The sequence below is a fragment of the Eumetopias jubatus genome, unplaced genomic scaffold (assembly GCF_037043125.1).
Source record: "Eumetopias jubatus isolate StellerSeaLion01/CBP00866 unplaced genomic scaffold, mEumJub1_p1.0 scaffold_9, whole genome shotgun sequence".
NCBI lineage: Eukaryota > Metazoa > Chordata > Mammalia > Carnivora > Otariidae > Eumetopias > Eumetopias jubatus.
This window is the reverse complement of record NW_028274815.1, coordinates 63,230,652-63,519,009: the sequence shown is the minus strand read 5'-3', so window position 1 is coordinate 63,519,009 and position 288,358 is coordinate 63,230,652. Positions and strand designations below refer to the sequence as shown.

Genomic DNA, 288,358 nt, shown 5'->3' with positions numbered 1-288,358 from the left:
GCAGACGCTTAACGACTGAGCCACCCAGGCGCCCTCTCTTAATCCATTTTTAATGAAGAAGCATGTATTGACAAGGAATTATGCTGAAATGATAGCAAATAGCCATAGCAAATAAGGAAGGGGAAACTGAATAGAAGTGGCAAAAATGGCCACATTAGTAAGAATTTAAGTTCAACAGCTATAACAGAGATTTAAAAGAAAATCAGTGGTTAAAATAAAATGGAATAACTATGAGAACTAGTATAATAACTCCATGGTCTCAGAGACCAAGGTGGTTGTATCTGGTTGCCCTGCCATTCTTAGGGTATTGCCCTCATTCACACATTCTCAGATTCCCCCGTCAATTGGTGGAAAGACCAATGTAATTGCTGCATGATGGACCCCAAATGGTCACATGTAAGACTTGAATTTTGATTTGTATTAAAATTTGGATTTCCACAATTCAATTATGCTACCCAGAAGTCTTAAAGTTAATAGAATTTTTTAGGTATCTGTACATTGCAGCCAGAATTTCTTTTTTTATCATATATTCCAAATAGCTGGAAAAGGAGAGAGAATAATATTACAAGTATGTATAAACTCAACACATAGAATGAATAAACACATTTTGACATATTTTCTGCAGATATTTTTAAAAGAAAATGTTATAGACACAGTTGGAATTCCTTAATATTTTTCAATTCCATTCCTCCTCCTCAGGATTAACTATTATCCTTATGTCGTTGGGTTTTTCTTTCCAAACATATTTTAATACTTCCCTACATATCTAGTATATCATATAGCCATGAACTTCCAAAAGGTTTTTAGATTTGGACACTCAAACTCCACAAAATATGCTGTTAGAGCTTTTATTTAAATTATATTGAATTTATTGCTTGATTGAAGAAGAATTAATATTTTCCTTTTTTGATCTTTTCGTTCATGAATATAATCTATCAATTCATTTACTGGTCTCCTGCTCTGTACTTTAAAATAATTTGGTATTCTTTTATAATTTTCAATATAATAATCATTGATTGTTTTATTATATTTAGTGTTAGAGCACTTTTGGGGTTTCCTTTTATTATGAAGCAGCTTTTTCTTAATAATGTTTTCCAGTTGGTTTGTTATGGGTTTATGGTTAATGTTTTCCGGTTGGTCTTATAAACAGTTACCTAGCTGATCTTTCTTACTAGTGTAACTGGTTTGTCTGAAGATTGTCTTAGATTTTGTGTAGGAATTGTTGTATGGAAATTATATCAGTTATTACTTTCTCTTCTATTTCACTGTCCAAAACCTCCAGTAAAATAGTGAATGGAAGTAGCAAAAATGGGCATATTAGTAAGAATTTAAGTTCAACAGCTATAACAGAGATTTAAAGAAAATCAGTGGTTTTAAATAAAATAGAATACCTACAAGAATTGGTATAATGACTCCATGGTGTCAGCGACCAACATGGTTTTATTGGACTGCTCTTCCATATTTAGGAGGCTGCTCTCATCTATATGTTTCCGCACGATTCATAGCTACACGTCTAGCTCAGTAGGCAGAAAAGCCTAAGAATCAAAAAATGAGATGTGCTCCCTCCCTTTAAAGATGTACCTTAAAAATTACACACATCATTTCTAAAACACTTCCAAGAATGGGCATAGTTATTATACCCATTTGACAGAGAGGCTGGGCCATGTAGGCAGCCGTGGGTCCACTCTAAAAAAACTAGTAGTTATATTACTGTAGAGAGAACAGATATTGAAAGCATCTGCTTTCAATGCTTTGTGAGGGGTTTCAAAGAGACTGCCTCTAACATTTTACCAGTTTGAAGAAATTACCTCCTACAACTAGTTATTTTAGCTTTTTTATCATGAATATATCTTTCTGCTGTTCCTATTGAGATGATCACATTTTTTACAACTTGCTAATGTGGGATATTTCATGAATAATATAATTCTAAATATTTGTTTCATATAACTATAGTAAGCCATACTTACTCAAAGTAAATTATTTAAAAATATTCCTGGATTTGATTTGCAAGCATTTTGTTTATGATTTAGCTTCTATTTTCTTAAGTGTATTAATCTTTAATTGCATTTTTGCATAGTGCCCTTATCTGGTTTTGATATCAGCTTATACTAATATCAAATTTAGGTTGGGTAGCTTTGGCCCTTTTAATTTGTTCTCTGAAACTCTAAATGTGCATTATTGATTCTTTGAAAATTTAGTACAATTCATAGAACAACTTCAGCTTGGTCCTTTTTGGGCTAGGTGGCAGGAAGGAAGAACTTTTTATCAATTCAATTTCTTGTTTTCTGTTATGTCTTAAAGAATATTGGAATTTATATTTTTTCCTAAAACATTCTCCATTTATTTTAGGTTTTAAATTTTATTGAGTTTAAAGTTATTCTCGTATTCCCTTATGCTTTTTTTCCAACTCTACAAAAACTGTGCTTTTTCATTCTATACAATTTATTTGCACCTTCTCTCTTTTTCATTTGATCAGTTTTATCAATATTTATTTGTTGTTTGCAAAAAATCCATTATTTTGCCTTTATTGGTAATTTATGTTGTTTCTCTGCTTTCTGTGTAATTAATTCCTGATTGTTTCTGTTTTTTCCATTGTTTTACTCTCTATTTGGGAAAAGAAAAATTTAATTGTAGTCTAGTTTTAAAAAAAAACTCAATCTTTCAATTTTCCTTACTTTCTAAAATATCTATTTAACATGATAAATTACCCTCCAGGTACTTCACACAATTTTAATATAGGGTGCTTTTATTGTTGTTTCTAAATATATTTATAAGGTAAATTATAATATAATGTTAAACCTATGAGTTATTTAGGAGTGCTTTTCTTATTTGTTTTCAACATCTCTTTCTTTGTTTCTTTCTTTCTTTGTTTCTTTCTTTCTTTGTTTCTTTCTTTTTTGAGAGAGAGAGTAGGGGTAGGGGGAGAGGGGCAGAGGGAGAGGAAGAGAGAGAATCCTAAGCAGGCTTCACACCCTGCGTGGAGCCCAAGATCGGACTTGATTTCACAACCCTGAGACTGTGACTTGAGCCAAAACCAAGAATCAGATGCTCAACTGACTGAGCCACCCAGGCACCCTAACATCTCTTTATTTCTAATTACATTGCATTAAGATCAGGTCATATGATTTATATGATATCATGTTTTCGGAAGTTATAGAGACTTCTTAGTGGTTTAATATATTGCCAATTTTTGTACTTTTTCATGTGTATTTGAATAGAATGTACATTATTTTAGGGGGCAAGGCCTATATTATGTCTACAAGATTGAATTTTTTAGTAATATTTTTAAATTCTGCTCTACTCAAATTATTTTTTAGATTGCTGTTCTCTAACAGTTTCATAGATAGGAATGTCAAAAACTTCCACTGTAACTGTGGAGAAACCTGGTAGATACTAGCTAACCACTACCTTAACTTTTCAAAGATGACATCACTTGTGATGAAACTTATCACATCATGTCTCTCCTGATATGAGGCACTTGAGAACACAACATCATTCCTGGGGTATTCTTGCCAAAAAATGTATAACCTCAAGCTAATCATGAGGAAATATCAGACAAACCCAAAATGAGAGGTATTCTACATATAACTGATCAATATTCTTTAGTAGGCCTTTGCTGTAGATATCATCAGGTATTATCAACTAAGTAAAGGATAGTGACATACATCTTTCAGATGGATAATCACTGCATGAGTCTCTTTGTTTGTTCTCTATCCTGACCTGTGTAGTTAGGATCCCACCTAAGAAAACCACACTATACAGAGAATCTGTTGCACAAATGGTGGAGAGCTGGAAAATTTGAGGTAGCCCCAAGATGTTAACTGTGAGAAGCAGTTACTATCTCTACAACTCAGGGAGGGAATCGACTTTATAGAACCTATAAACTCAGAGCAGCTGCCCCACAGAAGTGGTGCATAGGCTGCTAATGAAACAAATGTGCCAAGACTGGCTCCGAATGCACTGAAAGAAGATGGAAGCCGAAGCTAAGGGACACTGATGGCGCCACAATGACAGAAGAAAGAATGGGATGTCCCTAATCCCTTTCACTCTCTCTGGTGCCATCTATTGGCAAAGCTTCATGGAAACCAGCTGGAACAGCATCTGGGAAATGTAGCTTGCAGAATCCCAGTGCCAGGGTCACAGAGCACAAGAGCAGAATTGGTGTTAAGAGACATTAGGCAAATAACTGACATACCATTACTGCTTTCCTTCCGATCTGGTTCTCCCAACATTAAAATTATAACACCAGCTTTCTTTTAAGACTTGCAGGTATACCTTCTTCATTATTTAAGAATTTTTTATTTTATGCCATCTGCTTTCATAATTTATACTGTTTCTTTTTTAATAACAAAGCTTATTTTAGGAGTGCCTGGGTGGCTCAGTTGGTTAAGCATCTGCCTTTGGCTGGGGTCATGATCCCAGGGTCCTGGGATCGAGCCCCATGTTTGGCTCCCTGCTAAGTGGGGAGCCTTCTTCTCCCTCTTCCTCTGGCCCTCCCCCACCCCACCCCCGCTCCTGCTGTCTCTCTCTCTCTCTCTCTCTCTCAAATAAAATCTTTAAAAAAATAAAATAAAATATTTTTAAAAGTTTATTTTATTAATGTTTAATTCTATTGCTGATATAGATCCAATAATTTTTAGCTTTTTTCTTTTTATTTACCCTAACTTTTATTAAACCTAACTTTATTTTTTCTTTCCACCTCCTATTAGATTCATCAAATTCTATTTATTCCTTTAATTTTCCTCCACTAATCTGGAAAGGTTACCTTCTGTTTCTATTGCTTTAGATGTCCTCTTTCCCTCTTTTAAATTAAAAGATTTTAATCTAAATTTTTAAATTTTTAATATTTGTCACCCTTCCCTCTTTTAAATTAAAATATTTACATTTTAAATTTTAAATTTTTAAATGTATGCTTATATGTGTATACTTAAGTATACATAAAATGTATACTTATCTAACTAAGCCTGTTCTAAGTAGTCTATAGGCCTATCCTCCTCTTAAATCATATAAGAAACTCAGAATATTTTAGCTCCATACATTTCCTCCTATTGTCTATGTGATTGCTATCTTCTCCTTTAAAAAACATTCTCTCCTCAATCTTTCATTTTTACAAATTAATATAGTTATAAATTTCTTTGCTTATTGTTTCCTCATACATGACATGTTTTTGTTCTAGATTCAATTTCCTTCTTGTAATTTTCTTTCTGCAAGAACATGTGTGTATTACATGTACTAATAATATATGAAAATGTCTTTATTTCATACTTAATCCTGGAGGACAATTTATCAGAGCTATAGATTCTAAGATGAAAGTTGTTTTATTTCTTTTAGTACTTTGATGTACTGACATTTTACTTCAATGTGTCTAGGTATACATTTTGTTTTTATTTTTCCTATTTAGGACTCAGTGGGCTTCAAAAGAGTGGATTCCTTTTTTAACCTCTAGAAAAATATTGAATATTAACTATTTGAATGTTTCCATTTCTCCATTCTATCTATTCTCCTTCTCTGGAATTCTTACTAGACATACATTCAAGCTTACTAGACATACATTCTGTCCTCTGCGTTTCAACTTCTATTTCATATTTCCCATATTTGGTTTTTATTTGTTATGTTGTCCATGATTTTTCTCCTATCTTGTATCTTCCAGTTTACTAAGTTTCTTTTCATGTGTATTTAATTTGCTGTTTAACCTTTTAATTTCAATTAGTAGATTTTTATTTTCTAGAATTTCCAGTTGGCTGATTAAGATGATCCATTTTGAATAAAGGGGCACCACTACAAACATAAAAAGATAATAAGGGAATATTATGAACAACTCTTCCCATACATTTGACAGCATAGATCAAATGGATAAATTATTTCAAAGATATAAACTGTCAAAGCTCACTCAAGAAAAACTAGACAAACTAAAAGCTACAACATCTGTTAAGGATATTAAATTGGTAGTTACAAATCTCCTAACCAAGAAAACTCCACGCTCAGATGGCTCCCCTGGCAGCTTCTACCAAATAACCAATGACTAAACAATATCAATTCTATACAAACCCTTCCATATTATAGAAGAGGAGAAAACATTTACTAACTGATTTTATGAGGACAGCAAAGTCATGGAAATAGATGACAAGAAAATTGTCAATGTTCTCGTGAACAGAGACACAAATATCCTCAACAGAAGACCACCGAATTAAATCTAGCAATATACAGAAAGGACAATACATCATGACCAAATAAAACTATCCCAAGAGTTTAAGGTTGGTTAAACATTTTGTAAATGAATCAATGTAATTCACCATAGTAATAGACTAAAACATGAAAAAAAGGATATTAACATCTCAGTAGGTGTAAGAAAAGAAATGTATTAAAATTCAACATTCAGGGGCGCCTGGGTGGCTCAGTCATTAAGCGTCTGCCTTCAGCTCAGGTCATGATCCCAGAGTCCTGGGGTCGAGCCCCACATCAGGCTCCTGGCTCGGTGGGAAGCCTGCTTCTCCCTCTCCCACTCTCCCTGCTTGTGTTCCTTCTCTCGCTGTATCTCTCTCTGTCAAATAAATAAATAAAAATCTTTAAAAAAAATAAAAAATAAAAAAAAATAAAATTCAACATTCAAACGTGATTGATTCAACAAACAAGCAAGCAAAAAGCTCCCACCAAACTCAGAGTTCAAGGGAATTTCCTTATTTCCTTAACCTGGTAGAGGACGTTTATAAAAAAATCAACTAACATGGTATGTACTAGTGAATGATTTGCCCCAGATCAAAAATAAAGAGGCTCCACCTTCATTCTTCCTATTCAAAATCGTGCTGAAAAGTCCTAGCTGTCATTACAAATTGCTGGTAGGATGCAGAACAACTAGAATCCCTCATACATTATTGGTAGAAATGCAAATTGTTAACAGCCTCTTCCAAAGGTGTTTGGAAGTTTCTTATAAAGTGCACTAAGTATACTTCTAACTCCTAGGTATTTACCTGAGAGAAATGGCAATTTATGTTCACACCAAAACCTACATGCAAATGTTTATAGTATCTCTATTCATAATTGCTAAAACTGGAGAACAGACAAAAATAATGTGGCAACTCCATACAATGGAGTAATATTCAGTAATAAAAAAGAATGAACTCCTCATCCATGTAACAACACGGATGAATCTCAGACACATGATGCTAAGGGAAAGAAGCTACATTCAAAAGGCTATGTATACTATATAACTTCATTTGCATGACATTCTGGAAAAGCCAAAACTACTGGGACAGAAAACAGATATTTTAGGGCCTGGGGTTGGAAGGACGAGTTGGCTACAAAAGGGGGCATGGGAGATATTTGGGGCTTATTTTATAAATAACCCCAGTGTGCATGTATATATATATATATATTTATATAGTCAAGATATAAAATATATTATAATACATTATAATACATTATATATAATATAATACATATATAATTATAATACATTATAATGTATTTTATATCTCAATTATAGTGATAGTGGTTATACAACTGTGTATATTTGCCAAATCTTGAGAACTGTGTACCAAAAAGGGTGAATTTTACTGTACATAAATTATACTTTCATTTTAAAAAATTTAAAAATACTCTTCTTTCATACATTCTTATTCAAGCTTTATGTTTTCCTCTTCTTTCTGTTATCTCTTTTACATTTTTGGCATACTTACGTTAAAACCTCTTCGTATTGTTTATGATTTCTACTTCTTGAGATATTTTATCTTCAGCAATTGTTCAGTGTTTTTTGTAATGATTTTACCTATGGTTCTACCACCTACTGTAGTCAGTGTGAATTTGGACTCCATAGTTCTTCAAAGCGCAGATTGGCGTTATGTACACTAGCTCCTGACTTTTCCCACCCAAGGCACTGGAAAATGCCAGTTTCTTATTGCTTCCATTTTTGTTTCCTATTTCCAGTTTCCTGAACACAGCAGCCCCTTCGTAGCTCAGTTTCTGTACCCTAACTGCATGGATCCAATTCCTCATCACTCGTCCACATAGATATTAAACCCAGGCATCAGTGTCTGGAGATGCCCCATGAGACATTCAACTTCAGTATCAGCTCACCATTCTGCCTGACTTCAGTCTTTGTTTCTGGCAACTAAGCTTCCCATTTCCTGGATACACATTCAAATACATGTTTAAATTATTTTATGTTTTTCTAACATCCTCTGTCCTTGGCTCCAGAAAGTGACTGGTAAGCTAAGCCCACCATCTTGACTGAAAGTTTCATGGCAATATTTCCTAACATACAATTCTAACATTATTTGGTTTTGTTCACACACAAAAAGTGAGTTGGAACATTGGGTTGATTGGGCATTTTAAAAAGAAAATTTATATTTTAATTACCTGTTATATGGCATCAATTTCCTCCTAAATACTTCATGTTTTACTGGAAGTTTTGCTGTTGTTTCCATAGTGCCTGTATGTTATTTTTAATGCATCAGTAATCCATTCGGGTAGATGCATGCTTAAGCTGATAAGTGCCTCCGATTTAATCTACAAACAACTAAGGCTTCTTTGTAATGCAGCCTTGGAGTTAAAGAAAACCTAAAAGTTGAGATGTATTAAGTACCCACATAATAAATGCATTCTTACTATTTTTTTCAGAGAATTCAGATTTGTAAACAAAATTTCCAATTTTAAGTAGAAAATAGTTTAAAATAATGTTTACCTCCTGTTTGTGTTACTGCTTTAAGAAAAATATATTTCCAAAATAATTTATAAAGCTGTCAAAGGATAGATAAGTTAATAATACTGTATAATAGATCACTAGATTTAGAACATCTAACTGGAAAAGCTGAAAATGAGAAGTTTAAAGTTCAAGGAGGTCTGAAATCTAACAAGCTTAATCAAAGGAAAAGATGTGAAATGTTCACAAAAAGGAGTCTGCAAAGCCACACACACAGAAAGACTCTGCCAGTGTGGGAAAAGAATGGCAACTTTTTCCTATTAAGAAAAAATAAAAATAGGTCACATTGTTGACCTTGGCCATCCTCTGGCATAGTCATGTCACAGCCATAACACAGAACATAACATAAATGGCCAAGGGGCTCTCAACATGTGAGGACAATTTCTGAAAAGGGGGTAGGAAATCAATTCATACTAATTTTAACTCCCTCTTGTTTCTGCAAAGGCTCATCTTGATTTCTTGGTGAACTTTAACACTCTTAGTCTCCTTGACACAGTTCAGTTTTCATACAGTTCCCCTTAGACTACAAAAGAGATCACTGGACCATAGACAGTGCAACAGATAAACATGACCTATCTTGTACTAAAAACGAGTATGTCATACTGAGCTGAAAGAAAAGAATTATACAGGGTAAATATGGTCCAGATGATAGGATCAGATTATAAGCAGAAATACATTAAATTTTGCCTCTCAAAATGGCATAGCAACTTCTTATACTTATCATCAAAAACATCCCCAAGTCTAAAAGTAAACATCACTCCAATATTACTGTCTAGTGTTGCACAATAGTTCACAAATCACCCAACCACTCAGTCAATCAAAGAAAAAGCATGCATTGAATGTAAACTTTTACCCAAATTTTACTGAACACCACTGTGAAGATGAGAAGTATAAGAATATCTTGTATTTCAATAATATCTTAATATTTAAAAAATACCGTGATTGCTGTTAGCATGGGAAAAAACACAGTATATAATAGATTCCTCTCATTTTCTCATTATAACACACACACACACACACACACACACACACACACACACACACACACTCCAGATTAAACAAAGGGGAGGTAGAGAACATAAACCCTGTTAAGTCACAAAGAGGGAAGAGTTGGGAAGGGGAAATGTTAGGAATTTCTCTATCCATAGGGATAGATGGAAAAAAATAACATCTTTGAATATCCCCAAATCCACCTCCTAAAACAGAATGGCATGTATCATTAAGATAAAAGACTTTGACCTACATCCTAGTCTCTGATGAAGATACAGAGTCTGTATTTACCAATAAATCAGTGAACATGCTTCAACTATAAGAGGCATACCTCTCAGGTCAGTAAATTTCATCAGTACCCCTGTTTACACATCCATTTATGCACTAAAGTTTTTGATATTCACTATGGTTCTATATCTTGATTGTAGTGGTAGTTACATGATTATGTGTGTCTGCCAAACATAGAACTAAACTTTTTTAGAAGAGTATATTTTACTGTATGTAAATTATATGTCAGCAAAAAAAAAGAGTTAAAATATATACAATATGATAAGAAGTGATAGAAGGTGGAGGCACTGTTGTGTAGAATCTGGATATAGCTACGTGAGGAAGAGCATTGCAAATAAGTATTACAACAGAGTAATGCTAACAAAGTCTATGGGAAGTAAGCTTAATTCATCCTATAGCATTTACAAAAGTAGAGTAGTCCAAAGAATGTTCATAGACATATAAAAAAGCATGTTTCTTGAAAATAAGTTTAACAAATACTGGCTTTAAAAAGAATGATTAACAAGCTTCTTTGCTATAGGACTTCTCCAGGTGCTTCATAGTGCATTTCCAAGAGGAGAAAGCAGCACATTGTATTTCCTAAAATTATTTGACCATTGAACACCTTTCTCCAGACACATTCAAAATGACAAACAAAGGGCAACCAGAGATTAATTTGACCCTCCAGAATAGTTAGAAGCCCTGAAATTAAAATGAGAAGAAAATTCCACACGAAATAATGATCCCTTGTGCAACAAAGATTGGACTGGAGAACATAAATCTTGCCTTTCAAATCATGGACAGATCTAGGTGCAAATTTTCTCATGGCTAAAATATACAGTTAAGAGAACTAAAGATACAGACATGTATAGATGTGTACTGCCTGTCTAGTTGTTCCTGAATTCAAGGACATATAAACAAATATATATAATATATATATATATATATATACTATAAATATCCCAAAAATACTTGAGTCACAAGAGAAAAGCACAATCCCCTAAAAACTTGGAATAAAAGCATAACTAAAATTTCCTCCTACACAAAACATAAGAATACTGTGTAAAACATTTATTTGGTGTACCAAAAAAAAATCTAAGAAGATGAGTTCTATAAAGCAGAAGCAGGGAGTCATGAGAAGGCAATAGTCTGAGGTGAAGCTGGACAAGAAAAGGAAGCTGGTAAGTTCTTTACAAAATTGACAAATAATCAAATAACTTTTAAAAGTAACAACAGAATAAAAATGAATAATTGCATCAGGAGAAAACAAAATTGACCTTAGAGAAAGCCAAATCACTAACACGAGGACAAACCCAACTGACTCTTTCCATGTTAGAAGAAACAGAAAACGAGAATACAATCTAAACATATTGGCAGAGCTTCCAAAACTCGTTACAATCTGGCCCCTGCCTAACTCTTCTGACTCATTTTACCACCATCTCAACCCTTTCACTTAACACATCCCACACTTCAGCCTTAAATAATTACTTACAACTCCCTGAATATGATGCTACGCTTTCATTACCCTAATTTAAGAGCATCAACTGTGGAGTGAAAATGCCAACTCAAATTTCAATTCTCCCAGTTACTAGCCTTATGATTTTGGAAAACTGACTTAGCTTTTCTGTGCCTGAGGTACTTCATCTGCTTTAGTGTTTTTTCTCCTCTTTTTCAAACAGCTAAATCCCATTCTTTCTTCACATCTCAACCCAAGGTTTACTGTCATTCCCTGGCCTCCTAATCTATGTCAGGCATCTCCAAGGCATCTGATTTTTTAAAACGATTTCCATGTCTTTATTATTATAATATTCTCTTCTAGCACCTAAAGGAAGAGTGGTGCATAAAAAGAAACTATAGTAACTATTGAAAGTACAAATATATGAAGAAATGAGGAGATTAATAAAAACAGCTGAGTAATGCTAAATTTCAGTCAGAAAAACAAGGTGTTTTTCTAGTTTAAGATGGTCAGAATCACTAGCTAAATAGAGGTTTGAGAAGAAAAGATATTGGGTGCCTTATAACGGCAGGTTTTTGGCCAGAAGCTAATGTCTCAGCGATTCCCTGATTTAGGTAGAAATCGTACTAGAAATCCTCTATGTTCCATTCTAACACTTAAGTTCCAGGAGACTCTGCTTTATTTTTTTAAATTTATATATATATATATTTTTAAAGATTGTATTTATTTTTGACACAGAGAGAGTGTGCAAGCAGGGGAAGCAGCAAGCAGAGGGAGAGGGAGAAGCAGGCTTCCCACTGAGCAGGGAGCCCAATGTGGGGCTCGATCCCAGGATCCTGGGATCATGACCCAAGCTGAAGGCAGACGCTTAACCATCTGAGCCACCCAGGTGCCCCAAGCCTCCGCTTTTCAACAGCTATAGTTTCATTAAGAAAATGAAGTTTGAAATGAGCATTGAAGAATGGGTTGATTTTGAATAGTAAGAAAGCCTGTCATTCCAGATTAGGCAACTACATGTACCAAGACATACTATTTCAGTTGTCTTACTTAATAGTGAAAGGAAAATAACTCAGTAAAATTAAATGCAAGAATTAATGAAAAGTCCATAAATTGCTAACCAAATTCACTATTGATTCTTTATGACTACGTTGTATTTTACTACCTGGAAAGGAATCATAGTGTGATGGTTGAACTCACATTTTCTGCAGCCAGACTGTCCACATCCTGATCTCAATTCTGACGCTTATTAATATATTTGTACAAAGTTTTAAAACTCTCAGTGCCTTGATTCCCTCATCTGTAAAATGGATACAGTAAAAGTACTGACATTATAAAGTGATTCTAATGGTTAAATAATGTAATACATGCAAGTCACTTAGAATAGTGACTAGCACATTTAAGTTCTCAATAAATATTATTTGAGGCCACATGCCATTTCCCATGAAGTTTAGTTATATGTCTTTCAACATTTAGCATAATTAAACCCAGTTCTTTCTAACCCAGAATTATATTGACTTATTGCCACTTTAAGGCAGGTTGTAGCACTAACAACACAATTTTATTTAGGGTAGCATGGTACTTAACGTCATAAAAATCAAAGGAAGACTCTAATCTCTGAGAATACCTGTTTGTTCTCATTGATGCATTCAAAAATCCTAAGTACAATTGCATTGAGTTAGATTGTGTTAAGCAATAGGTTGTTCTTAAAAACAATGTATCTCTAGAAAAAGTAAAAAGAAGAAAGAAGGAAGGAAAGGAAGGGAGGGAGGGAGGGAGGAATGAAAGAAAAAGAAAGAGGAAAGAAAAGAAAGGAGGAAGGGAGGAAGGACTTAAAAAGAAATCAAAAAGAAAGGGGGAACAGGAGTTTAGACCATGTCCCTACTCAACCTGAAAAAAGGTAGCAGAAACTGTTTAAACATTCTAAAAACTTCTTTCTAAATCACACTTCACACAATCCATGGATTTTTTTGTTGTTGTTGTCTTGGACCAGATTCATTCAAAGAAGTAACTGAAATATTAATCTGATCCGTGATTTCAAAAATGTTTCTCAATAAAAATATTCAAAAGCCCGACTGCTTCTCAGCTCTCAGATGAATTAAGATTTAACTCTGACATGAATTGAACCTCTCTCTGGGGATGCTTCTCTTTATGGGGCTGAGATCACAGAGTTCATCGTTCTGGCACTAACAGCTCTTTGATTTTTGTCAGGGAGGCCTGCCACCAGAGTGCAATGCGTAGCAACGTGAGGGTATGTCTCCCATATGAGGGTATGTCTTCCCTAATGAAGAGCTAGCCCGGAGAGGGGGGGTAGGTTGGAGGGTAAATTTCAAAGAGGGGAAAGATCAGTTCTTGGTCAAAGTCTGAAGAGCTTATGGAAGAAAGAAAACTTCGAAAATAAAGCATTAACATAAATTACTGAACACAGGCTTTCAAGTTCCGCAGAAAGAGATGAAGCCATGCTACCATGATAAAGGTTCCCTTTTAAAAGGGTGTATCCATCTTTATCCTCTTATTACTTCAGAAAATTACCAGAAATGTCGGTAGATGATTCTATTTGAGTTTCTTAAGGAAAACTTTACAGGCATTGAAATTTTAAAGAGATCCCACCTCTTTAAATGAGAAAGGTGATAAGGTCATGGTTAGCTTTCTGGGAAGAAAATAAAATCTGTTACCTTCCCAGAGGAATAGCCTTTACTAATTGAGGGGGAAATGGTTAAGTTGACATAAAATTATAGCATAAACTGCATTAGTTCAAAAAGATAGGGACATGAGTCAGTGTCAATAACCTAGTACATTTAATAGTCTGAATAAGCTAGATAATTATTTTCCTAAAATGAAGGTTTAGGGGGAGCCTGAGAAACCTGCTGTTTATACAGTTTGGAGGAATAAAATAACTGGCCAGTCTCCATCTTCCACCACTGTCTCCCTGGGATGAGTGATAGAAAGACAAAAATACTCAGAAAGGTATGGAAACAAAAACTCAGATAAGAAGGGAGAATATGACAAATACTTCAGATCTTTGCAGGCAAGAAGTCAAGAGCAGTAGTTCTGGTCTCAGGAACCCTTTGCACTTTTGCCTGTGGATTACGTATTTCAATATATGCTGTTTTAGAAATTAAACCTGAAAAAATTTATGTATTAATTTATTAGTTCATTTAAACAGAATAACAATAAGCTCATTCTGTGTTAACATAAATAACATATATTTTTACCTAAATTTCTATATTTTTCCAAACAAAAAAAAATTAGTGAGAAGAATTATCTCACACTTTTGCAAATCTCTTTTAATATCTGGCTTAATAAAGACAGCTGAATTCTCTCTGCTTCTGTATTCCATCTGTTGTGATATCTTAATTTTGATTAAAAATATCAAGAAAATCTGGTCTCACACAGAAATGTAGTAGGCAAGAGAAGAAGCATTTTAATAGCCTTTTCAGATAAGTGCGAGTACTCTTCTCTGATACTACACTAATATCTGACAAGTGATAATTTCTCAAAGGTTAGCTGCAAAGTAGAATCTGAGACCATATCAACAGACTTTCTATACTCAATCACATTAAAGTCCATTGGTCATTATGAAACTTTGAATGAATCGTTCATCCATAAATGGTTTCTAACATCATGCATTTGTCTTTGGAAAATAATAGTTTGCTGAGTTATGAAGATCTGGTATTACAAAATACATCTTTTAAAAACCACGTTCAGTAATCTCACCACCAACCTCAGCAAAAAAAAAAAACAAAAAAAAAAACTTTATTAAGAATCTGTCAAGCTCACAGAAGTGTCTAGGAGTCTTCCAAAAATTTAATTTTTGCCTGAAATCTTAAATTGTATTATTGGCAACAAATATTGTAAGTGGTTTCCTTGAAGTGATAGTTTCACTCCATTCATTATTGAGAAAATATTGCCAAATACCCAAGTCTACATAATCATACTTTTTCTGTCAGTCATTTTTTTTCAAATAAAAATAATGTTCTATGAAAAAAAAAAGTAGTTCAACTCACTTCTCAAATAATCATGCTACTGCTTTTGCTCAAGACAGTTTCTGTATTTCCATATGCAGCAAAAGTATTTTATGCATACTTCCTGTCTTGTCACACAGTATTACAAAGACATGGACTCAAGGGTCAAGATTTAATACAATAAGTTTTACTTTTTCATCAAGAACATTCTATATGAAATTGGCTTTTTTTTAAAAAAAACCGTGAGTCCAGTTTGGTACAACTGCCTGGATTCATGCGAAGCTATAAGCAGTTTTACCCACCACCTTTCCTTTTGCACAGTAGTGCACAAGCCAAAGCACAGAAACAAGCAAAGTAATGTCTTCATGTTACTATGAAATATTTTTTTACCTCACAAACCACCCGTGAGGGTCCTGTGGACCAGGAGCACAGATCACACTTTGAAAACTGATGAAATAGAGAAAAGTTGGCTAAAGCCAAAGGAATAAGCAAGTACTGTGAGAGGCTGTGTTGAGCAGAAGGAAAGGCTCTGACTCTGCTTTCTACGCTGATCCATTGAGGAGGGAATCTTTGGGCCTCTAAGTGTTGGTCGTATCCGGAAGGAAGTCCAACATGTGAAGCCAACCCCTCTTAAAACCTATGTCTTGAGTGGAAAGGCGGAATTGGCTACAACTAATTGGATCCACAAGGCCTAGGAAGAATTTCAACCCAAATTAGAACAGGAAATCTCTGGACTTCAGGAAAAAAAAAAATGTCTTCCAAAAAAGAGTGAGATTCTAAGCAATAGACAGAATGAGGAACAAGCTAGTGATATGATAAAGACAGCTAACATGTTCCCTGTTTCAAAGAGAAAAGAAAGATAACTCTAGGCTTAAAAGAAAAACAAAACCTACACAAGTCTGATCTATATAAGAAGCAGAGTGTGGTATGATTTTGAGCAATCAGTGGAAGGAAAAGAGAGAGAATCTATTTGATGTCAAGAAATTTCTCTTTTGAGCTGCTCAGGGAATTTGACTTTGGATTTGGATTTGTAGAGAAGGAAATACTTGCATAACCATAATGATATAAATACTGTTTACTCATTTTTAATATATAACTATATACAATTTTGTCACTCAGTTAATTATACATATAATTACATATAGATGTATATGTTATTTATACATATTTCAGTTTGGCGTAGCACATGTAAATGTTATAGATATTGGAGATGGAGGACAGAAAAGATGTTGAGGGGATATATATCCTCAGTAATGGGGAGTCAAGAGATGCAATTGAAATTAATAGAATAAGAAATACAGGAAAACTTTAAGTATTTAAGTAAAGTATTATTCGACATTACAAACTTAAGAGATTTAGAAAATCTTACAACTATCACAAATTGGGACGGGTAGGAGAGATAGGTATTATGAATGAAATAGATTTTCTTTGATAGTGTTGAGTCAAGAGATAATGTTCATATGTGATAAATCAAGAAATTAGGATACAAATTATATTATTTAAACAACCTTAATATTAAAAATATCTGTTAACTATTATGGCACAGACACATAATGATCAGACCAGAAATCTATATATCCAAAATAGAGGCTGACTGGGACACACTGGCTACATATCAACTGTTTTTAAAAAGAATGAGGGAAGTAACAACCAGGAGAAATAAAGGTAGGAGGAAGCCAAAAGGTAGGCAGAACTGAAGCAGGAAACTATTGCTTTTTATTAAAAACTTTGTTGTGCTATTTTAATTTTTATTATGTATTTAATTCTTATCACTTTGATGAAAAATAATATTAATATATAAAAAGAATATTTTCATCCCATCACTAATTAGGACCATTTAAAAATTGTGCTGCCATTCTCTTTAAAGTCTATAGGCAATTAATGTTCAATAGAAATAAATTTAATAAAATGTAATGGTAAATATTTCCTTGGTTTAGCAGCAGATTTGAAAAAATGCTCATGTGGTCTCATATATATTCTCAAGGATATATAAAGGAATTACTTCAAGTTTTAATTTAGGAGATAATTCATCATTTTACTTCTTTCTCATGAGGACAGAGAAGCAGTGGAAAATATCCTTATCTCTAGGGCACATTTTTTTAAAAGTTATCAATGCTTTTAAATAGTAGAGATTCTCCTTACCAAAATTAAAGATGATGCTGGGAATTTTATTTTACTTTAATGAATGGGCCCCAGTGAACCATAACTTATATCTATATGGCACAATTAGCTATCCTTTCTGTTCTTTAGATCACCACAGAGAACAGGAGGCCTACAATAATTACTAGAAGATGTATTTCGAGGACATTGCTTTACTTGAATTTATGAGTAGTACAATTAGTCACAGATATTGTTGGCTGCAAGAAATAAGTCCATAAAAAATAGTCTCCCAAATAACGTAGAATTATTTGAATGTTGGACTAATTCATTCTGAAGGCCTATGAAGTCAGTAAAGGAAATTATGCAAGATAAAAGTTATCAAAATGTAATTACTTACAATTTTCATACACTTCAAAACCTAGGATTTTGTAAAAGTGTGTGTACATTTATAAATATGAGAAAATGTTTTTATTATTGGACAGTTGTTACAGAGGTGTGGGAGATGAAAAATCAGGGACCCAGAACACTTGGGTTCATTTAAAGGAGGTCTGACACAGAGTAGTTTTGAAGTTACAGTCTATTTGACCAAAACTTCCATCTCAAATCAACTTCCTCCCTCTGTAATTTAACAATACCTTTGTGTAGTATATTGGATCTGCAAAGTCAAATAATTTAGTATTTCCGGTCTCTTGGCTTTCTTATTTTGTATATCTCAAACATTCAGGTTATAGTTCCTTCTTTACTTATGTTTATTTAATTTTGATAGATCCAACAAGATATAAATATACTTTAACATTTACACATAGTTTGGTCATATATGTATTAGAAAATAGCAGAATTTCTGCATATATGTACATAATAAAAAGAAGTCTTGCTAAAATGAGCAGTATTGGATTATTCAAATAGAGTCGCTTTGTGTTTGAACACATATGTCTACAACAGCCTAATCAACAGCAAAGATAGGAAGTTTAATAATTCAAATCTTTGATTATCTTTAATCAAGCAGACTTTTGAAGCTATAAAAGTCACACATATATAAATATATAAGGAATATAAATGTATAAAAAGTCTGAAAGAATATTACTAGAGGCCTGTATGTTATTTAAAGTACTGATTGAATCTTGTGTAATATGGTAAAATCATGAATTCTAGCAAACATCTGTAGGAAGATACCAAAATTTGTCTTCAGAGTTGGTATAAGTTATCAATTGAAGCAACAAGGTCTTTTTGTCCTGTAGTATAAAGTATTCAAAGCCGATTTCTTAAGGGTCTTATAACATATCAAATGAACATGTATTAAAAACTGTTTTAAACCACATTATTTCTACCTAAGAAAGCAAATTTAATGCGCTAGCTCTTTTCCCATTCATTCAATTATTTATTCACCATTCATCTTATAAATATTTATTAAGCTTCCTGCTCTTACACTACTGAAGAGAAGGCAGAGACGTAAAACATATGGCCATAATACTATGTGATAAGTGCTCTGGGTTATTTACCAAGTTAGGCCATTCACAGGAACAAATAAGTTAATTACAAAAAGTCTTTCAATAATGTTACTTCTGAAGTAACTGGGTTTAAAAATAAAAAGTTGCCTACATTAGGCTTCATTATACTATAAAAGAACTGGCAAGTGGAAAACTCTAGAATTATTATATTTACATTAAGGAAAATTAGGCAAGATGCTTATCTTCTTAACTTTATATTCATTTAATGGACCCCCATTCTTCATCTTTTCTCTTCCACTGTAGAAATTCTTGAAAGGCATTATAACAGGTTCATTTTAATAAGAGAGAGAACAATCATACAGAAAATGACTAAATTATCCTCAGTTTAGGATTTCACTTTTTTTTTTATTTTTTGCCTCAGGCTTTGGGGACATTAAGGCCATGTTATAAATCCTGGCCACTGCTTTTTCTAAAGAGCAAAAATGAGAGTTTATTAGCATCTCAGTGGTTGCCTCAATAATGACAAAACAGTTGCTCATTATTGCTCATTAGTTTCATATTAGATTCATTTGCAATAGCAATACATCTTCTATTCATACTCAATTGCAAAACAACGGATATGATTTGACACCTGCTGTACAATAGAATTCGTTAGATAGTAATAATACAAATAGAAATTCAGAAGCTGGACTTCTATTTGCCTCTATGATGACTCTGTACAGGAAAAGACCTCTGAAATCATCTAGGTTAGAATAGAATAAATATGCACAGCAGATGATCAAGGTTTTCAAATACTGAATTCTTTGTTTTTCTGTCTACATCAGCGTTCTATATGCACAATATAATATTTTAATGAGTGGCATAATTTCCAAAATAATGAAGTACTTTTCACTACACAGATGAATGAAGTATAAATGTAAAGAACCATACTGAATAAATAAAAAGCCTAAGATAATTTTTAAACCATATGATAAATTTCATTTTTTTGCACATTTTATATATTTTTTCATACATTTATGTCTTAGTCCACGGGGAAGAATCAGGTTTCAAAATGTACTTAATCCTTACTTCTGATATTCAATTATGTTTGTTTACTTGAACTGCTTGTGGCTGATGCCACATGTCAATGCATATAATAAAAGAAGAGACTTTCAGCTATTATTCTTTGATTTAGATTCATGTCACCTAAATCATCTAAATGGAACACACAAATTCAAAATGAAATGACTGCTCTTGCTTATCAGAAATATTTTAGAAGGGAAATCTAATGTGCTTTGCTTCAGGTGAGAGAGTCGATTGTTAACCTTCTGTTATATATCCATAAAAAATAAAGAAAAACTACATTAACCAATTTGTAAAAGTGGGAGTCATATGAGAGACCATCTTTTGTTCCATGCCACAATCAGTTTTTTAGGTATCCTCAATATTCCAGGGGTTATAAGGCCATGATATTCATACTTTTTGCAACTAGAATTTAACAACACTTTACCTCTTCCATCAGATTATAAGCTCCAAAGAATCACAATAATGATTGAATTTCTACCACTTTGCATAGGTCTAGAACATGGTGGAACTCATTAAATATTTTTCAAATGAATGAATGAGTGCTGTGAGAAATATAACAGAGGGCAACAATATCTGCCTCTTGGTTGGTTATAATTCTGGAAATAAGCCTCAAGAGATTTTTTTTTAATGAAATGAGTAGTTTATAATATATGAGAATGGGTAGTGGGGACCACACTTTGAGAGTACAGAAAAATGAGACATCAACATAGGTCAAATTTGCAGGGGAATTTTTTTTGTTGGATGGTTATATCTTCCAAGCTGTGAAGGACAGGCTGACTTTGAATTGGTGGAAGTTGGGAAGCGAAGATGCTGGGCCAGGGGAAAGAATTGCCTAGGTTTAGAGCTAGAAACAATCGTAGGAGATATTGATAGTGTCTACAATAGATATTTTACAAAATAGTTAAAGTTTGTAAATAGATATTTTTGCCTATGTACTGCCTCTTTTCGGACATCAGAATATCAGAATTGTACTATTTGAGGGCGCCTGGGTGGTGCAGTCAGTTAAATCACTCTTGGTTTCAGCTCAGGCCTGATCTCGGGGTCATGAGATCGAGCACCATGTCAGACTCTGCTTGAGATTCTCTCTCCCTCTCCCTCTCCCTCTGCCCCTCCCACTCTTTCTCTCTCTTTCTCGAATAAATAAATAAATAGAGGGAGGCAAGATGGCAGAAGAGTAGGGGAGCTTGTTTCATCTGGTCTCTTGAATTCAGCTAGATAACTATCAAGTCATTCTGAATACCTGCAAACTCAACCTGAGATGTAAGACAAGAATTGCTGGAATTCTATAAATAAAAAAGCGACCACTTTTTGCAAGGTAGGAGGTGCAGAGAAGTGAATCCTAGGGGATATATCAGAAGATAAATGGCAGAGGGAGGGAGCCTCAGTAAGCCAGCTACTAGAAAGTGATATAGCCCCAGAGTGTATTATCAGAACATTTAGAAGTCTGCTTCAGGGAGAAACGTCCCTGTCTGAAAGGTGCTCATGTGGCAAAGTGGGGCAAAATCCTAGGTGGGACAGTGTGGTCTCAGGATCCCCAGGGTCACAGAAAGAACGGAAGTGCCTGAGCTAGCAGAGTTCCCAGGCATCAGATCTGGGAAGCCAGCTGCAGTCAGTGTGCCTGGGAGTGGGCATTCAGCTTGGTTTGCCATAAAGGGCAAACTGCGACTGGATCCAGTGACTGCTTTCTGTGTGGGGGCTCTGCAAAGGGCAGAAACATGGTGACCCTCTACCTTCCCCCATGAAGAGCAGTACGGGTGTGTGCATGATCAGGCAACTGCTCTCCTGTGGGGGCCATGCAAGTGGCAGGCCTGCAGTGATCCTCCTCCCTCCCTGGGAGGATTGGCCTGGGTACACACCACAGGAGTCTGCAGAGTTTGGCACACACAAAAGTGAAGATTGCTTTTCCCCTGAGGATTTACTGAAGAGAGGCAGCCATAATCTTTCAGCTCTATGGCTGGAGATCAGGGTTTGGCCATTTTTATTTTCATCCTCTGAAGCAGTGAGGAAAGCCTTCAGGGAACAAAAGCCACACAGAAGAACCCAAAGCAGCTTACAATGAGCCCAGCCGACTGGCAAGGGGTGGCACCACTCCACCCAGGCAAAGACACCTGAAAATCAGCACAGCAGGCCCCTCCCTCAGAAGATCAGCTGTAACATCAGGGGAATACTAAGTTTACTAAGCACACAGAACTGCAAAACTCCAGCACTGGGGGAAAATAGTATATAGAATTTGAGGGTTTTTTCTCATGATTCTTTTGTCTTCCAGTTTAAAATTATCCTTTTTTCTTTTTTTTCTTTTCAACGAGTTTCTTATTTTATCAACTCTTTGTTTTTAAGTCTTTTTTAACTTTCATTTTTGCATTTACATTTTATAAATATATTCTTCATTTTTGGCTTCCTTTCACTGATTCAATTTTATTTTTGTATATATATGTTTTGCTTTCTTTACAATTTTGGGATTTAGTGTCTTCTAACAAACAGACCAAAATACACCCAGAACCAAGTGGATCACCCTGTTTTGTCCACCTGGAAGATTATATTATCTTTTTTTCCCCTTTTTTTATTTTTCTTTTTTTTTTCTTTTTGGTTTCTGACTTCAGATTTGTCTAGTGTATATTTCACTTGAGTTGTGGTTGATATTTTTGATTTTGTTCTCTCGTTCGTCCATTCTTCTTTGGGCTAAATGACTAGAAGGAGGAAGTCGAAACAAAGGAAAGAACCAGAGAAACAAAGAACCACTCTGCCACAGATCTAATCACTGTGGATATAAGTCAAATGTCAGAGCTGGAATTCAGGATAACGATTATAAAGTTACTAGCTGGGCTTGAAAAAAGCATAAAGACACTAGAGAATATCTTAATGCAGAAATAAAATCTGATCAGGCTGAAATTTAAAATGCCTTAAATGAGATGCAATCTAAATTGGATGCTCTAACAGCTAGGGTAAATGAGGCAGAAGAGAGAGTCAGTGACATAGAAGACAAGATGATGGGAAGGAAGGAAGCTGAGGAAAAGAAAGAAAAACAACCAATGGACCATGAGGGGGAGGCTTCAAGAAATCAGAGATACCATAAAGTGAAACAATATTAGAATTATTGGGGTCCCTGAGGAAGAAGAAGCGGAGGAGGAGAGAGAAAGAAGATTTAGTTGAGCAAATCAAAGCTAAGAACTTCCCTAATCTCGGTAAGGAAACAGGCATTCAAGTCCAAGAGGTAGAGAGAAGGCCCCCAGAATCTATAAAAATAGATCAACACCCGACATATAACAGTGAAGCTTGCAAATTTCAGAGATAAAGAGGAACATCCTGAAAGCACTCAAGGAAAGAGCTCCTTAACCTATAATGGTAAAAACATCAGACTGGCAGAAGATCTATCCACAGAGACCTGGCAAGTCAGAAAGGGCTGGCATAATATATTCAGGGTACTAAATGAGAAAAACATGCAGCCAAGCAACATGCAGCAGTCAAGAATACTTTATCCAGCAAGGCTCTCATTCAGAAAGAAGAGATAAAGGGTGTCCAGGACAAACAGAAACTGAAAGAATTTGTGACCACTAAACCAGCCCTGCAAGGAAATATTAAAGGGGATTTTATAAGGAAAGAGAAAGCCCAAAAGTAACATAGACCAGAAAGAAACAGAGACAATCTACAGAAACAGTCACTTTATAGGTAATACTATGAACTAAATTCATATGTCAATAGTTACTCTGAATGCAAATAGGATAAATGCTCCAATCAGAAGACACAGGGTATCAGATTGGATAAAAAAGCAAGACCCATCCATATGCTGTCTACAAGAGACTCTTTTTGGACCTAAAGACACCTCCAGGGGTGCCTGGGTGTCTTAGTTGGTTAAGTGTCTGTCTTCGGCTCAAGTCATGATCTCAGTGGTACTGGGATGAAGCCCCACATTGGGCTCCCTGCTCAGCAGGGAGCTGGCTTCTCCCACTCCCTCTGCTGCTCCTCCTGCTTGTGCTCTCTCGTTCTCTCTCTCTCAAAAAAATAAATAGATAAAATCTTAAAAATAAATAAATAAAAACACCTCCAGATTGAAAGTGGGGGGGGGAATCATTTATCATGCCAATGGACATCAAAAGAAAGCTGGGGTAGCAATCCTCATATCAGACAAATTAGATTTTAAACCAAAGACTGTAGTAAGAAATGAAGAGGGACACTATATCAGTCTTCCAACAAGAAGATCCAACAATTGTAAATATTTACGCCCCAACATGGAAGCAGCCAATTATATAAACCAATTAATAACTAAGGTAAAGAAACACATTAATAATAATACATTAATGGTAGGGAACTTCAACATCCCACTCACAGCAATGGACAGATCATCTAAGCAGAAGATCAACAAAGAAACAAGGGCTTTGAATGACACACTGGACCAGATGGACTTCACAGATATATACAGAACACTCCATCCTAAAACAACAGAATACTCACTCTTCTCACGTGCGCAAGGAACTTTCTCCAGAATAGATCACATACTGGCTCACAGATCAGATCTCAACTGATACCAAAACATTATTGGGATCATTCCCTGCATATTTTTAGACCATAATGCTTTGAAACTCGAACTCAATCCCAAGAGGAAATTTGGAAGGAACTCAAACACTTGGAGGTTAAAGAGCTTCCTATTAAAGACTGAATGGGTCAACCAGGAAATTAAAGAAGAATTTAAAAATTCATGGAAACAAATAAAAATGAAAACACCACTGTTCAAAACCTTTGGGATACAGCAAACGCAGTCCTAAGAGGGAAGTACATAGCAATATAAGCCTTTTTCAAAAAATTAGAAATGTTTCAAATACACAAGCTAAACTTACACCTAAAGGAGCTGGAAAAAGAACAACAAATAAAGCCTAAACCAAGCAGGAGAAGAGAAATAATAAAGATTAGAGCAGAAATCAATGATATAGAAATTAAAAAAAACAGTAGAACAGATCAACAAAATTAGGAGCTGGAGGAATGTTGAGGAAAAAAAAAAAAGTTAGTGGCATCACAATTCCGGACTTCCAGCTCTATTACAAAGCTGTAATCATCAAGACAGTATGGTACTGGCACAAAAACAGACACATAAATCAATGGAACAGAATACAGAACCCAGAAATGGACCCTGAACTCTATGGTCAACTGATCATCGACAGATCAGGGAAGAATATCAAATGAAAAAAGACAGTCTCTTCAATAAATGGGGCTGGGAGAATTGAACAGCCACATGCAGAAGAATGAAGCTGGACCATTCTCTTATACCATACACAAAGATAAAATCAGAATGGATGAAAGACCTAAATGTGAGACAAGAATCCATCAAAATCCTAGAGGAGAACACAGACAGCAACCTCTTTGACCCTGGCCACAGCAACTTCTTGCTAAACACATCTTCAAAGACAAGAAAAACAAAAGCATAAATGAACTATTGGGACTTCATCAAGATTAAAAGTTTCTGCACAGCAAAGGAAACATTCGACAAAACTAAAAGGCAACCTACCGAATAGGAGAAGATATTTGCAAAGGGCTAGTATCCAAGATCTATAAAAAACTTATCCAACTCAACACCAAAAAAACAAAACAAAACAAAGAATACAGTCAAGAAATGGGCAGAATATAAGAACAGACATTTCTCCAAAGAAGATATACAAATGGCTAACAGACACATGAAAAAATGCCCCACATCCCTTGGCATCAGGGAAATACAAATCAAAACCACAATGAGATACCACTTTACACCAGTCAGAATGGCTAACAAGACAGGAAGCAACAAATGTTGGCGAGGATGTGGAGAAAGGGGAACTCCCTTTCATTGTTGGTAGGAAGGCAAGCTGGTATAGCCACTCTGGAAAACAGTATGGAGGTTCCTCAAGACGTTAAAAATAGAGCTACCCTATGACCCAGCAATTGCCACTACCAGGTGTTTACCTCAAAGATACAAATGTAGTGACCTGACTACAGGTCAGGTGCCCCCCAATGTTTATAGCAGCAATGTCCACAATAGACAAACTGTGGAAAGAGCTGAGATGTCCATTGACAGATGAATGGATAAAGAAGATGTGGTATATATACACCACATCTATATCTATATCTATATCTATATCTATATCTATATATACACACACCACATCTATCTATCATCTAACTATATATATATACACAATGGAATATTACTCAGCCATCAGAAAGGATGAATACTTACCTTTTACATACATGTGGATGGAACTGGAGGTATTATGCTGAGCAAAATAAGTCAATCAGAGAGATAATTATCATATAGTCTCATTCATATGTGGAATATAAGAAAGAGAAGAGGGTCATAGGGGAAGGGAGAGAAAACTGAATGGGAAGTCATCAGAGAGGGAGAAAAACCATGAGAGACTCTTAACTATAGGAAACAAACTGAGGGTTACTGAAGGGGAGGTGGGTTGGGGGGGATGGGGTAATTGGGTGATGGGTATTAAGAAGGGCACATGATGTGATGAGCACTGGGTGTTATTTGCAACTGATGAGTTATTGGACACTACATCTGAAGCTAATGATGTACTGTATATATATGTTGGCTAATTGAATTTAAATAAAAATAAATAAATAAACCTTTAAAAGAAAAATAAAAGAATTGTGCTGTTTCAATTGTGGAAGCATCCTTCGTTTTGTGTCCCAAAATGAAGCTACTGGAATCACAAAATAGATGGCTTTCAAACACACCTGTAGGAAGAAAGCCATGTCAGCGTCATGATGCTTTCTGCCCAGCAAGTAAACCCATGCCTTTTACATACAATAGCATTTAAATATTAAGTAAATTAGAGTATATAAAATGAGTTAATAATCATGGTATCAGTATGTACACTACAATTTAGGTAAATCAACTCAAATTCCAACAAGGATATTATCCAAGAGTATACTTATGCAGTATTACAACTTTCCACAACAAATATATATAAAACAAGTTTTATGATAATCAAAGCCTTGAGAAAACATCACTCCTATAAGATAATATAATTGTTTTATAATAAAAAGCAGGAGATCTTGGGAGAGCTTCCTGCCCTTCTCAATAAAAAACCAATCCAAACCAAACAAAAACCACCCATAAATTCAATATTATCATGAAAAAATACAGACTGTGTATAAATACAAGTTATATCACCTGAATGCCTAATACTATTTATAACTTGGGTCTTTATAGTAACTGATTTGAAACGTATTTCAACGTTTTTACTTATTTTTAGGTAAAAAATACTTCACACCACCTGACTAATTCTTTTTTTTATTCATGAGTATCTTACAATATTTTCTATCATTCTTTACAATATCAGTTAATGTCTAAAACAGAGTTTCCACGTTTTGCAAATAAAAATACAAGATGCCAAGTTGTATGTGAATTTCAGATAAACAACAAATAATATTTAACAAAAGTATAATTTAGCATAAATATAATATTATAGTATAAATATGTCCCAAATATTGAATTTTGGCCTCTGATTTCAGCCGTAATTCTAATCCAGGCTGCATCAAGGCATTTGGGTTTTATATCTTTTTATTTGCATGAAGTTATGTTACATTATAAATTGTTTAACTGGTTAGATCATGTTACTGATCCTTCTTTGTAGATTGTTTGCACATTGTTTGTAGATTGTTTCCTTAGGACTACTTATCTTTGCCCTATTTAGACCAGATATATAACATTCCTAATTCTAGACGGCCATCTTTCATACATGTGAAAAGGCATTCTCTCTTCATATTACTTTAAAGATTAATAACTTTTGATCCTTATTCAGAAGTCTATGTTTAATAGTCAAAGAAATAACTCTCTTCTTTTCTTCCTGTTCATTTTCAATCTCTTTCTTTCTCTTTGTCTCTCTCTCTCTCTTTTTTCTTTCAGACACACACACACACACACACACACACACTCACAATTCCTGACCCACCACATACCTATGGGATTATAATAAGTTTGTTATAATTCCAACCATGCTAGTTCTTGAAGCCATAGAAGTATTAAGTTATGTGTATTATCTGAAGATGTGATATAATTTTTATGACTTGTGTGATTTTAAAAAAATGTATTACTGAATAGTTCAATGGAAAAAATGAGTGAATCTATCTTGTTCAAGATTTGTAAGTAAATTCCTTACCAAAAACTTTTTATTAGAATGGTAATTGACTGTTTTCTAACTTGTAATTGTAATGACTTTATCCTGTGAAACAAATCCAAACATTATTCTGAAATAGTGAGTGACATTTGAAATGAAGATTTTTGAACCTATGCTTCAGAAATAACATATATATATATATATACACATACATATATATATATATGTATGTGTATATATATACGCACACTTGGACAGCCATGTGTAATTTGTTTTGGCTTTTATTCCCAAATAAGAATCTTTTATTCCTTCATTTTCTTCAATAATAGTTGATTTTCTTTAATTTTGTCTTTTGCCAAAGAAAAGCAATATTCGGGCTCCTGGGTGGCTCAGTTGGTTAAGCGACTGCCTTCAGCTCAGGTCATGATCCTGGAGTCCCAGGATCAAGTCCCACATCGGGCTCCTTGCTCAGCAGGGAGTCTGCTTCTCCCTCTGACCCTCTTCCCTCTTGTGCCCTCTATCTCTCATTCTCTCTCTCTCAAATAAATAAATAAAATCTTTAAAAAAAAAAAGAAAAGCAATATTCAAAGCAAATAATATAATGTTTCTAACTCTTATAAATGTGGTTGTATTTGTTTACATTTTAATAGAATACATAAATGAATTTTTTTCTGCCTAAACATTTATCTGGGTTCTTTCACTGAATTAGGAAAATAAGACAAACATGTTGCTTTGTGAAATATCAAAAATGCCAATGTTGGGTGCCTGGGTGGCTCAGTCAGTTAAATGTCTGCCTTCGGCTGGGGTCATGCCAGTTAGGTGGATAGTATTCTAATTCTGGAGACCAATTAGTTGTCCAGTTAGTCTAATTTCACAGCTGAAAGGCAAAGAAATACATAAACATTCAGGCATTAACATTCATGCAGTGAAGAAAAGGCTGGCAATTTTATTGTTCATCTAGAAAATATTCATTAAGGATTATCTCATACATTGTATTCTGCTTAATATGACTTTATAATTAGGTCAGCCTGTAACGATTCTGATGCAAAAACTATTTTGTCAGGAAACCATGCTTGCACAAGGATTAACTTAATAATAGAAACAACATCTAAGAAAATAGTTATTTAACATTATCAGAATGGATTGTTTTAAAAATGTGGATTTTTTGTTACAAAATTAATATAAGCTCATAGCAGAAAATTTGGAAAATATAGAAAGTATACAGATTAAAATGAAAATAATTTCTTATTCTGGCAGTATTTAGAAAGCTTGTGCTTTTTGATATATTTGTTTTTGTCTTCTAAATCTCAATATTTTTACAAAATTGGGATCATATCAGATTTTTTTACAATAGAATAAATTTAAAAAGTTAATAGGTGAAGTACAGAGCAAGTTAGAACTAACTAAAGAAAAGTCAACATGCAAAATAAATCTGGTGAAATGATACAAAAATGTAAGAAGAAAAATATATAAAACACATAAAAGAGAAAATAAAAGACATGGAAAAATAACTGAAAAGGTCAGTAACAATATTGAAAAAGACAAGAGGTCAAAATTTTTGCAGAGTTGTGGAAAACACCAAAACTCAGATTAAGAAACCCAATCAATCTTAAGCAGAATAAAATTCTTAGTCACAACTATATAGGTCATAGTAAACAAAGGAACAACGTATAAAAAAAAAGATTTCTAAATTATCTGGAAGGAGGTGGTCTTTAAAAAATTGATTGGGGAATTCCATTTTTAATAACTGGAAATGTGAAAATGTTGCCCAATCTTTTTCTGAGAGCAACTAAAAAATTTGGACCAAAAAAAAAAAAATCTTTCAAATCATTAAAAGTTAACAAGCATTGAAAAATTATGGAACAAAAATACAGAATGAAAAAGAAACTCAAGAGAGTTGGCCCAAGCATTTTGAACTGCCTTCCCCTAAGAGGTTTATGCTGATTCTAAAAAAATTGATACAGCTGAGAAACTGAGCAAAGCTTTCATCAAACTTGTTAGGAAATAGGAAAAAAATTGATATGCATAGTCCTCCAAAATATAGGAATAGAGGGGAAACTGGGGCCTGGAAACTTTACTGAGCCACACACAGAGTAAAGGTGAATCAGATAGACCATGTCTTGTAGAGACTGAAGGCTCAGTTTTGAATAACCTTAATTTTTGATTGATTTAAGGTAAACCAGGATTGTTGTTTCTGCTAACTTCCTGCCAGAAGCAATTGTAAATCATCCATGGAAGATGGCAACATTGTCCTAGATCCCAAGTATCTTAATATCTGTCATTCAACAATAAAAACAGATATATTAAGAAGCAAAATAAACTGACTTAAACCAAGAGAAACAATGGATAGTAGAACTAGTCATACTTGGAATCAGCATAATAGAGCCTTCAAAATAGAAAAGTAGTCATGATTAATATACTCAAAGAAATAAAAAACAAAACCAAAAATATTTAAAGAGAAGTGATTATGGTAGAGAATCAACTATAAATTACTCTTTAAAAATCCCACTGATATTGAGAATGCAATGCACTGCAAGGAAAGCAGGGTAAACCCCGATAAAAGGAGAATTTGTGAACTGGAATCCAGGTCAGAAGAAAATACCAAGAATTAAGCACAGAGAGATAAATGATGGAAAATATACTCTATGCAGGACCTCCAGCTTGTTCCATTCTGACCTTATTTTTTTATTATTGCCATTTTCTCTGGCCCAGTTTTTTACTATAGGATAGAATGGGGGTGGGAAACTTGGGTTGGGGGGTAGTGGTGAGCCTGTCTAGCCAACCCCACTCTTGGATCCTGCCATTCCAAATCAATGATGTTATCTTCCTTTGGAGAACACTACCTGAACTCTCTCTCTATATATATATATCTCCACACCCTGTATCCTTCATTGATTTTTGCCAAAATTCACTGAATTTTGCATCTGTTCATCATCATTTTTCGTTAGGTATTTGGTACTATTTTATAGTTTCTATATAGAAAATATAACAATTTCTTTTCTTTGTTCTCTTTATTGATTTTAGTAGGTTTTAGAGAGCAGAGCAGAGCAGAAAGCCTTACCCTACCATTCTTAAATGGAAGTTATTCTAAATTTTTCAAATTTATAGAAAATGCCAGGATAAATACAGTTATATTTACAAATGTGTGCATTTATGCTATTAGTTCCTTAGGAGAAATGGAGCATCTGGGTTGCAGGGTATGACATTGTTAAGCTGTCTTTCAGGAAGTTTGAACGAATTTTGATGTCTGCAGTCACATGTGAGTGTGTCTATCTTCCTACCCTTTACCAGTTGTATTATCATTCTTTTTAATGTTTACATATCAGATAAATGAAAATTGTATACCATTGTTTTACCTCTTAACTATTTGATTCTAGTGTTAAATATTATTTCATCATTATATTAGCAATTTGTAATGTTGGGGGTAAAATGTCTCTTCTAAAGGACTTTTCTGATTGTGTGTTCCTCCCTTTCCTCATCTTTATTCAGTTTCCATGGAAAACAGACAATGTGATAGAAATTGTTTTGCAGGTAGTTCTTTCAGGGGGGAATGTCAGGGTTTTCCAGAGAAACAGAACCAATAGAAAAATATGTAAAAACATGTTTATAAATGATATGTATCTTTTATGTGATTATTATATATCACATATATTATTATTACATCGTGAGGAATTAGCTCACATGATTGTAGAGGCTGAGAAGGTCCATGATCTGCCATCTACAAGCTAGAGACCACAGGAAAACTGGTAGTATTATTGTGAGAACAGAAGGGCTGATGGTATGTCCTGGTTAAGGGCAGAAGACTAAGGTTCCAATCCAAATACTCAAGCAGAGTTAGTAAAATTCTCCCTTCCTCCACCTTCTTGTTCTCTTCAGGCTTTCAATAGAACACATCGGGGAGGTTAATCTGCCTTACTCAGTCAGCTGATTCAGAAGCCAATCATATCCAGAAACACCCTCACAGACACACCCAAAAACAATATTTAGCCTGGGTATCTTGTTTCCCACCCAAGTTGATACATAAAATTAACCACCAATACTCTTGGAAGCAATACCAGTAATGGAAGTAAAGGAAGTAGATTTGGGCCAAGAAATGGAATTGTCCATGGAAGTTGCCTTCATTGAGACAAACGGGCAAGGCCTTGGTATTCCCACATAAACTGGTTATTTGATGAGAGCTGTCCCAGGTAAGGAGCATGATCTTAAAGGAGACAGCATCCTTTGACTGCGAAATTCCTGGAGAGGGCCTCAACTGTGAGCCAGCTTCAACCAAAGTCCAGAAACTGGTGGAACCCTCTGTCCTGACAGGAAGATATAGACAATGTACCACAGCATCCACTACACCCAGTTCCCAAATTTTCCTTTGGTGAAACTGACCTCCTGGAATTTTAGTCACGAGGTTTGTATGAAATTGACTTCATATGACCTCTAGCTCCCAGGATGGATTATAATTGGCCTAAACCTATCAACAGAATGCCAACCCATTTCTTTGCTACCATATTTAGTTCAAAGATGGGCACATCAGTAAATAAAACCTGACCACAGTAGTTTATTTGAGGTGACCAAAGTCACCACAGATGGTTGAGTCAGAGCAAAGACTGACTTTCAATCAATCTCTCTCTTTCTCAATATAAACAAGGAAACATGTAGCCCACTGTGCTGTTGGCAGCTGTTTGTTTGTTTTTTTTCCCTGTTTTTGACTGGGGAAACTGAGCATTAGATGCAGGCACTAAGGTATACAGGCTTTAGTTAGTTAGCAGTAGGGGAACTGGGGTCAGGACGAAGCTGACACCTCAGAAAGAAGCACAGAAAAGAAGTGGAAAAAAAGCAGGGTTTGTGGCACCATTGGACTTCTGGATAAAAGCAATCCTGAAGACTCTCTCTGTGAAGACTATTTCTGCACAATGTGAACCAAAACGTTCTTATATTGTTTAAGTCGGTTTGAACTGTTTGGGGGTTTTTGGTCAGTTGGAAAGTAAAGGGTACTGAAACATCTGACATGCAGACACCTATTCATGTTTTTTGCCAGTATTTCTGTTAATGTGTGGCCACTTCTTTCTGTATAAATAATTTTTTTTTTCAGGTTGGTCTTCTAAACTTTTATAGAGTCAAGTATTTCATCATTTTCCTTTGTATTGCCCTCTACACTGGTGCTATCTGCACTTCTTATATTGTACCCTATCAGTAAAAATATCTGAGCTTATAGCTTACCATGAAAGTTGAACTGTCAAAGTAGACTGGCTAATCATGGCTATCACCCAAGATATGGCAAAGCTTTACTCAGATTCAAAGAATACAGGCAAGAACAGGCACAGATGTAGCATTTCTTTCTAGAAAAGCACAAATCTTTTAGACACAGTTTTCAAAAACATCCCTTTCTCCTGCATAGATAACAAACACATTCTGAACATTGGACATGAAACAACTTTCTCAAAGAAGCCAATTCAGTTTTGTGGTTCTCCAATTTTATACTCAGATAGAACATGTTTATGTTACCATATCCCATTCTCCAGCAGCCAAATTACAGGTTGATTTACAATAAGCATTCTAGACAGACCAGGTATAGGGTTTTTCAGATGGGCATTCTCCGGTATCTTTCCCCTATTAATTATCATCAATAGGTTTTATAATGCAGTCTGGCCAAATTGGTCAGTGTTTCTGAGTAGGTAAGGAGTGAGTCAGATTTGGCTTGTTTTGTACCACAAAAAAAAAAAAAAAAAAATCCCCATTTATTTAAACCATACATATACACTACTCTGTAAAAGGTATACAAAACAAAAATTTAGAAGGCACAGATAAGGATGTAATAAGTATTTTAAAATACTTATTTTATATACTAAGAGCAAAAGCTTTTATGCCCTCTCTAAATTATTGTTTATAAAATTTATGATAATGAAAATTATTTTTAGTGTAGCAACATCATTGCATATGTTTCTTTGATTTGGAAACTTTTAAGTTAATGTTTTCTGATACAATGTCTCTAAGATCTAAGTTTTAGATATTTGATGTTAATGACTAATATAACTGGAGATATGCAGATCCAATGGGATTGCTGAATTAATTGTGCTTACTAAATTATGATATTCACTTTCAAACTCCCATTAACTAATTACGCACCGGGCTTTTGGTCAAACTTTTACTTTTCTCATGGTCAATCAGTCCTTACAAAATAATCAGAATGTAGTATAGTTTTACATTTTTAACAAGTGGCTTGGTTTTAAAATTCACTGAAACTCCTCATATGGAAGATTTGTGATCAGGTTAGAAAATTTTGTTTCCAAGTTTTTTTAATATATAGATATGTGAGTTTTTATCAACACATTTACATAATATCATACACACACACACACACACACACACACACACACACACCCGACATTATGATGCAAATATTTCCATACATTTTTTTTCATAATCTTTTCTGCTTATTAAGAGTTTCTTTTGAAAAGCTGTTACTTTCTCATTTGTTGATAAAAGTCACTTCCATGAAGGAACAGGTTAAGATGTTTATTTTTTCCAGAATATACAATTCACTGACAGACATTTGTCTTTGTAGAAAATCTGGAATGCTTGTCTTTTTTTTTTTTTTTAAGTAGGCTCCACACTGGGCTTGAACTCATGACCCTGAGATCAAAACCTGAGCTGAGATCAAGAGTCAGTTGCTTAACTGACTGAGCCCCCATGTGCCCCATGGAACGCTTGTTTTTTTTAAGAAAGAACAACCTATAGCCCATATTTAAATTTAACAGTTCTCTTAAATACTTTGTCATGAGGTAACCAGGACAAGTTTTTCCTAGTCCCTTCTCATCTCAAGTTTTTCCTAGTCCCTTCTCATCTCACGTACTGAAAAAAGTCTTCTGTGATTTAGGAAAATACAATCAGTGGATCTGTTTAACAGGGCCCAGAATACATTGTATAGGCACATATACACATTGTATTATGCACAAATAAGTAAATAAATAAATACCTGGGAGGGCTACTGTCAGTCTCTTACTTTGTACCTAGAGCTTTCTCTACTCCTTCTGTGTGTGTGCCCCACTGGTGTTGAATGTCATCCATGACCTTGTGATGTATTAACAAAGGGCAGCCTGTTTACTAATAAAATTAGTAAAGGTTGATTTCTTTCTTACTTTTAGTTTAAAACTAATATAGTTAGTAGATCTATGTCTTCTTAAACTTCAATTGATCATTTTGTTTTCGCCCATCATGTTCACACCTTGCATTATATGCACATTTTATTTAATTCCTAATTTGATTTTCTCCAGGGTCAGTTTTGATCTTTACTGCCTTTTTTTATGCCATCTGACATTTTAGACTATTCCATTTTCATCTTGTTCATATAGCCCATGTTTTATTGAGATTATAAGGAGGTTATCATGGATGGTGAGTAGAATTTTCCTGTTTCCTGAAAGAAATAGTGTTTAGATATGCTTTGTTCATTGCCTTTAGATCCATGTTTTATTTATGTGAGAGAATGCTTTTGTTGATTCCTCATGTTGATATTTTTTCCAGGTCACTTGGCCTTTAATGGGGAGCAATCAATATATCCAGGCCTATGGGTTGTAAATTGACATCGTGTGTATTCCAGATTTTCCTCTTAATGTTTCTATTTGATGTCTCTTGGGATGCTGCCAAAATTCTCCTGTCCTACCTGAAGCTGGTTAACAGTAGATGTGTGCAGAGCATCCCCTAACTTGTGGCTTTTAGCAAACATGTATTCAGTGTGACTAGGGCAGGATTGTTTTACTTGCTTCCACCGCCTGGTCTTGCACCATGAGGAGTCAGTCTGCTGTACTGCTTGAGTATGCTATCTCAAATCACATTGCCTGGGTTCGAATCCCAGCTCTACAGCCTGTTAGAGGTGTGACCTTTGGGCAAATCATTTAACTTGTCTCTGTGTTAGGTTAGCATAGCTCTAAAATAGAGAGGATAATCTTTACCTCACAAGGTTGTTATAATTCTGTGGCAAATGAGTGTGGGCTTTCATTAATTTATGTTTGGATCCACTTTTTACTAAAAATGCTCAGTGAAAATAATGCCTATAAAGTACCAATTCCATATGATTTCCTATTTCTACTCTCACAGTTGATTTAATATCCAGGCATTAGTGTGCCCTACCTGTCCCTCTTGACCCTTGGTTACTTTACATACTGTGACTTTCAGACTCAATGATAAAGGCAGTTAGTCTATTCATCAATTTTGCTTGCCCCATCAGGAGAATAATTGCCAATCTTTTTGGCTGTAACACAGGCCTCGGTTTCTAATATAGGAATAGGGAAGAGGGATATGCAGGGGCTTTCTCCCACCTACCTGCCTGTCCATGAAACAGTTTCTTGATCTGATCCTTCTGCATAGTTAATACTTTCAGAGTTTAGCAATTCTACACATCTTTCCTACTCAGAGCAAAACTTACCTTCTAATATATTGTGTATTGTCTGCTCCACCCCACCCCACCCCAACCTCAGCTACTCTACAAAGGCAGGCAATTTTCTCTGTATGTTTACCTAAAACAAGGCCTGGCCCAGAACAAGCCCTCAAATATTTTTAAATGCATTAATAACCTTACTTTTTAGTACAATTGTGATGTGACTCTGTAAGTCTTCTTATGTTTTCAGAGGCATTTCAATGGGTAACTCCATCAGGCAAAGCTAGCTGGCCACCATAACTATAACTTGGAGGTAAAGTGCACTGTTTTAAGGAGGCAGTCATTTGGACTTTCTCCAATGTGTATCAGGTTTTTTTTTTTTAATTTATATTTAACAACCCAGGGCATCCTTTTTTCTTTTTTTTTTTTTTTTTGGTCATGTCAGAGAAGACAATTGAAGTCACTGAATTTGCATTAAGAGCAGCATCTTTTCCTGAAACAATAGCTGCCCTAGGGCAAGGGCAAAATTTCACCAATGTTTGTTCCACAGGGTTGAAAAACAGGATTGATGTCAAACCCTGCTGTACACATATAATCCAATGAAACCTGTTTTAGTTAGTAATATTAATGGCATTCCCTTTTTAGGTTTTTTTCCGATTCTTTTCAGTTCTGAAGTTTTGCCTCCATTTATGATGGTTCCAAGTGCCAGTCAAAAAGCTTCTTTTCAAAGCTGTTGGCTGAGAAAATACTTGAACCAGAGTTTCTATTAATAAGTTTTCTAAACAGTGACTTAGTGTCATTCCTCTAATAAATCATATTTAAATCATAGAAGAAATACACAGTTGTGCCCAGTGCACTTTTCCTCTTGATGAATTTGGTCCTTCCTGATAATGGCACTTAAATTGCTAAGATGGTAAGAGATATAGTCCTGGTATTCACTCCTCCTGACATTCCATTTTTGGGTCTTGTTGATATACAGGGAGATCAAAACCAGTTCAATAAAATGAAATTGTAATAGTTGAAATCCAGGGATTCTCAATATTATGCCACAGGTTGAAATTCACAGGATCATTTGCTGTTATATAAATGCTATTATCGGAACTAAATATCACTTACTATATGAAGAATATCTGGGTCTGTAATTTTCCAACAACAGTTCTCTGACTCTCTGATGTGTCCAACAATTAAGTGTCCTACAATTCAATCCTCTTCTGACACTAACTACTGGAGTTAGCATCAAACCTCCACAGGTTTAAGGGCTCAGGCCTGTGAGACTGCCCTACCTTCAGGCACCACATCAGAATTCCTCCGCCCCAAGCTACCTGCATTTGTGTCCAACTTGGTGAAAAATCTGGGGTTCCCACAACCTACCCCCTTTAGGTTCAGTTATTACTAGAATGACTCATAGAATTTAGGCAATTACTGTATTTAGGATTACCAGTTTATAAAGGACAGAACTCAGGCACAGGCAAATGGATGAGGTGCCAAGGGCAAAATATGAGGGGGAAGGGGCAGAGCTGCTATGCGTCACCCCCCCACTATGTCAATGCATTCACCAGCCCAAAGCTCCTGGAATCTCATTGTTCATGAGTGTTTTAAGGTTTCATTCCTTAAACATGCTAGATTAAATCATTGATCATCAGTGAATGAACTCTTATTTCCAGCCACCTTTCCCTCTCCAGAGGATGGCGGAGGGGAGTGAAAACCAACCCTCTAACATGTATAGCTGATCTCTCCCTTGAAACTACCCAAGGAGCCACCTTGAGTCACCACATTAGCATAAACTCATGGTGGAAAGGGGCTCATTATATGAATAACAAAAGACCTTCCTGTCACTCAGGAGATTCTGAGGGTTTGGGGGAGCTCTGTGCCAGGAACCACAGACAAAAACCAAATACATTTTTTACTACACAAACCTGGGTAAATCATATTTACTAGACAAAACACTTTGCAAATTATGTCTGTGTAATACTAAATATTTTAGCTACCATTCTGTAGCCGGGTATTTTTAATGAAAAACAATTAATCTTCCAGTGTGTTTTAAAGTGGCAAAAACTTTGTTAAACATTCCAGTATCTGAAAATTCAAACCATGTAATGTCTTATAAATCATAACTAAGAGGAAATCAGTTTATAGGGAAGAATAATCTTTCAAAAAAGAAAATTTTAGTTTTAGATGTATTCTAGTTTCTATTTTTTAAATAAATCATTTCAATTCCAGTTTTAGATAAATAAAATAAATTTAAAAAATCACTAAGCAAAAAAAATAATCTATTGCCATCTCTGTTCTTTAAATGCCAAAATATTTTAATGGTGAAATATGAATATATCATATAATAAAAAGATCTTCACATATTAGTAAAAGTATGATCATCACCACTAGATAACCTGTATGAATGTATTTGCAGGAGGCATTTATACAACTTCAAGCCACATTTACTTATATCTGTTCTTGCATATTTACTATGGCCATCAAAAATGTATCATGAAAGGGCGCCTGGGTGGCTCGGTCTTTAAGCACCTACCTTCGGCTCAGGTCATGATCCCAGGGTCCTGGGATCGAGCCCCACATTGCATCGGGCTCCCTGCTCAGCAGGAAGCCTGCTTCTCCCTCTCCCACTCCCCCTGCTTGTGTTTCCTCTCTCGCTGTCTCTTTCTCTGCCAAATAAATAAATAAAATATTTTAAAAAATGTATCATCAAAGAGCAGTGACAGAATACTCAGCCCTAGATAATATATTTACATATTCTGGTTGCTGGTACACTCTGTGATGCTGAAGAAAAATAAGTTAAATGTTCTTGCAATGGTAATGCGAAAAGTTTAATTTTTTAATTACCTAAAATTTTTGAATATATAATTCTCACATTTTTAAAACAAGTTAAATTTGTGAAGCGTTCTGTAAAAAGAGACTGGTATAGTACAAACATTAAATTTTTTATATTTTTATATCAGACTGCAATGTTTTCTCAGTTTGCTCAGTTTTTGCATGTGCTATAAATTAATCCTTTTAGAATACTTTCAGAAGATAATAGACATATCACCTAGATAATAATGATATAACAGTTTTCCATTTTCTAGCAGGGATTTAGTAGCAGCTATTCTTAGCAGAGATAATTCCTTGCTAATTGATTCATTTTATCAGTTTTTAAATTGATACATGTACTAAAAATTGGCATACAAACTGGGGAACATATGAGGTTGTGATTTGCTCTACCAAGTGCCTTGTTCTGTCTTCTTAAAGAGGTAAACCCTCCAATCTATACAATGCACATTAGACAACAGTATTGTAAATTATCAATACTATGCAGTCGAAGATAATTTCAACCACTACAATGTTTTTCCACTACATTTAAATACCTCACTCAGCTCCTTATTCTAAGCTTTTCTTTGATTATGGATTCTTTGTCAACTTCTTTTGCTTTTTCTAGAATTAATTCTGTGGGCTCTTGAGTTAGATTGCCTAGCTCTACCACTTACAAATCTTGATCTTTGGGCAAGTTGCTTAAACTTTCTGTGCCTTAGTCTCCTCATCTGCAAAACAGAAAGCACAGTAGTATTCACCGTGTAGTGTTGTGAGGATAAAATATGCTATTGTATGTAAAGGATAAAAACTCTAGAACATAGTATGTGTTCAAAAACATTAATTATTATTGATAGTATTTTAATCATTTTTTTGTAGAACTTCTAATTTATAGATTCTCCACTGTTTGAATTTTAAAATAGTTTGGTATCTAAAATGCAATCTTTTTTAAAAGTTCTAAATTGCTGCATCTATGTGGATGCCATATTTTCTCAACACTAATGGGGAATATGAACTAGAGAGTTTTGAAAATTTGCTCCTGTTTCTTGGAATGACTTTTATTTCCCCTCAGAGATTATTAGCTGTATCTCCTCATGATTGTATTTCTCCCCACAACTGCTAAATATTTCCATTCACCTGATGATTTTTCTCTTTAACTACAGAGTAGGAGATTATGTTCAGTTGGGGAAGTCGATATGGTATCAGCCAGCAATGATGTGGGTTTCATTGCTAACTTTTAAATCCAGTCAAAGAGGGAAAACGGAACATTTTCCTTTTCTGTGGCCTTATTTTGCTAGATCCAGGAGTCACAAGTGGCTGTGGTGAGCAGTGCAAGAGCTTCTGGGGAAGTAGTCACATGATAGAAAATTCTCTGCTTGATAAGAGGTTTTCTTTTCCACACTTGCTAAACAACCCAAAGTTCGCTGAGCACCTGTCCTGGCCTCGTCCACCTGGCTTGACTAATCTCCCCGGTGGCCTATTCTGACATCACCTGCCTCAGCTAGGTGCTGCCCTCTGTAATTTGCCCTCCGTTGACGACTCCACAGGACTCAACTCCCGGCTTCTCTTCTGAAATTGGATTATGAAGAGGAGGTATTAGGCAATCCCCTTTTCTTATTACACAGGTGGGCCTTTTTGGTCTTATGTGTCTCATCACAGACTGGTTATTATGGTCCTTGATCTGATCCCGTGTGCCGTAGATTTTGTAGACAGTCTTCTGAGCTGGGCCTCTTAATGACCTTTTTTTTCCTGTTATCCAACACTTAATTTTTTTTCTTCATTTCTCCCACGATTTACATTTTTTTGATCAATTCCTTGGAACTTAGGGAAAGAGTTTGTTAAATATATGTGTTCATGTTACTATCCTGAAATGCAAAGTTCCTATTTTTCCTTCTTTTTATGGGAGATCCTTACTTTCTCACAGCATTGCCGTTAGTATCTGACAAACCCAGATTTGAAGTATGTGATTAAATATGTAATGCATCTCCTTGAAAGCGAAGCCAGTTACCTTAATTTTTTTTAATTATAGTAAAATCACTCCCTTGGATTTGTTGTTGAATTTCTGTTAAACAAATAAATAAGCTAGATAACATGAATTTTTGAGTTTTCACTTGATAATTATATTAAAATATTCATAGCACATGCTGCATCATAACAGAGAGACAACAAATGTGTAGAAGATCATCTCACTTGAATACTAGAAAATATATTTTTAAAAACAGGAACTTTAAAACCGTTATATTCAGTCCAGTTCTTCAATGAGAGCAGTTTTTTCTTTTGTTCTTCTTACCTTGTTAATTCTCAAAGATTTCCATTTTATGACTCACGTGTATTAGTGTTTTTCTACTGTTTAAAATTCATGTTTCCTTTATAGCAAACATTTGTTGGAGTCTTATGTTCCTAAAATTTATATTTCAAAAGATATTTTTTCATTTATAAATATACCGTGACATTGTAATATTGAATTATACTCTTTTCAAATCGTAACACTCCTGCAGAAATTCTGATAGGCCCTGTAGGCTATGTAAGTATACATCTGGCTCCTCTCTCGGTCCTCTGATCCATGTGGAGAAGTTGCATTTAAGCCTTTGTATTACTGATTTTTACAGTAGAGCTATCATCTAGCTAAGCACCAAACTGATTTTTTTCTTTTAACTCTCCTTTATATGATTTGGGCGTAGCTGACCACTTCCAAATCCTAGGGTATAAATCACAGGTTTTCTCCATTCTGCACATTGTTTCATCTGTTCCATTCTGTTCCTAGAATGCGTCTCCAGCCCCAGGACTTCAACACTACTTAGTCGATACCTTTACTTGATCCAAATAATCTCTATTCCTCCATGGGTTATGTGCCCCCTTCTCTCACAAGTTTTGCCTGAACCACCAAGCTTGGCCTATTTTTCTTGCATATGCTCATCAATATCACAGTGCTTTTCACACAGTGTTGAAAATACATCTTTAAATGCCTTTCCTACCAGATAAATAAACCAAACAATTAGCAGGCAAAAATATGCCTTTCTGAAATTGGTATCTATAATGCCAAGCACAATATCAGCCCTCAAAAATATGTGTGGAATTCATTATTAAATAACACAACCATGTGAAAAATTAGAACAATGAGAAAACGTTAACGCTGCTATCACAAAGTTGGCCATCCTAAGAATATCAGTAACTACTTGTACGTTAAGTGTGGGGGGGAAATACAAACTTTAAGACTAATTAATAAGCATCTCTGAGTTTGTTTTTTAAGGATTTAGCAGTAATTATGTAAATGTCAACATTATGTACTGTTGACAGTTAAAATTTAGCCATGACTCATATTCATACTGGGTTTTCATAGCTAATGTGACATAGAGAAATGAGACAATTATCCAAGAAATTGGGGTGTGTAATGCTAATAGGAAGCTTTGACCTAAATGACATTGAGTGTATAATTTGGTCTAGCTTTGATTTTCAAATGCAACAAAAGTATCATTCCAGTTAGTTTAGAGTCACTCAGGCTTCCTGCCCCCTGGTTCTAGTGCAGTCTCTCCTTTTGAATAGGTATTTTTCAATTTTGGCCGCACAGCAACATAACCTATGTGAATTTGTTTATGAAGCTGAATTTCCAGGGCATCTAATTACTCCTCGGGAGTATAGCAATACACTAGTTGCTTAAAGAGGAAATAGATATTATTTCAAGAAATAGAGAATTGACTACATTATACAAAATTATAGTTACAGAATAACTAGAACTAGAAAAACTACGTGTTTTCAATGTTTCAAACAAGTCAAACTTTTTAAAAAAAATTTTTATTTATTTGAGAGAGAGAGAATTTGAGAGAGAGCATGGTGGGGGAGGTTGAGAGGCTCTGAGAAGCAGACTCCCTGCTGAGCAGGGAGCCCAGGGCAGGAGTAGATCCTGGGACTCCAGGATCATGACCTGAGCCAAAGACAGTCGCTTAATCTATTGAGCCACCCAGGTGCCCCACAATTCACACTTTTAAAAGGAAAATACAAATACACATACAAAACAAGCAAACACAGACCATTGGGGTGTATTAAAAAACATTAAAATTTTCTCAAAAAAGCATAAATAAGGTGACATAACTAAGAGTAAACATGTCAAAATATGTGGAAGTTTCATTTGGAGAAAATATTGACACTACGTAGAGACATTGTTTGACATAGCAAAAGATGGGATGCTAATCAAGTGGCAATCAATAGAGATCCAGTCAAATAAAGTCTGATATTTCCATGTCATCAAATGCTATCTAGCCATTAAAAATTAAAAAAAAATAAAAAATTTAAAAAGGTACTTTTTTTACTAGTACTGATATGGAACAATTGTCAAAATATACCATTAAGTGACAAAACTAAGGTACAGATCATGTGTAAAGTATGCTATTGTTTGTGTAAAAAGCAGAAAAATAAATCTCTATAAATATAGGTTTATACTATATATACATATACATATCTCATACGTAATATATGCATATATGTATATGTGTCCTATGTAAATATATATATACATACATACAATACATTATAAGTAGATTGTATATATTATATGCTTAAATATGAAGGTTATCTCTGGAAAGGCTCATAAGACATAATGGTTGCTTCTGGGGAGTAGAGTTGAAGGTAAGAGAAAGACTCTTTTTTTATTGTATAACTTTGTACACTGAACATTTTGCTAATGTGCATGAATTATCTTTTAGGTTTAAAAAATAATAAATAAGATAAAATCTTGGAAGCAATTCTGATACTGGAGTTAAGAGCCACTGGTCTAGTATAAACCACCTTAATAAAGCCACTGCATAGCAGAGGTTCTTAAACTTCTCCATGCCATGCACAGATTCCTTTGACAGTCTAAGAGAGCCTTTGGACCTATGCCCCACAAATTTTTTATGTTTTTTAAATGGATAAAATAAAATACACAGGATCATAAAGGAAATAAAATCTATTAAAATTTGTTATCAAAATAGTGTTAAAAATTCGACCTAACAGTGGGCCAGATTTTTCTAATAGTGATCAACATATATGATATTTTAAGGTATCTATAACAGTTCTATTATGATATGAAAATACCTCCAGTCTTTTTGGTGGAAAAATCAGAGGTAATGCAGATACCACATGGTTTATTATGTAATTGCTGAAAATGCTAATTCCAGTTAAAATTAGTGAAAATAAAGATGTGATATTTTCACCTTTCTTGCAGTTTCACAGACTGTTCCTAAAGTCTATCCAGGAATTCAATGAATGTCTATGGACCCAAATTAAGAACCCTTTCTTTAAAAGAATCCCCTGGGCTTAAATACTTTCATATTCAAAATAAGAAAATTAATACATATGTTTGTCATAAGGGTTTCAGATGGATAGCTAATAGGTAACTGTAAAATTTTTCTTAATTCTAGCTTATAAATATGCTTGGGATATTAATTTTTTATAAGATACCACAGTCAACAAGTTAGACATATTACAACAATTTTGTTAGTTTATACTAATGTATGAAGTGAAAAATATATCCATCCATTACCAGTGAATCTCTTCCATATAGACATCTGTTAATGCTGATTCTAGCCTTTTTTTTTTTTGTAATTGAATTTCCTCTTTCCTCCACCCCAACCAAAAATCAGTGAGTTATAGTTTTTAACATTTTCTTTACTTTTCCTTTATGCCCAAGACACAGCCAGTGGCATCTTTCACACCTATGTCCTGCCACACTGTAACAGATAGCTACTGAAACCTATATCTTCATTTGATTTTATACAGCATATTACGCTTTTCATCCTGAGGTATGTGATTGAAAGAAATTGCTCAAGATCCAATGCCCCTGACTTTTAAACATTTGTTGCTTCTTCCTTTTGTATCAACCATAAAGCTGTTAATACTTTGAACCCTCTTCAAGTTGCAAAATGTCCACTTGAAAACCTTAATCAGTCAGAAAGTTGGTAAATTATACCTTCATGCCATCCATATTGAGTACCCATTACTCCTGGACATAGCACATTAACTGGCTCATTAGCTATTTCAAACCATATGGACTTGGGTTTGGGTGGGTCATTTTGATAATATCCTGAGGTGAGTTTCCTAATTATTGCAATTATGTGGTCTCAATCACGAGGCCAGGCTCACGAAATAGTGTCAGTGCCTTTAGAATGAGTGTCAGTGTACCCAGACAATGACTGCGATGAGCAACATGCTCTTTGGTTGTTATAAGTCCCCTGATACCCAAAAAGTAATTACTTGAAAAGTTTGAGAAAATGCCAGAAACAATCTGAGAACCGAGGAAGCATGGAATGTTGCAGTGCTTGACAATCACGAATAGATTGTTCAGTGTTGAAAGTGGGAAAACTTGAATGCCTTAATGTTGATGCTGTTTCAACATTATGTTTCTAAGGTAAATCCTGTGTAGTATTTTAAGCAACAAGCAGATAGATATTAAGGGGGGGAGGAGTAAGAAGACAGCAAGTGTAAAAATTATGTCGTCCGTGAGAAATTTCTGGGTTGGTATCACAAAACAAATATAACACGTCAGAAGTTCACATTATGGAGGTGGGGGTGGGGTAGGTAGAAAGAGTTTTTTTTTTTAAACATAACTTAAATTTGTTTTTATTGTGGTAAATACACATAAAAGTTATCATTGTAACCATTTTAAAGTGTACAGTTTTGTGGCTTTAAGTACATTCACATTGTTGTGCAAGCATCAGCACCACCCATCTCCAAAATTTTTTCATCTTGCAAAACTGAAACTCTGTACCTGTTACACAGTAACTCCCCAATTCCTCCTCCCCAGCCCCTGGCAACCACCATTCTACTTTCTGTCTCTATGAATTTGACTACTCTAAGTACCTCATGCAAGTGGAATCATACAATATTTGTCCTTTCATGACCAGCTGATGTCTTCAAGGTTCATCCGTGTTATAGCATGCATCAAAACTTCTGTTGTTTTTCAGCCTGAACAATATTTTGATTTATGCACGTATCTGTTGATGGCCACTTGGGTTGCTTCCTCCTTGTGGCTATTGTGAATAATGCTGCTATCAGAATGGGTATACAAATATCTTTTCAAATCCCTGCTTTCAACTCTGAAAGGTTAGTTTTAAAGAACAAATAGTAAATGTGTATTTTCAAAGCCTACTTCTGCACAAGTACCTAGAAGTTATCAATGACAAATTAAAATTAAAATGCCTGATCATCAAGACAGCATGGTATTGGCACAAAAACAGACACATAGATCAATGGAACAGAATAGAGTCCCCAGAAATGGACCCTCAACTCTATGGTCAACTAATCATCGACAAATCAGGAAAGAATATCCAGTGGGAAAAAGTCTCTTCAATAAATGGTGCTGGAAAAATTGGACAGCACATGCAGAAGAATGAAACTGGACCATTCTCTTACACCACACACAAAGATAAACTCAAAATGGATGAAAGACCTCAATGTGAGACAGGAATCCATCAAAATCCTAGAGGAGAGCATAGGCAATAACCTCTTCGACATTGGCCACAGAGACTTCTTTTAAGACACGTCTCTAAAGGCAAGGGAAACAAAAGGAAAAATGAACTATTGGGACTTCATCAAGATAAAAACCTTCTGCACAGCAAAGGAAACAGTCAACAAAACTAGGAGGCAACCCATGGAATGGGAGAAGATATTTGCAAATGACATTTCAGATAAAGGGCTGGTATCCAAGATCTATAAAGAACTTCTCAAACTCAACACCCCAAAACAAATAATCCAGTCAATAAATAGGCAGAATACATGAACAGACACTTATCCAAAGAAGACATACAAATGGCCAACAGACACATGAAAAAATGTTCAATCTCACTAGCCGTCAGAGAAATACAAATCAAAACCACTATGAGACACCACCTTATACCAGTTAGAATGGCAAAAATTAACAAGACAGGAAACAACAAGTGTTGGCGAGGATGTGGAGCAAGGGGAACTCTCTTACACTGTTGGTGGGAATGCAAGCTGGAAAACAGTATGGAGGTTCCTCCAGAATTTAAAAATAGAGCTACCCTATGAGCCAGCAATTGCACTACTAGGTATTTACCCCAAAGATACAGATGTAGTGAAAGGAAGGGGCACATGCACCCCAATGTTCATAGCAGCAATGTCCTCAATAGCCAAACTGTGGAAAGAGCTGAGATGTCCATCGACAGATGAATGGATAAAGAAGATGTGGTTCATATATACAATGGAATATTACTCAGCCATCAGAAAGGATGAATACCCACCATTTGCATCGACATGGATGGAACTTGAGGGGATTATGCTAAGTGAAATAAGTCAAGCAGAGAAAGACAATTATCATATGGTTTCACTCATATGTGGAACATAAGGAAGAGCACAGAGGACCACAGGGGAAGGGAGGGAAACCTGAATGGGAAGAAATCAGAAAGGGAAACAAACAATGAGAGACTGTGGACTCTGGGAACCAAACTGAGGGTTACAGAAGGGAGTGGGGTGGGGGCCGGGGGTAGCTGGGTGATGGGTATTAAGGAGGGCATGTGTGGTGATGAGCACTGGGTATTATATGCAACTAATGAATCATTGAACACTACATCAAAAACTAATGATGTACTATATGTTGGCTAATTGAACATAAAAAAAAAAAATACCCAAAGTGCACCACTTCCTTTCATTATTCTGGCTTCTTACATATCAGCCAAAGATAAACATTAGAAGTAAAACATTTTTGTTTCTAGAACTCCAAAATCCATAATAAAGGATTAGCACAATCTGAGCCGCCAAGGTGGGTCAGCTGGGGACAACACCTGAACACCATTACAAAATCAGTATAGAGGCTTTGCAGGAGAGTGGTCATGCTCAGGTTGATATAAACAATCAAATTGTTGAAATATGGAGGTTTACTAGAAAAAGGAAAGAGGTCAGTAATCTCACAATTGAATGCTAATGATGAACAGATAACTAGCTGGTAAGAAATAGTTTCATCTTTTGGGAAAAGTCTAGAGATGGGGAGACTGAAGAACAGTTTCTGTAATAAACATCAACTTAGGCTGGAATTGCAGTCTGTGTCAATGGGTCTCAGGTTTGTCAAGAACCATTCACACTTATGAATAGCTTAAGGGTTCAGGACAGATCTTTTCCAATTTAGAGGTTGAAATAACAGGCTTAGAAAGTAGGATAACTCAGGAATTGATAGAAGTTTGTGTGTGTGTTGTCGTTTTGTAGAATTAAGCTAAAGCATTTGATAGAGTACAATCTCAATTGGTATTGGGAGTCTAATTTTAGTGGATTTATAATGTTCAATAATGAGTCAATTGGGAAGACACTCCCAGTGGCTTTAACACTTTTAAGTTTATTTTTGGTGGGAAAGAGAATCAATATTTTATTTTCAATATTTTATTTTCGAATTGTTTGTCCTTCTAAAATTGGGCCTATCCAAACTTATTCCTAGCCAGCCTATCCACAGAGCCCACTGAAGCAAATCTATTACCTCTGGTATAAGGACCAAATACCCTAAAGACATTTTATTTCAAGCTGTTGATGTTTTCATAAAGACCTGACTCTTAAAATACTAAGCTCGTAAGGTCTCACACAGTATTCATCCTTCACACAGTATTCAAGTAGTGATGCATGGTGAGGGTGCTAAATTTAGTTGGTTAATATGACAGCAATTAAAAAGGATCAGTATTGAAAAGGAGCATATTGTAAAGGATCAGTAATTTTTGGAGCTAAGGATTACCTAGAGAGATTCAAATATAAAGGAAAAAAACTTTTACTAGAAACCAAACGCAAATGTGGGTGATGGTCCTTTCTTCGGGAGGGCTTCCTTCTGGGCAAAATATATGTCATATGGCCACTCTTTAGTTGAGCCATCCTTGCCCTTAATCCCATGTCACACTGAACATTGTATACAGTATAGCAGAATGGTTAAGAGCACAGGCTCTGAAGCTAGATTTCTGGATTCAAATTTTGTTACTGCTGCTTTCAGGCTGTGTGAGCTTAGGCAAGTAACTAAACTGCTCAGAGCCTCAGTTCATCCACTGTAAAATAAGGACAATAATATACACATATCATTTCTTTTTTTAACTATTAAGTGAGTTAATACCTTTAAAGTAATTAATGAATTGATAGCTCAATATGTGGTAGGCCATTACTATTGCTAGCATTGGAGTTTCCTTTCATTTGAATTAACAAGAATTTGAAAGCTAATTTTAGAGATATCCCAAATTGAAGAACCAGACAAAGGGAGAAAATCATAAGCTAATTTTTAAAATTAAAATATTTGCTATATTTCAACCATTTCTAATGTAAATATCTTGTATCTACCTTTGTGTTCATTGCTCAGGGCTATTCTGTGAATTCTGCTCATTTCTAAATCATGGTTTCTCTTATTGCCTAACTTAGATCTGATGGACAGCCAAGAACCGTGGCATGAACATTTTTTTCAGGGATAGAATGAATCCTCTAGCTGGATTAAAGATATCCTTCTATTTTTGGATTCATTTATCCTGGTGTTTTCAAGGTTGGTTCAATTTACCAGAGAAAGGATGCCAGCTGGATAGGGTAAGCTTCTGCTCAGAGACACTCAAAAACCTGTTGCCTGCCCTTTGCAGATCACTGGCTCCTGCATTAGCCTGTGCAAGTTGTGCCTCCTTTATCTAACTTTTGCTCCCATGTCCTCGTCCCTTTACATCTAATTTATAGGTTGTACAAAGTATTCATCAGTTTATAATGGTCCCCGTGATTTCAGTATAGATGACTACTCCTCATGCATTAAATAGTGCTCCATAAAACTAGTGTAAATGAAATAAAATGTGACTCTACTGGGGGATTTTAATACTTCAACTATTTCAAGTCTTCCCTCTTCCAGTGTATTCTGTCTTACTTGTTCCGTTACATCATGGAGATGTGCAAAGTGAAAATTGCCTGGTACATTTTCCCTTCTGAAGGAGTAATGGAAAATCTGAATTGCTGAGATTATTGGAATGTCTATTACCTAAGAGCAGGTGTTGTCAGTGAGACCAGTGGTGTGTGTGTGTGTGTGTGTGTGTGTGTGTGTGTGTGTGTGTGAAAGGGAAGGAGAGTGGGATGGTTTGGTATCTAATTTATGTAATTAATTTCTATAGCATGAAATCATACTATATATTTAGCTAAGGAATGTTGATGTGACTCCTGAAGGCTAGGGATCCACAATACTCTTCCTATGAATATAAAACCATGAAAAATAGGCAGGTTCTATAAATAACTTGGAGGTCATGAGTGCAGCTTGTCAGTACTGGCATATGCAGCATTTTAGAAGAGTGAGTAATGTTCTGTCTTATTTTTAGACTGTCTTGACTTCAATGGAATAAAAGACTATTTAATAACTTTTCTTGTAGGCTGATCAGAAAATGGGAAATCTTTGTTGACTGCTGAAGAAACATGAATCTGCAAATTTTAGTGGGTTTAGGTACCCTATAGTTGTATAGTTGTAAACTTTTATTTAAGCAAAGTAATACTAAGTTAAATAATTGTACCATTTTATGCAAATTAAGGGTGCCTTTTCTTCCTAACTTTTTGCCTTCCTAATTGTTTAAGTAGGAATTGTTTAATTCCTTCATACTAAAAACCTAAGGGCACCAGGCTGGGATGCACCAGTCTGGGATGCCCAGTGACTTAGCAGAATGAGAGAAAAACCTTTAAATCAAATCCAAGTTATGATATAAAGATCAAATGCCTCTCTATTCAATCCCATGAACATAAATAAGATCCCACAATATTCAAATTACATTCAGGAAAAGGCATCAGAAATGAGTAGTGGTGAGAAGACTTCTTAGAGGGAAAGCAACAGCTATGACTGATAGAAAACCTCTAAAATGACTGAATATAAATCCAAACTAGTATTTTAAACAACACAACGGGGGCTTTAGAGTTAAAGAAAACAGTCAATTATATAGTTGGCCAACTATATAAATAATTACTTTTTGTACCTCTGAGTCAATGGATATAAATATTGACCCCAGTACAGACAGAAATATTGACAGAACTTTCTTGCAAGTGTTTCAGGTAGAAAAAGAGTACTTGCTCCATCTATGAGCTTTATAGAAGTGTAAGTATCCAACATGGGAGCATGACCAAAGACAGGATAATAGAAATGGTTACATTGATAAAGAGGGAAAAAAAGTCTGTGCTCTGAACAGAAATTTGCTTGTATTTCCATGAATATGGTCAATATTTCTAAACAGAAGTCTTAAGAAGAGGAATTGAGTATGACTAAATTTTAGCAAAATGTGACCAACACTACAGTATTTTGTCTATTTGGTAGAAGAGGGAAATATCATGGCAGGGGCCTTCAGATGAAGAACTGCCCAGTTACTATGTGTTATTAAATAGAGCTCAAGCAATTCCATAATCTAGATCTTTAATCTAGATGGGAAATGTCTCAGTACTGTACCTGGGCTCACCAGCTATTTTTAGAATTCAGAGCAGGAGAAATTGTTTTTTATCTTGAAACTTCTGTTGATCCTGATTTAGAGTTTTGTACTCCAGGGCTCCCAGAGAGAGGTGACACTTAAGAGTAACAAGCAATAGCACCATTTCCTGGTCTTGTCCGTTGTTCCTATGTATTGTAACTCTATATCAAAGGTTAGAATTATATGTATAAAAAATTCCCTTAAAATCCTGAAGACCTCTATGGAAGCTGATTAGCTATTTTCTATTCCCTATTATAAACCAAATACAGGAGAAAAATAAAAGGCAAACCTCCAGGCATGAAGTGATCACCATAATTTGCATCTCCAATTTTCTTTCACCTCCAATATCTCTCACCTGTCTTGTCCACTTCCACCATTCTTCTCTGCCTTAGGCCCTTTTCCTCACAGTCAACATTGGACTTAAGCTTTTAGAGGTCTCTGATTTTCCTCTCTAATGTTGCTTAGGTGGGATCATTTTGCTCTGTATCAATTCAAGTAGAAACTGACTTTTACAAAGGAACCTTTACTAACATTTAAGAGGAAGGTGTTTTTACATTGACCAAATGTAGACTTGATCAATAGCAAGTAGTATGGCTGGCAGAGCTTGCGAGATCCTGCCCTATTTTCTTGTCTTTTACAGTCTTTTCTTGTGACCAGATTAAATTATTTGGATTGCTAGGCTAAGGCAGACATAAGCTTGTCATACTGAGGTTGTCATACTGAGGTTCTTAAGAATTTTTGTTTGTTTGTTGATTTTGTATCAGAATGGCCACTTTGTCCTGGGCTCTGTTGAGCTTCTGGTCTACAGTCATCTTTAACTGTTGACTGTATTCTTTTACAGTCATCTGATTTTTCCTTGAGTATGTGGATGGAGAAGGCCCATCCCTATCTGGCCCTTAACAATGCTTTCTGAGGTTCTGAAGGAAACATCCCACATAGTGCTTATCTTTGTTGTGTGACTTTTCTAAATATTATTTGAGGTCTAGGGTCATTGGTCTGGTCTCTTAGTCCAAACCTGTGAATGATCAAAGCATCAGATGATTCTAGTGTGCAAGCTGGGAGTCACCCCCAGTTTGCAAATCATCCCAGCAAGAATAAGCCATCCTCTCTGGGCCCTTTCCAAGCTCCTGACATACAGAATGTATGAGCATAATAAGTTTGGAGTGTTTGTCACTCCAATTGGTAACTGAAACAACTGGAGGCATAAATTTTGGAGTTCATAATACATACATTGCATTTAAAGCCTTGGGACTAGATGGAATTAAAAAAGATAAATGTCTGTGCCCTGAGTAGAGACTGAGCAGAAACTGACTAAGCACAGCAGATTTAGAAGGAATAGCCCAGTGGGCTAAATGAGCACCAGGCCAGTAGGGCGTCATAAAGTCCGAGGAAGAGAACTGAGATTGGAAGTGATGCATTTTTTGGTAATGAGACCAAGAATATGATCGTCAATTTTCTCCCTACCCTCAGAGTGACTGACTTCAGCTGGTTGGCTTCAGTGATTGACTTTCGTAGGAGTGGAAAAAAAAAAAATGATTGAAGTTGAGAGGTCAAATAAAGAAAACTTTAAACACATTTAGAAATGACATTTAAAATAGTGACTTAGACTTCAGATCATTAATGCTCACCACCAGTATTTTCCAGCTGTAATTTCCATAATTAATGTGCAATCCAAATGATAGCCAGGTGCTTCCCAATTTTTCAAGATCTAGGCCCTTTCCTAAATTTTCTATATATTTTCTCCGTAAAAACACCTTGTGTTTATATTCTCATGGCTACCTTGGACTACTGCTTCCTCATGGGCCATCTCTGATCTGAGTCACACATGCTCAGATATGGAACATGGACTCTTCGATTTACACACTCATTCATACAAACTGAAAAAAAAAATGGAAGGAAGGTAGAAGAGGAGTTAAGATCATAGCAACCAAAGCAACTTCGAGTGGAACAGTAGACATCAGTCTTGATTAATCCTTTGTTCATCTGACAACCAATATTTCCACAATGACCACTTACCCCATCTGGCATCCAGTCTCACACCATCTCTCTTCTACCTGCTGTCTTGCTTCCTCCTCTTTCCTCCTGGAAAACTCCAGGAACTCCACATTATTTCTCAATTCTACAGAACAATTTTCCCTTCAAGGTGTTCAGCAAATGAAATTCCCTTCCACAAGAGGTGGTGTGGTTATGAATAGATAGAAACTCTGCTCTTATTTTGCTTCATTTTAATGTTTTTTTCCCCAGGTTTTTGGTTACTTTACTCAGAAAGTTTTCCTGGTGTATGTTCTGACTTTTGCATATTTGAAAATATTGCTATTTTTGCCTTCATGCATAAGGATAACTTGACTGTTTTAGCATTCTAAAGTCACAGTCATTTTATTTACAACTCTGTGGTTGACACTCCTTTCCTTCTTTCACTTAGTGTCATAGAGAAAATCTTTAAGGCCGATCTAATTTTGCAAGTAAGTAGATTTTTGCACTGATACTTTTTGAATGTTTTCCCTCATCATTGAAGTTTATTATCTGTCCTTTCCTTTGAATTTTAAAAGAATTTTATAAGTTTATCTTCTACATAACTAATTTTGCTTTTTCAGATATAACATATTGGGTTAATTTCATCTTTGGTTTATAATTTAAAATTATGTTTTTTAATCTCTTTTTTTTTTGGTATAAGATATTTTCTTTTTCTAGAATATTTGTGGTAGTCAGAATAATGACCTCCATCCCCAAAGATTTCCAGGCTCTAATCCCTGGGAACCAAACTGAGAATATGTTACTTTATATGGCAAAAGGTACTTTGCAGATATGATTATGCTAAGGATCTTGAGATGGAAGATCATCCCGGATTATCTGGGTGAGCTCAATTTAATCAAATGTATTCTTCTAAGAGGAAGCAGGAAGATCACAGTCAGACAGAAATATTGAAAGATGCTACTACACTGCTGGCTTTGAAGATGGAGCATGGGCCACAGACAAGGAATTGCAGGCAGCCTGTAGAAGCTAGAAAAGTCAAGGAAATGGATTCTCCCCTAGAGCCTCTAGAAGGAACAGAGACCTACTGACACCTTGATTTTAGAATTTCTAACCTCCAGCCTGGTAAGAGAATACATTTTATTACTGAAGTCATAATTTTGTGGTAATTTGTTAAACAGTAATAGGAAATTAATACATATTATCTTTAATTTCAGAGGTAAAAATCTCTTCTTTGGTTTTATTGTACTTATGAATAAAAAAATTTTAGACTGTTTTTCTGTTGTAATAACATTTTTAAAAGAAGGTAGTTTTGATTTTTCAAAGAAGGAATGGAGTCTAAATTACAGGATCTTTCCTTAAGTATGGTAATTTTTCTCAGTTTGATCATCTACAGAGGGCTCTCTATGCTTACCTAATCTTGTTTTATAAGACAAATAGAAATGGAAATAATTTTTGTTGACCTGATATGATTTCCTACTAGTATCTTTCCTGTCTAGATCTAGTGATAAATGAAAAAAGTTACAATATAATAGTGTAATTCTGATGTCTTCCCAAATCTCGAGGTTTCTGGAACAACTCTTCCCTCTAACAGAGAAATAAAGTAATTCAAGCTCTGACCCAATGTGAGTGTAGATAATGTAGTTGTTTCCCAAATAATTTCTGACAATTCCAAGTAAGTTCTTATGAATTTACTGACCACTTGCCACCTATCACTATGAATCATTTAGAGAATAATTACTCAGTAGCTACTGTGATCTTAAAATGTAGATAGTACCATGTCATTTCCTTGTTTAAATTCTTCAGCAGCTCCTCATTTCACTTAGGAAAAAGACAAAAATGTTTAGACTCACAAACTATAGCATTGTTTGTCCTCTGCCTATGTCTCCAGGATCATCCACTGCTGTCATCTCTTACCATTGTCCTTTTGGGGCCTTAAACACACCAACATCCTTCCTAACCCAGGACTTTGTGTATATCCTTTCCTCCATGAAGTGTTCTTCTTTCCCCTTTCTGCCTCCTAATGACCCATCATCCTTCAGGTCTCATTTTAAGTGTCATTCCCTCGGAGGTTTCCCATGACCTTGTTTGCCAGTTGGAATGAACTCTTCCTGTTACGGCTTTTAACAGAATCCTATAAATTTTCTCAATGATTATTTAATACCTGTCCCCTCCAAAAGACTATGACTTTGAAGAAAGCAAGGACTCTGCCTTTTGATACAACCTGTCTCCAGAGCCAAGCTCAAGTAATATTTGAGTAAGTGAATGAATCTGCATTGCTGTTTCTGGCTTCTCCATGGGGACTTCTGGCCATTTCATTTCACCCTCGTTTTATTCCATTAATTTGTCTTTGTCCCAGAGCATGAACACCACCTCTCATCTTTGTGTTTCTTTCTCCAAGTCAGTGCTAAAGGAAGACTGACACCAGGTTGCAGGTTTACTGTTTTTTTTTTTTTTTTAAACTTCATTTATTCATTCAGAATATTTACTGAGCAGTTATCCACCAAGCACTATTATAAATGTTTGGTGGTTCTCTCTTGGTGTGGGGAGCAAGGTGCAATGTTGCCAGCTCTCTGCTCCATGAGGCCTTTCAGTACCAATGATATGGTCCAAATGTTTTGGTCCACATAAGTGAGGTTGTGCTCCTGATGATGCAATGCATGGATTTCACTTTTAACCCTAATACCTTCAAATTTCAAAGGATGATGGTATTAATTGGTCAGTGCTTCCTTTATTGCATTATAGGTACATTGCTCTTTTAAAAGAGGATGTTTGACATTGATACTCCATGCTATCCTTCAATATAATTCCACCCGTATAACTTTTAACAGAAATGCCTCCAAGTTTCTTCATATGGCCAGTATTCATTTTTACTTTCTGGTGCTAACATAGAATTGTTTTTCCTCTTTCCCTTTTAAAAATGTTATATCAGGCATTGCAATCAGAATTTGAGAGCAGGGAGATAAAATTCTGCTCTTGTCAAGCCCAGAAGCTTCCAATGATTTCTTCACCAAACTACGGTCTCCATACACTCTCTCTTGTCTGTTGTCTATTTATCAGTTTATTTTTGTTATGAGTAGGAACTGCATTCCAGGAAATTATTATGTATATTAAAAACTCAAGAGTATCCAAATAGCATGAAATATCCTGTAATAGATTGTCCAGATAGCTGCAGAGGAAGATTTCATGATGCTAGTAACGTTTGCATTTCATAGTTGATTGAGTACCCTTGTGAAATGAACGAGCACCATCATGAATACTTCACACTGTTGATTCATTCCAATATATTGGCATTTGAATGTTCATCACCCCTGTCAAATCAATTCAGCATTACTAACTTCACTTCTAAGAAATGGGATTTTTGTAGCCTTCTTCTCCAAAGCTTGGCAGAAGAGAAGAGACAAAACTCCAAGAGATATAAAAGGGTGCTAGAATTCCTCCATTTTATAAATGAATTCAAGTAGCATCGGATGAAACCCAACCACATATGCGTGAAAATACGAAACACTAGGTATGGATAATATTCAGGTACAAAATGAGATTACTGCATAAAAAAACACTCTCCTCAAAACAGACTTGTTCTTTTGAACTGAATCATTGGAGCATAATCTTGGAAAGAAGAATTTCCAGCACTGGTTAGGGCTGTTATCCATTAGAATGACTTCATAAGAGTGGCTTATAAATATCCTCTTAAATATCCTTGAATTTTTCTCCTATACACCAGAAACAGCTAAATAAACCATGGTCTTTCCAGAGCTGAGACCAACACAATATATCATTAATTTTATCCAATTGCTTCCTGAAGTGGTTCCAATTAATATTTTTTCTCACCTAATATAGATCATAAACAAAAAGAATATACATAACATTATATTTCATTTTACACCAAGAAAAGGGAATATCTTTGATTTAATTTTATTATTTTGGACCCTTCATATTGAAAAGGAGAATATATATCCCTTTAAAGTGCTTATATTTTACTGGGTACTTAATTATTTTCCCTTAGAAATTTTTTAAAAAGCCAATGTGATAAGGCAGTGGGTATATCATTAATTTCATTTTATAGAGATAACAGGCATGGATTTTTCTTGGTTGTATTAGGTAAAATGTCATAAGTCTGAGATAAAATATCAATCTACTCCTATCTTTCCTATTCCACATCCTGAGATAACCCAATGTTATCAGTATCAGGATGGTGTTTATCCTCCACTTCCTTTTCTATGTTCAAACCAATAAAATTAATACAAATTTTTTTCATACCAATAAAATTAATACAAACTATACATATATATGTGAAAGTATATGTGAAATATGTGAAAATATCTAAGACAATATAAGAAATGAACTAAACCTATTATAAAATTACTAAAATCAAAAGAACATGGTATGGGCTGAGGAATAGATTTTTCACATACACACCTCTCTATACTCTGGGTGGCTAAAACACATGAGCAGTTAGGGTTAGCCTCCTGCTTGAGTTGCCAGGGATTCTCCATTTTCTGTAGTAGCACTGTCCAGCAGAACTTTTCATGATGATGGAAATATTCTATAACTGGTTCTGCCCAACAGGGTAGCCACTAGCTACATGTGGCCACTGGGCACTTGAAATATGGCTCATGAAACTAAGGTATTGAATTTTTAATTGTGTTTAATTTCAATTAATTGAAATATAAGTGGTCCAAGCTACTGGATTGGACTGTACAACTCTAGAACTTCAAACCCAAACTCTGTATCAAGCATTTAAGATCCTCCATAATTTTATCTCAATCTGAGCTCAAAGACCTAAGAATTCAAACTGAAGAGGGTGGTGCTGCTGCTATGTGAAAGGCAAGCCTAAAAGCATGGCTTACATCACACGTGGGAAAAATGTCCTCACTTCTCCTTTGAATACATCATCAACCCTATTCTTATTGAAAGCACAGCTTCTGCTTAAAATCATTCAGCCAGTTCCCCTTCCTCCTTCTCTAGCCCATGTTTTTGATTACTGCAGGCATGTTAGTTAGAAAGAAAGAGGATGTAAAGTGTGAATATAGTCTTGTGGTTAATTTACCTTTTATGATGCTTGCATTAGAGGAATGGACAGGGTAGAACTAGCATCATGTTGGCTAGCTGTATTGGGTTTTACCACATTCAATTGTTTGAGAGATAATTTGATACATATTTACTTCCAATTGTTTGGCAGCAGGGCTCTACTAATTAATATCTCTGGAAAAGATTTTATGAAGCCTGTTGATATACTAACAGATGACATTTTAAATTAATTTTTTGTGTCCTTGTCTTTCACTTACATGGACAAACAAGAACTATGATTTGGGGACAATAAGTTCAGGGCTTGCAATGGTCTTACATGGAAAGAATGCAAAGGACATAGATATTTGGTCTGATTGTATATCTGATAGCTTTGAGATTCCATTTATCTGAATACTATTATTTTCAAAATATCTATGTCAGTAACTGCTTAGCTCTCCAGGGATTGTGCGTTTATGAGTGCAAATGGCCTCCTGATTTTTATAAAACAAAAACTAGCTCTTCTTTGGCAGGCAAAATATTTCCAGTGAAGTGATCTCTTTTTCTCGCATTAAATTACAAAGATTGGATTTTTCTAAATGTTTTGTCTATGCAACATCTTTAACACTTTAATTGATTTGAAATGATCTTGGCCTTGTAAAGTATGCTCACTGAATGGCTAGGTTTTTCCTTTTTCTTTGAACCAGTACAAGCATTTCATAGGACCTGGTTCTTTGAAAGGCAGAACCCAAACCATACCTACAATGTTGGCACACCGCCAAGAAAGTCCTTTTGTGTATGTGTGCGTGTGTGTGTGTTTGTGGTGAATCAATCATAGTCTGTAAGATCTATCAAAATAGCCTTGTTTGAAAACCTTGTTTTCCCTGTTTTTTCTTCTTCAGATGACTCATACTTTAGTGCTTCATGTCTAGATTCTCTTTTCTTTCTTGTTTCTTATCATGTTCATTCAGAAGACGCTCTTTCACTAGTTCCAAAATTTGTATTTCTATATTCTGTCAGTTTTCATCTTGAAACATACACACAGCAATATGCTCTGAATCATAAAATTCTGCATTAAAACCCAACACTTAAGAAAACCCCACATAGTCTCAGTACAGGTTTACCTGCACTTCTGTTCCCATTTTTATTTATGACACATTTATTAACATTTTAAATTCATTGTCACTTGAAACTTTATTTCATCTGTTAGGAAGATTTTGGCTGCAAGAAACATAAAAATCAATGCTAAGAAGCTTAAGCAATAAAGAGACTTAACACTTCACGGAGGAATCTGAAAAGTATGGTGGCTTCAATGTCAGTTGAATGAGTGATTCAATGAAGGTCTCAACAACTGAGATTCTTCCTGTCTTTCTCCTCAGCCATTCTTTTCTTTTAAGTCAGTTTCAGTGCGGCATAATTTACATATAATAAAATTTATAAATCTTAAGTGTACAATTAGATGAGTTTTTACAAAAGTATACTCATGGAGTCACTACTACAATCAAGAGATTAAACATTTCTCCATTCCCAAAAGTTCTGCTAGCCCCTTTGCCATCCATCCACCCCTTCAAACCAGTCCCTGGGAATTCTGATGGAATTATACGATATGTACTATTTTGTGTCTTCTTTCCTTTCTATAACACCATGCTTTTGGGATCCATTCAGGTTGTTGCTTGTATCAGTAGTTTGTTCCTTTTTATTGCTGAGTGATATTCCACTGTGTAGGAGATATATTATATACCACAATCTGTTTATCCATTTACTACTTGATGGGAATTTGAGCTCATTTCAGTTTTTGGCTATTACCTAAGAAGCTGCTATAAACATCTAAGTACAAGACTTGATGTAGATATAGGTTTACATTTCTCTTGGGTAAGTACCAGGAACATCAATGCTGGGTCATATGCTAATTATACATTTAATATCATAAGAAACTGACAAATTGTTTTCTGACGTGGCTGTAGCCCTTTGGATCCACACCAGCGAAGAAAGAGGGCTCCTGTTCCTCCATATACCTATCAAAACTTGGTATCTTAACAGGGCTTTTTGAAGAGCAAACATTTTTAATTGTGATGTAGTTAATTTAGCAACTTCTTCTTTTAGGCTTTCAGCTTTTTGGGGTACATTCTAATTACAAAAAGTCAAAGATCACAAAGATTTATAAAATGGGTTTCTCCCAGGTTTTCTTCCAAAAGTTTTAAAGTTTTGGCTCTTGCATTTAGATTTAGGTCTATGATCAATTTCAAGTCAAGTTTTAAATGAGGTGTGAGTTAAGGGTTGATTTTTTTTTCTTTTATTCTTCCTTTCTTTTTTTTTGGATATGTGAATAAGTATTCTAACCTCATTTGTTGAACATTCTGCCATTTCTGGTGTATTAGATTTATAATTTGTACCCTCATGGTCACAAGATGACTGCAGAAATTTTGGGCATCACATCCAGAACTTTTCTTTGCTTCTATCTATACTTCATACATACACACATACTGGCCAAACCAATCACTGGGAGGGGAATGATTCCGTCATGATTCATTTATTCATTTAATAAGAAAATGGTGTGTTTTCTCTATTTGCATCATAGGGACTGGGAATACAGTATGATTTAAACAGTCAAGAATGTTGCCTGTTCCCATGAAACATACAATTTGCTGAGGAAGACTATTTGTTTTCCAAATAAATAAGTTACCTGTATAATATGTTGTTGTACAATACTAAGTGCTGGGAGGAAAAAAAGAAAGGGGGCTATGAAGTATTGTGGGTAGGTTGGAATATGAGATAGGATGGTTAAAAAAAGGTCTCCCTGAGTTTACTTTTGAATAAAGACCTGAAGAAAGTGATAGAGTAGTCCATACAGATTGAAGAATGGTCCAGGCAAAAGGAAAATCGCAAAAGCCCTGAGAAGAGCAAGGAGGCCACAGTGGTTGGAGGGAGTAGTAGGAAATGGGGGAGGTACAGAAGATGTAGACCATTGCAGATAAATCATTCTCAACCAGGGACAAACATTTATAAAATATGGTACTGGTTGATTTTGGCCATCATAACTCGGTGGGGAGAGACTACTGGGGAGGCCAGGGATGCTGCTAAATATCCTACAATGCTAAATATCCTATCTACAGGAGATAGACCACCTCTGGACCCTCCTCCCCCTCTCAATAAAGAATCATCTGGCCTAAATGTCAATATTGTCAAGGTTGAAAAACACTGTTTTAAGTCATAGTAAGGACTGGCTTTTATTGAATAACTGAGAATGACACTAAAATGTTTTCAACAGAGGAATGATCTAATTTAAGCTCCTAAAAGATCATTTAGCTGTTTGTGAATAGACTGAAGGTGTCGAAGGGTAGAAAATAGGACAACATTTAGGAGGGTACTACAATTACCTAGGAAAGCCATGATGGTTATTGGACCAGGATGGTGGCAGTCAGTAGGGATGGTGAGGACTGATGAATTCTAGATATATTTTGAAGGTTGAGCTAACAGATTTTGCTAACTACCATAGACTAAATGTTTGTGTGCCGCCAACATTCCTATGTTGAAACCTAATCCCCACTGTGATGGTGTGACCTTTCGTCTTAATAACTGTGAGAAATAAATTTCTGTTGTTTATGAGCCACACAGTCTATGGTATTTTGTTATAATGGCCTGAACAGACAAAGACACACATATACTCCATATAATCGGTATGAAGACAAGAGCCATGTGTGACCCCTCAGGAGTGATCTGTTGTGGTTGTTGCTGGAGCTGCATCTTCCCAAAGAAATTTACTTTGGGAAGTGGGTAGAAACCTGAACAAATTTGGAATGGGAGAAAGAATGTCCATATGGATGTTTGGCTAGGCAACCAATAGCATCTGTTACATATACATATCTTACAAAAATAAGAATGGACATTGTTGGATTAGTGTATCACTACCTTAAATGATGCGATTATTCTACATATAGATTACTGAACTTCTTCAAAAAGGCTTTTATTTATTTAAAGATTTTATTTATTTATTTGAGAGAGAGAGAATGAGTGAGCAAGCAAGAGGGAGAGAGAGAGAACACACGAGCCAGGGGAGGGGCAGAGGGAGAAGCAGGCTCCTGGCTGAGCAGCGATCCCCATGCGGGGTTCAATCCCTGAAGTCCGCGATCATGACCCGAGCAGAAGGCAGACGCTTAACGGACTGAGCCACCCAGGCGCCCCTAAAAAGGCTTTTATATCCACAGCACCAAGTGCTTCAGAAATGTTTTCTCATGCCATCTTTCATTTAATGACAGATGTAGGAAGTCCTAAAAACGTATTCCATCAAAGTCATTAGAGGACTTTGATTTTCCTTTCAGTTTGCATCCCAAGTAATTACTGACTTCCGACATAGGATGTTGATATATTTAATAATTGCTTCTGGAACATTTGTTTTGTCTACTCCAAAATATTAGAAGCTCACTATGAGTCTTTATTATGTGTTAAAAAACCACTTAATAAATTTCTCTCACGTATCATCATAATCTTATAACTAATAACCTGCTAAAGATCCTCTCTTTGACCAAACTCTACTCGGGCTTCCCAGAACTCTTTTTCAACTAGGGATGGCTATTGACTTCCATGGTCTCTCTACATTGTCCAATTTCAGTGAGAATCCTGTTAAGTCAATTTAGCCCAAATCCCCCGACTACCCACAACCCTCCATATCTAACGGAGTTCCTCATCCTTCAGCATCCCCTAGGTGAGTCCTGATCACCCTGGCCTGTCTTCAGCAAGATTCCTGTCAACTCAGTTTAGCCAGACTACTCCTCGTATCTCTGACATTTCCTCTTAATAATTTTCCATCCGCTGACCCCCACCCCTTGGCTATAAATTCCCACTTTGCTGTTTTGGGCATTGAATGCAGCTCTTTCTCCTATTGCAATAGTTTGGAATAACGTTTTCTTTACCATTTTAACAAGTGTCGTTATAAATTTTTCTTTAACATACCTTATAATCTAAATAACTACGGGTATTTCCAGTTCACAGACAAAAAGTCCCAGGAGGGCCTGGCTAGTGTGACTAGTTACGGGTAAGTGCTCAGTAAAGACTCGCCCACTGATCTGGAAACTTTGGGTACTGAGAGAATACGGGAGACCTAAAATTCCTCCTACACAAATGCACCAAAGGGATCTGATGGCTCATCCTCCAGGCTCTGGCGGGCCAGGGTGTGCGGCAATCTCCCTTTCCCGATGCAGACCCGCCGCTCGCTCTTCCCCTGGGCGTCTCCGGAGCGCGAGCGGGGCGCCGGCTCGAAAGCACACGCCGCGGCCCGTCCGAGGCTTCGCGAGCCCCTAGGCCTGCGTCTCCGCCCGGAGCCAGGCGACGCCAAGCTCGCCCCGCGCAACCGGCGCGGGTGCGAGGACGTCAGCGTGGGCCCTTCCGAGGGCCGGCTCGGGCCGGGCCCGCCTCCCCGCGGGATTGGAGGCCCGTGGCCCCGCCCGGCCCCAGGAGCAGGCGGGAGGTGCCTCGCGCGGCCTGGCGGCGGGGGAAATCCGGCGCCGGGCCAGCTCTTTCTCCTTCCCGGTCCTGGGCGTCGGGTGGAGCGGCACTTCTGCGCCCCGCTCTCCGCCTGCCCCGCCGCGCCGCGGGAGAGGCCGCCGTCGGGGTGAGCGCCGGAGCCTCCCGGCCCGGGCGGGTCCCTGCTTCCGCGGTTGGTCACGCACTTTTTCCTAACTCGGAGCGAGAACCGGCGCCCCCTTCAACTCGCTTTAGCCCAGAGCACCGGCCGGAGGGTTTAGGCGTGGGCGGGGGGGGCGGGTTCCGCTTTTCGCCCGGGCAGGGAGAGCTTGAGGCGGGAAGGTAGTCTACAGACGCCGGCGGGCTTCGCGGCGGTTCGGCCCGGGGCCTCCGAGAGTCGGGGGCAGGCGGGTGGCGGGCCGTACGGTACCCCCGGCCCCTGCCACGGCCCGCCCAACCCCGGTCCTGGCACGTGTTCAGGCCTCTGGACGCCGGTTTGTCCCCGGCAACTTGTGTTGAGCGCTTTTCATAGTAGCCCTGGAAGGAACCCCAAAGCGGAGGGACACCCGTGTCGGGGACTGGCCTGAAGAGGAGGCCGCCGCTTGCTCCTGGGAACCCCGCCCAGGATGTGCAGTTTCAGCTTTCAAGTTCTGATGCCACAGACTTCCCTCCGAAACTCTGTTTATTCTTTGTACTTACTCAGGATTTATGCCCTGCTGAAAAGTTGTTCTTTGACGACTTTAGGTTTTAAGTCCGCAAATATGTATTGGACACCAGTATATATCTAAAGTATTGGTCAAGGGGAGCCCCCACAAAACTACCTGAAGCATAGTTCACCGTATAAATTCCCTGTTTCCCTTGTGGTTGTGTTAGGAGGACAGGTGAATATCATTAAAGGTTTCTGCTGTGTTCCTTTGCTCTGAGATGCTGATGCTAAGTAAAAGATAGCAGGGCATTGGATAAAAGTAAGTGAAGGAGGGAAGCCTTATTAAAAGGAACAGAAACTTTCTCGTTCAGAAAATGGGAATACAACGAAAACTAACTTTCATTTCAAAGCACTCACCAAGTTAAATTTTTTTTTTCTTTGTAAATACTTAGAGGATTGAAATTACCTTCACATGTAAATTAGTTTCAGGAAGATATGCTGGTGTGTGTGTGTGTGTGTGTGTGTGTGTTTGTGTTTCCCTATGCACTTTTCCAACTAAAAATCTTTCATTGTGAAATTCACAAACCTGTGTACACATGTAATTGATTAATCTCTAAGGCAGGGCACTTTTCACTTTGATGAGGGTGGGGAAGACACAGGGTCTAAAGAAACAAAGAGTAGTGTGCTACCCCTGAAACTGCCCTGTGGCCTTGTGCTCTGAGAAGTTAGATATCCATGAAAATTCCGGGCTTACTTAACAAGTATTTCCTGAGTACCTGCTCTGTGTCGGTGATGTGACTTGCTGTGCTTGGTGATATTTGTTGCCATTGTCCGTGTTTTCCTAATCCAAAGCTGTATTCTCTCTTAGTGACCAAAGACCTCATCTTTGATACTTAACATTCTCAATGAAAGGAGTATTTGCATGTATATGAAGTTTATTTTCTCTTTGTCATCGGGAATTGTAAACTCATTTCTTAGGGGATATTCTGCACTGTTAGTAGGTATTATAGACTCCCCTAAATGAATTTTGGACATGTTAAGTGAAGTTCAAAAGGTTTGTTTGTTTTTTTAGTATCAGTCCTTCTTAGATTTCAATGTATGTGAAATTCCGATTTGAATATAGTGTGTGGGCTTTCCCAAGTCCAACTGACCTCATAATCCTTATTTGTAGGAACCTGGGAAAGTGCTCTGTAGAAGACATTTTGAGAAATGTATTTTAACTGGACTTTTTGCTGTTTTTATTTGTAATGACTTATGTCAACCTTTCTGCCAACAGAAGTGATGCCACCAAGAAGAAATGAGAAATACAGACTTCCTGTTCCACTTCCAGAAGGCAAGGTTCTGGATGATACGGAAGGAAAACAATGGATGCTGGGCAAAATGATTGGCTCTGGAGGATTTGGACTGATATATTTAGGTAGAGTATAAGTTACCAAATATTCTTGTATATGTGTTGGGAACTGTGATCACTTAGTATTTTTGAAAATTAAAACTTTGAATTACAATAGAATTCATAAATGTACTTTATTAAGTAAATGAGGATCATTAATGTTTACCAGAATGTCTGGTTTAAGACACGACTGACCCCACTCCTTGCTGTCCATGTTTTTCTGAATGACTCCTAGAAGACCTTCTAGAGCCTGGTTATAAAGTCCACCAGATAAATGTTAATGTTCTTTTCGGAGAGTGTGTTTTCCTGGAAACATTGCTTTTTATAGCTCAGAAACCACAACTATTTATATCCAAACACCCTGTGAATCTTAATCATTAATATTTAAGTAATACAGGGTTCTGGTCATTTCTTAACTAGGCTTCACTAGAGAATTGTCTTAATACCTCAAGGCATCTGTTGTGTGGAATGAATTAACTTCTCTCCTGTGCATCTAGATGGTACTAGTTATTTGCCATCCTTGATAAATAAGAAAATAGACACTCAAAATTATTTTTTGTTTTCTTTGGTACAGATAAGGAGCTCTAGTTGAATATATTTTTACACTACATTTAAAAAATTTTAAATTACACTGAATTTAAAAGGATCGTTCAGGACTACCTTAAATCTGTAGTTTAATGATCAGAACTATCCATTACATGACTGGATTTAATGAATAAAATAAGATAAATATTAGTGATTTAAAAAAATTACCCTCAAGGATAAATTATCCTAAATGGATTGACTCATTACATCTGTTCTTATAGGAGTTTAAAAAGCTGGTAAAAGACTTCCGCTGGGGGAATCTTGGATTCCTCATTAAACATTTCAGACAGTAGGGAAGGAAAGACTTTGCCTCTACTCTCTCGAGAGCTGGGTTTATGAAATAAACTGACAACAGAAGAGCTACACCAGTTTACTAATTTTTAATGTTATGTGCATGGGGAAATCACAGAGAAAAAAAAAAGTGAATACCCCCAAAGAGCAGTGAGATTTGAGAGCTTATATACTGTCTTACTAGGGGAAAAGGAGAGGGGATAGAGGTCACTTAAAGGACAGTGAATGATCTTTAGGAAAGATGAATGGTCCCTTCAGAGAATAGATGGGGGATATGATAGTTTGTGACAACGTTTGTCTGGGATTGGTATCAACTTCTAATCTCTTGTGGTAAGAGTAGTTTTTTTCTGGTTGATGAAACTTCCCTGGAGGGAATTTATAACAATTGAGTCTTTTTTGGAAGATCTGTCTTTATGCAAATAAAGGGAGTTCAGAGAAAGCCTCTCCTTGCACTTGCTCCTTTTCAGGTACCCTCAGCCCAAAATAATCCTTAGGCGAAGAGGCATAGTTTAGAGGGGCGTATTTCACTGCCCTTCACAAACGTGTTTCATGGATCACAATGAATAAAGCTCCTTTTCTGATAGAATTGTCATTTTGGACAAATGAATGAAATTCAGTAAAAAGATAACTCTTTATCAGTCATCTCAGTGTCTAATCAAGTTGGGAAAATAAGACCAACACACACAAAAATGTATGGGTTAGAGAACAGTGTCCTTATCGAAAGAGTTTGAACTTGCTTGAAAAATGCTATGATTCTGAGTACTAGGTTGTGAGTGCCATAAGCAGCACTGTTCAGGAGAAGGGTAATTCAAGTCACTTACGTAATTTAAAATTTTCTAAGAGCCACATTAAAAAAAGTAAAAAGAAACAGGTGAAATTTATTTCACTGATATATATTATTTCATCCAATATATCTAAAATATTTTTCCAACATGTTATCAATATTTTTTTAAAAAGAAATTATTTCTAGTTACAGTCTTTAAAATCCAGGATATATTCAGTCGTTTCAGGAGCTCAGTGGCTACATATAGCTAGTGGCTACCATACTAGACGGTACAGATAAAGACCAGAGGAGTATACTTAGAGTCCACAGAGAGTAGAATTCCCCATAAAATACGTGTTGACTGAGACTTTGAATTAGTGAATTTTCTTGTCTAGCAAAGAGCTAAGATCTCTTGTATACCGTCCTGACTCAAAGTCAGAGGTAGGGAGTTGAATAAATTTCTGTTGTTGCTGAGCTAGAGCCTTGGATCTCATGGCTTATCAGTTATACTTTTAGATTTCTAGTACTTCAATTATTTGAGTAATTTCAAAGAAATACAGGAAAGCATGGATTGTAATGAACTTAATTCCTTTTCTTTTTTTAAAATATAAATATATAAAATGTTAATATGTATTTAAATTTAAATGTATTTTAAAAATTAAATATAGGTATATATATGTGTGTGTGTGTATACACACACACACATACACATACATTCACTACTTGTGTGGTTCCTGTTGTGAAAAAGAAATTTGCTCAGGCATGTGCTCTATTTGTCCCTATTTAAATACAAAAAAAGTCTTTGTTTCTTTCAGTCTGAGTATATGTCACATATTTTTTACTTATTTTTTCTCATCAAAATAATATTTGTTTTACAATAATTTTTTTAAAGATTTATTTATTTATTTTAGAGAGGAGAGAGCGAGCATGAGCAGGAGGGGAAGAGGGAGAGGGAGAGAGAATCTCAAGCAGACTCCATGCTGAGCATGGAGCCTGATGCCAGGCTAGATCTCACGACTCTGGGATGACAACCTGAGCCAAAGCCAAGAGTCCTATGCTTAACTGACTGTGCCACCCAGGCACCCTTGTTTTACAATTTTTAAGGTTCCATATGTTATACTGTACCCCTACTATCTGAATGTTAGAACCTGGATCCTGGGAATACTAGCAAGTGCATGCCACTGGGGAAAGATTTTGAAGAAATGTTTAGCTATTTTGAGGTAGAGGCTCCATACTTCAGAATATATAATAAAGCTGTGTGTTCCAGATGTTGTCAGTGTTCTGTCCAGAGTGGCACTTGTAAATCACAGGATCAGCTCTTTAATGAGATGCCATCAGCAATCACTTCATTCAACTTAGTTTTTACTAATTATTTTCAAAGTCATCTAAGCAAATTCATATGAAATTGTATCATATTTTTCACTTTACCATGTTTCTCATCATTTCCTGCGTATAAGTGAAGAAATTCAGGTTTTCCTTAACAACACCTTTGTGTCCAGCTACCTTCTTTCCAGGTGTTCTTCTTTCCAGATACACTGTTTCGGCAGACACTTCCTCAGCATTTGTTGCCTGAGGCTGGGAAGAAGCCGGCTGCCATGTCTAACTCATTTTGCATGTCCAGCTGTCCTCTAGCTTTGAGATCAGTAGCCAAGGCCTTTGAGGAATCGTCAGCTGAGAGTCAAGGGGAAGGGACAGAGAATTTTGGTATTTGCTCTTGACTTGGACAAATAATGTACCTATAGCATTAATAGAAATAGTTATAAGAGGGAAAAGAAAGGTCTGAATACAAGAACAAAGCCAAGGTTATTTCTTTATATATGAAAAGAAGGGGGGCGGGAGGAAGCTGGTTCAGGGAATGGGAAAATTGCTGTATCAAATAAGTGAAATGGGAAAATTTTAGTATCAAATAAGTGAAAAAGTTTCTAAACTTCCAGGGAAGGAGAGAGAACTGAGTCTGAATTCCTCTTTACCACTAGGTGCAACACAGACGCAGACAAATGAAGGGAAGATTGCATAAATGAGGGCATGGCTTTTGGTGTTAGGCAAATCTGGATTGAATTCTGACCTAAGACACTTAGAAACTGAATGACTTCCACCTAGTCACAAGACTATTTCTATTCTGTATCACTGAGATAGCAATAATTGTGAGGATTAAATAATGTTTTTAAAGAACTTGGAGCTTAGTAAACACTTAAATGTCATTATTTATTTATTTAGAAACACCTGTCCTCATTGATTAGCTGAATCCCAGGTTCAGTGTCTGGTGCCACAGGTGATTAGGATGGTGACAAAGACATCCATTGGAGGGATTTTCCATTTATCCTGCCATGGATTGTGATAGATTTGGCTACCGATGTTGTAAACTAAGAACATAGAGAATGCCGTTGGAAGACTATGACATTTTACTTACTGACCTAAATATTTTTACCCCTAAAATTTATAATAGCAGCCATGATGACATAGTAAAAAATTCTCATTTAAGTTGAATCTCATGTACTTCAGACATGGAAGATACTGGGTTTCAGAAATTAGTCAAAAAAAAGAAATCCAGAAAAAGTTGTATGTATAAACTTAAGCTGAATTCCTTTGAAGGCTTATATGAGTAAAAACAGAGATTATTTATCTGCAGAAGTTTTAGTTTTTTGAAGTCGGGCATAGCAATGACCAGTTAGCATCTTTGGAATATCAAGCACAGAGTAGATGTTCAAGTTATTTGCTTGAGAGATTGAGACTGAGGTTGGGATATTCAACCTGCACAAGCCAATCTTCTTTATTCCCTTCCATAATTACAGATGTCAACCCTTAATTCCAGCCTGTAATCTTACAGAGGTACCTTAGTGGCAAGAAAAGCTGAGCTAGTTATTACAATATCATCTGATAGAATCTATATATGCTTTAATGCCATAAATCAATAGCATTATTTTTTATAAAGAGTAACACATTATTATAACTAAAATTAACCTCTGGTGAAGCCTTAAGATCGAATCACTTATCCATGGATAAATGTGTAGACTTTATCTAGGTGATGGTCATACATTTTTGGGGTCATGTCTTCAGATGAGCTCTATTTTGCTTTAGAAATACAGAAGAAAACTTTTTTTTGAGGGGAGTGAGGAACCAGGGTAGCCTAAGTAGGATTTTTAGAAATTATCAAAGTTTAGCTCCCTTATTGATAAGGAAACAGACTTCTATTTTTGGAGAAATAGAAAAGATTACTTCCTCATGTGTCGTTTTTACTTATTTTACTTTTTTGTTCACAGTGATGGATTCATTGTGAAGGTATGTAGAATAATGTTCAGAAGAGCCCAATGATAATGCACCAGAGTGGAGTTATTGGAACACTTAGTGCTTTATTATATGTCTCTATATTGTGTTATTTTGGCAATGTCTTATAGAGAAGGCTTTGGGAAAAGCAGTTAGTCTTATCTGACACAGTGCAACATTATGGTGCCACTAGGATTGTAACTAGAAAATTTTGCAAATAATACTGTAGGGGTGAAAAGAAGAAGGAAATAAACACCAATAAGGGAGAACTTTTATATTAGAAACTATAGTATATATGATAAAGTAGTTATCAGATGAAGGTGTGGCGAGAGATACTCAAGAGGAAGGAATCACTGGGATCTTGTGAATTTAATGCACCTGTTAGACCTTTACACAAGAAATGAAAGTCTGTAGGAGATGTATTTTAATTTTGTATTTGCTGTCCATAGGCTATTAATTTTGAATTTTTAGAGAAAAAGTGTTCATATGCCTATCAGTCAAGAAATCTAAATATTTACGGAAGTTTGGGTTCTTTGTATGAAAAGGGAGAGTTCTTCTAAGGCTTAGCTTTTGCTTTTTTCATTTTAAGTGTCTGATCTTTTTAACATATATTATGGTTCTTCATTTTTAGCAGTTTTACTGTCAAACTCTTTTGCCTTCAGGGAAGATTTACAAACTGCTGCATTCTTCATTGATTTCTATATTATATTTCTTCTACTGCACCTGTTACTATCCTGTAACTGTTTATAGTGGTCAAGGTTTAAAAATTTGAAACCTATTGCTATAGGGAAATTTCTTCTTCATGAAATGAGCTCACCTCTATTGACACACAATAAAAGAACTCAGTTTTTGAGAGCTTCTGCTTTCTTATGAAATATGGATAGACTTTGCTTCTGAAGTGTTTTGGTTTTTTTTTTTTTCCTTTTGATATGGAAGAGGAATAAATAGGTATGGTCTTTTAAGACACAGGAATATCCATGTTTATAAAACAAAGGAGAGGAAAATTAAACTCTGAAGCTCTAAATGCGAGAATTCACTAGAAAATAGTTATTTAGATGATGAAAATTTGCCCACCATTCACACTTAATGATATAGAAGTGTTTATGGATTGTATACTGCTTAGGTACTTGGTTTTGCAATTAGTCCTTCTTCAGAATGTTTGTCCCTTTTAACTTCAATACATGGACTGAACACACCATACAATATTCTACATGAAAGAGTGTTTTAGGAGAAAAGACAGAAAACCCAGCAATTATTTCAAGACAATTGTTGAAGGTTTCCACTGTTTCTTTTAAAAGGATGGACGTCAGTTAGTTAGACTTTTCTTTAATGGCTCCAATCAAGTCATCCTTGAAAATGCTTCCGTAGAAAGACATCCATTGAAGGCCAGAAACATCTACAGATGCAATGTGATCCCAAGCAATGAAGCATGTGGCCCTTCATTGGCATTATATGATAACAGGAGGATCTTCTGGCAGAAGAGCTGACTTTTGCTGCGTTCTGCATGCTGCCCCTCCAAACCCATCTTTGATTGGCACCTATGCCCTATTGAAACTGGCATCACACCTTCTGAATGGGCACAGTGCCAGGCTAGCAGATGGGTATGGGCAAAAGCATGCCAGAAACCCAGTATGTGCATCAAGTTTAAGTATTAGGGGCCCAAACTCTCATCCAGGGATATAAAAACTGCAGTCTGTTGAGAGCTTTTTGTGCTTAAGGTTAAAGGACATGCCATTTCTACTCCAGCTTAGAGGTTGATTAATTTTGAAAGTCAAACGGGAGCTCCCGTGGCTGTGTCAGGCAGTTCTATCTTTGGTGAATGAGAATTACTACTTCATGTAGGGAAGAGAAAGTATTGTAATGAAGTTTCCAATGAGAGTGTCTCTCCTGCAAGTGCCTCCAGCACTTAAGCAGCATGCATTCAGTGGAGATGAATATTTCTATTCTCCAGCAGAGCCAGGTGCAATCAAAGCCAGATCTTCAACCTGCTGCAGTAAAGAACCCTAAATTTAGAAAGGGCAGGCAAAGTTTGGAAGAACTCCTTGGTGGCAGCTCTCACCATGAGTTGATGAAGCTTCATGAAAGTGTATAAAGGAGCTGAAGGAAAAAGTCCAAATGAAAAACCTTCAGAATACTTGAGCCTGAAACCAAAAGATCTTTAGCACACCAAAGGAAAAAGTTTGGTGCTTTATCCTCAATGCAGAAATTCTTCTGAATTTTATATCAATAAAAACTTAGTTTACCAAAATGTTAGAATCAACTTAATGCATGAGTAACAAAGTTTTCTATTCTAACATTTATTTCATTGCATGTCTATCATGTATATAAACTTCACTTCTTGAATAATGGATTTTGCATAAAATTGAGTTCTAAATATCATATTCCTTATGATCGTCTCACACCAACTACAGAACTGGGCAAAAAGAAATGGGGGGGCCATCATTCCTTGTGATCGCTTTAATCCCATCCCCTAAATGCCCTTAAATTTACAGAAATGCCTGTCAGGCCAGCTGTGGCCAAGAGAAGCTTTTCCTAATCGCCTTATAGCCATTGCCTTTTCTTTTCCACTGTGTAAACTTTATCTATGGAACAGATTCCATGAGACCGTTGTGAATACTTCAACGTATTCAAAACATATAACTGCCACAAATTAAACTACTAAAACTAAAGCTGGTGCATTGTCACTGCCAAGTAAAGCTGGCACGTCCCTCTGTCAGACTGCGGGAGAGTATGCCATATAGTCCTCAGAAAACACAATTCATCCAGAAGCACTCTTGTCACTTGCTCTGATATTAAAACAGAGAAAGTGACATTAATTAAAGAAGTGACACGAGCCAACAAAGGCAATGAAATTCTAAGCTTTGGCTCATGTGCAGACCTTATTCCAACTTACTCTGCTTAGGTATCGTGGCCATTTCTGGGGTAGTGCGGCTACTTTTCCCCTTCCTCCTCTCATCTCCCCATTCAGAAACATCATTTGCAAGCAACTAAAATTTTATATCCAAGGTTGGACTAGCCAATCGGTGCACTGGTAGTTCTTGCAGGGTTTCCCAGAATCGGAGTGTGATGGCACGTGCTGCATTTACTGCACTTGGTAACTAACTGCGCGAGAAGAACAACAACTAGAGGCAGAGGAGAGCTGGTCTAACAAAAAGGCAAGCCACAGCTAAACGGAGTGGAGTACCTAGATTTGATAGACTGGGAGCTAGGGGAGTCTGGTGCTTGGATGGGTTGTGAAAACAAATGGTGGCTGGTGGCCCTTATGGAAATTCTAACACGCAGACGAGGCAAGCAGGGGGGTACCCCCAACTTTCCTCTCTTTGTTTCCCTGGCATGTTCTTTCACAGTGCCTATCTCATGGTTTCATAGGATTACTGTTTGCATACTCTTGTATTCACCACTACCCCCCAACACTAGATTATAAACTCCTTGCAGGCCTTCTCTCCGAGTGCCAAAGCGAGGCCTTGCATTCAATAGTTTTTCAAAAATGATGGATTGAATTAACTCTAGAACTAGTCTGTTATGGGAAAAAAAATTTGGCCCACCAACTAGGTTATCGGAGATGACATTTTGTGCTGTATATACTATAAGATGCAATATGTGTGTAAGGCCCTGTACTTTTAGAGTTAGAGACATTATTTTGTATGTTTTGGGGGGAGAGAAGTATCTGTTCATTTTCTTTTCAAGTATATTTTTAAAATATAAGAGACCATGTACTTAATCCGTTGATTATAGGATTTATTGGGAAAAGTCTACTTTGCTAATGCGTAGTGTCAGGAGTTAAAAAATGGACTTTGTATTGAAGACAGTTTTGTATCTAGAACAAAACTGTACTGAGTAGCACTTAATTGAATTCATCCAGAAGCACCTAATAGCAGACCTAACAGCAAGTATAAACTTTTGGGGAGGAAATGGATGGATGTTGTTTGTTGTTAAGTGGATTGATTTGTAGGCATGTAACATGCATAAGAAATCTGCTTTGCAAAGAATGTAAACACAACTTTAACATAAAAAAAATTATTGGAATTTCTCTTAATTCAAGTGAACGAAAGGTTTGATGAAGAGTTGTGTACATAGTTGGAAGCTTCTATGTTATGGTTCCTGGGCAGAGGTATTTTGTATTTGAGATCAGGAATTTTCTGTGTAATTAGTCATGAGGTTTCATGTACGTTTTTCATATGAGGCAGACAATGGCTTCAAAGAGACAGCAGTTCTGCAAAGGAGCAAGAAAAGAAGGCCAAAGTTGACACACACGGAGGCAAAACAGTGGAAGAAAAATCAACACGTTTTGCAAAATCAATCATCGAAAATGTGTCAGTGTTCAGGAGACTGTCTTTAATTTGCAATCCAAGTGAAAAAGAGTATTTAAATAGGAGAGGCAGTATTATTGAGCCCAGCATGCCTGCTACCACTTGTTTGACTAGCTCAGAATAGAACACTGAGAGGCAAGGGCTCAAAGTTAAATGAACATTTATACATTTTAAAATCAAATGAAAGATTCAGAGTATATTCATGAATTAAATTTTTTTTTCAGAACCCTAAATTTAATCAGCTGGAATTACTTTTAAAGTGTCATTCTCTTTAACTTTTGGGAATGATGAATTCGCCTTCTAATAGGAATGCTGTATTTTATCATGGAGATGAAACAAACTGTCTTTTGTTAATTATTCCCCAGAGACACTGGCCATTTTTCTCATCTATGCTCAATGTGGAGCAAAAGCAGCTTTCCCCAAATTTATTTTAAGCAAGAGCGATTGGAAGCTACAACATGTATGAAAGAGGCTCGTGGAGAGCATAGCTTCCATTGTAGTAGGTGTTCTGAGTGCCACCTAATGACGTTCTTCGAGGTAATGTTACCAAAGCCTCACTCAGGAGCCCATGAACGGAGAACATAGAAAAGTAGAGAAGAATGAAAGAGCAAATCTGCAGTAAAGAATAGCAGATGAGTCATAATGTGTCTGTGGCATCCAATAACTGCCACGGGTAGTTCTTGAAATCTTTTTTAGGAAATCATTATCAACATCAACTACTACTGAAATCTCTCACATAGTGCGTGCCAAGCTCTGTGTTAAATGCTTTACATGCATTATTTCATTTAATTCTCCCAGTAAACTAATAAGGAAGATACGGAGGCTTAGGGGGAGGTTAAGTAATTTACTTGCATGCCACAGTTTTAGTAATTGTCTCCATCTACATTTGAACTCAGGTCTCTTTGCTCTACTAATTGATGTCCTTTGTCAAAGAACACTTTGAATTTATTGCTAGCCAGAGAAAATAGTTGCAAATGACATGCTTTTGACATGCTCATTTCTAAAATAACTGTGAAATATCTAATTGATAGTATTGGCAGCTAATTTAAGAAATCTGTTAGTGATGATGCTGATAATGGTGTCATTTTCATTCAGATTGACAACTCTGAGGTGTAGAGCATCAGTGATATGTTTTTAATATTAAGTTCACAAAATCTGTGGAAGAACATCTGATATTTATAGTAAATCTAATGCTAAGAGCTGGAAAAATACATTAAAAATGTACTATACTTAGGTCAAACAATATTTTTGTGAAAAAAAGTGAGAATAGTCAACCAATAGTGCATACGAATTAATAAGAAAGATTTGGTGGATTTTTTGCTTTTTGAAAAATGAGTAATTTTATGCATTTGTTTTGAGTCTAATAAGCAGCAGGAAGATCAAAAGAAACCTCTTTAAATCCCTATGATACAATTTTAAATAAGCACCATGTAAAAATAGATACTTTAACAAATACTGGATTATTCGTGACCATGTCTTCTTTTCATTGGATAGTAAAGATATGCTATCGAGAAAACTAGGTCTTTTAAGAGTAAAACAAAACAAAACATTTAGATATGTGGAATCTTGATAAAGAATATGTTTTCGTATAGAATTTGTCCGGATACCAAAATACTTAATTTGTAATAGAAGTATAGTTTTTAGAAAATTATTTAATTCCTTCAAGATACTATTGTATAATAGTGATTTACTACAAATCTATAAATGATTTTATTGAAAAATTGTAGCGTTTCATACAGAGTCATATCTTTAGGTGTTTTTAGTGGAAAAGAGATATTTAAAAAGTATTGCAATGCTAGTTTTTATGCTGGAATCCCTTTTTCTTTGGAGTATAGACATAGCAAGGGAAAGAATGAATAAAATATCATATTACATTAGAATATTTGTTTTTGAGCACTTACGGTGCTAATGGGGTTATTAATTTCCATTTCTTGAAAATGTGAAGAAAAGCTATTCATTACACCTGATCTTGTTTCTATTAAAAGATCACGTTCCAATTCTAATATAGATCTCCAGTGTCAAATGTATTAACAATTGAGCATGAGTATTAGTTATGTAAACCTTCCATCTTACAATGTGTTAGGAAGATGGTAAAGGAAAGGTAGAAGACCCATTAAAAAAATCCCCACATGAGACATTTCAAGAAAAAAGCAAAATGAGAAGAAAGCAAAAGAAAGTTGTATATCTAATGAGCATACATTGCCATGTGATGAAAAGGGGAAGAAAAAAATTGTGTAGGCTCGAGCTATAATATCAGAATTTCTACTCCAGCAGAAAGCTTTTGAACAAGTATAACTTCAGAAATTTAGTGTAACATAAATTGAATGCATTATGGAATACTGGTAAAAATAGAGGTTTTTATTGGGAGAAGGATATTTAAGTTCTTTCTGACCCTGAAATTCTGTGAGATCCTGAAAGGTTGTGAGAGATACTGAAACATGGATAGAGGCTTTACGGAAAATTAGTTGTACTATTAATGAACAAGCAAAGCAAATCTGCGTTAGAGAAATATGACCTAAAGAGATCATCAAGAAGAAAAATAATAGCACTATTATCTGTCTATGTAATGTATCTTTGGATGATAAGAATATCACATGAAAAGGTGAAGACCTGCAAAATAGAGACCATAATTAAAGAGAGAAAGATTTCCCTTATTTGAAACCTAATTTCAGCATGAATATTAGAAAGTGTTTCAAAAAGTGAGGGTGGGACTAAAGTCTTTACATAGTAGTTTTTTAAATGAAATATAAATTTTACAATATGGTTTAGGAAAGGAGGACAAGAACCATGTTAACCCTTAATTCATAGGCTGAAAATACAAAGACTTCATGATAGCCAAGAGAAATACGGCTATCATTCCAGTATATTACCTGACCAAATTAAATGAGTCTTAAGAGATAGGAGGGAGCATTTGAGGTCTTAGGAAATCTGAAATTATTTTGTAATAGGTTAGCATGAAAATAAAGTACACTTGAAAGTATATAATTGGAAGAGACTTACGAGGTAAATGAATTAAAACGTTAGAAGATTTGATGATACAAAGTACAACCAGTTTAGTGAAAATCGTTATGAACATAGAATTTTATAATGCAGTCCATATTTCTAAAGTAGCTTAATAAACCGTGGTTAGTAATTATGGAGTTAAAAGTTAAGCAAAAAATGTTAAATTGCATTTCAATCCTTCAAGCAAGCTCAAAATGTATCTAGTTAGTAATAATGAAAATATCTAAATCAGAGTGTATCAGTGTTGGGTGTTTGAGAAATAGGTAAATGGATTGAAAAATAGTCTACCATAAAATGAAGTAAATATGAAGTATGTACCACTACCAGTAAGCAACTGGCAAAGAACCACAAGGAAGAGTAACAATATAAATTTACAGAGCATTACAATTGCCAGTTACTGTATTAGATAAAAACAGTCTAAAATCCTTTACAGAGTATCATTGCCAAAAATCCCTTATCAATTGTCAAAGAGAAGTACTTTATTTTTTAAAAATTTTTATTTATTTGAGAGAGAGTGCATTAGCAAGCGGGCACGGGGAAGGGTAGAGGAGGAGGGAGAGGGAGAGAATCTCCAACAGACTCCGTGCTGAGCGTAGAGCCTGACATGCGGCTGTATTTCTCCACCCTGAGACCATGACCTGAGCTGAAATCAAGAGTCAGAAGCTTAACTGACTGAGCCACCCAGGCGCCCCCACCCCAAAAGAGAAGTACTTTAAAGAATAAAATATACCTTAAAAGATCAAAGTTTTTCATGCACATGTAAATAAAGAGTAAAATAAGCAGGATTTTTCTTGTTGTTGTTGTTGTTATTGTTCTACATTCAATAGTAAAATCACTAAAAAGAGCTAAATGAGGACATTATAGAATGGCAGAAATTTAATAAAGCCAAGTGAAAATATAATGATAGAATTTAATATGAGCAGAATGCTGTTTATGCTTAAAGCAAAAGAGAGCAAAAATCTAGCAGACATTTAGTAAGAAATTATTACAAATGTAGTTATGACTGATGTTGTTACAAACTCAGAAGGTAACAAATCAGTTACCTGTAGGTCTTCACAGTTTGTAATGGAGCCTGGTCTGCAGGTGAGATGGGTAGAGTCTCTGGTCCCTCCACCCATGTTTCAACCTGAGCATTTCTGCTTTGGTCTGTGCATTAAGCTTTTGAGGAACATTCTGTCACTAAAAGAGTTTGAAGATAACTGTGCTATAATATTTAATAAGCTACAGAGTTGAATATGCAATTAATAAATAATTTATATTTGGAGGGGATTTAATAACCGTATAGAGAATAAGCTTTTTTTTTTTATAACAACTATGCAAGAACTCACTTTAAAAATTAAGGGTGTGGTGATATAGTAAATATTTTTAAAAATGTAATTTTTATATGTCATAGTCTTGGGATTCACTGTTGGAAATAAATACTAGGATCAACTTGCTTGTTCTGTTTTGGAATTCTCACTGGCATTCTGTCCAGTTTCTATATATCCAAATTGTTTATTGAAGTCCCACCTTCCACTTGAATCCTACTGTTGTTATCCTTTTTGTATTTTTTGCCAGCGTTGTACACTGCGTATTTCTTTTCAAAATCATTTTTTGCCTCTTTGTCATTAAGCATATTCTACTTCATATTATGATTATGTATTGTATCTTTTTGTTAATATTATTCTAAAATTGATATAGAGAAAAATTTAAAAAAATTTCATCTGTATACATCTCTATGGATTTTACCGTAACACAACAGGGTACAAAATAGGTTCATCATCCCTAAAATCTTCCTTTAGTCACACTCTTTCCTTAGCTCTAACCAGTGGCAACCAATGATCTTTTCTCTGTCACTAAAATTTTGTCTCTTTAAGAATGTATAGAATTCCTACCAATGGGATCATGCAATATGTAACCTTTTGAGACTGGATTTTTTTTACTTAGCATAGTGCTTTTGAAATTCATCTAAGTTGTGTATTCCTGTAGTTCATTTATTTTTATTGCCAGGTAGTATTGTACTGTAAGGATGTACCACAGTTTGTTTATTCTGCCACTGAAGGACATTGGGGTAATGTGATTCCTTCAACTTTGTTCTTTTTCAAAATTATTTTATCTCTTCTAGTTCCTGCCTCTCTGTATACATTTTTAAATCAGTTTACCTGTATTTATTAAAAAAAACAAAAACACAGAACTTTGCTGAAATTTTGGTTGGCATTGACTTAAATTGAAATACAAATTTGGAGGGAATTGACATTTTTACTATGTGGAATGTTCCAATACAGTATGTTTCTCCATTTCTTTAGGTCTTTTATTTCTTTCATCAGCATTTTATAGTTTTTAGCATAATAGGACCTGTACATGTACTGTTAGGTATATATGAAAATTTTGTTTTTCTTTCTAAATTTTTAGTGCTGTTGAAAGTGGCATTGTTTTTATAATTTTGGTTTCCAGTTGTACATTATTAATATATAGAAATACAATTGAGGGTAATCTGATATTTATAGTAAATCTAATGCTAAGAGCTGGAAAAATACATTAAAAATGTATTGTTGAATTAAAATTCAACAGTAAGAAAATGTATTGTTGAATTAAAATAAAGTGGTCCCTATTTGCAGAAGACACAATTATCCATATAGAAAATCCCAATCTGAAAAAAATATCCTAGGATAAATAAGTTTACCAAAGTCATGGGAGATTATCTGTGGAATGGTGATAATGGATATCCTTGACTTGTTCCCAATTTTGGGGAGGAAGCTTTCGGCCTCTCATCATTTAGTATCATGTTAACTTTAGGTTTTTTTGTAGATAGTCTTTATAAAGTTGAGGAAGCTCTCCCCTAGCATACTGAAAGTTTTTTTTTTTTATCATGAATGGGTATTACATTTTGTCAAATGTTTCTGCATCAATTATGATTGTGTGGTTTTTCTTATTCAGACTTCATATGGTGGATAACAGTAGTTTCCTTTTTTTTTTTTTCTTTTTTTGCATCAGCGTCATGAGGGCCATTGGTCTGTAGTTTTTCCTACTGATTTTGTCTGGTTTTGATATCAGGGTAATGCTGGGTTCGTAAAATGAATTGTGAATTATTCCCTCCTTTTCTGCTTTCTGGAAGTGAATATGTGGAATTGGTATTATTATTTTTTAAATGTTTTGGAGAACTATGCAGTGAAGTCATTGGGCTTACAGATACTTTTTTCCAGAAGTTTTTTTTTTTTTTAACTTGATTTTAATTTGATTAGTAGTTTTAGGACTAATTTGGTTGTTTTTATTTTAGGTAACTTTTGGTAGTTTGTGGTTTTTAGAGAATTGCTCTACTGAATCGAAATTGTCAAATTTATATGTGTAGAGTTGTTCATAATTATACTTTTAATGTATAATTAAAACAGGTTCTATAGTGATATTCCCTCTTTCATTCCTGATGTAGATTATTTCTATCTTTTCTCTTTTTTTTGTCAGTCATGATATGGGTATATCAATTTTACTGAGCATTTCAAAGAAACAGCCTTTGGGTTCATTGATTGACTCCATTGTTTTTCTGTTTCAATTACATTGATTTCTGTTTTTTCTTTATTATTACCGTCCACTTGATTTGGGTGTAGTTAGCTCTTTTCCTAGTTTTGTTAGGTAGAAACTTATTTGAACCTGTCTTCTTTCGTAGCGTAAGTATTTCATGCTACAGTTTCTAAGCCCTTCTTTGGTGGCATCCTAACATTCTGATATGTTGTAGTTGTCTTATATATTACCACTGTATTCATTGAAAATCCTCCAGACCATATTATAATTTTTACTTCAACTATGAAATATGTTTTAACTGAAGAGAATCAACATTTCCCCAGATATTTACCATTTTTTTATCTTCTTTTATTCTCAATAGTGTGCATTTCCTTGTACAATTTTCTTTTTTTCTGAATATCTTTCTCTAGCAATTCCTATATAGCAGGTCTGCTGACTATGGATTCTTTCAGTTTTTCTTCACTTGAGAATGTCTTTATTTTGCTTTAATGCCTGAAGAAGTTTTTGGTGGATATTGGATTGACAGCTTTTTTTTCCCCCAATACTTCAAACATGTTTCCTCTGGTCTTCATGGTTTCCTCTGGTCTTTCCTCTGGTGTTCATGGTTTCTGATGAAAAATCCAGTCATTTGAGTCATGTTCCTCTCGTTAATGTACTGTTTTACTCTGGCTCCTTTCAAGATTTTTCTTTGTTTTTAGCTTTCAGCCATTTGATTAGATGTATCTGGGCATTGATTTCTTTACATTTATCCTGTTGGGGATTCACTGCACTGTCGGTTTTTATATATATAAAACTTGGGATGTGTCAGCCATTATTTCATCAAATATTTCTTCAGCACCACACTCTTCTTTATGTCTGGAACTCCAGCACCATGAGTGTTAAAATGTTTTGTTGTTGCCTACAGGTTCTTGATGCTCTATGTAATTTTTCAGTATTCTATCTTGCTGCTTTTCAGGTTGGACAATTTTTTTTTAGTCCATCATGAAATTCAGTGTTTCTTTCACATGTGTTCTCCATAATCCTATTGAGCCCATTCATGAATTTCTTTTTTTCTTTTAATTTTTGGTCATTGTGTTTTTCAATTCCAAAATGCCATTTGATTTTCCTTTGTATCTTCTATGTTTTTACTGCACTGGTATGTTTCCATTTATGCCAAATGTGTTTGCCTTTACTTGCTGGAGCATTTTTGTAATAGCTGCTTTAAGGTCTTTGTCAGATAGTTCCAATATCTGTGTATAATTTTGGCATTGTTGGCTTGAATTGGTGTGGTACATTTGTTAACTGAAGTCCATAATTTACATTAATATTCACTTGTACAGTTTTTTGGGTTTTGACAAATGCATAGTATCATGTATCTACCATTATAGTATCATAAAGAATAGTTTCACTGCCCTGAATTTCCCCTGTGTTCCATCTATTTATCCCTCTTCCCCCTGCCCCTAAACCCGTGGAAACCACTGGTTTTCTTACTGTTTATAGTTTTCCCCTTCCCAGAATGGTATATAGTTGGAATCATACATTATGTAGCCATTTCAAACTGGCTTCTTCACTAAGCAATATGCATCTAAGTTACCTCTGTATCTTTTCATGGCTTAGTAGCATGTTTCTTTTTATTGCTGAATATTTCATTATGTGACTATATCACAGATTGCTTATCCATTCACCTGTTAAAGGGCATCTGGGTTGTTTCCTGTTTTGGGCAGTTACGAATAAAGCTGATATAAGCATTCGTGTGTAGGTTTTTGTGTAGACATAGTTTGCCACTCCTTTGGATGAATACCTAGGAATGTGATTCTTGGATCATGTAGTAAGACTGTGTTTGGCTTTGTAAGAAACTGTTAAACTGTCTTCCAGAGTGGCTATACCATTTTGCAGCAATGAATGAGAGGTCTTTTTCTTTTTGTTTGAATGAGAGTTTCTATTGCTCCATATCATTGTCAGCATTTGATATGGTCAGTGTTTTGGATTTCAGCCATTCTAATAAACGTGTAATTTTATCTTATTGTTGTTCTAATTTGCAATTCCCTGGTGACATAAGATGTATATCATCTTTTCATACACTTACTTGCCATCTGTATATCATCTTTGTGGAGATATTTATTCAGATCTTTTGCCTATTTATAGGTGGGTTGTTGATTTTCTTATTGTTGAATTTTAAGAGTTCTTTGTATATTTAGGATGTGAGTACTGTTTATCAGGTGTGTGTTTTGCAAATATTTTCTCTCAGACTGTGGGTGGTTTTTCTCATTCTATTAATAGTGTATTGCAAGGCAGAAATTTTCAGTTTTAATGAAATCCAACTAATCAGTTTTTTTCTTTCCTAGATTATGCTTTTGGTGTTGTATTTAAAAACATATCACCATAGTTCACCTAGATTTTCACCCATGTTATATTCTAGAAGTTTTATAATTTTGTTTTATATTTAGGCCTGTGAACCATTTTGAGTTAATATTTATGTAAGGCCAGTGTCTACATTCAGTTTTTTGTATGAGGATGTCCAATTCCGGTGCTGTTTGCTAAGATTACCATTACTCTCTTAAATTGCCTGTGTTCCTTTGTAAAATCAGTTGGCTGTATTTGTGTGAGCCTATTTCTGGACTCTTTATTCTGATCTGTTGATCTCTGTCTATTCTTATGAAACGGACACACTGTCTTAATTATTGTAGCTTTATAGAAAGTCCTGAAGTTGAGTCCTGTCAGTCCTCTGACTTTGTTCTCCTTCTTCAGTATTGTGTTGGCTTTTTTGAATCTTTTGCTTTTCCATATAAACTTTAAAATCAGTATGTCAATATACACAAAATAACTTGGTGGTATTTTCAGTAGGATTGCATTGCATCTATAGGTGCAGTTGGGAAGGCTGATATTTTAAGACTATGAGTCTTTTATCCATGAACAGGGAATATTTATCCACATATTTTAGATCTTTGATTTCTTTCATCAGACTTTTGCAGTTTTCCTCATATAGATATTGTACATATTTTGTTGGATTATACCTAAGTATTTTTGAAGCTTTTTTCAGCTATATTGAGATATAGTTGACAAAGAAAATTGTAGTATATTTAAAGTATACAATATAATGTTTTGATATTCATACACATTGTGTAAGGATTCCCACAGTTGAGTTAACACATACGTCACCTCACACATTTGCTTTTTGTTTTTGTTGAGAACACTTATGTTCAGCTTTCTTAACAAATTTCAATTATACATTACAGTATTATCAACTGTAGTCACTATATTATACATTAGAGCCTCAGACCTTATTCATCTTATAGCTGAAAGTTTATAACTTTTTGCCAGTCTATCCCTATTTCCCCCACTTCTCAGCCCCTGGCATCCACCATTCTACTTTCTGTTTTTATGAGTTTGACTTTACTTTTTTAAAATTCCACATATAAATGATACCATGTAGTATTTGTCTTGCTCTGTCTGGTTTATTTCATTCAGCATAATGCCCTCCAGTTTCATTCATGTTGTCACCCATGGCAGGATTTCCATTTTATAAGGGTGAATAATTATATAGGCTGAATAATATTCCATTGTATATATATTCTTTATCCACTCACCCATTGACAGACACTTAGATTATTTCCATGTGTTGGCCATGTGAATAATGCTGCTGTGAACATGGGAGTGCAGATATCTCTTCAGGATAATTATTTTATTTTCTTTGGATATATACCCGGAAATGGAATTGTTGGATCATATGGTAGTTCTGTTTTTAATTTCTCAAGGAACCTCCATACTGGTTCCATAGTGGCTGTACCAATTTACATCCCTCCCAACAGTCTAAAAGTGTTTCCTTTTTTCTATAGCTTCAGTAGCATTTTCTATTTGTCTTTTTTATGATGGCCATTCTAACAGGCATGAGGTGAAAATCTCGTTGGGATTTCAATTTACATTTCTCTGATTAGTGATAATGAGCACCTTTCCTTGTACCTATTGGCCATTTGGATGGCTTCTTGGATAACCAAGTATTCAGCTCCTTTGCCTATTTTAAAATTAGGTTATCTGGTTTTTGGTATTGAGTTGTATGAATTCTTGTATATTTTGATACCAATCCCTCATTGGATATGTGGTTTGCAAATGTTTTCTGCCATTTCATGCATTGCTTTTCCATTTTGTGGATGGTTTCCTCTGTTGTGCAGAAGTTTTTAAGTTAGATGTAGTCCCACTTGTTTATTTTTGCTTTTATTGACTTGCTTTTGATGTGAAATCCAAAATATCATTACCAAGATGAATATCAAGGAGCATACTCCTACATTTTCTTCTAGGTATTTTATGGTTTCAGGTCTTACACTCAAGTCTTTAAATCCATTTTGAGTTGATTTTTGTGTATAGTATAAGATTGGGATTCAGTTTAATTACTTTTCATGTGACTACCCAGTGTTCCTAACACCATTTATTGAAGAGCCTATTCTTTCCTCATTGTAATACTTGGCTTCTTTGTCAAAAATTAATTGACCATGAAGGCATGGGTTTATTTCTGGGCTATTATTAGATATCATTGATTTATATGTCTGTTTTTGTGCCAATACCATGCTGTTTTGATTAATATAGCTTTGTAATGTCGTTTGAAATCAGAAATGTGATGCCTCCAGCTTTGTTCTTCTTACTCAAAATGCTTTGGCTATTTAGGGTCTTCTGTGGTTCCATATAAGTTTTAGGATTTTCTGTGAAACAGCCATTGGAATTTTGATAGGGATTGCACAGCAATCTGTAGATTGCTTTGGGTAGTGTGGACATTTTAATAATAATAATTGAATTAATATTAACGGACTATCTTTCTATTTATTGGGTCTTCTTCCATTTCTTTTATTAATGTTTTATGGTTTTCAGTGTACAGATTTTTCATGTCCTTGGTTAGATTTATTCCTAAATAATGTATTCTTTTTGATGCTATTGTAAATGGGATTGTTTTCTAAATTTCTCTTTCCAATAGCTCATTGTTAGTGTACAGAAACACAACTGATTTTTGTGTATTGGTTTTGTATCCTGCAACTTCACTGTGTTTATTAGTTCTAGTAGTTGTTTTGTGGAGTCCTTCAGGGTTTCTCTATATAATAGTGTGTCATTGACACAGAAAATTTTACTTTTTTTCTATTTGGATGATGCCTTTTATTTCTTTTTTCTTGCCAGTTGCTCTGGCTAGGATTTCCAGTACTATATTGAGTAAAAGTGGTTGAGAATGGGTGTCTTTGTCTTGTTTCTGATCTTAAAAGAAAAGCTTTAAAAAGCTTTCACAGTTTGGTATGATGTCAGATATTGGCTTCTCATAGTTGGCTTTTATTATATTGAGGTATGTTCTTTGTGTACCCAAATTTTTGAGAGGTTTTTATCATGAAAGGATGTTGGATTTTGTCAGATGCTTTTTTGGTATCTATTGCCATGATCTTATGACTTTTATCCTCCATTTTGTCAACGTGTGGATTGCATCGATTGATTTGCATATGTTGAACCATCCTTGCATTTCAAAAATAAATCCTACTTGGTCATGGTGTATGAACATTTAATATACTGTTGAATTCATTTTGCTAATATTTTGTTGAGTATTTTTATATATATGTTCATCAGGGACATTGGCCTGCAATGTTTTTTTTCTTGGAGTGTCCTTGTCTGGCTTCACCTTTTCTATTGTCTTCCCAGTCTCTCATTTATTTCCAATTTAATATTTGTTAGGTCCTTCTTTCTACTAAATTTGAGCTTTGTTTGTTCTTTTTCTATTTCCTTGATGTATAAAGTTAGGTTGTTTATTTTAGATTTTTCTTTTTTCTTAGCGTACAAATTGTTATAAACTTTCCTCTTAGAACTGCTTTTGCTACATTCCATGAGTATTGGTATGTTGTGTTTTCATTTTCATTTGTTTCAAGTTTTTTTAACTGGAAAGTGTACTTTATTTTTTATTTTTTAAATTTTTTTATTTGAGTATAGTTGGCACCAACGTTACATTAGTTTCAGGTGTACAACATAGTGATTCAACTTCTTTATAGGTTATGATGTGCTTACCGCAAGTGTAGCTACCTCTGTCAAGATACGGTGCTATACAGTACTATTGACTGCATTCCCTATGCTTGCCTTTTACTCCCATGACTTAGTCATTCTATAACTGAAAGTCTGTATCTCCCGCTCCCCTTCATCCATTTTGCCCATACCCCCACCCGCATTCCCTCTAGCAACCATTACTTTCTTCTCTGTATTTATAGGTCTGATTCTGCATTTTGTTTTGTTTATTCTTTTTTTTATATTACACATATGAGTGAAATTATATGGTATTTTTCATTCTCTTATTTCACTTAGCATCATAACCTCCAGGTCCATCCATGTTTTGCAAATAGCACAATCATCCTTTTTTATGGCTATGTAATATTTGTGTGTGTGTGTGTGTGTGTACCATATCTTCCTTACCCATTCAACCATTGATGGACGCTTAGATTGCGTCCATATCTTGGCTATTGCAAATAATGCTGCAATAAACATAGAGTTGCATATACTTTTTTGAATTAGCATTTGCATTTCCCAGTAGTGGAATTATTTCCATTTTTAATTCTTTGAAGAACCTCCATACTGTTTTTCACAGTGGCTGTACCAATTTATATTCCCACCAACAGTGTGTGAAAATTTCTTTTTCTCTCCATCCTTGCCAACATTTGTTATTTCTTGTTTTGACTTTAGCCATTCTGACAGTTAATAAGGTGACATCTCATTGTGGTTTTGATTTGTATTTCCCTGATGATTAGTGATGTTGAGCATCTTTTCATGTGTCTGTTGGACATCTGTGTCTTCTTGGAAAAATGTCTGTCTAGGTCCTCTGCTCATTTTAATCAGATTGTGTGTGTGTGTGTGTGTGTGTGTGTGTGTTGAGTTGTATGTTACTTTTTTCCTTTTTTAATTCTTTAAGCCATTGGTCAGTCAGGAGCATGTTGGTCAGTCTCCATATTTTTGTGAATTTTCCAGTTTTCCTCCTGTAATTGATACCTGCTTTCATACCAGTGTGGTCAGAAGAGATACCGAATATGATTTCAACTTCTTAAATTTGTTTTAAGAAATTTAGTCTTTTCTTGTCACTTAACCTGATTTATCTTGAAGAGTGTTCCATATGTGCTTGAGAAGAATGTGTATCCTGCTATTGGAAGGTCTGTTCTGTATATGTCTGTTAGGTCCATCTTGTTTAACATATGATTGAAGTCCAGTGTTTTTTAATTGACTTTTTGTCTGATGATTTATTCATTGTTGCAATTAGGATATTGAAACCCCCTAATATCCTGGTATTGCTGTTTCCTCTTTCAGATATGTTAATATTTGCTTTCTATATTTAGGTGCACCTATGTTGGGTACATAAATCTTTATAATTGTTATAGTCTCTTGATTAATTGATCCTTTTATCATTACATTGTCTTGTTACAGTTTTTGGTTTAAAGTGTATTTTGTTTGCTGTAGTACAGTTTCCCCTGCTTTCGTTTCCATTGACATAAAACATCTTTCTTTTTCATCCCTTCACTTCCAGTCTCTGTATGTCTTTAAAGCTGAAGAGAATCTCTTTTAGGCATTATATAGTTGGATCTTGTTTTTTTTTTTTTTAATATTCAACCATTCTGTGTGTTTCGATTGGAGAATTCAGTCCATTTACATTTAAAGTAATTATTGATGGGTATGGACTCACTACTGCCATTTTGGTAGTTGTTTGTTGTTTTCTGGCTGTTTTATAGTTCATTTTCTTCTTCTCTAGCTCTCCTCTGTGAATTGACTTTTTTCATAGTGGTATGCTTAATTGCTTTATTTTTTGTGTATCTCCTATAAGTTTTTGTTTATTAATTACCATGAGGCTTATGTAAAACACGTACTTATAACACTCTGTTTTAAGCTGGTAATAACTTTGAACATATTGATAAGATCTACATTTTTACACTCTCTTTCCCCAGATTGTATGTTCTTATTGTCAAAATTTACATGTTTTTGTCGTGTTTATTCATTAACAAATTATTACAGTTTTTTTATAGTTTTGTCTTTTAACCTTTATGCTACAGTTGTAAGTGATTTGCCATCTATTATTACAATCTTAGCATATTCTGAATTTAGCTGTATATTTTACCAATGAGTTTTATACTTTCATATATGTTCACTTTGAAAATTAATGTCCTTTTGTTTCAACTTAAGCACTCCCTTTAACATTTCTTGTGAGGTGAGTCTAGTCGATATAAACTCCTTTAGCTTTTGTTTGAGAAACACTTTATCTCACCATTAATTGTGAAGGATAAATTTGCAACTAGAGGATTGTTGGTTGGCAGGTTTTTGGTTCCCCCCACCCCCAGCGTTTTGAATATATATCATCCCACTCTTTTCTGTCCTGCAAGACAGGATACTATTAGATTAATAGGAGTTCTCTTGTACATACAAAGTTGTTTTGCTGTGTGTTTTTTTTTTTAAGATTTAAAAAATTTTTTTTATTTGACAGAGACACAGTTGAGAGAGGGAACACACACAAGCGGGGGGAGTGGGAGAGGGAGAAGCAAGCTTCCTGCAGAGCAGGGAGCCCAGTGCGGGGCTCGAACCCGGGACCCTGGGATCATGACCTGAGCCGAAGGCAGATGCTTAATGACTGAGCCACCCAGGTGCCCCTGTTTTGCTGCTTTTAAGATTCTGTCCTTGTCTGTAACTTTTGACAGTTTAATAATAATGTGTCTCAGTGTGGGTATTCTTAGATTCGTATTGTTTGGTACTGTGCTACTTGGATATGGATGTCTGTTTCTTTCCGGAGGTTTAGGAAGTTTTCAGCCATTACTTCTTTGAATAAGCTTTCTGCTCCTTTCTCTTTTCTCCTTCAGGGACCCTTATAGTGTATATAATTGTTGGCTTGATGGTATCCCATAAGTCCCTTAAGCTGTCTTCACTCTTTTTCATTCTTTTTTTTCTTGTTGTTTCTCCAATTTTATGAGTTCAGTTGCCCTTTGAGTTCACTGATCCTTTCTTCCATTTGATCTAGTCTGCTGTTGAACCAACCTCTCTATTGAATTTTTTGCACTTTTTAGCCAAAAGAGTCTGAGAAGCAATCTCTATTGAATTTTTTGTTCAGTTATGTTCTACAGCTCTATAATTTGTTTCGTGTTTTGAAATTTTTTTGTTTCTTTGTTGAAATCTTACTTTATTCATACATTGCTCTCTCTTGAGCTCATTAATCATTTTTATGACCATTATTTTGAACTATCAGGTAAACCACTTATCTCCTTTTCATAAAGATCTGTTTCTAGAGACTTACCTTGTTTTTTTTTTTTTTTTGGTTTGTTTGTTTGTTTGGAAATATTCAACTGTTTCTTCATTTTCCTTGATTCTCTTTGTTGGTTTCTGTGCATTAGAACAGCCACTTCTTCCAGATATGACATAGTGGTCTTGTGTAGGAAATGAATCTCCTACTTCAGTGTTCAAGCTGATTGTCCTAGCTGCATTTTTTGTTTTTAGTAGCCCGCAGTACCTGAGAGTGTGCCAAGACCTGTCAGTGTTCCAAAGAGGAGGATCACAGTGAGTGTCCCTTATGATATATATTTTTCTCATTACCCTGATGTGTAGGAGTAGCTCAGCGAGTTTCTGAATCTTTTTCAGAAGGAATTGTTCCATGTGTGGCGGTACATTTGCATTCTTGGGTAGAGGGGAACTCAGGAGCCTCCTATGTCACCATCTTGGGTACTCCTCCATTTTCTTAAAATAAAAATTTAATTTCTTTAAAAAATTTTTTTTCTTCCAAGATTTTATTTAAATTCAAGTTAGTTAATATATATTGTAGTATTAGTTTCAGGAGTAGAATTTAGTAATTCATCACTTACATATAACACCCAGTGCTTATCACAAGTGTCCTCCTTAATGCCCATCACCCATTTAGCCCATTTCTCCCCACCTCCCCTCCAACAACGCTCAGTTCTCTATAGTTAAGAGTCTCTTGGGGCGCCTGGGTGGCTCATTCGTTAAGCGTCTGCCTTCAGCTCAGGTCATGATCCCAGGGTCCTGGGATCGAGCTCCACATCGGGCTCCCTGCTCCGCAGGAAGCCTGCTTCTCCCTCTCCCACTCCCCCTGCTTGTGTTCCGTCTCTCGCTGTGTCTGTCAAATAAATAAAATCTTAAAAAAAAAAAAGAGTCTCTTATGGTTTGCCTCCCTCTCTGTTTTTATCTTATTTTATTTTTCCTACCCTTCTCCTGTGTTCGTCTGTTTTGTTTCTTAAATTTGATGTATGAGTGAAATCATATACTTGTCTTTCTCTGACTGACTTATTTTGCTTAGCATAAAACACACTAGTTCCATCCATGTTGCATATGGTAAGATTTCATTCTTTTTGATGACTGAGTAATATTCCGTGTGTGTGTGTGTGTGTACACACACATATATATATATATCACATTTTCTTTATCCATTCATTAATCGATGGGCATCTAGGCTCTTTCCATAATTTGGCTGTTATTGATAGTGCTGCTATAAACACTTGGGCGCATGTTGCCTTTTTGAATCGGTATTTTTGTAAAAAATATTTTGTAAAAAAAAAAATTTAGGGTAAATACCTAGTAGTACAATTGCTGGATCATAGGGTAGCTCTATTTTTAACTTTCTGAGGAACCTCCATACTGTTTTCCAGAGTGGCTGCACCAGCTTGCATTCCACCAGCAATGCAAGAGGGTTCCCCTTTCTCCACATCCTCACCAGCACCTGTTGTTTCCTGTGTTGTTGATTTTAGCCTTTCTGACAGGTGTGAGGTGATATCTCATTGTAGTTTTGATTTGTATTTCCCTGATGATGAGTGATATTGAGCATTTTCTCATGTGTCTGTTACCATTTGTATGTCTTCTTTGGAGAAATGTCTGCTCATGTCTTCTGCCCATTTCTTAACTGGATTATTTATTTTTGGGGATGTTGAGTTTGATAAGTTCTTTATAGATTTTGGATACTAGCCCTTTATCCGATATGTCATTTTATAAATATCTTCTCCTATTCTGTAGGTTGACCTTTAGTTTTGTTGATAGTTCCTTCACTGTGAAGAAGTTTTTTATCTTGGTGAAGTCCCAGTAGTTTACTTTTGCTTTTATTTCCCTTGCCTCTGGTGACGTGTCTAGTAAGAAGTTGCTACAGCTGAGGTCAAAGAGCTTATTCCCTGTGCTCTCCTCCAGGATTTTGATGTCTCACATTTAGGTCTTTCATTTCTTTCTAATTTATTTTTTATTTAGTTTTGTAAGAAAGTGGTCTAGTTTTCTCAGCACCATTTGTTGAAGAGACTCTCTTTTTCCCATTGGATATTCTTTCCTGCTTTGCCAAAGATTAGTTGACCATAGAGCTGTGGGTCCATTTCTGGGTTCTCTATTCTGTTCCATTCTGTGTGTCTGTTTTTGTGCCAGTACCATACTACCTTGATGTGATTACAGTTTTGTAATACAGCTTGAAGTCCAGAATTGTGATGCCTCCAGCTTTGATTTTCTTTTTCAACATTGCTTTGGCTATTCAGGGTCTTTTCTGGTTCCATACAAATTTTAGAATTGTTTATTCTAGCTCTGTGAAAAATGCTGGTATTATTTTGGTAGGGATTGCATTGAATGTGTAGATTACTTTGGGTAGTACAGACATTTTAACAATATTTGTCCTTCTAATCCATGAGCATGGGATGTTTTTCCATTTGTGTCTTCTTCAATTCCTTTCATAAATGTTCTGTAGTTTTCAGAGTACAGATCCTTTACCTCTTTTGTTAGGCTTATTCCTAGGTACCTTACTGTTTTTGGTGCAGTAGTAAATAGGATCAATTCCTTGATTTCTCTTTCTGCTGCTTCATTATTGATGTATAGAAAGGCAACAGATTTCTGCACATTGATTTTGTATCCTATGACTTTGCTGAGTTCATGGATCAGCAGCAATTTTTTGTGGAGTCTTCCAAGTTTTCTACATTGAGTATCATGTCATCTGCGAATAGTGAAGGTTTGACCTCTTCCTTGCTGATTTGGATGTCTTTTATTTCTTTTTGTTGTCTGCTGAGGCTAGGACTTTCAGTACTATGTTGAACAACAGTGGTGAGAGTAGGCATCCTTGTGTTCCTAACATTAGGGGAAAATCAGATTTCTCCATTGAGGATGATATTAGCTGGGGGTCTTTCATATATGACCTTTATGATCCTGAGGTGTGTTCCTTCTATCCCTACTTTGAGGATTTTTATCAAGAAAGGATGCTGTATTTTGTCAGATGCTTTTTCCACATCTATTGAGAGGATCATATGGTTCTTACCCTTTCTTTTATTTATGTGGAATATTGCATTGATTGATTTGCAGATATTGAACCACCCCTGCAGCCCAGGAATAAATCCCACTCGATCGTGGTGAATAATCCTTTTAATGGCTGTTAGATTCAGTTAGCCAGTATCTTTTGAGAATTTTTGTATCCATGTTCATCAAGTTTATTGGTCTATAATTCTCCTTTTTAGTGGGTTTGCTGTCTGGTTTTGGAATCAAAGTAATGCTGTCCTCATAGAATGAATTTGGGAGTTTTCCTTCCATTTCTAGGAGAACAGTATTAATTCTTCTTTAAATATCTGGTAGAATTCCCCTGGGAAGCTATCAGTTGTGGACTCAGGAGATTTTTGATTACTGACTTAATTTCTTTGCTGGTTATGGGTCTATTCAAATTCTCTATTTTTTCCTGTTTCAGTTTCATAGTTTATATGTTTCTAGGAATTTATCCATTTCTTCCAGATTGCCCAATTTGTTGGCATGTAATTGTTCATAATACTCTCGTATTTCTGTGGCATTGGTTGTGATCTCTTTCAATCATGATTTTATTTATTTAGGTCCTTCATCTTTTCTATTTGATAAGTCTGGCTTAGGGGTTTATCAATTTTGTTAATTCTTTCAAAGAACCAGCTCCTAGTTTCATTGATCTGTTCTGTTTTTTTTTCTATATCATTTATTTCTGCTCTAATATTTACTATTTCCCTTCTGCTGCTTTTAGGCTTTATTTGCTGTTCTTTTTCCAGCTCCTATAGGTGTAAGGTTAGGTTGTGTGTATTTGTGACTTTTCTTGATTCTCGAAGAAGGCCTGTATTGCCATATCCTTCCCTCTTATGACCACCTTTGCTGCATCCCAAAGGTTTCAGAGTGTCTTGTTTTCATTTTCATTTGCTTACATGTATTTTTTATTTCTTCTTCAATTTCCTGGTTAACCCATTCATTCTTTAGTAAGATGTTCTTTAACCTCCATGTATTTGAGGTCTTTCCAAATTTTTTCTTGTGATTAACTTTGAGTTTCATAACATTGTGGTCTGAAAATATGCATGGTATGATCGCAATCTTTTTGTACTGGTTGAGGGCTGATTTGTGACACAATATTTGATCTATTCTGGAGAATGTTCCAGTTACACTAGAAAAGAATGTGTATTCTGCTGCTTTAGAATGAAATACTCTGAATATATCTGTAAAGTTCATCTTGTCCAGTGTGTCATTGAAAGCCCTTGTTTCGTGTTGATCTTCTGCTTAGATGGTCGTCCGTTGCTGTGAGTGGGATGTTAAAGTCCCCTTCTATTATTGCGTTATTATCAGTGAGTTTCTTTAAGTTTGTTATTAATTGATTTATATATATGGCTGCTTCCAAGTTGGGGGCATAAGTATTTACAATTGTTAGATCATCTTGTTGGATAGACCCCTTTACTATTATATAGTGCCTTTCTTCATCTCTTATTACAGCCCTTGGTTTAAAATCTAGTTTGTCTGATATAAGTATGGCTATTCCAGCTTTGTTTGATGTCCATGAGCATTGATAGATGGTTCTCCACTCACTCACTTTCAATCTGGAGGTTTCTGTCGGTCTAAAATGAGTCTTTTGTAAGCAGCATATTGATGGGTCTTGTTTTTTTTAATGCATTCTAATACCTTATATCTTTTGATTAGAACATTTAGTCCATTTACATTCAGAATGATTATTAATAGATATGAATGCAGTGCCATTGTGTTACCTGTAAAGTCAATGTTCCTGTAGATTGTCTTTGTTGCTTTTGGTCTCTTTCCCCTCAAAGCGTCCCCTTTAATATTTCTTTCAGAGCTGGTGTAGTGTTCATGAACTCCTTTAATTTTTGATTGTCTTGGAAACTCTTTGTCTCTCCTTCTATTCTGAATGACAGCCTTGCTGGATAAAGTGTTCTTGGCTGCATATTTTTCCTAGTAACATGTTGAATATATCATGCCACTTTTCTTATGTCTTGCCAAGTTTCTGTGGACAGATCTGCTGCTAACCTTATTTGTCTACCCTTGTAGGTTAAGGACCTTTTTTCTCTAGCTACTTTCAGAATTCTTTATCTTTGTATTGTTCAAGTTTCACTATGATATGCCTTGATGTTGACCTATTTTTGTTGATTTTGAGGGGGAGATCTCTGTGCCTCTTGGACTTGAATGACTGTTTCCTTCCCCGGGTTAGGGAAGTTCTCAGCTACAGTTCATTCAAATAAGCTTTCTGCCCCCTTTTTCCACTCTTCTTCTTTTGGGACTCCTATGATATGGATATTATTGTGCTTTATGGAATTGGTAAGTTCCCTAAGCCTGTAGTCATGATCTAATGGTTTTCTTTCCCTCTTCAACTTCATCATTTTCCATAATTTTATCTTCCGTATCACTGTTTATTCCTCTGCTTCTTCCATCCTTGTTGGAATTACATCCAGTCAGTTTTACATCTCAGTTACAGCATTTGTATTTCAGCCTGACTAGTTTTTACATCTTTTATCTCTGCAGCAAGAATTTCTCTGGTGTCTTCTCTGTTTTTTTCAAGCCCAACTGGTATTCTTATGACTGTTGTTCTAAAATCTTGTTCACCTAGATATATTGCTTATGTCTGTTTTGAGCCTGGCCGTGTTTATGATTTCTTGTTGATCTTTCTTTTGGGGAGAATTCCTCCATTTTGTCATTATGTCTAGGTTTCTGTCTTTTGTGTGTTATGAAAGCTTGTCATGTTTCCCGCTCCTCAGAACAATACTATATTAAAAAGGGGTCATATACTGTCCAGGCCCTGGTACTTCAGGAAGTGTTTGTTTTGGCTACTCTTTCCCACAGGTCAGTTATCTGCAGAGTCCCTTCTTGCAGTGGGGATGTTTGGGCCTTTAACTAGGTGTGCTTTGACTTGTTAAGATAAACCTGATTTGGAAAAAAAAAAAAAGTGTCTGTGCCTGGGTGGTTCTGTTGGTTAAGCATCTTGATTTCACCTCAGGTCATGATCTCAGGGTTGTGAGATCAAGCCCCATGTTGGGCTCCACACTGAGCATGGAGCCTGCTTAAGGGTCTCTCTCTCCCTCTCTGTGTCTCCATCCCCCACCCCTCTTAAAAAAAAAAAAATCCTGGCCCAAAAAAAACAAAAAAAAGTAAAAGGAACAAAAAAAGAAACAGACAAAAAATTATAAGTCTGCTTCCAAAGAAAAAGAAAGAAAAAAGAAGCCTGACCCATTAAAAAGTAAGAAACCAACAGAAAACTATAAGCTTGAGTCCAAAGAAAAAAGAAGGGGGAAAAAAACAGAAAGAAAAGGGAAAGCCTAGTCCTATTTTCACCAGAACTGAAGCTGATGCTTTGGAGCACTCTGTGATCAGTATACTTGGTACATGCAGTGGGCCTGTGTTAGTCCTCTATGGGAGAGGCCTGCTTTGCTGGCTCACAGTCAGACCTGCCCTATTAAAAATGCCCCTGCAAGGTGCAGAAGGGCAGGGTTTGGTGTAAGTGGCTGCACCCTCCACTGGGGGTGCTGTGTTGCTCACTGATGTCGGACTGTGCTGGTGGGCGAGGGGTGGGTGGAATATGGCAATGCCCTGCCCTTTAGTCCCAGGAAGGGGAACTCGCAGCCCCCGCTGCTCAGGAAGCCCTCACAGAAAAGCAAACAATCTCCCCTCCTGTTGCCCAGGCCTCCTTCAGATGCCTGCCCTCAACCTATCCATGCCTGGGCCTTCAGCATGCCCCACACCAGAGTTCTCCTGTGTTTTTATCTCTGGTGCACAGCTGGGATTTCAAAACTCCAAATCTTAAAGGACCCAGCAAGGTGTGGACCTGTCCCCCTCCTCCAAGAGAAGAGCCTCACAATGCTGTTCCTGGAGCCACTCTGTCATAGAGAAAGCAGTCGCCCGGGCATTCAGGTGCCTGGAGTCTATGATGAAGTACTGGGGAAAGCTACAACCAGGTTATTGGCCCTCTGTGCACTCTTCCTGTCCCCTGCTATTAAATGGCCACTCAGTGGTGCCCACTGGGTCCCTTGTCCTTGGAGAGACAATATACCCTCTTCCAAATATACCCTAGGAGGGGGAACATTTTTTCCCAGTGCTACCCAGGGCATCCCCACACTGCACTGTCTGCCATCCACTCCCTGGAGCACTACCGTCTGCCTGGCTTGATTCTGGCAAGTGGCATAGACTCCTAAAACCTCAGAGTTTGAGCTCCACTGTTGGCAAAAATCTTGCCATAGTCAGTTCCTCTTGATTACCCAGTCAATGGTCCTAGGGAAGTTTTTCTTGTGCAAACCTGTTGTGCTGTTCTCTCTTGCCTTCTTTCCCTGTCCTCTCTCCACAAAAAGGGCTCCCACCCCCTACCTGGCAACATGGCTTTTCTCTCCCCCAATTCACATCTCTGAACCTTATAGCCTCCATGTTCTTTCCCTCTAATTGTGCAGACTGTTCTCTTAATCCTCAGATCTGTTTCCTAGTTGTTCAAAATGTTTTGTGCCAATCTAGCTGTGTTTGAGGGACAAGGCAAGATCAGGCCCCCCCAAAACTACACCACCATCTTAACTCCTCCTCAAAATTTAATTTCTAAGTACTACTTTCATTCATTAAATTATTCATCAAATATTTAATGAATGCTTGCTAGACCCTATTTGAGGTTCTTGGGACACATCTAAATAAAACCAAGTCTTTCTGTCTTTGTGAAGTTTACATTATCAGAGAAAAACAAGTAATAAATATGTAACTATATGCTAAATACTTTCAATATGATATTCTTAGTATTATTCAGTCCTATATATTTTCTAAATTCCTTTATGATTTCTTCTTTGGCCTGGGGTCTAGGCATTATGGTCACATAATGTAGCTTAATAATCCTTATTCGTTGATAATTTGAGAAAGCCTGCTTCCTGAGTGAAATTATGGACAGTTCAATTGTTTTATGTTTGAAAAGAATGTATGTTCTTTAGTTATTTTATGTGGCCTTTAGATAAAAACTGTTAACTGTATTATTTCAACTTATTTTTGTCTGCTTGCCTATACATTATGGATTTGTTTTAAAATCTTCCATGATTTTTGTGTTTTGTCATTTTTTTCCTATAATTGTGATGGTTTTTTATTTCTGCATTAAAGTACATTATCAGATGCTTTCAAGTTCATAAATTTAGTCTTTCCAATGAATCTTTTTTTCCATTGAATCATTTTCTTAATGATTAGGTTGGACTAACTTTATATCTAGTAATTCTTCTTTCCTGAGATTTCTATAATTTTGAAAACTAATATTCCAGCCTTTTTTTCAGCCTGTTTTGGCTAGTTTATCTTTTTATTTTCTCTGCATCACTAGGTTTTAGTTGTGTCTCATAAATAGTGTACGTTTATTTTTCTAATGATCTTATGGTTTCTTATCTGGTGAATTTAGTCTACTCAAATTTATTACGATTACTGGCATTTTTTTTTTCACATCTAAGGTGTCTGTGATTTTAAGATACATCACTATTTTATATACATATGTTGAGTCTCCACTAGATGCTTAAAAGTTAATAATTTTCTTCCTCTTGAATCATTCTTTTTGTGTTTATGTAAGATCTGCTTTATATTTAATACCTAATAGTGTGCGTTAAACTATGACACGATACCTTTAAAATAGCCTTACATATGGAACTCGTAGAGCACTCAGTGTTGCAATCCTACCTTAAGGAACATTTTTTTCAAGTTTACTATCAAGTTTATGTCCCACTTTTCTGTTTTGGGCTGGTTAATTTTTCTACATGCACAAATCATTGTAAATGACAATTAAATATAACAATACTACCAGGCAATGTACATGACTCAACTGAAGTGAAGACAAATAGACAACCTGGGACTAGCTTTGTGACTCTATGGGCAGTGAAACTGTCAAACTGCTATGTGGTCAGCAGCAACTGTATGATGTCTTCAGTTATTAGATGCATTCAAATTTCAGAGGTAATAAAATATGAAAAACTTGGTGAAAAATTGATATAAAATTGATAATATATTTCACTTACCGTATTTTATATTTACCCTGCCTTTTTTTAAAAGAACCTATTCTTTCCTGATCTTCTATTAGATTTTTAGGTTTTCTTTATTCTTTTTTTCTTTACTGATCTTGAAGTTCTGAATTTTATTATTTTAGTGGTTACCTGTAAACTCAATACACTCTCTTGATTTAATAAACTGAGAAGCTAATCAGTGTCTCTACTTTTCTCCTGGATAAATACATGGCATTACAACACTATACCTCTAGTCATCATGTTCCTATTTTGTACATTATTTTTGTCCGTGTTTTTAGTGAACCTTATTCTAGATTGATAATTATTTTCTCTCAGCATGTGAATATGATATTATTCAATGTCTTCTTACTGCCTTGTTGCTATTGAGAAGTCTACTGTCACTTCATCTATCTTTTGTATGTAATCTAATCTTTTCTATTGAGTTGTTTGTTAGAACTTTGTCTTTAATGTTCTGCAGTTTGACTGGTGGGCTGGAGTACAGATTTATTATTTATCTTGCTGGGGACTTGTGATTCTTAAAGGATTCATGACTTTTATCAGTATTTGAAAGTTATCAGATATTATTTATTCAAAAGTGCCTGTCCTCTGTTCTCTCTGTCCTCTAGTTCTGGAGATTTTTAGAAAATTGTGTTTCTGTCACATATTACCTTTGTGTTTCATAATCTCATTTTCATATTTTATATCTCTATATTTCTGCATGGTAAATTCAAGATTATTTCCTCAGATCTAATCTGTTTCACTGTTTTCTTTGTAGCTCTGTCTGATCTACCATTTTGGCTATTCATTAGGTTTTAAATATTAACGATCCTATATGTATTACATGTATTAATATATAGAAAAGTGCATACAACATAAACATACAGTTTATCAAGAAAATTGATAACTAGATATCAATTAGTTTTCTTGATAACAATAAAACTAACAGCAAGATACTCACAATCTCCATCTGGGTCAAACATATAATATATCAACAAACCATGTTCTAGAAGCTCTGACATCTCTTCCCTACCTTGTAGTAGTAACAACACTGTCTAGACTCTTTATGGTTTTTATTTTACTGTTTTTCGTTATAGTGTGTGTGTGTGTGTGTGTATCCATAAGCATATATAATTTGTGGGTTTTTAATTTATATAAATAGAATCATAAGTATACACTTTGTTTTATGTTTTTTCACTCAACATTATATCTAAGATATAGGTGTAAAGATGAGATGTGTGTGTAATTTCCAGCATTGGACTATTCCAAATTCAAACTTATTCCCATATTTCCTCTTGGAGTTTTTTTTTTTCTTTTAAAAATATCTTATTTATTTATTTGTCAGAGAGTACAAGCAGGGGGAGCGGCAGACAGAGGAAGAGGGAGAAGCAGGCTCCCCGCTGAGCAAGGAGCCCAATGCGGGGCTCCATCCCAGTACCCTGGGATCATGACCTGAGCCAGAGGCAGACGCTTAACTGGCTAAGCCACTTAGGCATCCCTCCTCTTGGAGTTCTAATGTATTTCTTGTTTTTGGTCCCTGTCTCTTAGATCTCTGATGTTTTTTGAATTACAACCAATGTGTTCATTTTTTCATAGAATGTTTTGCATTGTTTCTTATGCTACTGATACTTTGTGTCTGTTATTTCAAGCAGATATTTGAGCTCTATAGGAGGTCTGAATTGCTTGGGGTTTATGCCTTTTGTTTGCTTTCCTTCCTGTTTTGTAGTGTTGGACCATTGACTCATCTTTAGCTATGCTTTATCTCTGGTAATCATGGGGGTCCAGTGTGTCTCTTGAAGATTTGTTTCTTTTGCTTCTGCAAGGTATTCAGGATTATCATTTGGCTTCAAGTCCTTGTACCATACTATTGTATAAATTTGAGCCTCAAATTCCTGAAGGCAGCTTTGGAATAACTAATAATCAGGAAAGACTCTACTTTTCCTCCCACTCAGGGCCTAAGCCACAGAAGGTGGGGATTTTTGTCTTTGTTTTTCTTTTTTTTTAATTTTTTTTATTATTATTATTATTATGTTATATTAATCACCATATATTACATCATTAGATTTTGATGTAGTGTTCACTGATTCATTGTTTGTGTATAATACCCAGTGTTCCATGCAGAATGTGCCCTCTTTAATACCCATCACCAGGCTAACCCATCCCCCCACCCTTCTCCCCTCTAGAACGCTCAGTTTTTCAGAGTCCATCGTCTCTCACGGTTTGTCTCCCCCTCCGATTTCCCCCCCTTCATTCTTCCCCTCCTGCTATCTTTTTTTTTTTTAAACATATAATGTATTATTTGTTTCAGAGGTACAGATCTGTGATTCAACAGTCTTACACAATTCACAGCGCTCACCATAGCACATACCCTCCCCAATGTCTATCACCCAGCCACCCCATCCTTCCCACCCCCACCACTCCAGCAACCCTCAGTTTGTTTCCTGAGATTAAGAATTCCTCATATCAGTGAGGTCATATGATACATGTCTTTCTCTGATTGACTTATTTCGCTCAGCCTGACACCCTCCAGTTCCATCCATGTAGTTGCAAATGGCAAGATTTCATTCCTTTTGATGGCTGCATAATATTCCATTATATATATGTACCACCTCTTCTTTTTTTTTTTTTTAAGGTTTTACTTATTTATTTGACAGAGAGAGACACAGTGAGAGAGGGAACACAAGCAGGGGTAGTGGGAGAGGGAGAAGCAGGCTTCCTGCTGAGCAGGGAGTCCAATGCGGGGCTCGATCCCAGGACCCTGGGATCATGACCTGAGCCGAAGGCAGACGCTTAACCAACTGAGCCACCCAGGCGCCCCAGTACCACCTCTTCTTTATCCATTCATCTGTTGATGGACATCTTGGCTCTTTCCATAGTTTGGCTATTGTGGACATTGCTGCTATAAACATTAGGGTGCACGTACCCCTTCGGATCTCTACATTTGTATCTTTGGGGTAAATACCCAGTAGTGCAATTGCTGGATTGTATGGTAGCTCTATTTTCAACTTTTTGAGGAACCTCCATACTGTTTTCCAGAGTGGGTGCACCAGCTTGCGTTCCCACCAACAGTGTAGGAGGGTTCTCCTTTCTCCACATCCCCACCAACATCTGTCGATTCCTGACTTGTTAATTTTAGCCATTCTGACTGGTGTGAGGTGGTATCTCATTGAGGTTTTGATTTGGATTTCCCTGATGCCGAGCGATGTTGAGCACTTTTTCATGTGTCTGTTGGCCATTTGGATGTCTTCTTTGGAAAAATGTCTGTTCATGTCTTCTGCCCATTTCTTGATTGGATCATTTGTTCTTTGGGTGTTGAGTTTGATAAGTTCTTTATAGATTTTGGATACTAGCCCTTTATCTTATATGTCATTTGCAAATATCTTCTCCCATTCTGTCGGTTGTCTTTTGGTTTTGTTGACTGTTTCTTTGGCTGTGAAAAAGCTTTTTATCTTGATGAAGTCCCAGTAGTTCATTTTTGCCCTTGCTTCCCTTGCCTTTGGCGATGTTTCTAGAAAGAAGTTGCTGTGGCTGAGGTCGAAGAGGTTGCTGCTTGTATTCTCCTTTAGGATTTTGATGGACTCCTGTCTCACATTGAGGTCTTTCAACCATTTTGAGTCTGTTTTTGTGTGTGGTATAAGGAAATGGTCCAGTTTCATTCTTCTGCATGTGGCTGTTTATTTTCCCAACACCATTTGTTAAAGAGACTGTCTTTTTTCCATTGGACATTCTTTCCTGCTTTGCCGAAAATGAGTTGACCATAGAGTTGAGGGTCCATTTCTGGGCTCTCTATTCTGTTCCATTGATCTATGTGTCTGTTTTTGTGCCAGTACCATATTGTCTTGATGATGACAGCTTTGTAATAGAGCTGGAAGTCTGGAATTGTGATGCCGCCAGCTTTGCTTTTCTTTTTTAACATTCCTCTGGCTATTTGGGGTCTTTCTGGTTCCATACAAATTTTAGGATTATTTGCTCCATTTCTTTGGAAAAAAAGTGGATGGTATTTTGATAGAGATTGCATTGAATGTGTAGATTGCTCTAGGTAGCATTGACATCTTCACAATATTTGTTCTTCCAATCCATGAGCATGGAATGTTTTTCCATTTCTTTGTGTCTTCCTCAGTTTCTTTCATGAGTATTTTATAGTTTTCTGAGTACAGATTCTTTGCCTCTTAGGTTAGATTTATTCCTAGGTGTCTTATGGTTTTGGGTGCAACTGTAAATGGGATCAACTCCTTAATTTCTCTTTCTTCTGTCTTGTTTTTGTTTTTCTTTGTTTTTGACAGTGGTGAACTCTCTCTTTCTTACTTTCATTTTTTCCCTCTCCTTCCTCACCCTCCTTCCCCTCTTTCCTTTTCTTCCCCTCCCTCATCTCCCCATTTCTTTCTCTCTCTTTTTTTAATGTTTCACACTACTGAAGATGTAGCCCTTGGAAAATTTGACTTTATGTGGCCAACTTAACTTCAAATCTCTGCCTGTTGCAGTCCCAAGGACTTGTCTTTTTCCCAAGAGAGCTTTAACACTAATATCCTTGGCTACCCAGAGTAGGCAGCCTCTTTCGGGCCTGTAGCACAGCCTAGAACATTAATGCTCATGTACCTTTCCCTCTGGTTTTTCAATTTCTCTTTGTTTTGGGCTTCCTATTTATCTGTCTATCTAACCAGATCAACTCTTCATTTATAAGAAAGTTTGATTTATTAATTCATCATCTTGTTTATTTTATAGAAGAAGGTTTTTGGTTTATCTACTGCACTATTTTATTAACCTTCTTTATCAGAGATAAAGAATGTTTTATCTTATCTTAAGGTATCTATTTTAAAAAAATAGGTTTTGGGGCGCCTGGGTGGCTCAGTTGGTTAAGTGACTGCCTTCGGCTCAGGTCATGATCCTGGAGTCCCGGGATCAAGTCCCGCATCAGGCTCCCTGCTCAGTGAGGAACCTGCTTTTCCCTCTGGCCCTCCCCCCTCTCATGTGCTCGCTTGCTCTCTCTCATTCTCACTCTCTCAAAATAAATAAATCTTTAAAAAAAATAGGGTTTTTTTAGGTTTTCTAGTTGCCTTCCGTGTAAGTCTTTGGCTGCCAGTGTCAGAAACTCAAAAGTATTTAAGCAAAGGGGGGATTTATTAATTCTTATAACTCAGAAGTATAGGGCTTTTCTGGCTTCAGGTTTGTATAGTCTAGAGCTTAAGCAAGGTCAACAGGGCCCTTTCTCTCTCCCTGCTTTACCCTTACTTTTTTCAGTGTTGGATTTTTTTTCAGAATTCATTTTCCATTTAGCTGAGGAAAGTAATTTTAAGGATTTGGTATCCTCACAGTTTATGGCCTCCTTTTGTTACATAGTATTTTACTTTCAAATCCTAGGAAATAACTTTTTGCCTAGTTGGGGCATGTTGCTCTTTCTGAACTGGCTACGGTGGCCTGTGGGCTTGTATATTCCAATTGGCCAGGTTTGGTCATCTGCCCAACTCTGAGATGTAAGGGCAGATATACTGTGTTAAGCAGCCCTACTAGGTCCACATGGGTAGAAGGCAGTTTGGTTCCTCAAAGGAAAAACCAGACAGAGTTCCCAATGAATAGAAAAAAGTCCTAGGAGGGCAGATATCTTATATGTGCAATATGCATTTTTTAGCAGCTCATCAGACCTCTGGTTAGAAATTTAAACAAAGATGTGAGACTGCTATAATTTCAAGACTATCACTGTCTCTGATCATTCTTTTCAACCCTGAATAGATTAATCAGCAGTAAGCTACCAACCAAGATCCCTTTCCCTCCTTTATCAAGTCCTAACAGTTTCACTTTCTGAAATCTCTGGAATCTGTTCATTTTTCTTTATCTACCATTGATAGTGTAGTCCAGGCCATAGTCCTCTTTCCTCTGATCTATCAAAATTAAATCCTTAGTGATCAGTCAGTATCTACTCTGGTTCCCCTTCAGTCTGTTCTCCACACTGTGGTGTAGTGATCTGTTCAGAATGCAAATCTAATTATGTGTTTCCTATCCTCCAACTACACCTCAAGTTTTTAAAACCTTTCATTAGGCAGAAATTATTAACTAGATTGACATCTGGCCCATCATCACTTCTCCAACTATTCTTGCTCAATAATTCCCTTTTATATAAATTATATATTCTCTTATTACTGTCTACCTCTCCTTTTACACTTACTATAATTACAGTTTTGCACTTGTATATGAGTATTTGATGAATGTCCGATTTCTCCATTAGACTGTAAAAGCAGATATCATGTCTGTTTTCCATTATCTTTTAATTTCACTAGTTAGAATGTGACTTGGCTTACAGTAGAAAATAAATATTTATTTCATTAATTAACTGATTGATTACTATAAAGAGACCTCCGTGATAACGTGGACAATTTATTTGTTCAACATCCATCTCCAAGAGCTTTCTAGTCAATTGATTTTGGATTTGGGCCCTCCAATATAATCTAACTTAGAAGTTTATGGAGAATATTATATAGCTATCAGATGACAAGTGTGGGATGTTTTGAGTATCTGTCAACACATAGTTATGTTCATGTGAAATAATGTGAAAGGCTATAAAGCAGTATGGCTATACTCATTGAAATCAGCAAGGAGTAGCCCATTGCACTGGTTAAATACCTCTTTTCCCATTAACACCCAAATAAGTTATTTATCTGGTTGAAACCCCCAATTTTTCTTTTGTGCTTTTCTGCTTACATCTGTTGGGCTTGATGATGTATTTGCTGCTGGGGCCACTTGCTTTTAGACAAGAAGCAGGAAGTTTCTACCAACTTCTACCTCAGGAAGCAAAGACCCCTGCCCAGAGTCAGTACTGCTCTAAGTGGACCGGGGTTAGGACAGGGCAGTTTCTCCCCAGGCTTGGGCACCACCCTAGTAAAAGTAGTCTGCCAGAGGTGGGAAGAAAGGCTTTTCTTACCCCTTCTTCTCTAACAGGACTGGACCCCTTCTTCTATATTCACTCTCTTTAGTTTTTTCTTGCCTTAGATATGGATCATCCATCCCTCCTGCAGTTCCCTTGGGACTACTGTATGGGTGACAGTGGAATGACTTTACATGCATCAAGGTTAAAAGGCTAAAATTACTTGATATAAATACATTTAGTTTCTTTGGAAAGAGCTCTGGGTTCACAGTTTATATCATAATCAAGTAACACTGAAGTAATAATTTCTTCAAATGGTTGATAACAGTCTGACATAAAAAATTTTGGAAAACAGTTAAAGTTGTGCATGAGTTGGCTTGACTGTAAAGTGGAATTAATATATTTTGGTAAATTTATGATTTTTTAAATATGTGCAAAAGAAGAAAGCTGAGGGAGTTAGAAGAAAGAGAGGGAGAAATCTTAGTAGTCATAAGAGGATGGCATCTGATAAACATACTGAAAATACACTTGAAGAATTGATCTTGTTCTCCATCTGTTAGGTGCTGATATTTAATCATATTCAACACTAGTTCTACCTTCCTTTCACTTTCCTTTAAACATCCTACTAACACTTGACACAGTGCCTTGCAAGTTCTGGCCTCATGATAAATAACTATTGGTTAGCTGAAGGAATGAACGGATGAAGAGTGAAGAGATGAATGACAAGATTCTAGACTTTCACAGTACAAATAAATACATTAACTTATCAAGATTTGAAAACCATAACTTTTCAATAATTTAGATAATATAGATGAAAGGATTGATTTGATCTAAAAATTTGAACGGTGAAATTATCAGAAGTTTGATTACTATATCTAAAATGCAGCGGCACCTGCCTGGCACAGTTGATAAAGCAGGTGACTCTTGATCTCGAGGTTGTGAGTTGAGCCCCATGTTGTCTGTGAAGCCTATTTAAATAATAAATGAATAAAGAAGAAATTTTAAAAAATGCAAATGATAAATAGGAAGTTAGATAACTTGAAGTGAGCTTTTTAGGAGATACATATTATTTAATGTAGGAATCATTGATTGCTGTTCAGAAAATGATTTTTAAAAGACTTTATTCTCATTCTCGATTTATTTTAGAATTTTGCCACATAGAAATTGTTTTGAACTTTCCAGTTAAGATGAATCAGTTTCCAGGAGCGCCTGGGTGGCTCAGTCGTTAAGCGGCTGCCTTCGGCTCAGGTCATGATCCCAGGGTCCTGGGATCGAGCCCCGCATCGGGCTCCCTGCTCCGTGGGAAGCCTGCTTCTCCCTCTCCTTCTGCCTGCCTGCCACTCCCCCTGCTTATGCTCTCTCTCTCTCTCTCTCTCTCACTGTCTCTGTCTCTGTGTCAAATAAAAATAAATAAAATCTTTTAAAAAAAAAAGATGAATCAGTTTCCATTTCTGAACTGTCATAGATTTTAATTTAATAAAATTGAATCAGTAGATTTTACTATTTATCATATACTAGTTAATGCTACCTATCTAGAAAAATTTCCCCCTACATTTGGATCTGTGTGATTAATATCTGTTGGTTTCCATGTTTGAATATTTGAATATGGCTTATGGCAAAGTGTGGGCTGTGGTGTCAGATAGACTGAGTTTCAGTCCCCAGTCTGCACTTCTTAGCAAATTATTCAGTTTGTCAAACCTTAGTAGTATCTTGTGTAAATGAAGATGATACCTACCAGAAGAGGTTCTAGGGAGGATGTAATAAGTGAAGATAAGTAAAATGCTTAGCACAGTGTCTGGGATATAGTAGAAATTCAGTAATTGGGAACAACTATTTCTCTCTTCCACCCTATGTTTTGTTCTGCAGCTTTCCCCGCAAACAAACCAGATAAAGATGCAAAACATGTAGTAAAAGTGGTAAGTATTACTCTTAAATTTGTATTTCATACATATTTCACTTTTTTTGTTTTCTACTTTATTCCTGGTATCTTTGTAAAAACAGTTTTTAACTTAGCTTTTAATTTTACTTATCAATAAATGTGTTATGGTATATTTTCATATTATTAAAATGTAAAGACTGGAGAACTTGGTTCTTCTGTGTTGACATTTATCATCCTTGTATCCCATCTAGCTGTCTCTCCTTTCCTTTCTTCCTCTTTACTCTAAGTGGTAAGGTCCTTTAAGGCAAGGATGAGGTTTTAGTTTTGTTTGTATCCCCTATGCCTAGTACAATGAATGAAGTATAGTGGTTACTTAGTAAAGGTGCCATGGGTGAATGAACCCCACGGTAGTCTGCAGTATATCTACCCTCATGTCCATGTTGGGAGACATGGAATGTCTGTGTAGATAAAATTCTCAGTGCTTTTAGTAAGTTTTTTTCCATAAGAAGACTTTCATGTGTAAGATTGTGTAGAGGTAGCATTACAGTATATTAAATTTAAACTTGAGATTCTCCAAGTTTATTTAGTGCTTTTCTGAGATTGTTAGTAGAAATTTGATGCCTGTGTTTTATAATAAATTATTCAAGCACTATTTATATACTATGAATGTATACTCATATTTTCACAGTTGAAATATCAAATCTATCTTTAAGATTATTGTTTCCTAATAAAATTAATTTTTCTTTTATAGGAATATCAAGAAAATGGCCCATTATTTTCAGAACTTAAATTTTATCAAAGAGCTGCAAAAAAAGACTATAGTAAGTAAATTTAGCAAAGCAAGCTACTTCCATATGCATGTGTGTGTGTGTGTATATATATATATGCTAAAGTAAATGTTAATATTTTTCTTTTGCCTTCTGGAAAATTGTCAGTTAGAATATTATTGTAATTGATATAATTAACGATTATATAAAAGTAAGATAGATGCTATGTAAATGTTGATATTATATACATAGTGGGTTATATATTTCAAATCAAAATTGTTTCTACTACTTTATGTACAATGTCAAGTTGTTGGTCTAAGCTACCAAGAGTTCTCTAAGTATAAAAGATAGAATGAAATCATTTCTTTTGCAGGAAACCATTTGGTGTCAGAGGTTGTAAGGAAAAGATATTAAAATGGGCAGTAGATACATAAACAAAAGGAATGGCCATAGAATGGATTAGTGTAAGGTATATGGAAATGATTAAACATTAAAATGATTTAGACCATAAGTTAAAAGTGTTAGAAACTTGAATGTTGGGAAATTAACTGGAGCTGGAAATCACATGTAAGAACCCCCAGTTAGAGGAATTGAATGTGAAATGAATGTGAGCAGAGCTGAAGAACAGCAGAAGCATTTTGTAAGCACTGTACAATATAGATGGACGAAGTAGAGCTTTCAAGAGGTTAATATGAATAAAAATGATAATAGTCAAGGTCTTCTGCGTTATGTTTAAGAAAAAGGATGATGAGACTAGCCTCAATAATTAACTTTGTTTTCCTTAATAAAACCTTCTAAATGGTATGACAGTGGTCTTTACAACTGTGTAAACTATGTCAGGGTGACAAATAGAATCCATTAAACTTGATTGTTTATTGTAGAGCTGTCGTACACATTAAATATATATGGTAGAAAAGTGGAAAATAAGCTACCTGACGGTTTCAGTGGATTTGATTTTTTTAAAACTAAATTTAATCAAAGCAGTTTCTGTATAACAATTTCATAGTAAGATGATTTTTCTGCCCAATTTCTATTTTTTCAACTACCATGGCTTCAAATTTTTAAGTAATGGAAAAGAAAAAGCCATCTCTCTACTGATTCTTTGGTACTTAACATATGTTCTATTTCATTTTATTTTAATTTTTTGAACATATGTTATATTTTAAAATTTAACATATAAGGGAATGAATTTTTTTTATGAATAGAAACACTTGTGTATATGATGCTAGTGCATTTTATGACCATGACTACTTTTGTTTTGGTTATAATTGCTTTAATTTAAAATTTCTGTATGTTGTTATGTTAATTATAGTGATAAATAGAATTTGAAGCCACTAGATAGATATATTTGATTCTTTAAAACATTTACTAGAAAGGTCTGATTTCTGTTTAGGTTAGCCAAATAACTTCTAGGATCTATGTAAAAGTAAGAAATAACATTCCTAAAAATATATATATCTTTTTTCCTGTTAAATTTGTCTTTGTAGTCAAAAACTGGATAGAACTCAAACAACTTGATTATTTAGGAATTCCTCTGTTTTATGGATCCGGTATTACTGAATTCAAGGGAAGAAGGTAAAATGGAATTATAATTGAGTATTGTTCTATGACTGTGTCTTATGTGCTCTAATATCTTTGCGATATAACAGATTACCCAAATCATAGTAGCTTATAATAACAGACTACTATCATCTTAGTTTCCATGGGTAACTAACGTGGAAGTTACCCATGGAAACTATGGCTTCCCCAGATGGTTCCAGTTTAGGACTTCTGAGGATGTAGTCAGCTGTCTGTTGGGTTGCCATCATCTCACGACCTGACTGGGGAAGGATCTGGTTTCAAGGTCACTCGTGTGGCTGTTGGCAGGCCTAAGAAGATCTGCTTCTAAATACACTCACGTGATTATTTACAGGCCTCACTTCCCCAGGCCTCTCAATAGGTCTCTCAGTAGGCTGCCTCAGTGTTATAAAGACATGGTAGCTGGCTTCCCCTAGTGCAAATAATTGAAAGAGAGAGAGGGAGAAAAAGCACACGCACACGTAGGAGCATGCATTCAAGAATAAAGCCACAGCCTTTTTATAAATGAATCTTTAGAATTTAAATAAAATTTTGAAAAAAATAAGGTTAACATACAGTGCAATATTGGTTTCAGGAGTAGAGTTCAGTGATTCATGACTTACATATAACACCCAGGGCTCACACCCAGTGATTCATGACTTACATATAACACCCAGCCCATCCCCTGCCCACCTCCCCTCCATCAACCATAAGTTTGTTTTCTATCATTAAGAGTCTCTTATGGTTTGCTTCCCTTCCCCCCCCCCCATGTTCATCTGTTTTGTTTCTTAAACTCCACATGAGTGAAATCAGATGGTATTTGTCTTTCTCTGCCTTATTTTGAATCTTACAGTGATGTCACATATTTCCACTATAGTCTCTTTGCTAGGGGCAAGTCACTAAGTCTACTCTATACACAAGAGAGGAGATTTAATTAAGCTTTGTCTCTTGAGAAAAGGCACAACAAAATTTTATAGAAACATTTTTTTTAAATCACCACATGTGGCTAGCCATCACATATAAATAATTGACTAGTTAATTGACTAGTGATTTTTAAAAAAGAAAAAAATCAGTTAGGTACCCCATCTTGCCCTTTCAATAGCCTTTTAAAATAGGTGATATCTTTTTTCCTAGGTGAGGAAATAGGCTCAGTGGTCAGTGCTTTGTTCAAATGGTGTTTAAATGCTATCAGTAAAAACAAAATGAATGATCAGTAATCTTGAAACAAAGTAAAGGGCTGCTAATAGAGGACTGAATGGCTGAGTGGATCATGGTATATCCATATCATATAATATTATGCAGCCCATGAAGGAAATCGGTTAGAGCTATACCGGTTGGGAGGTATAGTGGGAGGGTTTCAGTGAGATACTAATGAAAAAAGTATGATGCAGAAAAGTGCATGTAATAAGATCACATTTTTGTAAAACAAAGACAAAAATTCCTTTATGTCTGTGTTCATGTGTGTATACACAAATGTAGACTAGGGGCTGATGTGGGCATGTAAGTGAAGGGAAGAAAAGGGGCAGAGGTGACAAACAGAAAAGAAGTACATTTTTTAAAAAGATTGATTTGATTGATTGATTGATTTATGAGAGAAAAACAGAGTGGGAGTGTGGGTGAGAGGGGTAAAGGGGGAAGGAGAGAGAGTCTCAAGCAGACTGCACACTGAGTGTAGAGCCTGACGCGGGGCTCGATTTCATGACCCTGAGATCATGGCCTGAGCCAAAACCAAGAGTTAGACATTCAACTAACTGAGCCACCCAGGTGCTCCGAAAAAAAAGTACATTTTTTAAAGTCAGGTTTATAAGTGTGTAGAGAAATTAAAATATGACTTATAAGGTCAAGAAACAAATATAAATAAAATTTTCTGTATGGACAAATAATTTGTCCAAGGTCATATAGTGACAGGGTGGTGAAATCAAAATGAATCAAACTCAGGACTCTTTAATTTAGAAAGAGCATTCTCTTTTCATGACCTACGACTGCGCGTGAGTGAGCGCAGCATTCCCTTCTATTAGAAACTAACTGCAGAGTAAATACTGACTAGTATCTTTCTGTAAAAGAACAGCAAGATTATTAATGTACATTCATTCTTTAATGGTTCAGATTTCAGTATTCTTCATTGTTGGGTTGGGGGTGTTTTTCCTTGTTTCAAATTCATAAATAGGCAGTTTCAAGCATTGCTATCTTAAGATCTCTTTTTGACGTCTTCTTCTTATAGTTACAGATTTATGGTAATGGAAAGACTAGGAATAGATTTACAGAAGATCTCAGACCAGAATGGTACTTTTAAAAAGTCAACTGTCCTGCAGCTAGGTATCCGAATGGTAAGAATGAATGACTTATTTCACATGCCTCATTTTCAGATTATTTACTTGTTACAATATACAAATTGTTGCCCTTTGTGGAATTATCAGAGAATGAAGGATTATTGCCCTAGAAATGTCAGTTATTTAGAGTAGAGGCTATTTTGGTGAAATTGATAACAGTGGGCTCTGTAAGTGACAGAATGTGCTGTGTTTGGCACTACAAACTCAATTAGGCATTGGTTCTACAGTCTGATTTTTTTCCCCTCACAGCTTTGTTTTACATATCAGAACAAGCTTGCATTGCTATAAGAATAACCTCTCTTTTGTTGGTTATATTTATAACAATGCAAACGGTGGCAAAATATATTATTTTCCATACTAAACACGTGATGGTATGGGGGTGCTATAAAGTTTTTAGTATGAGTTTGGGATGGTGGCAGTAATTACTATGGCAATGAATAATATATACTTTGCCAAATAAGAAGCAATGAAATCTTAATAGCACCCATGCACACATTTTGTTTATACCACATATTTGTCTTATCTTGTTTGTGTTTGGTTTGCCCAAGCTCCATTTTGTTTTTTCCATTTTAAATAGAATGAAACTGCTCATGCCAGGTTGGGATGTGGCAGATAGAACTCGTTAATTTTCCTGTTCATCCGTTTAGCCGGCCAGCAAATGTTTATTGAGCACTGGGTGTAGGTAACATGCAAGGCTCAAGGGCTTCAAAGATGAAGCTAAGGTATTTTCTATTACTCTCCAGAGGGAGAATGCCCTTCCGTGTGCTCATGGACATGGTGTTTTGTTCTGGGGTCTCCAAAACTTGATTTATAATCATTGGTTGGGTGAGGAACTGCTGAGGGAACTTCATGATTATTTTACTTTGGATCTCTGATTTTATTGTTTTTCCTCTTTGCACAGGGTGATTTGGCCACCAGGCTGTCAGGGGCGTAGGCATAGGCACTGTTGAATCTTGGTTTCCTTCTCTCAGAAGTTTAATTAAAACACTTGATATTTGGGGATCATGTTATTCAGCTTTTTTCCAGGATTAAGTGACCAGTACATGTGATAAATAGATAAATACATAATTATAGAATATGTCACTTTGCTATTGTTACTATGAAAAAGATACGTGTTATTCTGTATTCAGAATGTTTGAAGTTGATCATGAGTTTGAAATAGATATCAATATAACCTTACGTATTTTTTTTTTCATAGTTGGATGTTCTGGAATATATACATGAAAATGAGTATGTTCATGGTGATATAAAAGCAGCGAATCTACTGTTAGGTTACAGAAATCCTGATCGGGTAAGTACAGTATTAAGCTTTTGTTGCCAGGAAGAATCCTCGCAGTATCATACTGAGACATTTGAAAATCAAACTCCTAACCGAGAAGAGTTTACAAATGAGGATTAACGTGTTGTGATTTATCTTACCTTGTTTATCTCATTTAATGCACTAAACTAAAAAGTAATTAGGTTGGGGAAACTGAGACTCAGAGAGGTTTAAATAATTTATTAATGGACATATAGTTAAGTGGCTGAAATTTGAATTTCTGACTGACTTTGTTTATACAAAGAACCATCCAAATCCAGTGGGAAAAGGGATGGATTTTTGCAGAGAAAAAAAATTAAAAGTCACATTAGCTCCTCTTTCACTGTATAAACATGTAACTTTTAAACAGAGCAGCATTTCCGATGGAACTTTCTCTGATGATGGAAGTATTCTGTGTGTCACTGTGCAGTATGGTGGCCATCAGCCACATGTGGCTGTCAAGCACTTGAGACATGGGTAGTGCACCACCAAATGCCGAAAAGGATGTGGAGCCACAGGAACTCTCATTCCTTGCTGCTGGAAATGCAAAATGGTATGGCCACTGTGGAAGACAGTTTGGCAGTTTCTTTAAAAACTGAACATATTCATAACATATGATCTGCAATGACATTGCTTGATATTTACTCAAAGGAGTTGAGAATTTATATCCACACAAAAACCTACACACAGATATTTATAGCAGCTTTATTCATAAGTGCCAAAACTTGAATCAATGAAGATGTCCTTTAATAGGTGAATGGATAAATAAACTGTGGAACATCCAAACAACACAATATTACTACTCAATGTTAAAAAGAAATGAGGAGTCAAGACATGAAAAGACATGGAGGAACTTTAAATGCATATCACTAAGTAAAAATCTGTATAATTCCAACTCTACAACATTTTGTAAAAGGTAAAACTATGGAGATGCGAAAAAGATCAGTGATTGCCAGTGTTTAGAGGGGAGGGAGAGATGAATAGGTAGAGCACAGAGGATTTTTAGGGAAGTGAAACTGTTCTGTATGATACTACAGTGGTGGGTACATGTTGTTTTACATTTTAAAACCCATAGAGTGTTCAACACCAAAAGTGAACCCTAATGTAAACTATATAGACTTTGGGTTATAATGATGTGTTGCTGTGTAATGAGTGTAGGTTCATCCATTGCAACAGATGTAATACTCTGGTATGGGATGTTGATAGTGTGGGGGGAGATTGTTGGGAGGTGGGGGCAGTGGGTATATGAGAACTCACTATACTTTTCCACTTAGTTTTACCTAAATAGTTCTAAATTTACCAAAATTGAATCTAAAACTGCTCCAGAAGAGTCTTTAAGAATGTGACTAATGTGACTGAGGAACTGAATTTTAAATCTAACTTAATTTTAATTAATTACTAATTAATTTTTTCAGTTTTAGCTTGCTTTTCCCCACCAGCTTTATTGAGGTATGATAGGCAAAAATTACATATATTTAGGCTGTACAACATGTACGAAGTAATGATTTAACATATAATACATTGTGAAGTGATGACCGTCATCAGTTTAATTAACACATTCATCACTTCATATAGTTACTTTTTTGTTTTATTTTGTTTTGTGGTGAGAACATTAAGATCTGTTCTTAGTGAATTTGAGGTACACAGCATTAACTCTAGGCACCATGCTGTATGTTCGACCCCTAGAACTTATTCATCCTCTAACTAAAATTTTGTAGCCTTTGGCCAACATCTCCCCACTTTCTCCCCCCCCCCACCCCCCAGGCCCCTGGCAACCACTTTTCTACTCTCTGGTTCTATAAGTTTCACTTTTTTACATGCCAACATATAAGTGAGATAATACAGTATTTGTCTTTCTGTGTCTGGTTTAATGTCCTCCACGTTCATCCGTGTTGTCACAAATGGCATATTTCTTTTTATGGCCAAATAATTCCATTGCATGTATCTACCACATTTTCTTTATTCATTCATCCTCCAGTGACCACAAAGGTTATTTACATATTTTGGCTATTGGGAAAAATGCTGTGGTAACATGGGAGTGCACATATCTCTTTAAGATGATGATTTCTTTCTCTCTCGATATATACCCAGAAGTTGGATTGCTGGATCATACGATAGTGCAGTTTTGAGGAACTTTCACACTGTTTTCCGTAAAGACTATACCAATTTCTCTTCCCACCAAGTGTGTACAGGGTTCCCTCTTCTTCACACATTCACCAACAACAGATTAGCTCTTGTCTTTTTTGTAATAGCCATCCTAACAGGTATTGAATGATGTCTTATTGTGGTTTCGATTTTCATTTCTCTGATGATAATAATTTTGAGCACCTTAGACCTGTTGGGCATGTGTGTATCTTTGGAATAATAACTATGCAGGTCCTTTGTGTATTTTTTAAATTGGGTTATTTTCTTGCTAGTGAGTTGTATGAGTTTTTATATATTTTGGATATTAACCCCTTATCAGATCTAGGGTTTGCAAATATTTTCTACATTTGGTAGCTTGCGTTTTTATTTTGTTGATGTTTTCCATTGCTGGGCAGAATCTTTTTAGTTAGATGTAATTCTAGTTGTTTATTTTTTGTGTTGTTGCCTGTGCTTTTGGTGTCAGTTGAAAAAAAAATCATTGCCACAACCCAACCCATTGTCATGGACTGGAAGAATTAATATTGCTAAAATATCCATACTACCCAAAGCTCTCCCTATCAAAATTCCAATGGCATTTTTCATAGAAATAGAAAAAACAACCCTCAAATTCGTATGGAACCACAGAAGACCCTGAATAGCCAAAGCAATCTTGAGAACAAAGTTGGAGGCATCACACTTCCTGATTTCAAACCATATAACAACACTATAGTAGTCAAAGCCAGTATGCTGTTGGCATAAAAACAGACCAGTGGGACGGAATAGAGAGTTCAGAAATAAAGCCGTACATACACTATCAACTGATCTTCAACAAGGGCACCAGTAATATACAATGAGAAAAGAATAGTCTGTTCAATAAATTATGGTGGGAAAACTGGACAGTGACATGCAAAAGAATGAAATTGGACTCTTAACCTACACCATACACCAAAGTTAAATCTTTAACCCATTAAAGATTTAAATGTAAGACCCGAAACCATAAGACCAGAAGAAAATGCAGGGAAAAAAAGCTTAATTTCAATTAATTTAAAATTAAGTAACTCCATGTGGCTAGTAGCCACTCTATCAGACAGGAGAGATTTAGAAAGTGAAAAAATTGAGTCTATAAAAAATTTTAAAAATCATGGTTGAATAACTGAACTCTAGATGAGGAAAGAAATTCCTAAGTAATGGTACAAAAGAAAAAATAGAAAATACTGAGAAATTTCACATTTTAAAATGTCTATATTAAAAAATTGAAAAAGGGGTGCCTGGGTGGCTTAGTCGTTAAGCGTCTGCCTTCGGCTCAGGTCATGATCCCCGGGGTCCTGGGATAGAGCCCCGCATCGGGCTCCCTGCTCGGCGGGAAGCCTGCTTCTCCCTCCCCTACTCCCCCTGCTTGTGTTCCCTCTCTCGCTGTGTCTCTCTCTGTCAAATAAATAAAATCTTTAAAAAATAAATAATAAAAAATTAGAAAAAAAGAAAGACAAATGAGAAACTGGAAAGTATGTTTATGAAAGATATTTGGGGATATATATATAGCAAACCAAAAAATTAGTAAGAAAAAAAACACCAAATATTTTCTTAAAATAATGATTGAAAGGAATGGACAGAACACAAAAATACAGCTGTCAGAGATGAATGAAAAAAGTTCACCGTCACTGGAAAAAAGAGAGATGCAGATAAAAGCAGTGAAGTACCATTTTAAAAGAACTTACCAAATTGGAAAAGCTGAAAATAATAATTCGATGCTATTGAGGCTGATGAGGGTGCAGGCCCTTGTAGAATGCCAGGGGGAATGTAAATTAAATGGGAGTAGGAGAAGAAATTAAGTTAATGGAAGGGCAATTTGGCAATATATATTAAAATTCTTTAAAAGTCTGCATACTTTTTGAAGGTTAGGTTTATTGAAGTATAATTTACAAACAGTAAAATTCACCCTTTTTGCCGTACAGTTTGATGTGTTTTGACATATGTATGTCTTATAACCACCACCACGGTCCAGATACAGAGTGTTCCTATCATCCTCAAACTTTCTCTCCTCCCCCTACAGTCAGTCCCCTTCTCTCGCCACACTGGCCTCTGGCCCCTGGCAATGATCTCTGCCCCAATAGTTCTTGCATTTTGGGGGAATGCCACATAAATGGAATTATAGGCTATATTCTCTCGTGCCTGGCTTCTTTCACTTCCCATAATGTTTGTGAGATTTACCCAATGCTGTGGTTCATTAGGAGTTCATTCCTCTGTAAAGATAGATAGTATTCCATTGACAACCACTACAGTTTATCTGTTTACCTGTTGGAGATTTATGTTATTTCCAGTGTGGGGGGCAATTATTAGTAAAGTTGCTAAAAACTTTCACGTAGAGGTTTTTGTGCAGATACGTGTTTTAACAACTTCTGGGTGAGTAACTAGGAGTGGGATTTCCGGAATCATAAGGAAGTGTATGTTTGTCTTAAAAGAAACAGCCAAACTGGTTTTCAGAGCGATTGTACTGTTGTTACACATTTCCACCAGTGATGGGTAGTTCTCTGCATCTTGCCACCACTTGGTTTCATTAGTTTTTAAAATTTTACCCGTTACAGTAGATGTGTTGTCATATCTAGTAGTCTTAATTTGGCATCAGTTATGTAATGACTAATGATACTGAGCATCTTTCATGTGTTTATTTGCCACTCTTTTATCTTCTTTGATGAATCAAATGTGCCCAGTTTTAAATCGATTGCCTTATTTTAAGAGAGCTTTATGTTTTAAGGACAGGAGCCTCTGTCAGATCTTTGCAGAGACTTTCTGCATCCGTAGCTTACTTTTTTTCTTACCAGTGTCTTTCAGAAGGCAGCTGTTTTTAATTATGATGAGACCCAATTTATGATTTTTTTTCTTTTATCATTTCTGCTACTTCTATCCAAAGCCAGGATCACACAATGTTTTCTCGTAAGTTTTCCTCAAGGGGTTTTATGGAACTCTCCTATTTAGATACCTGATCTATTTCAGGTTTGTATTTGGTGCAAGGTAAGGGTCAAGGCTCTTTTTTTTTGTGGGGGGGGGGGAAGATACACAAGTGCAGTTGCTCCAACACTGTGTTGAAGGGAACATCTTCTCCCCAGTGAATTGCTTTGGCTCCTTTGTCAAAATTATTGACCATCTATGAATGAGTCTACTTCTGGATTCTCTATTACAGTATCGTATAGTCATATCACACTTTCATGGTTGTGAACTTAGGTAATAGGAGTCTTCCAACTTTGTTCTTTTTTTCAAAATTATTTTAACTATTCTGGATGCTTTGCAATTCCATATATAATATTTTAAAATCAGTTTGTCAATTTCTGCCCAAAAACCTGCTAGGATTTTGATTGAGATTATGTTGAACTGTAGATTAATTTGAGGGAATTGAAATCTTAACAATACGAGTCTTCTAACTAAATGCCAAGCTAATTCACTGGGAAATGACTGATCTTTACTCATTTTTATTTCTTTTGTTTTTATATTTAACTTCAAAATATTTTTTAAGGATTTTTATTTATTTGACAGAGAGAGCACAAGCAGGGGGAGCTGCAGGCAGTGGGGAGAGGGAGAAGCAGGCTCCCCATTGAGCAGGGAGCCCGATGCGGGGCTCGATCCCAGGACCCTGGGATCATGACCTGAACCGAAGGCAGATGCTTAACCGACTGAGCCACCCAGGCACCCCCAAAATATTTTTGAAATTTCCTATGTAATTTGTTTTTTGACCCCAGCGTTGTTTGGAAGTATGTTGTTTAATTTCCAAATATTTGGAAATTTTTAAATTCCTCTCTGCTATTGATCTTAATTTAATTCGCTTGTGCTGAAAGAACTACTTTGTATGATTTCTGTACTTTTAAGATTATTGAGAATTACTTAATACCTCAACATACGAGCTAACTTACTAAATATTTCATGAGTCCTTAAAAAGAATATGTATTCTGTTGTCTGTCTTGGGGTGGAGTGTTTAATAAATGTCTGTTAGGTCCAGTTGGTTGAGTGTTGAAATTTCCTACATCCCCACTGAAAAGAGCATGGAAACCTCCAATTATAATTATGGATTTATCTTTTTATTTCCATCAGTTTTTGTTTCATGTATATTGGAATTCTATTACTGGTATGCATGTTTAGGATTTTTATGTCCTCTTTATGAACTGTCTCCTTTATCATTATAAAACAGGAGTTTTTAATCCCTAAAATATTTCTTGTTCAGAAATCCACCTTGTCTGATATTAATGTAGCCACACCCCCTTTCTTTTGATTAGTGTTTGCATTATATATCATCTCCATTCTTTTGGTCTATTTTTATCTGTACATTTAAGCTAAATGTCTTGGAGACAGTATGTTCATTTTGAGGCTATTTTTAAGCTTTGCTAAGATGAGTCTATAGTAGCCTATTCTCTGTGGATAGTTTATTCCTACTTCTATGCTGTGAAGTTCTGTAATTTCTACGGAATTCCATGTGAGGACTTACTCTGGTTGGTCAGAACTCAACTCCCAGTTCTTTGTGAGCCCTGGGTATTATTCTTCTCCCTATTCCCCATTGGTTCTTTGCGCCACCTTTTATACTACAGATAAGGAGATCCTCGAGCAGATTTTTCTGGAGGTCCCCCTGCCTTGTAGCTCCCTCTTCTGAACTCTGGATTTTCGGGCTCTTTAGGAGCCTCTCTGAACTCAGTCACTGTCTCAGCGGGATTCCTTTTCCTGAGTTTGGAATTATCACCAAGCAGAAAGCTGAGGCATCTGCGGGATTCAACTAATCTTTTTATCCCCATTTTCTCAAGGATCTCAATCTTGTGCTGCCTATTTAGTATCCAGAAACATTTGTATCTTTCATTTTAACCAGCTTCCCAGGAGCAGTAGAAGTGTAAATCCAGTCATTGTATTCCTTTTTGCCAAAATCAAAAAGGGCTAGTTTTAAATAACTTTTGTGTGTGTGAGTGAATTATCCCCTCATGTCTTTTGCCCATTTTTCTCTCTTTTTTTTTTTTATTCCCTCAGTTTTGGAGAGTTCTTTAAATATGTGTTATATAAGCCCTTCATCTATTACAGATTTTGCAGATACTTTCCTTCAATTTATCTCTTGTCCTTTGATCATGCTTGTGATATTTCATTGCCACATAGAAGGTGAAACTTTTATTTTTAATGTGGTCAAATTTATCAATCTTATTTGCTATGGATGTTGAGTCATGGTTAATAACCTTGTTCTACAGACAGATTTTATATGAATTTAATTGTATAGTTTCATTTTTTACCTTTAAATCTCTCATTAATTTAGAGTTTATTCTTTTATATGACAAGAGGTATGGACCCAATTTTATCATTTTCTAAATGATTTTCCAGTTTTCCCAACACTATTTAAAAAAAAAAATTAGTCCAGTGATATTAGATGTCACCTTTATCATATACTAAACTTCCATATGTACTTGAGTTCATTTCTCTACTTCCTACTGAATCCTTCTGGTCTAATTATGTTTCATAATTACACTAGTGCATTAATTGCTGAGGTTCTGTAATGTATTTTAATATCTGATGATGCTTAGTGCCTTGTAGCTTTTCTGTTTCAGTATTATTCTAGCTATTCACAGTTTTCTATATTCTTTTGTTTAGCTTCATTTAAAAATCCTTTTTGGCATTTTTATTGGAATTTTGTTAAATTTTTAAATTAGGAAGACCTGGCATCTTTATGATATATGGATGTTCTTCAACAAGGAATCTTTTTGTATTGCGTCAGTTTTACATTCGTTATCTTCTTGAATATTTTCACTCTTTCCTCACATTAACTTTTTCACATTTCTTGCTATACTTGTTCCTAAATATTATGCCACTTTTGTTGGTATTGTCACTGCTATTTTATTCTACTATTTTATCTTCTAAGTGATTAGTGTTTGTGTATATGAACACTGTTGATTTCCGTGCATTCATTTTATATCCTGTTAATTGCTGACTTTGAGGTCACTTTAGTAATGATTCTCTAAGGTTTTCTTAGGAAACATTTCATACGCAAGTAGATACAGTTGTCTTTCTCTTCCAGTTCTTATATCTCTGATTTGTTTTGTCTAGTTGTATTGCTAGTACATCCAGTACATAGAAAATAGTAGTGAAGGCAGTGATTAGCCTCACTTCTTCCTGATCTTAGTAGAAATACCTGAAGTTTACCCCATTAAATGTGACGCTGGCTTTCAGACAAAGGTGTGTCTACATATGTGTATGTGAATGTGTACATGTGTGTGTCCTTATAGTCATATTAAGGAAATCACCATCAATTCCTATGTTCTTTTTTTTTTAAGATTTTATTTATTTGAGAGAGAGAGTGTGCACGAGTGGGGGAGGGGCAGAGAGAGAGGGAGAAACAGACTCCCCGCTGAGCAGTGAGCCCAGTGTGGGGCTCAATCCCGGGACCCCAGGATCATGACCTGAGCCAAAGGCAGATGCTTAACTGACTGAGCCCCTCAGGTGACCCTCCTATGTTCTTGAATGGATTTTTTTCTTTTTATGGAATGAGAATTGAATTTCATCAAAGATTTGTTTAGAATGTATGGAAATAATCATGTTTTTCTCAGATCAATTAATATGGTATGATATATTGCCGTGCTTTTAATACTGAACTACTCTTACTTTCCAGGAGTAAATCCCACTTTGTTATAGTATATTATTTACTTAATATGGTGTTGAAGTATATTCACTAATTCTTTACATAGTATTTCATATAGGTATTTATAAGATTTAGGTATCAACATTCTATTTCATAAAAAGAGTTTGGAAGTTTTAATTCATTTCCTGTGTTCCAGACCTTTTTTTTTTTTTTTTTAGATTTTATTTATTTGAGAGAAAGAGAGAGCATGAGTGAGGTGAAGGGCAGAGGGAGAAGCAGACTCCCCGCTGAGCAGGGAGCCCGATGTAGGACTCCATCCTGGGACTGCGGGATCATGACCTGAGCTGAAGGTAGATGCTTAACCGACTGAGCCACCCAGGCGCCCAGAACTTTTTCTATTAAATTGATACCATTTGATATTTGAATATGAAACCATCTGGTTCTGCTTTTTTTCTGTGAGGCAGTTTCTTGTAACTCTACCTTTTCCCGTGGAGATGGGAAGATTTTTATCTCTACTTAGCTCAATTATAATAGTTAACCATTTTGTGTAGTTTTCAAATTTATTTGTATGGTATTATACACTGTAGCCTCATGACTTTTAAATTTCTTCTACTTCAATGGTTGTTTCCTTCTAGTTATTTTTTATTTTTGCTTCCTTTTTTTCTGCCTTAGTAAATGTGTTTATTTTTCCACTCAACTTGGTTTCTGATTTATTAATGAGATATATTTTCCCTTATCTACCTCATTAATTTGTGATTTTTGCCTATACGATGTTATTTCTTGTGCTCTTTTAATTCTGCCCTTTTGTTCTTTCTCTTGGTCTTCAGTTTCTGATCTATTTTATTTATTTTCATTAATTTTTTTTTTTTTTACTTCTCTAAGTGTTTAAGACTGTGATTTTTCCTCTGGTCACAGCTTTATATCATATTCATAGATTTTAATATATAATGTTTTAATATCTTTTTAATATCTTTTTTTAGAAGGTTTTTATTCTTCACCAAAAAGTTGTTCAATAGAAGATTTTTAAATTTTCAAGAAGGACCTTTTTAAAAAATTTTGTTATTGTATTCTAGACTTGTGACAAGATGGTCAGGGTATTGTTTATGATAATTTTACTCTTCAGAATGCACTAAAGCTTTTATTGGTGACTGTGAAGATCAGTTTTTGTCCATATTCCATGCCTATTTGAGAAAAAGATAATCTGGTATTTTCATACTGTAAAGTTAATCTGTCCAAAAGATTTACCTTATTGACTATATTATTTATGTCATCTATATCTTTACTTAGTTTTTGTCCACTTGATTTGTATCAAGAGTGATATTTAAAGATCTTCTGCTAGGGGCGCCTGGGTGGCTCAATCGGTCAAGCATGGGACTCCATCTCAGCTCAGATCTTAATCTCGGGATCGTGAGTTCAAGCCCTGCATTAGGCTCCATACTGGGCATGCCTACTTTAAAAACAAAAACAAAAACATTCTGTTATTAGTGTGTTCCTGCGTGGCCTCAAGGTCCAGAATCAAGTTCTCCTGTAGTTTTTGTTTCATAAAGGTCATTGCTGTGCTACTTGGTAAATATTCATTATTTATATTTGCTCTACTTCATTTGTGTTTTCTTTGATCTTATATTCTTTAAGGTTTCTTTTTTGGGGGAGGGGACTGTCTATGAAAGTTCGTATTTTTGTTGTAGTGATTGCCCTAATCTATGCTTTTTAAAGATGCTTTTAGCTCCTTTTGTCTGTATTTAATCTTTTACTGCTACCTGATGTTTTTTATGGTAGTTGTTTACTTCTACCTACTACTGATTCACTATTGCTTATTCTCCTTTCCTTTTTCCCTTAATGTTACTGCCTTAGTTTTTAGTCATACCACTTTACCTTGTCAGGACATAGATCATTCGTATGTTCTTCATTTAGCACCAGCCTTCTTTTGGTCTTAGATATAATTAAATATATATTTGCCTTTCTGTCCTTTTGCCAAAGTTACCCACTCATCTTTAGATTGGATGAGACTCATCTTCTAGTAGATTGCTCAAGAAGTGCCTATGGGTACAACATTCCCTTGCATGTGTAAAACTTTTTCAATAGCCTTGATCCTTGAGGGATAGCTTAGATGGATGTAAAATATTTAGTTCACACTTTTTGTCCTTGAATCTCTTGAAAATGCTGATCTGTTGTTGCCTTGTTTTGCATGTTGCTTTTTAGAATTCTGCTGCTAGTTTAATTCTCTTACCACTGTATGTTATTTTCCTTTTTGCCTTGCTGCCTTTTTTTTCTTTATTAATCATGTTTAATGGTTTTACCAGGATATGTTTAGAGTAGATCATCCTGTATTGGTTTTCCCGAATATCTGGTGGGCCCTTTTGATATGTAGACTGAGCCTTTTAATTCCAGAAAGTTTTCTTGGATTATAGTTTTAAGTGTGTTCAGGCTTCATGTGTGTTTTGTTTTTTGTTTGTTTGTTTTTAAAGATTTTATTTATTCATGAGAGACGGAGGGAGAGAGGGAGGGAGAGAGAGAGAGAGAGAGAGAAGCAGAGGGAGAAGCAGGCTCCCAAGGAGCAGGGAGCCCAATGCGGGACTCTATCCCAGGACCCTGGGATCATGACCCAAGCCGAAGGCAGACGCTTAACCATCTGAGCCACCCAGGCACCCTTCATGTGTGTTTTGAATTAAAATTATGGAGAAAGGAACTTGAGCAATAAGCTGTTTAATGAAGAGAAAAAAACAAGTGGAAAAAGAGATTCAAGAGTAGAGAGGGAAGAATTGTTGAATGATTTGGCAAGAGATAAAGTCAAGAAATGTTGACATTTATACAGCCTTTGTCAAAGCAGTAGAGTTGTAAGGACTGAGATAAAAATAGGAAATAGACTCAAAGAGGTATTGGGTAGGAACAACAGCCATCTTAGTTAAGGTGGAATGAAAGGGTCCTGACAGGGATGGTAGTCAAAGTAAAGTTCTGGATAGCCCATTGGAGGCACACTTGATGCTCTGGGCCAATTTCATTTTAGTGTGTGTGTGTGTGTGTGTGTGTGTGTGTTTAATTCTCCAAATACTAATCAGACTGGGACCAGTATTTTTACCTACAATCAGACAAGTAACCTCAGTGAGAGGTGAAACAGATTGTAGATTATTTTAGTCTCTTTTTCCCTATTATGGCCATTTCTTGATAACTCATCTGGTACTCTCCAAATTTGGAATTTTGAAGACTCTCGAAGTGTACACCATTTACCTTCTTTCTTTCATCATCTTTATCATTTTTTGTTGAAAGAAAAAAAACTATGGAAAAGTCTCACTTAAAAAAAAATCTGATTTCTTAAGTACTTCTCTACAATATCTCATTTTAATAAGATTTCTTTAAAAATAATCTGTTTTAGACAGAAGACTAAAGAAAACGCTTCAGTGGTAATATTGTATTCAGTAGAAGAAGAGGAAAGAAATCAAGTGTATTGGTTTGGTTAAAAAAAATCCTTTAAATTAAAAATTAAAATTATATTAAGAAACATCCACTTGCAGAGGAGGTACATCTTCAGAAAAGACCATGTAAATCAATCTCAACTATATTTTGGATATTTATTGTGTACTAGGGATTATGCTATATTCTTTAAATAAAATAATGTTTCTAAATTTATGCTTCCCTGATAAGTAACATCCTCTGAGACTACTTCAGTTTTCTAACTTCTGTTTAGAAACCTCACTGACTTTGAAATACGATATGGTATTGCACAATTGATTACTGGAAAGTTAGGCTTATGGGTCCTGTTATGGTATTTGGAAAACGAATGTGCCTTTCTGATTTCATTACTTATAATGGCATTACCAGAAGTGCTATCAAGTGATGGTTTTGCCACTGGGTGCCACAGACTTGGCTGTATCTCCCAGTGTCACTAGTGAAGAAAGGTGAGGCACTTTAACTAAAATCAGGGTTTGTGCACATCTTTTTATCCTTCTGTTTCAGAGGTGCAGATGTTCTCCTCACCTGTAAAAGGCTACTTCGTAGATCAAAAGCACATCATTTTTTAAAGTTTTTATTTAAATTCCAGTTATTTAACATACAGTGTAATATTCATTTCAGGTGGACAATATGGTGATTCAATATTTCCATACATCACCTGGTGCTCATCACAATAAGTGTACTTTTTTTTTTTTTTTTTTGAGAGAGAGAGAGATTGGGGGAGGGGGAGAGGGAGAGGAAGAGAGAGAATCTTAAGCTGGCTCATGCTGGGCATGACCCTGAGATCATGACCTGAGCTGAAATCAAGTTGGTTAGACTGAGCCACACAGGCGCCCTAACGAGTGCTCTCCTTAATCCCCATCCCCTCTTTCACCCATTCCCCCACCCACCTCCCCTCTGGTAACCATCAGTTTGTTCTCTAGAGTTAAGGAGTCTGTTTTTTGGTTTGCCTCTCTCTCTCTCTTTTTTTTTTCCCTTTGCTCATTTGTTTTGTTTCTTAAATTCCACATGTGAGTGAAATCACATGGTATTTGTATTTCTCTGACTGACTAATTTTGCTTAGCATAATATACTTTAGCTCCATCTATGTCATTGCAAATGGCAAGATTTCATTCTTTTTGATGCCTGAGTGATATTCCATTGTATATCTATACCACATCTTACAATTGCTATAAACATTAGGGTGCATGTATACCTTTGAGTTATTGTTTTTATATCCTTTGGGTAATACCTAGTAATGCAATTGCTGGATTATAGGGTAGCTCTATTTTTCTCTTTTTGAGGACTCTACTTACTATTTTCCAGAGTGGCTGCACCAGCTTGCATTCCCACCGGCAGTGCAAGAGCGTTCCCCTTTCTCCACATCCTCACCAACACTTGTTGTTTTGTGTTTAGATTTTAGCCATTCTGACAGGTGTGAGGTGATATCTCATTGTAGTTTTGATTTTCATTTCCCTGATGACCAGTGATATTGAGCATCTTTTCATGGAAGCACATTATTTTTTCACACACCAGCTTATATTCGTGCTTTTACATGAAGACTTTCTGAATGATTCTGGTTTATACTGATTTCCTTTTCCAATTTCCTTTAGCTTCTAATATGTATTCTAAATGCAAATGCCCTCAGTCTCAGTTGTCTTATGTTCTGAACGAGAATGGACTCCTTGAGACTTTTGTAGATAGGTTTCACTTCTCTTCCTTCTTTTGTATTCCTCACAGTACCTGGGTTAGTGTTGCTTTTGTAATTACCCTTTAAGAAGTACTTTATTCACTGAGGAGGTTGAGGCCAGTCTGGATCTCACTTAGTGCCATCTCACTTAGTGCCCAGATTGACCTGATTGCTCCGGTCCCTCACCCCACCATGCTCCATGTGTTTTCTGCCCCAAAGCTGCCTGCTAAGTCAGAGAGAAAGGCCCTCACAGGTAGAGAAAACAGTTCTGTGTGTCAACAAATGGAGGGATAAGTATGGCTTAGGAAACCTATCATTTTTTAAAACACTTACTTGACTACAGGGAGTTGTATTGGACTGAAAGTCAGGAGCTGAGGTTCCAGACTCAGCCCTAACCCTGAGCAGGATTGCAACCTTCTGCAAATGTTTTAACCTGTGAGGACTTTAGTTCTCCAGTCAATAAAATGTGAGACTTTGAGTGATTTCAAAAGTTCCCTTGTAGCTCTAAAATTCTGTGATTCTCTAAAAATGTGTTTCCAAATGCTTAATACTCACTGTATAAGGTAATGTTTCTTATAATGTTTCCAAAGTGTCCAGCTATTGTTGCATAGCGAAGGAAGTTAAAAGTTTAAATTTAGAAAAAATTTAATGATCGGGGAGCAGGAATTGAAGTACCTGACCTGTATCTGGTAGCAAAATGCTCACTTTCATCCATAGGGTAAGGTCATAAGCCTCATTAAAGCTGCTTGTTCACTGTTTGCTAGAGGGAATTCTAACATAATCCATTTATCAGTTACAGTTACTTGTAAGATGGAGTGCGAATGTGTGTTTATAAGAATTTTGCCTGGTATATGCACATAATATGGTACCATTTTTAGAGGTAGCATTTCATTTGTTGAACATATATAAAATTTAGTCCTGGTGATACACCTCTGTATTTCATTATCTTTGGAGTAGCATTGTATGTCTTAACTTGATGATACCATAATATTACTGGATGGTACAGCTGGTAAGGCTTCTTTAAGGTATTTTGATATCACATGGATAGGATTATACTGTAGACTAAATAACATGGTAGTGTTTATAGTCACTTATAACATGCAATAACATGTATGTCTTTCTTCCTTGTGAGGTTCTGATGTACACTTTTAGTTGAGCAAAGGGACTTTGAAATTTATTCCTATGATTTTAGTTATTTGAACTTTTAAAATTTTATGCACTTTATATTAATAGAATTGTTTGTAAAATACACACTTCCACTAAAGTTTTTGTCTCAATATAATTTGTCATATGAATATGTTTTTAAGATTTAATACCTTCTGTGTATCTCTACTTATAGATCAGTTTTATAAACTTACTATTTGGGGATTCTTTCAGTATGATTTGTCAAATAAAAATAAACTCCAAATTTTATTCCCCTCTAACATTCTATAATGTGTTAATACTGCTATGTTGTACTGCACTCCAATTTATTAAATTACTTTAAAATTGTTTAATCAAATGTACTTTAGCTCTGTTATCTGATAGTGAATGGTGTTCCTATTATCAAAATTTATTCTTAACATGTGTATATTAAGATGTCTGATTTTAAATCAGATTAAATCCATATAAAAAGAAAAAATTCTTATTCAAAATACTATGCAAATGGCAGTAATATGAATATAGGCTACTAGAGTCTTATTGGAAGGTGGTGATGAGTGGAAAATACTGAAGAAAACAGCATAATAATTATGATTTAGAAGCCATGGTCTCCATATTTAAAATTAATATTTTGTGAAGCTTATTTCCCAGTGCTGGGACTCTGAGACGAGTGAGAATCTGGTAAGTAGATAATTGTGCCTCTAGGAGGATACAGTTTTTTTTTTCAACCTTGTATTTTGAAAAATTTGAAACATACTGAATAATAGAGAACTCCCAATACCCATTACTTTGATTTCAAAATTAACATTTTGAAATTTTATCTATTTTTTGCCTGAAAGGTTTTAAAACAATTATAGATATCATGACAGTTTATCTCTAAATACTTAATGTATGCATTTCCACAAAACAAGGACAGTTTACCATATTATCACCACGCTGTTACTTAACAAAATCAACATCACTCCTCAATGTCAGGTACAGTTTTATATCTACTTTCTTTCTCCATTATCCTAACATTCATTAGAAAATGGGAATACAGACAATTTTTATTCTAATTGTATTTAAGCTCTTTTTTTTAAGATTTTTGTTTATTTATTTTAAATTTTTAAAGAGAGCACTCACGAGCACGGGGGCGGGGGGTGGGGCAAAGGGAGAGGGAGAAGCAGACTCCTTGGCTGAGCAGGGAGCCCGATGACATGAGACTCGATCCCAGGACACTGAGATCATGACCTGAGCCAAAGGCAGTTGCTTAACCAACTGAGCCACCCAGTGGCTCATGTGCCTAAGCTAAGTCCATGTGCTTAAGCTCTTTTTTCCTTTTCTAAAAATTATTTATTGCAGGAAACTTCTTCTTGAGTTACCTAGATCATATGATCTCTTTGACCCCCTTTAGCTCTCCCCTGACTTCCTGCATAGAACTGGCTGTAAGCTACAAATCTGACTTAGGAAACTACTGGTGCAGAACCAGGTGAGCATGATTTCCCTGAGTTGAATGTCCCTCAGGAGAGCCAGTCTCTAGTCTTGAATACAGGAAAACAGGGATTGTGTTGTATTCGCTGGTGTGTGCCCAGCAGCTGGCACAGAGCATGGCATATAATAGGCACTCAATAAATAAATGGTGAGCGAACAGTGAGTAATTGAATAGGTTAGTACATACATGAATTGATTAGTCAGTGTTGAGTAGTAACAGATAAACAACCAAGTAGAGCTGGATGTGGTAGAGCCACGTATAGCAACTAAGGCATTTGTACATTTCTTAAATTCCTGTTGTGAGAAGTCTATCCAGTGTCAAGAGATCATTAAGACTTTATACAGCCATTAGCAGTGTTTTTTTGTTTGTTTGTTTGTTTTTTTAATGGGTAGAGCTCTGCCAGCATATTCCTAGAGAGAAACTGAGAAATAGGGGCTGCTATGGGTTAAATTGTGTCCCCTCAAAGGGTGTTGGAGTCCCAACCCCCAGTATCTGTGAATGTGACCTTATTTGGAAATAGGGTTTTTTTTTTGAGTTAAGATGAAGTCAAATGGGAAGGCCCTAATCCAGTATAGTTGAGATTATGAATGGGAAAACTTGGACATAGAGACAGACCAGACATGAATAGAGGAAAGACAAGAGATAGGAAGAATGCCTTCTATAAACTTGGAGCACCTGAGATCACTCGAAGCTAGGAGAGAGGCATGGAACAGATCATCCCTCCCAGCCCTCAGCAGGGACCAACCCTGCGAACACCCTGAGGGCAGACAGGTAGCCTCAAGGACTGGGAGATGATACATTTCTGTGATTGTTTAAGCTGCCCAATCTGTGGTACCTTGTTAGAGCAGCAACCCTGCAAAACTAATACAGGGACCTAGACAAATCTTTGGGTGGAAGTTGAGATAATACATTTTCCAAACAATTTTAATAAAAACCTCAGGAGAGTGTTCTGTTTCATATAAGTTGCTAACACTTGAGCACAAATACCAGTGTATTTTGGCCATATGTGAGCACCAGAATGGCGGGGGGGCGGAATGGAAAGGGGGAAAAGTGAGAACAGGGGAGAGAGAAGTGTACCTTCTTTTATTTTGCCTAGGGCCACTCTGGGCTGGCCCAGATCAGCTAGGTTTTTAACAGGATTTGTTCTTACACATGGGATCTCCAGGCAGTTAATTCTTGCCCATGTGTGGTGGAATCTTCATGATAATAGACTACTTGTTTATTCTGAAGCTAAATGTCCTTGTTCAGAATCAGAAGATATTAAAAAAAAAAAAAAAAAAAGGATGGTGTGGAGCACCTGGGTGGCTCATTTGGTTAAGCATCTGCCTTCAGCTGAGGTCATGATCTTGGAGTCCAGGGATTGAGCCCCAAATCAGGCTCTCTGCTCAGCAGGGAGTCTGCTTCTCCCTCTCCCTGTCCCTCTCTCTCTCTCTCAAATAAAATCTTTTAACAAAACAAAAATTAAAATTAAAAAAGGTGGTTTACCTTCTCCTAATCCCAGGCAAAAAGTTTAATAGAAGAAGATGGCAGTGATTTGTATAACTTTCAGTATAGATTCAGTGTAAAAATAGTTAAGGGTGTGAGCTCCAGAATCAGACTCCCTCCCTGGCTTTGAGTTCTAGCTCTGCCTCTTATTAGCTATTTCCTTTGCCGTATTTTTTCACCTGCTTCTGTTTCCACATTTGAAAATAAGGATAATAGTACCTCCCTCACAGAGGGAGAAGAATCAAGTGATTTAAACATGTAAAAGGCTTAAACAAATAAGAGGCACATAGTAAGCACTCAGTAAGTAATAGCTAGAAGATAATTTCATTATTTTTATACTTATAACAAAAGAATATCATATCTTATTTTGCTTTCCAAGAATTCTTTAGATTTGTGAAAAAAGACATAATGATGTTCTGGTTAGATATTAAGAAGATGGTAATGAATTGGATTTAATAAGTATAATTCTCCCCAGATGTGTAGTTTATTGATAGATGTCCACCCAGGTGTAGGAACCAGAACATCCAGGGTCCATTTTCTACATAAGGGAAAAGATTTCACATTTTAGGAGTGTATGTGCACTGTAAATGTAAGATGGCCCATTTAGCAAATTACATATCCCCAAGAATATGGTTCCCAAAAGAGTTAATGCTGTTGAAAAATTAGTGTTTTTCTATAATCAATACATGCTTATTGAGTGCCTACTGAGTCCCACTGGTCATATTATTTCTATTTCTGAAGGCCAAATACATACATGACCAAAGAATATTTGAGCATCCTGATTCACAAAAGCATCCTGCGTCCCACTGGTCATATTATTTCTATTTCTGAAGGCCAAATGCATATATGACCAAAGAATATCTGAGCATCCTGCTTCACAAATTATACACACACGCGCGCGCACACACACACACACACACACACACACACACACACACGGTGCTTGTTTTTTAGTTAGTATGGGAAAATGACATTTTTGGATTCTGAATCAACTCCTTAAGCTGCATAAATTGAATGGGTTAAGTTGTACCCCTGTTTAGGGGCTGTTAAAAAAACTGCATGTGAGAATGGCATTGGTGCTGGCAACCTCAAATGCTGTCTCTGAAATCGGTGGGATTTGTAGTTAATGTGGAACAGGACAGCTAGTTTGAATGTTGGTTAGCTGTGTTTTATGTAGATAGAACTTCCATGTGGCGAACCTGTATATAAGATTATAGCAATGGCAGTCAAATTATATCAGCTAACATTTCGTGAATATCTGCTATTTACAGATGTACCAAGCTCTGAGAATGCTCACTGACATGCTGAAAAGTCTTAAGTTCAGATTTGATTTAGACAAAAAGGAAGACCATAAATTGGATGCAATTCAGATTATCCTCTCCCATTGCCTATTTGTTTTGTTAAAGGACAGACACAAATTATGTGCTTTGATATCACATTGGATATTAGAAAGAAAGGGTATTGTAGGTTCTTTCATATAATTCTTGTGTCAGAAGGACAAATTGGAAAGCGACTGTAATTGGAATGGTTTTCTTTTGTGGGCGAAAGGCATTTTTAGGACAGAGGCAATTTCTACCATATGATCTACTGAGGGAAGTTCCCCCAAAAGTCTGGAAAGTGTATTAAGTCACAGCCCTATTTGATCAAATAGGCTTTCACATATTGCTAAAAGAAGGTTGGAATAGAAAAACAGGTCACGGGTTCAAAATGCGAGTATCATTTAGAATACTGCTAAATACCTGGATGTTTTGTGATGATGCTTGAATCTGCAGCACCATTTAAAGGACCCATAGACCTGAGCCCAACAGAGCAGTAGATGCCTGAAGAGATCATTAGAGGAGGCCCCGCTCATCCGCCATCTCTTCATAAGTTAACCCCACAGATGTGTCTTTAAGTCTCTCACTCTCAATGAATATTACGTATAAAGAAAACAGGATAAAATCTCAGATTTGAAATAGGTAGTTTTGGGATCCGAGAAGGGAAAAAACCTCCAACACCTAAAACAGATTTTTTTTTTTTTTTTTAAGAATAACCGCATGTTGCATCCATCAGAAAACAGAAACTGCAGACTTTTTATGGCTCAGATCAGGTCAGACTGTAGTTTTGAAAAATACATCTTCATGCTTATTCTAATAAGCATCATGTCTGAAAAGTAAGCTGGCTCCGTTTAAAAGTTGCATTATTTTTTCTAGACTGTATAGCAGTAATGCGGCATTACTGGCCAAAACAAGGTAGGGAAGCTGAAAAACAAAAGAAGTGCTGTACAATAAAAGAGTAAAAAGCACAGATTTATATCAACATGTAGTAGCATCTGTGAGGTTACATGTAAGTTTTTAACAGACAGGGATGTTTGTGAACATAAACATGCTGCTTACACATTGCATGCTTTATTCCTCTTTTGGCATATAGTGATTTTCATTAGTCAGGAAGCATTTAGTTTCTGGCGAAGGTTTTTACATTATAGTATCTTGTTGATAGGATAGGGAAATATTATACCTTATTCAAATAAGATAAATGCTGGCTTTTTTTAAAGAGCCTTCAAAGTTGCTGCGTAAGTCTTTATGTTCTTGCTAGAGTTTTCAAAGTGTTTTCTAAATTTCCATTTAAAAAAGTCACGAATAGTGGCTGTCTCCCTCCAGAGTATAATTTCCATCAGTCTCTGATAATGAGAGCTTAACAGACACATTTCTCGATACAACAAGGTGTGTTAACTAAAAGGATTTAATTGTATAAAATACTGTAAATTATAAGATATGAGAGTGTATGACAAAAGGCTAAGTTCTTAAAAAGTGAATCCCATTTTGGGGGCTGAATATACATCTCTAATGTATAATCAGTCTGCAAAGCGGAGGTAAAGTAATAATGTGATTTAATGGGTGGCCACATCCCACTGGGCAGTGACATTTGTTCACGTTGTGTCTTGCTTCTTTCTCTCTCAGCTCCATAACCTCTTGCACCCTTCTCCAGCTGACATTTTTCCTGTCCATTGCATCAAGTGTTGAGAAATGCTTCCATTTGAGCTAGTTTGGCTGCTTGGTGCTTAGGATTCCTGGTTGCTTGGGGAGCAGGAAGGCAGCATATGTGACTCTTGCTGGGCAAGAGGTCCTTTACTTTTTCCATCAACTACGAGCAAGCCACTTAATCTTGCATAAACTGAAAGAACCAGGAACTGGTTGGGTTAGGGTGTTAGCCACCAATCAACCAGTTTGCTTTTGGTACAAAAATGAATAAATCATTTTCTTTCCAAACCACCTCTTCTACCTGTTTCCTTTATTCACTGACTCCTCACTGGCCAGCCACACCATTTTTAGAGTTGTCATTGGTCGTCTTATCCAAGAACCATGGTTCTTCTTTGTCTCCCTTCTTTTGTTCACCAGTGCGCTAGTCTGCCCTCCCATTGGCCTTTGCCTGGACTATTGTTACATTCTCCTAAATGGATTCTCTGCTGCTGTTTCCTGTTATGGTGCTGCTGGTACCGATAATACTATTCTTTGCCAAGAACCTTTGGTGACTTGCGTTTATGTGCAAAAATTGTGTCCCAGCTTCTTGACATGGTTTTAGAAGCTTTCTGCTAACCAGTTTTTCTGGCTTGTGTTGTATTTCCAGTAACCTCTGCACTACCAACCTACACCGACCTGTGCTCTGGTTTTCCTTCTTGGGTTACTTCTTTTTCCCTATCCTCGTTTGTGGAAATCTTAGGTATTTGTCAAGACCCGACTCAAATGTTTCTTTCTCAATTAGAAATAAACTCCCCTTGCTCTAAAGTACTACCAAATTTAAATCTGCTAGACTTTTCTCACAGTAAAAGTTATCGTAGGACCTGTAGATGTGCCTATATCATCTCTCCTCTAAGTGAGACAGGGAAAACAGCCTCTGATCAGACTGATTCAGGTTCACTTTCAACTTTGCCTCTTGCTCTAAGTTTGTTTTGCACAGGATGCCTAACTCGACTCATTCTATTTTCTCATCCTCAAGGTATCTTAAAATAACTTCCTTTTAGGGTCATGAGGGTTAAATGATTTGACTTCTGTAAAGCACTTAATGCTTTCACGTGGTGAGCATTCAATAAATATGCATTCATTTTTCTTTTTCTTTGTTTTTTGGTAAATATACAGTTCTCAGTTGTTTACCATGCTTGGCACTCAGGCAGCTATTGAAAGAATTTACTTCAGTTTTTCCAATTATTACCATCAAGTCAAATCAATAAAAATTTATTTAAGCCTGTGTAGAAGGCCTGAAGAGTAGGTGCTGTCACAGATACGAAGATGTGTACAAAATTATCCTGGCCGCTTGGCCCCTCAGAGCTAACAGCCTATAAATATGGAGCCAGGGCTTAAATAAAAGAAGAACTAGGGGTGCCCGGGTAGCTCAGTTGGTTAAGCACTCAATTCTTGATTTTGGCTCAGGTCATGATCTCAAGGTTGTGAGATCAAGTCCAGCATCGGGCTCTGTGCTGGGCACGGAGCTGCTTAAGATTCTCTCTCTCTCTCTCTCTCTCTCTCTCTCTCTCTCTCTCTCTCTCTCTCTCCCTCCCTCCCTCTCCCTCTCTCCCTCTCTCCCTCTCTCCCTCTCTCCCTCTCTCCCTCTCTCCCTCTCTCCCTCTCTCCCTCTCTCCCTCCCTTTGCCCCCCCCCAAAAAAAGAAAAGAAAAGCTAAATAATGCTATACATTTTTAAATAGTAAATCCATGGACATAAATGAAAACCCAGTAAGTTGCTTTGTGGTTAAAGGAATGTACATACCAGAATAGGATTCAGGGGAGAGTGGTGAACCCAGGAATTGTGAAGTGTGAATCCAGGGCTTTGGTAGGAGGTAGAGAAGAGCACTTTGGGCATCCCTAGAGGGATGCTGGGTTGAAGATGAAGGCCTTTCCCACTCAATTCACTGTAAAGAGGACTTACCACAGGGTGTTCTGTAATCATTGGTTGTACCTATCCATTTGGAAAAATAAAGCAGTGTAAGAGCCTTCCCACATTAGGAAACAAAGGCAATGGGAAGTAAAGGTTTAACTAAGTGCAGAACTTGAGAATATGGCATATATGGGTGCAGATCTGGTTAGTAAAAGGGGAAGAATGTTTGAGAGAGTCCGTTCAGTATAGGAAAGTTGCGTTCCTCACGGGCATCAAAGTCTAATTGTTTTCATCTTTATTTGTTTAGTGCTTTTAACGAAGGCTATGATTTACCCACCACCTGTGCCAAGTCCAGTTCTTGGAGGGCCACTGCTGAGATAGAATTAGGAGTGCAAGGTCTTAATGGGGGAAGCAAGTATATTATCTATGAAGAAAAAAAGAGAAAAAGCAAGATTGGCCAAGGAAAGCTTTGAGAGTAGGATGTTGATATGACCCCTGTGACTGGCAAGGGGACAGGCAGGGTCGAGCTGGGAGAACTCGGACCGTGATACAGCTCTGACCGGGAGCATCAGAGCAGAGAGAACCTATTGGAAGAGCCCCTTGGGGAGCAATGGCCACGCAGTACCCCCACCATGACCATTGTTTGACAGGTGCAGCCTAGGAAGAGCATGGCCTTGACTCGCATGCCATAGTAGTTCCTGATGGCCCTGTTCCTGATGGCCCTTGTCGCTTGAGATCGTCAGCTTACTGCCGTCCTCATAGGTGAAAGGTTGGTTCTTTCTGGATGGGATTGGACCCTCAGTGGCTGCCACACTACCCTTTCAGTAGTAAAATAATAAAGTCAAATGTCCATGTAAACCTTAGCTCAGATTAGGTGGGTTGTTTTGGAGTGGGGAAGTTGGGGAGCCTGAGCAACTCACTGAAACAAAACTCTTTGTAGAAGCTGGACTTAGCATTGGGTGACTTGCATTATTTGAGTGTCACACATTATTTTTTATCTGTTAAATGTGAATAATGACACATCTTCCCTGCCCACCTCACGAAGTTACAATAAAACGTAATGTCTAAGAAAGGTGAGAAGAAAAGGAGTTCCATGTGGAAATGTGAGAGGTAGTGCAGTGGAATAGAAAGATCTAAGGGAGGCAGGCAGGGCTCTTCTTTTACTCATGGAGAAAAGAAATGATTACTAAAGTCAGAAAAGTCACATGAAGAGAAAATCATTTAAAATGCATTAGGGAGGGGCACCTGGGTGGCTCAGTCAGTTAAGCATCTGCCTTCAGATCAGGGCATGATCTCAGGATCCTGGGATCGAGCCCCTGGGCTCCCCGCTCAGTGGGGAGTCTGCTTCTCTCTCTCCCTCTGCCCCTCACCTCTTCTCATGCCCTCTCTCTCTCTCTCAAATAAATAAAATCCTTAAAAAAATTAAAATGCATTAGGAAGCTAGATATTTACATTTTTCTATGCCTAGCATGATTACAATGCAAATAATCACTTCCTACTTGACCTTGGTACTTTGGACTGTCCCACTACAGGCTTGTCTAAAACTAGGGGTATTATATATATTTATACTTAAAATGAAAAATATTAACTAGTTATTTTTTATTTCACAGAAAAAAGAGAATATTTAAAAAGTTAACTAGAAAGCAAGTTTTATTTTAGATTAGGGGTTGGCAAACTTTTTCTGTAAAGAGCCAGGTAGTAAATATTTCAGGCTTTTATGAGCTCTGTGGGCCACATATGGGTCTCTGTTGCATATTCTTTTTTTTTTCTTTCTTTTCTTTAATAATCCTGTAAAAATGTAAAAATCATTCTTAGCTCAAGGGCACACAAAAATAGGACCTAGACTGCAGACCTTAGTTTGTATTAAGTTTTGCCTAAACTTATCTTTGACTTCAACAAAATTTCAGCAATGGACTGAACCCCAAGTTCTATATTCTATTAAAAAAAGAGAGAATGGACTTTCATGTTATATTGGCATGAGATTGAATCCTGTTTCCATCCTTTACTAGCGCTTACTTGGACAAGCTACTTAATAACTGGGGTGCTTGGCTTCCTCATATGTAAAATGAGACCAGTGCTACCTGGCTGGGAGGTTGCGTGGATTTAATGACATAATTTGTGAAAGGTACTTTGCCCAGTGATTATCACATTAAGTAGAACCTCAACAAATTTTCTTCCTTTGCTTCCTTCCTTATCTTGTTTGACAATATTTCCCAGTCTTTTTTTTTTCTTTCTTTGAATTGTTCTTCCAGAATTCTAGACTGCGTTTTTCTACTACCATATCTTCATAGAAACTCTCACTTTGACCTAATTTGTATCAAATTCAAATATTGACATTTTGATTACTTGGGACAAATTATTGACTGTGCTTATACCAAAATCTCCACTTACCAAATTCAGTCACTCCTAAATTTTTTCATTAGTGCGTCAAGATCTATAATATTGATAGATGCTAGTGGTAAAACTTATGAGGATTTTAGAGAATTTAGCCAGTTCTCATAGAATATAAATATTTTAAACCATATGCTGCAGTAGTAGATAAAAAACAAACTAAAAAAACGGGGATTATATATTGGGTGGTGGGGATAGACATGTGTTTGTTCTACCACTTTGTTTGACAGCATTCCATGATTATTTGAATCCTGCCCACGACTCTGTATTAAGATCAGTGATTATGCACCCAGTATTGGAGCACCAAATATATAAAGCATATATTAACAGATTAAAATCTCCACCTACAGGGGCACCTGGGTGGCTCAGTCATTAAGCGTCTGCCTTCGGCTCAGGTCATGATCCCAGGGTCCTGGGATCGAGCCCCACATTGGGCTCCCTGCTCGGCGGGAAGCCTGCTTCTCCCTCTCCCTCTGCCCCCCGCTTGTGTTCCCTCTCTCGCTGTGTCTCTCTCTGTCAAATAAAATCTTTGAAAAATAATAATAAAATAAATCTCCACCTACAGACAACAGTACAATAATATGAGGCTCAATACCCCATTTTCAAAAATGGATAGATCATTCAGATGAAAATCAATGAGGAAACACTGGGCTTAAACTACATGTTGGACCAGGTGGGACTAACATATACAGGTCATTCCGTCCAACTGCAGCAGAATTCTTCTCAAGCACACATGGAACATTCTCTAGAATAGATCATATGTTAGGCCACAGAACAAGTATAGTACTGAACAAATATAGTACTGGAAGTCCGACCCAGAGCATTTAGGCAAGAAAAATAGTCATCCACATTGGAAAGGAAGAACTAAAATTGTCTCTGTGGATGACATGATATTATTATAGAGAAAACCCTAGACTCCACCAAAAAACTACTAGAACTGATAAATGAATTCAGTAAAGTTGCAGGATACAAAATCAGTATACAAAGATCAGCTGCATTTCTATACACTAACAATGAGCTATTTGAAAGAGAAACTAAAATAATCCCATTTATAATAGCATCAAAAAGAAATATTTTGGAATAAATTTAACGAAGAACATGAAAGACCTATGTACCATAAAACACTGATGAAAAAAATTGAAGAAACAGATAAATAGAAATTCCATGCTGATGAGTTGGAAGAATTAAAATTGTGAAAATGTGCACACTATCCAGAGCAATCAATGGGCTCAATTTAATCCTTATCAAATTTCCAGTGGCCTTTCTCACAGAAATAGGAAAACAATTTTAAAAATTGTTTGGAACCACAAAAGATCTCTGAATCATCAGAGAAATGCAAACCAAAACCACAGTATGATATCAACTCACACCAGTTAAGCTATTATCAAAAAAGACGAGATAACAAGTGTTGGTGAGGATGTAGAGAAAAGGGAACCCTGGTACACTGTTGGTGGGAATGCAAACTGGTGCAGCCACCCTGTAAAACAATATGGAGGTTCCTCAAGAAATTAAAAATAGAACTACCATAAGATCCAACAATCCATTTCTGGGTATAAATCCAAAGGAAATGAAATCATTATCTCAAAGAGGTATCTTTACCCACATGTCCACTGCAGCACTATTCAAATAAATTACTGTATTCTGAGTCAAATGGTTAGCATATGTTTTCTTTACTATATTATTAGCTTCGTGTCTTCAGCTTGACTGAACTTTAGACAATTTTCTTCTGGATTATAGGCCCCTGTCCTTTTTTTTAGAGCATTTACCTTAGAAAACTTGAAATTATAAGTTCTTTCTCTGTGCCTTTGAGATGTAAATCTTTTCCCAGCCTCTTGCCCGTTTTGCAACCCAGGAATGTCTTTTTCAAGGCCCTGGGAGCCATCCCTTTAAAATGTAGTCATTAAGAAAGATGTGCCCTTATCCCCTTGACCCTGAGGGAGGGTTGGCGTCTACACATCAGTTAACAACATGGAGAACCTAGTCACACTGACCAACCTTCCCTTAACCTTCTCCAGTTATTTCACTAGCTCACCCCCTGCACTTAAAAACTTGCCCGTGTTTTATTTCAGCGGAGTTGAGTTCAGACTTCTTACCCAATTGCAGCGGTCTCTCTCCCTTATTCAGTAGCTTTGAATAAAGCCTTCCTTGTCTGTGTAACTTGTCCAGTGCAATTTCCCTTTGACAGTGATTGAGAGTGAAGACTCCAGTTTCAGACTCTGGCTCCATTTTACTACACAAATCACATAATCTCACTAGGCTTCAGTTTGTGCTTGACTAAAATGGAGATAATGGTACCTACCTACAGGATTTCTGTGACGATCAGTGAATATAAACCTCTTAGCATGCTGCCTGGTGCATATTAGGCACTCCATAAATTTTAGGTCTATTTTTTTTTTTTTAACTAATGACTACATGAAAAACTTCTTGATAGGTCGTTTTTTTTATTTTTTTTAATTTTTTTATTTAAATTCAATTTAGTTAACATATAGAGTATTATTAGTTTTGGGGGGAGAATTTAGTGTTTCATCAGTTGCATATAAGACCCAGTGCTCATTACATTAAGTGCCCTCCTTAATGCCCATCACCCAGTTACCGGATCCCCCCAGCTGCCTCCCCTCCAGCAACCCTCAGTTTGTTCCCTAGAGTTAAGAGTCTCTTATGGTTTGCCTATAGGTCTTTTTTTTTAAGTAGTGAATTACTCCAGCATATTTAAAATGTTTCCTTTTGCTGAATTACCAGTATGTACATTTTCAGGATATCTACTTTGCAAAGTGAAGCCTATTTAGTTCTTGAACTAAATAAAGTGTATCATAAATAGTGAAAGCAAGCAACCAGTTACACATCTGATCCTGGAGTCTAGTTATTTAGGGCAGAGGGATCGGCTACTTCTGAGGCCATGTTGAGAAATGGTGTCTGTGGGCGAGAGAGAGAAAACTGAAATATCATGTTTCCAGACACTCTAGCAAGCTATATTCTCCATCAAATGAAGAAAACTCTGTGCTGTTTATATTTTGAAGGTCAAATTATCTCCTTCTTAGGCTATCCTAAAACCAAAAACTTAAAGAGACTAGAGTTTAATACTAAATTTTCTTGTAATATTAATATCACAATAAATTTTCTGTTATATTTTAAAGCGCAAGTTGTAGGCAATACTCTATTGTCTTGAAGCTGTATCATGAAATGTTGCCTCACTCCCCCAATTTTAAGGAAATATATGTGAAACAACACATTTAAAAATTTTAAACTGCTTTCTTTTTGGAAGGAGCATGGTAACATAGTTGGGAACTACTCTATTCTGGCTACACGTGCGGATGAATGTCTAGTCATATCAGTTCCCTATTCAGGGCATGCTGTATCTGTAAAACTACTTCTTCCCCCTTCTTTCTCTCTCCAAAAGTAATCTGAGAAAAATTCACTTGAATTGCCATCTGACTTTTAACAATCTATATTCTGTTTGGAGACCGTGCTTGCAATTCTGACTGACTTACAAAGATAACAGTGATGATATGGATCGGTCTGAAAGGCCAAAAGTACGGCATTGATGTTCCATTCTTAAATACAGGCAACATGGTGGGTTTTTTTTTTTTTTTTTAAGAATCATTACCTCTTATAGTCTGTTCACTATTTTTATACTTCCTGTTAATGGCGTTTCCTATAACAGGTTTATATTTTTAGATTGTTTGCTCTCCTCTCCCCTCCCTGCTTGAAACATGTTTATGTTTAAGGGAGGGGTTATAAGAAAAGGCAGATCTCATAAGCTGTATGAATACAGATTTAAAAAAAAAAAAACCGTATTTTAGTTTATGATGTCTAGATGCCTACCTGGAGGGAAGGGAACTTAGGAGTAAAATAAAAAGGACTAAAATCTCAGTCAACTCAGAAACAAGATATGCCCAGGATGAAGTCAGGATTTAAGCTGGAAAGTTAGTTGTAGTGGCCCCCAGTTGTATATATTTTATCCCAAGGTGCCATTTGGTTTAATAAAATGTAGATCTGAGGCTGTTCTTAACCCCTCAGTTTCTTAAGACTTAATTATAAAGGTTATATTTTCGGAGGACAAAAGCATTACTCATTTCTCTGTTCATGTCTTCCAGGTTTATCTTGCAGATTATGGACTTTGCTACAGATATTGTCCCAATGGGAACCACAAACAGTATCAGGAAAACCCTAGAAAAGGCCACAATGGGACAATAGAGTTTACCAGCGTGGATGCCCACAAGGGAGTAGGTCGGTTTCTTTTCTTCTTTTTCTTAATTTTATTTCAGAAGAATGATTAAAGAGTAATAAGGCCCATGTAATGGCCTTTGCATAGTCAGTTTGAAGACTAAGAACATTGACAAGGTTTTTATCAAAAGTAGTGAATTCTTATATGCCAATGAATATTTCGTCTACAAGGGGGAGGGGACAGAGATTGTGACAAGTGAGAAGGGCACAACAGGGTGTTAAGTAAGCAAAACTGGATGCTGATTTGGGGCAGGAAATCACGAGTTGGTATAGGTTAAACTTGGAGGTCAGCAAGTGAATCTGTACTCTGTCACTAATATTACAGATCTGGTAAAGGTGCACATGGGAAGAATTATTCCTGTTTTTCACCAGGCCCTGATCAGAGTTTTAGAAGACACCATCTCTCAACAATAAGGAAATCTTTTCTGAAACTATAAAGTGTTAACTTGTGGAATCTCTCCTAGTCGCCTTTCATATATCTTACTTATTTAAACTCACTTTGATGGTATTGGAAACACATTTGCAGGTAAATTACATACATAGTCCTTTTATTGGATATTGATTGTACTGCCTTGCATTCCAAGGCAGACTTAATTCAACAATTCCCTAATTAGTTAAAGTCATAACCTATGTCTTGTATTCATTTACCATTAATTAAACCTTAGCTGTTTATTACACTGCAGTCCAAATCCAATAGCCGACCCAGAAAGCCATGGAAAAGGAAGTAGGAGGTCAATATTGAAAATATATGGTGCAGAGTCCCACTGATGGTTGCTTTGTTCACAATCAATATGGTCAATGCCACTGTACTTTCTTAGTTGCTCTGTCAGCAAGACAAAAAGTCAATTCTAATGTTATGCTAGTAAAGAAAAAATGGTGATTATTGAAAAAGTTTGCCTTTCAAAATTATATTCTTTGTAAACTTTATTTATAAAAATATTTTCAAATATGCTAAACCATACAAATAATTTAGAAACAGCTTTGAAAGGACCCCATGTCACTAAAAGGCAATTAGACATTTGCACTTGTTAATGGCTGTTGAACTGTTACCGTAAACTGATACTTTCTGGTGAGTTTTAGTTGGTACAAACAACTGTATATTATTGCCTTTTCTATTAAAAGGACCATTGACCATGTAATGTAAGGGGTCTTGATAATTTTCCACAGCAATTAAAACCCACACCAGTGTAAGGTAGGCCAGAGAAAAGTGAAACAAGTGTGTCAGTTGAACACCTTCCTTCCGGGAAGAATCATAGGTTAAATTTTCTGAAATGGAAATTACCTTTTATATTCCTGATCAGAGTAAGAGAAACCACTGCATTTTTTTTCAAGAATAAGATAGTTAGAAAAGTAATGATGACTAAGAAATTTACTAATATTGTGTAATTTTTCACCATTTACATTGTTAATGAGTCAGTGAGCAGTTAAAGATATAAGTGGGACATGACTTTAATTAAGAAACGTAAGAGTCAAATGCCTACTGATACATTTTTTTCAACTTGAAGTTCTTTCACTCCGAATGAATTTTGTTCCTCATTTTTGGCAGATTTATTGGTATGGACGAGTTTACACAAACCCAGAAGTACTTTTTTCATAGTGGTATAACTGGAAATTCATCACACAGATTCCTAAGCATTGGTCCAACTATGTTAGTGATGTTAACTTATGGTGGGACCACTTATTTCTATAACTGATAGCTCTCATATGGATGCTATCTGATTTTGACTGTTAAAAGTGCTAAGAAACAACTGTGATTGCAGAATGTGGGAAATAGAGTTGTTACATGTTAGTTGGTCACTGTTTGGACCATGGTAATTATGAACATCCTCTACAATCATTCCATTGTTTAGGGCAGTGTTTTCATTGTGCTATCTTCATGAACGATTTAAACAGTTTCTTATCCTGTAATCCATTTAAGTTTTTTCCTCCCTAAATAATAACACATGTTGATGAGTTGGGTAGATTTCACCATGCTAGGTCTCTGGGGAGAAGACTGAACTGAGAATGATGGTAGAAAGATGGTATTACTTCCCTGGGAGGAGTGTTTAGGAAAGTCCCTATATTACATATTTTTGGTATTTGCTAGAAAGTTACATGCTGGGGTGAATAATTCATTTTTATCATAGTTTTCACAGGATTCTTATAAAAAGTAGATTCCCTTACTGCCTTTAAAATAGAATTTACACTAAACTTCTAGGTGAATCTATATCTACATGGACATATATGTAGATATAGACATCTGTGTAGATATACATACATATACAGTTAGCCTTTGAACAACATGAGGGTTAGGGATGCTGATGCTCTGTGCAGTCAAAAAAACTCCCTGTATAACTTTTGATTCCCCCATAACTTAACCACCGATAGCCTACTGATAAGCAGACTCCTTACCAGGTAACATAGTTGATTAACACATATTTTTTTAGAGATTTTATTTATTCATTTGACAGAGAAAAAGAGCACAAGCAGGGAGAGCTGCAGGCTGAGGGAGAAGCAGGCTCCCCGTTGACCAGGGAGCCAGACGCGGGGCTCAATCCCAGGACCCCGGGACCATGACCTGAATTGAAGGCAGATGCTTAACCGACTGAGCCACCCAAGCACCCAACACATATTTTTTTTTAATGTTATATGTATAACATACCATATTCTTACAATAAAGTAAGCTAGAGAAAGAAAATGTTACTAAGAAAATCATAAGGAAGAGAAAATACATTTATAGTACTATACTGTAAAATAATCTGCATATAAGTGGACCCATGCAGTTCAAATCTGTGTTGTTCAGGGGTCCACTGTGTACACATAAATACATACATGCATATATACACACATGCATACATAAATACATATAAATATATATATTTGCTGAAATTTTAATATGCAGTTTCAGTCTGGTATATAAAGTAAAGGGTTTGATATCCTCAAATGTTTGAATACCATTCATTCCTAACATTTTGCATTTAATCTTCCAAAATAAAACATTTTACTTTAGGAATTTATTAGAAATGAAATAATCATTTAGTCATATCTAGAAACCAGAATAAACAGGGCCATAAATCCTGTAGTTAAATGTGGAAGGTCAGATTCATAAATATTCATGTGTTTACCTTCAGTACAGTCACTATGTAGTTTAATCTCAGAAAAATCTTTTCTCTACCAGTCCAGCTATGAGATCAAATAAATACTGAGAAAGATACTGCGAAGGAAAACATAAAGAGCAAAACAAGTTATCTCTAGGAAATAGAACCTCCAGTTGTCAACGCATTTGCTGTATGTCAGGTATATCTGTGGCTGGTCATGCCCAGGGAAATCTTCAAGATTCAGTGTAAAACTGCCTTATGAATTAGCCACTTAACAGAGACCGTTAACCCGATCAGACTATCTGGTCTCTCTTACTTGTTGTAGTGGGTACTCAGAAACCGGGTTTTTCTAATGAAGGAGTTTTTATAAGGTGCCAACCAGCAGTTTCACCTAAGCATTTTCTAGTTCAACTTTCTGTAAAAGGAAGGTAGTTTGTATTATTATAAACCAAAAAATATGACTTGAGATATATAGAGATGGCTGGATAGGGGGGCGAACATTCCCGGGACCGCCATACATCTATGGAGATCTGTGTGCATTTTAAAAATTGCAGTTATTCTTCCAAACTCAATTCTCTTGTATGACCTCAAGGTATTTTCTGAGTGGCTGAAATGCTTCATTTAGTGTAAAATTAGAGGAATATACATTGGGTTTATCTCTCTCTTCTATTATTAATTTTTTCTTCTTCATAAAAACTAACATGTATAAACATTGACATATTTTGGGCTTGTTGCCTGATAATTAAAGAGAATTATATCTGTGTCAAATATACTATTTTAAAATTTGTTACATTCTTAGCAATGTTAAAAAGCAATATTTGGATCAATGTGTGGTATGGATTTTTGTAGATTTTTCTACTCACTGAGGCATGCAGTCAATACCTAATTTCTCTAGAGATATACTGCGTTTAACATATTGAGCTTTTTTAAATACTTCAGACCTCTGCATTGAGTGTATAATACCTGTTTTAATTTGACATCATTGATGACCATAAAATATGATATCTAAATTGCATTTTAAATGTCCATTTGTTTGTGTAATATATTCAGTATCAAGGAAAGAGACATATACTTTTTTATTTTTGCCAATTGCTACGGTAGATGAAATCCAAGTCTTGTGTTATTTTTTGCACAGTTCCCTTTCACTCTAATCTAGCACTCCAACTTACAAAATGTATGTGAAATAAACTGAGAGTGTATTTTCATGTTACCAAACTTGAGGAAATGATACGGTTTACACAATATTTATCTCCTCAACAATAATTCAAAAAAGGGAACCCATTTTTCAATTATGATATTAAGGTATTAAGCTTGGATCCTGTTAGTAGTAGTCAGAAAAGCAAACCATTGATTTCTGTTTTTAGGTAAATTTACTCCTATCGTCTTTGGTCGATGTATAAATAAAAAATAATGAAGACACTCTTCATTCTACATGGCATAACCCAATTTTGACATTTAGCCATGACTTTTAAAGCCTTAATGTAGGTCTTTTGAACTATTTGGTTGGGTTAGTAATACACATTGGCCAAATGTAAGATACATTTGTGGAATTTAAGAAACAAAATAAGCAAAGGGAAAAAAACAAACAAAACCAGAAAAGGAGGCAAACCAAGAAACAGACTCTTAACTCTAGAGAACAAACTGATGGTTACCAGAGGGGAGGTGGGGAGGGATGGGTAAAATAAAAATAAAAATAAACAAAACAAAACAAAAACATCTTTGCTCTGTTGAATAACTTTACCTAAACCTCACACAGTAGTGTTTCATTAAAAAAAAAAAAAAAACTAAGGTTTAAAATCTTAAAGGTACTAAAAAGTAAGAGACCTGAGTTTAAATGTTTTATTTGAAATGTGACATATTGCATTCTGCTTTCCTAATACCCTTTTCGAAATTGCAATAAATCATGGCCACCATGAAATTTTTCAGCTTTTTATACATCTGAAGTGACAAAATACAATCACAAAGGTTACTAGTTGGGAATGAAAGAATAAACTCCAAATTTGATCTGCAGATAGTCACCATTCACTTCTTCAGGTGAGCATCTTATTCAGATGTTTTCTCCTTTCTTAGGTCATTTCAGAGCATATAAACTAGTATTTTGGGCATTTCAACCCTGTCTGCTTAAGGCAGAAGTTTTCAAGTTCACTGTATTATTTCCTACCAAATCCTGTTTTTCTTCATACTTCATACTTCATGTTACTCTATATAAAAAAATAAAACTAAACAGAAAGCATTTCAGGCAAATAATCAGATCCATTTTGGGATTAACACTTATACTTTCTGCCCCCCCCCCCCGTTCCTGTTACATTCCATTTGGTGAGTTGGTCCCAGATATTTTTACTCCAGTTTGTCTTTAGAATAAGGACCAATTCTCTAAGTTATCTTCTCTTGTTCTCCTACCAGCTGGGAAGGACCATCGAAACACTGTATAAAGTAATGTTTTTACTAGACACACTTCATCACAGTGAAATAGTTTGAAAGAAACCGTCTCATAAAAGGATAGTTGCATGGAAACTTTTATTTAAAAGATTTTATTTATTCATTTGAGAGAGAGAGCACAAGCAGGGGGAGAAGCAGAGGGAGAAGCAGACTTCCCGCTGAGCTGGGAGCCCAACACAGGGCTCGGACCCAGGACCTGGAGATCATGACCTGAGCCACAGGCAGACACCTAACCATCTGAGCCACCCAGGTGCCCCGCATGGAAAATTTTGTTAGTGCTACACCTTAGACCTCAGGACCTGCTGCTTGTTTATTCCTCGCCAACCATCTTTGCATCAGTATGTCTTTTGGTGTTTTAAGTTAAAATGCCTGCCTCAAATACTCCCCTAACTATAGAAATAGAATATGTAATGTGGTTTGAATGGTGTTAAAACTAATGTGAGAGGCAAAGTAGTTGTTAGAGTGAGTATGGGCTTTGGATTCTGAAAGATTTGCATTTCAATGCAGAGCTCTGTCAATTTTTGCTTTGTGATAGTTAACAAGTTGCTTAACTTCTCTGAGCTTCTTATTTTCTTATCAACAGGCTTAAATAGTACTTTATATTATTGTTAGAATGATTAAGTGAGAGAATATAAAAGCAGTTAGAGTGTCTGGCACAATAGCAGATCCATAAATCATATCAATTGTTTTTATTTTAATTAAGCACTCTAGTATCCACTGTTCCTGGAATCTGCTTTCTAATGAGGTAGAATTCAAGTTCCCACCCATGCCTTTTTTTTTTGTAACTCTTGTTACTCTTTTTTTTTTTTTTTTAAGATTTTATTTATTTATTTGAGAGAGAGAGAGAATGAGAGAGAGAGAGTACGAGAGGGAAGAGGGTCAGAGGGAGAAGCAGACTCCCTGCTGAGCAGGGAGCCCGATGCGGGACTCGATCCCGGGACTCCAGGATCATGACCTGAGCCGAAGGCAGTCGCTTAACCAACTGAGCCACCCAGGCGCCCACTCTTGTTACTCTTGACAGTACTTTATAATTTAGAAAATGTTAAGCAATTGAGAACACAACAGGCTTTCAATGAAGAGTCATTTGCATTGCTCCATATTAATAAGCTAAATAAATGCTAGATGCTAAATTATATTTTAAAACTAACAAGGGAATGTAGAGGCAAAGTATTAATAACTAAATCTTGCCACATTTCTAAACAGTAGCATCATAAGTAAAAGTTTGGTTTTTTAGGAAATCTACATGAAAATATACTACTGTTAATGATTACATTATCAAATTCAACTGAAGAACTTTATGTATTATAATAAATTATACAGAGACCAAATTCTGTAGAAACAAAACAGTTCATAATATATTTCAACTTTCAAATTAAAAAGATTTTTATAGTTAGATATTAATAGTTCTCTTCAAATATCAATTCTTATTTTTTTATTTTCAGCATTTTATTTAATTTTTTTCAGATGCACAGGAAATAATAGACTAGTATAATACATATCCAAGTACCCAGTTCCTGGCTTCTGTAATTACTATGCTTTTGTCTTGTCATCTGTATTTTGATGACGTATTTTTAAAGTCAAAGATATATGATCAATTCATTGTGTTAATTACACATAAACATAGATGTTAATGTTGCCATCTTGAATATTTATTTTTAATTTAACAGGTATTAAAATGACTCTTCTGGGGCACCTGGGTGGCTCAGTCGGTTAAGTGTCTGCCTTCGGCTCAGGTCCTGGTCCCAGGGTCCTGGGATCGAGCCCCGCGTCGGGCTCCCTGCTCGGCGGGGAGTCTGCTTCTCCCTCTCCCTCTGCCTGCCTGCCTCCCTGCCTGCCTCTCTGTCTGCCTCTCTGCCTACTTGTGCACTCTCTCTTTCTCTGTCAAATAAATAAATAAAACCTTAAAAAAAAATGACTCTTCTCTGTGTAGTAGATGGAAAGAAGACTTAATCACTGGTAGAGTCTTGGGGTTGAACTTCATTAAAACACATAGAACTTTGCAATTTGTTTCTCTGGGAGGGAATTTGAGGGAGAGGTGTCTCTTTACTGGTGGGAAAGAGTGACTATAGGATTTTTTTTTCCCCTAACATTGCATATATTTTAGTGGCAATAGTAGTAAAACATTTACCTAACCATGGTTATCAATGTATATGAGTAATAAAAGAAAATAAAGGTTGATAAATGTGATAATGTATATTAATTAGGTAAGACCAAGCTATAATAGTCAAGTAAAGTTAACTCTCAAGGGGCTATTTCAAATGAAGACCAGTTTATGAAAGATTGGCTTCAGAAATCTAAATGACTTGTCTTTACTTAGAGCTTCATATTAATTCATCCCTCCGTTGGAGGAGGGGGGAAGTGACTGGGAAGGTTTATTCCATTTTAATTCTGATTATTTTTCCTCAAAGGACCTCGTGTGTAGCCTGTGTTGTCCAAACAGGTGTCAGAATATGATTTTTTTTTTTAAATTAGAGGATGTGATTTTTTTTAAGTGGTGGTAATCAGGAATTGCCATAATGGAAAAGGGACTTGTGCACACATCTGTACAAATGGAACCATTCCATTATTAGCGGGAGATTTATTACTGAAGAAATCAGTACCAAACAGCATGGCAGAGATTGTGTTTTTATTCTAATAGGAGAGCCAAGTCTTGCATTAGGACATTGTCGAAGCTTGTGAAGAAAGTAAACAGTGCCCATGGGACTGTAGCATTCTGCTAGATTGAAGGGCCTTTAATAATCCAATACTCTAATAGCAGTTAAGACAGACTCTGTGTAACAGCTAATCTTGTCTTCTGCTTTTATAATAACTTACGTGTGGTAATCAAAAGTAGTTATGATGTGCTCATGGCATTCTTCTTTGTAGGTGACTTTTTAAATTAAAAACTAAGTGTACTGACTGACTTTTCAGAGTTTATTTAATGAAAGATAATAAAATAGGATACCTGTTTACAGCGGGTTTAACAGCCACATATTGCACTTAGGAGGTTTTATATCCCTCCACAGATGAACATTCAAGTAATGGCAGAAATGTAAATACTGGCCTATTGTTTTATAACAATTTGGAATGGTTATAAAAAAATGAGTTTATTTTGTGGGATCTTGTTAACGCTGTAATCGTTAGTTCTATTTTGACTTACATCAGATTTCATTGTCTTTTCAAATAAGACACTTTAAAAAAAACACAAACATGATAAAATTAGTCTACAGCATTTAATAGTCTGGTATAAATGATATCTGCAGTGGTCTAAAAATGTTCTTCTGTGTTTTTTTGATGAAAAGCCATTCCACTTTCAATTCTGAAAGCCTCGGTGTGGCTTCCAAATCTATGTCCAGGAACCTCTGCACACCCATCGCCTCCTGGTTACATTTTTCTATTCAGGCTATTTGACCAGAATTTTAGCTTAGCACTGCTTATATCTAAAAATATTTGTAAAATTTTAGAACCGCGTGCCCGAAACAGTAGGCGTTTTTTATCCTGTACTTGTATTTAATTGCAAAATCCTCACACAGGCCTGTGTTTCCATCCTGCACACTAGATGGCAGTTTTGTCATATTCTTCCAGCTTCCAGTGCTCCTCACGGGACTGGAGCAGGAAAGGCCATCAATGTTTAGTCTGCACTCCGAGGGTCTCCGCATGACCAGTGCAGACCCCACGGACTTCCTGGAACATATGTTAGCAATTTAGCCGCAGACATTTATTTCTTTGTTTTACTGCTTGGCTCTTGGAGAAAGTGTTGGTGCCAGGTTATGGGTTGTCTGGATCATGTCAGAGGCCATGGAGATCGAGTTCATGTGACAGGCCAGACGAAGGAAGGATGGAGTTGGAGGAGGTGAGGAAACTGACCCTTACTTTCAACAGCCACAAGTCACTGCCTGTCTGTGGACTGTGGCCAAAAGCCCGGGCGTTTACGTTTTCATCCAGCTGAACAAACAAAACACATTTGCCCATTTGGCTTTTTCAGAGTTCATTCGACAATTTCCCTAGGTCTCAAAACTTGCTTGTCCCGCGGGTTTCTCTGTCAGTGCTTCTTCCTCCTCCAGCCCTGTCCAGACGGAGCGACCTGGAGACCCTCGGCTACTGCCTGCTGCGCTGCCTGTGTGGGGGCCTGCCCTGGGAGCGGAGCCTGCGGGACCCCGCGGCCGTCCAGGCTGCTAAAACAAGGTACCCGTCTTCAAGCATTCCAGCCCCGCAGGGCAGGGGCCCCGGAGGGGTACAGTAAAGGGAGTTTCCAGCCCTGAGAAGACGGCCATGTCACCCACTCCAGTAATCAAAGCCAGTTTCTGACATCTGAAAAGCCAAACACCTTACCGACTTCAAATCCGTTAAGATAACACCCGTGAGATCACATGCACGCGAGTTGTAACGCAAAATGTCAAGTGAAGCGTTTGTTCTTTTATGTGGCGTTTTCCAAAGCTGAATTCTAGGTGGTGGTCTTTTCAAGGAAGAGTAGTTTCAAATTAGCGTTGTACAAGTACATGGAGGTAGTCTGAGTTTGGTGTGATTGCTGTGAACTGTGCAAAGCGACAGCGTGAGGTGGGACTGATGCTTTCAAGTGAGAGCATCATACCTCTTTCTTAATTCTGGATCTTGGAGGGAGTGTGTTTAGTTTCTTAAGAAACAAACAAAACTTTTATAGGAGGTGTTTATATAAGAGATAATCTTGCAGCCACATAAACAGTTTTAATATTTCACATTCAATTTTTATCACCTAGAATCTGTTGGCATGAGAACTAGGTCAGACTGAGAACAGAGCATGTTAACTATTTTACTAATTTCTCACTGATCAGGCCTAAGGAAAAGCAATTGCATGCAGCCCAGAATAGCCAGTTTTTCATTATATACTCAACAGATATGCTCAACAGTAGTTATCCACAGATAGAATATTGCAATTGGAAAAGGCAGCTGTGTTTTAAGTAAGGTGAGTCACAACAGAAGTTTACAAAAGGGGGAGCTGATCCATAGAAACCAGTCTTCAGATTCAGTTGTGGTATCCGTTCTTTATATTAGAGGGCCTAGCCTACAGATGCAGAGTAATACAGTTGGCATTTGTAAATACTGGCATATTGTATGAAGTATTTCTCCGCTTGGAATCTTGATCATCGCAGCCCCTTACCCCAAAGGAACACATTTATATAAGTCAATATTAGAGCTGTCTAATCAGTTATTTACCACAGTGATTATTGTGCCCATATTAACCAACACTTTTCAATATGTGGGTCAAGTCAAAGCACAGTAATGGGCGTATATAAACAATCTCTATACCCAGTTTTTCACCTCAGTTCACCTGATTTGAATAATGTACTGTATTTAAAAGACTTGCATTTTCATCCCAATGATTACATGTATTTTTTCTTTTAATAAGACTTATTAATATGATTTGTTTTAGTCTTTTATCAATATATGTAGATGCATTCATTGTAGATATCTAAAGAATATGCCTATGTGTGTATATTCAAATGTGATAATAGGGTATCATGCAAAATGATAAAATATGCTAATAAACATAACTCCCATTTACATTTTGGGGACCTTTATGTATATTAATATCTTCATTTTGATTTGATTACTAATATAAGTCTATAAACCAGTAAAGCTAATACATAATGAAGTTTACAATTAAGGTAAACTATAGACATTTTTAAACTTCTGATAGTAAATAATATATGATCATAATTCATTCAACTTGCTAAGAAGGCATACTCTGAATTTCCTTGTAAGGGTATGCTTGCATATACAGCCATGATACCATATCTCCCTCATGCCCTTTATTTTCCTGACATGGGGTAATATCAGATCAGTCAGTGCATTTATTGTTGCAGTTCTGCCTGTGCCTGAGTTTGTCAGTCAAACACTCATATCAATAATTTTAGTTGCATGTTTATATACTGGTGGCTCAAGCAACTTAAAAGCATTATATTCAGTCTAAAACACTGGGAAGGGTTAGAATAATGACCTATCTTGTTTGTTTTGTTGTTTGGATATTTCTTGTTAACCTGTTTAATCATAGAATAGCATCAAACACTACCCAGTGGAGAACAGTGTACATAAATAATTTGCCCCTCCCCAAGGATAAGTACCTGCAGAAAAATCTCCTGAAAATCCTGATACTATTTTCCTATGTATTTTTTCTTGTTTTTGAGAAAAAATCATGATAGATATCCCTACTTCTACATTTCTGCATGTACAGACTTTGATCTAAAGCATTTATACTGTAAATCTACATTTAGTTTCTAGGTGATATAAAATTGGTCAATGAGAATTGAAGGATCTCCCCCACCTCCACTTACCCTCTTTCCCCTTACAAGGGGGTGAAAAAAAATATTGAAAGGCACGACGATATGGGTGACCCACCAACACAGAATTTGAGTTTTGTTTTTTGTAATCAAGACAGTGAATCATAGGATTGTAAACAAATTCACTGCATATTACTCTGTTTTGTTTTAGTCTGTTGGATGAGCTTCCTGAGTCAGTGCTTAAATGGGCTCCTTCCAGAAGCAGCTGCTGTAAGTCAAATGATAACTTCTACCACCTTCTCCTAAATGATTTACTGGTCACCACATTTCCACATTTGTCACTCTTGTGTTACGGCTTTTGCTGAATCCACCCACTCCCATTCCCACGGGGGTGAGAGGAAACTCTCTACACAAGGTTACAGATACTCGTTGCTAGAGAAGAGAGCGTTTAGATCCTCCCTGACATCAGAACACAGGAAGGCTACAAGAAAATATTTCGGCAGCGTTCTAGGCCTTGCCGCTGCATTTTGGGGGGGTGGGCAGGAGAGGGAGGAATCTTACACAGGTTTAATAGTCACCTGTATCTAGTACTGTTAGAGTTGACATTCTGATTTTGTCCCATAAAATCTATATCATTGAAAGAAGATAAAGTTGATCTAGGGAAAGACTACTTTCGGTCAGTAATTTAAAAAACCAAATCATTGAACACTTGAGTGCTGTTCAGACCTGCGCTGCACTGTGACTGAACAGCCAGCAAAAAAAAATTTGGATTGGCACAGGCATGTAACCTTGGGATTTGAAGGTATGTTTCATTAAATGGTTTTCTCTTTCAAGTTAGTATGGATCATTTTGGAATTCTTTAATTGACAGTATTATCAGTAAAAATAGTCAATTCACAATTACCCAAGTGCCTATCGTTTGCATATGCATGCATGGCACATTGTTCACCAATTTAATAAATGAGTTCGATTGTCTTATAGAAAAGTGCCGGCTTCTGCTGTCAGGCTCACTTTTTCTCAGAGACAGATAAGGGGAATGAATCTTGTTCTCTCTATATTGGGCAATCTCAAAGTTAGCTTTTAGCTGACTTATATGAAAGTGAATGTATACACTGACCCTCTAGATAAGGTCAAATAGCATCAGTTTCCATCTGAGAGTTTAAATGTAGAGTTAAATCATCTTGAACTTATATTTATAGTCCTTCTTTGACAAGAAACCAAAATATTCATTTCCATGGGAAACGAAAGACGAACAAAGTAGTTCTGCTTTTCCACCTCCATTCTCCCAAGTCCTAAGCCTGCCCCAGTGTGAGCCTCCAGCTTCCCAGTTTCTGTTGTCCCTCTTCTGATGGAGGAGGGTGCGAATCCGGAAGGATTCTCCTTTGGGGGGGGAGGGGCATGGCGTAAGTGTTGAAGGTGAAAGCTTTTCGTTTCTGTAACTGCACTGAATAACTTGGTCCAAATGCCAGTATTCCTTTTTGGCTAATACGCTTATTGGCATTTGGACCAAGTTATACAGCTTATGTTTTACTCAATAGGACAGCAAAAAGGAGAGATGGGAGATGTCAAAGAAAGTTTTCTCTGTATATCTCCCTTACCTTTTCTGCCCCTCCTGCACAAAAGGTAACTGCTCAGCTCAGGATTAGAAAAGAAAGCCCGGATGCTCAGGGTTGCACAAGATAAATGCTTGTGGACCTGTGTATATTCTGTGAAACTTCAGTTACTGGAGATATGAAGATCTGAGCGATAACAAGAAGTGACACGAGTGCCAGGTTCTCCATTTTTCAGTACAAACCATTTATTTGGGTCCATCGTATTATTTTATAAAATGCAGATTTCTATTTCTAAAGCACAAAACATTGAAACTTTAATATTAACTGAAGATCTCTTAGTTGGGTGTACTTAGGAGTGGGTACTGCAAGCATGACAATCCGATGTGTAAAAGGTTTATGACTAAGGCAGTTAATGAAATAAAACCACTAGAAAGTTTCCAATGTTCATGTCCAGCTCAGTGTAATAATAATAGTTGCACAAGTTTCTTTAAATTTTTTATTGTTATGTTAATCACCATACATTACATCATTAGTTTTTGATGCAGTGTTCCATGATTCATTGTTTGTGTATAACACCCAGTGCTCCATGCAGAGCATGCCCTCTTTAGTAGCCATCACCAGGCTAACCCATCCCCCCACCCCCCTCCCCTCTAGAACCCTCAGTTTGTTTTTCAGAGTCCATCGTCTCTCATGGTTCGTCTCCCCCTCCGATTTCCCCCCCTTCATTCTTCCCCTCCTGCTATCTTCTTTTTTTTTTCTTAACATATATTGCATTATTTGTTTCAGAGGTACAGATCTGTGATTCAGCAGTCTTGCACAATTCACAGCGCTCACCATAGCACATACCCTCGGCAATGTCCATCACCCAGCCACCCCCTCCCTCCCACCCCACCCCCACTCCAGCAGTAGTTGCACAAGTTTCTATCTCCTGAGATGATAGTAATGATACTTAATATTTCATTAGCTTAAAAGCAAATGATTCAAGAATATCATTTCATACTATTCAAAGCATTTTTTATATAGCTCCAGAAATATGCTTATAGTAAATTTAAAAGTATACTTAATATAATAAATCCAGATCTTGGAAGGCTACCATTTGAAGCAGTAATACATCACAGTGTTCTAAGCTTCAGATTGATGACAATGAATTTGTAAGAGGTGGCTTTTCTTTTTCTCCCTTTCCTACCTCACCGGTACCTCATTTTTCCAAGCCCCAGACCCACGAAGACTTTGCAGCACAGCTGCCATCAGCTGGGGGAGTGCCAGGAATCTTCCATTGTCTTCTAACCGTGACCTGTGAAAATTCTCCCACTGTATTCAGCTCTCTTCTCCATTTGGGATATTTTGGTTAATAGAACTGTAAGGATATATACCAGACTTGGTGTACCAGTCTCAAAAGGGCCAAAGAACAACAGAATATTTACATGAAAATGGTAGTGAATGTAATGTAATCTTTTTTTCTTTTTGATCATCCCTTCAGGAATGGGACACCCTCACTGGGCTTCTGGAAACAGGAGTTACAAATGTGATGAAGCCATACCATTTGCTAGTTAATAGAGATCTGACTGATTGAATGTTAGATAACAGAATATGACATATCTTAAAACATTAGAGAAGGAAAAAAGTTAGGTTGCATAATTGCCACGGTATCCAAAAGAAAAAACAAGAAACTAAAGACCAAAACCCTGGAGCCAAGGGTTCTCATTTTAGCCACAGTGGCCTTAAGGTCCTAGAACCCAGCTGCCAGTAATGAATACAGCATACCGGCTATGAAATGGTCGCTCTGACTCTCTTAGGGGGAAGGGATGGTGACTCTTCCTTTTGGAATTTTTCCCCGTGGGGAGTGAAAGCCATGTCTGCAGTTCCCTCTTGAATGGAGGTGGGCCTGGAGGGGAAGGGAAGGATTAGGAAGTCAATCCTGCCAAGCCACAAAGCTTCCCAGATTTTTCCCACCATGGGGATATAGCAACTTAGTGAGAAAGTAAGAGGTACTTATGTCTGTGTGAGTAATAAGTTTTTGAAGGGGAAAAGCTTGTAAAAACTAGATTGTGAAATATCTAAACATCTCTACGAAAAAGGAAAACATGCTAGATTTTAAGCAGTATATGGTATTATCATTTACTTGTGTCTTGACTTTAGATTGAATCTCCACCTGAAACAAAAATGCAAACTACATTTGTTTTAAGGCAGCAATGTTTGTAATTTTGGGTGACTAGTTTTATTTGTATTTAGAAGTTTGTAGTTCATATTTTTGGGGAGATGGCTATATAGTTCTAGGGAAGAGATTACATTAGAAAGAAAAAAAGTAGCAACATCTCATCCTTCTGCTCTAAACTAGGAAGACGACGCAGTGAAGGCACAGGGCTTGCTAGGTATGGACAACTCAAGGGAGGTCTGGGGAGCTCTAAAATTAGTCATAGAAACCTAGAGTTCAAGGTCATTTCAGAATGTACTGTTATAATCTCAAAATCAAAGCCTGAATTAAAATTTGCAGTGATTTTTTTTTCCCATCAAAGTAAGGAGGTTTATAATAAGTAACACTCGTTTTTAACTGAATTTTTAAAACTTCAACATAAAAGTATGAAGTGTGTCCAGTCTATTATATTATTCATGTAGTTCTTAGTAATTTGACCCCATAAGTCAAAAATCACTAACTGTAATTTTTTAAAAATTTGCTTCCTTTGATAAGTTAGTGAGAAATAAACATACCTTTTATATATCTTTTACAAAGATATGTAAAAAAATTACCAGTGTTTCCCATCTTGTCAAATCTCCATGTCTCACTGTATTTCAGTCATTTTTGGATATCATTTGAAAAGTGCTTTTCACCAAAGTGTTCATTCTGTTTCTTCAGGATGTGTGTTGTGTGCATGTGTAAGAGAATAGAGAGGTTTTGATGATACTAGAGCCTTGACGATTCCTGCCAATTATGAATAACATGTAAAAAAATTTAACACTTCACAGGTGAAATAGCCCAATATTTGGTATGTGCTCATAATTTAGCATATGATGAAAAGCCAAACTATCAAATGCTCAAGAAAATCCTGAACCCCGGTGAAATACCTTTAGGACCACTGGAATTTTCCACCGGAGGCCAAAGTGTAAATATGCGTACTCCAGACAAACAAAAAGTAAGTAATTTAGTCCGTGGGATCCCACGATTACCTTCCCCGAAGCTTTTCTACCAACTGAAGTTGTTTGGGGTCTCAAAAGGAGTCTGACAACCCAGTTTCTTGCTTATTATATGTAATTCCTAGTTCTCCTCACTCAGCTCCAAGAAATTTTGTTCAAAGTTCTTTTGACCTATTGTCTCAGAGAAAAACAGTAGTAGGATCCATGGCCTACTTAGTGTGCTATTAAATAAAGCAGTGACTGATGTCACAGAGATATGACCAAGGTCAGATTAAAGGCTAATATGACTTTACTCATGAGGACCTTTATTTGCTGCTTTTCTTCAGATTTCTTTAGTTACTGCCCTCTGGTTTTGCTCACCAGTTTGGCCATAATTTGGTGGCATTAATGATGATAGTCTTAGATTTAACCAGATGCCTGGTTTGTACTGATACTTCAATCTACAAAAATAACCTTTGAAAAAGTTTTTTTTTTTTTTTTTTTAAGTTACACCTTCTCATCCTTTACTCTGTAATCTTCCAACTGACTGACTCACATCAATTCAAAAAAACAGAACTTGAAACAATACACAGGAATTAGGACTTACATTTCTCAGAAGGCGGGGGAAACTTGAGACTGCTGTGAGCCGCCTTACTGGACGGGCAACCAAATGTCCAGTCCTTCCTTGATACGGTCCATACGCAAAAGATGTGTGTGTGGGGCGGGGGGGGAGCTTTTTTTCTTGAGGCGTGTACAGTGAGGTAGGGTCAGGATGCCATTCATTTTTAATATTTCTTATGAACTTTGGATCATCGCAAGCGTTCATGAGCCAAGAATGCAGGATGCAAACTAATGTGACTGATAGGCTGCGAGATGAATGGTGAGTCAAGTATCAGTGCACAGATGGTTCTGATTTGCTGAATTTTGTAGCTGCTGCAACTGAAGACATAAAATATCCTTCTAGTCATAAATTAGCTCTTTGGAAGCAAAACCTTGGCACCAGAGCTTTACAACCTTCAATTAGTAGGGAAAGAAGTATTTGAATGACTGTGGTATTGACATCTGTAGGCCTGCATAGTAATCATTCCTAATAGAAGAGAATATCTGTTTGAGGAGGTTTTGCATGGCTAATTAACTACCAGTGAGAATATGTAATTTTTTCATGATCTCCTGATTGTCACCTTTCTCTCATGATACAATTACATTTTATTGTAGCAAATGCCTCACAAACCAATTGTCAGCACTATTTACGTATTGCAGAAGGCAGAACAAAAGTTCATGTTTAATAAAAAGCCAGTGGATTTTGATCTTGGTAATTACTGAGACTTATTTTAACAGTTTTATTGACTTTTGTGTTTTTATCACTTTTGCAACAAAACAAAGAGCCATTTCCTTAACATAGTATTTCCCTTGCAATAATGGTCACCACTTAATCTACACTAATTTAGGTAGATTTTTTTTCCTTTTTTTTTTTTTGTAGTTTTTCAGTTTCATAAACTTAATTGAAATGTAAAAGAAGCCATTTTAAAAACTGATAGTTATATCCTCTGATGTAAAATCCTAATCATTATCCACCAGAATTTTCAGTTTCATCAAATTCAAAGGATGTTTGTTGTGAAACCATTTTTATATGCAGAGAATAGAACATAAAACATTTTTTCCAGGGGCGCCTGGGTGGCTCAGTCATTAAGCGTCTGCCTTTGGCTCAGGCCATGATCCCGGGGTCCTGGGATCGAACCCCGCATCGGGCTCCATGCTCAGCGGGGAGCCTGCTTCTCCCTCTCCCACTCCCCCTGCTTGTGTTCCCTCTCTCGCTGTCTCTCTCTCTGTGTCAAATAAATAAATAAAATCTTAAAAAAAATCTTTAAAAAAAAAACATAAAACATTTTTTCCAATGAGCCTCAGTCAATAATATTTTATTCTTCCCTTTTGATTAGAGCACTTTATGAATAAAAAGAATATTAAAATAATATAGTATAAAAATATTATTCCAAATAAGTAATATTTATTTGACTAAGAATAATGTGCATTCTTAAGACCTTAGTTAATTTCTAACAGTATGACCAGCCCCAGTGTATAGACAGTAAGATGATTTGGGGGTATATTCCACAGCAAATCAATATTTATTGAATAGGGACTTTATTTCTGTAATATTTTAAGTGCACAAATATATTTAATAGTCATAATATAAAAATGGGTTCACCATGTAGCTAAACCCAAAGTATCTTAATTTTTATTTTTAAAGTTTACAGATTTTGTAATGTTGCAAAAACCAAACTTGAAAATATTTAAAAGCAAAGTATGACAATATAAACTGACATTTCCCCTGAATGATAAAAGTATAGGACAGTTTCTGCCATTGACTGCTTCCATAACCAAAATCATTCTAGGTCCAGAATGAATATCAGTCACATGGCTCCAAATTTCTCTCTTTTTAATCACAGACAGAATCCCCTTATTAGTAACTAAAAACATTTCTTGTTACTTCATACATGGATTACTCTAGTTATTTAACAGAATATTGAATGACTTCTGGACTTACACTTTTTGGACAAAGATACCTAAAAAGAAGTCAGTGGACCAGAAAACATATACAGTTATATAAATAAAATATTTCTGTCATTCAGTATTCAAAAGAAAGTTATGAATGTTTAATTTTTTTAAATGTTATTTCCCTCAGTATAAGTGGTGGTGCCTTTTAAATTTAGTATTCCTAAAAAAATATGTTTTGGTTAGGTATTAGAAAATATAGCACATCACCATAAGAACCTTGGCAAACTTATAGCACCTTTTTGCAAAAGAAAAATGAGGTATTTTTCCAATACTGGGTTTTACTAGGCATCATAAACTGTTCCCTGTAAACTGAGCCGCTGCCTTGCACAAGTCCTCAAATACTGTTCCTGGAGTTAAATTGGAAATGAATTTTTGTCAAGACAGGAAAGACGTTGATATTTTTTTCCTGAAAAGCAAATCTTTCGGGGCATTTGCCTCAATCACAATGATGGTCTGTATAGCTGAAATCACTCTTGAGTAGCTCCAGTGGCTCCTGAGGTAATGCTGTCAAATGAGAAGAATCTATCATCAGGGCTACCCCAGTCTATTTATGCCTTCCACTGGGATTTAATGTCCAAAATTCACTGAAGGAAACCATATTTCAGTAAGAATGCTTATTGAGGTGAGCTAAAGCTCTAGAACTCCCAGATGAGAATGCAAAAGCCAAGGTGGTAAACCAGCATTATTGAAGGCCCCATTCAACCCTTGAATAAGCTGTTTCCTCAAGAGCCAGTAGTGGACCCTCTCATCAGCTTATCAAATCTCCCCCCTTGTTAGGGTGCCCAAATCCACACTGGAATAGCACAGAGCCCTGGGCATAATGAGCCACCCATTCCTCCTAAATGCTCTACCTAGACAGAGGAGTAGCTGTAGGACAGAGTGAAAATGTTCAAGCTGTCCTACATTTCAGACAAGTAAAAGTTTGTCCTTCCCATTTACCCTAAATCTGAGGTTCCCACAGCAAATCCAGGGGTGAACATATTATTGGTTGTAGTAATCTTTGTATTGAACTTAAAAATTTATAAAATTCTTGAGCCTTCTCAAAATAATTCTGTTAAGCCTGTCTTCATATTTATATTCTATGTGAGAAAAGGAGAGTATAAAATCTCAATTATGAGCATATTTTTGGCTTACTGAATTTTAGAAGGCCAGAGTATTCCAGGTTTCTTAGAACACCGTGAAGTGCCGATGGGAAATTAAATAAAAGATACCTTATTTGAATAGCCACTTTCTTGAAAATGACACATATTTGGACAGTATCATTTTATTTGATTATGTGAGATGCCCAGAGTATTTCCTGTACTTACTTTTATGTCTTTGAGAAAAGTTTTACCTCTGTTCATAATTGAGAGTAAAACTTAATCATCCCATTTCATTCTTACCATTTTAGGAGTTTCCCTATAAAAAGAAATTTTTCATAAACTGGATATCATTTTGTTTATTAGCTAGAAGTGCTTATGGCAGCACAACCTAACCATCCGGCCAACTGACAGCAGATCCAGGAGGCCTCGTCTCTTCCAGAAAGCCTCACAGAGGACTGAATATATTAGATCAAATTTTGTTTGTACATCAGAGGCTCCCAGGCCAAAAACCGTTATACCTAAAGTGCCTAGCATCCAGGAGGCATTAAAAACCTCAATTAATATCTCAACGAATCCTTTATATCATAAGACACATTTTCACAATGATTGGCAAAGCCAGTCTTTTATTAAGATGAAACGGTGCACAACAGCCTTGGGAAACCCTTTGTTTCACACTGGTGGTCTGATGAGCCTTTATCACCCAAGTTGACTTCAGTGGGAGAGTGACTCAGAAGGTGGTTACACATGAATTTTCCCAGTAGTTTGGGAGAGTTGAGTGGTGAAAATAAAGAAACCCTGAGTGATGAGGGAACAATTCCAATTGTCAGGTTACTGAAAAGCAATGGCTTTGCTATCCTTTGAAAAGCTGGGATCCAGGAGGAGGGGTGAATAAAGAATGGTGTTGTGACAGCTTAGACCTAGCCACAAAACACCAGCATATTTTAAAGGGAAGGAGTGAACACATTTGGCAATAGAAGCTAAAAATTGAGAGACTACAAATTAAGGCTCTGCTTGCCCAGCCAATGTAATTCATTCTCCGTTTTGGCACTGGCTACTCCGTTATTTCCGCTTGCGCTGTTCCTATCTTCTGCCCCCAATTTAACCCCGGAAAAAAGGTGATGGCACTTTCAGCTGCAGTAAACACAACGCTGTTGAGCAAATACTTCACATAAGGGTCTTCACTGTGGCTTTCAATCTTCCAACTCTATTGTGGGACCTGCCCTTCTATTTCCGTGTCTACTTCAAGGTTATTAAGAGTCAGTCATCCCCCAGAAAACACCATGGTGTGAAAAAGAAACCTTAGAGACAGCAGGCTTGTTGGAGAACTTAACCCCTGATACTGGTACACGGGACTAGGTGACATGAACTGTGACTCGTCTGCTCAAAGGTTAAATTACCTGTATAAAAAAGTAAGCAACATCATAAGCTCCTTTTATACGTTCACATTAATTAGGCTCACTTCAATGATAGAAAACTAAGATTTTAATTAATAAGAATTTAAAAAGATGTACTGGATCCACTCCCAGCAAAGGTTAATAATGAATTCATGTGCAGTTTGAGAATGTGACAGTTTTCTGTAAAAATGCCGTTTTCAATAAGCAAGTTATCTGTAGAGATAATTTCTAAAGAGCGTACAAAAGTGACACTAATTTTAATTGGTCTTGTACTATTGATGAGAAAGGGTCTGGATCTTGCCAACTACTATATTCTTTCCATAACATCCATTTGTTGGTTTTCCTCTTTATGTCTTCCTTTTCACAGAACTTGGCAAGTTTAGAATTTTCAAGAATCTGGACGTGAATGCATTTTTTTCTTACAAGTGTCAAAAGTTTTCATTATACATTATTACTCTCTATCAACAGGTTGTTTCTCGAAAGGCTGCAACAAAGCAAATCAATCAGATGCAAAATAGGTCAATAGAAAAAAACATCCATAGTGAGAGAAGTGCTGAGTCCTGCTTAACGGGGAGAAAAGTGCAAAAAGAGGAGCAGCCAACTGGATTCCTTAACAGTGAGACAGCGCAGGTGAGAGGCTTTTCGTTGTTTCTTTTTTCCTTTTTTTTTAATTTTTATTTTTTATTTATTTTTATTTTATTTATTATTTATTTTTATATTATTTTTTATTTTATTTTATTTTTATTTATTTTTACTGTTATTGTTATGTTAATCACCATACATTACATCATTAGTTTTGGATGTAGTGTTCCATGATTCATTGTTTGTGCATAACACCCAGTGTTCCACGCAGAATGTGCCCTCTTTAATACCCATCACCAGGCTAACCCATCCCCCCACCCCCTCCCCTCTAGAACCCTCAGTTTGTTTCTCAGAGTCCATTGTCTCTCATGGTTCCTCTCCCCCTCCGATTTACTCCCCTTCATTCTTCCCCTCCTGCTATCTTCTTTTTTTCCTTCGTGTTGCATTAGAATATGCCCTTTGGGAATAAAGACATTTTAGTTTCTCCTGAGGGCCAAGGTTGTATGGTTTTGTTAAATGAGAAGGGGTAGAAAAATATCCTATCCAGTGTATAAAATCAAAGCAGCCGACACCAGTCATCATAGAAACAGAATGACAGTGAGCACATTTGCGTACAGATCTGATTTCTTGCTTTAGCCTAAGAATGTAATGAAGTGCACTTAAATTTTTTATGCCATCTATGATCCATTAGGGACTCTTAACATACTCCATACTCTTACATGTGTTCCTCCAGTCTCACCCTTATAATCAAATGTAAGTGAAGAGTTTCCCTGTCTATATGGTTGTATTTTAAAATGATGTATTTTTTAACGTTATTCGATCATTTGGTCAGATAGTGATTTACCTTTAGCAGAGGACTCATCCAAGCAATAGGAAAAGTCTTTGCTTATCTAACCTTTTTTTTGACAAGAAGGAGAAGCATACAATGTATTTATATCTTCAATGAAAAAAAATTTTTTTCCAAAATGACCAACATTTTTTATGATTTATACACCATCATTTTCCCCCAAATGATTTGAGGTAGTTTAAAATGTGAAACAGGGTATTTTAATGCCCCCATCCTCAATCTCCCAACCTCCCCCCCCCCGCCCCTCAAATTGGTATATCAGGCAGCTGGGATGTTAATCACTAAACTGAACACTGAATTTGGCTCTGAACTTCTTGGCAGCCAAGACAAAAATTAGACGCATACAAGTTGGGCAATTCTTATCCAACCAGCAAGCATGCACGTTTATCCAGAGAATGCTTTTTTAGAACTAATAATCTTTTGCAGTTATAGTTCCCATTTATAAAATTACAAATATTGCTTGGTGACAAAATTTTGAGATTCTTGAGTGTTCTTTTTCAACCCTAACTGTCCACCAGAATCACTTGTGTATGGAGGTAGGGAGACACTATAAAAAAAACTGATGCCCAGGTTCCAAGCAAAGACATTGATTCAATTGGGGTGGCATTGTGATACACACGTGCAGATTTTATCATTCCAGAAAGCTCTTTGTTTCCTTTCTCAGTCGGTCCCTTTCCCCCAGACAACCTCTGTTCTGATACTCTGATTTTCACCACCAGGCTAGTTCGGCTTCTTCTCAAAAGTCACATACCATGTAGTCACACTGTACGCACTCTTGGGTCTGGCTTCTTTCACTCAGCATGTTTTTTTTTTTTTTTTGAAGCTCATCCATATTGCCGCATATCTCAGTCATTTGTTCTTTCTCTTGTTGAGTAGTACTCCATTGTGGAACTGCATCATCATTCATATATCCATTCTCCCATTAATGGCACCTGGGCTGCCCCTGGCTCTAGCCACCATGAATAATAGTTGCTATGAACGTTGTGACACAAGACGTTTTGTTTGTCCTGAGAAGTGGAGCTGCTAGTTCGTTCACAAGGCAGATGTATGTTCAACTTTATAAAAAGCTGGCAAATTCTTCCATTTTATACTCCTGCCGGTAATCCCAGATACTCCCCAGCATTTGCTGTTGATCTTTTTAATTTTAGCCATTCCAACATATGTGTTCATATCTCTGTTGATTCCAGTTATCATGTACCTGATAATTAATAATTGTGGGCACTTTTTCATGTGCTGACTGCCCATTCATATATCTTCTTTTGTGAAATGTCTTGATCCATTTTTAGGTGGATGATTGTCTCTATTACTGAGTTGTAGGAATTCTCGGGATATCTGTATTGTGGATATGTTCTAGTGCAGCCTGCCTATTCATTTATTTAACAGTGTCTTCAGTGAGCAAAACTGTGTTATTTTTATTTGAAGTTCAATTTGTCATTCTGTAAAGAAACCTGAGAAAACTTTGCCTATCTCAGGGTCATGGTTTGCTATATATTTTTTTAAAAGGCTTACAGTTTTAGCTTTCATTTTGAGTCTATGAGCCATCTCAGATCATTCTTGTATATGGTGTAAGGGGTTAAGATTCCTTCTTTTACATTATAGAGAGCCAGTTGTCTCAACACCATGTGTAAAACGATTTTCCTTTTCCTAATTAAATTTCATTGGATTCTTTTTCAAAAGTCAGCTGACAGTATAAGTACGGGTCTGTTTCTGGACTCTCTCTTCTCTTCTGTCAATCTTTTGGTCCTTACACCAAAACCACACTGCATCATTACTGCAGCTTTACAAGTTCTGAAAATTAGAAGTCCTTCAACCCTTTTCTTCAAGAATGCACTGGCCATTTTAGGTTCTGTTCCTTTCCATAAAATCTAAGAACCAGTTAGCACAATGGGATTTTGATTGTGACTCCACTAAATCTAAAGATCAGTTTAGGGGCAACTGAGATCCCAACAACACACTTGAGTCCTCCAACGCATGAAATTGCTACTTCTCTCCATTTATGTAGATCTTTAATTTCTCTTAACAGTGTTTTGTAGTTTTCGGTGTAGGTATCTTATACATTTTCCATTAAATTATCTCTAAATATTTTTAATTCTATTGTAATATTGACCTTGTGTCCTGGGATCTTTCTAAATTCACTTTTTAATTCTAGTAGTTTTTTGATACATTCTTAGCATTTTCTACATAATCAATCATGTTTGTGAATGGAGTTTTACTTCCTCCTTCCCAACATGTATTCCTTTCTTATCTTTTTTTCATGCTTTATTACATCTGCCGAGACGTAGAATACTACACCGAGAGTGGGCATCCTTGCTTTGTTCCTGTTCTTTGGTGGAAAATATTCATTCTTCAACCATTAAATATGTTAGCTGTAGGCTTTTCCTAAATGCCCTTTATCGGGCTGAGGAAATTTCATTGTAGTTGGAAAGAAAACAAAATTTAAGTCATGAATGAATATTAAGCAATTTTTCGGGATCTGCTGATCATATGATTTTTCTCCTTTACTAGTATAATGAATTACACTTAGTTTTGAATATTAAATCAACCTTTTGTCTCTGGGATAAACCCCATTTAGTCATGATGTGTTGTCGTACTGGATTCATTTTGTTGTTATTCCATTAAGGGGTTTTCCTTGTATCTACATTAATGAGAGATCTTGATCTGTAATTTCTTTCCTTATCATATCCTTGTGTGGTTTTGTTTTCAGGTCATTGTATCAGTTGGAAGTGTCTGTTTTCAGGAAGTGTTTTACTAAGATTTGTCTTCCATAAATATTTAATAGAATTTAGCAAGAAAATCATCTGGGTCTAGAGTTTTGTTGTAGGAAAATTTTTAATTATGAATTTAACAGCTATAATGAAATTATTAGATTTTGTTTTTCTTCTTGTGCCAATTTTGGTAATATGTATCTTTCAAGGAGTTTGTCCATCTCATCTAAGTTGTCAAATTTCTCAGCACTACGTAGTTCATGACATTCTTATTATCCTTTTAACATCTTCAGTATCCATTTTGATGTCCCTTCTTTCATTGTTGATTATGGTAACTTTTTAGTTTTTTTTTTCTTTTTTTCTTTTTTTGATAGTCTAGCTAGATGCCCGTCATTTTTACTGATCTTTTCAAAGAACCTATTTTTGGATCTGTTGATTTATCTACTGATTTTTTTTTTTTCTATTTCGCTAATTTCCATTCTTTATCATTTCCTTCCTTCTACTTATTTTAGGTACTCTTTTCTTTCAAGCTTCATAAGATAAAAGCTAAAATTAATTTTAAGTCTCTTTTCTAAAATATATAGTGGGGCACCAGGGTGGCACAGTCGATTAAGCATCTCTTGGTTTTGGCTCAGGTAGTGGTCCTGGCTTCATGGGACTGAGACCCCTGTTGGGCTCTGCGCTCAGCATAGAGTCTGCTTGAGATTCTCTCTGCCCCTCCCCCATCCACACACACTCTCAAATCTATTTTATATATATATATAGCTATAAAAATTTTTAAGCAGTGCTTTGATGTAGTCCACGGATTTTGATATGTTGTGTTTCACTGTTCAATTAAATATATTTTCTAATTTCCCTTGACTTATTCTTTGACCCAATGAATTATTTAGAAGTATGCTTTTTAATTCCTAAATTTTTTGAGATTTTTCTTTGTATCTTTTTGTTGACTTCTAATTTAACTGTTATTATCAGAACATATCCTTTAAAATACACTGAAACTTGTTTTATGGCCAAGAAGAAGACCTAGTTTGGTGAATGTTCCTTATGTACTTGTAACAAATGTCTATTCTGAAGTTTGGAGTTTACTGTTCTATAAATGTTGATTAAATTGTTTGATAGTGTTGTTCAAACTTTCTGTATACTTACTGTTTTGCTTTGTTTTGTCCTCCTGTTTAATCATTTAATGACAGAGAAATGTTAAAATTTTCAACCATAATTGCACATTTGTCTACTCTTCCTTTAGTTCCATAAGTTTTTGCTTCATGGATTTTGATGCTCCCTTAATAGGTATATACAGGTTTTGAACTGTTACATCTTCCTGGTGAAATATCTGTTTATCACTATGAAACATCTTTCTTGTATCTGTCAGTATTCTTTATCTTGAATTCTACTTTGTCTGATTTGATTTTAATAATTCTAGCCTTCCTGTGATTAGTTCACATGATGTATCCTTTTCCATCCTTTTATGTTTAATGTTTTTGTTTTGTATTTTCTGTGTCTTTGTGTCTGTGAGTGCTTTTGTAAATAAGAGTCTGTCTTGCTTTTTTGTACAACCTCACAAAACTTCCTTTTAATCTATCCATTTACATTTAACGTAAACATTGTAGTTGAGTTAAATCTACAATCTCACTATTTGATTTCTTTTTGCCTTATTCTGTCACTTTTTACCTCCCTCCTGCTTTCTTTTGGAGTAATGGAGAATTTGTGTCTCATCTCTTCAATTTTTAAACTATACTTCTTGGTTTCTTGGTTTTTGTTGTGGTAGGTACTTTAGTTCAGCAAGCTATGGCCTGTGGGCCAAATTCAGCAAGCCACCTCTTTTTGTAAATAGTTATATTACAACCTAGCCATACTTATTCACTAAGTCTTTTACATGTTGTCTATGGCTACTTTCATGCTATAGTGGCAAAGCTAAGTAATTGTAACACAGACTGCATGCCCCCAAGGTCCTAAAATATTTACTATCTGCCCTTTAAAGGAAAAGTTTGCAAATCCCTGCTCTGAAACCACTCTAATAGAAATATAATATAAGCCACATATGTAATTTCAAAGAAACAGGTAAAGTTTACTTTAATAATATACTCTAATTAAACCATCCAAAACGTAATTGTAATAAAAATTGAGACATTTTGCATTCCTTTTTTCATAGTAAGTCTTCAAAATCTAGTGTGTTTTACACTAACAGCAGACTTTAATTCAGACTAGCCATATTCCAAGCGTTCAAGTCATATATGGTCAGTGGCTACTGTATTAGCATAGCTCTAGAAATTACAGTGTATATCTTGAAACTTATCATACCACAATCTACCTTGACTTAATATACCACTTAATATATAATGTAAGAACCTTGTGAAAACACATTTCCATTTATCCTCCCATCCTTTTTGCTATTGTTGTCATACATTCCATTTTTATGAAATTAATTAATATGTAATTAATTCCATAATGCAGTTACTATTGTGCTTTTAAAAAATCAGTTTTATTTCCAATTGAAGAAGAAAAAAGTCAAATATCCCCGTATTTACTGTTGTTGGAATTCTTCAGACCTTCCATAGATTTGAGTTTACAGTTGGTTCATTTCCTTTCCTCCTAAAAAAATTCCTTTAGGGGCGCTTGGGTGGCTCAGTCAGTTAAGTGTGCAGTTCTTGGTTTCAGCTCAGGTCATGATCTCCGGATCCTGAGATCAAGCCATGTGTCTGACTCCCCACTCACTGGAGACTCTGCTTGTCTCCCTCTCCCTCTGCCCCTCCTCCCACTTGTGCTCTTTCTTCCTTTCCCTCTAAAATAAATACATAAATCTTAAAAAAAAAAAATTCCATTAACATTTATTGTAGTGTAGGTTTCCTGGAGACTAATTCTCTCACTTCTTGTCTGTCTGAAAATACCTTTATTTCACCTTTACTTTTTTTTTTGGTGTGGGGAGAGCTGGAACTATATTTTACTTCTGGATTTATTAACTTTCTAAAGTAATTGCAACACTCAGAAATTGCAAAAATAATAGCTCCCATGTACCCTTCACCCAGCTTCCCCAGTGACCATCTTACAGCCATAGTATAATTTTCAAAACCAAGAACATTGGCGTATTACTATAAAATACCTTATTTGGTCATCAGTTCTTACATGCATTTGTTCATATGTTCCTATGAAATTGCATTACATGTATAGAGTAACTACCAAAATTACTCTGCAGAACTGTTCTAGAAAGAAACTCCCTCACAAAGAAATTTCTGTGTATTGCTTTATAGGGACACCTTCCCCCTTATCCTGATCCCTGGAAAGCACTGATTTGTTCTGCATTACTATAATTGATATCTTGAGCATGTTGTAAAAGTCAAATTATATACTATGTAACTTGTTGAGATGGGCTCTGTTTCATTCACCATAATGCCTTAAAGATCCATCTGAGTTTTGCATGTATCAGTAGTGTAGTTCATTCCTTTTTATTAGTAAGTAGTATTCTAAAGTATGGATATAGTGTTGAAGAACATGTGAGTTGTTTCCAGTTTTTCACCTTTCACCATTTAGTATGATGTTAGCTGTAGATTTTTGGTAGGTGTTCTTTATCAAGTTGATAAAGCTCACCTGCATTTCTAGTGTATTAAGAGCTATCATGAATGGGTATTGAATTTTATCAAATGGTTTTCTGTATCAATTAATAATATCATACGATCTTTCAGCTTTATAATAAACTGTCACCATGGTGGATGACATTGATCAGTGTTTGAATCAAGAAACTGAACTAGTCTTACAGTAAATATATAAACCCCACCCACCAGGTCATGATGTATTATTCTTTTCATATGTTGCTGGATTCAATATGCTTAGTATTTTGTTGAGGACTTTTGCATCAATGAGGACTATTGGTATGTAGTTTTCTTTTTATTCTATGTCTTTATCTGGTTTTGCTATCATGGCAGTGCTGACCTCATAAAATGAGAAGTCTTCCTTCTGATTTCTGGAATAGAATGAGTAGAATGTCTCTTTTTCTTTCTCCCTCTCTCTCTTTTTTTTGGGGGAGGGTGTTTTTTCTTTTTAAAATGTTTGAGAATCCTCCAGTGAAATCATCTAGGCCTAGAGATTTTTCCTTTTTAACTATGAATTCAATATCAAGAGTGGTCAAACTTCTCTGCAAAAAGCCAGATAGTTAAATATTTAGGTTTTACAGGTCACATGGTCTGTTACAACTATTCAACTGTGCATTGTAGCACAAAAGCATCATACACATTTTTACTTTGTGGGGGAAAAAATGAAGGGGGGGAAATTGGAGGGGGAGATGAACCATGAGACACTATGGACTCTGAGAAACAAACAGGGTTCTAGAGGGGAGGGGGGTAGGGGGATGGGTTAGCCTGGTGATGGGTATTAAAGAGGACACATTCTGCATGGAGCACTGAGTGTTATACGCAAACAATGAATCATGGAACAGGACATCAAAAACTAATGATGTACTGTATGGTGATTAACATAACAAAATAAACAAAAAAAACAAAAAAAACACCATCATACACAATATGTAAACAAATGAGTATAGCTGAGTACCAACAAAATTTTATGGCACTGAAGTTTGAATTCCATAAAATTTTCAAATGTCACAAAATATTTTTTCCAATCATTTAAATATGTAAAATTCATTCTTAGTTGATAGCTCTACAAAAACAGGTGTTAGGCTGGATTTGAACTGTGGACCACAGTTTACCATCCCTTAATCTATTTCATGTTGAATTTGTTTTGATTATTTGTGGTTTTCTAAGAATTGGTCCATTTCATCTAAGCGGTCATATTTTTATGTGTAAAAATGTTCATAGTATTCCCTTATTTAAATCCTGTAAATGGCTGTGTAGTCTGTAGAAATATTTCTTTCTGGTCTATGTCCACACCAGCCTGAATGCGCCCAATCTCATGGGATCTTGGAAGCTAAGCAGGGTCAGGCCTGGTTAGTACTTGGATGGGAGAAATATTTCTTTCTAGATATTGGGAGTTTATCAATTTTATTGGTCTTTTCAAAGAATGAGCTTTTTTCTTTTTTTCGGTTGTCAATTTCACTGATTTCTGCTCTTCTTTCTGCTATGGATTTCTTTTTTTTCTAGTTTCTTGAGATGGAAATTTAAGTCTAATTATTGAATTGAGACTTTTTTTCCAGGTATTTAATATCATAGATTTCACTAACACTGTGTTAGACATATTCCATATATTCTGATACATTTTCATTTACTTCAGTAAATGAAAATTTACTGTTTAAGTTTATCTTGGGTCTCTGACCTATTCAGAAGAATGTTTTATTTTTATTTTTTTAAGATTTTATTTATTTGAGAGTGAGAACAAGCGGGGAGAGGGGTAGGGAGAGGGAGAAGCAGGCTCCCTGCTGAGCAGAGTGCCTGATGTGGGGCTTGACCCACGGTCCTGGGATCATGACCTGAGCCGAAGGCAAATGCTTAACCAGCTGAGCCACCCAGGTGCCCTAGAAGAATGTTTTTAAATTTTCAAGTGTTTGTGGAGATTTTACTATTCTTTCAAGCCCTTTCATTTTTTCTGGTGTATTTAATGCTATAAATGTCCTGTTAAGTCCTGATTTAACTACATCCCATAAATCCTCATGTATTGTATTTTTGTTTAATTTTGTACTTTTTCATGAGACTTCTTTTGATGCATTGGCTATTAGAGGAGTGTGTTAACTTCTAAGTGTTTGAAGATTTTTCTTCCATTTTCTTTGTTATTGATTTCTAATTTTTATTATTGTCTGAGAATATACTTTGCATAATTTCATTTTAAATTTAAGGTTTATTTTATAATCCAGGGTATGGTCTATCTTGCTGAATGTTCCAATGGCAATTGAAAAGAAAATGCATTCTACTGTTTTGAGGTGGAGTGCTCTATAAATATCAGTTAGATCCCATTGGTTTCTGGTGTCAGTTTTTTTACTGTAGCTTAGCTAGTTATCTCTCGTAGTCTGTTAATTACCTAGAACAGGGTTTTCTACTTAAAAGGATGTGGGGTACTGCCTTTTCTTAATGCATGGTAAAGATGGGTCAGTAGAGCTCCTCTCCACAGTGTTTGAGGCCAATGAGAAATAGAGGGTTGCTGCTTTTTGCTGATGTTTGCTTAATGCAGGGTGGAGATGGTCCTTAGTGCTCAACTGACCATCCACAGTGCCAGCTGAGGAGGAAGAGAGGCACTGCTTTTGCCTGTGCTAGTGCAGGGAAGGACAGTCTAAAAGGCTCTGCCCTTTGGTCTCCAAAGTATCTGGTAGGGAAGGAGAAGTACCACCCCAATAGTTCAGGCTGGAAATGGTTGACAGGGCTCGGTCTCATAAATAACCCCAGTGGGATAGGGCACCGCTTTGTTAGTGTGGGGATGGTCTTGTTGACAGGGCTCCACTTTCGTCTCCTCAGTCTTTGGTGGGGAGGGGTAGATGTGCTCCCTGGTTAACACAAGGTGGTGATACCTGACAGGACTCCACCCCACAGTTTGCACACTGCCTCGTGGGAAGTGGGAAGGGTACAGCTTCTTTCATGGTGTTCATCTGAAGTACAGCAGGTCCAGTCAAAAGTGTTTCCACTGTATACTTGCCCTCCTGCTGAGTCATTGTTTAAACACAGCAGGCTTTTCTTGGGTCTTTTTGGTCTGTGCATATTGTTGTTTCAAATTGTAGACCACGTTGTAGCCCAGGCTGGGATAAATAGGCATTAAAAAGAAAGGGACTGGAGTGAGACTTGTGGCTGGGTCCTTCCTTGTGTCCTAAGTTCCTTATCCAGTCTGCCTTCTATTCTACAACTTTCAGAAAGCTCTGTTAGTTGCTTTTGTCCAAAAAACCTTAGTAGTAATTAGCCGAAGGAACAGAATTGAATGTACTTACTGTCTCGTCTGGAACCAGATGCCCCTCATCTTCACTGTGAAAGGTTAACTGGATATGGGATTTTTTCATTCTGAACTTAAAGATGCTGTTCCCTGTCTTCTTGTGTTTTTTTCTAATAAGTTAGCAGTTACTCTTATTGACATTCTTATATGTGTCTCTTCTGGCTGCTTTTAATATTTGCTTTTTTATCTTTGGTTTTCTAGAGATGGTTGTATCTTTATGTTCATTCTGCTTTGGGTTCATTGAGCTTTTTTTTAATCTGTGGGTTGATATCAAATTGGAAAAGTTTCCGCTACGATTTGTTTCATGCCTTAATCCCTCTTCTCCTTCTGAGATCCAAATACATGCAAGTTAAAATTCTTTACCTTTTCTCACAGGCCTTTTCTGAGGCTCTGTTCATTTTTCGAATTAGTCTTTTATCTTGCTGTGCTTCAGTTTGATCCTTTACCTGGCCTCTAGTTGACTATTAAACCTAACCAGTGGATTTTTAATTTTATGTATTGTATTTTTCCATTCTAGAAGCATTTTGTATTTTCCATTTCTCTGCTCAGTCTCCCAGTCTGTTCACTCATTATGTTTAACTTTTCATTTAAGTCCTTGAACATACTTATGTAGAGGTTTTATTGTCCTTGTTTGATAATTTTACCATCTGGGTCACATCTATTTCTCTTATTTTCACATTTTCCCATTCCTTGTGTGTAGTAAAGTTTTATTATATGCTGAATATTGTGGATGCTAGTCAGTTCTTGAAACTCCACATTTTATTGTATTCTTTTAGAGAATACTGACTTTTGTCCTGGGAGGTAGCTAATTTATTGGTGGTTCAACTTGATTAGTCATGTCCTGACTTCTGCTTAGGTCTTTTAGAGGCTGATCTAAGGTAAATATCATCTGAAATTGTAGGCTAAGATCTGGGTTGTTTTCCTTTCTTCAAGAATCACAGCCTTGTTTGTTTTCTATGCCTGGTAAGTTGCTTCATATACTTTGTCCAACTCTATTATACTGTATTCATTTCATGGGCTTTCACAGCAGGAGGGGAGGTCTGATGCCCATTATTCATGGCCAGAACTAAAAGGAGTGTTGCTATTTTTCGTAACTTTCTGATGCTGATATGCATTCAAGGCTAGTAACTTGCTCAGAATTCAAGGTTTCTTGAATTCTGTGGGTATATTGAGCTGGGGTAGGGAGCTGTCCTGTACACTGTAGGACATCTCTGGCCTTTATCCAGTAGATACCAATAGTACCTCCTCCCAGTCATATAACCCAAAATGTCTCCAGAAATTGCTAAATGTCCTGTGGGGCAAAATTGTGACAGGTTGAGAAACACTACACTACACTAGCAGAGTAGATTATTGCATACATTAAGCCCCGGCTACTAAAAGTGTGTTGTGCCAACCAGCTGCACTGGCATTACCTGGAGCTTCTTAGAAACATAAACTCTAAGGTCTCACGTCAAACCTTCTGAATGAGATCTGCATTTTAACAAGATCCCAAAATGATTTGTATGCTTCTTCTAATGTTTGAAAAACTATGCCATAGATCAGACAACTTTTCTTAAAGAGCCAGACAGTAAATATTTTAGGTTTACAGCCTACTCTTTGTCAGAACAATTCAACTCCACCATTGCAATATAAAAGCAGCCATAGACAATACGTAAACAAATAAGTATGGCTGTGTTCTAGTCTTTATTCACAAAACAGGCAGCTCGCAACATTTTTACAACCCATGCAACAGACTCTTTCCCAAGCAGATCACTCCGTAAGCTGAAGACAACTGGTGGTTAAATCCTTAGATGAGTGCTTTCCCATTTGCTATTAGTTGTTGTTGCTTACAGAGAGACTAGGTACATAGGTTATACAGTAGACGATTCTATCTTGAAATTTTAGTAGCTTGACTTCTGTTCTTACGTAGATGGGGTATCATCCATTTCCACATGTAAGTTATATATAAATGCTACTTAAGTTAGCTTACCAGTGGTCTCAGCCTTAAAAAATATGCAATTTGATGGCGTATTTCTTTCTTTATGGAAGAACAATGCTTTATGGCTCCACAGGAATAATTATTCACTTATTTTGCCTTTAGCAAATAAATCTGACAAAACTTTTTTTTTTTTTTTAAAGTAGGCTCCGTGCCCACGTGAGGCTTGAACTCATGATGCTGAGATCAAGATCACATGCTTTGCCCTGGGCCAGCCAGGTGCCTCTAAAGCTGACAAAAATTTAGTAAAATTGTGAGTGTGTTTTTATTAGCTCTCAGGCATATCCTTGCATACTGAGTCCAGGCAGTAAAGAGTAAAGTTAGAGTTGACTCTCAATAGTTTCTTCTGGGTAGAAGAGCTAAAGTGCTTTTAAGATATCAATTTTGTTTTATATACTTTATGTAGAAGTTACTTCTTACCTTCTAAAACTCTGTATCCTGAAAGTGAATTTTGTGGGGTTAAAAAGGACTCTGAAGAATGGTTGTTTAGAGGCCAGGAGAGTAGCTTTTGTGAAGAATGATGGTACTACATCAGATGAAGATTGAAATATTTTGCCTTGTTTATAAATTTCTTCTCTTCCAAGTTTCTTGATAAATGGTACAAGGAGAGGGCAGGCCATGGCACCAAAGTGAAGCAGAAACAGAACAACTTGTAACAAGCTAAAAACAGGAAACTGATTCTTGGAGCTTTGGCCAACAGGAATGTCATTAAAAAACATTTAAGAATTCTTATTCCTGGAACTTGCATGTATCAGTGTCTGTTCAGTCTATAGTGGTTGGTCTATTCCTGGAGCATTCAAAGAGACATGCCACAGTATCCACCCTGGGGCAGTTTCCTCTGGTTAGAAATAGCCTCTTCCCTTACCCAGTATATGGCATGTATATTGGGTAAAGGGTGCCATGTCATGATAAATGTTGGGAATCACTATATTATTTTTAAATCTTTTTTTTATTGTGGTAAAAAGTACGTAACATGAAACTTACCTCAACTGTATGGTTTAGTACCGCCAAGTATATTCACACTGTTGTAGAGCAGATCTCCAGAACTTTACATCTTGCAAAATTGAAACTCTAGACCCACTAAATACCAACTCCCCTACATTTTGCAATTACTTTAAATATTTTTATTAGTGGAATTATATTTTTTTGTGAGTGATTTATTTTGCTCTGCATAATGTCCTCAAGGTTCATCCATATTGTAGCATGTGGCAGGATTTCCTTTTTTAAGGCTGCGTAATATTCCATTATGTTTATACCACATTTTCTTTATTCATCCACCTACGGATATTTGGGTTGTTTCTCCCTCTTGGCTACTGTGAATAATGCTATGATGGGTGTACAAATATCTCTGCAAGAAACTTAATTGAATTCTTTTGAATATATACACCAAAGTAGGATTGCTGGATCATATGATAATTTGACTTTTCATGTTTTGAGGAACTTCTGTACTATTTCCCATAATGACTGCACCATTTTGCAGTTCTACCAAGAGTACACAAGGGTTCCAAGTTCTCTATCTTCACCATTGGTTATTTTCTGTTCTTTTGATAATGGCCATCCTAAAAGGGGTAAGATGTTATCTCACTCTGGTTTTGATTTGCATTTCTCTTTCAATCCGTGATGCTGAGCATCTTTTCATATGCTTTTAGAGAATTGTCGATTCAAGTTTTCTTTACATATTCTGGATACAAGTCCTTTATCAGATAAATGATTTGCAGAATTTTCTCCCAATCTGTGACTTTTTTAAATAATGTCCTTTGAATTACAAAAGGTTTTTGTGTGTGTGTGTGTGTGGGTTGTGAATTTGGTATGTGAGAACTCTTTACCTAACCCTAGGACACAAAGATTTTCTGTTTTTTCCTAAAATTTTTATATTCTAGCTATTATATTTAGGTCTACAGTTTTTGTATAAAATGAGGTAGGGGTCTATTTTTATCTTTTTTCAAGGATGTCCAGTTGTCTCCACACCTTTGTCGAAGATTATCTGTCCCCACTGAATTGTCGTGGTACATTTGTTGGAAACCAATTGCTCGTATATGTGAGTTTACTTCTGGACTTCCAATTCTATTCCACTGATCTGTATGCCTGTCCTTATGCCATGACCATACGGTCTTGATTTCTCTAGCTTTGTGGTCAGTTTTGAAATGGAAAAGTGTGTCTTTCAACTCTGTTCTTCATCAGGGTTGTTTTAGCTATTTTTGGTCCTTTGCATTTCCAAAGCCTGCTAGGATTTTGACTGAGACTGTGTTCAATCCTATAGATCAGTTTGGAGGAAAATTTTTTTTTTGCTAAATAGTAATTGCCCTATGCAATCACAGTTCCTGACCGGAGTTGCTAAGATCTGAGTTCACATATATCAGGTCCTCGCCACGGGTCAGGTGCTAATTCTTCCTAAGAAATAGTTGCCTTATGGAATTCTACAAATACTTGATTTTTTCTGAGTTTATTCATTATGAAGATACTCTCCTTCATATTTCCATAGGTAAACAGCTTGATCCTGCTTTCTATACAGTGTGTTCCAAGTCCCTACCAAAGTACAAGGTTAATGTTCATCTTCATGAATCTCCGGCAACATCTCTTGACAAATTTTGTTGTGGGCTTCTAGGCATTTCAGCTTAACATTGTAAAACTATAATTTGTAGAGCCTACTTGTTTCCTTTTTGGCCAGGAGACTAGAATGAGCATCTTTTCTTGGATCAAGTTTCAGGACAAATAAGGATTTTAACCAGCTGTCTTCTCAAGGTCTGTTATTGGAAGACATCATTCTTTGGATTCTGGGCAGCAGACTGCTGACTGAGACTGCTCTGAGGACATGCAGCACTGCTCCCACCATCTTGTTCTCTGCCTTGGCTCCCTTAGAATCACTAATTATTAATAACCAAAAAGCTTTCTAATTATGACTGTCTTGCCCATGTAAGATTAAGCCTAGTTTTTTCTTGCCAAGAAAATTTAGTTTTCATATTTCATTTTTAGAGGATAAATTACTTATGAGATAGCCTATTTATTTCCTGATTTAAAAGGACTAGATTTCGGTTGGTTAATGTGGTAGGTAAGTACCTTGTACCTTGTAAACTCTTACGATGTAGGATCCAGGACCTAAACGTCTCAGGAAAAATATACAAAAATTTGTTCTTTTTTTGTAACACATTTTATTTAGTATTCTTACAGACTACACAAAATAAATACTAGGATAATTCAAACATAACACAATATATATTTTTCTATAGGAAAGCACAAGGAGAAGACAAAAGTATTGTGAGTCTCAAGAAATTTTGAATGAAATAAAAAGTTCACAACAGTCCAGCTGTATATATTTCCCAAATTCATTTTATGAACCGTATCAAGATTCTACCAGTCCAGATATATTCAATAATTCAAGATCTTCATCTTGGGATACATCTACTTCTACAGCTGATATGGAGGTCACAGACTTTGAAGAGACAAAGGCAGACGTGTATTATTATGGCTTCATCATTCTTTTTCTTTTGACTTTAGTATGTCTTGCTTTATATTTTCTGTGAGGATATCAAATAAAATCCTTTTGATAATTTTTCAAGTTGCCAGTTCTTCACAGAAATGTTACGTTCTTATTTCAGGATTTCCTTCCAGACATTTTCAAGGTAATTGGCTTGTAAAAAAAGAATACATTTTAACAAAGTAAGTTAAGTTTGTGGACATTCTAAAATTAAGACTGCTTTATGCTAAAAAATGGGGTCATGATATAGTTTGACCAAAAAAAGTATTTTCCAAAGGAGCAATTTAAAAAACAATGTTACTGATAGGGACAATTTTAATACATAGAATAATAATAAAATAATGTTTTATTTAGATAGATAATGTATATATCAGCTTATCTTACAGAACATGTTACTAAGAGAAAGCGAGGCACATTTTATCAAATGTGATTCATGATTTTCTCACCTTGCTACAATATGGGCATTCACCAAATATGATGTTAAAACTTTGTCTACTAGTCAGTAGTCCTCTCAACCACTGAAGATTTTAAAAAGAGAAGATAAAGGGAGCAGTGTCAGCATGATTACAAATTACAGATTCTCCAAATATTTCCTTTGAGTACATATATTTTTATTCCCAAAGATTTACCTTCTTAATTTTCTTTTAACAAAAAGGGGAACATTTCCTGAGCCAATACCAGACTGGTAATATGCTGAATAACAAACAAGGGGAGACCAGCATGGATGTCGAGGTCTATACCACTGGTTTATGCCCCTTTATGCACCTTCTCAACCCCAAAAGACACAAAAATAATGCACACCACGTCCATGGGGTTCATAGACCCCACCTAAAATCATTAATTACAAATTAAGAACTCCTGCTGTAAAAGATCCAATAGGCTCTTGAATATCTAGGTCTTAATTCTGGTCTTAATCACCAATAGTGGGTTAATTCTCAATCCATTAATTAGAAGTATGAGGCAATCCATTTTTAAAAATTAAATGAATATTCATTACAAAAGAAAGCACATGTTCCCTTAAGAATATCTCTATAATTAGACCTGGTACTTTATGGTTTTATATAAGGTAAATTGACATCTCTAAGTTCTCCATTGTTAAAGTGCAGATAACACCAACTGCTATGTCTAAGCACAAAAACAGGAGGTGATATTAAGGAAGACGGAAAGCACTACAGAACTGGAAGGTGTTCTGTATATACATGCATATATAGTTAATCACGTCAACTATGCACTTCTGTAGACATCAAGTGACTACACAGTAATGAAAGCAGACTTCGCATATAGTAAATAAATAGTAAATAAAATGTCATTGAGAGTGCTATGACATACTTAATCATAAAACGCATTCTTCTCAATATCAGAAGTTTATTACATTTATTCTGTACTTAAGTCTACTCTGAAAAGTAACAGGTACCTCCATAGCGCTACCCTTCCACCTTACTGCCACCACTACCCCCACTTGGATGAGTCTACAGAGTTTGCATTGGGTTACAGGAGATATTAAAGAGTCCATGGTACCATCGATTTGATTTGTTAGCATCAATAAGCAGTCCATGAATATATTCTGGATACACTTTCTCCCTTCTTGGGATACTTTAGGACATTTCCTCACTTATTAGTAACCAGGATGAAGAAATGAAAGCACATGGGCATCTGGAAATGAACTGGTAAAGGGGCTAATGGCCAAAGAGATCACCATTCACCAAACAGATTTTAGATTCAAACATGCATACTTCCTAGGTCATGGTAGCCAAAAAAGTCTTGCCACAGTTATTTTTATTTTATTTCTACCTCATATAAGCATATTTGATGGAAAGGCTGTCCACAATGGGAATTATCACACACTTGATCAGGAATGGCGCCATCAAGTTGATAGGCATAACAAATCCCACAATCCATAGAAAAATCCTTCAAAAGAAAATATTTATAAGCATATGTGTTTAAAACACCACAAGGTAACATAAGAATGACTAATACGGTATAGATAATATTAACTTTTTATAAAGTTTTTATAAAGGTAGCTATATCACAATATTACAGAAAATACAGTTATATCACTAACACTTTAAAAAAAGCTATTTGTAAGAAGCTTCCTTTTTTTCATCCAGTAAGTAACACACACACATATAGTCAAAACAGATTCTATTTTGGGCTTAATTTTCCCATATTGTACATCAATATAATGCCACTGTAGTAGGTAAAGAGAAGAACTGACATTAGCTAGTGATTACTAAATTTCAAAATTCTGTAACTAAAGGAATAAGCCAAAAACATCCCCACCACTTTGACAGTCTACAACCTCGGCGGCTTAATCAAAAATCAATTCTAAGTTTATTATTTTTGCAACATAGTAATGTCTATTCATTTTTAAAACTGTACTGCCACTTTTCACAAATACATCAAGCTAATTAAAACTTTATTTCAATCATCCATAAGTAGATACTAATAGAATATCCAAACATCTCATTAGCTACTTTGGACCTTTCCCCCTATTTTTAATAATAAAGATATCTGTCATTAATCACTTTATTGCTACGAAGACCATGAAAAAAGTATACTTAAACCACTAATCAAAGGTTAACAAGTTCTTTGATGCTACTGTTGCTTGCAGTTCAGAAGTCTGTTATAATATTCTTCCAACTCCCTCCCTCTCAGCCTCATTTTTCTCTGGTGTCTAAAAGAGGAACATTTAATTTTCATTATGCTATGCTGTTTGGAATATCAAAGCACTGATAAAACTTACAGATTTTTCCAGGTTAGCACGAGCTGGAAAATCTATTTCTAAAACATCTTTCAAGTTTTGTAACAGGCTATTTTCTGGATCCCTGAAAGCATGAAAAAAAACTTTGTTGTTAAATTTGCAAAATAGAAAAATAACAATTGTGTTGCAAAGGTACCTACCACAAATGTATGTTTCTGCTCAGCTTAATTCCCAGAGGTTTTACCACTTCAGATATTAAAAAAAAAAAAAATTAATAATTTAGCATCTGCTGCTCTCACTTTGTAAAGATATTTAGCACAAATTTTTTTTTTTTACTGAGATATAACTGGCATATAACACTATTAGTTTTTGGTGCACAACATAATAATTTGGTATATGTTTTTATTGCAGTACACTCACTACAAAGGTTAGTTAACATCCATCACCACTTACAGTTACAAATGTTTTTCTGATGAGAACTTTTAAGATCTCTCTTAGCAACTTACAAATATAAATATTATTAAATACAGAATTTGCTAATTACTTGACTGGAAAATCTAAATCATATTTTTTTAAAAACCACAAAAGTACACAGTTCAGAATGATGAGATATTTTCATTTAAAATGATTACCAATATATTAATATTTCAGAATATTTTAACAGTGCAAGATAAGAATTTTATGAGTCTGTTAAAAACATTTAAATATGAGATCTCGTACCATGGTCTGCTCCAAGAAAGCAGCACTCAGGAAGCATAGTAGGATGCCTGGGGTCAACGTTTATATTTATTGAAGCATTATTTCCTAGAATAAAAGAATATTGAAGTTTACAGAAGTAGAAAAGTTCATCAAACGAAAAATAAAGGGGTATCTATCTGGGTACTTAGTGTACCAAAGGAAAGATTAGCCAATATTTTATAGTTTTTTAATAAGCATATTAGTATTTTATAGTCGAAAAGAAATAAATTTTGAAGTTATGATTATGACTAAAGATTTGGGAATCCATCCAAAGTTTCAAAATACATAGTCAATCCATTGAGTTACTATAATTAATTTATACTAGAATTCTGGTCAGAATTCTAAAAGAGTGATAAAGATCTTCAAAAGAAATCACAAAATTAAGAAATAGTTATCTAAATGACTCCCATGACCTCCTTGAAAAGCAGAACTGTGGTCAGAAATTAAAAGACAAGAAATACAATAAATGGTAAAAACAAACATGTTTATGATTTTTATGAAGTTTTATCAAAACATTTTCTATCAATAATCACTTTCAATGTTAATGGACTAAATTCTCCAATCCAAACGACATAGGGTGTCAGAATGGATAAAAAAAAAAAAAAAAGACCCATCTATATGCTGCCTACAAGAGACTCATTTTACACCTAATGGCACCTGCAGATTGAAAGGGAGGGGGTGAAGAAACAATCACACACATGGGTGTCAAAAGATGGAGTAGCCCTACTTATATCGGACAAACTAGACTTTATATTTTTTAGATTCAATTACTATATAGTGTATTACTAGTTTCAGAGGTAGAGTTTAATAATTCATCAGTTGCATATAACACCCAGTGCTCATTACACCAAGTGCTCTCCTTAATGCCCATCACCCAAATACCCCATCCCCTCACCCACCTCCCCTCCAGCAACCCTTAGTTTGTTTCCTATGATTAAGAGTCTCTTATGGTTTGTCTCCCTCTCTGATTTCATCTTATTTTATTTTTCTCTCCCTCTATGATCATATTTTGTTTCTTAAATTCCACATAGGAGTGAAATATAATTGTCTTTCTCTGATTTATTTCACTTAGCATAATACCCTCTAGTTCCATCCACATCGTTGCAAATGGTAAGATTTCATTTTCTGATGGCTGAGTAATATTCCACTGTATAGATACACACCACATCTTCTTATCCATCTGTTGATGAACACATCTGGGTTCTTTCCATATTTTGGTTATTGTGGACACTGCTGCTATAAACAATGGGGTGCAAGTGCCCCTTCAAATCAGTATGTTTGTATCCTTTGGATAAATACCCAGTAGTGCAATTCCTGGGTTATAGGATAGCTCTGTTTTTAACTATGGACAAACTAGACTTTAAACCAAAACTGTAACAGGAGATGAAAAAGGGCACAATCCAACAAGAAGAACATCTAGCAATTGCAAATACTTACGCACCCAACGTAGAAGCACCCAAATATATAAAACAATTAATAACAAGCATAAGAACTAATTGATAATAACACAATAATAGTAGGGGGCTTTAACACCCTATTATATCAATGATCATCTAAGCAGAAGATCAACAAGGAAACAATGGCTGTGAATGACACACTGGACCAGATGGACTTAACAGATATATTCAGAATATTCCATCCTAAAACAGCAGAATACACATTCTTTTCAAGTGTACATGGGACATTCTACAGAACAGATCACATCTTAGGTCACAAAACAGGCCTCAACAAATACAAACAAATTGAAATCATATCACTCTCCTTTTTTAGTCAATGTTATGAAACTTAAAATCAACCCACGAGAAAAAATTTGGAAAGACCACAAATAAATGGAGATTAAACAACATCCTACTAAACAATGAATGGGTCAACCAGGAAATAAAGGAAGAAATTTAAAAATACGTGGAAACACATGAAAATGAAAACACAACAGTCCAGAACCCTGGGGAATGTAGGAAAAGTGGTCCTAAGAGGGAAATATATAATAGCAATACAGGGCTACCTCAAGAAGCAAGACAAATCTAAAATCTCCAACAACCTAACCTTACACCTAAAGGAGCTAAAAAAATAATAAATGAAGCCTAAAGTCAGCAGAAGGAAGGAAATAATAAAGACTAAAACAGAAATAAATAATACAGTAACTAAAAAAAACCAACACAACAGATCAATGAAACCAGGTGCTGGTTCTTCGAAAAAATAAAATCAATAAACCTCTAGCCAGACTTATCAAAAAGAAAACAGAAAGGACCCAAACAAATAAAATCACAAAGAGGAGAAGTAACAACGAACACCAAAGAAATACAATTATAAGAGAACATTATGAAAAACTATAGGCCCAAAAGTGGAACAACCTGGAAGAAATGGATAAATTCCTAGAAATATATAAACTATCAAAGTGGATCAGGAAGAAATAGAAAACTTGGACAGACTGATAACAAGCAAAGAAACTGAATCAGTAATCCAAAAACCCAGGAAACAAAAGTCCACGGCTAGATGGCTTCACAGGTGAATTCTAGCCACAGTGATCACACAACGAAAAGAAATAAAAGGCCTCCAAATCAGCAAGGAAGAGGCCAAACTTTCACTCTCTGCAGATGACATGATACTCTATATAGAAAACCCAGAAGACTCCATCAAAAAACTGCTGGAACTGATAAATGAATTCAGTAAAGTTGCAGGATACAAAATCAATGTACAGAAATCTGCTGCATTTCTATATGCCAATAATGAATCAGCAGAAAGAGAAATTAAGGAATCAATCCCATTTACAATTGTACTAAAAACTGTAAGATACCTAGGAATAAACCTAACCAACTGAAAGCCTGTACTCTGAAAACTATAGTGATCAAAAAAACTGAAGATGACACAAAGAAATGGAAAGACGTTCCATGCTCATGGATTGGAAGAACAAATATTGTTAAAATGTCTATACTATCCAAAGCAATCTATACATTTAATGCAATCCCTATCAAAACACCAAAAGCATTTTTCACAGAACTAAAACAAACAATCCTAAAATTTGTATGGAATCACAAAAGACCCTGAATAGCCAAAGCAACCTTGAAAAAGAAAAGCAAAGCTGGAGGCATCACAATTCCAAACTTCAAATTATATTACAAAGCTGTGGTGATCAAAACAGTATCGTACTGGCACAAAAACAGACACACAGATCAATGGAACAGAATAGAACATCCAGAAATAAACCTACAACTATCTGGTCAACTAATCTTTGACAAAGCAGGAAAGAATATCCACTGGGAAAAGTACAGTCTTCAACAAATGGTGATGGGAAAACTGGACAGAAACATGCCAAAGAATGAAACTGAACCACTTTCTTACATCAAACACAAAAATAAATTTAAAATGGCTGAAAGACGACCTAAGCATGAGACCCTGAAACCATAAAAATCCTAGAAGAGAACACAGGCAGTACTCTCTTTGTGACACTGGTCGTAGCAACTTCCTTCTAGATATGTCTTCTGAGGCAAGGGAAACAAAAGCAAAATTTGAGACTGCATCAAAATAAAAAGCTTCTGCACAGAGAAAGAAACAATCAACAAGACTAAAAGGCAGCCTAAGAAATGGGAGAAGCTATTTGCAAATGACATCTCTGATAAAGGGCTAGTATCCAAAATGTATAAAGAACTTGTAAAACTTAACACCCAAAAAACATATAATCCAATTGAAAAATGGGCATTAGATATGAACACTTTTTTGCAAAGAAGACATACTGATGGCCAACAGACACAAAAAGATGCTCAACATCACTCTTCATCAGGGAAATAGAAATCAAAACTACAATGAGATACCACTTCACACCTGTCAAATGGCTAAAAACAATGTAACAACAGGTGTTGGTGAGGATGTGGAGAGAGGGGAACCCTCTTGCACTGTTGGTGGGAATTCAAACTAGTGCAGCCACTCTGGAAAACAGTATGGAGGTTCCTTAAAATGTAAAAAATAGAACTACCCTATGAACCAGCAATTGCACTACTAGGTAATTACCCAATGAACACAAAAATACTAATTCAAAGGGATACATGCACCCTGTTTATTTAAAGCAGCATTATCCACAATACCCAAATTATGGAAAGAGCCCAAGTATCCACTGACTGATGAATGGATAAAGAAGTAGTGGTATAGATATACAATGGAATATTACCCACCCATAAAAAAAGAATGAAATCTCGCCATTTGCAACTATGTGGCTGGAGCTAGAGAGTATTATGCTAAGTGAAATAAGTCAGAGAAAGATAAATACCATATGATTTCACTTATATTTGGAATTTAAGAAACAAAACAAATGAGCATGGGGGGAAAAAAAGAGAGAGAAACCGAGAAACTCATAACTATAGAGAGCAAAGTGATGGTTACCAGAGGGAAGGTAGGTGGTGGGATGGGTTAAATAGGTGAGGGGGATTAAGGAAGGCACTTGTCATGATGAGCACCCAGTGTTGTATGGACGTGTTCAATTCTATATGGTACGCCTGAAACTAACATCACACTGTATGTCACCTAGAATTTAAAAACTTAAAAAATACAGAAATAAAAAACATTTTCTGAGTTCTTTTGTTCCATTTTAAGTTAACAATGAATTCAATTCATATTAAATCAGAAACTCTTCACTCAATAACAAAAGCAACTAACCTAGTTTATAGAATCTAAGAAAATCTATTTCTATTTGGCACTAGATTCTGTTATAAATTCTACCTACTGGAATATTGTACTAATTTCAGAAATTTTACTATTTTTTGAAGGCATATTAGTATAACTGTAAGGTCTATTTGGATTGTATTTTTTATAGTAAAAATGGCTTGATAAATTTTTTTTAAAGATTTTATTTATTTATTTGAGAGAGAGAGAATGAGAGACAGAGAGCACAAGAGGGAAGAGGGTCAGAGGGAGAAGCAGACTCCCCGCTGAGCAGGGAGCCCGATGTGGGACTCGATCCCGGGACTCCAGGATCATGACCTGAGCCGAAGGCAGTCGCTTAGCCAACTGAGTCACCCAGGCGCCTGGCTTGATAAATTTTATACACTATAGCATGAGCTTTTGGCTAAGGTTGGCAACAATACGAACACAATTACAACAGATCTGACAAAAAGAGGTAATCAAGTAAAATAAAAAATGACTACAAATCATTGATGAGAAAAACAAAAATACAAAGGTTAACTTATAATCTCATTTGTTTATACATTCTTTACCATGAGCACAAATTCCGTATTAGCCTTTAGCAATGTCATGTACTAACGGCTCCAGAAAGTACTTTCACTTAACAGTGGATATATTATTCAATGTATTTCAATTAATTTGCTGAAAACTTGGTCTTAAAAAGACAAATCAATGCCTGAAGCAAAAAAAAAAAAAAAAAAGAGCTAAAGGTAAATATAGAGAGTGTGAGTAAAAACCAGGTTGTCTGTGCTGAATGAGAAATATAATAAAAGGTGTATTTAATCGTTACCTGATCAAAATAATTAAATGGAATCATGAAGAAAATTAGTTACTACACTCCTTTGAAGAAAATATTTTTATTCTTAATATCTATTCACAAATACACCATAATTTGTTAATTATTCCAAATTAAATGCCGTTAAAGACTTTTTAGACTGAGTAACAATACCACTTGTAGAACTGCTTGCACAATGATACTTTCCCTTTCTCATAATTACATGTTACTTCTTTTCTCCCAGATAATCTATTATGCCTGGGGAGAAACTACAAAAATTGCTAACGTGGATATGATTTACTACAGAATTTCATAATATCCTTTGGAATATATGCCTTTTAACAATATATTTATTTGGGCGAAGGAAAACAAGAAGGAAAGATATAAATAAGTATCTTATAATCACCTAACTACACTACTTACTGTGAACTCAAATATAGTTTAAAACATCTAAAATATTGAGAGGCTGAACTATAAAACTGACATATATTGCTTGTTCATAATGAAAATACATAAAGCAAAAATTTTATAATAAAGAGAATATGGTAATATTACAGGGATATTTACATCTATATCACATCTTATTCATTAATATATTTATAGTAAAGAAAATACCTAAAATATGTTTAATTATTATTCTGTGCTTTCTGATTACTCTTCAATGGCATGCATGGCTCACTTCAGCTTCCTTTATCCTCTAAATTTTGTCAGAAAATATTCCCAGATCTGTTCACATTAATCTTGTCTAGTCTCATGGATGAAGACTGCATTATTATAATTTTTTCCCTAAGTAATGTAAGTCTTGAAAAGCCTGTTCTACTATTTCTAATTAAAAGTTAATTAAACAGTGTCTCTGAATGATACTTCCATTGATCATCACCTTTTATAATGAAACACCTCAGTATTTGCCCTTTTCTCCTGAAATATTTATTCAAATACATAGTAATAAATCACAGTTCATCCCAAAGTTTTAATAGTTGACTTCAAGCAAAAAAAAAAAAAAAAAGGTCTCACCTGAGAGTCCAATGTCCTCTTTAGATTCATTTTCCTAATTAATACAAAGTACACACACACACACACACACACACACACACAGTCTCCTTAATCCTTTTTCTGTACCTAGTGCAATTCTGCGTGCTGTTGCACTCCGGGTAGGTTTTTCTGGCTCAAGTACCCAAGTCTTCTCATCGATTTCATCCATAACATCCCAGAATGCCTTCAGTGATTCTAAGGCTGCCAAAAACTGACCGTAAATGTTTATTAAGGAGCTCTGTGAAAGAAAGAAAAAGCTGCATAAGTTGCGAGACACTGTTATCAACAGCAGATAATCTTTCACTTAAAATACAATTTAGAAATTTTAAGCTGTTTCATTTCAGCTGAAAATACTCTAGTAAACAAGAGTCAACTCTCCCTGCTTCATCTCTCTTCACCTCCATTAGCATTGACAGAATTTTTTGATTGTCATTGGGACAGTGCATCTTACCAGAAATTGTTTTTTAAAGACCGTATTTATTTTTATTATGATGGATTCTGTACTATATTTACAGAATAGTAATTACTGATACAAGATGACATGTATGTACTTTATTAATGACTATACTATATATGTACTGAGCATAGTGTCTATATAATTTTAGTATGAAAGTTATCAAGTTATCTAGTATACAGTTATCAAGTTAAATGCAGCACTATTTGTAATTTAATTAAATTACTCTTAAACATTATTAACTTCACACTTATTTAGGCAAAGAGTATAAAAAGGTTCTACACATATTTTCCCACCAAGTTTTTATTTATTAAATTCAAATAATAATGGGAGTACATTTTCTGTAATATAGATCTATTAATAAGAATAATGCATCTTTTGATGGATGGGGAACGATGTTTAATTGGGGCTGAAAGTTAGTGTTCCCCTTTATCAAAATCAATTGCAAATGTTAATCTGTTAATGCCTGTAATGAAATTTTACATATATCAACCCTGAAAATGTCTTTTCACACACACAGGCACCATGTGGAATATGTAGTACTGACAAATACTGATACAAATCCAGAAGCACAGGATTTTAATAGAGACCATTCATTAATAGGAAGACATCTGTAGATTCTATGAGATTCTACTCTTTTTTTTTCTTGAGGGAAAATCGACATACATTGTATTAGTCTCAGGTGTACAACCTAATTTATTATTTGTATACACTGTGAAACAATCACAGTAAATCTAGTTATCTGTCACCAAATTTACAAAAAAAATGTTCTGCTGTTGTGATGAGAACATTTAAGATTTATTCTTCCCAACTTTCAAATATGTAATGTAACACTGACTAGGTTTTATACATTTCTAAGAATTCAAACAAATTACAAATAAGGTTTCTAATGTTAAACTTTTAGCCAATGTCTGAATTCAGTATTTCAGATATTAATCTTTTATGGGAATTAACAAATATATTTTCACTAATAAGAACTAAAGCCATTACTGATTTCTTTTTAAAGATTTTATTTATTTATTTGAGAGGAAGAGAGCGAGTAAGCACGAGCAGGGGGAGGGGCAAAGGTGATCCCAGGACCCCAGGATCATGACCTGAGCTAAAGGCAAACGCTTAACCAACTGAGCCACCCAGTCACCCCTACCATTACTGATTTTAAAAATCAATTTATAATTACTTTCAAAGTCAACAGTTTCCTATAAAGTAGTATATTTAAAGGTTACCACTATTTACTAAATATTTTTACATTAAAAGCAATCAAAACTAAAAGCTTAAAAGAAGAATTAAGGATCTTGTTGTTTCAAACAAGCAAAACATATTTTAAAAAACCACTGAAAATATCACAAATGTATTTATCCCAAATAACTGATACAAGCCAACAATGCAAGAATACAGTATACCCTGAGTAACATGAAAAGAAAATACTTCCTTAAAGCTATATTTTGTACTTATATGTGCTTAAGGAAAACCCATTTCATCTCATCACTTCAGTCGGGGTTTACACCTAGATGAAGTCATGGCTCAGTTTCACAAAGGCTGTGAAAAGTTCACTCTGCAAAAGTTCAACTCTGCAACCTTCAATAAAAGGCGGGGAGGTAAGAGTAGGAACAAAAGCTTGAAGGTAGAATACCTGTTCTCTATTGTTATGCCATACTTATCTATAAATTTAGATGCCAAAATCCAGAAATAAGAAACCAAACTCCCAAGTTTTGTTTTGTTTTTACTATGGGCTGCACTTTATTTCCTCTTTCATTAAATGTGCCACCATTCTTTAGATACCCACACAAGAAATCAGCTGTGATTTTTTTTTTTTTTTACACCTAATACATTCAATAACTAAAGACCCGTTTTTGTTTTTAACATATTTCTTGGTAACTCTATTTACCCTAGTATTATTATGTACTATTAAAATAACCCCCTTGTTCTTGCTTCCACATCCAGACATGCCATCACTGACTTACTGAAAAATACCCTATCTAAAATGTAAAACTGAACATCAGTCCGCCTCAGAAAACAATTCAAAAAACCTTCAACTGGATTTTTCCCCTCTAGTCATATTTCCCTGAAGCTCATTATTTATATTCCAGTTAGGGTGATATTTGTATTCTGCAAACCGGATACTATAACTTAACTTCCTGGTTTACAACAAAACAATGTACATGGCAGTTCTCAAAGTGGTATTTTTCCTTTGTAATACCAGCACTTAATGATACCAACACAAATTCCAAAATTTAAGTAAACTGAAGTCAACTACCTGATATAAAAGTAATCATTTATGACCTTCATCATTTTATTTATTAAGGCTACTGTTATTTATAGGTAGCTTGCAAATTATGTTTTATGTCAGTGATTAAAACCACAGTTCTTTATCATGGCTTGCAATTAACATTGTTTAATTTAGTTTTATATTAAATATGGGAAATATCCTATTTCCCAATAATCCATAGATATGTTTACACAGAGTATTTTTGTATTCTGCAAATCTGATACCATAATTTGTGTATAATAAGGCAATCAGTGATCATCAGATATATACACAATTGCTGGACAGTATGTTGATTTATTAATAGCTTTATTGAGATGTAAGTGATATACAAAGAGCTGTACATATTTAACGTGTACAAGTTGATGAATATGTCTATTTTTGCTTTGCTGCCTGTGCTTCTGGTGTCAATCGAGATCATTACCAAGACTAAGATCAGGAAGTATCCCCCTGTTTTGTAAGGAGATTTTTAGTTTCAGGTATTATATTTAAGTCATTAATTCATTTTGATTTTTGTGTACAATGCAAGGTAAGGGTCTAATTTCCTTTTTTGCATATGGATATCCTATTTCCCAATACCATTTGTTGAAGAGACTATACTTTTTCAAAATCAGCACAATAATGTCTCTTTCCTTTCTCTCCCCTTATAGCTGTATCTGTATTTAAAAATCTATAATTACTTATTTCATTGTTAATCCAAGGAAAAGCTAACCAAAAAAACCAAAAAAGTCATAAAATGTTTTCACAGTGGCATCTTTCATTTGAAATAAGTACACCAAAACACAATGTCCATTTATGGTGTGTCTGACTGTAAATGAAATCTTAAACATAGCTCTACTTAAAACTACTCTGCATTTTGAACAAAAAATAAAAGATATCTTTTTAATAAAGGAAATGATAGTTTAAAAAAATAAATAAATAAAACAACCCTGGAAGTAGAAGTCAGTTAGTAATTAACAGAAAAGGTAAATTTTAAATCCTAAAAATTATATTTTACTATGTAGTCATGTGAAGTAGATACATTAAATATTACTTTTATGTTCTAGATAAAGAAAAAGAGTCCAAAAGGTGAACAGTGAGACACAGAAACATTTCTCTTGTGAATTTCAATGAACTTAGGAGGTAGACATTAGAACTAATGTATCAGTAAGCTATGTGAAAAACAGATTTTTCTCCAACTGCTTATTTAATCCATTAAATCATTCACAAACTCTTATTCTGAACTGATTTTCCTACTGAAATTGGAAAACAAAAACCCATTTCTAAATGCAGTTTCGAACAATGCAATATCTTATGTACATCATCATAAATGCCAAGGGAGCACACACTATAATATGATCAAAGTTAAATATTTTGCAAGAAGAAAAATTTTCTAAAAAATTTCTTCAGGGGCACCTGGGTGGCTCAGTTGGTTGGGCGTCTGCCTTCAGCTCAGATCATGATCCCAGGGTCCTGGGATGCAGCCCCACATCAAGCTCTCTGCTTAGCAGGGAGTCTGCTTCTCCCTCTCTGCTTTCCCTCAAATTAAAAAAAAAAAAAAAATTAAAAAAAAATTTCTTCAAAACTAAAAAGTGCCAAGTTCCCATTTTTTTTTTTAAAGATTTTATTTATTTATTCATGAGAGACAGAGAGACAGAGGCAGAGGGAGAAGCAGGCTCCCAAGGAGCAGGGAGCCCGATGCGGGACTCAATCCCAGGACCCTGGGATCATGACCTGAGCCGAAGGCAGACGCTTAACCATCTGAGCCACCCAGGCGCCCTCCCATTTTTTAATATAAGGAGTTTCACATCTCACCAAAGCTACTTTTTTAAGATTATTTTGGGGGTGGGGGGGGGTGTAGGGGAGCAAATTTACAATGTGCAAAATGAGTTTAAAAATGAATCAAATAAAGCCAAACTCAGGAAAAAAGTTTACTGATATTAAGAAGTAATATTAAAATAAAATATTAAATGTTGGCAAAGATGTAAAACAATCTAAACTTCCATTTGCTCCTGGTAAGCATGTAAAATGGTACAACCGCTTTTGAAAAGATCTGACACCTTCTTTAAAGGTGTCAGATCTATCTTATGACCTAGCAGTTCCACTCCAACGGAGGTGAAGAGATGTGTCCATAAAGACTTATGTAAGAATGTTCATAGCAGGGCGCCTGGGTGGTTCAGTCGTTAAGTGTCTGCCTTCGGCTCAGGTCAGATCCCAAGGGTCCTGGGATGGAGCCCCGCATGGGGCTCTCTGCTCAGCAGAAAGCCTGCTTCTCCCTCTCCCACTCCCCCTGCTTGTGTTCCCTCTCTCACTGTGTCTCTCTGTCAAATAAATAAATAAAATCTTAAAAAAAACAAAATAGTTAAAAGAATGTTCATAGCAGTTTTATTCAAAGAGCCAAAAATTAGTATTAAGTCCAAATGTCTATTAATAAGAGCTAGAAATACACAAACTCAAGTATATTCATGTAACGGACTACCACTCAGGAATAAAAGAACCACTAATACATGTCACAACATGGAGAATTTCAAAAATATGCTGGATGAAATGAGGCTATCTCCAAAAGACGACATACTGTACACTTGTGTTTATATGAAGTCTGAAACAGGCAAAACTAAGGCATAGTTAAAAAATCAAACAATGGGGATTTACTAGGAGGAGATAAAAGACTGAGATAATGGTAATGCTCTGCATCTTGAAAATGGACTGCATGAGTATATTCATTTACAGAAACTTATATTACACACACTTGGAATTTATGCGTTTCATGGTTTCCAAATTTTACAAAGAACTGAACTTTAGTAAAGGTAAACATGCTGAAGTATTTTGAGGAAAGATCTCGGACACCTGCAGATTACTTTGAAAGGCACCAAAACGCAGATCAACTAATGGATGGAGAGATGCACAAATGGAAAGAACAAGAACAGTAAATGTCAACTCTAGAATCTAGGTGGTGGGTACATGAGTATTCATCATAAACTTTGTCAATGTTTCTGTAGGTTTGAAAAGTTATAATAAAATACTGGGGGGAGGGAAATTATAGAACTTGTGTGTGAGTTATTTATTCTGAAGTTAATTAAATTAATTGAATAGGGTTACAGACCAATCTTTCATTTTTTTCAAATATTCAATAACTGACCTTTAATTCTTTAGACCTATACATTTAAAATAATATATTCAAGACCCTCTCCAAAACAAAATATGAGTATGTCTTCCTAGAAAAAAAAGCTCACTGTAGAAGGCAAATTATAATCTTTGAAAAGTCCACGACAGATATTCTTAACCAGAGAATCAGAGTTTAGGTTTAAAAAAAATACATCTTTAGGGGCGCCTGGGTGGCTTAGTCATTAAGCGTCTGCCTTCAGCCCGGGTCATGATCCCGGGGTCCTGGAATCGAGCCCCACATCGGGCTCCCTGCTCCGCGGGAAGCCTGCTTCTCCCTCTCCCATTCCCCCTGCTTGTGTTCCCTCTCTTGCTGTCTCTCTGTCAAATGGATAGATAAAATCTTTAAAAAAAAGATACATCTTTATAGTCTCAAAGTAAAATTTAGCATTTCCTTCAACTACAGATATAGAGAACAACAGAAATAGTATCAATACCTGTAACTTTCTCTACAATAAAAATTATATTGCAGTGACCTAGGAAACTTAAACACTAATATCTAATGCCACTGTCAGCCATTCCTTTGTAATTAACCTTGGTTCAATGCAGCCTTGGCCTTGGGACTTCTAAAAGCTCCCCAAAGGATTCTAATGTGCAGAAAAAGTTAAGAATGACTAGTAGAACAATGAATAGCCACCCCTGTTATAGTCTAAAGGTTACAGGATCATATTTCTAAAAGATTTAAACAATTCACGTAGCAAGAGACAAAGATGAGCACTACATAATGACAAAGATAACAATCCAACTGTATATATTTATGTACCCAATATAGGAGCACCTAAAAACATTAAAGCAATTATTAACAGCCAAGAAAGGAAAAACTTTAATCCAAGTAGAGGACTGGAACACCTCACTTACAGCAAAGGATAGATCACTTGGAGAGAAAAACCAACAAGGAAACAATGGCTCTGAAAGACACATTTGACCAGATGGACCTAACAAATATATATACACAGAATACTGCATCCAGAAACAGCAAAATACTCATTCTTTTCATCTTTCTTAAAAGTAGTTTGCTCTATCTCTCAGAGCCAGTCAATGATGTACCTAGCTTCTTCAAACTCAATTCTACCTGAGTATAAAGTATATGAGCTACCTACCTGCTGACACTTGGCAGGAGCTGAAGAGATGCTGTCCTCCCAAGACTTTGGCTAAGCACATGGCAACTCCAAGACAAATAATGTGGGCAGGAAAAAAAAAAGGTACAGAAAACATAACACCCAGTCCTTAAAATAAAAATTGACCTAAATAATGCCTGGGGTATAATCTCTGGGAATATTAGTACGCTGATGTCTAAATGTCTCTCTCTCAATTTTATTATCACTAGACTTCAGCATAGGATGAGGAAGGACTTGGTTGTTGAGGGAAGGCTCCAAATATATTTGCTGCAGGTAATTGCTTATTTGCCTATTCTGATGAAATCAAGAATGGTAGGAGTGCAGAGGGCAAAAATCAGTGCCTATTCTGATGAAATCAAGAATGATAGGAGTGCAGAGTAGAGCCAATGTTGAAATGAAGTGAAAAGCAACATGTATGGGTGTTCATACAAAGTATTCTGGAGGAAAAGATTGGTGGGGGTGGGGAGGAAGTGGACAATTGAGGAAAGAACCAAACTTGAGAGGGTACTGGGGAAGAAAGGCAGACACAGGTAAGAGACACAAAGAGGCTTCCAACCATTCTGTGGCAGGGAAAGAATGCCAGCAAGGACCTCACCTCTTTCTCCAGAGCTGTTCATGGGTGGCTGCTGGCTCTGAGCAATCCGTGGGGGCTGCTGGGTGGCCTTAGCCTGCACTTTCCTGGCATTGATTTCATAACTCCCCACTATTATCTAGGCTGGGAGCACAAAAGCGGACCCTCTGCGAATTCAATACAGATAATATGACTGCATGTGGTAAAGGGTGGTGGCCAGGGGAAAGAGTACTGATACAGGGGCCAGCAGACTTGGTCCAAATCTCATCTCTAACACCCAAAGTTTAACTTCTCAGGACCTCACTTTCCCTGATCGTAACATGGGCATGTTGTGCCAGCTGTAAGGTTGGAGGAGTAAATGCGAGAAGGTACCTAAAACGGTCTCACACAAAGCCTGGCACATGGGACATTTCCATCCTTTCCCCCCTTGCCTGGAGCCTTTTAGTAAGAAGATAACAATTCTCCCTACCTTGGCTTTAAATTATGACTAATTGCTTAACCTCCTCCCATAGGGTTTACATAAAAAAAAGAGAGTCTTTTTCAAAATCTTTACAAGTGCACATAGAATATCCTCCAGAACAGATCACATGTTAGGCCACAAAACAAGTCTCAATAAGTTTAAGAAAAATGAAATCATATCAAGCATCTTTTCTAACCACTACAGTAGGAAACTAGAAATCAATTACAAGAAAAAGTCGTCTGGAAAGTAAACTATACATAGAGGCTAAATAACATGCTACTAAACAATGAATCAGTCAACCAAAAAATCAGAGAGGAAAACAAAAAAACATGGAGAAAAATGAAAATGAAAACACAAGGGTTCAAAATCTTTGGAATGCAGCAAAAGCTGTTCTAAGAGGGAAACTTACAGCAATATAGGCCTACATCAAAAACAAAAACCAAGAAAAATCTCAAACTTAACTGTACACCTAAAATGGCTAGTACACCTAAAATGGCTAGACACACACACACAAATATGATGCCCAAAGCTAGAGGAAGGGAAATGATAAATATTAGAGCAGAAATTAATGAAATCGAGATTAAAAAATAGAAAAGATCAATAAAACCAGGAACTAATTCCTTGAAAATATAAACAAAATTGATAAAGCCTTAGCCAGACTCATCAAGAGAGGACTCATATAATTAAAATCAGAAACAAAGAAAGAGAAAAAAAATGACCCTACAAAAATAGATAAGAGATTATGAAAAATTATATGCCAGCAAATTGGACAACCTAGAAGAAATGGATAAATTCCTAGAAACACATAATCTTCCAAAACTGAATCATGAAGAAATAGAAAATTTGAACAGACCAATTACTACTAATAAAATTGAATCAGTAATAAAAAAAACCTCACAAACAAAATTCAGGGCAAGATAGATTCACATGTAAATACTACCAAACATTTAAAGAAGAGTTAATACACATTCTTTCTAAACTATGTCAAAAAACAGAAAAGGAAGGAAAACTTCCAAATTCATTCCACAAAGCCAGCATTACCTGATACCAGAACCAAAGACACTACAAAGAGAGGAATCTACAGGCCAGTATCTCTGATGAACATGGATATAAAAATCTTCACAAAAAATTCAACAATACATTAAAAAAAAAATCATTCACCACAATCAAGTAGGATTTATTCAAGGGTGCAAAGGTGGTTAAGCACTCACAAATCAATGTGATATATCACATTAATAAGAGAAAAGATAAAAACCGTATGAGCACCGCAATAAGATGCACAAAAGCATTTGACAAAATACGACATCCTTTTATGATAAAATCTCTCAATGAAGTGGTTTTAAAGGAAACGTATCTCAAAATGATAAAGGCCAAATATGACAAACGGACAGCATAATACTCAGTGGTGAAAAATAGAGCTCTTCCCCTAAGATCAGAAACAAGATAAGGATGTCCATTCTTACCACTTTTATTCAACATAGTACTGGAAGTCTTACCTGCAGCAATCAGACAGGAAAAAGAAATAAAAGCCATCCAAATTGGTAAGGATGAAGTAAAACTGTCACTCTTTGCAGATGACATACTTTATATAAATAGAACACCCTAAAGACTCCACCAAAAAACTATTAGAACTGATCAATGAATTCAGGAAAATTGCAGGATACAAAATTAATATACAGAAATCTGTTGCATTTCTATATACTGAGTAGCAGAAAGAGAAATTAAGAAAACAACACCATTTACAATTACACCCCCCAAAATTAAAATACTTAGGAATAAACTTAAGAAGGTGAAAGACCTGTTATACTTTGAACTATAAAACACTGATAAAAGAAACTGAAGATAACAAAAACAAACAGAAAGATGTACCATGCTCATGGACTGGAAGAATTACTATTGTTGAAATGTCCATACTGCCCAAAACAATCTACAGATTCAATGCAATTCCTATCAAAATACCAACAGCATTTTTTATAGAACTAGAAGAAATACTAAAATTTGTGAGGAAGCACAAAAGACCTCGAATAGCCAAAGAAATCTTGAGAAAAAAAAGAACAAAGCAGGAGGTATCATAATCCAGATTTCAAGATACACTACAAAGCTGCAGTAATCAAAACAGTATGGTACTGGCACAAAAACAGACACACAGATCAATGGAAGAGAATAAAGCATCCAGAAATAAACCCATGCTTATAAGGTCAATTAATCTACGATGAAGGAGGCAGGAGTATACAATGGGAAAAAAACAGTATTTTCAATAAATGGTGCTGGGAAAAACGGACAGCTACATGCAAACAAAGGAAACTGGACAACTTTCTTACACCATACACAAAAATAAATTCAAATTGGATTAAAGACCTAAATGAGACCTGAAACCATAAAAATCCTGGAAGAAACAATAGGTAGTAATCAGTCTTAGCAACATACTTCTAAATGTGTCACCTCAGGCAAGAGAAACAAAAGCAAAGATAAACTACTGAGACTACACCAAAGAAAAAGCTTTTGCAGTGAAGGAAACCATCAACAAAATGAAAAAGAAACCTAGTGAATGGGAGAAGATACTGGTAAATGATATATTCGATAAGAAGTTAATATCCAAAATATATAAAGAACTTACACAATTGAACACTAACAAACAAACAAAAATCCAATTATAAAATGGGCAGAGGGGAGCACCTGGGTGGCTCAGTCATGTAAGCATCCAACTCTTGATTTCAGCTCAGGTTATGATCTCAGGGTTGTGAGATCAAGCCCCATGTCAGGCTCTGTGCTAGGCACAAAGCCTGCTTAAGATTCTCTCTCTCCCCTTCCCTCTGCCCTCCCCCACCACTTTCTTTAAAAAAAAAAAAAAGAAAGAAAGAAAAGGCAGAGGACCTGAATAGACATTTTTCTCAAGAAGACAAACAGATGGCCAACAAACACATGAAAAGATTCTCAACATCACTAATCATCTGGAAAATGCAAATCAAAACAACAACGAGATATCAGCCTACACCTGCCAGAATGACCAAAATCAAAAAGCAAGAAATAACAAATGTTGGCAAGGATGTAGGGAAAAAAAGGAACCCTTGTGCACTGTTGGTTACAATGTAAACTGGGGTGGCCACTGTGGAAAACTGTGGCAGCTCCTCAAAAAATTAAAAATAAAAATATCATATGACTCAGTAATTCCACTCCTGGGTATTTACAAAAGGATATAAAAACACTAATTTGAAAAGGTGCACTCTGTTTCTTGCACTTTTATGTACAGAAGCCAAGATATGAAAGCAACCCTAAGTGTCCACTGATGAATGAATAAAGAAGATGTGTGTACATATATACACAATGGAATACTACATAGCCATAAAAAGGATGAAACCTTGACATTTGTGACAATATGGATGGACTCAGAGGGTTTAAGCTAAGTGAAATGAATCAGACAGAGAAAGACAAGTAACTTATGATGTCAATTTATGTGGAATCTAAAAAAACTGGTGGTTGTGGGGTTGGGGGAGGTGAAATAAAGAGGATTAAGAAGCTGAAACTTCAGTTATAAAATATGTCATGGAGATGAAAAGTACAGCATACAGATTATAGTCAATAGTACTGTAATAATAGGGGCGTCTGGGTGACTCCCAGTCAATAAGTGTCTGCCTTCGGCTCAGGTCATGGTCCCGGGGTCGTGGGATCGGGCCCCACGTCGGGCTCCCTACAGGGAGCCTGCTTCTCCCTCTCCCACTCCCCCTGCTAGTGTTCCTGCTCTCGCTGTGTCTCTCTCTGTCAAATAAATAAATAAAATCTTAAAAAAAAAAAAAAATTGAGAGCCATTATTAAAAGTCATATGGTCCTTGACCTGGAGAAGTTCACAACCCGTGAACAAAAACAGCAAATTGAAAAATATCTGCATCATATCAGACAAAGTGTCAATACTCTTAATATAAAAGGGCTATTGAAAAATCAGTCAAAAAAAAGTACATAGGATTTAAAAGGGGGGGGGGGGTGAAGAGATAATTCCCCAAAGAAAAAACACACATAATCAAATGAAAAATACTCAACCTCATAAGTTTAGACATTACTTCTCTAATTGCAAAACTTTAGGGTAAGAGAAAGAGAAGAGAGGAGCAAAGCCTCACCTCAAGAATTAAAGGATGGTAAGAAAAATGAGGTATACTGGATGGGGGTCTGCTCTCACCAGAGCAGCTTTTTCCTTCAAAGCTGAGGTATCTCAGTTCCACAGCTTGGCTTCTCTAACACTCACATTATTAGTTACTGGTTGATTTTAGAACCTCACTGAAGAGGTGAGCATTCTGTAGGTCATATGAGACCATGATGTATGCCCTTAATCCATTCCAGAATAATGCAGAGTGGTTTTGTTCTGATGTGGCTCCAATGACTTTGTTCCAGTGTTTCAATGGTCCCTAGTTAGTGTGGCTTTAACCCTTTTTATGTCCTTCTTTGTATTTTTCCATATTACCTACAATAATATGTATTATTTTTTTTTAAAGATTATTTATTTGACAGAGACAACGAGAGCAGGAACACAAGCAGGGGGAGTGGGAGAGGGAGCAGCAGCCCGATGCAGGGCTCAATTCCAGTACCCTGGGATCATGACCTGAGCCGAAGGCAGCCACTTAACTGACTGAGCCACCCAGGCGCCCCTATGTATTTTTCTAATCAAAAAAATCGTAATTGTTCTAATCATAATCGTTTTATTTCATATGTAAAAATAAATGGTCTTTGAGCCATCCTTTCACTTCATGATGTGCACAGATTAGTGAAGAACACACTAGCCTAACTAATATTTGAACTATGTGTCAGATCTATGTCAGGATCTCTACTACAAAGGTAAGAGCATCCAGTACACAAGGAGGTCACAGCTCCAATCTTGATGGTAATGAAGTATTTGATCAAGACCTACTCAGCCTCTTAAAGACTTAACATTGCATCAATAAATATGGGTGTGTGGTAGACAACTTCAAAGGTGACTTCCAACTCTAAAAGTCAAGAATTCTAAATAAAACTATTTGAAAATCCATAAAGCAGACAGTTCTGTCCACTTAAAAGTACCTATCTTTACTCCCATTTAGTTTCAATTCGTGTTTATAAATAGATTTTCTCATTCAAATAAGTATCTATCCATTAAATATGAACAATTTATATGATTCAACATAGTCATTTCTTCTTTAATCATACCAGCATCAAACTATTTGGACATTATATCTTCTATCTCCATGTATGCAAGGACAGAAATCAATGATGCAATAAAAAACTACCATTATTTTCTAAAATAAAGGGAAAAAAATCAGTCTTCCAAAACTCCTGAGTTTTTGGAATAGGTTAGGAACTGCAAATTTCTAGCAGGAATAGCAAGCAATTATATAGCTATAACATGGCAAAGATCCAAAAATTACACCCAGAACACTGCAGGTATTAATTTACTAATCAAAGAGAAAAATGCCAGTTTTTTTTCTTTTTGCAACATATACATAATACCATGATGGAAGGAAATGAAATAGAGGAAGGAAGACATAAGACAGGGGAAAAAAACTAAAGAAGACAAAAATAAGCAGCAAAAAAAAAAAGCAAAAGCAAAAACAAAAACAAAAAAAACCCTTAAGGCACACACACAATAGGCTTAGGATTCCAAAAGCAATAAGCTGTCTTACAGGGAAGAAATGTATCCCAGTAACCAAGATAATGATGCAGAAGCCTACCCCTAAGCCTTCCTGTGGTGAAAGGAGAAGAGAGGATGCTAAGCAACCACTTGTCCTTAAAAGATTAAAAAATAAAAGTGAAAGGGACACCCACGTGGCCCAGTTGGTTAAGCATCTGCCTTCCATCAGGTCATGATCTCAGGGTCCTGGGATCGAGCCCGGCATCGGGCTCCCTACCCAGCCGGGAGCCTGCTTCTCTGTCTCCCTCTGTCACTTCCCCCTGCTCCTGCTCTCTCTCTCTAAGTAAATAAAATCTTTTAAAAATAAAATAAAATAAAAGTGGAAGGAAGAGAAATACTGAAATATCTAGAAAATATAAAACAAGGTGAGGAAAGGACATTCTACTCTACCTGCTCCAAAGATATGCAGCAAGGGCCCATGTTGAGGCATACCAACTACACTATCTTTCAGTTTGTGCATTTCCATGTGGGGCAGAACTATAACAGAAAAAAAAGGTACAGACCAAACACCAGGAATTGGAAAACTACCTCTGTAATGTTACCTGCAAGGGAACACAAGCTAACAGGGGAGATATTCTTGGGTATGGAGTCCAATCCTCCTGTGTGAAAAGCAAAGGTCAGAAGAATAACAAGAATTTATTAATCTTGAGGAAAAAAATAGGGAAAAAATAGACCTCTCAACATAATTTGAAAAGAGCAAGCATAAAGATATTAAGAGATCAATCTAATATTAGGTTCACCTAAGACACTTAATGAAATTCTCTGCACTAAAATCAGAATACCTGGACTATTCTGTATATGGGCTTCTCAATGGAAAGATCTATTATGTGGGATCCATGCACTGATTCACTGAAAATTTCTGAACAAACACAACTGAAAAAATTTCTAAGCAAGCAGTCTGATCAGTGTGATGGATTTGGTATTTAAACCTTGAGATCATGAAAGTCTGTCTGGTCAAAGGTCTACGTGCCTTACAAAAAACGAAAAAGGCTTATTCTATTTTCTGACTAGTTTTATAATGTTAAAACACAGCCTATTTTGGCAAGACTTGCCCACTTTTATCACTGGAGGATGTACCCTGACATTTGAGCACAGAAAGGTCAAGTTGGTTATTACAGTTCATGTTTAATAAATAAAATAAACCATCAGAAAAGTAGGTTATACCATTAATCTAAAAACCTTAAATGGTGTCTTATTTCCTTATGAAGGACAGCCAATGAACAGGGAGGTAGATAAAGTTGTTCTTATTAGCTCCATGACTAGACAATGCACCTTCAGAGAAAGAAATGACTGATCTGGTTTCCACAGTGTTATTGTCCACTGATGAACTGTCTGTATGCTTAAGTCTAAACTCTATTCAAAACATGCTAGTACCAAAGAAAGGGAAACCCTCTTACGCTGTTGGTGGAAATACAAGCTGGTACACAGCCGCTCTGGAAAACAGTATGGAGGTTCCTCAAAAAAATGAAAACAGAGCTACCCTACAACCTAGAAATTGCATTACTAGGTATTCACCTCAAAGAAACAAATGTACTGATCCGAAAGGGCATTTGCACCCCAATGTTTATAGCAGCAATGTCTACAATAGCCAAACTATGGGAAGAACCCAGATGTCCATCAACAGATGAATGGATGAAGAAGAGGTGGTATTTATATACAATGGAATACTACTCAGCCATCAAAAAGAATAAAATCTTGCCATTTGCAATGATGTGGATTAAACTAGAGGGTATTATGCTAAATGAAATAAGTCAATCAGAGAAAGACAATTATCATATGATTTCACTCATGTAGAATTTTTTTTAAAGATTTTATTTATTTATTTGACAGAGAAACAGCGAGGGAGTGAACACAAGCAGGGGGAGTGGGAGAAGCAGGCTCCCCGCTGATCAGGGAGCCCGATGCGGGGCTCGATCCCAGGACGCTGGGATCACGACCTGAGCCAAAAGCAGACGCTTAACCGACTGAGCCACCCAGGCGTCCCATCACTCAGGTAGAATTTAAGAAACGAAACAGAGAAGCACAGGGGAAGGGAAGGAAAAATTAAGACAAAATCAGAAAGGGAAACAAACCATAAGAGACTCTTAATCATAGGAAACAAACAGAATTGCTGGAGGGAAGGGGGTGGGGGAACGGGATAACTGGGTGATATAATGAGCACTGGGTATTATATGAAACTGACAGATCATGAACTCTACCTCTGAAACTAGTAATATACTTTGTTAATTGAATTTAAATTAAAAAATAGTAAAAAAAAAAAAAAAACAATGCTAATTCCATAGGGAATGCTAGATCTTTAAATGCATTTAATTGAAGTCTACACTCTATACAGTAGAAAATGTTAATAAAATCTTTGTTCTATAAAAAAATGTAATGGCCTATCACAAAGCCTCAAATTCTGCCATTAATATTTTGATCTTATTTTTCTAGGATTTCTTATGAACCTACATGGGAAATGTTGAGATTTTTATTAAAAAAAGAAAGCAGGGGCACCTGGGTGGCTCAGTCATTAAGCGTCAGCCTTCAGCTCAGGTCATGATCCCAGGGTCCTGGGATCAAGCCCCATGTTGTGATCCCTGCTCAGCGGGGAGTCTGCTTCTCCCTCTCCCTCTTCTGCTCCCCCATCCCTCTCTCGCCGCCACTCATGTTCTCCCTCAAATAAATAAAATCTTAAAAAAAAAAAAAACCCTTAAAGGACCCAGTTCCGTTCCTTGCTGCTGTGGACTCTAGGCCGCCGGGGTCGGTGAAGGATCTCAAGATGGCTGCGCAAAAACTTGCTCTAAAAACCATCGACTGGGTAGCTTTTGGGGAGATCATACCCCGAAACCAGAAGGCCATTGCTAACTCCCTGAAATCCTGGAATGAGACACTTACCTCCAGATTGGCTACTCTCCCTGAGAAACCACCTGCTATTGACTGGGCTTACTACAAGGCCAATGTGGCAAAGGCTGGTTTGGTAGATGACTTTGAGAAGAAGTTTAATGCCCTGAAGGTTCCTGTGCCAGAGGATAAATATACTGTTCAGGTGGATGCTGAAGAAAAAGAAGATGTGAAAAGTTGTGCCAAGTTTTTGTCTCTCTCAAAGGCCAGGATTGAGGAATATGAAAAAGAGCTGGAGAAGATAAGGAACATAATTCCATTTGATCAGATGACCACTGAGGACCTGAATGAAGTCTTCCCAGAAACCAGATTAGACAAGAAGTATCCCTATTGGCCTCACAAGCCAATTGAGAATTTATAAAACTTGAGTTGGGGAGAAAGCTCTGGCCCTTGTGTTGTAAATGCTGGACATTAAAAATGATATGGTAAAAAAAAAAAAAAAAACCTTAAAAAAACAAACATGCTAGTACCTATTACTGAAATTCTGAGAAACAATTTTTTTTTTTTTTTATAGTCTACAAAGAAACTACATATAAGCACAAGCGAAGAAGTTAGTGCCTATGGCCCACTGCTATACAGAAGTAACAAAATTTTTCTAATGGTGGTGACAATATAAGGAAGCTGATAGCTTCTGTGAAGATGACAATTTTCTAGAGGCAAGGAAATCACCTGAGAGAAGACTAGTGTAGTCTTTGACTTATAAATTGATTTTAAAGAAGTCCTGTCAAGTTATATTGCTTAGAAAGTCCTATATAGTTGTGTATGTTTTGTTCAATCTTTAAAAAAAAAAAAATAGGCGAAAAGCAAATGATTTTTTTTTTTTTTTTTTTTAAGGAGGTAAATTTCTGGGCCATAGGTATGACTGGTGTATCTGGACCCTTGTCCCACATCGTCTTTATCTAACAGTAAGTGATACACGCAATGATAATTTGAGCTTGGGGTCTCTCCCAGAAAGCACTCTAAGTCAGCACTTATGTGCAGATAGTCGCTAAGATTACTGACAATAACCTGAGAGGTAGTGGGTACTGGGAAGAGTGAAATAAGAGGACAAAAAGCCAAAATAAGGGTGTGCTGTCAAGCGGGTCACTGTGGTCAATGGTGGCTCTGTGAGAAGTTGTAGAGAAAGCTCAGAACTGCGGCCTAAAAAGAGAGAATCTCAAAACATTTATTCACTGCTTCTGTTCCCGACTTGTCAAGCTGTCCTAAAAAGATGATTAATTCTCACATTTCCAGATCTGCATATATACCAGGGGCATACAGACACGCCTGGTCCTAGCATTAGAAAAACTCTGGGACAAAGAAAAAATAAGCAGTGGTTGAGCTGAGGTGAGGTGTTTCATTAAGAAGCACCACTCTGAGGCTGACTGAAGCAGTATGGCTAGGTAAAAAGTAAATGCAAAGGAAGTGAAGTAGGGAGTCAGAATTACCTGATTCCTAGCCATTTGCCAACAAGGGAAACATATGTTCAATTCTCTAAAAGGTAAATATATTTTGAAAAAGTTTTCCTCATGAAATCAATTTAAATAAAGCTTTAATGGTAACAAAAGGGTTCTCTGAAGTAGCCAAAATATTATGTCTATAGAAAGGTCTGCCCATTTTAGGTTGTTGTCTTCTTATTGAGCCTTGAATGCCCATTATGTAAACTAAATACAAGTCCATTATCAGATATGTAATTTGCAAATATTTTCTCTTAGTCTGTGGCTTGTCTTCATTCTCAACAGTATTTTTCAAGAACAGAAATTTTTTATTTTGATTAAGTCCAACTTACCAATTTGTTCTTATACGGATCTTGCTTGGGGTGTTATATTAAGAAAACCCGAAGTCCCAAAGCTTTTTTTCTTCCAGAAGTTTGTCTTAGGTTTTACATTAAGTTCATAATCCAATTGGAGTTAATTTCTGTATATGGATTGAAGTTCATCTTCTTTGGTATACAGCAAACTGTTTCAGCCCAATTTAATGAAAAGACTGTCTTTCCTCCACTGAATTATCTTTGCACCTTTGTATATACATACAACTACTTTCAGCAGTTTGTATGGGTATACATACAATCCCCAACTTACAGTGGCCTGATTTAATGATAAAGCGACTTTACAATGGTGTGAAAAATGATAGGCGTTCAGTCGAATCCGTACTTCAAATTTTGAATTTTGATCTTTCCAGGCTAGTAATATGCAGTATGATATTCTTGTGATGCTGGGCAGAGAGCCATGCTACCACAAGGCTAAACAATCAATACACTTATAAACCATTCTGTGCCCATACAACCATTCTGCTTCTTGTTTTCAGTATAGTATTCAATAAATTACATGAGATATTCAAGACATTATTATAAAATAGGCTTTGTGTTAGATGACTTTGCCCAACTGTTGGCTAATATAAGTGTTCTGAGCATGTTTAAAGTAGGCTAGGCTAAGCTGTGATGTCCGGTAGGTTACATGTATTAATTGCATTTTCAACTTACAGTATTTTTAACTTATGATGGGTTTATCAGGATGTAACCCCATCTTAAATCAAGGAGTATTTCTATAATGCCACATTGTCTTGATAAGGGTAGATTTATATCTTGAAATCAAGTCATATTAAGTCCTCTAACTTTGTTTTTTTTTTCCAGTTTCCTATTCTAGGTCATTTGCATTTTCCTTATGTATTTTAGAATTATATCATCAGTTTCTAAAATCAATCTGTTGGGATTTTGACTGGGATTGCATTGAATCTGTACATCTATTTGAAGAGAACTGCCATTTTAACAATATTGAAAAGTCTAATGCATTAATGTGGCCTCTCTCTCCATTTATTTAAGTCTTTAGGCAAAAAATTTGCAGATATTTCACCAAAAAAGATATATGGATGACAAATAAGCACATAAAAATAAGCTTAAAATCACTGGTCATTAAGGGAATGCAATTAAAACCACAATGAGTTACCACTACACACTATGAGGATGGCTAAAATGAGAAAGATGGGGTGGTTCAGTCAGTGAAGTGTCCAACTCTTGACCTCTGCTCTTGATCTCAGAGTCATGAGTTTGGGTCCCATGGTGGGCTCCATGCTGGGCGTGGAGCCTACTTAAAAAAAAAAAAAAAAAAAAAGAGAGAGAGAGAGAGAGAGAGAGACTGGCCATACCAAATGTGAGCAAGAATGAAGGCTGTAGAGAAACAGGACCACTCAGACACTATTGTTTGGAATGTAAAACGTTAACAACCACTTTTATAAGCAACTTTTTTTTTTTAATGTGAGCAGTTTCTTAAAAAATTAAACATACACCTCCTATATGATTCAGCATTCCACTCCTAGGTATTTGCTGAAGAGAAATGAAAGCGTATGTTCATATAATGACATTACATAATGTTCACAGCAGCTCTATTTGTAACAGCCAAATCTTGAAAACAATTCATATGTCCATGTAGTAAATCCATACAATGGAGTACTACTCATCATAAAAAGAATGAACTATTATTATATGCCACAAGAGAAGAATCCCTATGCTGGGGAAAGAAATCTGACAGAGAAGAATACATAGAATTATACAAAACTCTAGAAAGTAGATCAGTAGTTGCCTGGGGACCAGTGGGAGGACCAAGTGGGACAGAGAAATTACAAAGGGGAGTGGGGAAACTTGGGTCTAATGGAAATGTTTATTATCTTGATTGTGAGGTTGATTTCACAGGTATAAACATTGGTCAAAACTCAAATTGTACACTTTACATATGTTCAGTTTATTACATATCAATTATACCTTAATAATGCTGTTAAAAAAAACTAATTTCTGGGTAAAAAGGGGATCTACATAGCAGTATCTTTTTTGCAGTAGATTAATAATTAGGAGCTAAAAAATTACAAAGTAGCAATATTTCTAACACTGAGGACAAAGGCAGAAAAGCTACTGTTCATAAACCCACCACTTAGAGAATGAAATTGTATCACTTTTTTATATATAAATATATAAAATGTGTATATACTGAAGAAGGAAGGAAAAAAGATATATATGAGAACTCAGATGTTAGCTATTCTCCCATAACTGTTATTAAATTATGTTAAACTAGGAAAGCACTTAAGCAGAAAAGTGTGAACACTGCCAATCTCAAAATGTAACGCTTATTATCTTTAAAAGCATTTTGTTACTTTTATAATACCTGAAGTGATATAATAATGTCAGTCACTTAACCAGATCTTAGAGTATAATATCTTCATCTTAAGTACTATTATTTCCAGTATTTTAATAATTTTCTCACAGTCCTGGAATGTGATCTTTTGTGCTCCGATGACACTTAAATTAATAGCATAATTTTCTGGTACTTGCAACAGTTGCTTTCTCTTCTGATTTTTTTTTTTAATACTTTCCTATAATATGTGCAGATAAATCCTCTAATAATCATTTTTGTCTTTATCTCTGGGGGATTCAAAAAGCTTCAGTAGAATAAGGAAATAAAGAGATTAAACTTTTTAAGAAATTTAATTTTAATAATAATTGCAATATTTCTAATCAGATATCTTTAAAGAGATAGCAAATCTCTTAAATTTTTAGTTCATTTGATCTTATTTGCAAGCTTCATTGATGTTCTCCACACCTTCTGTAGGTAGCTCTATAACTACATCTATTTAATCAAATGCTATTCTCTGTCAAGTAATCCACAGAGAATATATCAACTCTTCCTATACTTAAGTTTATTTTGACTACAACTGACCAGTGGTGAGGATGATTTAAAAGATTTGTTACTATTTTTAGGTCATGTGAACAAGGTATCTACCCACAAAGTCAAATGAAACAGACTCACTTCATATGTTCCTATGTAGCCATTACAGAATGACTATAGCAACTACCTTTAAAAAAAAAAAAAATTAAAGAAAGAAACATCTGTCAAGTGCATGTTGAAATGTAGTAGGCACTCTCATATGTGGTCCTTAGCTATCCTGTATTATAGACCATTAATAAAAAAAAAATCAACACCAAGCCAATTAGGAGAGGATTCTGAGTAGATGGCTAAGCAGAAAGCACCAGGAATCTGTCTTCCCACCTAGACATTTACACTGATAGAACCTGTCTGATATATTTTGGAACTCTGGAGTCTATTGAAGGCTTGCAAATTCTATCAATTTCAGCTCTTAGCTTGACAGAGGCTACCCATCACCCAGCCCCATGACAGGCAGCCCTGCAGGTACTCCAGGAGCAACTTACACACAGCTTACAGGAGGTATGGTAGGTAAAGGGATCTGTCTTCCAAGCGACAGGGATCTGTGTTAGGACCCGACTGCGGCTTCTAATGCGGCTTCTAATCTCAGAGGGTAGATAGACAAAGAGGCAGTAGGACACTGCTAATGCACCTCCTCCCATTGTTGCAAGCCCCTCCTCCTCCTGAAGTGACTTACAGAATATTTAAAGAGCCAGTGCCCTCCCCCCCTCCACTTCATTTTTCTTTTTTTCCCTTTTTGGGAATCAGACATTAGAGACACAAACATTTCAAAGTAACTGCATAGACAAGGGAAATGTGGAAGTCACTGGGAAAGCCCAGGGAAAGATGCAGGCTCAAAAATGACCAGGAAACACACTAATCTTATACCACAGGCTGATCCTTAGAACAGAGACAGCCTGTAACAATCAAAAAAATAAAAATAAAAAATGGGAGATTTTAATCTTTCTTCTCTAGGGAGAAAGGGAAATACAATTTCTAGAGTTACCTCACTATTAAAGTATCCAGTTTTCAACAACAAAATTACAAGGCATAAAAGAACAGTAAAGTGTGGCCCTGATTCAAGGGAAAAAACATTAACAGCAACTTGCCCTAAAAAAGATCTGAGAGTAGATTATACAAAAATTTGAAAGAGACAGTCTTAAGTAGGCTTTAAAAATTAGATGTGGAGAAAGTCAAGAAAATGATGAACAAAATGGAAACATCAATAAATAGAAAGAAAACCTAAAAAGAAACCAAAAAGAAATTGTGGAGCTGAAAGTACAATGACTGAAATGAAAAATTCACAAAAGGACCCTAAAGGTAGATTTGAGCATACAAAAGAATCTGAGACCTTAAAGACGAGATGTCAACTATCAAATCTGAGCAACAGAAAGAAAAAAGAATGCAGAAAAGTGAGCAGAACCTAAGGGAACTGTGGGACAACAAGCCGACCAATGTATGCACCGTGGGGACCCAAAAGAAGAGAGGAAAGTGGCATAGAGAGAATATCTGACTAATGTCTTAAAACTCCAAATTTTGATGAAAGACATGAATATAAACGAGATCAACAAAGTCCAAGCAAGATGAAATCAAAGAGACCCACACCAAGACACATTATATTCATGCTTTCAAAGCCAGAGTCAGAGAGTCTTGGAAAAAGCAAGAAGTGACTCATCATATATTAGGGACCCTCAAAAACAATCAGATTTCTCATCAGAAATTTTGAAAGGCAGAAAAGGCAGTAGGCTGATATATTCAAAGTGCTTAAACAAAAACAAAACTGTCAACCAAGAATTCTGTATCTAGTAAAACTGTCCTTCATCAGTGAGGAAGAAATTAAGACATTCCCAGATAAACAAAAGCTGAAGGAGTTCTTTATTAGAATCACACTGCAAAAAGTGCTAACGGGAGTCTCACGGGTTGAAATGAAAGGACACTAGACAGTAACATGAGTCCTTTGAAGAAATAAAAATCTCAGTAAAGGTAATTACATGGGCAATTATAAAAACTAGTATTATTGTAACAATGGCTTAAGTCCACTCTGTTTTCTATAGGATTTAAGAGATTAATACATTTTTATAACAATTATTAGACTAAAAGCTAGACTTATTTGTAACTTTGGTCTGTAACTCCGCATTTTGTTTTTGACATAATTTATGAGACAAATGCATTTAAAAAATTATCAGTTTAGTTTGGGGCACACATGTATAAAAATGTAACCTTGTGACATCAACAACCAAAAAGCACTGATACAAAGCTGCCAAGGACCAAAGGTCAGGTTACTGAAGTTAAACTGGTACAAATCCAAATTAGAGTTTCAACTTCAAGATATTAAATGTAATCCCCATGGTAACCACAGAGAAAATAACTACAGAATATACACAAAAAGAAATGAGAAATTTAAATGTTTAACTACAAAAAAAAAATCAACTAACTCTAAATAAGTAATGCAAAAAAATGAGACAAAATAACTACATAACATGAAAAAACAGCAGCAAAATGACAGAAATATGTCCCTCCTTATCATTACTTTAAATGTAAATGGATTAAACTCTCCAATCAAAAGACAGATTTTACTAAGAACCAAATGTGACCTTGTATATATTTTGGCAGCTAAAACTCTTCAGGGCTACTGATGGGTGACACCCCATTTGGGGGGGTCTTATCTTTGCTGCATGCAGAGAAAGATTTCTCCTTTCATGTCTTCTTTTGGCGGGGGGGGGAGGGTTATTGCAAAAATACTCATTTTGACATTACAGGGACTCTTGTTAGAGCTCCTCTCCAACAGACATTAACATCTGAGCAATAGCCACATGTGGTGATTGTATCCACTTCATTGACAATGGCATTGAACGTAGCTAGCTTACTTCTATCACTATGGTTTTTTGAGCCTGCTCTTATGTTTTAAGAGGTGCAAGGAGTATATTTTTGCACTAAAATCTAAAGATACTTTAAAAAACACTTCACAAAAACAGTCCTTTGTCATTATTTACCCATGTGTTTGTACATTTTTGTATGCTATTTTATGAATGATTTCTTTCAATAAAACATATGCAATCAAAAATAAAAAACAAAAAACACAGATTGGCTAATGGATAAAAACACATGAGCCAACTATATGCTGTGTATGAGTCTCATTTTAGAGACAAAGAGGTTGAAAGTGAAAGGATGAAAAAAGATTATTCCATGCCAAAAGACAGCAGGGATGGCAATACTAATTATCAGCCAAGATAGACTTTAAATTAAAATAGGTTACAAGAGACAAAGAAGGACATTACAGGCCCATCTTCGATATACTGTGGATTTGGTTCCTGATCACAGCAATAAAGCCAATGTCACAATTAAGCAAATTTGCATTAAAACAAATCAAATGAATTTTTTGGTTTCCCAGAGATTATAAAAGTTATGTTTACAGGGTATTATAGCCTATTAAGTATGTAATAACATATGTCTAAAAAAATGTAAACACTTTCATTAAAAAATACATTATTGCTAAAAGGTGCTAACTATCCTCTGAGTTTTCAGAGTTATAATTTTTCTGCCGGAAGAGGGTCTTGCCTCGATGTTGATGGCAGTGGACTGATCAGGGTAGTGACTGCTGAAGTTTGATGTGGCTATGACAATTATTTAAAATAAGACAAAAATGAAGTCTGAAGCATTAAGGGACTCTTCCCTTCACAAACAATTTCTCTGTAGAATGCAATGCTGTTTGATAGCATTTTACCCACAGCAGAACCTTCAACATGGGAGTCAATCCTCTCAAACCCTACCATTGCTTTATCAACTAAGTTTATGCAATATCCTAATCCCCTGCTGTCATTTCAATAATCTTCACAACATCTTCACCTGGTATAGACTCCATCTCAAAAAACCACTTTCTTTGCTCACTCCTAAGAAAAACTCCAATCCACTAAAATTTGATTATGAGATTGAAGCAACTCAGTCCCAACTTCAGGCTCCACTTCCAAGTCTAGTTCTCTTACTATTTCCATCACATCTACAGTTCCCTCCTCCATTGAAGTCTTGAAACTCCTTAAATTCTTCCAAGAGGGTTGGAATCCACTTCTTCCAGACTCCCGTTCATGTTGATATTTTGACCTGTCCCATGAATCACAAATGTTCTTATGGCATCTAGAATGACTATTCCTTTCCAGAAAGTTTTCAATTTACTTTGCCTAGATCTCAGAAGAATGACTACCTATGGCAGCTATAGCCTTAAAAAGTCTTTCTTAAATAATAAGACTTGAAAGTCGAAATGACCCCTTAATCCACAGGCCGAATGGATGTTGTGTTAACAGGCATGAAAACATGAATATCATTGTACATCTCCACCAGAGCTGTTGGGTTACCAGGTACATTGCCTATGAATAGTAATATTTTAAAAGAAATTCATTTTTCTTTCTTTATCTCTTTCTTTCTTTCTTTTTTCTTACCATGTTGTAAACAGATGTGCTGTCACCCATGCTTTGTTGTTCCATTTATAGAGCATGGGTAGAGTAGATTTAGCATCATTTTAAGAGCTCTAGGATTTTCAGAATGGCAAATGAGCACTGGCTTCAACATAAAGTCACCACTTGCATTAGCCCCTAACAAGAGTTAAACTTATCATTTGAAGCTTTGAGGCCAGACACTGACTTCTCTCTCACTATGCAAGTCATAGATGGCATCTTCTCCCAATAGAAGGCTGTTTTGTCTACACTGAAAATCTATTATTTAGTGTAGCCACCTTCATTCACTATCAGCTAGATCTGGATAACTTGCTGCTTCACCTTGCCCTTTTATGCTAGGCAGAGGACTTCTTTCCTTAACCTCATGAACCAACCTCTGTAGCCTCAAACTTTCTCACCTCTTCTTTGTTCTCATCAAATTGAAGAATTAAGGCTTTGCTCTGGATTAGGTTTTGGCTTAAGAGAATACTGTGGCTGGTTTGATTTTCTATCCAGACCACTTAAACTTTCTCTGTATCAGCAATAAGACAGTTTTGCTTTGTTTGTTCACTGCAGTAGCACTTTGAATTTCCTTCCAGAACTTTTCCTTTGCATTCACAAGCTGGCTAAGTGTTGGCTCAAGAGGCCTAGCTTTTGGCCTATCCTGGTTTTTGCCATGCCTTCCTCACTAAATTTAATCATTTCTAGCTTCTGATTTAAAGTGAGAGACATGTGACTCTTCCTCTCACTTAGAGGCCATTTAGGCTCATTAAGTGGCTTAATTTCAAAATTTTTGTGTCTTGGGGAATAGGACAGTCAAAGGAGAGGGAGAGATGGGGGGAATGTGCAGTATGTGCAGCAGTCAGAACACATACATTAAGTTCGCCATCTTACATGGGTGCAATTCCTAGTGACTCAAAACAATTACAATAGTCAGAAAGATCACATCACAGATCATAACAAATAATGAAAAAGCTTGAAATACTACAAGAATTACCACAATGGACAGAGACACAAAGTGAGCAAATGGTATTGGAAAATGGCACCAACAGACTTCAAGACAAGATTGCCACAAAACTTCAAGTTCTTAAAAAACTCATTATCTGTGAAGCACAGTAAAGCAAAGTACAGTAACACAAAGTATGCCCGTACACTAGACCCTGCCTAACTCTAGCAAAAGCTCCAGTCGTATCTCTAACTCTGACCACAGGGTACCAAATGCTGTGTAATTCATGCATTATCTCCTATAATTTCATGTCTTTGTTCTTTGGCTAATGTAGTTCTCCCCTGAAGTATTATCTCTCCTCCCAAACCTAACTTCTCATTCCTCAAGACAACTGAGCTCAAGTAACATCTTATCCAGAAAACTTGCTTGACCAGATCAGGTTAGACTACGTGCTTCTACTCCACCTTATCAGAATGGTTCATCGTTAACAACACATTTTATTGAAATTATCTTTTTAAATTCTTCTTTCCTCATCAGACTGGAAGTTAATCCTGAAAGCCTATCCTAGGTATTAGAATCCAATTCACTTTAACATCCTCAGAATCCAGCTCAGTGTTCCACATATAGTGGATAATAAATGTATGTTACATTTAAATTGTTTCCTACTGAAAAATGTTGCTCCTTGCTTTTCTGTTTATGTACTTTTTCAAGGTAACAATTAAGGAAGACTTGACCATGACAGCTACACAATTTCATCTAATAAAGCATTAAAAATAGGACAGAACTTCCCTAGTAGACTTTTGTAAGTTAGTTCTTCTTTATCTTACCTAAGTTCTATAAAGGTCCAAAGAAACCTGAACGTTCCACACTAATCCCCTCCATATTACCCAAGTGGGTGGGAAAATATGAGGATTTATTTCTTTTGTCACTTGCCTATAGTTGGAAATGTGGAACCCTATTCATATTTAGCATATTTAGAAATTTCAGTATTTTTCTTTAGCAGCCCAGTGATGAAAGCAATGAAAAAATTTTAACATTCCTTGTTCACAACTAGTTTATACATCAGAATTCAAACAAACAAAGTAGTAACTATACATTTAATATTCTATAAAAAGAGGGTAAAAGCTATTAGGTAAGGAAGGTGGATTAAATACACACATCTAATTTCAGTCCCTCCCCAAAACTCATTAAAACTATATTGTTGCTGTTTCTCCTTTAAGGCACAATCTCACAAAACACAGGGAGAACTGGAGAGGCAACAAGAACAAAATTTTGGAAGCAGAAAAACAAAGGGATTGCTCATATAAGCAGAGGTGCAAATTCCTAAAAAAGTTAAGAAATGCAATCCGGCAATAAACAATAGACACTGGAGATCACATGTGTGTGAGCAATAGATAAATATAAAATACACCATAACCTGAGTGTATTTCAAGAACAAAGGACTAGCTTAACATTAGGAAATCAAACAATCAATTCACCACATTAACAGACTAAAGGAGGAAACAATTATGACTTTCTTAATATATAGAAAGAATATATTTGACAAAATTCACCTTTTGTTCATAACAAAACTCTTAGCAAACTAGAAATAGAAATAAATTCCATTAATAATTGTTAAAGGACTTTAGTACAAGAAATACATAGACAAAAATCTACTTAATAAAAACTTTGAAGTTGTTTTTTTTTTTTGAGATCTGGAACAAGACAAGAATGTTAGTGTTTACCATTTATATTTCACATTGTATTAGAAAGCCTACCCAGAGCAATAAGGTTGGGGGGAGGTATAAAGATGGGAATGGAGGAAATGAAACTGTCATTACAAAAGATAGGATTATGTTCACAGAAAAAATCCAAACGAATTTACTGATAAATCATTAGCTAAGAGTTTAACAGGGCTACTAGACAGAAAATCATTTAAAAAAATAGATTTGTAGGGGCGCCTGGGTGGCTCAGTTGTTAAGCGTCTGCCTTCGGCTCAGGTCATGATCCTGGGGTCCTGGGATAGAGCCCCACATTGGGGTCCCTGCCTGCTCTGCAGGAAGCCTGATTCTCCCTCTCCCACTCCCCTGCTTGTGTTCCCTCTCTCCCTGTGTCTCTCTCTGTCAAATAAATAAAACCTTCAAAAAAAAAAAAAAAAAAAAACAGATTTATATACATCAGCCAAACAAAACTGAAGGGGGAAAAAATGACCAGTATACACCGCTAAGAATGGCCAAAATTAAAAAGTCTGAAAAAAACAAGTGATTAACTAGGATATCATTTTTTGCCTCTTAGCTCCAAATCCACTGTCATTACCTCTTCTGTGATAATGGAGGTTTACCCTGTATGCATGTCTCTTTAACAGCTACATGAAAACAAAAGCTTAGTAAGCTTACCACAGTAAGGCTGCGGTTTCCTGTCCACCAGCCTTGGTCAACTTAATATCTCAGAGGAATGTTTTCTGCTTGCTCAGAAACAGAATGTTGGAAGAGTCTTCTCCAAGAAATCTGACCAACCAATCATTCCAAAAGACCTAAAGGTATTGACATTAGGCATTCCTAATTATGATATCTAGTCAAATGACTCTACAATAAAGTTCACAGTTGACAAGTCCCACGCATGCACTCAGAGCTTCCAAACAGCTTTTTATTTTTTTTTAATTTTTTTTCCAAAGTGCTTTTTATATCTGACTTAGTCATGAGCAGATGACCAAAGATTATAAGCACATAAAAAGAGCAACTCAAAGAAACAAACTACTTAGAGGAGAAAAATAATATCTCTAGGGAAAAAAAGAATATACCCCCATGAAGTAAACTCTCAGAAATTAACATGACAAAAGTAAAAAAAAAAATTTCAACAGGAAGGTTATTAGGTAAATCTCATGAAATTCCCTGGAAATAAAGTCAACAAAAACCTAATATAGATGGCTAAGAAGAGATATAGACAAGTGATAGAAAACTGGGGGTTGAATGAGTTTTAAGTAGAGAAAAAACTACAGAAATGAAAAAGTAAGATAATTGTTAACTCTAGGAATAACAAGAACCAGGTAACAAAGGAAAAATAATAGTTAGCCACATGGCTTATCTCTGCATAGCATATACACAGTGCATAATGTGAACACTGAGTACTGATATAATCAAAATTAAAGGATAACTATTTGGGTGCTCGCTACAGCAGCACATATATTAAAACTGGAACAAGACAGAAGATTAGCATGGCCCCTGTGCAAGGATGACACACAAATTCATGAAGTATTCCATATTAAAAAAAACTAAAAATAAAATAAAAATAGAAGAAACTATTTGGGGAAAAACAGGAAGAAGTATGTATGTGTGTGGAGTGGGAGTAGACAGAAGAAACAGCAAACCCATCTACAGGCGAAAGTTAACAGATAATGCCTAAACCAAGCAAACAAAAGGCAGTATAATTACAAGAACATGTAATAATGTAAATAATATTAGAGCACCAAAAGGATCAGCTAACAATCAAAAGTCGTTGACCCTGCAGAAGGAGAAAAAGGCGGGAAGGAGGCTAGGAAATGCTCTTTGGTCTAAAAAGAAAACAGCACCAACAAAAAAACCCTGTAACCTAACTCTTTAATCTATGTTCTTATGTAACTTTAATAAAAGTAAAACTTTAAAAAGAAAAAGAAAATGAAAATAGCTTGCCCATATTCTCATGGTAAACTAGAAAATATCATTTTTTTAAAAAAGCATTCACAGTAGCAAAAAAAAATTTTTTTAAATACTTAGGAATAAATTCAACAAAAATATGCAAAATGTAGATTAAGAAACCAGTGCTACTTAACGGAGGGACCTAAATAAATGTAGACATAACCAGTTCCCAGATTGTGAACACAATAGTTCTTAATTTGATGGATAAATGTAAATCTAATTATAACTAAAAACTAAATGATTCTAATACCTGGAATAAATGCACATTACCAATGATGTTTTAAAAACTGAAATATTTGAAGTGACAAGCCTAGTTTCAAAGCTATTATCCAGCGAGAATACCATTCTAAATGAAGGCATTAAAGGTGATTTTATATTTTCTTAATTTTGCTCATTTGTATTTACTCTCTCTCTTTTTTTTTAAAGAATCAGTGCAGGGTACTTTTAAAATAAGTTATTGGGGAAAAAAAAAAGAAAGGTAGTTAATAGGTTACTGAGTCCAACAGATCACATTGATACTTCTTCTACCGTATCACATGATTTCAATAATGAATTAAGTTTCTTTGTTTTGGTCCTTTTGACGTCTCTTTAAACATACCACTAGGGCAACAATAAAACTGCCAGGAAGGCAAAAGCGTATTTACTTGACCAATTTAAGAGTGAACAGAAATCCAGTATTAGGAGTTCTCCAACAAAGACAGCAAAGAGAAAAATGGAAAGAAACAATCTAGTAATGGATCAAAAAAGAAAGTTCCACAGGATCCTTAGAGTGGATTGTGAGGGTTCTTCCCCCAACACTTTTATTTTATTTTATTTTTTTTTTAATTTTTTTATTGTTATGTTAATCACCATATATTACATCATTAGTTTTTGGTGCAGCAACACTTTTATTTTAAATCGAATTTCTTTTTCTTAGAATCTCTGTGAAAAAGTTCATTATTTCCATATACATATGAACTGAGGCAAAGGGCAGTCACATGACTTGTTTGAAATTAAACAAATCAATGACTGAACTGTAAACAGAACCTAGGATACCCAACTGCTAGTCTGCCGCTCTAACTAATGGACTATGCTCCCTGCTATGTAATAGGACTGTTTCCTTGAATGACAAATTCTTCATTCACCATCAGTTTATCAGCCAGAGGCTTCATCATTAGTTTTGCTATTCTTGCATTCATGGCATTATTCTAAGAATATGAGATTTCCATGATAAAAAAATATAAAGACCACTGCTTATTATACCATACCAAATCTGAAAATTCCAACTGCCCTGGCAAGGACACTTCACCAAGCCTGCATTTAATGGCACATTTATAGGTAGAACTGCCTTTTTTTTTTAAAGATTTATTTATTCATTTATTTGAGAGAGAGAGAGAATGCAAGCAAGGTGGGGAGGGGCAGAGCGAGTCCTAAGCAGACTGCGAGCTGGGCGCAGAGCCCGACATGGGGCTCGATCCCAAGACCCTGAGATCATGAGCTGAGCCGAAGCCAAGAGTCAGACACTTAACCGACTGCACCACCCAGGCACCCCAATTAACATCTATTTTGGGTTGGTCAGTGAGCTAGAGAAAATGAGTTTTGTTCTTACAGACCCCAATATCAGCGCACTTAAAATCTTACATTAGAGCATTCTATGGTGTCATTAGTCAACAAAATTCACATACATGCCCTGCATGTAAAAGTCCAAGAGGCAGCAGGTTGTTAAAGACACATGGAGCATCTGTGATGCTAGAAAGTAGACTAAGCTAAAAATGACATGCTCTTATATTCTATGCTAAATCTATAAAAGAAAATTTACCGGGTAAGTAAAGTAAATATCTGAAAAGAGGTATGCAGTTGCTTGTCTTTGAGAAGCACTTTGTGTTTCTTTGGCACAGATCACGGTGGCAGTAGTAGCAGCAGCCCTGCCCTTGGTGCTGATTTCTTACCACTCTGAACGCCTCCTCTGAGCCAGAATACACTGGCTGTTGCTGATCATGCTGTGAGACACCTGCACTGGCTACTAGGCTTGTCATGACGCACAAAACCCTACCATCTTCAGCTTGACATTGTGCAAGTTATAATTACTCATCCAAATGAACATGTCAGAGCAGCAGCAGCAGACCTCTCATCAGAGCAAAAGAAAAATACATCAAAACATTATCAACACAGCAGGAAGACAGGGACCATAAGGAAAATTACCCATTTTTAATATGGATGCCACAAAGCCATGCCTATTATTTCACAAAAAGAAAGGAAAATAAAGATCTTCCAAGTCTGAAGTCCAGAAACACTGACTCCAAAGAGAAAATGTACAAAACAAAAACAGACAAGGATTATTTTTTTTAATCACTTATCTGGAACCTATGTATGTACAATCTCTTAAATATAAGTTTGCTGTTAGACTACATTTATTTTGCTTAAGAACCACAACTGTTTAAAAATTAAGAAAAAATAACTCTCACAAGCAGAATTATTTCCAACAAATCAATGAAAAAAGATCATAGACAGCAAAATAGTCTGATATTGCTTACTTTTAAAACATAAACTAATATTGCCAATACTCTTACCACGTCTAAAAGACTCGAGAGCTCAAACCACTGGTATTATCACCAAAATGCTTATGATGTACTGCTAGACTCTAAAATAATAATAATATATTTTGAAAAATTTCTAAATTTTAATAGCAAATATAAAAGAAAAACTGAAATTACCCCCAGATCTAAACAAATGAAGACACATCCAAATTCTACGAGCATATATAAAATATGCAAGTGTAAATAAGATTCCTATCTCCTACTTAAATATGAAGAAAAACCATACTAACTTTTAGGATGATAGGAAACTATCTTTTCAGAAAAAGATATGAAAGATTTTCCCATGCAAGACACAAAAAGCAGAAATCACAAGGACAAGATTGATAAATAGGACAACACTGAAAGTTAAACTTCTGACTGACAAAATAGGTTACATACAAAGGTTAAAAGTACACCACAGAGAGAAGATACATCCCATATAACCAACCACTGGTATCCAAATTAAAAAGGAATGCTTACAATAAAAGAAAAAATTTTAAATAAGCAAAGATTATAAACAATAAAAATGATTTCAATTCTTGTTAAGAATTAAGGTCAGGCTAAGTAAGACCTGGGAAGGATTTGGAGAAGTAGATATTACATGCATTGCTGGGTAGGGGTATAAATTTATACAACCAATATGAGAAGGCAATTTGGCAATATTTAGTAATCTCAAAGAGGTACATTCCCTTCAATCCAACATTTTCTCTCAGCATAAGCCACACTAAGAGTCTCATATGTGTACAAGGAAATGTAAGGATGTTCACTAGAACACAACTTAAGAAATTGTGAACAACCTTATCAGTAGTGCAACGAATAAATTAACTGATGGATTCATATAATGGAACTACTTAAAGCATTTAATGTACTATAAACATGCAAAGATCATGGGTAAATCTCAGAAACAATGCTGTATAAAAAAATTCAGACAGCCAATACTATAGAATATGGCATGAACAAATGTAGCAAGAAATATGCATGGATAGCACATGCATCAATTTCAGGGAGGTGGTTACCTCCAGAAAGGGAGAGAAGGAAAGAAAGGGAAAAGAGGAATAAGGTCTTAGTTGTTCCTAGAACATTTTATTCCTGAGAGAGAGACATAAATAAGAGCTAGAAATGAAACGAATGTGACAAAAAATTAACATCTGTCAAATCTGAGTTGTGGATAAAAAGGTATCCAAATTTTTATCTGTGCTTTTATTAAGGATCTTAGTATATTCTTTAATTAAAAAAAGATTATAACATTCTAGTTACTACTAATTCGTTCTGTTTTCTTGGAGCTAGTACAAAACAGAAAACTTGCTGTATGACCTAACTAAATCTAAAACTCATCCCATGCTTAAATGTGCAAGGCATTGAGCTGGTGTTAAATAGGGATAGAAAATTTGAAAGAAATTACCCGCAAAGATTTTCCAGTGTGTTGAAATCACAAAATAATTTTGCTAAATGATAGGATAAGGTAAGTGCTAAACAGTCTTTTTGTGAAGATGCAAACTTTTTCACAGATTTAAGACTGGGAAAAACTTGTATGGTTATCTACATTAAAAACACTACAAATTCATCAAAAATATAGTCTTCAACTTGGGATTTTGATACATATTAAAATGTAATCTAGGGACACATATCTGGAAAGAATACAATCCAGGTACAGTGTTATCTCATAATCTCAGATAAAATATAAAGTTTACAGAGCCAAGTAGGAAATTTATATTTAAAAAAGAGGAAAATATTTTAAAAAGAGGAAAGCCAAAGAGAAAATGTATATTTTAAAAAGAGGAAAAGTTTCTTTTTTAAAATAAAAAATGAACACAGTGTTTCTTAGGTATTTATAACCTATATCAGAATACCAAAAGCAAATTACAGGGTTCTTCCTCTATTTATTTTGCTGTGTTTTCTCAGTTTCCATTGAAAGGAGGGACTGTTGTTTTTAAAGGAAAAAAATACGAAAAATAATTTTTAATATATATGCACAATTAAAATGACATCTGAATCTACACAACACTATTTAAATCCTATTAGGTGTTTTTAAAAACTAACTTCATATACAATTACTGTGTGTATATACTTAAAAAATTAGGCATAAATTTTCCCTTGACCCCATCAAAATTTCATAACAAAAATATAGGTAGTCTCTAGAGAGTATCTGTAAAATGTCAGTAGGAATTATTTTCCCCCCTCTTTGGATGAGAACAGAAATGTTCTCTCCATTTTGCTACCAACTGCCACAATTTACTTGGTGAAAGAAGGACCATGCCGGTCATCCTTAGATTGTTCTCGGAATCTAACCACCACTCTGTCAGATCTTCAAAAAAATCACACATACGTAATGTTGATGTTCGTACTATTGATAACCTTACATCTACATAATGTTACCATTTACAGTGTACTTCTAATTTCACCTTCTTGTTAGACATCAACTTTTGAGAAATTAAAATGACAGAGGCAGGAGAAAGAATCTCTTATATTCTTTACACAAGTACGAATGTCCCAAAGCCCATACAAAAATGTAGTCTATGCTGAAGGATGAATTATGGACAAACACTTTAAAACAATAAAAACTGAGAGGAAATGATTTGTATTTTCAGCCATCACTCATTCTTCTCTGAAAAACATTCTCTGATATTATATCAATATTAACCTTTAGCAATCTAAAAAATTCACCCAACTTTCCACTTACTGTTCACTGCTTTATAGAGTTCTTTACTATTTAAATTCAAAGGAAAATTTCTGTCAATAGACCTTCATATTTATCTAATATGAGGCATAAACATCTAAAGACTGGATGGTGTGCTTATGTGGGAGGGGAGGGAGAAAGTGGAGATTAACTACTAGGAAATATGGAGAAAAAAAAGCACTCTGAAATTTCTGTTTATAAATAAATGCTTACAACAATAACAACAACAAAATCGCTTTAAACCTATAATGGCTATATTGGCTATAATCTATAACCTATTCTCATAATAGAACATGCTTTATAGCTACTTAAAATAAATTTAACTTACCTGTGGTGTCCAGGAAACAGAAAATGAAACAGGAAAATCCACAAAACAATCTGGTGATTCTGCAGGGTACTATGAAAAAGCATAAAATTAGGTCATTTTTGCTTCTGTGTGACAATTTCACATGAAGTCTTTTAGAAAACTGAATAGGAAAAGTTTTATTATAAATGCACATGTATTATATATAAATATTTTGATTCTACTATTATAGAAAATGTCAGCTAAATAATAATCAACTTATGCTCAAGAGGTACAAAGTTTGGTGATTTGGGGTGCCAAAGCAATAGGTTTTGAGTAAAGAATAATGAATTAATTCAGTCAGTGTCAGGTTAGCTGCTAATTGTAAATTGAGGGGTGAACCACACAGGATCTCAGTTTCTTTATCTTTAAAATGAGAGATCAAACTGATATTTAATTGATATTTAATTTCCTTTCAACCTAAAACTTAATCTCCATCTCCATCACTATTTAAAAAGGCAGTATCTGTTAAAAGAACCAAGAAGTGTACAAAAAAGTATAAATCAATTAAAAGAAGTATTTTCCACAATAAAGCAATTACACTTAGCAAGAATATAATAAATAAAAAGAAACAATGAAATGCCTTCTGGTTATTAAGGAAAAATAAAAGTAATAGTTTTAAGAAAAACCTTTTCATTGTCGATAAAAAGAAAATTAATTCAATAGCTTCATACAAAAAGTGACAGTCACTAAGGACAAATTAGGTGTCTAAGTTAAGAAAGACAAAAGGCAGTTTTTCTTAAAATCAATTTTGTTATTAGAGAATTATACCACATGACTTCTGTAAAATCCAATTCTGGATTCTTGAAAGTCAGATGTAATTAAAGAATACTCATTTATTTTCATTAAAAAGCAAAATTTACTAAAAGAAAATTAGTTTTGGGAAAACTCCTAGCTCTCATTTGACAAAATGTTTAAAATAAGTTTTAAACTTTCTTCAGCCTCTTCTTTTTCACTACTTTGCTGAATAAGCAAATGGGTTCCAAAAATTATCACTATAGTATTTAGCAAACATCAGCCCATCTGAAGTCAATGTTTTGAAAAGAATTAACATTTAGTTACAGTAAGTGGTCCGCTAAAAAGAAATTTTTCAACCTATACTCTGATGGTTATCTGGCTACGCAGAACTTGTAACACAAAGGCAAATATACAGGAAATTATATAAAAATATAATAAGGCTCTAATTTGAAGAAAAAGAAAAAAGAAAAAGATCAGGCTGAGATTTAGGAGGAAGCTCTATTACAATTCAAAATATCAGATGATGTACTTCAGAGACTTCTTCAGCCAAAGCTGAAGAAGTCCTGGTCTACTTCTCTTTTAAAGAAAAGATTATCTCAAAATAAGTGCAGACAGAGACCTTAACCTTCTCTGGTTTCCAGTTCTGTTAACTTGTGTGATCTTGGACAAGTCATTTCATTTCACTGGCTGTTTGATATATAAAATTGATGGAACTCAATTAAAAGTGTTACCAAGTCTTTCCCCTCTAACATGCTAAGATTCTATAAAAATTATAATGCACACCTGAAACCTCCGTGGTCAAAAGTGGAATATTTACTTCATTTTGAGTTGTCTTTTTTAATCTCCTACTCATGTTGACAATGAACAATATCAACTTAAATTATCAATCTAGGTAAGAATATGAAGTTAATAAGATGTTTACTGTATTTAGATGAACCAAAGTAAAATACCTGTGACTTTGGAAGTCATTTAGTACATACAGCACATTATTTTAAAAGAGAATATGATCTCCTACATTAAAATGGGGCTCAATATAATGAATAGTACATATATACTGTTAGAGAGACCTACAAAGAGTTAAACAAAAAAGCAGATTATAACAAACTTTATATGATTCCATTTATATGAGTCACATAATTTGAGATGATGACATCTTCAAATATATTTTCTGTGTAATTATACAGACATACAAGTGTATATATATATAATAAATTAGATTGATCTATATAGGTGGCTTCACTGTATATCTATTGTGAGTTAAATGCAAATATATATGTTAATTATATTCATGTTCAAGGTCAATCTTGTTTATACCATAAACTTAACATAACTGTATAGATCCTAAAAAACAAACTGATATACTTCTGGATGATTTAACATGAATTATGAAGGAGCACCCTAGATATTTCAGAATCGTTTGTATTGTAAAACTACAACATAGATAACTAAATGAAATACTGTAAAATAACTATCAAAATTCAGGTGGTTTTCAAGAGTAAGTTGTATAGGTATATAAAAACCAGAGACTAATTGCCAAGTTTTACTTAGGCAGTCTAGTTGACAACAATGAAAGCTCCACATAAAGGAATATTAATTGAAAAATAAGTAATGCTTATTTTTAATGAACATAAAGTTTTTTTCAAATCTCACTGGAAAGAACCCATCAAATCAATAACTATAAAAGAATACTATTATATATTAAGTAAATATTTTCATCATATATATACATACACACACATATATATATATGGTATTTTTTAGATTGTATAGCATATTGTTCTAAAGAAAATTTTAACCCAATCTCTTCTGGGATTGGACCATCTAAGCAGTAATGCTTTCTTGAAGTAAACACATACAAACTGTAGCAAATCACAAAAATGGCCAGCAGACACAGAGTGCCCAGCTTCTGAAACACATCTGCATTTTTCAAATAGTTCTGATCTTGGCCAAAGTTGAAGAAGCCCTGGTCTACTTCTTTTTTAAAGAAAAGGTAATAGTTCCATCCCATAGTTCAGCATGTATTGTAAATATTACATAGAAATACACCTATAAAAATGACAAAATTCAACTATTTCCCTTATATTTCTTTTTGACTTATATATTCACTTTTAATAAAGTGTTTAATTAAAATTGGTATTTTTTTCTTTGAGCGCTGAACACAGTGAGGGGGAACGGCAGAACTGAGAGAACAGGTGTTCAAGGGGAAAAAAATGAAACAAATGTGTTCCTTTACTATGTATCAAAAAATATCAAAGAAATAAAGGTTTGTATATTTATAAAAATAAGTCTGCATTAAGGTTTAAAAAAAATCAGCTTGACCTCTAAAATTGTTTTGTGATTTTGCACTATATATTCTTAACATATAGCTTCAGCTATCACTGTTTTTAACTGACAATCCTAGACCCAAATATTCCTAAAGAAATAAATTACCACATCTAAAATACAACTTTGGTCTATGAAAACTGAACTAAATGGACAATTAAAGACTCTTAATAAATGATACCAACAGAAGATTCATTCATTTCCACTCTTTTCTTTTTTGATACACACTTTTTTTCTTAATTCCTTCCAAATTTAAATAAAGGCTTCTCTTCTCTCTTGCCAGGGAATCCATAATAGCGCTTCACAGCTATCAATGCTACAAACACTTGAAAACATTCTTCACAGAAATATTAAGTGTCACTTTATCTACCCTGAAAAGGTATAAGAAAAAGTAAAAAGGATGGGCCATACTAGCAGCTACATCCTTCCTCCTGATACTACCACTAATGTCATTAACTAGAATTAATAATAAAATCTTGTAGTTCTTGACAGAATCTCCTTAGTAAAAGCTTGTTAAGTATAAGGCTATTAAAAAAACCACCACCACCACCCAGAGTCAGGACAGGATGCATTTAAAATTTTTCATTTTGGTCTTCACAACAGCAAAGCAATTTCTATCAATGTACAAAGTACAAAATACAAGCAATTAAAACTTTGAAGTAACTGACAGAACCCTTGTGATCTTTGGAAGAATAAAGGAAGATTTCTCCCTGATCTTAAGGGAAGGAAAAAAGGCTCACCTTTAAAATTTAAAAAATAAAAATTTTTTCATTTTGACAAAAATCTCCATGTAACTTCTTTTACAAATAAGATTTCTATCCCACTAATATTTTCAACACTTATCACACATGAATCTTAAAACTATACCTGAATATTCTGTGAGAAAAAACAGAATGAGTCATTTCTCAACTTGTCTGATAAAGAGGCACTATAAGATACCAACTTTTCTGTGTCACCCAGTTCAGCTTTATATATTAATTTTCTCTCATGGAAAGCTTAAATGCCAGACACATTTTTAAAACGGACAAACACAACTGATCTCTTCAACACTACAATCTTCTGAAACAGAGTTGATTGATGACTCCTAGGAACAATAAAAAAAAGTTAAATGTCCTAGTTTTCTCAAGTTCTAATGTGTCCCTAGTGATTACTAAATAAGTGATTAATATGCTGAACTTGCTTATTCTACTTATTTCTCAAAATTCACAATCTAGAACTAAAACATAAAGACGAAACAGCTATGTTTTGTGCCAATAAAATTAGTAATTATAGATCACTAGCCTGTGAAGAGTTTATAAATGGAGGCATAACCTTTGCAAATTCTTAAAATACAGAAGTAAAATTTCAGCCAAAACAAGGAATAAAAAGGTATACATATGGATGTGTTTGGCGAGTGGGTTGGTGCTCAGAAATAAAAAACTACAAATGTAACTCATTGTAAGAGTTGAAGACAAGAGACTTAAGTGAAACTGTACTTGGGATAGCGGAAACTTTCAAATTTTTTCTTTGTTCAAGGTACTTTGAGACTGCCCAATCTTATTTGTAATGTTTCTTTATTATGAAGTCTGTATTTTGAGCAAATTTGCAGAAGAGCAACACAAAATTATGTTTAGGCTTTTGGAAACCTAGTGGGTAAATTTTTTGAGCTTTCCAAAATAAATTTTTTAAAGTACCAGATATCTTTTTAGAAGCTACTACCCTACATTGAAAACATTCAGAGTTCATTTCACAAAGTATTTCCTGACCATAATAACAGTTTAATGAAGCACATACCTTTGCCTTCAACTTGAGGGTAATTAGATGCTTTCTACCAGAAGCATCTTCAGCTTTTAACTTGATGGTACTGAGACAAGTATCCACATATACAAGTCTGGTGAATAGAAGGAAATAAATGATCATACTAGGGAGGGCAAAGGTGGGGGGAGGGGAAGTTGGAGGATAGTAGGATTCAAAATGAAAATATTTGCTGTATTCCTATGAATCCATTACAAAAATTAATCAGAGGAATTTCTGCATGCCAGCCCTTTATGCAGCTACAGATTTACTGCCGTTAATACACCAGCCTGGTGCTTAATGCAGTCATAGATCTCTGGATTATTTACAATGTGTGTCAAGGCTCATGCTGTGGTCAGTGAGCACTATGTTTCGGTTTTCCATCACTGGAACCTTTGGCACACACAGCATGTTGCTGTCAGCCTCTACTTATGTACACATTAAACTTCCTGTCAAACTCTTTGATCCATTTCTGTAGTTTCATACAGTATGAGACTTTTATGCTTCCTTTATTTGTTTTTCTCTTCAATGAACTTCTCCTTTATTGTCAATAATGTTAGTGTACAAAAGTCTGGCTGATATTAATTCATATACTCAATTGATCCTCCAAAGAAAATGTTATATAAGCACAGGTACAGTCTAATCTGCTAACAATAAATTTTCTTTCCATGCAATATATAGCTTCTGACATTTAACCTGGACACGTATTCAAGATGACTAATATTTTAAACCTATAGCACAGCACAACTGTTTTTGGCTTTAAGTTGCTCTAAATGCATGAATTTTCTACAATGGAAACCAATACCCTTTGAAATATATCATTTTGTAAAAATATGGTCCCCTGAGTAGTATAAGCTACTGCCAAAAAGGTTCAAATTTAGCAGTATATTTACTAGCAAACTGGGCATGTGGATATTTTTTGACATTTTTACAATACTATTCTCTTGTAAAGATAAAAAGTAGCCTATGAGTATTGCACAACTTATCACCCAGACTGACGGTGAGACCCATTAGAGTTCAGAACTAACATTAGCTTCCTAACCTAGAAAACATTTCTTTTAACATTACTATATGCCATTTAGTCACTAGCCAGATATAATGGTAAAATGGGTCAATTTCAAGAAATGCTGGGCAATAGCTATGGAACACTGCTGTAATGAAAAACAGATCTAAATCTGAAGAAGATATAGATCTTCAATAGTAGAATCAAAAAGTAAAACAAAACAATCTTTTTTTTTTTAAGATTTATTTATTTATTTGAGAGCAAGAGACAGAGTACAAGCAGGGGGAGAGGCAGAGGCAGAGGGAGAGGGAGAAGCAGGCTCCCCGCTAAGCTGGAAGCCCGATGAGGGGCTCGATCCCAGGACCTGGAGATCATGACCTGAGCCAGAGGCAGACGCTTAACCATCTGAGCCACCCAGGTGCCCAAAACAAAACAATCTTTATCAACAGAAGAAATTTGTATCAGAAACTATGAAAAACCTAGAGTCTTAGAAAACAAATGAAAGTAAAATATTCTAGAAAAAAACATTTACATTAAAATATCAATGACTTTATATATATAATTATTTTCTTACAGCTATATGTGTAAACATCTCAAATCCCTCTTCCCCCAAAAATTTAAAACATGAGACTTTATCACATGTGTCATCAATAGGACTCTAAGGTTCATATTTATGGGCATCTGACTCTGAAAACATTGACAGTTCAGATTCAAGATGTTGAGATGAGCCCATGCATTTATATCCTCAAATCACCAAAACAAAAACAAAGCAATTTTTTTAAAGTTATAAATAAACCCACAGCTAACAAAAAGAACAAGGAATTAACATCAACAAAAGAAATTTCCAACAGATAATATAAAAATGAAAAGTGGTTAGAAAAGCACTGGCTGACAAAACAGATGAGAAGAGGAAGAAGGAAAGCTCCAGGAGGAAGACACTGGCCAAAAAAGAAAAGTATGTAGAATGTGTAGACTAGAGGGTATGACCTATATACAAGACACAATTAAGAAAAAAAAGAAAAGAAAGACACCAAAAGGGATGAAGGAATTTTAAACTAAGTTATAAACAATAAAGCTATGACGAAAACTGTAATTGCTCTACCATTAGCTTTTCAGTGAAAAGTATTTATGTAGTCATTAAAAATTTAACGGCTTACTAATTACAATTTTTAGAATCCAGCAATAGACAAAAGCTAAAAGACTTAATTATAGCTACAGAAACTAATGTAAATATATTTGACCATGGCAATTTAAAAAGTAGAGATGACAAAAATTGAGAGAAGGGAAAAGATATGAGGAAGGAAGATTAGGAACACTAAAATATGTAATTGCTAATTTGAGAGTAAGAGGTAACATCTTTAATTGAAGGGACATGAAGGAAGTTTACGAAATTTTAAAGCAAATAGAAGAATAGTGAAGAAGGGAGAGAAAAGGTGGCATATGAGCCAAATCCGTTTTTATTATAGTAGCTAATCAGTATGGAATTTCTAAAACTGATAAATCAAGTTACATTGAAAAAGGAGTATTATTTAGAAATATGGAAGTGATAAACATGAACATTTCAGAGTGTCTGTCTAAAAGAGTCAGAGCAGGGATACGAAATGGTGTGAAAAAAGACTGCTGCTCTTCACTGTTTGCCCTAAGTAGTTCACAATCATGATAAATATGCACACAGAAAGCGAGAAGGGGCGGTGAGAGAGAAGGAACGACTACATCACCACCTAATACTTTTCATACTTCACACTGCTGCTCAGCATCAAAATTATTAGAAATTATTGGACATCTATAAAATAAGATAGAAATAAACAAAAGTTCTAGTCTTTCTTTACACAATCACAGAAACAAAAAAATCATCTTCCCACGAAGTTTAAGACAGAGATAATACCTCAGAGATAGACAATGTCATGCACAAAATATGGCCTTGCAGTCAAAATTATCATAATGTTAATTTTGCTGAACTTTAAGAATTCAAATAAAGTAGCAAAAAATTTTTAATTATAGGTTAATCTCAACATAGTCGTTTAAAATTAAACATTTTACCCATGATGACTCCCTGTCTACTTTATAGGACAGGAAGAGGCGACAGGAAGAAACCTTATTGTATTTTCGGTACATCTGACCTAGACTGTAAAACATCCTCTGCTATCTACTCTCACCTCCTTCCTTTTGGTAATAGGATCCCTGCCTCCACATTACCCCTAACTAAACCAAATTTCAGGGTACATTCCACTCAGATAACAATCCTTCCAGGGTGTCAGGATATCACTAAATCTTGGTCAATGAACTGTAAGCAGTTCAGGTATGTGCATCTCTTGAATCATGTATAACAAACCTGTGCTTTCTTCCCGTACCCCTCTCATTTTCCCCACCTACAGACTAGAACTTGGGCCATTATGAGCTAGCAAAAACCATGCAGACAGGCACAATACTCTTAGAGCAGCTCTGACCAACAGAACCTTCTGCAATGATGGAGGTGGTTTCTACCTGCACTGGTCCAAAACAGTAACCACAGCCACTTGTGGCTATTAAGAATTTAAAATACAGCCGGTATGGACACTGAATTTTTAATGCAATTTAAATATAAATATAGATGTCAATAGCCACATATGGCTAATAACTATGTATTTAACAATGAACCCGGGGTAGATGGTTGAGAAACAAAAGAAACTTGGGTTCTTAGAGGACCTTGTGGAACAGAGCTACCACTCACTCTTGGCCATCTCCCTACCTCTCAACTGTTAAATGAGGGATGAATAAAATTCTATCTTATTTGGAACACTGAGAATTTAGGGTTCTCTTTGTTAATGGCAGCTTAGCTTGTACCCTTATTAATACAATGTATTTCTATCCACAATAGGAAAGACTATCTTGGTGTTTGGTCTATGGAAGAGATGATTAAAGGAGAGGAAAAAGTGATAAAATCTTACACGTAATATCAAAATCAATTTTTCTGAAAAAAAAGTATATTTCAAATGTTCTGCTTTATTGTAAAGTTGGGGATCTCAATTCAGACAATATGGAATAAACAGTTTCGCTCATTTAAATAAAATATACGTTCATATAAATAATAAATTTAGGAAAATCACTGAAAAGCTCATATTTTTGAAAAGTTATGAAATCACATTTAAAATTTATACTTAGAAGTTTTGGTGTTATTACTTTGGCACATTCTAAAATTGACTAAGAAAATATAAAAACAAAAAATTTAAAGAATATATATTTTTGGCACTTTGTATTTATCATTTGCTGCATTTCTTTGTAAGTTACTGCTTACAATAAAATGGCACCACGCTTGAGTTAAATTTTTTAAAACATTTGAAAAAGGATACTAATACTTAAGCTTCATAGAGGTTTCCGCTGTTTTTGTTAAAACCTGAATGGTATCAGTAGAGAGACCAAACAAATTTGCTTTCTCTTGAAATACAGTACTTATTTTGACCAACAGCTTAAGTTACAGAGTTTTTCTTTAAACACCTAGATGCATACATGTAGCAATAACCTCAAAAGGCAGACTAAAGACCTTCATGGTTTTTTGTTTTTTTAAAGATTTTTATTTATTTATTTGACAGAGAGAGACACAGGAAGAGAGGGAACACAAGCAATAGGGGTGGGAGAGGGAGAAGCAGGCTTCCCGCTGAACAGGGAGCCCAATGCGGGACTCGATCCCAGGACCCAGGGACCATGACCTGAGCCCAAGGCAGACGCCTAACGACTGAGCCACCCAGGTGCTCTAAGACCTTCATGTTTTAATAAAAGCATCAATTCCATCTTTACCACCACCCTCAGGTTTAAGCAGTAACTACTTCAAAAAAAAAAAAAAAAAACTCCCTAATTGGTGTCCTTTCATGACTAAATTAATCTTCCTAAGTACTTTTTATTTTTTTAAATATTTATTTATTTGAGAGAGAGAGAGAGAACATGAGTGGGAGGGGCAAGAGGGAGAGGGAGAGTGTCCCAGACTCCCTGCTGAGCACGGAGCCCAATGCCCATGCAGGGCTTGATCTCAAGACTCTGAGATCACAGCCTAAGCCGTAACCAAGCGTCGGGTGCTTAAACGACTGCGCCACGCAGGCAACCCAATCTTCCTAAGTACTTTTCAAATCATAACCCCTTGCTCAAAAATAGTCAATGAGTCCCCATCACTTGCATATAGAGAATCCTTAGTCTAGGAGTCAAGACCTCTCAGTCTGGCCCTGATATTAATCCTCTTATGTGAGCAACCGATACTCCAAAGTCCAAAGATGAACTGCACATTTCCATCACTACAAACTTCCCTCCACCACTGCCTCCCTTTTAAGGCTCTCTACATTCCTTCCAAGCTTATCCCAATACCCACCTCCTTTAGGAAGAACCTTCCTAAATCATCTGCAGCCCAAAAGGACTTCATCTTTCTAAGGGTGCCTGGGTGGCTCAGTTGGTTGAGCGTCCAACTCTTGGTTTCAGCTCAGGTCATGATCTTACAGGTTGTGAGATCAAGCTCGGAGTCTGCTTGAGATTCTCTCTGCCCTCTCTCTGCACCCCCCCACTTGCGCATGTATGCACAACTGCACGCACTCTCTCTCAAATAAGTAAATCTTCAAAAGGACTTCACCTTTCACACTGTTCCTTTTCATGTAAATTTTTGCTTCCTAATCAAATAAACTTTTTTTATAAGGAATATGAAAGTTTTAAACTTCTATGCATTGTATCAATGCTCTATGTATCAATGCTCTATATGACCATGGAGAAGCTGCTATCAAGACTGGTTCATATTTATTGATTCATATGCAAGTTTTAAACAACTGAATACAAATTGTTTAAATTACATACTATAAACATATTACCAATTTAGAAAAACATTTTTTCACTATAAGATAATTTGCACTTATTCAGTGATTTGAATATATATGAGGAAAAAGCACTCTACGATAAAGGTAATTTAGGATGAAAACCATACTTATTAATATCTATGTTCTTATGCATTCTGCAATGAAAATTATCATTACTGGTTATAATTAAATCATAACACTAATTAAGAGCTGTCTGACATTTTTAGGTGAACTGGTGGCTCAACTTTATACCTACTTTACACAAGGCATTATTTGAATCAAATAACAAGTGTTTCTTTTTAACCCTTATTAAGTATTATTAGTTTCATTTGAAAAATAAAGAAAATGTGGCTCAGAGAGGTTACATTACTTGCCCAAGGTCACACAGCTGATAAACCAGAATTAAAGCTCTTGTCTAGTTACTAGAATTAATTTCCTCTTAACAAGTATCTCCATTTCTCCCAATATGGTATACAGATCTTTAAAATACATTGAGCATTACAGAAAATATCAACATCAATGGATTAGTAAATCCATTACCAAAATAAGGTACTTAATTAAAAATCCAACTTAATACATATTTACAATCTTTCAAAAGCACAACAAACTTAATAAAACTCAGCTCTTTCCCTAGTCAAATTTAAAAGGCCAAATAGTTGAATTCTACTCACTCTAACTGATAAATACGCTGCCTAAAAAAAGAATAAAACCATCAGATCACACTTCCCCTGTTAGAACTATTTAATCTCTGAATTACCTAGGGCCATGTGATTACTAAAATAAACATAAGGTATCTTATAGCTAAGATGACTTTGCATTTTTTCCAAATTGAGACACTTTTGAGAATGAAAGAGGCCAGGATAAAAGGCATATATTAGGATTATCCTAGGTAAAGTGGGATGTAGATCAACCTACTTATAACGAAAAGTATTCAGTGCTTTCAACTCCAGGACATTCTTAATGTCCTTAACGTCTTAATGTTTCTTAACAGAAAATCCTGTTAAACCCCAAGGACTCTAATTCCTATCCCTTTAATGAGCCATTCTGCAAAACAACACAAGCAGAAGTGAACAGAAACCTATCAAGACAGCTTTCTGCATCACTTACATTTGTGAACTGTTTAACACCCAAAATCACCTACTTACTATCATCTTTTTACCCTCCAGACAACTAGCTGTTTTTAGTGTGTTTTTATACAAGTTGAAACAAGTACAGAAATTACAACAGCAGCAATCAAACTTAAGGTCAGTTACTAATTCTCAATGTCATTTCTATTAAAAAATGTATGTGAATAAAGGAGAAAAAGATTTCAATCATATTTTAAATATTTCTATTTTTTTCCCTAATTTTTTTTTTTTTTTAGACTTTATTTGACAGAGAGAGAGATCACAAGTGGGAGGGGGGCAGAGGGAGAGGGCGAAGCAGGCTTCTGGCCAAGCAGGGAGCCAGATGTGGGGCTTGATTCCAGGACTCTGGGATCATGACCTGAGCCTAAGGCAGACGCTTAACTAACTGAGCCACCCAGGCGCCCCTTCCTAATTTTTTATAATGCCTCATCCTATGGAATTGATTAGATATGTCAGTTATGTAATTTAAAAACATAGCAAGGTCTTCATTATCTTAAAGATTTTTCTTTCATTATCAGATTTTACCATTACACTAAAAAATCTACAAGATTATTTAGAGTATAAGGAAAATACAGACATACCAACATGGCCTACAAATCATTAAGATTCTGACAATCCATTCAAATCAATTTGTCATGCAAATTATTGTCTGTGTCATTTTAAGAGATATTTTAAATTAAGAAGCTGGCCAGCTGTTTAGGCAGGACCTCAAAAGGTAGCAATTCTAGTATGTGGATAGCATAATTCAAGTCTCAGTGTTAGCTCTGATGGTCTGAAACCCAATGCCAACAATACCAGACCTGATTTAAGAATTAAATCACAAAAATTAAATTGATAGAATTTCTTACTCCAGAAAGCACTGAATAAATACTGAGAAAATCTTATTCTCTGGCTTCTGACAATCCACGCAAACAACTTCTCTTTTGCAAACACATTCCTCATTTGTAAAGACTATGAAACAAATAATTCAGTAACAGCAGCTATATTCTAGTTCAATCATGCATACTAGTCACTATAATTAAACTTTGATCTTTCACAAATCTTAAGCAACAGATTTCATAACTATCTCTCAGGATGGGTTAATTTTGCATGTGGCCAATTTTATCTATGATGAGACCATCACACACTGAGGGTGAAACAAATAAAAACTATCTCCCAAGTATTTGAGGGAACTTTATTAAAGGCTCCATACCAGGGTACTCCATAGCACAGTTCCAGGCAGCATCATTCACAGAGAATGCCTAAGGACTGTTATGCAGCCAGTCTTGGCTACATACACATTTGTTATATAAAGTTGAACATAAAAATATGTATCTTGAAATTTATTCTGAGAATTAACTAGGAATTATATAAAGTGGCTATTATCAGTCAACGGCATACAACAGAAACTCCATAAATAGAAGTTCCTTTTTATAATAATCTTAGTCTAAGAAAGAGACAAGCATTCATATTGTGATCAGTGCTATGATGGAGGCATTCACATGAAAAGATGTTCAACATCACTCATCGTCAGGGAAATACAAATCAAAACTACAGTGAGGTATCACCTCACACCTGTCAGAAGGCTAAAATCAACAACACAGGAAACAACAGGTGTTGGTGAGGATATATAAAGAAAGGGGAACCCTCTTGCACTGCTGGTGGGATACAAGCTGGTGCAGCCCCTCTGGAAAACAGTATAGAGGTTCCTCAAAAAGTTAAAAATAGAATACCCTATGATCCAGCAATTGCACTACTAAGTCTTTACCCAAAATACAAAAATACTAAATCAAAGGGATATACGCACTCCAATGTTTATAGCAGCATTATCCACAAGAGCCAGATTATGGAAACAGTCCAAGTGTCCATCGACTGATGAATGGATGAGGAAGATGTGGTATATATACATACAATGCAATATTATTCGGCCGTAAAAAAGAATGAAATCTTGCCATTTGCAATGACATGGATGGAGCTAGAAAGTGAAATAAGAGAGTCAGAGAAAGAAATACTATATGCATTCACTCATACGTGGAATTTAAGAAACAAAACAAAACAAAGGGGGAAAAAAAAGAGAGGGACAAACCAAGAAACAAGACTTAACTATAGAGAACTGATGGTTATTGGAGGGGAAGGGGTCGGGGGAAGGGTTAAATAGGTGATGCTATAAGGAGTACACTTGCTGTGATGAGCACACAGTGCTGTATGGAAGTGCTGAATCACTGTACTGTATACCTGAAACCAATATTACACTGTATGTTAACTACCTGGAATTTTTTTTAAAGATTTATTTGAAAGAGAGAGAGCAGGTGCACATGTGTGGGGGTTGGGGTGGCAGGAGAGGGAGAGACAGTCTTAAGCAGACTCTCTGTGCTGAGCATGGACCTCAGAAAGGGGCTCCATCTCATGACCCTGAGATCCCAACCTGAGCCAAAACCAGGAGTCAGACCCTTAACTGACTGCACCACCCAGGTGCCCCTTAACTAACTGGAATTTAAATAAAAACTTAAGAAAAAAAAAAGTAGTAGGCCCTGGTATTTACCAATGTGGATAAACATAAACACACACACACACACACCTGAACACAGATATTTATAGCAGCTTTATTCATAACTGCCAAAACTTAGAAGCTAACCAAGATGTCCTTCAGTAAGGGAATGAATAAACTGGTACATTCAGACAACGGAACTATATTCAGTACTAAAAACAAATGAGCTAACAAGCCATGAAAAGACTAAGGATTTTAAAAACATATTACTAAGTAAAAGAAGCCAATCTGAAAAGGCTACAAAATGTATGATTCCAACTATATGACATTCTGGAAAATCCAACACTGTGGAGACAATAAAAAGATCAGTGGCTGCCGGAGGCTAGGGGAGTGGAAGGGAGAGGAAGGAAGGGAGAGGAAGGGAGAAAAACAGACAGACAATTTGGGGGGGGGGAAAAAAAAGTACTGGGAATGCCAAGATACGGCAACAGATATGATTGAAACCCACAAAAAGAAAATTAAAAACAGACTCCAGGGGACCTAGATTATGGGAATTAGTAGAAAATATTTTTAAACAATTATAAAAGAAAATACGGGAAAAGGCAGAGAATTAAAAAAAAAACATTGAAATCTAGTGTAGTTATACTAATATCTAACAAAGTAGACATTAAGGCAAGAAGTATTACCAGTGATTAAAAGAAACATTTAAGGGGAGCCTGGGTGGCTCAGTTGGTTAAGCGACTGCCTTCGGCTCAGGTCATGATCCTGGAGTCCCGGGATCGAGTTCCACATCGGGCTCCCTGCTCGGCGGGGGGTCTGCTTCTCCCTCTGACCCTCTTCCCTCTCGTGCTGTCTCTCATTCTCTCTCAAATAAACAAATAAAATCTTTAAAAATAATAAAAGAAAATAAATAAAAGAAACATTTAAGGATAAGAGGAAAAATCCACAGAAGATACAGCAATTATAAATCAGTACACACTCCAATATTAAAACTGGAACTGCCATTTGATCCAGCAATTCCACTTCTGGGTATATATCCAAAGAAAACAAAATCAAAATGTTGAAGAGGTATCTGCAACCCCAAATTCACTGTAGCAATATCTACCATAGCCAAAACATGGAAACAACCTAAAAATCCACTAACAGATGAATGCAGAAAGAAAACTGTGTGTGTGTGCGCACACACACACACACACACACACACACACCAAATATACAATGAGATACTATTCAGCCATAAAAAAGGACATCCTGCTATTACGACAATATGGATGGACCTTGAGAGCATTACACTACGTAAAACAAGTCAGAGAAAAACAAACGCTATATGATCTCATTTATATGTCGAATCTAAGAAAAAAAAGTGAACTCATAGATACAGAGAACATATTGGTGGTTGCCAGAGGCAGAGGCGAAATGAATGAAGGTACAAACTTTCACTTATGTAAGGTACAAACTTTCACAGCAGCGTGACTATAATTAATAATACTGTTTTATTTGGAAGTCGCTGAAAGAGTAAATCTTTAAAGCTCTCACCACAAGAAAAAGAATGTGTAAGTATGTGTGATGATGGAGGTTAGCTAGACTAACTGTTGTAATTTCATAATATATACATATATCATTATGTTGTACACCTAAAACTAGTATTATATGTTGATTATATATCAAAAAATATTAAAAGAAATTATTTAGTGAGGAAAAAAAAGATTCCAGACAGAAAGACAGAATGCAGGAAGGAATGAAGAACACTGGGAGAGGGGAACCCGGGTGGCTCAGTCAGTTAAGCATCTGCCTTCAGCTCAGGTCATGATCCCAGGGTCCTGGGATCAGGAGCCCCACATCAGGCTCCCTGCTCAGTGGGGAGTCTCCTTCTTCCTCTCCCTCTGCTCCTCCCCAATTTATGGACTCTCTCCCTCTCTCTCTCAAATAAACAAAAATCTTTAAAAAAAATTAAAATATTAAAAAAAAAAAAAATAACGGGCGCCTGGGTGACTCAGATGGTTAAGCATTGCTGTCGGCTCAGATCACGATCTCCAGTTCCTGGGAATGAGGCCTGCATCAAGTGGGGCTCCCAGCTCAGCAGGGAGTCTGCTTCTCCCTCTCCCTCTCCCCCTGCTGGTGTTCTCTCTCACTCTAAAATGAATAAAAATCTTTTTAAAAAATAAAAATAAAAAAATAAGAAAAGAACACTGGGAGAAATACACATATTACATACAAATTATACATACATACTGCATAACATATAAATATATAATTGTGTATATATATATAAACATATACACATACATTGACTTTAAAAACAATGTTTGCCAATTTTAAATATAGAATTAAAATGCATGATAACAATAACACAACAGGTAGAGAAGTGAAAAAACACATTGAGTTTCAGATCCTCCCATTATAAGAAAATTGGTGAAAGTAAAAATGTGTATTTTGCTATACATATGTTGAAATCTCCAAGATAATTCTAAAAGAGTAATAAAAGAGTGCATAACAACTTAATTCTTGATTAATCCAAATAAAGGCAAATGAAAGCAGATAAAGAGAAAAAAACACAAAATGCATAAGACAAACAGAAAACATATAGCAAGATGTCAGTGAAAATGACAGTAAATATACTGAGTGATGTCAGTGAAAATGGCAATCAAAAGTTCCTAAAAGTCTCCATTCTATAACAGTCACAAGAACAATGACCCAAAAAACATCTGGGAAAAAAAGCAATTATGTGAGGTGACAGATATGTTAATGAGTTTATGTGACTCCTACCACAATGTACATGTAAATCAAATCATCACATTGTACACATTAAAAATATTACAATCTTATTTGTCAATTATACCTCAATAAAACTAAAATAACGTTTATGTTCAGTAAAAATATGGTAACATCTTACTTGATACATAAAAATGTTCTTTTTCAAAATTTTATTATTTTACTTTGTAGATCAGTTTGTTAATCATGATATCTCTTTAATTCATACCCACAATAAGGATCAGGTATCAATTATAATCAAGTAAGTTCTAATTATAATGAAACGCTGACTAAAAACAGGTAAAAAATAAATTGCTAAAACTGCAAATAAATTGCAATGTGTAAAAAGAAAAAAGAAAAAAAAAAGACATTTCTGAAACATTTTAAAATAGACATACTTATCCCAACCAAGAGTTCCTATCTCTTCAATAAGGCTTGCGTAGAACTGGGGAGGAGGAGGTGGCGCATACAACTCTTGCTTATTCTTTAAAGCAACCTCCTGTTTAAAAGAAAAAAAACAATCTGCTGTGGATTGCTAGACAGTAAATTGTTACTATCGGATTACAAAACAACTTCATAATCTCCTCTGTGCCTCACTAAAGTGTCCAGTATTCTTATAGAAATTCCAGCTGAATCATTCCCCTTCTCATATAAAGACAGGAAAAAGTTAAAAGACAGCACTGAAGGTTATTATGTGAAAATGTCAATTTTCACATTTAAAAACTTTAGATTTTAATATTTTCCTAGACAATTATGCCTATCAGAGATGACAAGAGTTTAAAAATACCCTCAAGGCGTCACTATTTTTCTATGCCTGCGGATATAACTTTGATATAAAGAAACATGTACCTTTAAGAAAAGCCTGAACTCTTTAAGGACATTGTTTAGACAGATATATTTGTATACATTTATGAGTCACACCCTTACAAACAAAAACCCTTTATTACCACAGTAAATAATCACCTGCTACTTTCTTTCACTGACTTACATTCTTTATTACTCCCAGACCAGGTTAAGTGTTTTTCCATCTGTGTGGAATCACAGTTCCTTTCCCTGCTAGGCTCACCTATGTTATCTTCAAGATGGTTTATGTATCCCACCCCCCCCCCAAAAAAAATTTTTTTTTTTTTTGCAAGCAATACAAACATTACTAGAATTGCTGAGGCTGAATATTATCAATTACTTCAAAGGTGCTAACCTAGACAAACATCTTATTTGGAAAGTAAAAATAAATGTATCTGCAAATTACAGAGGTTCATATGATCTGTTTTATCAAAAGGGATAAAAAATAAGAAATAAAAAAGTCAGATATAGTAAATAAAACCAGATGAGAACAAGTATAAAAATTATAAATGTTTCTGTTAACTGTAACCCTAATAAAAGGTATAATTCTTTTTTCTTTAAGTATATATTTAATCTATTAGTCCTTACACTTTGTTTTTAAACAAGGGTAGGATACTATTAAATTGAGATAATACTAGAAAGATTTTACAAAACAGTATTTCAAAATCAGGACTATTAACTGAAACTACTTTCTAAATCTGCTTTAGGATAAAAACAACAAAACTGTGAAAGCAGGTTTGTAAAGCCCAAAATGTCAGTTTGGATTTAATTAGAAGGTAAGCTCCTAGAAGACAAGGAGTATACTGCTTTTTTAATAAACTAAATACCTAATGTTATCTATAAATTGCCTGATAGTCCATAAAAAATTTTTACTATTAAAAGATTATCCTATTACTAAAAAAAGCAAGTCCGTATAGTTCCTATACTTACATAGAAAACAGCTTCAGCAATTCTCCTGAAATTTTTTTTAATCCAGAAATATTAAATACTGCTATCCACATACATGGATGGTAAATTTGGATAATAAAAATGTATTTTAATCCAAGGTTTATGACATTCATAAACTCTACCTTCTACCTTAGGTCAGACAAGTTACTCCTTCCTATTCCAGAACCATAATAGGAAAAAGGGCAAAGGCAGAGAATCAAAGCATTCTTTGTGGAGAAGAGGCAAGGTATGTATTAGAAAGATCACAGGCTTTACAAAGGTTTTAAATCCTAACTTTACCATTTCCTAGTTTTAAGGCCTTAGCTACACAGCTACTAAGCCCTAAAACAGGAAAAAAAAAAAAACAAAAAACACCTAGCCACATCAGAGTTCTTTCAAAATACAGGTAATTGTGGGGCACCTGGGTGGCTCAGTTGGTTAAGCATCTGACTCTTGACTTCAGCTAAGGTCATGATCTCAGGGTCCTGGGATCAAGCCTCAAAGCAGACTCTGTACTCAGCACTCAGCTCAGAATCTGCTTGGATTCTCTCTCTCCCTCTCCCTATTTGCATGCACGTTGTGCTCTCTCTCTCAAATAAATAAGTCTTTAAAAATAAATAAAATACAGGTAATTGTTCATTTGTTAAATATATACTGAACTCCTACCATATGTCTAGTTATTACTAGGAAACTCGGCCAATAACTACTAATTTCATTTGGACATCATCCTTAATACTTTCATTGGTGATTACATTATAGGAAGCTCTGTTACTGACAACACAGCCCAACAAATAAACTAAAAAATACTTATTTTTTTAGGTATACTGTTCATAAATGTGCAATAGTTATCACCAATTCTGTCAATTTAGAAAGCTAAAATATAGCATGTCATTTTATTCAGAAATGCAGCAACAAATGTACTAAATAGAATACTGTTAGAAATCAATGTCAATATTTTAAACTAATGAGTGTTTCTTCAAAATTAAATGACCAATAGATCTGTTCTTACAACCTCATAAAGTAAGCCAGTAATAAGAGCTTAATGGGACAGTATATATAGTTTTATTTGTATAGCTTATGAAAAGTATGATAAAAAGATAAGAAAACTTTTTTTTTAAAGATTTTATTTATTTGACAGAGAGAGAGCAAGAGAGCACAAGCAGGGGGAGCAGGAGAGGGAGAGGGAGAAGCAGGCTCCCCGCTGAGCAGGGAGGCCGATGTGGGATTCAATCCCAGGACTGAAGTGGGATTCAATCCCAGGACCAGGAATCATGACTTGAGCCAAAGACAGATGCTTAACCGACTGACCCACCTAGGTGCCCCAATAAAAAACTTTTTCAAACTTTTTTGCAATGTCAAAGGTAAACCAAAGTATGCTTTACTTCTTCATCTTACCTTTTTTAAGCTTATCATGAAATCTGGCCTTTGATGAAATTCATAATCAATTTTGGTAATTCTTATCACTTAGGGTTTACAGATTTGTAAGTCAAAAATCAAACTTTAGAAATTGACTTTAAACTCTTTCTTCTGATCCCAAACATTTTACCAAAGCCCTATCTCAGAGGGTTGTTATGAGGATTAAAAAAAAAAAGACTCTGAACAACTTGAGCAACTAAGCTCTTAGTATGTGGCAGCTGCTGCCAACAATAAAAAACTCAAAAAGAATTATAAAAAATAAACTGCTTTCAATTGTTAGTAGCAATATATTGGTACTATAATTTTGTAAAACAAATATAAAAGAGATACAGGAAAAGCATAAGTAAAATATAACAAGTAAAACATAATACAAAATTGTTAGTATTAGAAACCAAGATTTTCAGAGTAAAATATAAGCATTAAAATAAAATTTAAAATGTTATAATGCCAAATTTGAATTGGAAATATCAATATGAACTCATAAAGAATTATTCTTTCTAAACAGTATTTTTTCCTAGCTCTGTCCACTGAAAAGGCCTGCCAGTAATAGCAACACTCCAGTTTCCAGATCTGTGGCATCAAAACACTGTTTCCTACAAAAAACCATGGCTCTTTGGAGAAGTAACTGATTATAATTCTGAAAAAAGGATGAGTACATTAAACTGGGGTAACTGGTGTCAGAAAGCAAAGTCCAGGCAGTGTTAAAAGAACTAAGGAGCCAAGAGGAAGGGGCATACACTAACCAAAAATGATACAATTTATGCATCAAAAGGGATAGTGATTACAATGATTAAAATCAATATAAAAACTCATGAGTTCATAACGATACTAAAAAAAAAAGTCATTATTTCCCTTTGACAATTGCTAGGCACTACCTTATCACTCTAAAAACTGATCTTTGTAAAAAAAAAAAAAAAAAAAAGGAAAAGAAACAAGCAATGAACCTATTTCTCCAGTATGAGCTATACCTCAAATTAACCAAATAACTGATGAAGGGAAGTTCTTTCTACAGAAGACCTCCAGATAATAAATGTAGATGATGGAATTTTAAAAAGTCACCACTTGCAACCCCTAATGAAACAGTGGATGTAGGCAATGATTATCACTGGATGCTAAAATCATTAGGTGATAAGCTGATAAGTAACTTTATATTTGATGGATCTAAACCAACTGATCAATCTTTACTAAGAGAGGAACTATCAAATACCATGTGCCTCCTCTTGCAATGTAAGTACACAGCACAAAGTATTCTTACCAGAACAAATGAGACTAGATCACAAAAAAGGTAGAATATGTTAGAAAATACTATGAATATCTAATAAACCAAATCAAGAATGCAAGAAATGTTAGAGGACACATAATCTAGTTTATTTAACTTGTAGATTCAAAAAAAAGGAGTAGGGGAAAGATGAAGCACTGCTAAAAATTAAAAGACTTAGACATATCAAGATGCAATGTGTGGACCCTGTTTGCATACAGACACAAACAAGCAGCTATAAAAAATTACCACTAAGTTTGTCGGGGTTATAACAGCGTATTTAAAGACAAAACATAACAAAGAAACACTTAGCTGTTAGACGTATATACCAATATGTTCATGGAAGGATGGATAAAATGTTCAGAATTTCCTTAAAAACACTCTAGTCACAGGGCACCTGGGTGGCTCAGTCGGGTCAGTGTCCAACTCTTGGTTTCAGTTCAGGTCATGATTTCAGGGTCCTGGGACTGAGCCCTGCGGCTAGCTCCACACTCAGCAGGAATCCACTTGAGGATTCTCTCTCCCTCTGCCTCTCTCAGCCCTACTTTGCACGCACTCTCTCTCTCTCTCTCTCTCTCAAACAAATAAATCTAAAAAATACTCTAGTCCCTTCTCCTTAAGGAGTAGGGGAAGAAAAACAGCAAAACACTGAAGTTAGGTCATGGGTCCATGGGTATTCACTATACAGTCTTCCCTCTTCTGTTTATGTTGAAAACTTGCAAAATAAAAATTTTCTTAAATAATACAATGTCTATAGATAAACTAAAAACTCAAGTATTTTATGCATAACTGATTAACTGAATACTCAATTACTGTACATAACTATATGTATGTAATGAAGCCTAACAAGTTCTTCAGAAATCTGCAGCTATGTACAAAATTATTTATATACTGTATTATATTAGATCTTTAAGTGTAGCTACCTAATCTCTCCATATGTGTTAAATTCTGACAGACCAGGAGTACATTTTATATCACCACCTGTCCAAGACTAGCGTCAAGTGTACTCAGTTTGACACAATCAATCTGGTTCCTCTAACAGTTCTGTTCCTCATGTAATTAAAAAAAAAAAAGCATCATCCACATTTACACACACAGTAAAATAAAACATTAAGTGACTGGGAGTTAAGTTTTAAATTCTAATCATGTTAGTTTTTACAGGAATTTTTAAAAAATCAGGACTTATAGAATATGGTATTAGAAAACAAATTCTTACCAAAATCATCTTCAACTCCATCATAAAGCTCATTAGATCAGGAGAGTGCTGCATTCTCTAGATCAAAACATTTCTAATTAATTTCATTTGTACAATGAATATTCCATACACTGAAAGTGAACTAAAATACACGTCCATGTGAACATGAAAAAAATATCATATATGTCTACATCTTAAAAGTTTAAGAACTAAAGTACTTGTCACCATCCCTACTGTACCTACCAATTTCATTTTGAAAGAGTAATTAATGCCCTTAAATCTATTTTGGTGAGCTATACTGAATTGTACTTAAAAATCTCTTAAAATCTCACACACTCCTTTGTTCCTTCAGCACTGACAACTGATCAAGTTTAGCAAATCTACCAAACCACATCATTATTAAAAAAAAAAAAAAAGTGGTATAGGGGTGGAGAGAACATAAAATATAAAAATCAGGCAAATCTATGCAATTAAAAAATCTAATTAGAGTGAATTATCAATACCATATTTTCATGTTTCCCCTTGACCTTAAAAACTATGTACAATTGTTAATTTTGTCTTTTAATAGTTGTCTTTTCACAACTAACCCATATTAATTCAAAAGGAGTCAATTTTTAAACTAAAACCACTGTAATAAAAAGGCAAAAAGGAAATAACTTCTAAAGATGAATATTTAAGAGTTATAATTCCATTTCCTAGAAATCTTTGATTCCTAAAATAACTATAGAATAAAGGAAAGCAAAGCAAATTCTCAAGTGTAACATTTTTTATTAGATGAAACTCCACATATCACTTCCCTGCTTGAAGTCAAAATACTGTATTTTTGTTACTTTTTGTGATACCCGCACTACCACCACAGAGTTCTGAACAAAGCCAATCTGTGAATTTGTTCCCTCTTTTAGAGGAGAAAAATAATAATTTAAAGATATTTCAACAATGCATGAGACATATGAATCACATCTTAACATAGCTTTGGATGGGCAAGTCTGTAAAACAAATCTCTGACTTTCCTATCTTCTATATAATATTTTCCCCCTTAGCTTACTAGTATATCAGATTTTTGCAAACTACAGCCTAGGGGCTAAATCCAGCCCAATACCAGTTTCTGTAAATAAAGCTGTATTGAAATGCAGCCACGCCCACTCATTTACCTCTTTATGGCTGCTTTGGTTCTACCAGTGAAGTAGTTGTGACAGAGATTTTAGGGACCACCAAGGCCTGAAAAATTTACTAGCTGGCTATTCACAGAAAATGACTGCTGATTCCCCTGACCCATATTTACTAAAGTTAAAATCGATACAAGGAAAGAACAGTAATATTAGAATAAACCAAAGACAAACTAACTCTGGGTTCTATATGAGCAACTGGAGGGCAGGAAAGAGATTAATAAGTAATTGGGACTTTTTCTAGGACACCTCTTGGTGAACTGGTAGAGAAAAACAGTTACAGATATTATTATACTTAGTCTTTATTAACAAGTTTTTTCCAGGCTATTTAAATATCTCAATACATTCATTTTTTAAACTCTAGTATACAATATAAACAGTCACACTGGATGAGGAGGCAGCAGTGGAGAGAAAACAGAGAAATAATTTAAACATCCCCCTAAAAATCTGCAGTAATTATGCTGCCAGCAATGACAGCCTACATTCTACAAATCAAATAGTTTATCTCCTATATTTCTTTGTGGTTCAGTAATGCTTTATGTGAGTGACTGTCATTATCAGTTATCATAGATAATAACCTGCTTTTAAGATAGAAAAAATATAGGAAACCGGGAAAAACATACAAATGAATAAAGCATCAAAAGAAATGCAGTTCTACTTACATTTATTTTTCTACAAGAGGCAGTGCATTACTTTTGTTTCTTTAGTAATAGTGATTTTTTTTTAAGTTTTCCTAATTTTTAAAGGAATTTTCAGGTAGAAGAACCTAAACTTTAAGAATAACTACATTGGAGCTGAGCGTAAAATGGGTGGTGATCAATAATACAAACTTTCAGGGGCACCTGGGTGGTTCAGCCGGTTAAACAGTTAAGCGTTTGCCTTTGGCTCAGGTCATGATCTCAGGGTCCTGGGATCAAGCCCCACGTCAGGCTCCCTGCTGAGCAGGGAGTCTGCTTCTCCCTCCCCCGTTCTCTCTCTCTCAAATAAATAAAATCTTTTAAAATAATAATACAAACTTCCAGTTATAAAAAAAAGATTAATCCTGCCTATTATCTCACCTGTGCTGTATTTACATCTATGTTCATTAAGTACATATAGATGATCCTAAGTGATCTCCACCACATCTCTTCTGTTACTAATCTAAAACTACCTTCCCATTTTTGCCACAGATACTCTACAACTCCAAAATGGGTCCTGGATTTCTTCTTACTACCACTATTCAGCCTCAGCAAAAAAAAAAAAAAAAAAAAAAATCGCTCAAAAAGTGATAGATATAGATAAGGGTAAATACATTTGAAGACCCTAAAGTCTCCAGGATGGAAATCAGTTTCAGAAGAAATGCTGCCCAGAAATGTGCTGAGGATTCCAAGACAGAAAACATTTCATATAATGCATGGATACTTAAAATATTTAAGAGAGATGAAACCTATAGAATTCAGCAACTACTAAACCAGTCTGTTACAACATTCTGCAAGTAGTCCTCTAAAAAAGAGTTAATTTAGTAATTTCTTATCCTTGCTTAAAACAAACCTTTTAAAGGACTTACCTGTTGTACTATTTGATGGTATCCATTAAGTATTGCTCTCAGTTGCCAACTACATAATAATCTAAAATTTTAATGGAACAAAATGGTTTGTTCATTGTTCAGAATTAAAAGGAAAAAATTTATTTGTATGCTAACACAAACATGCATGTACAAAGAAAAGAATGACATAAATATAATTCTGACAAGTTAATAAAATTTTTACCACTAATACTGTTGAAAGTCTTGTCTTCAAATTGTCGGTACTAATTTTATTTCAAAATATAAATAACTGCAATCAGTAAATGACATGCAAACAGTAAATCTTTTTTTTAGCATATCCAAAGCAGAATTTTCTACTGAACTAGATTCTTCTCTAAGGTAGGTTAAATAAACCAACAGTTTTGATCATAATATACAGAACTTGTATTTGAGAAAGCATATCTAGCACTATAATCTCCAAATTCAAGATTAATGTAAAAGATACTTTTAATTGTGTGAGTAGTAGTTAGTGTTCATCTATCCACTGGCTCACCCCAGCTGTGCTCTCAATATTGCTTAAGTAAGTATAACTCTTCTAAGAATTGCTTTTCCCTACCTGGAAGTAGGAAGCCCCTCTGATTCCCCAATTATAGCCCTTTCAGACCACCATGACTCTCTTCCATTTTTGCTATGCTAACCCCCATTTCCACCCCTATTTTCTCTCTTAATGGCAAAGTAGTTCATTTAACTGCCCATGGGTAAACTCCCTCTCCAAATGTACTTTCCTTCCCTTGCCACCAACTTGGTCATATCAACTCATTAATCATCACTTTATTGTGATATTCTTATTTTCTGCTAGTTTTTTCAACAGAATATATTAACTTGCTCAAGCAAATCTCAAAAAAACAAGATCATTATAACTCTTCCTTGACTGCATACCCTTCTCTACCACTCCTTTTCTTCAAAATACAGTTGATCCTTGAACAACACTGGTTGAACTGCACAGATCCACATACACACAGATTATTTCAATAAAGATACATACAGTACTGCAAATGCGTTTCCTCCTATGATTTTAATAACATTTTCTCTAGCTTGCTTTAAGAATAGTCTACAATACAACATACAGCATGCAAGTGTTAAACAGTTTGTTCATGTTATCAGTAAGGCTTCTGGTCAACAGCACGCTATTAAATTTTTGCCATCAAAAGTTACATGCAAATTTTCAAGTGCATGAAGGGTTGGTGCTCTTGACCCCCTAGGCTCTTCAAGGGTCAACTGTAGTTTATACTGTTTACGTTTCCTTTCTACTCACCCACTCCAAAACCCAATACAATCTAGCTTCTGCCACTACGTGAAACCTAATTTAACCTGATCCCTCTGCAATACTCAGCACTAGGAACCATTTCCTCATTAAGCCTCTATTTGGCTTCAGCAACAACTGTCCAGACTTTCCTCTTACTTCTTTGGTCAATCCTTAGTCTTCCAAGTTCCTCTTTATTTATCAGCTCTTTACATGTTGGTATACTCTCAAGTCCTTTAAATGTTGGCTTTCTCTTTTCACCCCACACTTGCAGGCACTGGAAAGTATCCACACTCATACTCACAGCCCCAAATCCCATACCTACTGTGATTCCATGTCTCACACTTGAGTTCCACACCAATACATTAAACATCTCCTCTTGGTGTTTCACACCTAATATGTCTTAAAATGGTGGCTGTTCCACTTCTCCACGGTGACCTGTGCTCTAGCTTAGTGATCTGAGCCAGGAACTTACTTTTAATCGGTCACAAAATCCTGTCAATTCTACTAATAAACGTCTCTGGATTCTTCCTCCACTCTTCTCTCAGATGTTTAAGAGCAGAAAAGAATTTCTAGGTGCTACCTAACTTCCAGGCTCATCTCTTGACATTCCTTAATGGGTTATCTGTACCAACATATATCTTACACAATTGCTACTTATTTAAGCTTTAAAAAGAAAAATAAATTAGAAAATTAATGTGTTACCTTTGGAAAGTACTTCAGCACAATGGAAAACTTACAAATGTACACTGATTTGGAAAAACTGGAAATGTTTGTGGTTGACTAATAAGCACTTTAGGCAAAACTCTTAATGGTTAGAATAAGCTTTTACCAAATTAGCTGACTGCCCATCCCACCGAGATGCATGTATATAACAAAACACTACATCACCTTGCATTCTTCATTTGTAAATCTTCAGGCAACACTATTCTAAGGTGAAAATCACGTCCCTGTGGAAAATATTGAAAAAGTTCATTCAAATTTTCATCTTTCACAATGTTAAGAAAAAGTTAAACAAAAATCACATAGAAAAGGAAATATTTTCCTTTATTTTCTAAAAGGTATCAACTTTATCCAAATCTTTACATTTGTTAAAATATATGCAATAGAATATTGCATTTGAAGGAAAATAATGTAAAAATGTCAAAAACTTTGTAATCATTGGGAAACCAAAACAAAGATAAGACTTCATTTTTAAAGAGAATCAATTCACAGAACACAAATATTAAGAAACTGTTAGTGCAAACATAAATTTAAATATTTCTTACAAAGTAAACTTGTGAAAAAAAGAAATTCTTAATAGCTTTGTCTATGGGAGAAAAAAAATCAGTGTAAAATAAGAATATGTAATACATTACAGACTTCATATTTTCAATTTCCTCATTTTAATAAAATGAAAAATATATTTAGTTCCATAATCTGAACACAGACATGAAAGAAATATTTTCAAAAAACAGAATATTTAATTCTCCCACATTCATGGGCCTTTAATAAATAAAATTACTAATACTTATTTTAATTTAAATATTTGCTAGCTATACATTTGAATATACCAAATTTTACTCAAGAGTCCTTCTAAGGAGAGAACTGTTCTCTGAGAAATACATTCAGTTTCACTTTATTGAGAAAGTGAATGGGTAAGCAGCTTAAACTTTATATCTTAAATAGGATAATACACATGATCTGAGCAAAGATAAACAGAAAAAGACAAACAGAAATATAATCTTTTACTCCAACAATATAAAATGAAAAAGAGTAATAAAATTCTCGAAAAATAATCACCATGAGAATTTTAGCACAGGCTCCCTCAAAGCAGATTCAAAACTAAAGGAACACAATTAAATGTACCCCATAACCTTTACTTTCATGATAATATTACAGTTCTGACTTTCATTACATTTAAATGTCCTTTAAAAAAATGAAACAAAATGTACTACTGACCTTTTCAAAAGGTCAAGTAACAATAATTCACTATTTCATTAAAGCACTAGAAGGTATTATGTAGTAACTTTAACCTAACTTTATAGGCATCCCACACATAGGTGTAAGAACAATCTGGAATTCAGAATTTACATGAAAAATAGTAAAACTACTCTACTGATCTGTTATCTGAAAGGATAAAATTCCAAAGACCCTTATTTGCAAAATCCAGCCATTTTAAAAGGTCAAATGCTATGTTACATGCCATAATATTTTTGATTCAAGAAAATGTCCAAAATTAGTTTTAATTAAAGCATATAAAAAATGTTAATTGCTCTTAAGAAGCAAGTCTTCCAGGTTGTAGGGAACAAAGTACTGACAATTGCCTAAATCAGACTCTCTCCATACCTCCTCCCAAATAGATCAACATTTAAGAACATCTAAAACAGGAGGGGCTCAGTTGGTTAAGCATCCAACTCTTGGTTTGAGCTCAGGTCATTACCTCAGGGTCATGAGATCAAGCCCCACGTTGGGCTCCATGCTCAGCACAGAGTCTCCTTCAGATTCTCTCCTCTCCCTTTGCCCCTCCCCCTACTCTCTCTACAATAAGTCTTAAAAAAAACTAAAACCACAAAATACCCATGTCTCTGGCAAAATCAGAAAATAGAGAACACTATAAACTTCAAACAACCTGTAGGAAGAAAAACATAAACCACTTTCCAGTGGTTTTCACTCGGGGGCTCCCATATCAAGTCCTTTTAAGGAACTATGGGGTTCAGAAAAAACGTGCATGGAAGAGAGAAGAGGGGACTGAACTACGTGTTAAGATAATAAAGAGTCTGGTAGGTCAGAGCACTGACTACAGTGAGGGGGCTTAATATAAACACAAAGCTCAAGAAGCTCACCTTGGAAAAGAAATACACAAGTAGAAGCAGATAAAAAGGCAGGTAGAGACATCCTTTGGAAACTGGGTGTTAGGAAAAAGAGTGGGAAACTGAGGATCTCATATAACAAAATAAAACCACTCAACTCCTCCCTCAGCACTACTTAAAAAATTATCCATTAGATAAACTGCACTTTACTTCACCTACAGCATACAGAAGAAAGTATTCTTAAACTAGTAATTTTATAAACTACTGCCAATAACCAAATTCACAAAGATACTGTTTTCATCAATGCCAAGCTACTATGAGTCAAAATCAGAATAAAAGAAAACATTTCAAGTGATGATGATGCCCCATGCAAACAAACAAACAAAAAAAACCACAAGGCATAAACAAATTACAATACTGAATTATATTACTAGTAAGCATTTGTACCCAGACTCAGAAATTAAAAAAAACTATGAACAGAAATTATAAGGAAAAAAATTTAGTTCAGAAAAAAGGATATTAGAATAGAAGAATAAATAAGTGCTCAAGGAAGAACAGGGTAAAATAAAAATTTCTGATGAGGCAGTGTGCCTGGATAGCTCAGGTGGTAGAGCATGCACCTCTTGATCTCAGGGCTGTGAGTTCGAGCCCAAGTTGGGGGCAGACAATATTTAAAATAAAATGGTTAAAAGTGGCAAATGTCATGTGTACTTTACCCCAGTAAAAATTTTTAAGATTTATTTTAGAAAGAGAAAGGAGGGGCAGACGGAGAGAGAGAAAGTCCTAAGCAGATTCTGTGCTAAGTGCAGAACCCAATGCAGGGCTTGATCCCATGACCCTGAAATCATGACCTGAGCCAAAACCAAGAGTTGGACACTTAACAGATTGTGACCGCCAAATGCCACCCCCAATAAAAGATTTTTTTAAATTTCATAAGGGCAAAGAAAAAGCTAGAAAATTACAAAATGAGGGGGGAAAAAAAATCAGAGAAAAGCAGTTGAAGTAGAAACAGGTAAAGAAAATCCAATAAACAAAGAATTGGAGACCTTGAAATGGAAAACAAAAGAGAAGACTATTTGAAATTATAATCTAAGAATACTTTCTGGAAATTCACATAATGAAAAGAACTGAACACGTGAGAAATGAATCCTAATGATCCACTCTGAAATGTATGTTAATATGCAGACTTTAAAGAAAAAGTCCATAGCTTATGAGACCAAATAATATACGGGAAATAGAATAAAAGTAGCATCACACTTCTCAAAGCAAGATTGTAAAAAAGCAACAATAGAACTTTTAAGAGGATTTCTGCTTCTAGCTCTGATGGAATAACAGTTGGCAGAATTTACCTCCCCACATTAACTGGACAAAATATATGAAACAATGATGTTCAGACATCAAATAGGCAGCAAAAAACAGACTACCTGAAAGAAAGGAAACAAATGAGAAAATCTTTATAATTTTCCTGTCTTACTACCTGGAGAATTTTCAGGCTTCAGAGCAAGGATGGAGAACCAAATGGAGCCTGACAATTCTCCCTGATTTGAGAAAAGAGGGTAAGTTGGGGAGGCAAAGACATGTATAATTCACAATGTACAGTACCAAAAAGGGAAGACCATACATGAAGAAAAGACAACTATACAGAGAATAAACCTAGACAATATCAGTGTATTGCTGCCAAGAGTCATCAGCTAAGTATGACTGCTGCATGTACGTGAGAAAACCACCCAAAGCCGGGAATTATGAGAATGGAACATGCAAAACAATCTCAAAGCTCACACAAGGCTGGGAGTAGTCAAGTTTCCTCTCAGCAAGAGTAGAAAATCTTGTACTATAAAAGTTATCATTAAAGAGAATACTCAGAGCACCTAGGTGGCTCAGTTGGTTAAGCATCTGCCTTCAGCTAGGGTCATAATCCCAAGGTTCTGGAATTGAGCCCCGGATCTGGCTCCCTGCTCAGTGGGGAGCCTCCTTCTCTCTCTCCTTCTGCTGTTCCCCCTGCTTGTGCATTCACACTCTCTGTCAAATAAATGAATAAAATCTTTAAAAAAAAAAAAAAATACTGAAGAATACTGCCTAAGTGGTAGAGCTAAATTAACCTAGGCTAAAATCTGTTTTGATTCTGCCTAACAAAGCTTAGAAGCAAACTATGAAAAGCTTAAACTGTTTCCAAATAATTTAACTACAGCTTAGAATAAATCAAGAATATTTAAGAGAATAAAATTATCTAGCACATGATAGTTGGAATGCAGTGTCTGGCATCCAATCAAAATATGCCAGGCATGCAAAGAAACAGGAAAATAAGATTCATAATGAAGAGAGAAAAAAAAATCAAGAGAAATACAAAAATGGCAGATGATAGAACTAGTTAAAAAAATTTCAACAATGATAACTACATACGTTCAAGAAGGTAGAGAAAAGCATGAGTATGCTAAATAGAACAGGAAAGATAAAGACAGACCCAAATCAAAAAGATGAAAAATACGTCTGAGATGCTATAGAGTATTAACAGCAGATTAAGTCTTGCAAAAGAAGATATTAGGGTACCTGAAGGCACAGAACATTCAAAATAAAACAGAGAAAGACACTCAAACAATGAAAAAGAACAGAACCATTAGTGAATTATGGAACAATTTTAAAATGGCCTAATATACATGTATTTTGAGGCCCAACACAAAGGAAGGAGAAGGAACAAAAAAATTTTTGAAGAAATAATGGCTGAAGTTTTTCCCAAATTAAGTGAAAATATATACTCACAAATCCAAAATGCTCCATAAACCCTATGGAGGAAAATCATGAAGAAAATTACAGCAAGGTACATCATAATCTAATTGACAAAAACCAATGATAAAAAGAAGAATCTTAAAAGCTGTCAAAGAAAAACACAACACTTACAGAGGAACAAAAATAAACACTAGAGACTTTTCATAGGAAATAATGCAAGAGAATTGAGCAACATCTGTAAAGCACTAAAAGGAGGGAAAAAGCAATCTAGAGTTTTATACCTAGTAAAAGTATCTTTCAAAAGGCCAAATATGTCAGACATAAAACCACTGAAAAAATTTATCAGTACAAGACATGCACTACCAGAAATGTTAAAGGAATAACTTGAGGAAGAAAGTAAATGAAACAAAAGAGAAATGTGGCTATACAACAAAAAGTACCAGAAACAGTAAATATACAGGTAAATATGAAAGACCTTTTTTCTTATTTTCTAAAATGTCTTTAAAAGGTTAATTGTGCCCAAACTGGACAATCTGGATAAATACTCGATTACAACCCAAAGTATAAGATAAATATCTATGAGTCCTGATATAAATGACTGATTTAATAAATGAGGGAGTTAAGGAATAAACCTAACCAAAGAAGTGAAAGACCCATATTCTGAAAACTATGTAGTAATAAAAGAAATTGAAGATGAGACGAAAGAAAGAAAGAAAGAAAAGAAAAGAAAAGAAAAGAAAAGGAAAGAGAAAGAAAGAAAGAAAGAAAGAAAGAAAGAAAGAAAGAAAGAAAGAAAGAAAGAAAGAAAGAGGAAGGAAGGAAGGAAGGAAGGAAGGAAGGAAGGAAGGAAGGAAGGAAGGAAGGAAGAAAAGACATTCCATCCTCAAGGACTGGAAAAACATATTGTTAAAATGTCTATATAAAGAATATGCAATGGGAAAAAAGACCGACTCTTCAACAAATGGTACTGGGAAAACTGGACAGCTACATTCAAAAAGAACAAAACTGGACCACTTTCATACACCATACACAAAAATAAACTCAAAATGGATTAAAGACCTAAATGTGAAATAAAACCATTAAAAAGAGAACACAGGCAGTAATTTCTCTGACATCACCCATAGCAACATTTTTCTAAATAGGTTTCCTGACTCAAGGGAAACAAAAGCAAAAATAAACTATTGGAACTACATCAAAATAAAGACTGTACACAGCTAAGGAAGCAATCAACAAAACTAAAAGGCAATCTACTAAATGGGAGAAGATAGTTATTTGCAAATGACATACCTAATAAAGGGTTCGTATCCAAAACATATAAAGAACTTATACAACTGAACACACACAAAAACCCCAAATAATCCAATTAAAAAATGGGCATAAGACATGAACAGACATTTCTCCAAGACATACAGATGGCTAAAACACATGAAAAGATAGATGCTCAACATCACTAATCATCAGGGAAATACAAACCAAAACTACAATGAGATTATCACTTCATACCTGTCAGAGTGGCTATAATCAACAACACAAGAAACGAGTTTTGGCGAGGATGTGGAGAAAAAGGAACACTCTTGCACTGTGGGTGGAAATGCAAACTGATACAACCCCATTCTGGAAGACACTATGGGGGTTCCTCAGAAAGTTAAAAATAGAACTACCCTATGATCCAGTAATCACACTAGGTATATACCTAAAAATTACAAAAAAACTAATTCAAAGAGATACATGCACCCCTATGTTTACTATAGCATTATTTACAACAGCCAAATTTCAGAAGCAGCCCGTGTCCACCGATGAATGGATAAAAAAGATGTGGTACATATATACAATGGAATATTACCCAGCCATAAAAAAGAAATGAAATCTTGGCATTTGCAGCAACCTGGTTGGAACCAGTGAGTACAATGCTAAGTGAATTAAGTCAGTCAAGAAAGACAAATACCAATGATTTCACTTATATGTGTAATTTAAGAAATCAAAACAAATGAGCAAAGAAAAAAAATGGAGATGAACCAAGAAACAGACTCTTAACTACAGATAACAAAATGATGGTTACCAGAGGGGAAGTGGTGGGGGGAGGAGGGATGGGTGAAATAGGTGATAGGGATTAAAGAGTACACTTATCATGATGAGAACTGAGTAATGTATAGAATTGCTGAATCACTATATTGTACACCTGAAACTAATAAAATATTGTATATTATCCATATTGGAATTAAATTTAAAAACTTATATAAGGGAGTTATAAATTAACCTTCCTTACAGAAGAATTCCAGATAAATTAGATACTCTAAAAGAGGGGAAGCATAACCCCTCACTCCTTAAGTTGGAGCAACTCATAGAGATTTCCTTCCAAAGAGTAAGTATGGAAAGGGGAGAAAAGTTAACTCTGCAGTAGAGAAATCTGACAAATGCTACTTTAGCTAAGGTCAACATCAACAGTGGTAAATCATATTGATAGTTTGCTCCCTTTATATCATGTGATGAAATAATACTTAAAACTCTGTAACGTAGGGATAGAAAACCCAGAAATAAACCCACTCTAAAACTGTCCTTAAAAAATAAAAGTCTCTTAATAAAGGAAGATAATTGTTTAAAAGAAAATAAAAGTGTATTGGGAGGATAAATAGAAATAAAATATATGACAACAATAGCACAAAAGCCAGGGGATGGGAAATGGTACATTTTAAGATTCTTATACTATAAGTGGTATACTTGAACGTAGATTGTGGTAAATTAAAGTTGCATATTGTAAACCATAGAAAAAACACCAAAAGAGACAAAAATGATACAGCTGATAAACCAATATTGCATATAAAATATAACCCTACTCTTACTCATGTGGATCACAACAAGTTTAAGATATATGTTAAGAACCCTAAAGCAACTAATTAAGGGGGAAAATAGCTAATAAGCTGACAGAGGAGATAAAATGCAATTATACTACATAATGTATAATGAAAATGCAGAAAAATAGGAAAAAGATAAAAAAAGAAACAAATAGGACAAATAGAAAACAAGCAGCAAGATATTAGCTTTAAACCCAACAATATCAATCATCACATTAAATGTAAATGGTCTAAACACCTCCAAGAAAAAAGCAGTGATTGTTAGAACAGATAAAAAAGCAAGGTCCAGAAGAAATCCCCTTTAAATATAAAGACACAAATAGGTACAAAATAAAGAATGGAAAAATGATTAAGCCATGCCAACACTAAAAAAAAAAAAGCTAGAATCACTATACTAACATCAGAAAATAGAGATTCTAGGACAAAGATTACCAGAGATAAAAAGGGTCATTTCACAGTCATTTAAAAAGGGAAAAAAAAAAAATCAGTTCAAGGGTGCTCAACAATCCTAAAAGTTTATGTACCTAATAAAAGAACTTCAAAATATATGAAGCAAAAACTGACAGAAATGAAAGTAGAAATTGAATAATTATAGTTGGAGATTTTCAATACCTCCTTTCACTAATAAAACAAGTAGAGAGAAAATCAGTGAGCATATAAAAAACTCAAATAGAGCCTTTTGGCTCCTTGAGCAGCGCCATGGCAGTTGGCAAGAACAAGCACCTTACAAAAGGCAGCAAAAAGGGAGCCAAGAAGAAAGTGGTTGATCCATTTTCTAAGAAAGATTGGTATGATGTGAAAGTACCAGCTATGTTCAATATAAGAAATATTGGAAGAACATTAATCACAAGAACTCAAGGAACCAAAATCACATCTGATGGTCTCAAGGGTCGTGTTTTGAAGTGAGCCTTGCTGATCTGCAGAATGACGAAGCTGCGTTTAGAAAATTCAAGCTAATTACTGAGGATGTTCAGGGCAAAAACTGCCTAATTTCCATGGCATGGATCTTACCGGTGACAAAATGTGCTCCATGGTAAAAAAAATGGCAGACCATGATTGAATCTCATGTTGATGTCAAGACTACCAATGGTTATTGGCTTCGTCTATTTTGTGTTGGTTTTACTAAAAAACGCAATAATCAGATTCAGAAGACTTCTTATGCTCAGCACCAACAGGTCTGTCAAATTTGGAAAAAGATGATGGAAATCATGACCCGAGAGGTGCAAACAAATGACTTGAAAGAAGTGGTCAATAAATTGATTCCAGACAGCAACGGAAAAGATACAGAAAAGGCTTGTCAGTCTATTTATCCACTCCATGATGTTTTGTTAGAAAAGTAAAAATGCTGGAAAAGCCCAAGTTTGAATTGGGAAAGCTCATGGAGCTTCATGGTGAAGGTCGTATTTCTGGAAAAGCTACTGGGGATGAGACTGGTGCTAAAGTTGAACGAGCTGATGGATATGAACCACCAGTCCAAGAATGTGTTTAAAAGTCAGACATTTAATGGTGACAAATAAAAAATCATATCTGTGATGTTTAAAAAAAAAAAAAACTCAAATAGCATTATGAACCAACCTGACCTGACATTATATAACAATCACCCAACAGCAGCAGAATGCACATTTTTTTCAAACACAGACGTAACATTGACCAAGAGAGGCCCTATTCTATGCCATAAAATAAGTCCCAATATATTTAAAAGAATTTAAATCAAACAAATTATGTTATAACCAATATGAAACTAAATTATAAATCAGTATCAAAAAGATATCCAGAAAATCCTAAAATATTTAGAAAGATATATTGTTGTTCTAAATAACCCATGGGTCAAAGAAATTAACAAGTATTTTGAACTGAAAAAAAAAAATGAAAATATAACATACCAAAATATGTGATACAGCCAAAGTACTGTCCGAAGAAAAATTTACAGCACTAAACATCTATATTATAAAACAAGTTCTCATTATCAATGAGCTAACCTTCCACCTGAAGAAACTAGGAAACTTAAGATCAGAAAACAAAGAAATACATACACACACACACAGCAAAGAAAGACACAGAAAAATAAGAAAAATCAATAAAATCCAAAGTAGGTTCTCTAAAGAGATCAATAAACTGTATAAGCCTCTATCCAGTTGCAACAGGAAAAAGACACAAAATACCATCAGGAATGGGGACAAGAGGTATCTATAAAATACGTCCATAATGTCTTTGATATTTCTACCTTTAAGAGTTGGTGCCTCATTTTTCTCCTTCTGAATATGGACTAGATTTGAGGCTTGCTATAAAAAGCAGAATAAAGCAGAAGTAAATACGTGTAACTTCAGAGACTAGTACCTTTTCTCCAAAGCTACTGTGCAGCTTTATCTCTGTTGTGTCACTCAGGGGAAGCTAGGTGCCATGTTGTGAGGACCCTATGGAGGTCTATGTAGTAAGGAACTGAGGCCTCCAAGTCAAGAGAAGTAGAAAACAGAGGGCTCCAGCCAACAGCCATGTGAATGAGCTATCCTGGAAGCAACTCCTTCTGCTCTAGTCAAGCCTTTAGAGAACTGACATACAGGCTAACATCTTCATTACAAGATCATGAGAAACACTGATCCAGAACCATCCACCTAAGTAGTTTTCAAACTCCTGATCCATAGCAAAGGTGAGATAATAAATGTTTGTTGTTCTAAGCCACGAAGATTTGGAATAGTAGTTATGCAACAAAAGATAACTAATATAGGGAACATCATTACAGATCCTAAATACATTCATTAAAAGGATAAGGGAATATTATGAAGTAACATTTAAGCCAATAAATTCAAAAATCTAGATGAACAAATTCCTTGAAGGAAACAAACTGCCAAGCTCACTCAAAAGAAGAGGAATTGAGAAACCAAACTGAGAAAATATCTTCTTTAAATCACAGGGATCATTCTCTCTCTCTCTCTCTCACTGACACACACACACAAAGAATCAATAATTTTCACAGACTATAATTTTTAGAAACAGTATTATCTAATCACAAAACTAGAAATAACAAAATTAATAACCAAAAAAATACTTTCATGGGGTGCCTGGGTGGCTCAGATGGTTAAGCGTCTGCCTTCCACTCAGGTCATGAACTCCAGGTTCTGGGATTGAGCCCTATGTCAGGCTCCCAGCTCAGCGGGGAGTCTGCTTCTCCTTCTCCCTCTCCCTCCCCCTCCCTCTGCCTCTCCCCCTGCTTGTGCTCTCTCTCTCTAATGAATAAATAAAATCTTAAAAAAAAAAAAAAACTTTCATGAGAAAAATTTTTAAATCTTCTATTAAGTTAACTCCTGGGTGCAAGGGATCTATGAAGTAAAATTATGTAAGTACTAAAAAATGATTGATAGAACACTACATGTCAGCATATACAGCGTACTTTAAAAAAAGTGGTAAGGGGAAAATGCAGAGCCTTAAAAAACTTGTATCAATAAAAATGTGTTCTCACAACCAAATCTGGGACAATTTAAGCATCAAAATAAATAAATAATGATTACAATCCATTAAATTATTTTTAAAACCTATGATTCCCTTCTGATACAAGTAAGTGGGGAAAAAGAGAAGGTTACTCCTTATAATAAAATGACAATAAATAAAGAATAATGGAGTTAGAAAAATCATCATTTGGCAACACCACAGTATTAACTAGCTCAATCAAGATGCTAAAACTGGTGTGTGTACCTGAAAGTTTGATGCCTCAGAGTAGCTCTCTCAAAGTGCTTATGAATTACAAAAGGAAAATCTGGCACATGCCATCTTAAAGAGGTGATGAGAGGTAACCTCATCAATGCAAACCACTGACTTCATGTGCCCTATAAAGGGCACAACATTCTTTCTGTGTCAACTCTGCCGAAATTACATAACCTGAATTTAATGATGAGGAAGTATCAAACCCAAACTGAAGGACATTCTTAACATCCAAACCATATTCTTAAAAAATGTCAAGTTCAAAAAAAGCAAAGAGCCTAAGGAACTACTCCACATTAAAGAGCTAGGACAACTAAATGCAATGTGATACCTTACAACTAAATACAATGTGGTATCTTATCTTACATCAGATGACAGGAGCCTGGAAAGGGGTACAACTGTTAACTGCAACATTAACAAAATTTGGGAAATTGGCCTCCAGATAATGGCATTATACCATGATTAAATTTCCTGATTTAGATAACTGTACTGCGGATATAAAGGAGTGTGTCCTTGTTCTCATGACATATATGCTGAAGTATTTAAGAAGAGGCACTATGCCTGCAACCTAATCTCAAAACTGTTCAGAAAAATAATGTATATATACCCACCTACATATATACACACAGAATAAAATCAAATGTGGCAAATGTAAAATGGTGAATCTGGGTAATCTTCATACATATTTGCTATTTTCTGTAAGTCTGAAATTATATACAAGACAAACATTTTTAAAGAAAATCAGTTCCATCAAACAAAACAATGTTAAATAATGTGTTTAGGTTAAGAAATCAGAATTGTAGCTACAGCAAGAGTCACAAGAACATTTCATCTAATCTCAATTCTGACGTTTACAGGTTTTCTAAGAGGCTTTAGCAGATAGACACATATAAGACAAAGTACTTTACTTAAAATGCCTAAAATTAGGTATAACATGGCTCCTGATAAAAACGTAACTTAATAGCTCTTTAATTTTTCTAAATGCTATCTGAAAATGAATCATGTTTTCAACTAGATAATTCAAGACTGATACTTCCAATTCAGGAAATAAAGTGGATTACCTTTACTCCAGAAATAATAATGAGATTTAGCCTCCACTTTCTGTAATGGTCACAATGAATTTAAAGAAAAATGAATAAATCCATATGCACCCTCTATAACCTTTCCTTATTCACAGTGCATTCTGATTAGTTCTACACTTAATATTCTGAGGGATGCGTAAAAGTTTCATTTAGCAAGTAAATTTGATAATTCACTCAGTATTTTTTTTTTAAAGATTTTATTTATTTGACAGAGAGAGCGAGAGAGGGAACACAAGCAGGGGGAGTGGGAGAGGGGGAAATGCTTTCCGCCCAGCAGGGACCCTGATGCGGGGCTCAATCCCAGGACGCGAGGATCATAACATGGGACGAAGGCAGACGTTTAACGACTGAGCCACCCAGGTGCCCCTTCACTCAGTATTTTTGAGAGATTACTATAGATTTTGAGTAAACTTCAAAACATATGGTAATTCCTAGGATATGGCCCCTATCCTCAAAAAGTAGTGTGCTGGTGGAGTAGAGGGTGAAAGAGGTAAAGTTTGTGCTATTGTAGGCACAAACTCCCAGTCATAAAATAAATTATAGGGATGTAAAGTAGCACATGGCAACTATAGTTAATACCGTATTGTATATCTGAAAGCTGCTAAGAGACTTATCTTAAAAACTGTCATCCTAAGAAGGGTGCCTGGGTGGCTCAGTCAGTTAGGTGGCGTACCCTAGATTTTGGCTCAGGTCAGGATCTCAGGGCCCTGGGATCAGGCTCTAGTCCCGCTTGGCACTCAGCAGGGAGTCCGCTTGAGGATTCATTCTCTCCTCTCCACTCCTCCCTGCACTTCCGCACACGCACCCACATGCTCTCTCTCAAATAATCTTAAGAAAAAAAAGTTCTCATCATAAGAAAAATTCTATAACTACATATGGTGAATTCAATGAACAACTAGACTTACTGTGATCCTTTCACGATATATACATACATCAAATCATGTTGTACACCCGAAACTAATGTTGCATGTCAGTTATACTTTAAAAAAAAAAAAAAGGGCATGAAACAGTCTTCTCTTTAAAGTTAAATTAAGTATCAAGTTTTCAAATATCCAATACTCAAACACTTAAATATTTCTGAAAGTTGAAACCATTCTCTTAATCACTATAATTAAGAGTTAAATTTTACCTCCATCCCACTCTTTTAATGCTGACAATGTTTTGATGAGGATTGCTGAATGGAGTGAGTGTTAATCAAGGTAAGGTGGAGCAATGCAATTATTCATTTTCCTTTTAGAAAATAAAAATAATTCTGGGAATAGAAATTTTTACTCATCACCATATTTTTTCAAATTATCTGGTTAATTACTAAATTTTATATTTATTATGACAAAATTACATTTGTTTCTATATAACTGAGTTCAAATAATTGAAAATGTGCATATCTATTAAAGATTCATACATATATTTCCAGAAAATACAGTTCTGTTTCAATGTTAAGTTGTATAAAAATGACCACTTTGTTTCTTTCCTCTTCTGAAACTTCTCCGTACTTCACCCAGCAAATCAAATCCCCAGGTTAGTCAGCCACGTGTTACATTTTATAGCTAAAAGGTACTGCTGGTAATCTAACCTATTCATGACCCCTATCACAAGTTGCAAGTGGTTAATTTGTGTGTAGTTTCACTAGCTTTTCCTCAAGCAGAATCTGTTCATTTTAAAAGACCAAAAAAAAAAAAAAAAAAGAAAGAAAAAAAGTATTGTGCTGGTGAGGGAGGTGGCACGATGTTGAGTATAAAGGTCTGGGAGCAAAAATCTATACTCAAAATTCTAACCTAAGGTATCTTGGTGCAATGTAGACAGAGAAGCAAAATGCAGGAGTGAAATCTGATAGCCTCGCTTTCAGGGACTCTGGCGATCAGGAACGAGTAACTCAACCTGTCCACTTTCCCACGCCCTGATTTACTTAACTATGAAGACAGAATGATTTCTTTTAATTCTGCCTCAAAGGGCGGAGGATTAGTGAGAGAACGTGCTTGGAAAGCGCTTTGTAAACTTCAAACCGGTACACGTGTGTTACTATGTGTAATAAACTCCACCAGGGAAGCCTCCTGGACTCAGGAAAGGTAATTAATTCTGCTGTCAAGATTCCGTACAAAATACCGCTACTGGATGTGCTCAGGTACACACGACTTAATTGAGAGCCAAAAGGAGGTTTTCCTCCAAAATATATTTTTACAGGAAAAACGAATATAATTTGCACGGATTCCCTGGTGAACGGCCGGCCACCAACCTTCGTAGGGCTTTGGGGAGGGAGGATGTTACAAACAAGGTAAAAATTTGCAAAACAAACAAAAAAAACAGTTAAAGGTCGGGCAGACGCTGAATCAAAAGGGAAGTCAAACTAGGAAGCGGGTGCGAGGGGGGCGTGGCCGTCCGCCCTGCCCCCAGCTCCCGTCCCGCGCTGGGCTCCTCTCGCTGAGTCCCTGGCCGCGACCCTGCCCCAGGCTCGCGCGTGGTAGCGAGTGACGGCTTGCGAACAACCGCAACCGTCTAAGTCCTCAAACCTCTAGTCTCCGAGAAGCCGTTACGCGCCTCCCCTCTCAATTCCCACACGGTTAAGGGCCCCTAACCGCTCCCGTAACTGACTTCCAGGGGCGGAGCTGCGCCGCGAGAGGGAGGCCCTCCTAGCAATCGAGCAACAAGCGGGCGGGTACCTGAGCCGAAATGAATCCTTCGTACACTGTTTTCGCTCGGTTCTGAGGCAGAAGCAGCGGGCACTGGCGCAACAGGCTCGCTTCCATCTCCGCCATGGTTCGTAGTCTGTGGAGCCGCAGGGGGTTTATCCGCTGGCCGGGCCCCGCACATGCGCAGTCCCGCCTGCGCCCGGGCCTCCGAGGGGCGGAAACCTGGCCTTTGGCGGGAAAAAGCCTCGAAGACGCCGGGGAGTGAAATTAAGGTCTGGTGCTAGTCCCGCGCCTGGACTCAGGCCCAGCCAGAGTAGATGTGGCTCGGCAGGAGGCAGCATTGGAGAGAAGATTGTTCTCAGGTTCATAGATCTACCTGAACAAGATCATTCCAGCCTTGATTGTCCCAAGAACCCTTTTGGTAATTTTGTTCGATTTTACTAAAAGGCTGCTACAATTTTTGTGCAGTTGCATTTCTTCCCGCATAAAATGGGACTGCTGCAAGTTTGAGATTGCATTTCTTCCAGCATAAAATGGTTTGTAGAGTCTGGGTGTTGTAGTATCTCTTTTACCCTGACCCTGCCTCAACTCCCCTTCTTCACTGTAATCAGTCTGTCTCCTCCTATTGGCCTATTCTACAGAATCTCCTGTATGCCCTGAGCATACAGAATAATGTATTATTCTGTATATATTATTATATAATATACTGTAATCTATTCAATATATGCAACATAATCCTATGGTTTACCAAGTTTAGCCAGATACTATTGTATATGAGAGATGCACAAATGTGTGTGTGTGTATACATATATACACACACGTATCTTCAGACTCAAGTCAACACTATACTCAGTTTTGGTGCACTGCACTCACAAATATCTAAAGGCAAAACATGAGGGAAGATTGCCGATTAACTTGATGAGCCAAAGTTAATTTTTCTTTGACAACCCTTTCTATACATTTTTTTTAACTCAGGAATGGTAATTATCCATTTCCTTTTACTAAGGGTTGATTAAGTAACATTACTATTTGCCACAAAATCATTTGATATCCCAATCAGTATTCAAATGCATTACAATTTTGAGCCCTGGTATTTGCAGAACATCATTGTAATATGCCAAGACTATGTAAAGATAATAAGATGTACTCCCATCTTTATTGCACTCAAAATGGAATTTGACTTCTTGAAGATTAAAGTTGCACAACAATTGCTACAGTATTCTGGATACTTAGGGGAAAGCATGGATACTACAGCAGTGGTTAGATAAAAATTACACTAAAGCAGTGGTTCTTAAAATATGATCCTAGAACCAGTGGCATCAGTAACACCTGGGAACTTTGTAGAAATGCAAATTTTCACTCTTCTATCTCAGATCTAGGGAATCCCAAACCCTGGGAGTGAGGCCTAACCATCCGTGTTTTAACAAGCCCTCCAGGTGATGGTGATGCACACTGAAGTTTGAGAATCTCCTCAGGGATATGACCTACACACACTCAATTATGCAACTCATTCCTTAAGGGTGATACTGTGTTCAACCATCACACTCATGTTAAACTATTTACATAGATGCCCAGGCTAGATCCCTGACTAGTGGTTCTCAAAGTGTGGTCCTTGGACCAACATCATCAGTATCACCTGAAACCATGTCATTCCAGACCAGCTGAATCTCTTAGTTCTAGGAGACAAGCTCAGCAATCTATGTTTTAACAAGCATATGTTTAACACCTCTGTGTTTTAACCAGGGATTCTGATGTAAACTTTGAAAACCATTACCCTAAACTTAGTGAAGTTTTGTTTTCACACCTAATTCTGTTGTGCAGCTAGTTGAAAGTCATTGTGCTTGTCAAGTGAATAACTGTCAAAGGTTTTACAGTTCCGAGCTAAGAGTTACCTAGCCACATTGTAAAAGTTTAGAAGATATTAGTACATGAATAAACAGAGTTTATTAGCATCAGATCATTATTTAAGAGACCTTCTTAATATAGAGATCATTTTAATTATAACAAGAGAAACTTAAAAAAAAAGCTGAAAGATTAGTCCCAATTTGGGTCTGATATCAGAGAGCTGAAATTCTCTTGGCTGTTCCATGATGGTCTCATGACCACTACTGGAGTCCTAACCATTTGAATAGATGGAAGAGCAATGATAGCTTTCCCAGAGGTCCTTTTGAGCAAGTCTTATGTCACATTGGCCATCCCATATACAAAGGGTCTAGGAAACACAGTTTTACAGCTAAATATATTGCTTAGAATTCCGTTAGTAAGAATTCCGTTAGTAAGAATAAAGGAGAGAATGGTTGAGATGGGCTGCTTCCACTTCTACAACACTGCAAACTCCACCTGCCCCCCCCAAGAAAAAAAAGATTTTAAGTTTATTGGTATTGCATTATTAATGAAATGCATACTTTATATGACAAATTTTCGTGTATGTGTACTTCTAAAGGTATGGTAGTGTATTTTCCTTTTTTCAAGATGATTTTTCCTTCGAAGAATACTAAAATTAATTTCTATTTTGTTGACTAACTGAAGTGAACATCATCTAAAAAAGTATTAAGGATTAGAAATCAGATGAATAAGTAATATTATAAAAAGCAATGAAGAATCAATTTTACATTTTGGAAACTTAGTGTAATCTTGTAAAAATTACAAGTATATTTTCATCTGAAAATGTCCTTCAACTATGAAAGATAAATAAGATATGGTTGTAGTTTGTGACATTCCTTTGAAGAATCCTTTGTTGATGGGGATAGGATTTGCTAAAATAGCAATCTTGTTTCTATTTAGTAAAAGAGAGCAAGTAAAGTAACAATGAATTATCCATGAAGTAGAAGTAGCTGATTTTATAAAATTTTGAGAAATAACTAAATTAACAAAAATAAATTAAAATTTACTTTAGGGTTGACTGGGTGGCTCTTGATTTCAGCTTGGGTCATGATCTCAGTGTCCTGGGATGGAGCCCTCTGTGGGGCTCCGCACTCATTGGGGAGTCTGCTTAAGGATTCTCTCCCTTCCCTTCTGCACCTTCTCCCACTCCCTCTCTTTCTCTCTCAAATAAATAAATCTTTAAAAAATAAAATAAAATGAAATTCACTCTAAAATTCAGAAGTTTAGAAGTAATTTTATACATATATAATCATTTCAAAATAACAAAAACATTTTAAGTAGTACCCTTCTTATTCTTTAATATCTTACCTATTTAAAGTTAATATTAGCAGGTCTATGGGGAAACAGATATAACCATACATTGCCGATTATTATGCATAATTCACAAAATGTTCCTAAAAAGCAATCTATTTATGTAAAACAGAAAACATAAAAATTATTTTCTTTTGAACAAATACCACTTACGAGAGTATATCCCAAGAAGATAATCCAAAAATGTTTAAATAGGAGACAACTTAATGTCCAATAAGTTAGAAATGGTCAAGTTATATAACAGGATAGAATGTCTAAAAGCCATTAAAATGACATATGTGAACATGCAATATTGGTACATAAAAAGTGTATATGAAATCTCAGTATGTGAAAAGAGCAAAACAATGTCAAGAGAAAGAGAAAGAAATTACATACTTTGCTGATATTTTAAAGATAAAAGATCTTTCATTTTTCCATGTAAAGCAAATTACTTAACAGTACGATGAATTTTTAAAAGAAGGCATTAGCAAAGATTTTTATAAATGTAAATGCTGTCCAACTTAAAATCATCTGTTGAGTTAGAGGAGGCACAGTATAATGAAAAGAGAGTCAAGAAATTTCAAATGCTTGACTTTGTATAAATCACGTTATGATCTATAGGGTCCTTTTCAATTCTAAAAATGTATTTGTAAGAAAATCAAAAACAATAATTATGGTTAAATACGAATTATCTGAATAACAAATCTGAAAAAAAAATTAACTTTGAAAATTTCATTCACATTGTCATTCCACTTAATGAGAATGTGTTTGTGAAATCTAAGGTGGAATATTGACATTGGATACTTTTACAATTTTGTCAACAATTGTAACAAGAAGATAATTTAGTCTTATTCACTTTTGGTTGGACAATAAATGCTTTCAGGAAATGATGGAAGAAAGTTACAGAACCAATTATTGCAGCAGGAGATGAAGTTCATGTTCAGTACAGAATGAAGAGCAATAAAGAATTGAAGGAAACATCTTTACATAAGGTTTTATTATTTTGTTAGATGAATCAAAAGGATTCATCCTTTGGATGTTCATGTTCAAATTATGAACTAAACACCTTACAAATTCACATGTACATAATCTCCCTTCTGTAGGTACTTATCATTCAGAAATTATTACGTATCATCAGTTCAAAATTCAAAGCAATTTCATATACACCTATAGTCATTTCAAAATGACAAAAACATTTTAAGTTTATAAAAAATTAGCAGGACTTTTAAAATATCCTTCAAAATCTTAAGTATATAAAATTGCTTTTTATAAAATAGTTACATTCTTCAAATAGTCTGTCTGAGGAGGATTCATTTTAATCTCATTTTCCTTTATAGCCTAAAATAAGTACAAAGGAAAAGATGTTGTAAAAGGAAAAAGGCACAAAGGAACAGAAAGTCACATGTCAAAATTGGCTGGTCCAAGTTCTATAGCTGGAACTCCATATAAAAACCTGACCAACAAAGATAAAAGATGAAATCACACAAATTTTTAAGACTCTTCAGAGCAGCAGTATTTATCCACAAGACTCTCATATATTAATATAAATATAACATTGATAGTTTTGTACTATCATATTTCATATAAATTATAATAGTATAAAAGTTATTTTCTATATTTAAAATTTATCCAACTTTCTGAAAAAGAGTATCTTACCTAACTTGAGTGCACGGTTTGGTAGAAGTCACAACCTAAATTATGTCCTCTTCCTCAATTGTCCAGAGACTCTAAAAGACAAATGTAAATTCAGAAGAAAATTGAATAGACTTGTTGGATAAACACTTTCATTCAACAAAGGTAAAGCCTCAGAGGAAATCTGTTCCCAGGAATAGTCTTGGCCTATGCTTTATTTAGTTGATTTTCAACAAACCTAATTTGACTCAAATGCAACTTTATGTACTGTAAAGGACTTCCCAATGAGCAGAATGAAAACTGAATCAAGAAATATTTTCTGCTGCTAGGGCAAAGGGGCTCCTTATAGTCCCTAGCCTGCAGAATTTCCTAACCTCTACTGACAAGTAACTGCTTTGTATCTTCTACTATTCTTTCCAAATGGGTAAGGTCATTGTATTTATCCAGTCCCTGGTCCACCACTGTATTTTGCACCTGTATGTTTGTGTATGGTGGGGAGGTGGTGGCAGTGACCAGAAGATACAAAATCCAGATTCTAACAGTGACAGATGAAATGTTGGGCTGTCTAATTTGGGAATGGGGTGGGGGAGTATGTTTTATGTGTGAGAAGAGGAAGGGTATTTGGTAATCAGAAGACTAAACTATAGTGGAAACAGTTATGTGCTCATCTAACCCATTTCCTCTGTCTCCTGGGCCTAAAACTAAATTACATTTCTATCCTCTCTTGCAAGTTGATGCGACCAGGTGACTGAATTGTAGCCAATGGAAAGTGGATGGCTCATAAAACTTTTCTATGCCTGATTCAACATTCTCTTTCCTTGTTCACTGGCTTGAATCAAAGTATTCTAAAGCCCTTAGGAATGGTAGAGGCATGAGGCGGAAAGAAGCTGTGTCTGAAATGTCTTCCAATTGACATGTGTGAGGGAAAAATAAACTTTATTATAATAAGGCACTGAAATTGGGGGTTTCATTTGTTATACTAGCATATAGCATGCATGACTCTAATATGGTGGGTATCAAGTTGCTTTGGTATTTAGATTCCGTTTGAACATTTAAAAGAGTGAAATAACAGCTTTATTATAAAAAATCAAATATTTACAATATGCCAAAATTAAATCCTTTGGGTCTATTTAAACTCATAATAAACAATTTTAGATGTCAACAGAAATATATGTAATTAGAAATTTAATCTGGGGGATATGTGAGTGAAAATGTGTAAAGACCACTGCTGTGAGGTTTCACTATTACTGTACTTATTATTATTCCACTATAATTTTTCCATTAATTTATATGATAAAGCCCAGGTGATATTATGCAGAGTAACAATCCACATTTAAACACATTCAACAAATCTGAAACAACTACCATGGGATAAACATTTTATCTATTTATCAGAGTTTTTTGTTTTGTTTTTGTTTGGTTTTTTTGTTTTTTGTTTTTTGCTGAACTTCTGTTTGAAACCCTTTATTAGCCTCCTTTCACTTAGGAGTATAAGAAAACTGAATACCTTTAAGAATTTCTGGCACTATAGACTAATAACAAATTCATACTGAATTTCAGTAACATTTGATTGTATGTTAATTTGCTCTTACCTTTTCTTATCTCATCAGCTTAACTGAGCCTTTTGGTTTGGTACATCTATTGTCCTGGAAAGGGTATATGTAAATTAGATATTTTTTCAGGGTCACAAAGTGATAACTACTCCATTTTTGATGGTATTGATATCCAAGGATAGTAGATCTAGGATCACAAGAAGCAGACTCTGAACTAACTGTGCTTCTGGAATTGCCACAGGGAGGTGTTTTGAGCCCCGTGGCCTTGGAAGAGCCAAGACATAAAAACTGTGACTCTGGGAACCCATCAAAGACACACCAGCAGAACTAAGTTCTGACAGAGTAACATTTCTCTCTCAAAGATCTATAGCAGCTTGAGTAGAGGGGAACATCAAAAGCAGAGGTGTATTGCCTAAAGCAGTGGTTTTCCATTATGGTCAATGTTGACCCCCAGTGGGTATTTGGCAATATCTGGAGACATTTTAGTTGTCACAACTTGGGTGGGGGGTACTACTGGCATTTAGTAGTTAGAAGTCGGGACTGTTGCTAAACATCCTACAATACATAGGACGGCCTCCTCCAACAAAGATTTTTCCAGACCAAAATGTCAAACATGCCAAGGTTGAGAATCTCTCCTTCATAGAGATATGCAGCAAGACTTCAGCAGCCAGGCTTGGTTACCAGCTTTGCTTACTAGAATCGTCAGACTTTATATTCTTCCTGCTTAGTGTATATATCAGCCTACACTGGCTACATTGTTCGATGCTAACAATTCCAAAATCTCAGGGGCTGAATACACAAAAAAGCTTATTTCTTGTTCATGCTACATTCTAACACAGATTGAAATGCTTATCACACGGGGACCCAGACTGATAAAGCTGATAAAGACTCCATTTCAACATATGCTTCCCCAACCACTACAACAGAGGGAAGGAAAGAACAAATCAAATACTGGGCCTTTAAGTCTTCTGCAAGGAGGGGAAACGTGTCATTTCTACTTACATTTCATTGTCCAAGCAAAAAACATGGCTACTTCTTTCTTCAAGGGAGCAGAAAAGTATGCATTCACTATATGTTTAGAAGAAGAACCAGGATATTTTTTTAACAGCTCTAATGACTATCACAGCATATCTTCCTGATTACCCTTTTTTAGACTGTGTAAGCCTCTAGAACTGGAAAAACTGAGGGAGGGAACAAAGAGGGAAGTGCTTTTTTTTCCTAGTGTGGCATTTCAGGTATACTCTAGGTAATCCAATGGAAAGAAAATAAATGATCATATTTGTACTCAGTTTGTAGAGCAGTGCATTAAGGTCACAATTGAGGTGCACACACACACACACACACACACACACACACACACACACACACACACCACAAAATAATGGTGGTCAATTCCACCTTGCTGAGGTCAGGAAAGGTTTCATAGTTGCCTTTAGCTTAGTTCTAAAACGTGAATTAGGTGAAACAACTGAAACAAATTCTCCCACAAAGAAGTCAAATAAAAGTTACAGAAACATTAACAGTTTACAATGTTTCAAGAAACTGCCTAGCAGTGCTTACAGGTAAAGGATGGGGAATGGCAAGAGGTGATCTAAGCAAGCAGGAAAGATACACGTCAGGAGTCTCTTGTGGTGAAAGTAGCCATTTGGGCTTTATCCTAAAGGCAATAGAGAATTTTAGAGGGTTTTATCTGGAAACTAATAAAGCTGATAGATTTGACTTTTAGAATAATTTCTCTGAAAGCCCTGTGGAGCATGAATTAGAAAAGGCAAAACTAGAGGCAGTAAGATCAAGTAGATGACATAGTCCATAGTCCACAGCAGATACCGAGGAAAAAGCCATGAGAAATTATATGAATGCCGTAGATCCTGCCTCTCAGCCCTCTCTTGGTTCCTCCTCTTCATCCAGTTATAACAGTTGGGGTGCCTGATTGCTCACTACTGGACCCTCTTCTCCATCTACTCTCTCCCTTTAAAGATCTCAACCAGCCTCTGAATAGTAAATGTCAGCCATATACTGATGACTTCTAAATTTATCTTTCTCACACCAACCTTCAGACTAGGTATACTTAACTGCTGCAAGACATACCCACTTTAGGTATGTAATTGCCATCTCAAATTGTATCAAAAATGGACCTCCAGAAAATGACCATTTATAACTCCTAAATAAATAGTTGACTTAGGCAATAAGCATCAATAGGTGCTTAAACCATTATGTGAAAAGTTATGGTGAAATGGATAATCACATGAGGCAAAATTATCAACTTTGTAATGGCGGAGTTGCGAGGTTACAAAGATAGCCCTTCATAAAGGGCTATCACCACCTGATAACTCTTTAGCCAGAAGCTGGACAGCCTTAATTTTGTGCCAACTGATAAATTATGATATGAATTACAGCACCAAAAATGTTTGATATGAATCTAATCAAGCTTTAGGATGTAACTTCTAGTTTACTGGTAAAACAGGGATGGACAAACAAGCTAAATGAGGTCAAGCTAGAACAATCAGGCAAATTCAGAATGTCAAGTATACCATAGAACAACTGAATCAGTTTCCTTAGCCAGTAGCATGGGAAAAAAAGGGGGGGATGGGCTTGACAGGAGGGGAAAGAACTGTTCAAGGGAAAAAGAGACTTAGGAATCATAACATTTAAGAGCAATATGAAACTTTGAATTTTGAATACTAGGTCTCTGGATTAATGAGGTCTTGATAATGGTACAAACATCCAAGACTAGGAGCAATGAAGAGAAAATTATTACTCAGTATATAAAATGTTAAAATGCAAGTTCTTGTGAAACCTTTAATGTGAAGATGACCATAGGCCAGTCAGTGGTTCTCGACTAAGGGCAATTTTGACCCCCAGGTGACATCTGGCAATATCCAGAGGGGAAGGAGTGGGATGCTTCTGGAATCTGGTATGCAGAGGCTAAGAATTCTCCTCAACCCCCTACAAAGCACCAGACAGCCATCCTCAACAAGGAATGATCCATCCCAAAATGTTAGTGCCAAGGTTAAGAACCCTGGGGCTCCTGGGCGGCTCAGTTGGTAAAGCATCTGCCTTCAGCTCAGGTCATGATCCCGGGGTCCCGGGATGGAGCCCTGCATCCGGCTCCTTGCTCAGCGGGGAGCCTGCTTCTCCCTCTGCCTTGACACTCACTCTCTCTCTCTCTCCCTCAAATAAATAAAACCTTAAAAAAAAAAGAAGACAAAGAAACCCCACAGTAGGCAATCAAATGTCTACACAAAGAAAGCAGAGCCCAGGGTTAATATGTTTACTTTGATCTTTGCACAGTTGCTGGCACATAGTAAACAAAAATATTTGATAATCTCCTTTACATTGAATAAGCCTTCATATTCTTAGGAAACTGGTGGGGAGAGGCAAAGAGAGAAATATAGTTTGGGGGGCTGAAGCTTAGAAGACAGATCTTAGAAGAATTTATAAATGTACCTCATTAGCATAAACGTGGTGATAGAAACCTTGGGAGTGAATGAGAACTTCTGCAGCAGTGGTCCTCAAACCTCACCATGGATGGCAGTCACTTGGGCAGTTTTGAGAAAATGCAGATGCTTGGTCTAAGCCCAGAGTTTCTGCTTTAAATGTCTGGCAGTGGAGGGTATAATAACCATCATATTTTTTAAAGACTCCTCATATTGTTTTAATGTGTAGCCAGTATTGGAAAGCTAAGATTTTTTTTTTCTGAACACAAATGAACTGTATTCATTATGATGGGTTTATACATAAAACATACTGCGTTCAGTGTGGTAGCTCAAAAAGTTTTAGCAGTTTTTGTGGGTTTGGCACAGCAAACAGGAACTCACTGTTGGTTGCTTTTGGTAAAAGAAAGGCTAGAAAGTCCTTGGCACAACATAGAGGAAAGAATTTGAAGATTTTGTGAGGTAAGAAAGTAGATTAAATGGATCATGTGTCTTATTCCTATATTCTGCCAGGGCCATGAAGATTCCTTTCCCCTGCCAATAAAACAGAGCAAAAAAGGAAATACCCAAATATTTAAAAGTGCTTTGCTGGCTTTATTTTTTATTTTTATTTTTTTCTGAGCTGTGAATCCTTGTGGAAAGAGCTGCAATAAAAATGGTATTCCTGATCTCAGTGGATCTCAGTGAGGAGCCAGCTGAGGCCTGGCCCAGGTGATGACTGTTAACAGTCTGAAGCAAAGTGGGTATTGTTTTAATAGCCAGATGCTACACTCGGGGATCAGGGAATGGCTTCAGTAGCAGAAATCTCTGGCTATGGTTAATTAATCATGGGGTCCCCAGGAATGAAATAGAAAGACAGCCAATTAAGGTGTGTCTTGATTTATTTAACCAAAGTTATTCTAGGTCTGGTGAACAGAGGCCTCACTGGAACCAGTGTGCTAGAGACTTTTGGGTTCACAGACCAGCATCACCCAAGGAAGGGGAGGCTAGGACCTACGAGGAAAGATCCTGCTGTAACCTTCTGCCTTATCTTCCCTACTGGGGCTGGCCGTTGTTAACCTGAATACTTGTGCATTGAGGAAAGGGAAATACCTAAGCTCAGGAAATATTGGATATTGGCTCCAAATTTATCACTGATTCCTGGGGACCTATAATTCCACTATAGTTAGTTGGTTAGGGTTTGGAATCATTATGGAGCCCAGGTGATAAGTGGAGTTCTGACCTGAATTTTTTTCATGGTATTGTGTGGGATTCCCAAAAATATCTTGGGATCATTTTCTCAGATGCTAAGGGAATTGTTGGAATGGATATTTTAGGAATTTAGATAATTTAGGATATTTTAGTTCCTCACTCACACCTATTAAAAAAAAGGCTATCATTTTGGGAGGGGCCCAGTGGAGGCCATTTGGCACTCTCTTTCCCTGCCAAAACAGAGAATGAACAGGAGCTTGCTTCCTGAAAGTCAAGATTTGGTGATTAATTTAATTAGGCTGGATTGGCTTTTGCTCTCCCATAAGTCATGGGGAATGACAGTAGATTATTGAAAACAAAATCAGCTGAGGCTCCAGTTGTGGCTGCTATTGCGATTTTTTTTCTCCTTACCAGAATAAATTAGTGTATCTTCTAGCACTAAGTGTGCAGTTATGAATCTTGCCAAAACATTTTTTATCCATTTTGGTTTATAGGTATTATCAGAAATTTGCCTTCATTGACATAAACACCAATAAATCTTTATTGTTATGCCTCAGGAATACATCAGCTTTCCAGTTCTATGCTACAGTCCAGTTTCTGGGAATGTCACCTCTTTGATCCAAGTGGTACATCACTTTGATCCAATACCCACAAAACATTATGTTGATAGCACACGAAGACAGAACGTGGAAATGCTCCTGGTTGCTCTTATAAGTCATATATGTAAAATTCTATAAAAATAAAAGTAAAAATTCTGGTATGACACTAAAGGCCCTGGGAGCTTGAGGATCTATGGCATTCCAAGATACTCCTTTCAAAAACGGTTATCTAAATTTTGGATGCAGCATATTTGTATGTCTTACTCTGACCATTAACAAGATGACCCAAAATTTATCCATCTTTAATTGGGGTCCATAATAAAAGAAAGCTGAGCACCTGGTTCAGGGTTTCAGTGCAAGTAATTGTCAACTGGTCATTATGACCCAGAATCCTTTATCGTGCTTGAATTGTTTGTAGCTGACTGAGGTACTGAATGGACTTGCTAACTCCAGGTAGGAGATACTCAAAGAAGGATCCTCAAGTTTGGACAAAGTCCATGCCCCCTTCAGTAACTTTTTGTTAAAAAAAGTCTTGCCTTGATATTAGCTCTGGAGGGAACTGACTCCGGGGTTCCATTTGGTTCATGCTGTCAATAATGAACTATGTGCTATTCAATGAACCCAGCCATAAAGTTTGTGGTATCAAATAATTTAATAACGGAACAGGTCCTACATCCCTATGCCTTCTGCAAACTGCCACACTTGCTTAAACTCACATCTATGGCCTAGAGGGAGTTTCCTATGAGCAATTGACAGATGATATAAAAGTCAATTGTACATCCCAGTTTAGGTACTAGAGGGAGTGGAGCATCCTGGTTTAAATGTGGCTCCACACAGTATGCCTATACCAGATTAAAGAAGATTGCTGGCTCGTAGGACAATGGAGAATAAAAATCACATTAGTAGGAAGAACTTGGGCTTTACATGTTAGACACTTTTCATGGAAGAAGATCTGGCCTGAGGTCAAGATATATACTGATTCCTAGCAAGGGGCTAATGGTGTATTCCTTAGGATTTGGAAGGAACAAGATCAAAAGTTTGGTAAAAAGCAAGCTTATGGAATGGGTAAAACTATGGGGTGGATCACTTAAAATAGTCTGAGAGCCCGGAAATATATGTGCTTCGAGCAAATACTCAGCAGAAGGCCCGTAATGGAGAAGAGCCTCCCTAATAATCAAGTGGACAGGATGACTTTCTGGCTTGGTGTCTGATCAGTGATCTTATCAACAGAGCCATATTGGGCTAGGAGACCTAAGGAAGACAATCAGAAGGGAGTAACAGGAAAATGGGAGAGGACATTGCAAAAGACAAGAGGCATAAAATTTTTGCCAAATGGTTCTGGAAGCCTAGATGAAGCCAGAGACGATGGATATGTAGCTGCAACATGAACAGGTACAAGTTTTTCTTTACCATCCTAGATTTAAGAACAGCAAGGCTAAATTGACCCAAGTTTGGGGGTTTACTGGTAGGTATATCAAGAAGTACAGCTTGATGGGCGCCTGGGTGGCTCAGTTGGTTAAGCGACTGCCTTCGGCTCAGGTCATGATCCTGGAGTCCCGGGATCGAGTCCCGCATCGGGCTCCCTGCTCAACAGGGAGTCTGCTTCTCCCTCTGACCCTCCCCTCTCTCATGTTCTCTCTCTCTCTCTCATTCTCTCTCTCAAATAAATAAATAAAATCTTAAAAAAAAAAAAAAGAAGTACAGCTTGAAGGGCAAGTTGGATAGGAAGTAGGGGAATTGTTGCTTTCCCCAAGGAGAGTCTCCTCCTTCCAACAGTGGCAACTTCTCCAAAAAACGTTTTACAGAAGAAATAGTTTGACATGAAAGGTGTTAAGATTATGGTGAAAAGGCACAAGAGGACACAGGGTGAGAGCAGGACTGGGAGACATGACAGAAAGATAATGCACAGTGGACCACCTGTGTTCAGTTCACTAGCAACCAGTGCACAGGCCTGCCTACAAAGCTCATTCCTTTATTTCTGAAAGCAGCCATGCCTGCGCGGTAGCAGAACTAGACGTCTGAGGCACTGAGCATTCTAGTCATGGCATGGTTGCACTTATATACCACGGGTTCCATGCTAAGTAGGCAAACAAGTGATAAGTGATAGGCTGAAAGAAAGAGAATTAAAAGATTAAAGAAGCATGTGGGTCAAAAGCAATGTATTTTTGCAACCCACCTCTGCTCTGCCATCAGTATTTTCTTGACCATACTACAATTGTTTTTTTCCATGTATTTGTTCTACTCTTCTCACTGGAAAACCTGCTCCCATCTGCCAATTCATACAACTTTTTCAAAACCTTGCTCAGAACTCATCTCCAAAAACTATTTTTTTAATCACCCTAATTATGGCTTAATTTTAATCCACCCTTAATCTACATCTTGATTTTGTGCTATTTGAAGATGGTGCATTATAGTAATTTGCACCTGTTGATGCTTCTCTGAAAGTGTTTTCACTTATTACGTGTGCATCTGTTATATTTCCCTACCCAAACTAAAAAATTTGCTAGCAAGTACCCGATCTTTTCTTTTATCCTTGGACATGGTGGATCTACCAGTGAGCTTATTGATACAAAAGAGATGTTCAAAATGTTTACTTTGATTTGGCTCATATAGATGGGCTCTGAAGTGTTAAATCCAAGATTTTACTAATAAATCTAAATTTTATATTTTTATCGGGGATGAAAAGTACAAACTTGAATTTTAACTTTGTGTTTCTGGTTTTTTTTTTTTTTTGGTTTTTTGTTTTTAAAGATTTTATTTATTTATTTATTTATTTACTTATTTATTTATTTATTTATTTGAGATAGAAAGAGAGAACACACGAGCAGGGGGTAGAGGCAGAGGGAGAAGCAGGCTCCCTGATGAGCAGGGAGCCCAACACAGAGCTAGATCCCAGGACCCTGGGATCATGACCTGAGCTGAAGGCAGACACTTAACCAACCGAGCCACTCAGGTGATCCTGTGTTTCTGTTTTTTGAAAACATAAACTGAATCCTACTGCAAAGGCATTTTTGCCAGGAGCAAAACCAGTGAACTTTAAAACCCAGAAGTGTAGAAACCAGTAAAACACACCTTTAGAGTGCTTTACTTCAACTAGCAATTCAGTAAGGGAGCGTGAAAAATATACAATTAAGATCATACCTTTCAATAAAAAAAAATTCAATAAAAGTAAAATAAATTCAATGAAAAATAAAATAAAAAGATAATAGTAATAGTAATCATTTTTTTAGAGGAGTTTTCATTCATAATAAAAATTATATGGAAAAATACTGAAATTGTTACTAAAAAGGAGAATATAAATTAATCTATGATGTTAGTGAGATAGTTCGCACACCAGAAATTATTTTATATTTTAATACCAACAGTGTTAGTTAATACAGTACTAGCATTTTTCATGGGGTCCTTTTACAAATTAAATCCTTGAATTCAAATAGGTTTCATTTTGACAAATGCTGCTTTATAATGTTACAGAAAATATTTCCCCTGGAAAAAAAATACTTTGTTTACTCCGTTCACAAAAGATATTGCCAGTGTTTGATAAACGCTCTTTTTTTTTTTTTAAGACAACCCTCAAAATAACATGTAGGCTTATATATCTTATGGGATATGTCAAAGATTCTGAGCCTTACATTTTAAAAGATTTGTTCATTGACAATACATATGGATCTAAAAATGATATGACATCTAAGAAACTGGTCCATTTTAACTAGTTCCAAATATGATCATTTAAGTCTGATCTAGAATAATGTGGGGTTTTTTAAGATTACTGAATATAATTTAAATGGCTACTTACAGATTGTGGATGGGTTGTTTAATTGTGCTGGGTTATGCTGAGGAAAGTCTCCAGTAAGGGGAAGATTTGACAAGATAGACAATTCTTCTGATTCCTTTGTTTTGGGGTCTATAAATGAGTGAGAAAAAGCTCCAGGAGACGAGTCATGAGACCCAGGTTAAGCTATGACCTTTCATATGTAAATATATATATATATGTAAATATATATATATATATTTATATATATATATAGTGTGTATATACATATATATATATATAGTGTGTGTATATATAGTGTGTGTATACATATATAGTGTGTGTATACATATACACAAATATGTGTGGAACATGCATTCATTTGTATGACATGGTTTGGTGCTTATTATGAAATTTTCTATCATATCAAATTCTAAAATGAGATTACAAAGCACTGTAATCACAGGCCACTGACCAAAGCTTAGAAACATTTTCATTATTTGGCTTCTATTAAAATTGACATTTATATCAAATTTTAGCTATTTTAGGGTTTTTAGGACTTAAGTTTTAAGTCCAGAAATTCAGAATGAATTGCTTCAGTTTGCTACTTTAAGTTGTTAGTATAGATTTTGTTTGGTTTTTATTTAACTTTTAAAAAAAATCTCAAAGAACGTTTTTAATCTCACCTACTAGCATTAGACACTCTTTAACTGCTGTGTCTTTTATTTTGCAAGAGCAATCTCATATCTATCCCAAAGGTCAATTTCTGTTGCTACATGTAATGATTAGGCTAGAAGTCTGGTGAAATTATTTGTTGAAACAGCATATGATTGCCATAAATTTTATTTTATTTTATTTTATTTTATTTTAATTTTTAAAGATTTTATTTATTTATTTGACAGAGAGAGAGACAGCGAGAGCAGGAACATAAGCAGGGGGCATGGGAGAGGGAGAAGCAGGCTTCCCGCCGAGCAGGGAGCCCGATGTGGGACTCGATCCCAGGATCCTGGGATCATGACCTGAGCTGAAGGCAGACGCTTAACGACTGAGCCACCCAGGCACCCACCGTAAATTTTAAAATATAAAATTTTAGGGAACCAGGCTCTATCATATCATAAATACATGGTAAGTTATTCTAGTGTAGGTAATAAGTCCGATTCCCCCTATAAAAATTGTCCTTATTCCATTATAATCATACTCGTGTAATTAATTATATTACAAATAAGTTGCTTAAGGCTGGAAACATGTATATTTCTTTCTATCCCTTAAATCAACTGATTAACTCTGCTATGCAATAATAGGAATTAAGGAAATAATTATGTAATGAATGTATGAAGGAATATCACAGGTTCCCAAATTATCTGAATAGCACGAGAAGAGAAAGTGCTTCTCCCTGTACTCTACAAAACATGGCTAGCTACTTGTTCACCCAGCAGTATCCTGTGTCTATCTGCCAGGGAACTGCCGTTAATATTTCTCAGGTTCCACAAGCAAACTCTACTACTTTTAGGGAGGAAAGAAGAGTTATGTTGAGCCTATTTAATTTATTTTTAATGTTTCTCCACCAGGTCCATGGCTGTATGAAAAATAAGACTTAAAATTCATAACATTATTTAGAATTTATTTAGAATTTTCACTGGAGACAGGGAATGGCCTAGTCAGAAATTTAGTAAAAATTGTTCTCTAACTAGTCTCCTAACAGATTCCTTCCTCTGCCTTGGGTCCTCTATTCCCAACACAGAAGCTTCTGAGATCCTCTTTAAATGGAAATCACATTGTCACCATGCCGCGCAAATACCTCCAATAGTTCCCCATTTCAGTCAAGTAAAAACCAAAATCCTCAAAATCGTTTACAGGGTCTCTCCTGCCACCTCCTCTCCCTTTCTAAATCCCGTCCTCTGCTATCCTCCTTGTATGCTGCTCAGCCCACGTTAGTCTTCTTGCCGTTCCTTGACCCTGCCAGCCATGCTCCTGTCCCAGGGCTTCATACAGGTTATTCCCCACTGCCCGGAATGTTTGCTTCCCCACATGGCTTCTCCCTCCCTCCCCATCTTCATTCAAGTCTTCGCCCAAACGTCAGCAAGACCTCACGGTCGACCTATTTAAAAGTGTAGCCCACCACTACATCCTATGTCCCTTAGCCTGATTTCTTTCCCTTAGACTATCTCCTAACAACTGTAAATTTAACTTGTTTATTTCACTTATAGTCTGTCTCCCCCCCCACCCAAGAATGTGTATAGACTGCGTAAACAGGATATTGTATCTGTTTTATTTTCTGTCATTTCTACAGCATTTAGACTAGTCCCTGGAATATAATAGAAACTCAAATAAATATTTGTTGGATGAACAAACAGATACACAAATTTTGCCTTAATTTTATCAGTTTTCAGTTATGTTAGAGTCATAAAGTTACTAATGAAAAGATGAATAAATAAGCTACATAATCTGAAATCTGACTGATACAAATAAGTACCACATTTTATAAATGAAATACAATCACAAAAATGAATAGCACATTTTCTTTTTCTTTGTTTAAATTTATTCATTTGTCAGAGAGGGAGAGAGCACAGGCAGGGGGAGCAGCAGGCAGAGGGAGAAGCAGGCTCCCCGCTGAGCAAGGAGCCGGATGTGGGGCTCGATCCCAGGACCCTGAGATCATGACATGAGTTGAAGGCAGATGCTTAATCGACTGAGCCACCTAGGCATCCCAAATATCACATTTTCTCATAATTTATAATATATTGAGACCTTGAGCATATTTGAGGAATATATTCAACAGAATGGATCACCCATTCTGAGCAGGACTTATCACCCTGTGGTCATACGAGAAAGTCAGATCCATCCCCATACTGCTTCAAACTGCAGCTGAAGTGGAAATTGTTCTGACTGTAAGATGAACGACCTCCAGATCCAGACT

At 35.7% G+C, this 288,358-nt stretch overlaps 2 protein-coding genes, 1 non-coding gene and 3 pseudogenes across 7 annotated transcripts; 4 read left to right on the top strand and 2 right to left on the bottom strand.

The window, feature by feature from the left end:
* The first annotated feature begins 64,100 nt into the window (after window positions 1–64,100).
* On the top strand, window positions 64,101–182,085 carry VRK2 (VRK serine/threonine kinase 2). Of its 3 annotated transcripts, none has more exons than XM_028089963.2 (13): window positions 64,101–64,245; window positions 66,020–66,160; window positions 108,770–108,819; window positions 109,534–109,603; window positions 111,037–111,124; window positions 113,328–113,433; window positions 114,635–114,727; window positions 143,996–144,128; window positions 153,685–153,805; window positions 156,089–156,147; window positions 160,394–160,560; window positions 166,038–166,199; window positions 181,761–182,085. In XM_028089963.2, exons 2-13 carry the CDS (start codon window positions 66,025–66,027, stop codon window positions 182,052–182,054), a joined length of 1,479 nt encoding a protein of 492 aa, XP_027945764.1. In that variant the 5' UTR covers window positions 64,101–64,245; window positions 66,020–66,024; the 3' UTR covers window positions 182,055–182,085. The 3 variants fall into 3 exon arrangements, with proteins under 3 accessions (XP_027945764.1, XP_027945761.1, XP_027945763.1); XM_028089960.2 differs by having other exon boundaries at window positions 153,667–153,805; XM_028089962.2 differs by having other exon boundaries at window positions 64,101–64,290; window positions 153,667–153,805.
* On the bottom strand, window positions 180,667–181,366 carry LOC114198532 (protein NipSnap homolog 2 pseudogene; annotated as a pseudogene).
* FANCL (FA complementation group L) lies at window positions 181,679–270,273 on the bottom strand. 3 transcript variants are annotated; one of them, XM_028089964.2, is made up of 15 exons: window positions 270,141–270,273; window positions 255,229–255,287; window positions 253,077–253,137; window positions 250,386–250,442; window positions 245,124–245,224; window positions 232,570–232,666; window positions 227,722–227,790; window positions 206,128–206,184; window positions 192,013–192,163; window positions 185,430–185,513; window positions 184,910–184,955; window positions 184,752–184,833; window positions 183,800–183,916; window positions 182,455–182,526; window positions 181,679–182,161 (listed from the first exon to the last, which is right to left on the bottom strand). In XM_028089964.2, exons 1-15 carry the CDS (start codon window positions 270,234–270,236, stop codon window positions 182,126–182,128), a joined length of 1,185 nt encoding a protein of 394 aa, XP_027945765.1. In that variant the 5' UTR covers window positions 270,237–270,273; the 3' UTR covers window positions 181,679–182,125. The 3 variants fall into 3 exon arrangements, with proteins under 3 accessions (XP_027945765.1, XP_027945767.1, XP_027945766.1); XM_028089966.2 differs by lacking the exon at window positions 182,455–182,526; XM_028089965.2 differs by lacking the exon at window positions 206,128–206,184.
* LOC114198533 (ATP synthase peripheral stalk subunit d, mitochondrial pseudogene) lies at window positions 208,308–208,826 on the top strand (annotated as a pseudogene).
* LOC114198537 (U6 spliceosomal RNA) lies at window positions 221,649–221,753 on the top strand. Its single transcript, XR_003607132.1, has one exon. It is a non-coding gene; the product is annotated as a U6 spliceosomal RNA (small nuclear RNA).
* LOC114198531 (small ribosomal subunit protein eS1 pseudogene) lies at window positions 263,405–264,194 on the top strand (annotated as a pseudogene).
* Window positions 270,274–288,358: the final 18,085 nt, after the last annotated feature.

Excerpts from the sequence above, each read along its gene's own strand:
- VRK2 (XM_028089960.2), top strand. The coding sequence starts at position 66,025 with ATGCCACCAAGAAGAAATGAGAAATACAGACTTCCTGTTCCACTTCCA. Across the intron at positions 153,806-156,088 it reads GTCCAGGCTGCTAAAACAAG|TCTGTTGGATGAGCTTCCTG; the intron begins GTACCCGTCTTC and ends GTTTTGTTTTAG. Across the intron at positions 166,200-181,760 it reads TTAACAGTGAGACAGCGCAG|GAAAGCACAAGGAGAAGACA; the intron begins GTGAGAGGCTTT and ends ATTTTTCTATAG.
- FANCL (XM_028089964.2), bottom strand. The coding sequence starts at position 270,236 with ATGGCGGAGATGGAAGCGAGCCTGTTGCGCCAGTGCCCGCTGCTTCTG. Across the intron at positions 192,164-206,127 it reads TAGCTTGTGTTCCCTTGCAG|AGCTCCTTAATAAACATTTA; the intron begins GTAACATTACAG and ends TTTCTTTCACAG. Across the intron at positions 185,514-192,012 it reads AGCACGCAGAATTGCACTAG|GAAATAATGCTTCAATAAAT; the intron begins GTACAGAAAAAG and ends CTTTTATTCTAG.